Raw genomic sequence first — 282,011 nt, 5'->3', positions numbered from 1 at the left:
GACATCCTGCTTCAATGCAGTTCACAGACACGGTGGCGAGGGGGGGGGGGATCCTTTGAGTTCATGAAAAACTCAAAGTGCTTCCCTGTCAGTAACCTAGAGCACAAATGGCCCATGTGGGATGTGTTTACTTTTTCCTTCAAAAGTGCATACTTCATATATAATGTATATGTAAAATTATATATATTTATAAATATATTTATATATAATAAATCAAGAGTCCACTTTTAATAGACGAAAATATCTCAAACAGGTCATCTTCATGTCTATCTATCTATCTATCTATCTATCTATCTATCTATCTATCTATCATCTATCTATCTATCCATGGGCGTCACCGCCATTAAATCTGAGGGAGACGTGTCCCCCTCACATTTCATAATTATTCGTTTGGACCCCCCCACATTTAAGATAAAAGGCAGAGAGAAACCCAGGGGCAAACATTGGAATGATTGCAGTTGTAGTGGGGAGGGTTAGGTGGAGGGCAGCAGCACAAACACAGAACAGCACGTACAGTGACCAACTGAAGTTTAAAACAAAGGCAAGCAACTAAACACATACATAATGAGGATTAACAAGAGACAGTTGTGAGCAGTAACAAGCAATATGAACATTAGCACAGCTGGCAAGTAACATCAAACAACAAGGGAGACTAGAGTACAAGGGCAACTAAACATTACTACAAACAGGGAGTAACTAGGAACTGTAACAGAAATACACAATTAATAAATAGTATACAAAGAAACATAAATGTCTCATTTATTGACACCATTGTCATCATTGGGCACAATTTTCTGTGGCTTTAGTCTTGTTGGTCAAAATGGATCATGTACATTCCCATTATAATACTTATGCACCCATCAAATGCAGTTCACCAAACTTTCAAAATGATTCAAGAATGCAAGTGATTTGTCAAACTGCAGTGACACAGAATTGTTGTGTTTTAGGTTCACGCATTGCCGTTTTACTGGTTTTGTGTTATACAGTGCTGTATGACTTTTGTTTGCTATTGTCTTGCCAGTGAACTTTACATACTGTAATATAGAGCCTTGCAGTGGCGAAACTGCTGGTGTCTTTGACATAAATAACTATCAGTTTGTTAAATAATAATGATCACTCAATGACAGAGAGAAAGTGGGAAAAGATCATCATTCAGAATTGTGGAGCCCAGGAGCATACTGACACTGACATACTGACAAAATATCTAAGCATTTTGATTCTCATGCTTAAACCGATGCTGATTATACTTTTCATTTTGGTGGTGAAACATACTTAGCATTTCCACAACTATAAAGCATTTCTGAAAACAATTCATGCATACAGCATGACAGCAAGGATAAACAAAAGGCCATAACTCACCTAAAACATGCCTCAAAAGCAAATAATTTTATCACTGAATTAGTAAGTGCAATTGTAAAAGGCTAGAAGATTTTGGATACTTGAGATGCTGATTTAAATTAAATAGCAGTTTATTGTTCAAGTGCAGCAACACAAATTAAAGCCCAAACACCACTCAAACACCAACGCAAACTAACTGAAATAATTGATAAGGGTGCAATCATCCTGACACGTGGTTTTGCAGTCCAGCATACAGATGCACTTATGCTACACCATCACATTACAAGGTGTCGGCATGCAGACATAAAGAATCAAAGAAAAAAAAAACTGTAAGAGCTGGCCATTTTAACAGCCAATAAAAATGAAAAGTACCTTTAGTTTTAATCATGAGAGTCAAAATGCTTAGATATATTGTTTATAATGTTAGCGTGAGTATGCTCTGGAGCTCCACAATTCTGAAGGATAGTCATTTACTAGTTTTTCACTGTCACTGATTGTTCTTCTTTAGCGTGGTGATACTTCAAAAATCAGTTTCAAAATTGCACAATCTACATTATAGTATGTAAAGTTCAGAAAAACAGCAAAATGGCAACAAAATTATGTATTGTGGGAACCAAAAATACAACAATGCAGTATCATGTTTGGAATATGCTTTTGAATCATTCAAAGTTTGGTGAACTGCTCTACATATGGTGACTTATACAACGATCACTTACATATAGTTTTGGATGAAAAATTTTTACAGTGGGAAATTACATAACCCATTTTGACCAAAAAAACTAAAGCAACTGAAAATTATGCCAAATGATGATAATGGTATGGGACCCATTTGCATTCAAGTAGCAACAGATTTGGAAATTTGAGTGAAACAATGAGAAATGACATTGTGCTGTGCAGAAGTGACATCTTGTGTTACCCTTGTCTTGAGAAATGCGTGAAAGTAATTGAGAAAAGCTGCAGTGTCATCAGGTAAATTTTGTAGTGGTTCACTATCCAAAAACTATCAATCTATCCAATTACTGGCCCAAATTTTACAAAATTAGCTGAAAGTTTCATTGTGACTTTGCGGAATCATCCGGGTCACGGGCATCCCAGGACATGGAAGTCAAAAAACAGAAGTTAGTCTTTCTTGATATTATTGTCTGACATCTGGTATATTTTGTATCCTGTGACACTGTGACACAAAATTTGGGACAAGCCAAACAACGCTGCTTTTATGCACATCCACAAATCTTCTTAATGCTTTTCCTGATTGGGGTCTCAATTCAAATGAACAAATACAGTCTCAATCTGGCAGCTACTCTGAAATGTGACTAAATATTATAGTTTACTGTTTTTTCTCAAGAATGTGCCATGCAAAAACATAATTGTTTGATGTCAATTAAATGTTATTTTTCATATAAAACAGAGGTTATGTGTTTAACTCACTTAGGTAAACCACATTGATCAGTGTGAGACTTTACACTTTTTGAATGGTGGAAATTGTACTGACTTCAATACTGGATGAAGAATATCTATGAGGTTAGAAAAATGGTGGAATCATCTAATCATACTAATTTCACTGAGCTCATAATGAGTAGGGCCACTGTTTGCCTTCAGTCTTTCTAGAAATGCAGTCATACAAGTTCTGAACTGTGTGCAATGTGACATTTATTCTTTCAGAATAAAATCTCTGTTTTTTTCAGGGATGGTGGGAGTAACAATGGATTTCACACTCTCTGCTCTAGGACCTACCATAACGTTTCAAAGATGGTTATTGGGGAGGATGAAAGGATTTAGACCAGGGGTCTCACACTCCAGTCCTGGGGGGCCGGAGCCCTGTGTAGCTTAGTTCTTTCCCCCTTCCAGCACAAATGATTCCGCTCAAGAGCTGTCTGGTAATTAGCACAAGTAGTTGAATCAGGTGTGTTAAATGAAGGTGAACCAAAAACTGTGTAGGGCTCCGGCCCCCCAGGACAGGAGTTTGAGACCCCTGATTTAGACTCAGTTCTGGTGTCCATAAAGTCTCCATGTTCATGACACAAAGTTTCTGTTGATGCTGGTTCACAGATGTGTTGACTCAGTTCTATGGTACATTTGTGGTGTTGACCCTGTTAAGTGTCCATCCCTGTTGGTGAGCTTTCAGTCGTAGTCACTGTTCCATTCCTCGGCACACAGAGCAGGGACAAGACTCAAAGATGTGAGGTGACAGTGCCACCCAGTGGGCCACCATGTCCTTGTATGGAAGTCCCATCATATTCTTAAAAGGCCGTCTCAATTTTTGACTGCAGTAGCACCTAATTATCAAATGTTCATAACAGCTTTTTCAGACTTAAGTGGAATTCCCCTTTCTTATGTTACAGTTTTTTTCAATTGCTATGGAGCATTTCTCAAATGACAATTAACATTAGCAAAACCACACTATAATGTCACTTCTGCACAGTAGAACATCATTTCATATTGCTTCACACAATTTGCCAAATGTTTTAGTACATACATGCAAATGGTTTTGTACAATTGACATCATTTGGCATTATTTTCAGTTACTTTAGTCTTGTTGGTCAAAGAAGATTATATTGTTTTCCATTGTAATAATTTTACACCCAAAATTATATATCATGTCATCGTGTTGGCCACCATATGCGAAACAGCTAGCCAAGCTTTCAAAATGATTAAAAAATATATTCCATAAACTGCAGTGATAATGCATTGTATGTATTCAGTATGATTTTGTTGTTCTTGTACTGCCATTTTGCTGTTTTTGTGTTATACAGTGCTGTGTGACTTTTTTGTTTGCTATAGTACTGTGTCTTGAGATCTGAATAAGTTACAGGTGCATGCCAGTGCTTTCTCTTGGCAGTGAACTTCACATACTGTAACGTAGAACCCTGCAATGGCGAAACTGCTGGTGTCTTTGACATAAATAAGTACCAGTTTGCTAATGAAAAATGATCAGTCAGTGACGAAGAGAAAGTGGGAAGCGACTATCATTCAGAATCGTGGAGCTCCGGTGCATACTTACTCTGACATACTAACAATATATTTAAGCATTTTGACTCTTATGGTCGAAATGATGCTGATTGTACTTTTCATTTTGGTGGCACTGACTAATTAATTTGTGGAATTACTTGCTTTTGAGACATGAGTTAATTGTTGAGTAAGTTACAGGCTTTTGCAGCTAAACCATTGTGTTGTGCTATATCCATGAATTAAACACTGTTTTGAGAAATGCTCTTATAGTCTTGACAATGTTAAGTATGTTTCATGAAATGTGCCAAAGCAATTGTGAAAAACTTTAAGCACATCAAAGGTAGACAGTCTTCTAACTTAACATGTACTGCAAAACAAATTTAATGTTCAATGATATTAACTTTGTAACATGTATTAAAATTTGCATAATTGCTTGGCATTCTTATATTATCACAATATTGTTTTTCATTCATAATGTTTGCCATACTAAGTGAATGATTTAATTACTTTTGATTTTATATTTTTTAATATCTGTTTGATCTTCAAAACACATCATAGGGGTGGAGCCAAAAATATGGGAAGTAAAACCCAAAACGTCTTCTCACGTATCAATATAAGTCAAGCTAGACTCAACCAGCCAACAGTTGGTAGACATCGACCCCAAGAGCTCTTCTTGAGAGAAGCCAATCAGAGGCAAGAAGGAGAGGGAGAGATCTTCACATTTCGTTTTCAATATAATTTACGTATATTTATTAATGAGACTATTGACTAGACTACACTGTTGTCTTAGCATAAGCTTACTTTATTTTGCCTTGATTTGATGCTGCATATTCCTGTAATAGAAATGATTAGATATTAAGTAAATTGTCATATTTCTTTCTTTCGTATTTAATCTCAAAGAGCGGACATCATACTCAACATACAACTGACCGGAGATAGCTTTTACAAATAAGTCTGTAAATTTCCAGTATTCAGTTAACCTGGATATTCTTGTGTGACTAGGGGACAGTGAGCAGTATGGACAAATCAGTCAGTCATTTTTATGTCACAGAGGTATTATTTCCTTTGGTTCTCTATGTCCAGGTTTTTCCCAGCAGACTGCTGAACAAAGCTGAACTTTTTAGTATCATGGACCGTGTTCAGTCCAGTATGCACACAAGAGGGCGCAGAAACCATCGCAAAGCCTGTTCCAACGCTGAGGTGGACGACGTCTCTTCATTCCAGCCTTCTGGGAATCCCCGTGGCCCTGCTCCTGTAGATGGTAAGGAAGAATTCTTGAGCATCTCAGTATTTGCGGCTAATGATTGTTTGTGTTCTGCTGTTATAGCATGATCAGCTCATCATTAGCACCTTTTATTTCGACGTTTTTTCTTTGCTTTCCTTTCACTAAGTGTCAATCTGCTCCCTTTGGTTCTGATTAGGATATTTACAGGTGACGCAGATTGACATGCTGATGGCAAATAACAGGGCTGCACACAACACCGATCTATATTCCAACCCACTTCTCATCGTGCGCAGGGGCCAGGAGTTCTCTGTACAAATTTCATTTAATCGAGCCTACAATCCTGGATCAGACAGATTCCAGCTGGAATTTCGCATTGGTAAGCGTTATATTGTATGTCCCTGCTAAGTCTAGTCTGTGGTCCTGTGATGTAAGTGAATTAAAATAGGTTGCTGTGTTTTTATATATTAATTTGTCAAATATTAAAATTTTTCTTAAATATAAGACTTTGACCTATGCAATAGGTCAAAAAATTAGATTATTTTAGATTCGAAAACCTTTTTCACGGATTCTTCTTGAAAAGAACTGATTCAAAAGAACCATTTGTTAAAAATTGGACATTACTATTGTTCACTTGGATAGCTGTTTTTGTGTGCAAGTAGTGTTTCTCACTAAGACCATATCGAATTGTAGATTGCACAATCCATTTTCTCTCCGACAAAATCAAATGTTGTATTCCATGTTGTATAGGACTAATAGTACCACTATAGTACTATTAGTACATGACATATAAGTAAATGTATAGTACTAATATATCAATCGCTTTAGAACAGATTTGCAGTGTGATATCACACATTGTAGCAAGACTGTACATGTTCACATGTTAAGTACTGTAGTTTTATATTGGTTTTAGGACGGGTCTTGGCAAATCTTCAATAAATCATATTGACTGTTATAAAACCTCATGTAGGCCAGAGGGCCTGCAGTTAAAAATACTGAAGCTGATTGTCTGGAGGGTTTGGTCCTGTACATTGTTGCAGGGTGTAGATTTCAGATCATACCATTACATCATAAAGACAATGATGAAGATGGGTTATAGGATGGTGGCTGGGATCAGCTTCAACAAAGATGTAAAGTTTCAGATATATTCCCTTGAGTAGTGGTTTTGCACAGCTCTCTTCAGGGACAGTTTGAATCTTTCTGCATTACTGGGGAATTGTAACATGCTTCTACATATTTACAAGCATATGTTTATTTTTAAGCAGAAGGTGAAAATATTTTTTGAAATGATCCATTATGTAATTTTTGTATTTATATTTTTACTGTAAGATAATCTTATTCATACCAATTTCTGTATGAAAGGCTATTCATTTGTAGAACATTGTATATCTTTTTTCTGTTTTCCCACTGCCATATTAGGCATTTTTAAACATATATCAGAATATGAATTTTTGTTTAATTCTCTTTCTTGACTTTAGAATAATGGAGGAGTCATATTTTAAATCTGAACTGAATTTCTTGCACTAAAATTTCAGAAGTATGATTGAAATACAGTTGTAATCTATTTTTTTTAAAGGTGGTAGTCCTCAAATTGACCAAAATACAGCAATCATTGTGTCCCCCAACCCGAATGAGAATACATCGTGGCAGGGTAGGCTGTTGCAAAATCCCAGCAGGTCTATCTTGATGGGCATCACCCCAGCAGAAACATGCATTGTGGGAAAATACCGCATGTATGTGGTGGTCATCACTCCTGCAGGCCTTGTGAGGGACAAGGCCACATCCCAAGAGCTTTACGTTTTGTTCAATCCCTGGGCTGCCGGTGAGAATGACTTATTTGAAAAACGATGTTTCAAATGATGAGGAATGTCCTATGCACCTAATAGCCACCATATTAATATTTACAGTACTGTGCAAAAGTCTTAGGCAGACAAAGAAAATGATGTTCAAATGATTGTCATGTTGATGTAATACAATGATATTACATCTATCAAACTGTTATCTTAGCAATTTCAAAATCTCTCCTAAAGTCACCCCAGGATTTGTAACAACCATTCAGTAGCCCAAGACTTTGTTTTTGACTCAGCCACTAGCATATTATGTTTGGATAATCAATACCTCACTGATTTAATTAACTAATTAATAGAGCTGGTGTTGAAATTGAATGAATACACAGAACGGCTGAGGTTCCCCTGAGGAGAGGTGTGGTACCTGAAACGGTGTTCTTCTAGCCATTCATAAAGTATCTTTTTGGACAACAGAAGAAGCTGTTGTTAGTAATTATTGTGCTATTGTTAATTTACATTTGTTAAATTATGTTTTTGTCTCAGCAAATATAGGCCTACTACCCAGATAAATAGCTAGAAACATTTTCTTTGGCTGCCTTTTGCACAGTACTGTATATTGTTGGTCAATGTCATGGGCTTTGACCGGCACTGTTAGGAATGTTTCATTTAATTTGTTCTTTCCTGTGTTGTTGGATACAGCTGTAATATATTGCATGCAATGTGAATTACATAATTACACACACATGCACACACATGTTTCTATTCATATCTTTGTGGTGTCAGTCCATTCATTTATGTGGGCATAACCCTAATTCCAACTATGAAAACCTTAACCCCAACTTAACCCTAACCTTAACCATAAGTATCCAAAATAAATACAAGACTTTTGGATGTTTTAGTTTTTTGATTGTACTCACAGATTTTTTTTTTTATATAAAATTGAGTTTATCCCAGTGTCGACCAAAAAAATTCTACCCACAAGGTAAAAATTTACAGGTTTTTATCACATTTTGGCCAAATTTGGTCCCCACAATTCAAAAATGTGAAATTAATTCTTGCTCTCCCCCAAAAATTTTTATTATGCCATACTTGGATAATTGTCAGAAACTGACATGACCTCTTATAACATGTTATAATATGGTTGTGACAATGATGTAATAGCATTATGACAAAGTTGAACTTAATACTATCAAACTATCCACATTTTCCTCATATAGACATAGGTAGTAAATTGACACAATTGAATGAATTTAATTGGAAATCAAAGCAACATGATTATTCTTCATACTGTACTGAAACATTTCCCCATAGTTGAACTTAATTTACATTTATTTATACGGTAATTAATAATTAATTTTATAAATATGTCATGCACACATGATAATGTTGCTCCCAGTTTGAAATGAATAAAAAGGTGGTGCATTGTTAGGCACAGTAAGTAACCATTTCCTGGAAATTAAGTTCTCCATTACAAGGACACTCAGGCTTGTATTCAATGCTGCCCCAGATCCTTACTGACCTGTTCCCTTCCAGCCGACTCTGTGTTCATGCCCAATCAGAATGAGCTAGGCGAGTACATTCTGAATCAAACAGGGATCATATACAATGGAGATAGTAACACCCCAATCCCCAGACCATGGAATTTTGGCCAGGTAAAAAACTACTATTAAAGACTATTAAAAAACCATAACCACTTTTAAGTATCTTATCTGCCCTAATTTCTAAGTCTAGTAATCAGAGACTTACTCATTCATTACTATTTCTCATAAATCATTTTTAATTCTTGTATTTGACAAAAGCAGCTTTTCATTTTCATGTATACTCCATCCATCTATCTTATATTTTGAATTGTATACAGATTTCAGATTTCTCTTCAGATTTTAATGCATTTTTCGTGAATAGTATTTTCTGATGTGCAAAGCTGTTGTTTTCCTGCTCTCTGTGCTATAGTTTGAGAGTGGCATTCTGGATGCTTGTCTCCTGGTCATGGATGATGCCACACTTCCCCTGAGTAACAGAGGCGATCCAGTCATCGTTTCCCGACAGGCATCTGCCAGGGTAATTTCCTTCTTCGATCTTTCAATCTTCGGTCTTGATAAATACTCTTCCCCAGTATAATCAAAACAGCCAAGCTCCACCTGAAATGTGACACTATGTCATTCACTGCTACCCGCCCATGTTTATGATTTAAAAGCCAATAGTTAAATATGCTCTGTTCCTTTAGACCAGACCTGCTAGCCTGCCAAAGCTATCTTGCCCCTGCGATCATTAAAATAAATTTTAAATATGGTTCAGTTTCATGTTCAAGTTTCTGAATATGAGCAGATTTTTGTTCATTATTCTTTGAGTTAATAATGAATAAAATGCACTCTCAATTTCTGCATGTATTATCAAAAAACAGAAAAGTCAAATTTAATGCATCTATTACTGTAGATTTCACAGGACTTAAAAATTAACTGGCAGAAATGATCCCTGTAGATTTAGCGAAACTTGGATTTGGCCCTCCATGTACAATTATCATCCTGTTCTAGACAATGAACTGAAATGCTATTTGTTTTATTTGTAAATTTAGATAGGACTGGGCCAAGTCATTTTCAGGGCCAAAATGCAAAATTCGATTAACCTAGGTATCATTTGTCATGTTCCTTACAATTCTGACAGGCTGGTCATGGTAGGGGGCCCCCTGGTGGCTGCCGGTCCCTAAGGAGCAGCTTAGCTGGCTTTTGCCTTGGGTTGGTTCTCTGTTTAGAGAAGCATTGAAAATGATTTATTGTATTTCTATGCGCCTAGTTGAATTCCCCTGACAGAGTGCATGGGGTCCTGGTGGGAAACTGGAGCAACGATTTCTCTGATGGTCGCGCCCCCACCTCATGGACGGGCAGCGTCGAAATCCTGAGAAGCTTCGCCGAAAAGAGGCAACCTGTGCGTTACGGGCAGTGCTGGGTGTTTGCCGGAATCTTCAACACCTGTAAATACAACTTTTGACACTTCGTAAAAGCTCTGTTATTAAAAAATGGACAAAAAGGTTCCCAACACTGTCAATAATATCCACGTAGAATAAAATTCTACGTGACAATTCTCTCATTTTAAGATTTTTTATTCATTCCAAATCTTTTTTTTTCTAATTATTTTTTTTTAATTTGTGGAGATATTTCTAAGGTAAAACAAAAAAATCAATGCTACTGTCATTCATGGGGTAGGTGTCTGGCTCTGGTTAGTATAAACAGCATAAAATATTTATTTTTAATTACTCATTTTATACAAGTAAAAATATTGGAAATAATTCTTTTTCTGTCTCCTTACAATTGGTCACAGTTCTCCGGTGTGTAGGAATTCCATCACGGGTCATCACTAACTTCAATTCTGCCCACGACCACGGTGGAAGCATAACTTCGCATATATATGTTCACAAGAACGGGGACACTGATGAAATCCGTACTATAGACACCATTTGGTAAGTCTGGTAAAAACATGTCAAAGGCTTGTCAGTATAAAAGCTTTTTCATGCTAAATATTTAGCTGATAATGTAAAAATCAGAATTTCTTACATTTTCATTTATCCTTCTCCAGTTTCATCCTCTGGACTGGCTAACTGGTATATAATTACTAACTACATTTATAATAGCTTAACATTTGAAACACATAGCTCACATTGCTCAGCCTAAAATGTGAAGAAATTATCTTTTAAACAGAAGATGAGCTGCAGTTTCACATCAGTTACAGTATTTATGAAAAAGTCTCTTTCTATTTATTTGGGCAGTGCAAAAAAAGTAAAATCATATTATACTACAAGCACATGACCATAACAAAAAACACTGCTTCATGCGTTAAATTTCACCGGCATCTCTTTTAACTAATTACCTCAATTAGTTAAATAATTCAATGAGGCACTGAGTAGTCAAACATGTTATGCTAGTGGTCAGGTCAACAAATACATGATTATGTTGGGTAGATGCTACAAATACTGGGGTGACGTTAGGAAAAGTTTCAAAATGGCTAAGCTAACACACATAGACATATCTTAGTTTTACACCAAACTGAAAGACTTTTGCGCAGTACCGTATCTTAAATTTGTTAATGTTGGAGGTTGTGGATCATGTCTGCAGGAACTACCACTGCTGGAATGAAGCCTACATGGCCAGACCGGACCTCCCTGTGGGTTTAGGCGGCTGGCAGGCGGTTGACTCCACCCCCCAAGAGACCAGTGATGGTGAGAGATTAGATAACCCTCACTCTCTGATACCAATACATACTCACCATTACCTCACTGAAGATTCTGTCACTCAAATGTAGCTCTTCATTATAACAGTTAGGGAGTCTTTTTATTACCTATAACATACACAATTTACAATGCTTCAAAGGTACGTCATCGGCCGTCCTTTATTGAGATAAACGAGTAGCTTTTCGACTTTCTGCGTTTAGTTTAACATGTCATTATGGTTCGGGGCCCAGATAGACCAAGATAAAACACTCCAAAGTCAAAAAAACCCTGATGACATGAGTATTACAATAAATAAACGATAATAACAAATTCCTGTTTCATGCTGGTTTCATTGTTTTAGTTCTGTAACACATTAAAATATGTATCTATTTTCTGTCACACATAAAAAACAACTCAACTATATAAATTAAGATTGTAACCCATATGTATTGCAGAGTTTTGTAACATTATTGATATAGAAAGAAGTTTTACAAGATCACTTGATTTTGGTTTTCCATTGAGGACACTGCACTAGGAATAATTTGATCAATCTTGACTTGCAAGCTGAACAACATTTCAAATCCGGTTTCTTCCACCTTTCAGGCATGTACAGATGTGGTCCTGCCTCTATCTATGCCATCAAGCAAGGCATGATCTATTATTCATATGATACACCATTTGTGTATTCTGAGGTAAAGAGCTGAATTTAACCTGTGTCCAAATCATTTTATCATTTTATGGTGTTGTCAGTGTTAGTTTTCAGTTGCTAGTATCCAGGCATTTGTGTATCTTCATACATGTATTCTTTCAGTTTTGTCACAAGTTACAGTAAATGTGTCACTTTTTAGTAATCAATGCAGGCATAAATGCTTTGCTTGAGCATTATGTTTATATAAAACATTAAGAAGAAATGTGTCAAACATTTTGCAGTTTCAGAAAATGCAGCATGGAAATGATGGAATCATGCAGTAGGAGAGGTTGTTATTTTTACTAACTCCTTATCTTCTACTGGAGTGTATTAGAGCCAATTAAAAGGAAAAAACATGAAAAGTCTTGAGATTGAAATGTATTATTGTATAATTCAACTTTAACCTCAAAACTTTCTATATAATATGAAAATGTTTTACTTTTTTTCCTCAAAAGTTTATTTCGTATTTCATCAAAAAGTTTTTGACTTTAATCTATACATTTTCTTTTATCTTGAAATTTTATTTCGACTTTAATCTTAAAACCTTTGATTTCAATCTCAAAACTTTCAACTTTAATTTAAATGTTTAATTTGGTATTTTCCCCTTTTAGACGGCCTTCATGCACTTCCATTTGATTCGCAGGGAAATCCATTGTGTTTGCTTGACCATTTTCACATTGCATTTAGGTGGACAGTGAAGTCATAGTTACTGAGGAGGAGCCCAATGGAGATGACGAAGTAGTGAACGTGGATCAAACCTATGTTGGAATACTCATTCTGACCAAAGGGATTGGCCAGGATACCTGGATGGATATTACCGACACGTACAAATATCCTTCAGGTGAAGCTGAAGGTTTAGGGGTGGTGGGTTTCAGTTTGAGCCAGGGGCATAGTAACCAAGGGGGTGGGGGGACATGTACCCCCAATGACCAAAAGAAGATAGCTGTAGTCCACTTATTTGTGCTTCAAGTGAAAGTTCAGGCTTTTTTGGTTGTTTCTCTTGTGATGCACAGTATTCTTCAGTAACTTCAGTAGTCAACAACTTCAAACATTCCTTTGTGGTTGATGATTGTTCCAAGACGGCCAAAGTTGTCTATTAATTTATGAGTCTAAACAGTCAGCAGAGGTGGAAAGTTTAGGTCCAGAAAGTACAAATCCAAGGTTTTGTGTCTACCGACTAATTGAGTATAAAGAGTCACACTCACAGAGTACTCAACTGGCAGGTTGAAACAAAACTGTGGTCTGGATTTGTATTTTCCAGACGTAAATGTGATGTAAAATTTTCCAGACAACTGACAATAAGTGCTAAATTAATTCCTTCAAAAGAAGACTATATTTGTTCTTAATAAAATTTCCTGGATTACTAGAAGTGTAGACTTCTCTACTGCTTTCCTGAGCAAGTACAGCAATAGCTTTTCACCAATTACATGTACATACATATAAGGTGTTGATAGAGACTGTCCAAAAGTTGTACTGTCTAGTCGTTATTAGACATAAGTCTATTCCTTCTGCAACACAGGAAGCACAGAAGAGCAGACGGCTGTCGCTACTGCAGAGAATTACGGCTCTGCCAGGGACCGATCAGCTTTACCCAAGGAGGATGTGGAGATAAAGGTCCTCGCAGAGAATGCAGTGATCGGCAAGGATTTCAAACTGAACATTCAGCTCAGGAACTTGGGTCGATCCCTGTACAACATTGATTCTGTCGTCTCTGGCAACGTCATTTACTACACTGGCGTCCTGGGGCCCAAAATAAATGCCAGTGCTTTCAGTGTGAAGTTGGAGCCTTTAAAAAGTAAGTTGTGTTTCCTATATAATTATCTCATCAATTCGATCATTTTTACTTTCATAAGTCTCACTTTTAGCACAAAAAGGAATTTATTCAATTTTAAAATAAAATTATTTTACTGTTGGAGAGGCATTCCAGGTGGCTACATCCGAAAGCTAGTTGAAAGAATGCCACGAGTTTGCAACGATGTCATTGAAGGAAAAGGGGGCTATTTTGAAGAGTCTAAAGTCTGAGATGTTGAACACTTTGCTTGTTCGATATAAAATTTGATATATATTACTTCATGGCCTGGAGGCCTTTTACTATAAGGCAAATAACAGCTAAAATATTAACAAATGCATTAAAAGCAGGTGTGTCCAGACATTGGAATAGTACCGTATTTACTACCCCAACATCACAAATAGACACAAAACAATATTCCCTAAACTTTCATCTGCACCCTCTGTCTTTCAGCTGTAGTACAATATGTGGAAGTCAAGGCCAAAGAGTACATGAGCAAGCTTCTGGATCAGGGCAACCTGAGTTTCTTAGTCATGGCGAAAATCAAAGAAACGCGACAGGCCATCAGCGCCCAAAGTGTGGTGACCCTGCAAGGCCCCAAACTCACGATTGAGGTCAGACAAAACACGCATGTTTCTTTTCTACTGTGTCAATGCATGGATATTAAACAATATTTTAAAAATGGAATTAGAAATCACAGAGCTAAGTATAAGTTTTATATTTTATTCTACTAAATCAGCACTGCCCCCAAGGGTCCAATATGCGAGTCCTTCCAGTGGCTTGGATTAGAAACCTGTGTCTCTTACTGCCATATGCTGCTTCTATGCTAGAAAATAATTTACAGGGAGACTTTGCTTGTAACGTTGGTAATATTTCAAGAATCTATTAACACATTCATAATACATTATAATAAAGCATTAAAAGCGTGGCTATTAATATTTATAAATGAGCATAGCTCATTATAGCCATGTTTATTATGCATTATGACGCTCTCATCTACAATGCACTATAGATACGTTCAAAATACAGTACAAAGCATCCTCAGTTCTTATTCCAAGATATCCATAGTGCATTATAGATGAGAGCTTCATATATTATAATAAACACTCTAATGCCTTGTTACTGTCAATAGATGATTCTGTAATGTTTTATTAATTCTTATACCAACCATTAAAATGTCTTTTGAAGGCATCTATAGTGCATTATAGATGACAGCTGTAAGTTACGTTACCATTACTTCTAATTAAAAAAAACATGCAAATGAATAAAAAACAATTGGTCACACTTTACATTAAGTGCACCTTCATAATGCATTCATTATACATTTATAGATCATTTCGTGAACCTTCATAATGCATTCATAGAACATTCATATGCAGCATGCAGGTACACCTTAACATCCTAACATCCCTTAACAGCTTTAATATACATGACTATAATGTTTGTTATTATTATGTAATGTTTGTTATTAATGTATATTACAGCTGTTATGGGATGTTAGGATGTAAAGGTATACATACATGATGTTTATGAATGTTTTATGAATACTTAATGAATACATTATGAAGATGCACTGAACGTTTTATGAATGCAATATAAAAGCATTACGAAGGTGCAGTTAATGTAAAGCGTTACCAAACAATTAAGTAAAATATATGGCACTGTTAAGGTCTGTACATATCCATTATGAATTTGTAGATACTCCTTACTCCACAGTACAATTGGCACATTACAGCTTTTTGCAAATTTGTATTTATTCCTTGTATACAATAAGGCTACATTTCTATTTTTTGTTTTCTAATTTGTTTAAGTATACCACTGACTACTTTATACTTTCCTCTGGGAATTGATGATGTGTCTGTTTGTCATGAAATCACAATACATTACAAATTCCGTAATGCAATTAACTTCCTGTACCTCTGTAAACTACAAATGAGAGAATTTTTTCCTTCTTTAGTTTCAGTTGTTAGTTAGTTTAGTTAGTGTTGCCTGTTGCCCTAAATGACCATGGTCATTCATGATAACAAAAATTATGAAACACAGGGATTATAAATTTCCAGTGATTAATTTATGATGATAAAAATACCCTCTATTCCTTTTTCAGGTAAGTGGCAACCTGAAAGTCAAACAGAAGATGTATTTTACAGTGAAGTTCACCAACACTCTGAATTATCACCTGACAAACATCACTGTGACAATGGAAGGCGCAGTTATCTTTGCATCCAAAACAAAAACATACAGGTAAAAAAACACATCAGAACCTAATTCCTTCTTTTGCTATCTGTCGGAACTGAATATATTTTCTGCAATCAGTTAATTGGGGAATTCATACTGTGAAGTTTTTTCATTAGGAACAATCATGTTTAATCCTTGAAAAATTTCATCCTGTTATACAAGTAGAACTATTCATTTACCTAACTCAAAGAATATATATCTTTGGGACAAAATCCACACTCAACAAAATTAGCCCAATTACCCTTAGATTAGGCTACACCAACCTCACCTCTAATTTTGTTTTATTTGTTCACTTTATACTATGTAAACATCTTTGAAATCTGGTAACAGCACTACATAAATAAAATGTATTATTATTATTATTATTATTAGTAGTAGTAGTAGTAGTATTATATACGGTTGCTATAAAAACTCTGCAGGAAAACCGTGATGTACATTTTTGACGGTTATGTCTTTTTCCTGTGGGTAGAATACACCCATTCTCCTGTTTATTTACACTAACAAATGCATACAGCTGCTTACAAGAACACATACACAGGGGGTATACACACGGCCCGCAAGCATGCTGGGATATGCAAATCTCACTGGTGCTACAATATAATAGGCTCTATAGCAAGTAGTTTTTATGTCACATGTTCTTAACCCCAGGGATTGACCGTACTGAAAATTCGGTGTCAAACCCCAAGTAATACAGCTAAACCGACGTAGCCATAAACCCCTTAAGAGTCAGTCACATTTTAACTTAACTTAAATATTTTTCAAACAACAGACTGCACTAAAATATGACCTCTTGCTACGTCACATATGGGTTAAATACAGAGGACACATTTTGACAACTAATCACTTTCCCTTCACTTCATTGGACAGCGACAATTGTTCATGATTAATTCTTTAATGTTCACTGGCCTGAATCATCAGGGTGACCATTGTCACATGTGTTTGGTTGCAGCCACCTTGCCTCAATGTCCTCCTTCACCTGGACTGAGTCCTTCACCCCAACTAAGGAGGGTCAGAACAAATTGATTGCCTGTCTGGATTGTGCCTTGCTGAGGCAGGTGCATGGCTGGGTGGATTTTACCATCAAACCTTAAGAAAGGAGTCTCCTTCCACGGAACAACGACCAAAATTGTGTGCTGTCAGCTGTGTTTATTCCTTTAGCTTACTGCTTATTCTTGTAACTATTAAATTTCTGTTTATGACTGGCTTCTCCCCTTCTATCCCCTGTTGCCTAGAGTAGGACGGAAAAGAGAATGGAGAAACCTCACTAAAGGAAAAAGGTAGAACAAAATTGTAATTTTCTTGAAGGATATTCAGTGGAAAACATAATGGAAATGTAACGAGTTTTTGGAAACAAGCGGCACATATCAATTTATGACAAGGCTGACTAATGATGTATCACTTCAATTTCCATTAAATGACCAGGTTCCTATTGTTGAAACATACCTTTATAAGAATGTTGAATTCTGGCTAAAAGGCCTTGTTATGTTTCAGGGAACCGCATGACTGATTAGTTGAAAATAACCGATAATATTAACAGGAGGATTTTCTAATAATGACTTTCTTGGGATTCATTTTGTCTTTCAAATATACTGGAAACTTGATTTGCAATAACATGCATAATGGCTTGACTGCAATTGATTAATTTTAACTAACAATAAAATTTACATCTGAAGCAGTAACACTACGTTTTGTAATGTACTTTCTATGAAACAGGAATATCACAAGGTATTATTACTGACTGTTTCTTTGATAACATTTTAAATGCACAGTTATACCACACATGCATCTTGTATAACCTTTTACCCAATACCAGGGCTGAACTTGGGTTAAAAATCAGAACTTTAGGGTCTCATACTGAAAGTTTGGGTGGGGGATGGGGGCTTGGTGGTGAGGGGCATAAAAATATATTTTGCTAGCCCCCATATCCATCAGCCCAGGAGGAAATTCCCAGTATGCCAGACGGCCAGTCCAGCAGTCTTCCAGGAAGCATTTCTCAAGTCCAGGGTAACGATGATAATCTTACCATAAGTAACCAAACCAAATACAAGACTTGGCATTTTTAGTTTTTTAGTTGCATTTACATAATTTTATAAAGTTGAGCTTTCCCTTGCGGGGACCAAAAAATTCTCCCCACAAGGTCAAAATAGTTGTTTTTTATGACATGGTGGGAACATTAGATCCCCACAATGTAATATATACATGGCCACACACACACACACACACACACACACACACACACACACACACTGTGGGTAGGTCAACTAATCCAAACTGTGAGCCCAGTGGTGTGAGGTCACAGGGTTACCTTCTGAGCCACTGCGCCACCACATGTCCTCCCTAATGTGTAAATATCTAAGCAGAATGCAACCCTTCTGATAGGTCCTTCTCAACCAAGGGGGAGGGGGGGGGGCTCCAAATGAGGCTGTTGATGATGTAATAATCCATCACTCCCTCCATAAATCCATCCATCATTCATAGGCACTTACCCAATGCAGGATCACAGGGTACAATGACAACTGTTATTGTTTTGTTTGCACATCAGTGATTTGGGGTACAGTATAACTTTTATAGGCACAAAAGAGCCATCACTGGCAGGGCACTGCGCACTGGGCACTGGGCACTGGGCACTGGGGAGAAGTGAACAAAATCTTCTATATTTTCGGAGATACAGCAGAAATTATTCAAAATAGTTTATAGAGGCACAAACCTTTTAAAGAAAAGTTTCAAATGTCTTTGTTTATGTGTATAAAATATAGGGTGCACTAAACCACATTTCACTCAGATGGAAAAATTCAAAGCACGTCTTTTCCAGCTAATCAAAAACCCGTTACACCTGTGTTTTCAAAGTAAACCAATGACTGTGACATCAAACAAAAAATAAAATTATGTGTCCATATTCCAGATACATGCTCTGCTGCGGATGAAAAACACATATGTTTTGGCGCGTTTGGTAATGTGTGTCATGTAAAAATGTCTAGCTGATACACATTTACAAAGCAATGACGTATCTCATAATACACACTGATATTATTCATGAAACAATTCAGGCCTCGGGTAAGTATTAGGCAGGTAAAGCAATCCCTCCTGGCAGCAGTACTGGCGCTGGCATGCTTGGTGCCCTGGGCAAATTGTGAGTCAGCTGCCTTGCCGCCAGCAATTCAGTGCCTCCTCAAAAGATGCTTCCATGGGCAATTGCCCATCTTGTCCTTGCCAGGATCCGCCACTGCCTACCAGTTCAAGAACTGAAAAACCCCACAAATAAAAATAGGGAAATCCACACTAGATGGCAGTGTTACACTGCACACATCTCTTAATGAATAATATTATATACAGTTGAAACCACATATTTACATACAATTCAGGAAAAAAATAAACAAAATTTTTTTTTTTTTCTTTACTGTCAAACATTAGATCAGAGTAAACTTTTTCTGTTTTAGATCAATAAATATTAACATATTTTTTGCATTTGTTAAATGTCAGAATAAAGAGAGAATTTTATGGATTTTTTTTTTTTTTTTTACTTTCATCAGTCAGACATTTATTACATACACTTCCTTAGTATTTGGTAGAATTGCCCTGAAACTGTTTCACTTGGCCCAAACATTTTGGGTATCCTTCCACAAGCTTTCTACAATAGTTTGCTGGAATTTTGGCCCACTCCTCTTGACAGAACTGGTGTAACTGGGTCAGGTTTGTAGGCCTTCTTGCTCACACTCGCCTTCTCAGTGCCGCCCACAAATTTTCTATGGGATTGAGATGAGGACTTTGTGATGGCCACTCCAGTACCTTGACTTTGTTGTCCTTAAGCCACTTTGTCACTAATTTGGAGGTGTGCTTGGGGTCATTGTCCATTTGTTAGACCCATTTGCACCTAAGCTTCAACTTCCTGGCTGATGTCTTCAGATGTTGCTTCAATATATCCACATAATTTTCTTTTCTCATGATGCCATCTATTTCGTGAAGTGCACCAGTCCCCTCTGCAGCAAAGCAGCCCCACAACATTATACTACCACCCCCATACCTCACAGGTGGGATGGTGTTCGAAGCTTCCCCCTTTTTCCAAATATACCATTTATCATTATAGCCGAACAGTTGAATTTTTGTTTCATCAGACCACAGGACATGTCTCCAGAATTTAAGAGTTTTGTCCCCATGTATAGTTGCAAACTGTAGTCTGGCTTTTTTTATGGTGGTTTTGAAGTAATGGCTTTCTCCTCCCAGAGTAACCATTCAGCTCATGTCGGTACTGTGGACAATGACACTGTCTTACCAGCTTCAGCCAGCATCTTCACAAGGTCTTTTGCTGTTGTCCTGGGGTTGATTCGCACATTTCGCACCAAAAAAACATTCCTCTCTGGGACTGAGCAGTATGACGGTTGTACATTCCCATGTTTTTTATACTTGCGTGTTATTGTCTTAATGGATGAACGTGGGACCTTCAGGCATCTGGAAATTGCACCTAAGGATGAGGTCCACAATTCTTTTCCTGGTTTCTTGGTTGATTTCTTGGTTGATTTTTCGTTGAAGAGTTTATGCCTCTGCGGCCTGCAAGACAACTACCTCCACCTCCGGCAACTACCCTCCAACCTGCCTGCCCTTGGCTCAACACGATGCCTCGCCATCCATCCTGCTGCTGTGTGTCTATTAATCCTGCCATCGTGCATCAAGCACCACGTGCCTGCACCGGTCGGCCGCTGCATTGAGACATATATTTCAACCCCTGTATTAGCTTAGTCATTTCATCTTGTCTGTATTAGCTTAGTCATATCATCTTGTTTGTTTGACTCATCTGCCGGCCCCTGGAGGATGGGCTCCCCCTTTGGGTCTGGTTCCTCCCAAGGTTTCTTCCTCTTAGGGAGTTTTTCCTTGCCACCGTTGCCTTTGGCTTACTCAATGGGGGGTCCTTACGAGGCAGAAATGTAAAGCGCATTGAGACAATGTAATGTTGTGATAATGCGCTATATAAATAAAATTGAATTGAAAATTGAATTGATTTCTCTTGATTTTCCCATGATGTCAAAGAAAGAGGCTCTGTTTTTGAGGTGTGCCTTTATATGCATCCACAGGTGTGCCACCAATTAGCTCAAATGGAATCAATTAACCTATCAGAAGCTTTTTAAGCTCCAAATGGAATCATCTGGAGTTTTCGTTTTGTTTAAAGATACAATAAACTTAGTATATGTATACTTCTGACTTTGATGAAAGTGATAAAAAAAAATACATAAAAATTCTCTCTCTATTCTGACATTTAATAAATGCAAAAAATGTTATTTATTGATCTAAAACAGAAAAAGTTTACTCTGATTTAATATTTGACAGTAAAGAAAAAAAAGTTTTTGTGTTTTTTTCTGAAGTGTACGGAAATATCTGGTTTCAACTGTATATAAAAATTTAAATTAATGGTTGCCTGATAAAAAACCATGCTTAAAGTTATAGATGTCAGGTTTCCAACCCTACTCTAGATTAATGGTTTAAGTCTCTACTCATTTAAACACAATCAAAAAAACAAAGAACAAAATGCTAATAGACGCGTTACTCTTGTCATAATCTGTCAAATTTCATTAAAAAATCAATGAGTCCAGTGCTTAAGTCTCAATTTATTTAAACAAAATGAGATTTAAAAACATAGCATACACAAGCAAACATAGCAAATCTCCAGGTCTAAGTCTGAGTATAATACATTTAAAGTCTAATAGACGACGCTGGTCAATTAATGGTCAATAAAACTATCAAAAAGGAAACCAACTGGTCCAGCACCAACGTCTGCTGACTGTCCCCGGAGTGCTGAACCAATAGGATACATCTGTTACAGTACATCAGCTGTGGGTCTCTTATATTAGTCCGTCTCAGGAGATCAGCCTTTTTCAAAACTTTCTCTTGCAAATACATTCTGGAAACAAAATCACCCAAATGTTGCAAGCCTTGTAAAACTGGCCAGGTGAATGTCAAGAGTTTTTTGGTTGTATAGCCCAGGGTCCCGGAGCCTATCCTGGAAACAATAGGTGCAAGGCAGGGAATAACCCAAGATGGGGCATCAACTCATCACAGGGTGCATGCATGCATGCACAAGGAATTTGGCAACATTCTATTCACCTTAGTATGTCTTTGGACTGTGGGGGGAAACAGGAAAACCCAGAGGAAACCCCATGATATCACAGGGAGAACACATGGAGCCATAGTAGACCCAGTGGCGTGAAGCCACTGTGTTAACCACAGTACCACTGTGCTACCTGCTATGCATAGATATGCACTATAGGCACAAACGTACTGGGACACCTGGCCATCATGCCTTCAGGAACTTTGATGACTTCCCATTCTAAATCCATAGGCATCAATATGGAGCTGGTCCCCCCTTTGCAGCTGTAACAGCTGCCACTCTACTGGGAAGGCTCTCTACAAGATTTTGAAGTGTGTCTGTGCCCAGTCAGACAGGTAGCGTTCTCCTGGCATCCACCAAACCCAGACTCACCCATCAGACTGCCAGACAGAGAAGCCTGATTCATCACTCCACAGAAGACATTTCCAATGCTCCAGAGTCCAGTGTCAGTGTGCTTTGTACCACTCCATCCGACACTTGGCATTGTGTTTGGTGATGTGAGGCTTGCATGCAGCTGCTCAGCCATGGAAGCCCATTCCATGAAGCTCCCAGCGCACAGTTTTTGTGTTGGGGTTAATGCCAGAGGAAGTTTGGAACTCTGCAGTTATTGAGTCAACAGAGCATTGGCCACATTTATGCATGCAGTATGTACCTTAGCACTTGGCGACCCCATTCTTACTTTAAGTGGTCTGCCACTTCGTGACTGAATTTCTGTTGTTCCTAAATGCTTCCACTTTGCAATAATACCACTTACAGTTGACTGTGGAATATCTAGCAGGGAAGAATGGCCCATCCTTTCACAAATGTTTGTAAACCTGACTGCATGGCTAGGTGCTTGATTTTATACACTTGGGGCAATGGATCTAAATAAAACATCTGAATTCAGTGATTAAGAGGTGCATCCCAATACTTTTGTCCGTACAGTGTATACTGTATATACATATGAACATGTTTGTGTCTCTATATGAGTGTAGAAACCATTCAACAAATAACATCAATCTGATATAAAAATGACTGGCCATATTCATCACAATAAAAATTAGAATTTATTAAATAAAAAGACTAGCTTAAAGGGTGTCAATGTATTATACACGCAATCCAGTTTGTTACTTTGTTACAAAAGAACGCTTAAAATATCTCAAATGAGGAAGAACATCTTTGTCATGACATGTCACAGTCACCTAAAATTATGCCTTTATGCAATTTCACCCTTAAGTTTCAGATATAAAAATAGAGTAGTGATTTTTGAAGGCCAAAAGTACAAACCACTCAAAATAGGACCTTGTTAAAGTTTTTAATTAAAACCATATTAAAAAGAAACCCCACATACAAAATGCAATTACCACTTATTTAAAATAATAATTTCCAGACTTCTATACAGTAAAACCATGTGAATAGCATAGAAGTACATTTAATGGAGCTTTTGAATAAATGCAGCAATGTCCAGAGACACAAACTTAGCCCAGTTAAATAGCTTGTATATCAGGGCTGGTGAGGGTTGGCAGATCAGTTTATGAACTTTGATAAAGACAGATTCAATCTATCCTTCACTTTTTTTAAAAAAAAGCAGGAAGAACTTTTCAGGGTTAGAAGTGGGATTCAAACCAACACCTCCATTTGGAGAACAGCATACTCACTGGACAAGGGCACTCTTGACCTGACCTGGTGAACAACAAGTAAAATGACTGTGAAGTAGAAATATCTAGGAACAAGTTCAGCTGCAAAGTGGTAGGCCAGAACAAACCCTCAGAGGACCCGATCACCCAACTAGAGTGGCAGCAAATCCCACAAGCATTGTTCCAACACATAATGGAAAGTAAAAATAGAAAATGCTGCAGCAATAAAGTCCAATCAACTTCATATCGAACCGGTGGTTTTGGCGCAAGATGATGGACAAGCTGGTGTCGACATACTTTTGGCCACATAATGTACATGCAGATTAGTGGTTAGTAGTCTTTGCTAGTAATATGAAAATATGCAACCATCCTCAGTTACTGAAAAAGAAATGAAAAGCACATCGGTACAATCGATGTAAAAGACAAAACAAAAGGAAAGTTGCAACAGTTATCAGTCAAATCCACTCTGACATACTATACTTCTCCGGAAGCTTGACGGAGATGTGAAAGAACAAGTGACATTTTCCTAGCAAACTGACCTGACAACGAAGTCCAGCACACTAATAAAAAAACAAGATTAATAAATTAAAATATATAAAAAATGATGTGTTATGCAGACCTCCCAAAACACATATATTTCATTTAGAAAAGACACAACAACTGAAAAAAAATAAATAAAAGAAATGAAAGATTCATACGTCTGTCTCCTAACTGACCCCCCCCCCCCCCCCCCTAAACTATTAAGAAAAAAGGATTTCATAACCAATTTTGATGTTAAATATTTGACATTCTTTTTTTAGATTTTTGGACATACATACAGTATACTGCAACAGCTCTGGTGGGATTAGGGGTCAGGAAGGTCGCGTCTTGTTTTTTTTTTCCAGAAAATGACCCAGTGGAGAATTCAGAGTGACCCACCGGATTTAGCTATATCTGGATCACAAACAGAACAAAACTACAAAAAAGCAGAACTGACCTCCCTGGTCTTGCCTTTGTTTTATCTGTCATAACCAATGTCAGGGAAAGTATCTGAATGTGGCATCAGCAACAAATCAGCCTCGCCTTTAAATTGTGGACAACAACGTCCGCTAGACAAATAAAAATAGATGAATCGATACATTTCAGTTTCCTTTGGGACCAACAAAGTTTTTATCTATCTGATTACAGTTTTGCTTGATTGCTTTGACACATTTCATGAAAGATGCTTAGCATTCTCAAAATTATAAGAGCATTTCTCAAAATGCATATAACACTATGGTTTAGCTACAAAAGCCTGTAACTTGCCCGAAACAATTAATTTGTGGCTCAAAAGCAAATAATTCCACCAATGAATTAGTCAGTACCACCCAAATGAAAAATACAATTAGCATCATTTTAACCATAAGGTCAATAAAGTCAAAATGCTTAGATATATTGTTAATATGTCAGTGTAAGTAATGCTCCTGAGCTCCACAATTTTGAATGATAGTCAGTTTCCACTTTCTCATTGTCACTGACTAATAATTTTTCATTAGCAAACCGATACTTATTCATATCATACATACCAGTGTCACAATTGTTAAGCTCCATATGTACTGAATATGTTCACTGCTGAAAGTACTCAAATGTCACTATACAATAGCAAATAAAAAAAGTCACACAGCTCTGTATAACACAAAAACAGCAAAATGGTAAAACAAAGATACAAAATTCATACTGTGAGGTAAAACAGTGGGAAGCAAAAGCACAATATCGTATCGCTGAAATTTATGGAATATATTTTAAAATCATTTTGAAAGCTTGGCTAACTTTCGCATGTGGTGGCCAACAATGATCACATACGTACACAGTTTTCAGAACAGAATTAAACCTGAAACAAGTAGGGAAAACCAACACAGGGAAGCAAAATGATCAGTCAGTGACAATGCGAAAGCAGGAACCGACTATCTCTCAGAATTGTGGAGCTCAGGAGCACCATAGTGTTCTACTATATGCATAAATTGTTTTGAGAAATGGCACATGTTTGGAGCAGAACATGTTTGGATTTAAATTTGGCTTACAGTTTTTCTAAGCATTTCTCAAATGACAACATTTAAAAAACAAGAAGTGTAATTACCACACTATAATGTCACATTTCTCATTGCTTCACACAAATTTCCAGATGTTTTAGTATATATTTGCAACTGGATCCAGTGGCCTGGTGATATTGCCATAGCTTTTTAGTTTGCTGCAACATGAAAGTAGGTATAGAAAAATTGGTTTTCTGAATCATTATGTATTTGTATCATGTTTGACATCTATCTATTTGGTATCACTTTACTTTAGGGGGCACACATAATTTAGTAACTCATTTACTACTCAAGAACAAATCATAAACTAATATAGTTCCTGCATGACATACATGAACTGTCATGATTCATTAATGTTGAACCAACTTGGGATCAGTACATAACTAACAATTACTTAATGGTTACTACATTAAGTAAGACTGTACTACAACTACATAATTTGTGCTCCCTCAAGTAAAGTCTTGTGCAATATTTATTGATAATGTGTATTTTTTTTACTTATTAGTTTGTAAAGTTGGTTGACTTTACTGATGTGTGAGAGAAATACTAAATAAGTACAGGTTTAGGTAAAATATCGTATTGTGACTATGAACATTCATATCATGATCAGTTTGAATATTATATGTGCAACATCGCTCATATATTGGGAACGATACTCCTTCCTGAATCCGTCCAATGCCAATGGGCTGAAACCGCTGTTGTGAAATTGCTGCTCTACAGTCAGACACTTCCCCACAGGGTGGAAAAAGCCGGCTCTCTCACCCCCTAGTGGAGAGTCTTTTAAAACACTCCGAGCATAATAACGTAAAACACCATACGAAAATATCAGTAGCATATATCAACAGGAAATGCGGAGTAAAACACACCTGAAAGCAGTATGTACATACTTGAAAAGATAAACAACATAATACATACATCTCTGAAAACAAAAAGCGTGCAATTAAAGGCATACCCAAGTAATGAACTGGGAGAAGTTTATGTCTGTGCTTAACCATATTGTAGTGCTATTAGGGGTCTAAATCACAGCTTTCCTCGCGGTACGATACAGTATCGATTCCTTAAGCCAACGGTTCGATTTTTTTTGATACCTCAGAAATTCCCACACTACGATGCGATGCGATGCGATACGATTCAATTCAGTTCGATACTGGGGATAGTAGTCGAAATGATGAAATTTCACACAATCTTTTACATTTCAATGGATTAAAAAAGGCAAATATAATTAGCATTTTAAGGTAAAATCAATAAGGTACAAATAAAAACTTTGGATGGATGTAGATTAACATGGTGAATAATTTTTATTTTGAATCAAGTCTTCTCCAGACAAATACAAATGTGTAACAAAAAGTATGTCTATAACTGTCATGACCTGCTCGTATGACCCTCTCGTGTGCTAGAGGCTTCTTACTTGCTCCAGTTCCCCCATTCATTTTTATACCCTTTCTTAAGTTTAGTAGAAATAAATTGGAGGCTAACTAGGCCACTCGGTAGCTTGCAGCAGCTGGCGCGGTTGAACACGTCATCCATCCTCTATTTTTTATGTCATACGATCTACCCACACTACCTTTGCGATCGACCAGTAGATCGCGATCGACGTATTGGGCACCCCTGGTGTAGACCATGTATACGTCGGAGTGGATCATGAAAACAATACTGGAACAGGCCAGAAAATAAAAACGCATGTATCGATATTTATTCGGTCACATCGATGCATCGGATCGTTGGCCGTTGAATCGATATATCGATACAAATCGATGTATTGTTACACCCCTGAGTGCTATACACATGAATTGTTTTGAGAAATGTTCTTATAGATGTAAGAAATTAAGTGTGTTTCATGAAGTGTACCAGAGCAATTGGGAGAACCTGTAAAGAGGCTATTATATCCATAATCATAAGAAATATTACCATACTTGTTAATGCAGACTTTTGTGGACAAAGTACAGTTTTAATTATAAAGTTTAATTTATATTTTATCAGAGAGTACAAGTATTTCTCTGTTTTTCTTTATTATTTTGTATCAGGATGTGTGTTTGTTTCACCATATGCCTCATGTTACATTTTTTTCTTAATTGCTTTGCTGCATTTCTCAAATGGCAATTAACATTTGCAAAACAAGTGTAATACCCACACCACAATGTTACTTGTGCACAGCAGAACATCATTTCTCATTGTTTCACCAGAATTTCCAAGTGTTTTAGTATAAGTATGCAAATAGTCTTTTACAGTTGTAATTATTTGGCATAACTTTCAGTTGCCTTTAGTCTTTTTGGTCAAAACAGATAATGTAGATTCCCACTGTAATAATTTTACACCCGGAACTATATACACAAGTGATCTTGGTTCCCATAGTATATGATTTTGTTATTATTTTGCTGTTTTTGTGTTATATTGTACTGTGTGACTTTCTTTACTTGCTATTATATTGTGTCTTGAGATCTGAATAAGTTACAGGTGCATGCCAGTGCTTTCTCTTGGCAGTGAACTTTACATACTGTAACGTAGAACCTTGCAATGTTGAAACTGGTGTCTTTGACATGAATAAGTATCAGCTTGCTAAAGACAAATTATCAGCCAGTGAGAATTACAAAGTGTGAACCGACTATCATTCAGAATTTTGGAGCTGAAGAGCATGTTTACGCTGATATTATTTTACCAATATATCTAAGCATTTTGACTGTTATGGTTAATTGTTTAGTTGTTCGGGGTGAGTTAAAGCCTTTTTCCATGTAACCATACTGCTGTGCTATGTCCATGAATTGTTTTGAGCAACGCTCTTGTAGTTGTCAAAATATTAAATGTTTCATGAAATATGCCAAAGTAATTGAGAAAAGCTGTAACACTTCCAATCATGTCACGCAGATGGAGCTACAAATATGGGAAGTGAAACCAGAGATCATCTCAATATAAGTCAAGCTGGACTCAAGCAGGCAAGAGTTGGTAAGACAACAACACCCAAGTGCTATTCTCCAGCAAGGTCAGTGGATTTCCTCAGAGGTAAGAGGGAAGGATCCTCACATTTCATCTTAATACAATTTAATGTACAGTTGCTACTGTTTTTCACGGTGACCTCACATCCTTTCATAGATGTGTTTTCTCTTTGCCACAAATGGATCTGATTATTTCTAATTTTACCGACACAAAAATGATGTGCAGTTTGAGTCATTGAGGACCCTTCTGCTATATATTTTGAGTAAGTACTCAAAGGTACTTACAATACTTCTACTCACAGCAGTTCCTAAAGCTGTGAGGGGCAATTGTCAATTTCTTTGTTGTAGAATAAAAAATTAAACTCAAAATAAATATATATTACTTTTATGCTCTTTTCAATTTACTTTCAATTTTACCTGAATTGTAGCTAAAGAGTCAGTCTTGGATTACAGAAAACTATCAAACTACATCTTGCTGAATATATCTAGAATGTTCATGTTTAAGATAAATTATTGATTTGGTGATACGTAATTTGGATCTCATCACAACCGTGTACTTTACTGCATAAGAATGGAGGAATGGATAAATGGATATTTAGGAAGCAATAATATTTTATGTTCTTAATATTTAAATGTGAAAGGTTGTTTTAGTATGGTCAGCATAATTACAACAAGCCTGACAAGGCTTGTTCCATAAACATGGAAGCTAATCATTTGTGATTTGTTAATAATCTCATTGATAGTTCTCTTTGTCTCCCTGATATTTCCAATAATACTGTTATATATGTGCATATATGTACGGTACTGTGCAAAAGTTTTAGTCAAGAGAAAAGTTTAAATAATACTGATTTTAGTGCAAAACATTATATCTGTCAAAGTATATTAGCTTAATCGCTTCAAAACCACTCCTATAGTCACTCCAGTATTTGCGGCAAACATACAATACACCCATGTATTTTTTGACTACTAGCATACCATGTTTGGCTAATCAGTACCTCACTGAGTTATTTACCTAATTACATCAATTAATGAATTGAGCTGTTGGCGAAATTTACCGAGGAGACGTTTGGGACCTGAATGGGACCTGATCGGGACCTGATCGATGTTCATCTAGCCATCAAACAATATATCAGTAACTTTTTGTAGAACAGAAGAAAATCTAATTAGTTTTTATTGTGTTACTGTTAATTTACATATGATCTAATCAGTGTTGCTACGTCCAGCAAAACTGTCCAGCCCAAGGTCTACTTAAAATCCACCAAACGGAAGCTGAAACTAGACCAATATTAGAATTTTAGACAATTACTTATCACTGACACTGTACTCTAAACGGTCTGCCAGTTGTACCTCAGCTGCAGGAAAATGTACCTTTCAAGGTACAGAAATGGACCGTGAGGGGTACATTGGGGTACATAAATGTTGTTTGTACATTGGGGAACAATGCTGTACCAGGGAGGTACCCATTTTTATAATGGTGTACTTGCAGCACTCACTCAATGCCTTCACTGTGTTTTATGATTTGTTATTATAGCTTCAAGCTTTAACCATATTTAGCCACAGTTAACCATATTTCACCAGTTAACCACCGTATTTAGAAGTTAGCAAGTTAATTCACAAAATCTCGAGCACGGCACCGCTGTTTGCTAATCGCTGTATTCTTCTGTTCTATATTGACATTCAGTTGGCAATATATTCTTATTTTACTGCATACATTAAGACGATTTGTACCGATCTCCAATTAAGGAGCTTCTTTCCTTGGAATAGCCTACTGCCAAGGATGGCGATAGGCTATATTTAAAATTATGTAAGCCTGGTGATGAACTTATTTAAAATGGTATTATTATTTTAAATATTTAAAATACATGAATACAATGTCTCAAAGTATTTTATAACAAATTACACCTGATTTTTTTTCCGTCCAGCAAACACAAATTACAAAATGCTCAAAAGGAAATAAATACGTATTTTAAATACATTTAATTGAAATACTGCCCATCCCTGCCCGTAAGGAAATGCTCAGAACACACAACCGTCGTTCTTTGGATTTATGGCTGTTAGCCAAGCTTTCTGTCGCAATTCCGGTGATTCTTCCATTTCTTGCCTTGATTTTTTCTAACCGAAGGTATACAAAAGAAAGTTAGCTTTGAGTTTTTCTTACCGTTTGTTCCCCGGTAAAATGGCCGTCGCCTCGTTTTCATTTATACGTACTTTGGACAATGACGTCAGCTTAATGCAACATTTGTATATTTATTGCATGCATGTAAGGTAATAAAACGGACAACATCGCTGTTTGCTGAATTATATTGACTTTTTTTTTTTTTTAAATACAGTACAGCTGTTTCAAACGCTTTTCAAATTACAGTATTGTAAATTACTGATCGAACTGTGTACATCTGTACAGAATTGATTCTGTCCCAGGCTTTTTGATCCATATAAGCGGTTGCTCACTATAATTAATATAAGCGGTTTCCACTCTACATGTAAAGCCAAAGTAAACCATGGGTGAACCACCACGAAAACGTGGTAATTAGCTATTTAAACTGATTATTAAACATATATTAGATATCTTGAAAAGAAATAATCATTAAAATTGCAAAGCTAGCTAAGGTTTTTTTTCCTATGACAAAGTAAAAACGTTTTAGCGAAGCTTTAACCCGTCCGTACAATATGAAGGTATGAAAAAGCCTGATCTTAATCTAGCTGACTAAAGGTCTAAGAATTGTATGTGCATAACATGCGATGATGGTGTTAATAAGATTACGCTATACCTATTATTTTTTGGAAGAGTACGATACACTTCAGCTTTGTAACCTATGGCTTTCTCGTGTTATCTGGTGAATTTAAACATAACGTAATATAAGTAACTGACATTTGTTTTGTTATTTAAACCTGTTGCACCTGCTCTTGTTTGGTAAAGTAAAATATCTGAGATTAAATTGGGTGTACAGCAACTCGCTTTCAGTTAATTGTAATTTGTACCTTTTTCCAGTCACAGAGCACTTTATTTTGAGACTTGTTTAAGTAAAAGATAGTATAACTTAGTGTACTTTGGGGAAAATTTTAAAGTTTAACAATTTATTATTAAAAAATTGCATTGAGGAAAAGTGATTTTTGTTTGTATATGCAGTCAATTATAGTTCTTAGAAAGAAAACCGGAATCAGCAAAAATCGGTATTGGCAGATCCCACTTGCATAAAAATCGTAAATCTGAATTGGCCAAGAAAATTGCAATTGGTGCATTTCTAATATCAATGTCTGTTTAAGTGAAAAAATATAGTTTTTGTAAACATAGTGATTTTTTGCTCCTTTATTTTGAATTTGTGCACTTTGCTTAAATGGTATGCTAATTGTGGGTCTTACACTGTTAACACTTATTAGTTATCACACTGAATACAATTAAAAAGAATAAAAAGCTCTTGGGATAAATATTAAGTTTGTATCAGAGACTGGAAACTTGGCTTGGACTCTGATTCAAAGACTTTACTCAGACTAGTCCCCCAGAGACTTCAGTCTTGACTCAGACTTGCATTTTGTGACTCATGAACAACTCTGCTAAAGGCATCCATCTACAGGTAGGGAAAAGGGTGATACATGAGTCATCAGACCATGTTACTTTTTCCATTGTGCTGGGATCCAGGTTTTGTGCTTGTTACACCAGATTGTGTGTCTTTGTGCTTTGGTGTCGGCAGTAAGTGGTTTCCAAGTGACAGACCTGCCACAAAAGCGAGTTTTGTGAAGCTCATACCACACAGGTTTTGTTGATGCTGCAAATTTTTGAGGCTGCTATTCTGTAATGTTTAGCAACAATCCTGTTAAGTGTCCATCTTTGGCTACTCCTCTTTACTAACACAATTTGTTCATACTTGATATTTTTATTGATTTTCTGCTAATCTCTTCCTGTATTCAGACATTCTCTGGTCACTCGGTGAAGGAACGTTTCAGCACCATGCCTGACACCCAGAACACTGAGCCTAATCTGTACGACGAAGGGCGCAGAAACGTCCCCCGAGCTTATTCCAACGCCAAGGAAAACGACCTCCATGAGTTCATACCTTTTGAAATGGTGCCACGGGGTCCTGCTCCTCCTCGACAAGGTAAGAACTTATTGAGTAATCGTTTCAATGCCATTGCGGCCAAATTGCCAAATTGTCCACAGGTGTGAATGGTGTACAGTATGTGTGTGTGTGTGAGATGTATGTTACATTATGGGGAAGACTGCAAGTTTATTTGTAAGAAAAGGCTTCCATTTTGTGACCCTACTGCATAGTCCATACATGCAGAGAATACAGAAGATTGTTGTCACATGTATTTCACTTCCAGCACTTTCCAGAAATTCCTGCAGCTCCTTCAGTGTTGCTGCAGGCCTCTTTGCAGCCTCCCTGACCAGTTTTTGTCTTGTCTTTTCAGTTTTGCAGGGACGTGCAGTTCTCAGTAATGTCACTGTTGCCCCATATTTTCTCCACTTCTTGATAACTGTCTCCACTGTGTTCCATGGCATATATAATGCCGTGGAATTTTTTTGTACCCTCCTCCTGACTGATACCTTTCAACAATGAGATCCCTTTGATGCTTTGTAAGCTCTCTGCCAACCATGTCTTTAGCTGTAGGATGCAACTGAGTAAATGTCAGGAAAATCCGCCCAGGACAGCTGAACTTTATTTGGGGAACTTTATTTAATCGGACTCACTTTAATTGATGGCAGGAGTGTACCCAAAAAGACTAAAGGCTGTAATTAAATCAAAAGGTGCTTCAACAAAGTATTAGTTTAAGGGTGTGCACACTTATGCAACCAGCTTATTGTAAGTTTTTTATTTTTTTTATTTTTTCCCCTAACAAATTTGTTTCTTTTTCAATTGAATTGTACAGGTTATAGGTCACATTAAAGGTGGGAAAAGTTTTTAAATGATTTATCAAGGTCTTATTTTTTTACATCACAAAAACCTGGCATTTTAACAGGGGTGTGTACATTTTATATATCCACTGTATGCCACATATGTGAGGGCAAACCTGTGGCTTTGTGGATAAAATTGTAGGCTCCTATCTCCAGGGTTATGGGTTTGAGAGCCACCCCTGGGTCTGTTTCTGCATGTTTAAAAACCTGCGTTAGGATAATATGAGTGTCTCTATGGCTGACAGCATGTGTCTGTAATCGAGTGGCATCCCATCCAGTGTGCATCCTGCCCTGTGCTTTCTGAAATAGACTCCAGGCAGTCGGTGACCAGGAAGATGAATGGATGTAGCTATTCGTTAGCTTTATGATTGATAAGGGCAAAGGCTTATTGTTACTAGTTTATTGTTGTGCTTTACATACACTTTTCAGCTTAATTCTCATGTCTCTCCTGCCTAGAATTCTTACAGGTGACCCAGGTTGACATGCTCTGGGAAAAGAACATGGCTGATCACCACACCCAAGTGTTTTCTGGGCCGCATCTCATCATACGTAGGGGCCAGGAATTCCAGGTGAAAATTACATTTAATCGAGCCTACGATCCTGACAAGGACAAGTTCGAACTGGAATTTCGCATTGGTAAGATTGGTAGCTAATCAATTTATTTACTGCATTAGCTAGTCATGATTTTTTTTTTTATTGGGAATTTGTCATACCAGTGCTTGGCTGGCTTTCCTCCCACAGTCCAAAAACAGGTAATTGGTGAACTGGTATCTCCACAAAGTGTCCATAGTGCATGACTGTGTACCTTGCAAATCCCCTGCCCTGTTATTCCTGGGACAGACTCCAGACTGACCCCAATCCAATACTACATACAGGGTTTGAATGATGGATAGAAGTATTTAACCTTCAAAAGGGCTTCAACAGTCAAAGCAGTATGCATTGTGTGAATCTTTCGTCATTGTTTTCCACTGTTCTAGCCCATTTTTAGCAGTAAATATTCCTAAAATTTTCCCTCAACATCTGATATATATTTCGCACCCTGTGCTGTAAATATGTTGTTATAGGTGTATGACACAATAAATGACACATAACATAGTTACTGAATATAATATAAACTTCTACGAAATATAAATATGTACTTGTAATATAATTCCCCACCTTGCAGTATGTCTGTCTGTCTGTCTGTCTGTCTCTCTCTCTCTCTCTGTCTCTCTCACACACGCACACAAACGCTCTCTCCCGTTTTTCTTGTTTTGAAGGTTCCAGCCCAAATCTGAGTGAAAAAACGATTGCCGTAGTTTCTTCCTTCCCAAGAAAGAGAAAGCTGTGGCAGAGTCATTTGCTGAAAAACACTGGCAGTACTGTCCTGATGGGCATCACTCCATCTGCCTCTTGCATTGTGGGAAAATATTCCATGTATGTGGTGGTCATCACATCTGCAGGCCGCTTCAGGGACAAGGACCATTCTCAAGAAGTTTACATTTTGTTTAACCCTTGGGCTCCACGTGAGTATTGCTTGGAATATTTAGAAAATATCCATATGGCTGATCCTAACTTAATCCTAAAAAGTTATCCTGATATATGCATCAAGGCAGTGTAGCTTTACATTTTGATTTGTTAGATGTTATCCCTGTGTTCAGGGATGAAAGTGTCCCAATATTAACAGCTGAAAACTGGTACCAGCATTTTTCTTTTGAGCAGGGGTGGGCGGGTGCTGTAAGGTGGCATCCGTCTAAATTTCTGGAGTTCTTAAGTGGCCTCCTTTACAATTTGTGGCATGGGGGGTGGGGGGCTTTTAATACCAATTTCACATAACGAGAAAGCTTTACGACACTAAAGTGTCCCAGCGAATGCTGGCAGACACTGAGAGCCCACCTCAGTAACAAAACATTCAGACAGCACTGATTTCAGGCAACGACATGGCCATGCATTTCAGTCATTTATTTATGCTTAAACAAGGAAATACGTTTCTGTCAAACCCCAGCGTTTTTACCTCAAATTTACACTGATGTCATAAATGGCCTGGCAGAGAAGGAAATGGGGGAAATCCAGCAAAAGAGGACACTTTTCATCCTTATGTTTTATATGCATGTATAGCAAAATTTCAATGAGAAAGGAGCAAAAAATCAATAATGATGCCCCTTACCCTACTATACAATCATATCACATCACAGGAATTATAAGCATTAGCACAAATTTTGAAACAAAATTGTTTTTTTTTTACATTTGCTGTATAATGTATTTTTACATACAACAACAATGTACTTCTAGCCCCTAATTGCTTCCTGTCTAGTCTAATCCTACTCATTGATTCTTGCTGGCCTTTTGTCTTCCAGATGACACTGTGTTCATGCCCGATGACCATGAGCGAGAAGAGTATGTCCTGAACCAAGTGGGCATGCTATATTGTGGGGACAGTCAAAATGTGTTGAGCAGACCCTGGAATTATGGGCAGGTGATGTATAGGCCCCGCTTTACACAAATCAAATCAGAACACATAAAAAGTTTTTGTACTTTGCTGGACTGAAAAAAAACATACAGTATGACCAAGCACAACCCTGAGAACATATCTTTGAAATAAATCTCTGGTTTAAGCTTCAAAAACTTCAATGTCATTTGATTTTCTTCTTTACCCCACCAATTAGCAATATAAATATATGAACACATCAGAACACATTCCCATGCATCGTCTCTTCCTTGTTATTAATTACTAAATGTATACTTCTTTGTTATAGTTTGAGATGGGGATTCTGGATGCTTGTGTCTTTATCATGGATGAGGCCATCATTCCGCTGATTTACAGAGGAGATCCAATCAAAATTATGCGACGGATATCTGCCAAGGTGATTTTAATCTGCAGTTAGCGATTAGCATTTCAAATGCTTTCCAAGATTTTCCAATATACTTCTGAAATGTGATACTTTGCCAGCCATTGAAGCCATTCTTGTTGGTGTCAGTAGTCAAAAGGCAATAGTCAAACACCCTTTATTGTTATAGTCTCATTGACACCTTGATGTCTGTTGTGATAGAGAAGTGCTTATAGTTCCCATCTGTGTTTGTGCATCCAGCTGAACTCACAGGATGATGACGGTGTCCTGGTGGGGAACTGGAGTGATGACTACACTTTTGGCACTGCACCCACATCCTGGACAGGCAGCGTGGAGATCCTGCTCTCTTATGCCAGCAGTGGGATTCCTGTGTGTTTTGCACAGTGCTGGGTGTTTGCTGGAGTCTTCAACACCAGTAAATGCAACATTTAACACTATTTACAGTGTATTTGTGTCCATCCATTGTCTCTTCAACAAGATTCCCAGTCCCAGCACATGAAAAGCACCCCCATAGCATGATGCTGCCACCGCCGTCACCGTAGGTGTGCTGTTTCTTGAGGCATGGGCAGTGTTAGTCTCATCTGACCATAAAACATATTCCCTCATCTTAACTGGGTCTTTCCCATGCTTTATAGCAAATGCCATTCATGCTTTTATGTGGATATTCTTCAGGAACGGCTACTTACTACCCTCTCGTAGAGACCTGTTTTATGGAGAGCTCCTGAAATTGTGGACCCATGTACCTTCACTCCAGTTTCAGAGCAGTGATGCTTGGATTTTTAGCAGCCTCTCTCAGCAATGGGTGTCTTGCTCTGATGCTTAGTTTTGAGGGACAGTCTGTTTTAGTAAGGGTCTGGGTGTTCATTTTCTGATGATGAACACTCCAGTGCTTAACAGGACATTCAAGCTATTTTCTGCATTTCAATGACTGTGTTTCTGTCGCAACTAGCGCAGGCATGGAGCGGGGAAGCAGCAGACAGAGCTGGTAAACTCGGGCGAACTAGGGATTTTAATCATAAAACAAGGAACACGACACAACATAAACTGCACGGACGTCAGTGACCGGACTGGGGAGAACATACTTAACGCAGACTTAAATACATAGGACTAATGACAGCAACAAGAAACAGCTGGTAAACATGGGGAATCCATACGGGGTTGGTGAGGGGGCGTGGCACACAGAAGGAGCAGACGATCGGGGCAGGACAGTTTCTCACATCTTTAATTGTCTTAGCTTTTGCAGTGATTGTCCAGCAAAGACAATGGCCCTTCCAAAGAGTGCTTTTTATATTGAGAGAAGCTACATCAGGACTCACATGTACCCAATTCTGTTAAATTATGGTGAAATAACTGTTACATTTGTGTCCTTTTTGATTGTCATTTGTGTAATCCTGGAGCTTCTAAAGCACAGGGGATTGAATACTTATGCAAACGGCACACATCAGGTTTTTTTTTTTAATCTTTTTAATGTTAGTATGTTGTAGACAACTGACTTCTTTTGGCGTTTGAAGGTAAAATGGAGCAAAAGTGTTTTCAACATAAATGTTGTTTGAGAAAATTGTGTATATATTATACTCTAAACAATCGTCATGACTTTCAAGGGGGTTGAATACTTTTGCAAGCCACTGTAGCTGCTCTGTTAAAAATTAATCATCTAACATTGACAAACAGGTTTCTGAAACAGCTTTGAAAATCTGACTTGATATGGAAAGCCTCAAAACTTTGAAAGATTTAAATGGAAAATGAATGTTTTGATATAAAATTTTACATCTTTATATTCATATCCTTTTGCTAAATTTCCAAGGATATATAAGACAGTTTATAAATTGCAAATAGGTCCCTGTAATGTCTGCACATTTCTAGCCAGAAATACATGATTAACTACATAACAAATGGTCCATACACCTTGATAGTGGTAACCCATTGTACATGCGCATACTGTGAAAACCGTGTATTGTTGTCTTCCTTATTTTGACAATAGTTCTCCGGTGCCTGGGAATTCCATCACGGACTGTAACCGGCTACAAGTCTGCTCATGACAATAACGGCAACTTAAAGACAAACATCATTGTTGACCAGAGTGGGAGATTGAATATGGATTGCACTACGGATTCCATCTGGTAATTTATTTTATTGAACTGAGAATTGGAATGGAAAACTGCTTGTCCTGTCATTTTCTTACTGTAACATTAACAAAACATAATAGCAACAAGTGCAGTAGCTGCAAAGGTTGTCATCACATATGGAAAAAAAATAAGAATGTATTCAAGCACAGATAAGCAAGTAATTTGGTAACTAGACAACTAGGCACTGACAAATAAAAGAAATTTGAAAATTTATTGGGTTCATTACATTTTGTAATGTGCCCATTTTGAAAGACTAATACAGTAAATAACACACATGGTGTCACTTTGAAGTAACAGACAATGATTTGCTGGTGGTAGATGGAATATTGTTTATGATTTACAATTTTTTTAATGGAACCAGGAGTGGAGATGAGAATTCCATTTCCAAATTTTAAAAAACAATTCAATCAATTGAAGCTTCTACTGAAAATGCTTCTGTTGCGTCTTTGTGCACAACCAAGTTACTAACCTTAAACCTAACCCTAACCCATTTTAAGTCAGTGGATCCCATTCTGTAGGAGCTACCACTGCTGGAATGAGGTCTACATGGCCAGACCGGACCTCCCTGTGGGTTTTGGCGGCTGGCAGGTGGTTGACTCAACCCCCCAAGACAACACTGATGGTGAGAGATTAGATAACCCACACTCTCTGATACCAATACATACTCACCGTTACCTCAGTAGTCATTGAAGGCTCTCTGTCTACCACCCAAATGTAGGTCTAGCTCTTCATTGCACCCCTTAGGTAGTGCTTTTATTTGACAGCTTACATTGTGTGCAGATATATATATGCAGCTTTATATTTTTATGTTGGTAAAAGATTTGCCATAAGCTGCTCTCAAGTCCCTTTGGGTTTGCTCCAGGCCTTTCCATGAAGGTTGAGGCAGAACAGACATAGATAGAAAAGTTTGTGCTTGTGATCGTAGATTGTTTTCAATATCTCAGGAGATAATGGATCATCAACCCAGTGTAATATGAGTAGAATAGAAAATACATCACAATTTCCATTACTTCAGGCTGCTAAACACATGATTGCATGGTTTCTTTGTTTGGTTTTCTTAGAAACATCTTTTTTTTCTAACAAATATAGAAGATGATTAACTCCTAAGTTTAGCATCTTGTTACTGAGTAACATCAACGTATTATTGACACAGAAGGATAATTTTGGAGTTGAGGACACTGCAGCTAAATAACATTTCAACTTCTGTCTTCTCTGCCAATCAGGCTTCCGCAGATGTGGTCCTGCACCTGTCTATGCCATAAAGCAAGGCATGATCTGCTATCCATTTGATGCGCCATACATGTTTTCAGAGGTAAACAGCTTAATGTCCACATCCATTCTTATTACTTATTTCTTTCAGCATTTTTCTTCTAATAACATTAGCACACATCAATACTCTCACAGTCTGACAAATATGTCTTTCAAAAATGTTCACAGCCCTAAAGGTTTAGTTGTGATTTGAATCTAACTAACCATATGATTGGGGCTTCCTTTTACATTTTATTTTATCTAGTATATGAGAAGCACTGCGGGAAATTTACCAAAAGGTTTTAGAATAAAACTTAGAATAAGTCTTAGAATATACACCTGGAGGCTGCCATACACAAATATAGGTAGAGGTAGATGTAAGGAGCACACACTGATTACAGTGCATTGCTGCACCCACCACACGACAGACCACCTCAGGGATGAGAACCTGAGTGCAGCCATGTGGTGGGTGATACCTCAGCACCACACTAGTCCGAATGGACCAGTGTGAGGTTTTTTCCTGTGGCTGGAGTGTCAATCCTGCCAGCAACCCTCAAGTTTTTCCCTGTAAGTAGGAGGACCTTCTTATAGGGCTGGATGTAGATTAACATCATACCCAGGATGAAATATAGAATCTGCTATATTCTATATAGAAATATAGGAGTATTTCAAAAATTCATTTTGGGAAAATGATGAGAAAACCATCACAAATTTAGGATACAATATTAACAGAAACTTGCTCTTTCCAATTTGGATTTGGTATATGGCATCATACCTGAGGAACATCGCACTGAAGCTGGATGAAACCATTCATCTGACTTGGACTATTTTAGACAATATATTGCATCTTATATATGTGAAGCTATATGTAAAATATAAGTCCCCTACATTTAATATTGTGGTTTCTATATGTATTCAAATCTGCTGCCAGAAGTGGCACAGTGGTTTTTTGTTTTGAGGAAATTGAATTTTTTTTTCCTTCTTCAAAAAAAGGTCATGTACATTTTATTGCTGATGTTTGTACACATTGAGTATACCCATTGTCTTTAGGTGAACAGCGATGTCATAGTTTACCAACGAGAGCAAGACAACAAGCTGACAAAACTGTTTGTTGACCATGATTTTGTGGGAGAGAAGGTTCTGACCAAGCAGATTGGCCAGGACATCTGGTGTGACATCACTAACCAGTACAAATATCCTGCAGGTAAGCTGAAAAGGGTTATACACCCAATATACTCCACAACAGAATAATGCAATAGTGCAAAACCTCATAAATTTGATGGACTATATCCCAGATTCTGATGAAGCCTTTTCTGCTGCCATTCTGTTACAAACTTTATCAGTGCTTCTATTTCTTTATCAGAAAGTGTGGAGTGGAACAGGACATGTTTCTGAAAGAAAAGGAATGGCTCAGATTTCAGGAGCAATCTTAGAAAGCTTGTGAGATACATTTTCATTTGTACAGATGTGTGGTGAAGTACCAGCAAAAAGTAGCTATGATGAGTAGGCAGACTATCCAATAACAATTTCATTAACTATGACTTAAAGCTACATACAGCATCACACTACAATAGCTTCAGTATTCCTCATACTGTGTTACGAACCTATTGCTCAGGTATCTATTTGGGATTAAAATCTGTTCCACTACCAACTGATCACAGTGACAAACTTCATTCCAATGAAAATAGCTTTAGCATTTAATGCAAGTGAGTATAATTGCAGTTCTGATTTTCAGTTTCTATTTTGTTCATCTGTTGCTTTAATCAGCGGGTATGTTGTTTTAATGCAACAATGTGACCATATTTGCTCTCAGTGTAAATCATGTCAAAATGATCTTGGTGAATCGAGTCTCCATGATCCAAAAGCAGCTGACATACAGCAGTTATAAAGTATGCAGTGGTGGGGAAGTAACTTTCATACTTAAGATACCGCCCCAAAAACGACTCGAAATGAGTGAATGTCGAAGTCACCCAGCTAAGTACTACTTAAGTTAAAGTAAAAAATATCTGGTTTTAAAAGCGCTTTAAGTATGAAGGTAAAAAAGTATTATACATTCAAAAGCAACCTAATCTTTTAACTTTTAACAAGGCAGATTTGAATACAGCATTTCAGGTTAGAGCGCATCGCAGTAAGGAAAACTGAGTCGCATGAAGATAGGTGGATATTTTCTTTTTATTCAGAAAAAGCGTTGAAACCTCACAAGCTTGCTGACACAGATTAACAAAATTAATTTTCTTGTTCTGTGGAAAGCGAAATATTGCTACGGAGCCCCTTGTCACGGTGGAGGAAAATATTATCTCATAGTAATTCGTGAGCTCGAGTTAGTAACTTGTGTGCTCCAATTAAGGTTTTGGGGCTCTTGGATAGGCTCCGGGCCCCAGGCGACAAGCGATTACAGAAAATGGATGGATGGATGGATGGATGGATGGAGTTTGTAATTGCTCAGCCCCACTCACCTTAACTTAAGACATTTCAAACGTCCCAGTAACAGCTCAGCAGCATGCTGGACATTTGTAAATACCCCCTTGCAGTATGTTATTGCTAGTAGTTGTAGTGTTTGCCCTTGTCTGTGTCTTGCGTGAATCATGTCTGATCCTGCGTTGTCTATCCGTTGTATAAATTACCTTCTATTGTCTAAACGAATGTCATGCAGAATAGGACTGAGAAGTCATTATTGGGCTCGAAAGTTTTGCCGAGTGAAAGTAAAAGTTCCAGCAGCCTAAAATAATCAAGTAAAGCACAGATGAAAATTTGCATTATGGATTATATAGATTATAGATATATTTGCCCCTGTACCATCACAGAAAGCTCAGATAAGCAGGAGGCCTTGCGGATCGCGGAGAGTTACGGATGTTCTCGGGATCAGGGGGATTTATCGAAGGCGGATGTGAAGATAAAGGCCACGCTACCGGATGTGGAGATCGGCAAGGACTTCAAGCTGAGCGTTGAGTTGAAGAACTTGGGGGAATCCCTGTACAACATCGATGTTTCCGTCTCTGGCAACGTCATATACTACACGGGTGTCTTGGGTCCTCAGTTCAAGTTCAAGAATTTCCCGGTGAAGGTGGATCCTTCTAAAAGTAAGCCGGGTTTTACTATATAATTACTGTTGACATTTACGTATCTCTGGACTTGTCATTTGTAATATGTACACAGTGATCCAGAAATCCCAGAAAGACAGGGTATTTTCCAAACAGAATGCCAGCCCTACGGTTCAAATACACACACACATATATTTGTATTCATATCTTTGTGGGGACCGTCCATTTCCATGGGCATAATGCTAATCCCAGCAATGACGACCTTAACCCCTACCTAGCCCTAATCTTTACCATAAGTAACCCAAACAAATTCAAGACTTTTGGCATATTTAGGTTTTTTGAATTGCATTCACAGACTTTATAACATGGAGTTTTCCCCTGGTGGGGACTGAAAAAAATCATCTCCACAATGTCAAAATAATAGGCTTTTATCACATTGTGGGTACATTTGGTGCCCACAATGTAATACGTACATGACTACACACATGCAACCACAGACTTTTGGAGAATAAAAGCATCTACATTATTATGCAATGTAGATGAATACATCGTAATGAGAACAGCTGCATATCTTTTCATGAAATTTACATAGCATTTACCCATTATACAATATGCTAACTCTTCAAACATTTCCCTCTCTCATTATTCCAGCGGTAACTGAACATGTGGCTGTGAAGGCTGAAGAATACATGAGCAAGCTGCTGGATCAGTGCTCCCTGAGTTTCTTGGTCATGGCAGAAATCAAAGAAACAGGACAGGTTGTCACCACCCTGCAGTACATGACCCTGCAGGCCCCGAAACTTGAGCTTAAGGTCAGACTAATAGCTGTTTTGTTATGTATACTGTCCTTGCATGGATGTTCAACAGCACAGTTAGAAATTACCAGTAGAATACAAGCAACAGTTACGAACAAGGAGAGTATGCATTCTCTATTGAACAAACTGAAAATGTAAAATAATCAGTAAATGTAACAAAAAGACCAATCAATTAAATTTTATTTTAAGCAATATGTTAAAAAAGCACAAATTTTGATAACTGGAACTAAAAAAAATGGCAAAAACTGATTTAGGAGCACAGATATAATAGATTTTAGAAATAAGTCTTTATTCTCTCAGGGGTTGATTCTTCCATGCTCTTAAGTCAAAAAGGCGTGTAGCTGTGTGCTTTTTTCATTTAAACATATTCTGCCATCGACTTAAATCTGCGGTTTACTTGCTCTTAGACTTGATATGCACTTTGGGGTCTATTCTCCCATAGGTCAGGTTATGCACAGTGGGTGTGACCGTGCTGATGGGGAGAAAACCCATAACGCAAAGATCAGTAACTTTTAAGTGCTTTTTTTGACTTATGTGCTTGATGGGAGAAAAAGCCCCTCAGTCATTATTTCTGCTGTCATTTTTTTATGCCATTTCCTGCATGTGTTTATGTATTATTTCACGTTAATAACATGCGCACATTTTCTCACATCTCCTTCTTCTGGATGGTTTTTCATGAAAACATAACAATTTCCCACAGCAATTTAAGTTGTCTTTTTATTTACCCTAATGATAAGTCCAAACCTGAACAATCTTATATGTGGTTATCGATAGGCCTAAATATATCCAGCATTCTCCCTGCAGATGTCTGGCAGCCACAAGCTGAAAGAGGAGATGACAGTCACCATGAAATTTACCAACTCTCTGAAATTTGATCTGGAGAACATCACTGTTAAGATGGAAGGACCGGGGGTTTTTCGGACGAAAACTAAAACGTACAGGTAAGAAAAAAAGACACATCATTCAACTCTACTTGAATAGCAATAGTGTATTTAATATTATTATATAAACACTATGTAGTAAATTCTAGTCTGTTCTACCACCAAACAGGTAAGCGTTTAAAAAGTTACGCTCTTTTGAGCAACGCGGGTTCTTCACCCCAAAAGGAAGGCGAGGATGGGTTGTGCCCTCAATGACTTTGATATCAAGTGAAATGTGGAACACGGTGTGTACTTCACTTACACAGTGAGCCAAACTGAAATCCACAGACAGAAACCGTTTTATTTTGAAAAGAAAAGCATGATGGGAGCCTGGTACGCTTATATTTGCTCATTCTCATGAACAGGAGACTTAATGATCCCTCAGTGAGTTTCCCCAAATAGGCACCTTTGCAGTTTTAAGATCAAATGACACAAAACTAGGGGTGGCATGGTGGTGCAGTGGTTAGCACTGTTGCCTCACGCCTCTGGGATCCGGATTTGAGTCTCCGCCTGGGTCACATGTGTGTGGAGTTTGCATGTTCTCCCCGTGTCATCGTGGGGTTTCCTCCTTGTACTCCAGTTTCCCCCCACAGTCCAAACACATGCTGAGGCTAATTGGAGTTACTAAATTGCCCGTAGATGTACATGTGTGAGTGTGCCCTGTGATGGGCTGGCCCCCCATCCTGGGTTGTTCCCCACCTCATGCCTGTAGCTTCCAGGATAGGCTCTGGACCCCCCGCAACCCAGTAGGATAAGCGGTTTGGAAAATGGATGGATGACACAAAACTAGATAAAAAAAATTTAAATCATTCAACTTTACTGCAAGTGGTCCACAATGGACAATTAGTATAATAAGATGTATGTTAATTTCTTCAACTGTTTTGTATAGTCAGTTGTTTTACTCTTCAGCTGATATGGAGGGCTAACTGTATTCGTAGTGCTACTCATGCTGCTTACGTCAGTCTTCCACAAAACACTAAACCCAATAACTGTATCTGTAATTACCGTTCACCAAAATCGGCTGAATCGTCATGGTGACCACTGTCACATGTGTTTGGTTGCAGACTCATTGCCAGAGGTTCCTCCATCTCCTGGACCGAGTCCTTCACCCCAGATCAGGAGGGTCAGAAAACTCTGATCGCCTGTCTGAACTGTGCCTTGCTCCGACAGGTGTTTGGCCATGTGGATTTTACCATCAAACCTTAAGACCACCATCCAAAACTTGCCGTATCAGCAGTGCTTCTTTGTTTTGCCATTCTTTTAGCCTCAGTTTTGTCTTTCATCATTATATAATCTTCAATACTCCAATTAATTGTGAATCTGAGACTGAATCTGGGGCCCATATGCAACCTGCAAATGGGTGCAATTCTTACAAAACCCAGACTGTTACAGATTTTTATTCCATGGTAAATCAGTATTAAATATTTACATCTACAGTTTTGAATAATCTCTTCATAGCTAGTAAAAACTCTTCGTTGTACTGGTCAAGACACCAGTGTTTCATGAAAGCAAGCCATATCAGAATAAGCAGTCACAAATCTACCACAGCTGCCAAGTGTTTTCCTTGATATGATTCTGACAAGATTGTCCAGTATAATGGTTAAGCCTCCTGATTTACATTTCTGTTAGCCGGTTAAAACCTCTGCCCGCTTTGCTTTTGATTGATAACCAACAATAAAAAATCATATTTGAAGCAAAACTTTGTGAATATTTCAGTCTGATTGTTACTGCTACTAAATGATTTTTAAACAAAAGGCTTATAGGATGCCTTTTAACATTCATTTCCCTGACTGTGCAGGTTTCACAGTTTATTAGCATCTAAAGCATCACGTGCACACATACAGCAACGTGCATAGTTCCAGAGAACACACAGGTACTCTTATATCACATTTCTTTTAAAATAGCATTGATGCTTTTTCAGATCAATAATATGTATATATACAACAATATCAAGGTATTCGTGCAACGCCTGACCACTTTAGCTGCTCTAGATATATACTATTTAGGTATGAAGAGAACTGAGAAAGATATCACAGCAGTCGTTAAAAATGTACCATTGTAATAGTGTTGTTCTTTTAAAAAAAATAAAAAGCTAACATCTTATTAAAAATGTATAGATGAGGTAAGTGCTAAATGAATAATTGAATACCCCGAGATGCAAGGGGAAAAGTCAATTCAGCTTCACCGGGTGATAAAGGAAAGCTGAATGCCACAACAATAAATTAGGCTGCTGAACTTTATGGAGTCAATTTAAGCCTCTGTGCAGTGTGAGAATGTGCAGGGTGGCTTGGGGGGGGACACTTAAATGAGGGTTTGTATACAGACCTGCAGCGAATGTCACAATCTATAGAGGAGCATTTCCAGGAAAGACAGTGCATGTTTATTATGACTGTAATCGAGGTACAGTAACGGAGGAGTGGCTTCATGTGATATCCAATGAGGGTATAATCAATAGCCTTATGTTTTATTATCCAGTAAAGTAAGAGGATTTGATATTAAAGGTACAGTATCTGAGGCATAACATCCTATGATATGTGATGAAGGTATAGTAACTAAGGATGTAACATCCTGTGATATATAAAGAAGGTACAGTAACTAAGGATGTAACATCCTGTGATATTATATAAAGAAGGTACAGTAACTAAGGATGTAACATCCTGTGGTATTATGTACAGAAGGTATAGTAACTAAGGATGTAACATCCTGTGATATTATATAAAGAAGGTACAGTAACTAAGGATGTAACATCTTGTGATATCATATAATAAAGGAAGACAAACAGAGGAGTAGCCTCCTGCAATATTATATAACGAAGGTTGAGTAAATGAGGAGTGGCCTCCTGTGATATAATTGAGGAGTAGCCACCTGCAATATCATATAATGAAGATAGAGTAACGGAGGAGTGGCCTCTTGTGATATCATGCAATGAAGGTAGAGTGAGGAGTGGCTTCCTGTGATATCATAATTGAGGAGTAGCTTCCTGTCATATCATGTACTGAAGGTAGAGTGAGGAGTGGCTTCCTGTGATATCAGTTGAGGAGTAGCCTCCTGCGATATCATGTAATGAAGGTAGAGTGAGGAGTGACTTCCTGTGATATCATAATTGAGGAGTAGCTTCCTGTCATATCATGTACTGAAGGTAGAGTGAGGAGTGGCTTCCTGTGATATCAGTTGAGGAGTAGCCTCCTGCGATATCATGTAATGAAGGTAGAGTGAGGAGTGACTTCCTATGATATCATGTAATGGAAGTAAACAGAGCCATAGCCTTATGTTACATTAATGTATTGAAGTAATGGACTAGTAGTGTGACATCACGAAAGTGGCACATTAAAAATAGTACATATAAGTAAGACATTGCTTTTGTTCAAAGGTTAATGCCACCATAAGAACACTGTGTGCCAACTGTGAAATAAATTTTGACGAAAGAAACATTTAGCTGGCAGTGAACGATTTGGATATCTGCTGGTGCATTAGTCCTATCACATTTCACATTTATTTATTTTTTAATTGCAGGCAAACACACATCAAAGGTTGGTATTTAAGAGAGCCAAAGTCACAAACAAATATTGTTACCATTGCGATTTGAAAAGGCGGCCTTTTAAAATAGATGAAGCTTGGGGTGACCTTCTGGAAATGTCACCAGTGCAGAGGAGCATTGCCTCACTGGCACGGGCAACATGTTTGCCCCAGAAAGCATAAGCAAACCCCAGGCTCTAAATCACTACGTGGACTCAAATTGACCTCCCAGTTCAATCCTCAGCTGGTGTACCATTTGTCCGTTCTACCATGGGATCTTTTTTGATGCTGGAATGTCACGGTACACTGTCAGGTATATTGCAGTGACATTATTCCAGAAGATGTGTTGGCTTTATACTAGAAGACTGGGCTGTACTTTCAAGAAGTGTTTTACTACAATAAGGTGAAATCAAAGCAATCTCACAATCATAATACAGTTAAATTGCTTATATCGATGATATTCAGAAGTTTTCAAAACATCCATCCATTCACCCATAGCCTCGTATCCAGTAAAGGTTGCGAGAAACATGGATCTTATCTCCGAAAAATGCTATTTGAATATGTGAAGTTCAATAAAATTAAAATTGAATAAGATTCAATTATACAGACGCTCCTCTATTTAGGAACGAGATACGTTCCGAACGGCCATTCATAACTTGAAATGTCAGTAAGTCACTATTCAACATGACTTAAGGGTATATGCAAGTACAAAGAACTAGGATGCTGGGAGTCCGCACGCTACGCTGCTGAGCGGTGGGAGTAGTGGCCAGTCGTACTAGGCGGAATTGGCGAGCAGAAAAAAAAAATTCGTAGTGGACAGGAAACGGGAGCCCAATGAACACAATTTGGACTTACGGTCCTCTTCGTTCGTATGTCTGAAAGTTCGTAAGTTGAAAGTTTGTAAATAGAGGAGCATCTGTATTCCAAATTGATATTGAAAATGTGGCTTGTTGCAGTAATATTAACATGTAATAATTTATTGTCAGTGTATTCACTGTTTATCTTTTATTGTTTTTTGACAAATTTATTTATCAGGAACAGGCCAAAATGATTGAAGGTGCTTTTTAATCATTAACGATCACGCTAAATTTACTAATGCCCCCACAACATTCAAGAACCTGCCCCTGTCTCTGCAAGCCACAGTAATCTAGGTGACTGGTTGGGTTCCCTCACTTTGCACCCCATGGGAGAGAAGCCTAGAGTTACCTATGCTGGGAATCACAGAACATGTGGCAAGGGAAACCTTAGACGGGATACCAGTCTGTCGTAGGACACACGTGAATGAAAGGAAGATTGTCTGTTTTTCTGACTCTACACACAGACTTTGAAGATGAGTTTATTCTTTTTCACCAAAGATCTAAAATCCCTTTCCCCCATTGCATTCCGCAGATTTACTTGTAAGCTGGGGGGGAGGGTGTTGCATATCAGGGTCATAACCCCTTCCCCCTCCTTTCTATCTAGCCATTCCCATGGAAACCAACAGTGTCGACAAGTATGGATTTACTCTATACATGACATTCAAACTCATTATCAGACTGATTCCCCCTGTGAGTGTGACTTTTGCTATCTGTGGACTGCAAGTGTCTGATACAGTAAGAACCATTTTTGTGGGGATGGATTCTAATAAATTTGACTTTTGGTGAACAAAAAAAATCTGAGCAGGAAACAGTCATAAGGATATTTCCACTGGGGAATATAAGAACCTTTGCAAAAGACTTACTCAACATTGCAGTGAAAATGAAGTTAAGCAATCCATTGCAACATAGCCCTGATTATCATGCTATTGCATAAGGGGGTATTCCACAAAGCAAGATTTCCCAGTTACCTGGATGACTTAAGCCAAACGTGGAAACTGTCCAATAGGAAGAGAGGTAACTGACATTCCTATATTCGACAGTCCTTACATTTGGCTTAAGGTATCTGGCTAATGAAAAAATCCTGCGTTGTCTTTGTATCCAACATTCAACATTAACCATAATGCAACAGCAGGTTCCTGGAACCTACAACCTTCTGGAGTAGATTTTTATCACATGAATTCATGTGATATTAATGAATTCATCATTGATGAATTTAACCTCTTTTCTCAAGCATAACTATATCTGTTAATTATGTAAACCTTTATGAACTACTGAAGTAACCACTTAAGGAAGTACTGTATCAACAAATAATGAATAACATGTAAAATACCAATCCCATGTTTGTTCATCGTTAATTAATTGTGATGCATCATTTATCTCAGTTATTGTATTTACTATATCTGGTAATTCTATAAATCTTAGTGAACTACTGAAGGAACAAGTAATGAATAACAGGTGAACTACTGAAGGAACAAGTAATGAATAACAGGTGAAATACTGATGGCAAGTTTGTTCATTAGTGAATCATGACACATTTTTCATCTTAGGTCGTGACCATATTTGTTCATGACTGGTTCATGATTTACACTTCAATAGTGACTTAGTTACTACTAAGTATTTGTGTCCCCTCAAGTGAAGTGTTACCAATGCTTTTGTCCAAAGGAAAGTACAAATTAGAAAAGCTATATGACAGAGAACATCCATTGCCCCTGGAGCAGTTGGAATTTGTACTTCTCAAGCACTAACTCAATATTCAACAGTTCCAAAATGGCAACATGGTCTAAAACTGAGGAGAGAGACAAAAGCTGGAGACCGAGATATGACACACTGGGACTTAACACTAAGGAGCAACATGACTATGGCCTAAGTTCTTTGGCCAGAGGAGCCAAACTATATAGCCAAGAGAGCCAAGAAGCTGCACTTCTGGGTCTGATCATGAATCACAGAGAGTCCATGACGACCAGAGCCCACGGAAACCCAACTCTGCGAAAACAAACACACAGTATAATAAAAGACACAAAGAGAATTGTTTTAAGATCTGATATCCTTTAAACTAAAAAGTTTACATATTATAAAACAAACAGACGTTTCTGAACTTAGTGACATCCTTAAAATTGCTTTTAGCAAAAAAGATTTTGACTGTATTACAACCATCCGACACTAGAGGGCAAAAATAATAAGTAATTTATATTTGAGACCGTGTACACGTACAGTAAGTGTAGTGTAGTCTTGCTGTCTATGAAAACTACACGTGTTTATTTATCCAGGCAAGGAAACATGCCTAGATATGTAAAATTTCATTTTAAGCATGTTATCATTATAATGAGCACTAATACGGCTGTTTTGAAAATATATTTATGCAGTCAACATAGTTTTCCAAAGATAGATTTTAAAGTTTCTTGGTAGTCGCATTAGTAGATAAATGACTAAATGATGCAGCCTTTGCCCTATTAATGGAAAGCAGCTAGATTTATGGATGAATGAGTCGTAAAGAATTAGTGGTATAAATCGTATGTATTTATTTGTCTAGGTATCCTATTATCGTTATGCAGATGGAACAAATTCTCAGGCTAAGACAAATCAAAGTTTGCCATCCATTAACGTATTTTAAACTAAACCTTCACCGGAGTGCATCATGGTTACGACAGCGTGCCACCCAGGACGATGCCAAAAAGATGTGACGAATAGGCGTTACGTGTGAAATTTAGTAAAAGCGGGGGGTGGGTTATTATTTAGTGGGGCGGAGGCACAAGCTTTTGTAAATGGGATTTTAAAATGCTCCATCAATGTGCTCCATTCAGGGGTCCCAGTACTACCGTAAAAATCCGGGCTTCAATGGAAATCCGCGCCTCCTGTCTTAATTAAATAGCCGAAGTGCCGTGCAGCCCGTTAAACGTCGTAATGTAATTTGGTCATTTTAACAGGAATCTAAGACGTTTATCTTACATAAATAAAACAAAATAAATAAAACGTCATCTTTCACGACTTGGCGTTCAGAACTAAGTGAGTTAGTTGTGCAAAACGATAGGCCTATAGGTAACGTTGTTTATAAGGGTTAGTTTCCACAGTGTTGCAAAAAATTACTTCTTTGACGGAATAAAAAGCATTTGCATTGCATTGTAATGACGTTAGAGCTGTATAAAATTAGATCTAATTAGTTTGAATACCTGTATCATTAAAAAACGTAATGAAAAGTTTGAATAAATGTCGCAAAAACAGAAATGAATGATATGAACAAAGATTTCCATTGACAAACAGCAGATGGTTACGCCTCATATGACTAGACAAAGACCAACAGATGGATGTTCACTCTCTCCGATTTGCCTTGCTCAGCATCAATAGAAGTGAGGACCTATGTAGTTAGGGCTGGGGTCGTCATTTTAAAAAGGCAGCAAAAGTAAGAATGTAAAATCGTTTTTTCTTTCGAGTGTTAACACCCTGATTTAATACGTTACGCATGCGCATTAGGGCAGAAGGCGCTGATTTCCATCGGCGAGCCAGTTTGATATGACAGCATCGGTTGCAATGCTTGAATATTTTAGGATTGCAAGACGTGGAGCTGCTGTATGGACACAACGTCAAGCTCACTTTATTTAATCGTCTTCATTCTTTAAAATCAATAGTTTCCCTGCAAGACAAATGTGAATTATGTATTTTTTTGCTTGTCACATTAACATTTAATTTTGGAGGCGGATTTTTTTTTTAACAGAAATTATTTTTCTGTAGACATATTTTCCCAAACACCATTTCGCTTACACAAAGTCTAATATATGTCTCAATTTTCATCACCACATAATTTACATATCCTTATTTTCTATAAGAAGTGAGTATTCATAGACGCTCTATCGAATGGCAGATGTCCCGTCACGACAATGCCAAAAAACACCTTTCCTTAGCTGCACAGAATATTCCTTCGAGAATTTACGTCGTGTCTGATTTAAATGCCAGTTAGGCTGTGTCATTCAATTCATATTTTACTATACCGTAGTTTTAAAAGTATCTACAACACAAGAGACCTATTCCTAGGGGTTGATTTTTTTTTTTAACCAATCGTGTACACGCGTTTGTGAATGGAACGGGTGGAAAAGTAGAGCTCTACAAACTAGCTCATGTCATAGGGAAATGTATACATGATTTATATTGTTATTGTAATGCATAATTCGGGCTATAACATTAAATCGCTGAACAATTAATACAACACAGGTTTAACAGTAATCACTGCAGCCCTTATTCCACCGCTGTGACGTTTTGGCCATCGGATGACAAGCGTTTCCATCAATCAAGGTGGGTCACCACAGCAGTTCATACATGATGTGTAAGAAAGACGAGGGCTTCCCTTATGTAGCAAATGAGAAAAAAGGCTGAAAAGGGAGGAGCCGACACCTTTACGTCAACTGCGCCGTGTGGGCGTGAAGGAGCCGCACAAAACCCCGTCAGCGCCCTCCTTTGCCCGGGAGCGTCTGATTACTCCGTCCGCGTTAAAAAAAGGCAAAGGGTGACTGGAAGAATCGGTAACAGCCGCTGGAAGTTGATAACAATGTTAGAAGAACAGACTCGAGTGTCTTTTTTGCTGCACAGTATTTAAGATCTGCTTACTCAAATGTTTTTTCTAAACGTAGGATGGGATTAACTTTGAACGGCAGCTATATCTCACTGTTTCTTGCTGTTCAGTTAGGTGAGTTTTGCACGATCCAGCATTTTTTTAAGTATCGCATGCTGCAGTGTTAGTTTGTCTTGTATTGCTAGGTATTAACTATAAAACTGGGGGGAAATAGTCACTGAACAATGGGACATTAGTATAAGAAACGTTTGGTCAGTTGTTTCAATGTAAATTTACGTCACGCTATCCGATAACAGAGTTCTATAACAGCATATTTTTGCGGTACGTTTTAAGTAAAATTATTTTGCTGTAATAAACAAAACAAGCTAGTATGTGAGTATGTGCATACTGCCACTTTTGTTTGGGAATTTGGATACTTTTCGATTTTAAAAATCTGTTTGATATAAATGCCACAGCATAAGATTTGGGGAACCGTTTTCTAAAGGTTATGTTTTAGATTGTAGCGGCAGGCACTGCAGACATAAATTATTTACACCGTAACAGTGGACCCACTAAGCCTCGTAGATCTAGTGCCCAGTATGCATGCAGTTATACTGATATTGATTGGAAGAAGATTTTCAAACTTCCGAATGTCCAAAAATTTAACTGTGGTGTAAAAAAAAATAGTCACTGAAGTTATTCAAAACGACATTACAGATGGTATAATCAACAATAACATGCAGTTGTTTAAAAGTGATAGGCCCATTTTCTGTAATCCTAGTTTAAGAAATTGTTTGGTGGAACGGTGCAAATGCCCATCACATTTATATTATCAGGCGTATTCAAGACCTAGAAAAATATTGCCTAATGTGTAAAAATATCGGCTACATTTGTGAAGTTATAGATACGATAATCATACGGAAAGTTTGGTATCAGGCTATATTTACGAGGGTAAAACCGGTACTTTTATGCCAGCCTTGTAATCTCAGTTTTGTGTATTTTTCTGTAATTAAAAGCTATGTAAATTGAAATTTGCCGGAATACAAGTCATGTGAAAAAGTTTTTTGAAAAATCTGAATTATTTTATCTGGTTGATTAACTAATTCTAGTTTAACTAGTTTGAACTACGAGTTCATGACTTACTATGACTAAGAACTTCAATTAGTCCTACATATACCCATGGTTAATTTTGTTTTAATCTGTATTAATCTTTGGGTTTTACTAGGAATGAAAGGCGTTGTAGCAAATAAAATGCACGAATTTTATAGCCTAAAAGTTGCTATAGACTCATTAAATGTTTCAAATCTTAAGTCAGTGACAGATCAAAATGCAATATGCCAGAGTGGCAAAATGCTTTCGCAATTTTTGTTTGTATAGTGGGCATATTCACCAATACAGTACGCGACCGGGAATTGTATTCGACTCTGCATTTTTAAAGAAGAAACCCAGTCTTTCAGTTCACAATGAATAGATGCTTTAACCATATTTTCGCTTATTCACCGGGGCTACTGATCACTTCTCTGCTTTTCCAAGTTTAACTCCCAAGGCTTACTGCCCTCAACCACAAGTGCATATGTGATTTTAGTTATAAAACGAAATTGAGTTCTGCACAGTTTATATTATAATACTTGCGTATTACAATGTAGGCTTGTAGCAAATTGGAGGTGACAGTGTGTGTGTGTGTGTGTGTGTGTGTGTGTGTGTGTGTTTGCGTGGGGGGAGGGGGGGGGGGGCTGCAGATAACACGTGATATGGACACGAGCCACCGTGCAGACCCACATTCATAAAAGTGGATGTATAATAAACCAAACTGACCTTAATGTCAATATATCATATTGCAGGCCAGTATTTTTGTCCCCGAGTGGTAATTACATATTAGGCAGACAAAATTTATGTCCAATCAGTAATTATTACAGGTGAATTTAAATTAAGAAATCATAATTTTGGGAAATGCTGATGTGTTGTTCTTTACTAATATCACAACAATTAAACCTTCAGATCGGTGTTTCGTGTTTTCGCGCTTCTTGTCTGTGGAGATGAAATGACGGCGTTGGAATTGTACAGAAATATGTTCTTCAGAGCCTCGAATTTTTAAGTCAACATAGTGATGGTATGGAGAGACGCTAATGTAACGCCTTAGTATTTTGGGGAAAGGAATACATTTAGGCTATACGTAAAGGACATTTGACTTTTTTTTTTACTTAGATAACGGTAATAACATGTCGGATTTTTATACAGTGGTAAATGTTTTCGTTTTCTTCAGAACTGATTCATTATTCGCATTGCATTGCGTGATATTTCTTGTTATTGTAGAAAATACTGTGATTGAGATACACGATTAACGCATTTCTCTGCTTCCCATCGCGTTTACCTGAAATCGTGGCAAGACACATATATAGATTGCTTTGTTCTGGCACCTAAACTTTGAAAGCTCCTTTAATCGTTATAACAGTATCATCTGAGTGAACAATTTGTTCAAGGAAGAGAAATGTGAAAAAACTTCTACCGGATTATGTTATACTGCGAGCGATACGACTCGAAAACAATAACCTATACTTGCGCTGACCATCACGCACTAATATCCTCCTCCACAAATACTTAAGTGGAAACTGGTTCTCCCGTATGTTAAATAGCTCAGCCTCTCTGTCTCCCTCTCGCTCCCCTTTTCTCTCTCACACTCTCGCAAACATATATAGGCTACTTCTGAATAATATCCCAGGCACGTATGCGTTAATCTTCCTTAGTCCCCGTTGCACTTATTAAGTCCCGATATGAACCAGCATAACGTCAAATATATCACCGTGTCCAAAAATGCTGATATGAACAGTTTTTTATAATAATAAATAATAAGTACATGACGGCTAAATTGTTTGAACGTAATTCCCACTTTCGTGGAAATAATAGACTGATCCTGACTGTTTTTCATTCCTTTAAATATGATTATACATGATGCTTTATGTAATCCGCACCCATTCTTTAATTTCAGCCTATCTGCTACAGGCGGTAAGAGGAGCGGGCCAGTGTGATGCAGTGTTTAAGGGTTTCTCAGACTGCTTGCTCAAACTGGGGGAAAAAATGGTCACCTACCCAAAGGACATGGACGAGACGGAAAACCTACAAACCATCTGCTCGTAAGTTCGTATGTATGTTAAACAATGGGAAAAAAATAGTTTAGGTAGCGCAACGTGCTCCCGGGTAACTCAGACGGAAAAGCACGACATGGGGCTACATCTTACTTTTGATTCAGAAGCTCAGCTACGGAAATAAGCTTCGGTAGGAGAACAGCGTCAACCTTATAAATTAATTACGACGAAACAGACCAAATGGCATTAGATGAACACCAGTATGTTTTTTCGGTTAGATGTTTCCGTCTGTTTTTCTGTCTTAAGGGCCGGGGTTTAATGTCGTCACAATTATCAATTCATCTGGGAAAGCCGATGCTCTGTTGCACGTTATTAAAGTTGGTTGCGCGTACCTAACTATTGAATCTATTTATAATCAGCGACTAGTGAGGAATGAAATAGTGTCGCCGTATTTTTGCAAGTACGGAGATATAGACGGCATTAGGCGAGATCTGGTGCATCACGTCTTCATTTTTTGTCACTTTGGGGAAGGCAGGCGGTGTAAAACGCCCCACGTACTCTTATCCAGAACACATTCGTATGCAGAGTTAACAGTGAAATTAATAAATTAAATCTGAAGGCATCTGACTTTATGACGTGTCTATGGAAGAAATTTTAAAGAACGCATCAAACGACATGTTACTCTCGTCGTGTTTTCTAAATTCCATAGAAAATATTATCGAATAATTCTAAAGCAATATATTATCCTCTAATTATAATAAATAAAATAGATCTGTCGCCAAGGTTATCATTTGTACTTACTTAGTGTAAACTAAGGGGTGCTTTTTCTCACAAAAGAATATTACTGGCAAAAATCCAACACATTTATGTCTGGAATCCCAGCATTGCTTATTGACTGTGACTCTTTAATCGAAGTTTTGGAAACCAGTTAAATAATTCATAGCAGCTGGATTAAGCAAGGACTGGTGTAGGAACGATCACATTCCTGTGTCACCACAGATTTATATAGCCTAGCTAGGCTATTAAATATGTTTTATCCGTAGGCTATGTCAAAGAGTACACTCGGATTTCACATGGCTGAATAGGCCTATATATGCTTATAATTATTAATTTAAAATCCTAATTGTTGTAAAAATAATCAATCGAATGCACACCACAGTATCGAAACATTATTAATAGCATACATAAGTGACTGTATAACACAACTAATTAATAGGCTACTCATTCTGCTTTAAAGACCCCAGTCTAAACACGTGATTTTAGCATTAATCTTTTTGTATTTCGTCCGCAGATACTGGGACGAGTTCCATGCCTGCGCCTCAACTGCGCTAGCGGACTGTCAGGAAGGAGCTACGGATCTATGGGAAAAGCTTAAAAAGGACTCCAGAAAACTGGAATTCCGGGGTAGCTTGTTTGAACTGTGCGGCGGAGGCAGCGGAGCACCAACACCGACAGCCCCCCTGGGCATTATAATACTCCTGACTGCAGTCTCTGCACTAGTGACATGGCTTACCTTTTAGGGAGCTGGATTTCTACATCTGAAGTGAACCAATACCGGCGGATGAGACCTAACAGATCTGATAACCGCCACTGCATACCTGTTAAACTTGCAGTCAGTTATAGTTCATATGTACGGTAGACTTGGACTGTGACTGTACGGTGGTTTGCTCGATGAGTTGTTGCATACGCATACTACAGAGTAATAACGACTAAACATTACAAGAGCGATTTTCCTATAATTGTTCGTATGAATACTTGGATTGGCTTACTGAATGGATTCACAGATGCATATCTGCGACTACACTGAACTACAAATCCATGCAACTAAAATATAACTGGACGAAAACAAGTAATAGAGAAATATTACAGAAGACAGATCTTTGAATCGTGTTTGGTCTGCTTCCCTTTAAGTTAATCTTATTGCTCCTTTTTGTTTTACAAATGTGAAATGTCAAGTGAAGATGAGTGGCTGAGAAGGAATCAACTGACGTCTCTACTTTTATACGATACTCGCTGACAAAGCGAGGAAGAAAACGACCCAGCAACAAGCCGACTTGCACCATTTAGGCCCAGCACGAGTTTGCCGTGGATAGACGTTAAAGTGAAATATGCGGATGACAAAGAAATAAAGAAATCTCTACACAGAACAACGAATGGATCCCATGAAAACCGCAGCCACTCCTAAACACCCTGGAGGAAAACAAGATTAATTATTGCTGCTATGTCTCATAGTGTGTTTCTGTCTTTATGTTAGAAAGAGTCTTTATTTAAAATGATGAGCAAAATCATTTCATATTGCATCATGGCAAAAAAAAAATAATATATATATATATATTTAATGTTGTGAAATCTCACGATTCACCGCCTACAAAATATACTGTTTGTTTATTGTAGTTCTGGGGGTGTCGCAATCCAAAAGTATTAAGAAAAATTAAGGCTGAATACCAAAAGAAAAAACAAGTAATTGAAATCCCATACGTATAACAGATTATTTATTGTATAGTCATATTTCATTTCAGATTTTTAAAAAGGATGAATATATATATATAATAAATCATTTACTGATTCACCAGAGTGTATGATAAAGATCTATGTTTTACTGCGGGTATGGAGCTTGTAGTGGGACTTGCGTGTGTATGTGACGAAGGCAAGAAAGACACATGACTATGTAAATGTAACATTGTATTAATAAATCATAGCAACATTGCAGCCAGATGATGAAACGGATAGTAGGCAATAAGCAAGGGAGGAGCAGTTGGAGTCGGTATCTGAGGGGGATTTAAGTCTCAAATACCAAAACTGAAGGTCTGGTTCTGCACAATCTTGTTACAATGTATCAAAAGACAAAACTGGCTAAACAAACTCAGTTAAAAGACTCATGTAAGATGCACATTGATTGATGTAGCATTATTTTAGCTTGCATGCTTACAGCAAAAAGGATAAAAGGACTTGTCTTATGTCACAAGTGTAATACAAAAGATGTTTCGTGGCATTTAATAATTTTATAGCTTGATTTTAAAATGTCATTACTGATAGCTTAAATCGAACTTACCTATATAAATGTATGTTTAACGCTTTTCTGTTCACAAGGGCACTTGTCAGAGTTTAGATATCTTCAAATGATAACGTAATCTTTAACTTCAATTTTAAACATGTAAAGCAAAATCAAACATAAACACAGCTGTCAGAATACCCAATACTCAATTAAAACATTTGAAGGAGTGGCAATTTAGAAACAATTAAAGAACCCTATGGATTTGTATACTTAGTTAAGTGTATTCTTCGTACATGTATGTACTGTACAAGGGCATATATTTGGGTGTGGACGGCTCCTACCAATATTGTGGGTGTACGTGTGTGTTTTGGGGAGATGGAGGGCTTCGAGGCTGGTTTGGTCCCTATACCAATGCTGAAACCCATCCTATGTCCTTGGTACTGTACCGTGTAAAGTCACGACTAGATGAAAAAGATGCACTATTTAGCCAACAAATTCTCTCATGAATGATTAATGCGGTCATTTCCGTCAATGGGGACAGTTAGTCCAGCGAATGCATTATGGGAGCTGGAGATTAAGTAGACCGGGGCGTGTGCTGAAGTTCTGAATCTGATTGCTATAATTGAAAGTCAGCATCGGTAGCATGGGAGGTGTTTGGACACCCGACCGGAGGAGCAGAATTTTCAGATACGCCCCACTTCAGCATATACTCCGTGTATTGCTGTTTTCTCATTTCGGAAGACGCCTTTGCCAGTAGGATGCTAACACACAGCATTACATTACTACTGCTTTTTGCTGAAAATGTTTTACACCACCGAGGAACATATACAACCTCTTGTACCGACAAGGAGAGTTTTTTTGTTCTTCCCAGACATGCGCAGACGCGGTTGTCTTATAATGAAACGTTCCCAGATTAATGCGAACAGTCATCATCATTTTTTTCTCCATTATACCGACATTTGTCACTTTTATGTTATGACTTACGAGTAATTTGTACTCGACGTGTTGGTTCTGTATATAGCTACAGGCAGGGGTGCCTTAAGGGAAGGGGGATAATTCCAATGGTCCTGGAGTGACAGGGGTCTTAAAAAAATATTGGAAAATAACTGGATTGGTCTGGACTGGGGGCCCCAAAATCTTTAGCAAAGCCGCTGGACATAGGTACCTGTACTCGGGACTTATCTATCAAAATTTCTGAAGAATATATTTCACAAGTGGATATTTTCTGTAAGCTGAAATGCTTAGGTGGAAGGAAATGTGTTTTTTTTTCCCCATGGGAATCGAATTAATGTAGTATGTAGCTTTTTAAAATCAACCTTCCTTTATATGATCCTCACATTAAAGTTTAAAGTCAAACTGCAAAGTAAACAACATTCCATGTAATGAATACCACGATAAAGATAACTGAATAGATTACTGATAAACAATCAATCAATAAGACCTGATATTACATACCAACTTTCAGTTTACTGTTTTTATGGGTAAGCTGCTGTTCATAGTTTTATTGTGATAAGGTTTCAGCATGTATTGAAGGTATGTTCAGGGTTCTACAGTATATCTTTCATGAAATTAATTGCTATGTGATGGGTTAACATGCCGACAATATAATTTTCATTTTGAAGCCTAGAGGAGCTTCTTCTGAGCCTCTTAAAATAGGCTAAAAGAGATTTGCAACATATTGTATATGTAACTGCATGTAATATAATTTAAATAGGCTACAATTTCTTGTACGTTACTTCTACAGTACCTCAAAAGAAATGGTAAAGATTGTATTCATGCGGTACCACACCTAGTGTTTCGGGAAACACATTTTTGGAAATGCAGCGCCTGTCAAACTTTAAGGATAACATGAGCAGAGCGCGAAAATAACCGAATGCAACCATATTTCATGCAAGCTTAGGCCTATGGCTTACTGGTACTCTATGTACGTTACATTCAATTTACAGGAATATTGTGGTCCGGGTACCAGACATTGCGTTTGGGAAAATAACGAGCAGGACACGGAGTGTCGGGAAGCACAAAAACGGCGTTTACGGTCACACTCACAACTCACACACACTGCCCACTGTGTTAGCCTCCCTGACTACTAAGATGGCACATGCTAGGCTACATTAGCACAATACATGCTAACTATACACAGCTACTTACACTATTTACAGTTAGCTTCAGTCCGGAATGCTACATTGCAGGCAACTCAACTTATTCTGTTGACTGGACATTTAAGGCAGCTAAACACTACAAAAGTAAATGGTGGCGATAAAAGTTTTTGGTGGGGAGAGCAGTTAGAAATGTATTAAACAAGGTTGTTAGTTGAGGCCCCTTTTGACCAGAGGCCCCTGGGCTTCATACTGAGTAACCCCGTACATTACAAACCTGTCCCTGTAAGCATTGCATTAAATTACTTATTATAAGCAACACATCATGATAGCCAGAAGTGCTTCTATGCGATACTGCAGCTAAAAATATGGTTGCAGTGCAATTGCACATTTCTGTCGCGTCTGCATCCCAAAAGAGATTCTGACAGACCAAGGCACATCTTTTATGTCAACTGAAGGAACTATACCAGTTGTTCATGGCCCTGACACTGTCCTGATTATGTCTATCCCTAAGACACCCCAAGTAAAGCATGAGTTCATAACCAAATCTCCATGCCGAATGTTTCGGTTCACCAGTCCTGCCAGATATAACTTCATGGGGCTCCAAACTAGATATGACCTCATGGGGCCCCAAATGAGATATGACCACATGCAGCCCCAAACCAGATATGACCTCATGGGCCCCCAAACCAGATATGACCTCATGGGGCCCCAAACCAGATGCTCAAAGATGTAAATTTTTCAGCATTTTCCGTTCTTCTGAGGAATACAAATGGGAAGCCAGTTTTATCGAGTAGCCATTAGGTCAGTTAATCTTCCATAGCTGCTTATCCAGTACAGGATAGTGGTGGGCCTGGACCCTATCCCAGGATGCTCAGAGCCACGCTGGACAGGATCCTTTACAAACAAAACACAACACAACGGAAACAAGCCGCAATTAATGGTGTGAATAAAAGCACAATTAAAACTGAGAGAAAGTGTGACCTATTTCTTTAAACCACAGTTTTCATTTTTTGTGTTTGTTACATCTCTTTCCTGAAAATAATATTAATTGGTGTTTTGTGTTTTTCCTTGACGCCCACTGTTCCCGTGTAGATTTCACATACTTGCTCTCCTGACACTTAGTCACATTTTTTGGTTTCTGACTTCCCAGTCTAGATCTCTGCCTTTCATTCGGTTTCTTGTCAGCTGAAACGACTCTTTTCATTTTTTTGTTTGCGTTTGTGTGCCATTGAACCCACCCCGTCCTGTCATGTACCCTAATAAACTGCGATTCTCTCTCCAATCCACATGTCCGCCCACCAGAGGTTGCCTCCAAGCGCCCGAAGATTATAGTAGCTATTTTAATTCTTGCTATTCTTTCTGATACTGACAACTCAGCTCAAAAAACTGTGTTGTGTAGCCCACGCTGATTCCCCAGTTCTTCTCACTTTTAGGTCCACATCTTATCGTGTGTTTGCCCACCAGCTTGGCGCGCATTTGCCTAACATGTGATAGGCTGCAGTTAGCTTAGCATTAGCTTAGACACAGAGGTCCATGGCCAAGCTGTTTGGAGTCACCGTCTTGCCTACTTTCGAAAGGGACACATTTGTCCACTGACCTTGGGTCCAGTCTTTGTCTTGGTCCTCGGGGGTCTTTTTTTTTTGAGGCAGCTGTTTTTGAAAGTCATCTTCAGCTTTATGCTTTGCAATGTGCGTGGCTGAACGGCATATCCCATTCTTCATTAGGTACAGGTGCCGGCCCAGTGGACTAGGATCTGCACTTCAGCCATTACTGGCACTACCATCTCAATACAATCAGAAGAAAGTCCAAGAAAACAGAATGAATATAACAGACAATCTATTCATATAGGATAAGGATGTTCAGCTTCAAGTTTTATAACCATCTGAGGGTCGTGCAGTAATATAATGATACTTTTCTGACTGCATTTATTTATATTTGTCTTCAACTATAACATAACATCAAATTCTTTATATTTTATCCTCATAGTTTAGGCCAGCGGTGGCCAACCTTATCCGCAAAGGGCCGGTGTGTATGCAGGTTTTTGGGATAACCTGTAGGTCAGCTGTTCAAACCCAGGTGTGAGGACTCTTCACCCAATCATTCCTCTAATTAGTAATATAATTAGGGAGCTGCAGTGAAAACCCGCACACACAGCGGCCCTTTGCGGATAAGATTGGCCACCCCTGGTATAGGCACTTAAAAAAATTCTTTGTTGGGAAAGTTTTGCAGAATTTAGCAACTGTGGTTCGTCAAGCTTTTGTTTTCAACCCAGCTATCTATTCCTGCTTTTGTGGATAGATGCCTGGACAGAAGTAGCCATCGTCCCAAGGGATTATCAGCTATATTGTCATGTTTGCAAACAAAGCCACAATATTGGAAGTATATGTAGACTGTGAGCTTGACCAAGAGAAGTGGTTGGAAGATGGACAGATGAATGGGTGGTATCTAGATGAATCAAAATAGTTCACATAATGTAACTATTTTGTTTGCTTTAAAGAAATTTTCCAGATGTACTGATATTATATGTGCTACATGAGAATATTTATGTTATTACTTATGTATTAATTAACCACAAAGTTACATGCTGATACCTATTTGTTAATCATTAATGAAGTTTTATCTCAATAATGAACAGTTTTATCTCAAACAATTAACATATTTGTTACTGTACAGTGGTACCTCAGTTCTCGAACTCATTAGAACTCGAATTTCTTAAAAGTCGAACCAACCAGTTTGAAAAACAATTTACCTAGAACTCGATCTGAATCTCAGAAGTAAAACCGTGAACGCCGACCTAAAATAACTTGTATGCGTCACGCGGCACATCTCTCAGCGGAAACAAAGGGTAACGCTTCAGTCTCAGCCTTGCATTAGCTGTGATAGCATCGTGCATGTTTACACAAGCTGAATACATATATTTAGACAGTAAAAATACATTTAGATAATGATAGACAGTAACAGTAATTATAATTATATAATAAAATACATTTAAAAATAAAGATTTCTTATTAATTATTTTAATATTAATAATAAACCATTAATACATTTAATTATAATAATATTGTCGTGCAGAGCGGGGTGGAACAGAGACAAAGGCGCAGACGTCAGGGTATCGGGAATACGGGGTTTAATTACAGGTAAGGCAGGCAAAACGCAGACGGACAATACAATGACCGGACTGGGGAAACAAACTGAAATGTGGATGAAATACAGAGGACTAATGACAACAACCAGAAACAGCTGATCACATGGGGACTCCACATGGGGTTAACGAGGGGGCGTGGCGCACGGAAGGAGCGGACGATCTAGGCAGGACGCATTGTTTTTTTTTAACTTTACACATTGTTTGGATACATTTATTTTCTTACTTTACAAATTACTGTTTTGATAAATGTCCTTAGATGTGTTTAGTACAGTATATGCTCTTCTTGTTTTATCCGGTTCGTTTTGTGTTTAAATGCTAAAAAAACATATTTAGGTGTAATGTTTTTGGGGCCGGGAACCAATTAATTGGTTTTCCATTATTTCTTATGGGGAAAATTCGATCAGGACCCGAACTTTTTAGGATTTGATCCGGAGTTCTGAACGGATTAAGTTCGAGTTCTGAGGTACCACTGTATCTTAATTTTGTAAAACCTTGTGAACAACTGAAGGATGTACTGAAGGAACTACTGAATAAACAAATAATGAATAACACAACAATAATTAATTCATAGTGACGCATCTATTTCAAGCAGTTACAATATTTAATTCTGTAAATCTTACTGAACTATTAAAGGAACTACTAATGAACTACTGAAGGAACAAGTCATGAATAACAAAAGATTGATCTCATGTTGGTTCATCATTAATGAATTAATGAATAATGCATCTTTTCCTCAAGTAGTTACTGTATTTGTTAATGATTTGTTCTCCAGTAGTAGCTGAGTTACTACTCAGTATCTGTGCCCCCTCAAAGTGTTACCATGTTTAAATGCGAGGAGAAAGGTTTCCTTTTTTGTAGGGGGGGGGGGGGGTATTGCAGCTCTGCAACTCTTCCCCTGCTAGACCTGGCCCTGGTACCCCTGCTAATTATTAGTATCAGACTGTCACTTAAAAAAATGCATACTTGGATTACAATCACAGGAAATAATGAGAAGCATTAAAAATGACAGAATCCAATGTAGATCAAAAAACATCAAAAGGCAATGATAAAATATTACCATGTTTATTTTTCAAAAGAAAAAAGCTTGAGTTTAGTGTTAATGTGTATTTATGAATAAAATGTAAAAGCCTATTTAGAGCGGAGACATAATTTGTCTTCATAAATTTAAGCATGATTAATGCTCTAATGAAAGCTTTATGCTAATTGACTTTCAGGATTAATAAATTAGCCTCCCTGAAAAAATGGTGTTTATGTTTTTGCAATCACTGTCTGTATTGGTGCTACTAAGTATGCAATAGCAGCAAAGGTAGAAAGCAATAATTCAGTAATGATTGATTTACAGATGTTATTTTTAATGACGGGTAATCTATCTATCTATCTATCTATCTATCTTTCTATCTATCTATCTATCTATCTATCTATCTATCTATCTATCTATCTATCTATCTATCTATACACACACACACACACACACACATATGGCTTACTGGTAAACATGTATATTTCACTTGTTCAGATTTGGCTAAGCCAGACAACAATCACAAGCAGATATAAACAATTTATGAAGCTTGGAGTGAAAAAGATCAGAATCCTTAAAATGCAAATAAATGAGTAGTACCTACAGTACAAGTCATAGCAGAGAGTGCAATGACTAAACATTTGAATTTGGCAATGAGCTACTCATAAATGAGCAATTTTCATTCTGAGATGAGTATGGAACAGAACTAGGCCACCATCTGCTGAATGTGGCTTTTCAAAACTTAGCTCATGGGAATCTTCTCATTGGCAATAAACAGTCACTGGATAGCTACCATGTCCCAGGTTAATACAAACATTTTGGAATGATATCACAAATCAGTAGGTCTTTGTTGTTGGGAGAACAAATATTCAGCAGAATTATATTTGTTTTGGTTGTAGTACAAGTCAGATTTTGTGGGTGCTAAACTAAGACCATAGGTCAGCAGATTACGACAAAGTTGAAGAAAGGAAAGACTTTGTGAGAAATGTTTTTATCTACAATCAAAGTGACACTTTTTAACAAACATGCTAAGTACAGCTATTGTAAGGATTAATAACAAAGATTAATGTCCAACAATAAGTCATGGTGCACTGTCTACCATTTTGGGAAAAATGTGTGGAGATGCATAATATATTCAAATAATGTTTTGCGTTGAACTGAATATTCTGCATGTGCTATAACAGACAAATCTGTGAAATGAAATGTGAAAGAAGTCACATCTTACAGGTTTAGAAATAGGAAGTGGAACATTCTTTCTGATGAGAATTTAAAAGAAAAAGCACATCTTTACTTTTCCAAATTTTGTTTTCTACCTTGTAAATAATGAAAATTTCATGACTTTTTGCTCAAGGAAAATTCAGTTTTCAACAAGCAATAAAATCTGCCATGTCTACTTACCCAGTGTTCATACCTCTAACAACTTCTCTAAATGTCGTACAAGACAGGCATTGTCTACCTTTGCGTGCTATGTTTGTACCTATAACACGTGTAATGATTCAAGAGCATGCAGCACTGGAAGGGGTGATATTATTGGGGGCTGCTGATTGGATCAGTTTGAGCTGCAGTTGTTTCTCACTGGAGGGTCATAGAGAGGAAGTAACACCAGAGTCCGTGTTCTTGGAAGCCTAGAGATCCTCACCATTGACATGAAGCTGTACTGTATGGGTGAAATGGAAGCTGCAGAGGAGAACACACTAGGGGAACTTGGAATGTGTTGGCACTTCTAATTATGACACACAACCGTGCAGTTTGCAGGATTCAAACCTACGCAGGGAGACTCCAGTGGATTTCTAGTTCTGTACGACTTGCTTTGTGTGGAGCAAAATTATGGCGACAGCAACAAACATGGCTGTATACAGGACACAAAACAAAGGGAAATAACTAAAACATGAAAACAACAGAAAAGGGGAAACAAGCAGCATCTATCATCAGGATACCAGAAAGTGCTGACTCACTCATAGGACCACTTGTCCACTTTATACCATAAACTTGGTAGCCAATCAGCCATCAGCCATCCAACACTGTGATGCCTCATAAGAATGAATAGGAAGCTTCCCTACCAATGCTGAAATGAAACAATAAAAGGTAAATATACAGTAAAGGGAAAAAAATCTTCTTATACTACCTGAAAAGAATTACCATTTGAATTATCATCCCTTATGGTATATTCTGTAACCTATGGTAAATTATGTAACATATGGTATATTCTGTTAACTCCCTGATTTGTATCCCAGTATCTGTCAGCTAAATGCAACTGAACAAAGGCAGCATAAATTTTTTTTGCAAATGAACCAATTAAAACCCAATTAATAAGATGCACATGTTACTGAAATTTGAACATCCTACAGGTAAAATATTTTTATCTTTTTAGTTTCCAAGGAAAATGCGTCATGTTTTGGATCCATAAATTTGCAATGAAGTTTCAAACAGAAATATACGCAAAGAGTGGGTCTTAAGAGCATGAATATATCTCTCCCCTCTGTGCTATAAGCACTGACAGAGGAGCAGAAGGCTGTCTGGAAACTTTATACCCCAAAGTGCATCAAGCCTATTACTGCACCACAAGAGGTGCTACCAGTTACTCATCCTTCTACTTACTGATACCCAAACTGCCATTTGGCGTTCCATTCAGGATCAAAAGAGGTCAGCAAGGCAGCCAGCAGAGGTATGCAGGGAGAGGAAAGGCTTACAGGATTGCATTCAATTTAACAAGAGACTTTGGTACGTAAAGGCCGCATGGCCAGGAAGCATAGAATTGCAACAAGGAACATCCTATTAAAGGATACAAATTGCCTTCATTCTTTAGTGGTTTTCCAGGACACATCCCTCCCTTAATTTCCTTTTTTAATGTAATGTGGAACTTTGAGCACATCAGTCCAGTTTTGTCATTACTATCCTGGCTTCCTGTTAGTTTCATATTGATTCTAAACTACTCTTACTAACCGATAAAGCTCCAAATGGCTTTGTCCCACATTACTTGTGTGATGTTTCTGTTCCATATGTTCTGTTCAGTCTCAAGGGCCATGGCATCTATTACTTCCCAGGGTGGGAGGGGCTTTTTTGGGCTGAAGAGCATCCCTCGGAGCTCTCCCATCAATTTACCTTACACTGATTTGTGTGAACGCATGCTTCTTGGTGCCGGCCAGAGGAAGGGTGGGTCCCCCTGGAGTCTGGTTTCTCCCAAGGTTTGTTCCTTTTGCTGAGGAAGCTCTTCCTTGCCACTGTTGCCTCAGGGTTGCTCTCCTGGGACCTTGAGCCAAGAACTCTGCAAAGTGCTTTCTATTATATGAATGAATTGAATCTAGATTATACTAGAGATTAAAATCGAGAGTGAAATTACTCAAACCAAAATCACAAATCCATGAAAAGTAATCGAGAAATGCGTAGCCATTATAAGCATGTTCTTTTTTATTTGCATACACACTTGACATGATCTGTGCAGTGAACTTATTTCCACAAAAAAATTAAATATATTTTATTTATGATATTCTAAAACTTTGCTTCAGGTTCTTCAGGTACTGTTATAACTTTTGTGACAGAGATATAGATGGAGAGTTAACATCCTGTGTCTTCCTTGCTGCCTTTTTGACAGCCGACGAGCTGAGTGTTCCTGCTGGAAGCGCTGAGAGGTGATGGATGAGCAGGAAGCAGCTGTCCTGGATGCAGGGCTTCTGCAGCCTGGTTCCATATTTTAAGTTTTTGTACTGGGAACAGCAGGGGATCCGCTGGCCTTTTCCTTACGCCTCGATAATAAATACGGCTAATTTCTTTCAGTCCTTCCCCTTCTTTCATGTGGCTTTTGTCCAATTCAGCTTCACATGCATGATTATAAGATGTGCTTCTGTCTCACAGAAGAGAAGATATGATGAGATATAAGATATGAAGATACGATACAATAAGAAGTCAAGAGGTTTATTTGTCACATGCGCATAGGGGTATACGGTGAAATGCAGCTCTATGAGCAGACAATTTAAAATAAATGAAAAATTACAAAAATATATATATATATACACATGCATATATACATGTTTTACATGTATAAACACACACACACTCCCAGTAGAAAAATATGTGTGGAATATATACAATTCATCATTTATATTTACAATATACAAACATACAAAATCAATCAAACAGTCATGGCGGTGGGACATGGTGCAGGCATAAAGTAGACGACCATTCACTTTGTGGCTCCAAATTAGAGAAACTGAACAAAACCAGGAAGGTATAAAATAACCATGAGTGGTTAAAAAAGCAAAACAGAAAACAACAAATAACTACAGGAAAACACAGGTTAATACAAATGGGGATCAGAGTGACACATTCTAACAAAATGACCCACTGAAGCAAAGGATACAGGCAGGAACTTAAATACACAAAGTGAACTGGGTGACAAAGAAGCAGGAGCAAATCATAAAACAATTAACCAATCCTATTGGGCACAGGACAATGAGCAATCAGGTAGAACATTCGACAATCATGAGGCACAAGGAAACAGGTGGATTTCCTATGGAACTAAGAGACTAAAAGGAAAATTAGGAAACGGAATCTAACACTAGGAATATAACAAAGACAAGTAATATATAACCACAAACTAGGAACAAGAAAACTAATAGAAAAGAAACACTGGGGAACAAAAATCTAATAAATACAAATAAACAGAGGAGGCTGGCCTCAAACACATGACCAAAGGGTTTACAGCCCATAGAGCTATGTGGCAGGCAGGGGGCTGGGGAAACACACTAAGGACTTGAAGGCCAAGAGATAGGGTGGAGAACAGGATAGCCAGCGACACCTGCTGGCCAAATGAGGAGAGGACATGAAGGGCAGGTTCGGACAGTGCAGACCCTGACACAAACAAACAGGTAGAAGAACAATTACCCTGGCCGAGCCCCTCCCAAAAAAGGAAATAACAATGATAACTAGAAAGTGCATAAGTAGAGAGTAGGTGGTTAGATACTGGAAGATGTGTAATTAGTACAGTGACAGGCAGGGGCGCCGTAAGGGGGAGGAAAGCTAGGACGATTCCAAGGGCCCCTGAGTGACAGGTCAGGGGCGCCGTAAGGGGGAGGAAAGCTAGGACGATTCCAAGGGCCCCTGAGTGACAGGTCAGGGAGTTAATATGTGGTCTGGAAACAGTATTATTTATATACTGAGATTCATGGGAATTTATTTGTGACCTAATCAGATACCATTCTCACTTAATTACTTAATATACTTTAAAAAAATGGGGAATGATTAAGTACTGTATTAATATTTTTATTTGCACCCACATTTTCATAACATTTATACAAAGATTTCATTCAGGTGGTAGGAATTATGTTTTGCTTCTTTACTTTTTTTGATATATAAGATTGGTTTATATACTGGTATATAAATATTGTTATATAGAAAACTCCATTTCCAAGCAGCATTTTATCTGCAACAAATACATATACAGTGGTACCTCAGAACTTAATCTGTTCAGAACTCGGGTTCGAATCCTAAAAAGTTCGAGTTCTGATCGAATTTTCCCCGTAAGAAATAATGGAAAACCAATTAATTGGTTCCCGGCCCCAAAAAATTACACCTGAATATGTTTTTTTTAGCATTTAAACACAAAATCAACAGGATAAAACAAGAAGAGCATATTTTTCTTAATGGCTTCCAAAACAATAAAAAATTTACCCCAACACTACTCTTGTCCTGCCCAGATCATCCGCTCCTTCCATGTGCCACGCCCCATCGTTAACCTCGTGTGGAATCCCCGTGTGATCAGCTGTTTCTGGTTGTTGTTATTAGTCCTCTGTATTTAGTCCGTGTTTCAGTGTGTTTCCCCAGTCTGGTCATTGTAACATCATTGTGTTGTTCTGCCTGTTCTCAATTAAACCCTGTGTTTCCCGATTGCTTGAGTCCTGTCCCTGCTTCCCCGGTCCTGGCTCGGCAGATCGTGATAACCCCAAGCCATGCCCCAACACTGCGGCAACACTAGACTATGCCATGCGGTCCAGTGTTTATTTTTATTATTACTCTGTATTCGTTCATTTCTTTGTAAATCGCAAACTTTTAGGTTGTAACATTTGTACAACTATTGTGTAACTTTTTGGTGAGCAATGGCTAACAAAATGATTTAAAGTACAGTGTATTACTTGATATTTTCAATAAACGATGCTATCATAGCGAATGCGAGGCTGAGACTGAAGCGTTACCCTTTTTTTTCTGCTGAGAGACATGCCGCGTGACTCATTTTCCCGCTCGTATAAGTTATCTTAGGTCGGCGTTCACGGTTCGACTTCTGAGATTCAGATCGAGTCCTAGGTCATTTTTTTTCGAACTGGTTGGTTCGACTTTTAAGAAATTCGAGTTCTAATGAGTTCGAGAACTGAGGTACCACTGTATTTGTTTGCATTCTTCAAATATTCTGAGCTATTCCATTTTTTTCCACTCCATTCTCTGCTACTCAATCGGGGTTGGGTCATGGGGGCAGCAGTCTAAGCAGGGATGCCCAGATCTCCCTCTCGCCAGCCACCTTCCCCAGCTCCTCCAGGGGAATACCAAGGCATTCCCAGGCCAGTCGAGAGCTATAATCTCTCCAGCCTGTCCTGGGCCTCCTCTCCAGCTCTACTTTGAGCCCCTTCCAAATGTTCGAGCTCCTCACCCTATATCTAATGTTGTGCCCAGACACCCTATGGAGGAAACTCATTTCTGCCACTTGTATCTGCAATCTCTTTCTTTTGGTCACTACGCAGAGCTCATGACCAAAAGTGAGGGTAGGAACATAAATCGACTGGTAAATCGAAAGCTTCACCTTACATTACTACGCATTATTTCCAACGCTGCACTGATCATCTCCCACTCCCTTCTTCCCTTACTCGTGAACAAGACCCTGAGATACTTAAACTCCTCCACTTGGGGCAGCAGCTCATCCCCCACCAGAAGGCAAGCCACCCATTTCTGTTTGAGAACCATGGCCTCAGACTTGGAGGAACTGATCCGAACAGAATTGATGATAAAGGGCAGCCCAGATGGAGTCCAGCACCCCCCGGGAATGAGCCTGACTTACTGCTGGCAATGCAAACTAAGCTCTCGTTCTATTTGTACAGCGACATAATAGCCCACAACAACAGTCCCCATACAACATACTCTTGAAGCACCCCCCACAGGACCCCCCAACGGACATGATCATATGCCTTTTCCAAGTCTACAAAGAACATGTAGACTGGTTGGGCAAACACCTATGAACCCTCCAGTATCCTTGTGAAGGTATCCGAATTGTTCCTCCTGGATCTGAGGTTCGACCAACAGATGGACCCTCCTCTCCAGTACCCCAGCATAGACCTTACAAGTGAGGCTGAGGAGTGTGATTGCCCTGTAGTTGAGACACATCCTCCAGTCCCCTTTCTAAAAAATTGGGACCACCACCCTGAAGAGGCGTGCCAGCCAAGACAGCCCAACAACATCAAGAGCTTTCAAGAACTAAGGGCAAATCTTATCCACCCCTGGAGCCTTACCACCAAAGAGTTTTTTGACTAATTCAGTGACCTCAGCCCTAGAGATGGGCAAATCCCCCTCTGAGTCTTCCATCTCTACTTCTTCAAAGGAAGGCGCATCAGTGGGATTCAGGAGATCCTTGAAATATTCCTTCCACCACATAACTATATCCCCAGTTGAGGTCAACAGTTCTCCATCCCACCTGTAAACAGCATTGGTAAAGCTCTGCTTCCCCGCCCTGAGTCACCTGAGGGTTTGCCAGAACCTTTTCGAGGCTGTCCAAAAGTCCTTCTCCATAGCTTCACCAAACTGCTCCCACTCCTCCCACATAGCTCCCATTCAGGCTCCATGCCCCCTGACTCCCTTGGGAGCAAAAAGAAGTTCTGACGGAGGTGTGAGTTAAAGATCTCCCGGACAGGGTCCTCCGCCAGACGTTCCCAGCATACACACACTATACGTTTGGGTCTACTAGGTCTAATCGGCATCTTCCCCTGCCATCAGATCCAACTTACCACCAAGTGGTGATCAGCTGACAGCTCAGCTCTTCTCTTCACCCGAATGTCCAAAACATATGGACGCAGATCAATGACAGAATTACAAAATCTTTCATCAAACTGCGGCCTAGGGTACTCTGGTGCCAAGTACAATTATGAACACCCTTATGTTCGAACATGGTGTTCGTTATGGACAAACTGTGGTTAGTACAGAATTCCAATTGGGCAGGCTATTCCTCCCAATTATACCCTTCCAGGTTTTATGGTCATTACTCTTGTTCACTGGGGTAAACTCCAATGCACTGGAACCAAACCGGGGGACTATAAGTAGACCCACACCTGCTCAGCGCCTCTCACCATGGGCAACTCCAGAGTAGAATAGAGTCCAGCCCCTCTCATGGAATTTGGTTCCAGACCCTGATCCATGCGTCAAGGTGAGTCCGACTATATCTAGTCGGTATCTCCCTACCTCTCACACCAGCTCAGGCTCACTTCCCACTAGAGAGGTTACGTTCCATGTGCCGAGAGTGAGTTTTGGTAACTGACGATCGGTCCATCGAGGCCCCCGATCTACACTGCACCGACCCCCACGGCTCCCCCTGTAGAGGGTGGGCCAACAGAAGGATGAACCCATATTACCCATTCAGGCTATGCCCGGTCGTGCCCCATGGGTGGGAGCCCAGCCACCAGGTGCTTGCATATGATCTCCTGCCCCAGGCCTGGGTCCAGGGTGAGGGCCCAGTCTCCCCAATCCGGATGGGGTAACATCCTTTTTCTTCATTTTCTTCATCATAGGGGTCAATATGAACCGCACTTAGTCTGGCCTATCACCTAGGACCAATTTGCCTTGGGAGACCCTACCAGGGGCAATTGCCCACGACAACATAGCTCCTTGGAACACAGGGGCACACTAACCCCTCCACCATGATAAGGGGAGCGATTCATGATTCTTTGAGCCTTTGTAAAGAAATATTGTGTATTGTGGGTTCATTCTGATTTGATACTGCCACTTACTTTAAAGTTTAATTTTATTGATATTTGTGGTTGTACATTTGAAAGTAAAGAACCTTGTCAGTATTTACAACCTTCAGGCTCATGTTCACAGAATGATCTTGTTTTAGCCTTTAGATATCTAATAATGAGAGAAAGAGTGCATTTCATAACATATTTGTCTTTTCTTAAATGTTTTATTTTTATTAAATGCTAGAATTTTGTGTTTAGCTTCCAAGGACAACATTCAGATGTGTGGATTTTTAACCATTTTCAACATGAGTCCTGGGAATTAGAGCATTGTTCAGAATTAATAATTACCTATTATGAGAAGGGGGAGTAAAAAAAACAATATAACAATACAAACAAGAATATCCTGGAAAGGTCAAATGATATTTAGTCTATGGTCATATGGTTATTAAAATCTGGAGGGATTTAAGCCTTGTAAGGATATAATAAATTAAGTGTTTTTTTAATGGGGGCAAGTCGTTTTTTGTCTTTTGAGGAGCAAAACTAGAAATTAAATGTTAGAATAATGGTGTCTGTGTGAATTATACATGTAGTGTAAACCATTTAATGTACTTTTACAGAAAAAGATAAGGTAATTGGTCAATATCTAATTGGAAAGGTCTGAGCAGGAGATGTATTAACTGGCTTAACTGGATTCTCGGGAGAGATTTGGTGAGAATAGATTGCTTTTTGACGTGGCTCTGGTGACTCAGTGGTTAGCACGGTGGCCTCACACCTCCACAGCTGTGAGTTCAGTTTCTGTGCCCGGCGCTGTGTGTGGAGTTTGAATGTTCGCCCCATGTTTGCGTGGGCTTCCTCCCACCATCATAAAACATGCAGTTATAGTTGATGTCTCCCAATTGCTCTGTGTATGAGTGTGTGCCTTGTGCCCAGTGCTTCCCGGGATAAGCTCCAGGCCCACCGTGATCCTATAATGGATGAGCTGGATTTGGGGGATGTATATAATTATTTCGGTAATATCTTAGATATTACTTCACTGATTTCCCTTATATTGTTACAAAGAGCAAACTGAAGCCCTGGATACCAATGCCAGTGAAACATTCTTAATCATACCTGAGTCATATAAATATTAAGAATTGAATTAGCTTTCATATGGAGATCTAAATGACAGATTTTCATATAAAGCAACTAATAATACATGATATTTTAGACTATACTACATTATATTGTAAGATACAGTGGTACCTCGGTTCTCGAACTTAATCCGTTCCGGACTCCAGATAGAATCCTAAAAAGTTCGAGTTCTGATTGAATTTTTCCCATAAGAAATAATGGAAAACCAATTAATTGGTTCCCGGCTCCCCAAAATTACACCTAAATATGTTTTTTTTTTTTTTTTTTTTTTTTTAGCATTTAAACACAAAATAAACAGGATAAAACAAGACGAGCATTTTTTTCTTAATGGCTTCCAAAACGATAAAGATATTATCCCAACATTACCCCTGTCCTGCCCCGATAGTCGGCTCCTTCCGTGTGCCACGCCCCCTCGTTAACCTCTTGTGGGATCTCCATGTGATCAGCTGTTTCTGGTTGTTGTCATTAGTCCTCTGTATTATAGTCCGCATTTCAGTTTGTTTCCCCAGTTCGGTCATTGGGTGCGTTGGACTTGCTTACAGCTCTGGCTTAAAGTAACGCATTCTGATCCTGACGCAATGCATTACGGTTAGATGCATTGCGACTTCTCACCCGGCTGCACAAACTGGAACCGCCTCCGTGACGACACACCTTTGCCCTTATTGGCTGAAGAGTTTAGTTACACGCATGACGTTTGTATCCCAGGCAGTTCCGATGCGTAATCTGCTGTTTCTCCTAAATAAATAAATGACATAAATGTTCTAATAGTACACGTAAGTTAGTGGTTTATTTATTGTTAGTTACTGTAATGTTGCGCTGCTTTATTTCTTTAATCGTCCAGTCTGTGTAGAAGGCATTCAAGTAAGAATTGCATTGTAGTATGACTCATTTCCTGGCACGGACAATTTATATTAGGTCAGCGTTAACGGTTCGACTTCTGATATTCAGATCGAATTCTAGGTCAAACTGGTTTGTTCGACTTTCAAGAAATTCGAGTTCTAGTGAGTTCGAGAACCGAGGTACCACTGTACTATATAGGCACTTGGCCACGTAGTAATAAGAATAGGTTTGAACCTCCCCCCCCTGGAATTTTTTTGTTACTGATCAGGCAAGTAACCAGGTAGAAAAATAACCCTCCCCCCCCCTCCTCCCCATGTCTATGGGAAATGTTACCAGACCCTACACAAAATGTATTTCTTTATTTGTTTGTTTGTTTGTATATCTATCTATCAATCTGTCATTGACTAATAATTTATTATTTTGATTATAAAGAAAACCAGCTTCCACGTCTATAAACATAAATCATTGCACACTTGCACAGCTTCCTGTCCCTCGTTTCCGTCTCCTGCGGCTCCGTCCAGCTGGTTGTAATAGCCTGCCCATTAGTCTTGTGAACACGATCCATCTGAGTGTCATTAGCAGCAGAGATTGTGCTGGCTGATCGACGCTCTGTTCCCGTTCCTCTCCTCGCTATTTAATATTAACATAAGTTTGTACCCCAGCTTTTATTCCTCATTTAATGGATGGTTTTCTAATTACTCTGCGAAATGTCATGAGAATATAGCAAAGCAAATGAAAAAATAAGAAGTAAAACAGGTGAAATATTCTCATGCATAATTAACTGGTTTTTTTTACCCTTCTTGAGAGTCTTGCTAATTAACTGGTGGTAACAGAATAATTGTTTCATATATGCTTTTACAGCAATATAGTAATTACATGGGACAGATGAATTCACACCACATTAATTCCCCATGTATAAACACAGTGTTTTGAGCTGAAAAATAATAGTCATGTGATATACATATATGAAGACTGATTGCCTTTCAGCTGGGACACCAGCCCTCCTGAGCAAACACAGACGTGGCTCCAGCCTTCAGCAATCCCATGCAATTATATATTATAAATGTATCAGAGCATGAAATTAAATCAAATTAAATATACAAAGCCATTCTGCACACATTTATCTAATTGACCTGTAATCTATTTATTGATTATTTTGTGCATGGATGTTGGGGACATGTGCCTACCAATATTGTGGGTGTACCGTGTGTGTTTAGTGGGGAATGATTTGGTCTCTACCAATGTGGAAACTAAACCTATGCTCTTGACCAAAAGGGGGTAAGATCAGCATTTTTTGATGAGTCTGTAAACCTGTGGGCAATGGCACCAGGGGAAACGTCAGGGATTGTGCTCATGCACATGTTCCTCCGACGTAAAGGGAAACAAAAGTGTTTTTGTTTATTTGTGCATTTTTTACATAAATTAGCGGTAAAAAGCACACACCCCCTACTCACGTGATGTCATCTTGAAGTTTTAGCTGTTTTAGCTTTAAGAATCAACAGGACTCAATAGAGTGGCATATACAGCATGAGAAATAGGAGCAAAAATATAATGTCCTCTACAGAGGACTAAAATGACAATAGCAAACACAGTGGTTCAGAATACTTCACCATGGGTGATTTCCCTGGACTTTTCATCTCAACTCAATTAAATAGCAGAGTGTCAGAAACCCAAAAACAACAAACAATGTTACTGCAATCTGTAACTGGGCTTAAAGCATGAAAAGTTACGAGATTTACCTTTCTTTAGGGAATGTTTCCCCGCCCTGCAAAGTCTTCCCCTCTTTTTTAGGCTTTTTAATAAAGGAATTGCAGTGGCCGTAGAAAAGAGGAAACTAAGACAAAAGATGTGGATGCAGAAAACAGCTGACACAAGCCAGTCTCTCTGGTGGCATTTCCACCTTGAAAATCTAAATAATTCAAGTGATTATCAGATTCTTCAGAAATCCACTTTGAAGCCAAAATTCTTTAATAAGATGTATTGTGATTCATGATATACACTGACTACTACTGCAGTTGTAACATACAAATATGCTTTGTCTATGAAGTACAACAAATAAATTGATCTTGACACTTTCTAAACATGCTTGAAAATGTGTACTCTATCTGAATACTTTTTCTTGAAGTACTATTTCTTGAAAAAAGTCTATACTGGACTCATTAAAAACACAGAACGATGCACAAATGCCTCTCTAAGCTCCACAGTGCTCCGTAAGAATAGTTCAGATGTAATATAATATTACCGTTAAATGTCTGGAAACATGAAATATAGATCAAAATATGTTTTATACCAGGGGTACCTCTACAATAGTGTAGAGAAAATGAAAACATGATCTTGCCCCCCCCATGTACCATTTATCTCTGCATCTGTTTAAATCCAAGGGTTTTGCTCTACTAAACCACAATACTGAACATAGTTCTTTCTTTGTCTGCTCCACTGAGCAGTCCTTGGTCTGGGATATGAGTGAGCAGAGTGCAGTTACTTTTAATAGAATGCATTTTCACAGAGTGCTTTACAATGGATTTTTCCGGACAGAATCTAAAAGAAGAAGACAATATACCAAAAAAGGGCCACTTAATTATTCTCTGATGCTTTCAGAGAAGACAATCAAGCAGCATCCATCCATCCATCTTCCAACTGCTTAACCAGTAGAGGCTGTTGTTTGGGGGAAAGAGTCTATCTCAGGCACCACAGGGACTGGGGATGGGGGTGGGGGGGATAGTGTACTAGCCCATCAGTCCAGGACACCTCCACCCTACACACAAAGGTGATTTTACCATTGGGGGCAGGGGGTGGTGTCAGACGAAACTGCTTTTATAACATCATTAAAATTCTATAACATTGTAAAGTTACATTTGAAAATGTGGCTTGTGTTAGTCTTATCGTTATACGTTTAATAATATTTTATTATTATATCATTATTATTATAAATGGTATTAACATATTCAATAAAATTAAATTATATTGTAAAGTTGCATTTGAAAATGTGGCTTGTGTTAGTCATATCTTTAAATAATCTCTTGTAAATGCATTCAATATTTTTCTTTTCTTTTTTTTAGAAAAAAAAAAAGATTTATCTAGATGAATGACTGGCTGGGTCCTCTCACCTTGCACCCCCTGGGCGAAAAGCCCAGAGTCACCTATGCCAAAAACATGCTAAGAGCAACCTTGTGATATGAATTTACTTACCTGCATGTTCTTAGATTACAGCATAAAATCTATGCAACTCAGGGAGTACATGCAAACTCCACCCACTCATACAGCAGGATTCAGACCCGCATCCCTGGGGTTTTATGCGACATAATTGTAGCAATAGATCTACCCACTGCACCACCATGCTGCCAATTTAGTAACACTCCCTGACAAATAATTATATTAATAGATATGACAAAAATCATAAATAGGCAATTAGGAGAGAGTCTTGGTTGGATCTATTAATAAATTTGGGTTTAGGGGTCATGGTCAGGGGATCACACTGCTACAGATAGACTGGGTAGAGATATTGCAAATGACTGCATCTAAACAGCATTAGACCAGTGAGTGGGCACCTCCTCTGAATTTTGTTATAAACTGAATGTCTTGCCAGGGGTCTTTGAGTTTTGGAAGGTCTTGAGGGACAGGAATAGGTGAGAAGAATGGCTCTGCGTTTTACTGCTAAGTAGATATATGAGGAGAGGTAGTCAAGGAATAATATGGAGTTACACCCAGGAACTGAGAAACAAAATGAAAATATGGTATATACAGCCCTAGGGGGGAGCAGAGATGGAACAACTAGCCTAATCATGACAGGGTCCAATAAAGACAGGATCGAAAATAAAGTGTTGGGGTGACAGCATGGAATGTTTGGAACGTGTAAAGCTCACCTTGGTACAAAGCCCATCATAGTACCAGATGGCTGGTACGAGGCAGCATCACACGGACAAAGTAAATGGTGTAAATTAGAGGTACATAATTAGTGTAGTGAAGGTGCAAATCAGTGTCAAGGATTCAAGAATTCAAAAGTTTTCTTATCAAGTGCCCTGCAGTCAGAGCGATTGAAGTCTGGGCTTTACAAGCTTACAAGGCATCACAGACAGAATTAAACGGCATTAAAGAGACAACAAAGCATCAGTAATAAACAGTGAATAAATAGCAGCAGTGGATATCATCAATTGAGCGATTATGAATGGATTTGTTTTTCAGCAGCAGAGTGTACCAGCATAACATGGAAATGTGAAATGCTAAGTGTCATTCAAATGGGAGGAAGCAGAGTGTGGGTCAGTGTAAGTAGATGAAGGATTCCATATAGAGCTGAGGGTGTTTAAAAGTCTGATGGTACAAGCTTCTATGCAGCCTTTGTTCTATCAGCTGTCAGACTTGAGGAGGGTGAATAGTCCACAACTGAGATGACTGGAGTCTTTGATGATTCTATGGGCTTTCCACAAAGACCTCTTCATTTAAATGTCTTCTGGAGCCAGGAGCCCTGCTCCCATTGTTAGTCTAAACTACTTTCACCACCTTCTGTAGGCCCTTGGATTCCCGGGAGGTACAGATGCCATGCCAGTAGATCATGCCACCAGGCAAGATGCTCTGCATAGCACGCCTGTAGAAGCTAGGGAGGATCTCAAAAGCGACACCAATTTCCTTAAACCTCGTGAGGAAGGAAAAGGTGCCGATGTGCCTTCCCTTGTCACAATGTCAGGGTGAGTCGCATCCAGTTCAGGCTACCATGATGTGCACACCAAGGAACCTGAAAATGCCGACCCTCTCCACCCCCGCTCCGTTCATATGGATCTGCCCTCCCCCGTTTCTTCCTGCAGTCCATGATCATCTCCTCATCTTTCCTGACACTGGTGGTCAGATAGTTGTCCTTATGCCATTATGCGAGAGCAGTAGGTGCCCCAGTGTCCGGGCGGGCAGTCTGACCCTACTCAGTGGTGGCAAGCTCCACGATGGATCTGGAAGCTGGCTTAGCTATACATTTGCGGGTGTAGAGGGAGTACAGGGAGGGGCTGAGCACACGTCCCTGCGGGCCGAAATCTAGAGCTTCAAAGGTGAGAAGCATTTTTTTCTAGTCAACTCTAAATTTAACCGAAATTTGACAAAAATTCAATGAAGGGAGATGAGTACTCCACAGATACCTTCACACATTTTTTTTCCAATAAGATTTCTTGTGGTTGCATTTTCTATATTATAGGAGCATTTGAATACCTAGACAGAAACATTGTACAGGTCAGGGAATAGAGATATTTAAGTAGGTCTGACAGACACAAAATTCTACCATCTCTATAGGTGCGGTTCCTAGAATGCATTCTAATTTTATCCAAAAAATGAAGCACTCTAATAAACACAGCACGACACCTCATTCAGGGTGTACACCAGGATTGCGCCTTGTGCTATGGGACAGATTTCAGGCATTCCCGTGACCCTGAACAAGATAATCAGAACAGCTTCCATATCTGACCACTGTCTGAAAAACCATTTAGCATTTTTAAAAAAGCAGTTTCAGTGCAATGATGTCTGAACACACAGCAATATGTATCTTAGACATCACTGCATTGCAGAAATATATATATATATATATAAAACTGCTGAGAAATAAGAGAGGAAAGAGCTATATTAAGAGGAAATAACCAGATGAAAGAGATGAATTTATAATGTCTGTCACGGAATCACCACTGGTGGGCTGAAGCTCCACCATCATCTTTCATGGTTAAAAGATAAAAAGTAAGTTGTAATACAGCCCGCTCACCTAATGTAGCTACTGGGAAAGATGCAACATGATGAAGATACACAGCTTAAAGATCAGAAGCAGATAAGCCACAGATCGGCTGTTGTTAGAGTCTGGTGTCACTTTTTTTCATGGCGTCTCTGATTTTCAGAAGTCTACTGTCAAAAATATTCCTGGTGGGTTTATCGATTAGAAACTGTGTGATTTGTATTTCCAAAACTGCGCGCGCGCACACACACACAAACATAAAAACAGATATGGTTGTTCTCTTCATGTAGAAATGTAGACCTAGCAATGAAAAGTGCATTCTTACATAATAATTTGCCTTCCAGAAAGACGGAGAACCTCCAATTTGACAAACTACCATTTGCATTCCACTCTTTCACATTTGCATTCACACACATTACTTTGTCTGTATACCACAGAGATGCCAAATATTACACCCAAAGGCATGGAGCATGCACTGATTACAGTGTGTTGTTGCACCCAACACATGAACAGACCACCTCAGGGATGAGAACTTGAGTGCAGCCATGCGGTGGGTGATACCTCAGCACCACACTAGTCCAAATGGACCAGTGTGAGTTTCTTTTCTGGTGGCTGGAGTGCCAATCCTACCAACAACCCTCAAATTTCCCTATAAGTTGGAGGGTCTCCTTATAGGGCTGGATGTGGATTAATGTCATACCCAGGATGAAGCAATTGCAGGTTAAGGGCCTTGCTCAAGGGCCCAATGGAGTAGAATCACTCCAGGCATTCATGAGATTTGAACCTGTAACCTTCCGGTAGCTGGCACAGATACCTAACCTCAGAGCCACCACTCTGCCTCTCTGCCCAGCATAGAAGAATAAAGCTAGACAGGGTTTGTGGAATGCAGTTTTCCACAGCGAGTCGGTAGTTGCAGGGATGTTTTGCAGGAATCAAGATGAGAACTGAAGATGTATTAATCGCTCCTTCAGCAGGAGATGCATGCAAAGAATATGTACTAGGTGGGCAGGGAAGATCTGATGAGCAATATGATGGCTTCAAAAATATGGTGATGGACTGGAAAAAGAGAGTCGTGTGGAAAGGTAGCAAGTCGGATAGAGAAGTCAACTGAAAAGATCATGGCTTAGCAAAAGGTGCGAATATCGAGAGCTCAAAGTACAAAAAGCCAGGAAATTATCTACCCTAGAAGAATACCAGAAGCTGGGATTTGGTAAGACTGACGACAGCTGAGTTTGTGAGAAGTAAAAACTCTAGAATTTCCGACAAAAATTTAGATGAAGTAACAATCTTTGGGTAGGTGATTAAATGAATGACCACTATTGCCTGCATTCTCTCTATGGTTCTGGAGTGTGTCTTTTACATTCCTGTACACTGTAAGGCTCTGACTTGCATTTGGTGGAACCCTAATCAATTTAAGGCTTTAGCAAATCAAAAGAATTGTAATGGAGTTTGACACTGGAACATAATGATGTTATTTTTGCATTTTGAAAGTAGATTCAGCAGCCCTGTGACATTATTCCTAACTAAGAATTTTCCCATTTATAATGGTACTTTAAAAATGTAAGTGATGATTGTGTTATTATTATTATTATTGCTTTTCATGTTATGTTGAAATATTATTTTTGCATTAGAGCATTAATGAAAAGCAAGTTCATAACTCCTTCCTGTGAAGGAGTGAATGTTTTGTTTTCACATATATACATGCACCACTGACTGAAAGCAACACCAAGACATATTTTTCATATAATACAATATATAATATATAATATGCCTTTTGTTAAGATGGACTGTATGCTATGGCTTTACATTATAAGACAGTGTCGTACTCTTCTGATTGCTTCTTCAATCAAATTCCATGCTGGACTTATATTTGATATAGCATATGAAGAATAAATCTGCCCTCAGAAAAATTTCCCATTCGGTGTTTATGATGATGGTAACAAGGATATGGTTTGCTTCTGCTTACAACCCTGGGACAGGGGCAACAAAAGACTGGAAAAGTTCTGTATTGATAAAACAAAAGACATGGCAGAATGATTGGGTTTTAAAAGAGCCTCCCGGATGGGCAGAGTCTCTGTGCAGTGAAGATGGGGAGAGTCTCTGTGCAGTGAAGATGGGGAGAGTCTCTGTGCAGTGAAGATGGGGAGAGTCTCTGTGCAGTGAAGATGGGGAGAGTCTCTGTGCAGTGAAGATGGGGAGAGGTTCACCACTCTGTGCAGTGAAGATGGGGAGAGGTTCACCACTCTGTGCAGTGAAGATGGGGAGAGGTTCACCACTCTGTGCAGTGAAGATGGGGAGAGTCTCTGTGCAGTGAAGATGGGGAGAGGTTCACCACTCTGTGCAGTGAAGATGGGGAGAGGTTCACCGCTCTGTGCAGTGAAGATGGGGAGAGGTTCACTGCTCTGTGCAGTGAAGATGGGGAGAGGTTCACTGCTCTGTGCAGTGAAGATGGGGAGAGGTTCACCACTCTGTGCAGTGAAGATGGGGAGAGGTTCACTGCTCTGTGCAGTGAAGATGGGGAGAGGTTCACTGCTCTGTGCAGTGAAGATGGGGAGAGTCTCTGTGCAGTGAAGATGGGGAGAGTCTCTGTGCAGTGAAGATGGGGAGAGGTTCACCACTCTGTGCAGTGAAGATGGGGAGAGTCTCTGTGCAGTGAAGATGGGGAGAGTCTCTGTGCAGTGAAGATGGGGAGAGGTTCACCGCTCTGTGCAGTGAAGATGGGGAGAGGTTCACCGCTCTGTGCAGTGAAGATGGGGAGAGGTTCACCGCTCTGTGCAGTGAAGATGGGGAGAGGTTCACCGCTCTGTGCAGTGAAGATGGGGAGAGGTTCACCGCTCTGTGACAGGCTGTGTGGGCAAATAGTGCAACAATTTAAGAATAATGTTCCTAAATGCAATATTGCAAAGAATGTGAGAATTTCATCATCTGTGGTACATAATATCATTAAAAGAGAATCCGGAAAAATCTCTGTATTCAAGGGACAAGGTTGAAAACCAGTATTGGTATAGCTATGATCTTCGGTTTCGGGTTCGACATATACAGAATGCCAAACCACATTCTGTGCATATTACTGTAACATGGCTCCGTAGTAGAAGAGTCCAGGTGCTAGAACAGGCTGCCTGAGGTTCAGACCTTTCACCCATTGAAAACATTTGGTGCATCATGAAACAAAAAATATGACCCTGAACTGCTGAGCTGTTGAAATCCTGTATTAGGCAAGTAAGTGTGGGACGACATTTCACTTTCAGAACTCCAGCAAATGGTCTCCTCAGTATCAATCGTGCTGTTACAAGGAGAGGTGATGCAACACAGTGGCAAACATGCCCCCGTCCCAACTTTTTTGAAAAATGTTGCTGCCATCAAATTCAAATTGAGCAGATATTTGTCATAAAACAATACATTTTCTCAGCTTCAACATTTGATATGTTGTCTTTGTTCTATTTTCAGTTAAATATGAGTTTATATGATTTGTAAATTATTGCATTCTGCTTATTTACATTTTGTATGGTGTTTTTTGGAAAATGGGTTGTATTTACATTTTGATAAACATTCAATAAGAATTTTTTGTATAACTAATTCAGAAACAAAATTTCATAATAAAGCTGGAAAAAGGTCTGTGTTTTGTATTTCCGGACTCTTCTGACATTTGTGAGAGGTGCTCCTTCATGCTGATTGTTTTCTATGTCATTCACATCCTATACTACCTGTGTGTGTTCCCTTTGTCTGTAATGCCATAAATATTGTGCCGAATTTAGGCCCGGAGGGCTTAGTACAGAATGCTGATTTCGTAGCCTGTGAAAATTTTTATGAAGGTTTTGCCGGAAGACTTCTGTACAAGAATGCCTTAGCCTCCTGGCAGTTTTGGCATTTCTTGATAGCGTTCATGATTCTGTGCTAAGACCCAAAGAAACATCCAACAAAAACACAAAGACAAATTGTTTCATGGCTTCTTTCTTCTGATGACAAACAAAACAGTGGAGTTCATGTGCCAAAAAGCTTGACCATGTCTCCTCAAACCATAAAACACAGTAATTCCAATCGTGAGACTAAAGTTCTTTTGTAAATTAAATAAACTTTTTTTTTCTTATTCCCCTAAGATGATGCACTTTTACCCCAACAGCTAGACTTTCTCTTCAAACTCTCTGTCTTATTGCCTGTGAGGCTTACAGGAAGCTCTGCTCTTCAATTTACTTGACATAAAAGTGTTCACTTATCTTTTTTAGATGTTTGTACTTTTATCTTTATACACTCACCTAAAGGATTATTAGGAACACCATACTAATACGGTGTTTGACCCCCTTTCGCCTTCAGAACTGCCTTAATTCAACGGCGGCATTGATTCAACAAGGTGCTGAAAGCATTCTTTAGAAATGTTGGCCCATATTGATAGGATAGCATCTTGCAGTTGATGGAGATTTGTGGGATGCACATCCAGGGCACGAAGCTCCCGTTCCACCACATCCCAAAGATGCTCTATTGGGTTGAGATCTGGTGACTGTGGGGGCCATTTTAGTACAGTGAACTCATTGTCATGTTCAAGAAACCAATTTGAAATGATTCGAGCTTTGTGACATGGTGCATTATCCTGCTGGAAGTAGCCATCAGAGGATGGGTACATGGTGGTCATAATGGGATGGACATGGTCAGAAACAATGCTCAGGTAGGCCGTGGCATTTAAAGTGTGCCAAGAAAACATCCCCCAAACCATTACACCACCACCACCAGCCTGCACAGTGGTAACAAGGCATGATGGATCCATGTTCTCATTCTGTTTACGCCAAATTCTGACTCTACCATTTGAATGTCTCAACAGAAATCGAGACTCATCAGACCAGGCAACATTTTTCCAGTCTTCAACTGTCCAATTTTGGTGAGCTCGTGCAAATTGTAGCCTCTTTTTCCTATTTGTAGTGGAGATGAGTGGTACCCGGTGGGGTCTTCTGCTGTTGTAGCCCATCCGCCTCAAGGTTGTGCGTGTTGTGGCTTCACAAATGCTTTGCTGCATACCTCGGTTGTAACGAGTGGTTATTTCAGTCAAAGTTGCTCTTCTATCAGCTTGAATCAGTCGGCCCATTCTCCTCTGACCTCTAGCATCAACAAGGCATTTTCACCCACAGGACTGCCGCATACTGGATGTTTTTCCCTTTGCACACCATTCTTTGTAAACCCTAGAAATGGTTGTGCGTGAAAATCCCAGTAACTGAGCAGATTGTGAAATACTCAGACCGGCCCGTCTGGCACCAACAACCATGCCACGCTCAAAATTGCTTAAATCACCTTTCTTTCCCATTCTGACATTCAGTTTGGAGTTCAGGAGATTGTCTTGACCAGGACCACACCCCTAAATGCATTGAAGCAACTGCCATGTGATTGGTGGATTAGATAATTGCATTAATGGAAAATTGAACAGGTGTTCCTAATAATCCTTTAGGTGAGTGTACAATGTTTTTAGCATCTCCTGACCCTTCTACGGACATTAATATCCTTTGTTTCTGCTACTGTCAGTCAACTGTCTGACTTCTACCTTGCAGAGGACTGGAACTGTAATTAATATATACGCAACCTCTTTAATATGACTGGGAAAAGGATAAGGAGATGGAATAAAACCATGCATACCAATTTTTATAAAATTTTATTTAAAACAATAATTCTACATTTCGAAGGGAAAAAGGCTTCCCCTTCCTAGAAGTGTTAACTATCAACAGCACAATCATATCTGAACCTTGTTGTAAAGAAGACTGCGATGCGATCTGCATTTCCATGGCAACCATCAGTTGCTATTGCAATCCAACATGAGATCTAGCATCACTCCAGCGTTGGACCTCTGGGAAATTCAGATGGAGGATCCCTTTCGCCTTTGCCAAGTACAATGGTCCTTCAGCCAAGAAAATATTGCACAAAGAAAGGCCTGGGATTCAAAACATCATTCATTTTTGTATTATGTGCTATTGCTTGTGCTGCAGGACACAGGTTAATATAGCAATTACACAGATTTGTCTCCCTCCCAATGCATGGGAGTTTCTTAAACACCCCCAGCACTGTCCAGTGAGTCAAGGACACCTGGGGGCCCGTAATACAATTCCATCTTAACGACTTTTAAGAATTGCATCTTAAAACCAGGTGATTTTGCAGATGCTGATCCAGTTGTTTTGAGGCAACCACAGGTTGATACAGCAAACTAAAAAAACACATCGCAATTATCACTGACATCATCATGGCTGTTATGCTAAACCTACTCTAAGGGTACAGTTTTACATTTAAAAAATGTATTGTAATGATGCTTTAGCACACATAATCACATACTGTACCATGGCCAATTTTGAGATGCAAATTCACCTAAACACATGGTTCTGGACTGTGGAAGGAAACCCACACAAACATGGAGAGAATATGCTAACTTCACATGCAGAGTAGAGGTGGGGTTCAGACCCACATCCCTGTTCAGACCCACATCCCTGGAAGGGATCATGTACCTAACACTCAATTAATCCACACTGACAGTGCAAGGAAGGGCTACTACTGTTTATGCATGCTGCCTGCGATTCGTGGCAGTGGTGGCTTAATGGTTAGGGAAGTGCACTCGTAATTGAAAGATTGCAGGTTTGAATCCCTGACCAGCAAGGTACCTCCCCCAAGCAACCTGGGTGCTGAATTAGCTGTCCCCTGCTATGTCACATATGGGTTAAATGCAGAGGATGCATTTCATTGTTGTGCACTGAGTGCTATGGTGTGCCAACAATGACCGCTGATCGCCAAACTCTAAATTTGAACCCACAGCCACTGAATTTTCAGTACAGGACCAGCCATGTTCAGCCACTGGAGCTGCCACCCTATTAATATACCGCTCAAACAATGTAGCAGCATATAAAAAATGCCAGTTTGTAACAAATAGGATCCTAAACACCTGGAAAAAATCTGTTGGCCAGTCTGTGCGCCTATCTGTCATGAAGTCTTTGTGCATTACAAAGCTTAATCACTATATATCATATAAATCCAAATATTTATTCTCATCACCACCAGCACAAATCAAGTGTGAATATTAATACTGGGAGTGGGCGCTGGCATAATATGATATGCATCATGAGATGTGTGAAGGAACAGCAAACGACACTTAAAAGAAATGGAAAACAACAAAATGATTTCTCAGAGACAGACACAACTTGCGCTAGCTGCACTACACCCCCCCCAGGTCTTCGTTAGCGGCGTGGAGGCCAGTGTTTCAGAAAGACGCTGTTGTTTTCCCCAGAAAGGCTCAGTGCGATCTGCGTGATGGGCTTTTTATAAGAGAAGCCAGAGTAGCAGAAGAGAAATTAAACATTTCATCCATGCTCTATATGGCTTATGCAGGACAAGATGGTGTGAGGCTAGAGAATATCCCAGAATGCACAGGGGCAGATGGTAGGGGAGACCCTGGATAGGACACCTGCAAACAAAACCATTAATTTATAAACGGAAGGAATTAATAAAGAGAAAGAAAACCTAACATTTGTTATCTATTATTTGTAACTACAGGGGGTCCTCGGGTTATGAAACAGTTCCGTTCCTACGACAGTGACGTAACCCGAATTTTGGTGTAAATCCAAACACACCCTTCTCCTGATCTCTTTACAATGTCTAATTTCACTTCCATTGTGATGGCTTTCCTCTTGACAAACGGAGCACTTGAGCTTTTAACAGTCCAAAATGGCGTTACTGCTTATTCTTCCACCTTGCGTAACCAAACTAGTTCGCCCATATAGTCCGTAAGTAGGACGCTAACGGCGTAAGCCGAAATACTTACTTAGTTTTTATGAGAGTGAGCGTTGTAAACTTGAAACGTCTATTATACGTATATTGATTTGAATTTTTTGGTACATAATTCCAAACCTGATGAACATATTACACATGTTAGTTAACTAAGTAGCTAACTAGCTAGTTACTTAGCTGGGTTAATAATTGATACTTTATTGATTTCTGTGGGGAAATTATTTTATCTCCCCTAATTGCGCTCAGTAAATGAGATCAAGCTGGACACAAAAGATAGCTGCTTCTTGAGGCACCCAGGGGTTAAAACACCAAAGGGCTTGAACCAGCAACCTTCTGATCACAGGCACAGAGCCTTAGCTCACTGAGCCACATACTACCCCCTAATATCTCTAGAAAGGACTGGAAATGCTGGCTTGACTGAGAAACTTGAGTTGATATTGACGATTTTATCACTATTCATTATGTAATAAGGGTTGATTATAAATTTTTTCGAAAAAAAAAAATGTAAATGTTGCTTATTTGACACTTTTTCTTATTACGATGCGCTTTAGAGGAGACAGGTCAGATAGCGGTGTCACGCTCATCGGCGGGTTGGGGCAGTGCCTTGAGTTTGTGTTTCTCCCTCGTGCTTAAAGAACCACGGCAGAAGTTAAAATCTTTATGTGACTGTGGCAGTCTGTCTTCTAGAATGCTTGTTTATGCACTTTTTTCCGCAAACACCAAAGCTATTGAGTTTTGGGACTTCATAAACTGCCTGAAAAAAGGGAGGAGTGGGCGGAAGGAATAGAATGACTTTAGGAAACTTTGCTGCTATCAACAGCATGTATCTTGATTTTTATAAAACTCTTTAAATCAAAGCTCACAGGCTTAATCTCTATAATCACATTTATTTTTCAGAGCCTGATATACAAACCAAGCAAATTAGTTGCTAATTAAATATTTTGATAGCACTTTATTTAAGGCCATCATGAATGCTTTATCTCATCTATAATGCACTATAGATACCTTTATAATGCATTATAATGGTCAGTATAAGCATTAAGGATGCTTTGTACGGCATTGAAAAAGTATCTGTAGTTCATTATAGATGAGAGCTTCATAAGGCAGTCTTTATGCTTTATAAACATGACTATAATGTATTATGCCTTTTTGTAAATATTTATAGCCATGTTTATAATGCTTTATGAATTCATTATGAATGTGTTTATAAATTAATAAAAAATATGGCTTTAAGCAAAGTGTTACCAATATTTTTTATTATATTTGGATTTATTATTTCAATTAAATGAAAAGATTACCTGATAAACAGACGACTTAGTGGGCAGCACCGTAATCTCACAGCATTGCTCTCTTTCCTGGAGTTTTATGTCGACACCCCTGTGACCCTAAGCTGGACAAGTGGGTGGATTAAAATGGGATTGAAATAGCTAAAAATCCTACTGCCATAAATACGGAACATTAACTGAATTCAATACTTGTCTTGAAATTTATACATGCCTGGATGAAACTGGTGAATTCTTCACCGTAATGAGATCTGTTCTTCTGTCTTTCTTCAAATGAAAACTTGGACACTCAAATTCAAGTAAATCCCAGTCTAACAATAACTCCCACAACACAAATGACAAGAACACATACAATTAAGCATCTCCAAAAACAAGACGAGATAGAAAAGCCAGTCTCTGAAACTTTAATTTTTGTGAATAAAATGACGTGGAGACAGAAGTAAATTAATCTCCAGTGAATTCCTACAATTTTATGGAGAAAGTCTTCTACATTTGCCAAGAATTACACAAGATTTCTGTCCATTTCATTCATTAGAAGCGAAATAGCTTCATAGTCAACCAAAAAATGGCTGCCTTAGACAGCCAATAGGCAAATGTATACAAGACCATTAAGCTGGCTATGTATTATTTTCCGAATAAGCCTCTATTGGGGGCAAAATGGCAGCAGGATAGAGAGGCTAAGAGTTCATCAAAAAGATATGAAAAACATTTCCATTCAAGCTCAGAATCTGAATGACTGAGTTATTTTAAATAGCCCCTCTGCGACCAGAGTGGGCTGATGGTTAATTGGACAGGAAAAGTCCAACGCTGTTGGACGGATGACACAGGAGGCCCGAGGCTTCATTGTACAGGTTGTACCAACTCTGTGGGGGTGCGCAGCAGGTCAGAACCTCCCCTGTATGCCCAGCTCTCGCTCCGCTGCCTCCTCGATGGCCCGGTGGACGACCCGCACCTCCTCCTGGGTCAAGGTCCTCTCCATGTGGCGGTAAGTGATTCGGTAGCAGTGGCTGACCTTCTTCGTCCTGCATGGCCAGGTGGGGGAGGGGATAGTCAGGAAAGCCCAGCTGAGTACAGTGGAATCCGACAGGAGACTCAGAGAAATCCAGAAATTGCAGTGAACATCTCCCATTCATGCTGCTGAGCTACGCTAGACCTGCAAATCGAAAAACGGTTACGCCAAGGGGAAAGAGTAAAGTATAAATGCAGATGTGATTACCCACTGACCTAACGTGCATGCCGCTGGCTGGAAACTGAGCCGCTACTACAGAATTCCGTGGAATACTTTCAATGACCATTACTGTTTATAATCATTTATTGTTTCTGTCTGTTAATGGCTAAATGTCTTTTTACTGTCTAAATGTGTGTATTGTGCTACTGTAAACCTGCAATTTCCCTCAGCATTAACACAGTACCTATCTATCAGGTAATATCCATTCAGGTTTCTGCTGCATCCTCAGCCTGATTCTGTTCGCATGTTGTCATTTATGAGTTCCGCTCACAGTACAGGTACACGGTCTGTTGTTTTAATTAAGGTAGACTCTTGAACTATTTACAGCACATCAGTGTATCACATTTTACTTATTTAACAGATGTTTTTTTATCAGAATCACTTTATTTCGGCAAGTATGTTACACATATGAGAAATTTGTTTTGACACGTAACATTTCACAAACTGGACAAGTACAGTCTCTTTAAATATATATATTCAATGAAACTAAAAACTAAGAAAAGGACAAATATTAGAATATGATGAGTAGAGGAAATAAACATGAGAATATTTTATATTAATCATGTATGCAAACGTATACTTGTGAGGAACATATAGATAGAATCTATTATTTACAGCATGTTACTGGGTTACATATGGTTTGTGCAAATGAGCAACCGTGCATTATGGAAAAGACCCGCTGAGCCACACGCTTCCCCAGCCTTTTTTGTATATAATAAGTGTAGGTCTGTGGGAGAGCAAGCGAGAGGACCCAGATTGGAAGCTATCTGTCCTAATTAAGACCCTGTGGTTTCAGAACCGTGCGCGGTCGCTTTCATTACGGTCAGCGATAGCGCTTGGTATGGCTCCACACTCCCATACCTTCACATTTCTCACACCTGAGAAGTTCACAGGCATGAAGACGAGGAGGAAGAAGAACTCTGGGTAATCTAATGTCATCAAAGCCCAATTAGTGAATTGGGGGTGCAGCATGTGCTAGCGCGAGTTACAATTATGTAGCTGTAATTGGAAAATTTTTGGTTCAAATCCCAGGGCCGGCAGATTGATGCTGCTGTAGGACCCTTGAGCAAGACCCTAACCCCCAGCTACAGAAGCGCTGGACGGCGACCGACTCCGGACTGGGGGCCTCAGATTTGCTGCAAGTGTGTCTGTGAATCTCACGGAGAACAACATGGGGTAGGCAAGGGGGGGACGATTCCCCCACCAGGATGATGCTCCTTAACCATTAGTAAATAGTTCTTGATTATTCTATAATATATTAAAATATAGACCAATTCATTCACAAACAAATTTAGAAGTTTATTACAATCATATTTGCCTGCAAATGACTTGCAAATATAAAGCAATGGGTTAGTAAGCATACTGAGAAGAGTTATAATTGAGCATTTACAAGCTCTAATAGCTTGTGAGACAGGAGATATCTTTGTAGTACATTTCTAAATTTGATTGTAAGTGAATCTTTTTGTTTACTAATATATTTATTAGTAAATGTATTCATATTTATTAACTTAGTCAATGTATTAATAAATAAAGAGCAGATCTTAAATTAAAGTGTTATCCAGTTTTTTATCATTTATTTTGATTACACAATTTAAAGAATTAGCTAAATATAGAAACTCCCTACATCTTGCTCCGTGGAATAATGGGCTGCTGCTTTGCAGTGAGGCATTGTGGGTGTGTGGAGGTCTAGGGCCCCAAGGGCCATTTTGTTACCCCTGACATCTGAGCAAACAAATGGAGAAATTCCACTTTTTCATTGGGTGACAGTGTAAATTCCGCTTGTAATGAGGGGCCGACATGACTGGCGCTACTCAGGCCAGATTGCATTGAATCCCGGCTTGAGATGTAATCAGCGGCAGTTCAGGGCCGTCAACCTGCAGTCTTTCTGTCACGGGCATTACTGCTAGCTTCCTCCAGATTTTCCAGGTCTAATTAGGCTTTACAATCTTAGCCAGAAGCCACATGCCCTGCAGCTTGGGAATATGCATTAATTTCCCAGTTTTATAAAATTATTCCCTGGGCCTCTGTGTGGGAATCACAACACATGCAAGTGATGATTAATAATCTCACATATCACATAAATGTATGATCTATATGTACAATGATCCCAGAAGGGGTAGGCTGTCAAAGAAAGCTTTTTATCTGGGCAGTATATACAGTATGCTGGGTGGAATTGTAATACAATTAACAGAATGACAAGGATTTATTCTGTTCTCCTAAAAGTTATCGATATCTGGTTGGAAAGTCAGAAGAACAGGTTGCCAAACCTCTTCCGAGGGCACCTCAGCTATTCTGTGTACTCATTAAATCTAACCAAATCTAAGGTCACTTCATCAGTCAACTAATAAATTAACTAATTTGATCAGCTTTAGATTAACCAAGTATGGTATGAGATCTGTTCGCCTGACTATTGAAATAACAAACAAAATGTAATTTGGATTGAGTGATTGAGTATGTCTGTTGTACTAGATTGTTACTACAAATACTGGGGTGACTTTGGGATGGTTTTTAAAATGAATAGAAGCTACATCAATGTTTCTCAAACCAGTCCTCAGGAACTACCAGACAGACTATGTTTTCTGGTAGCTGGGAGGGCCAAGCTGAGAAACACTGAGCTACAGATAATGTTATAGATATATAAGGGCAGAGCATGAGCAGTTATGAATAATAAATGCAACATCTGACGAAGGTAGGAAGCCTTCTAGGACACATTTCATGCTGACAGCTAAACCACTTAATTGGATCCATTTGAAGATAGCTTTCCCTTTCCTCGCACAAAACAAATACACAATGAATGGGCAAAGTGGAGATATCCTGATTTTTCCGAGTTCGATGTTCGATGTTCAACAAGGGAGGGGCTTGTATTTCACTTCTTTAACCAATCACAGTCTTCATCGCATGACTTTACCACATTGGTTTTTTTTTTCTCATTTTCAAACTCAAGGGTTCCAGTTATCAGGCCAAGGACAGTTTGTGACTCAGCAGGCTAAGCCTCTGTGCATGTGATCACAAGGGTGCTGAATCAAGTCTTATCACCATCATCATCATCATCATCATCATTTAAAATACACCCTTACATTGCTCCGTAGAACCTTTGCAGGTCAGCGTATTCCTATGTTCTGTCTGTTTATCTATGTTCTGTCTGTTTATCTATGTCCCTCAAGAGAAGACATATACAATAAAACACCCACTTTAGAAATCTATGCACCTTGCTGCTTAACAGAAAACACTGGTTTTGGTTATGCAATGATGTCATACGATGAAGACTCTGACTGATTAAAGAAGTAAAATACAAGCCCCTCCCTTGTCAAACTTGGCAAAATCAGGATGTGCTGCACAGTGGGCCCCACCCCAAACGCAGTGCAAGCAGCACTTTTAGCCTTTCAAAATCATTTTGAGCGTCCCATAAATGAAAGCTCTCCTTTCTGCCTGCCGTAGGCAGGAGAAGCTCTCCGGCAAAATTTAATCAAGACATCAAAGACAGCTCAGAAGTGGCATTTGTTCTTACGTCCGCTCTTGTTATTAACGTGCAGGTTACTGCGCTCACCCCAGTGTGAAATAACCAGACACCTATGCAGGTGAAGGCAGCCTTCTGGAAGGTTCTCACAAACATTCACAGAGCTGAAAATTTAATAAAATGACAAAATCCACTTTGTGCATGTTTTTCCACCCCGAATAATGTAGTTCAGTTATTCAACCATGAAGGAATATTTTGATTTTGATGAAATGACATGAAGTATGTGTGCAGACATTTGAACAGTTCTGGTTGCACAGTAGCACTCTGGTCCTGGAGAGCTACTATCCAGTAGGTTTTCTGTCCCACTTGGCTTCTGATGAGCCACACCTGCTCTTGGTATTTACCTGAGAACAGGTGTGGTTCATCAGAAGCCAGGTAGGATTGAAAACCGACTGGGTAGTAGCTCTCCAGGACCGGAGTTGGAGACCCCTGACTTAGAGCATAGTGTACCCAAACATTTATACACAAAAACTTCACAGTACACTGCAGGTGATACAGAGTGCTTCTTGAAATTACCCCAATACAGTATATGTAGTGTTAGGTTCATGGTATAAGAAACAGATGGAGAAGGATGGTCATATTCGCAAATATTTTGAGAGCTGTAACTCCCGGATTAGTCTAACTGCTTTTCTTTGTATATTTTTCTCCAGACTGAAATAACTGGGCGTTTAGTATTCTGCATTGCTCAACTTAAAAAAAAAAAAATAACATTGTCAACCAATATCACACATTCATAAATGGGGGAAAATAAACATACTCCTAAAAAAGAAATAGCAGGAAATTGACCACACTCGACCAAGGACATGGAAATAGTTACGTTAACCAAACTGTGTTTGAGACCACGGCAGGTGCTCATGATGCACAATGATCCCATGTTGAAAAGGACTGAGCAAAGAATTAATGCTTCATCCCAGATGCTTTGCTAGTTCCTCTCTTCTTCTGGGAACATCTACTGAGCTTTATTTGGGTCATTTAATAAACTGCTGGGAGTCCACAGTGACCCCTCCCATGGATTGCATGAAAGAGCCATGTAATAAATCCGGTGATATTATCTGTTATTCAGACCTTTCTGGTCCAAAATGGAAAACCTGCCTTCGAAAAAGATATTCATTATGTTTAATGGATTAATGAAGCCATCTGTGACCAAGTTAGTCAACTCCTTCACAAATTAATGAATTGATTCTGTAGTTTTAAGGGAAGACAAGAACTTCCAGCATCCCACAGGGGCAAAAATTCTGTTATCCAGCGGCATTATAAAAATAACTTCAGCACAATCCCCTTAAAGAAATAAATAAATGAATAAATAACAAAGATGCATATAATATAGGTACAAATGGGGTAAAAACATGCCTTGGAAAAATGTTATTTAGTGCAGGTGGAATAGTATGGTGATTGGTCAAGGAGAGTTGGGTTGACGTCCTTTGACTTGGACGGGGACCTGGAGACTGGAAGCATGGTGTGACTGACGGTGCCCCCCCTAGTGTACCAGCTCTTCGTTGACAGGATGGGCCTCGTTCTTTGCAATGAAGTACAGTTTGAACACCCTTCTTCCCTCTACCACCACCTCCAAGGAGACTCGGGTCTCTGACATTCATAGCTTTCCTCAGAAGTTTGTTCAGTCTACCAGCCTTCTTCTCCTTGATATTACCCTACCAACAGCACAGGGCATGGCGCTGTCTACTCCAGACAAGGAAAACACGTGTAGCAGTTTGCACACACGCACTGAAGGACTTCCTTCTCCTCTAGAAAGGCAGCCTCCTCGCCACTGTCCTGTGGTCTCCCTCTGTGCTGTTATGGCAGTCTAGCCGCTTATTGAAATTCTGTATAAATGGCCTTAGAAACTGCATTTTCTCCAAATGCAAAGCATACTGTTAAATATTAACACAAAATATCACCATCACTTAAACGCATTAAGAATGCATATTAGGGAAAAAGCCCAGGAACACAAAAAAACACACTGGACAAGATAAGAGGATGCATGATATTTTGATTTAGAAATCTGTGCAGTTTCTGTTTACATTTGTGTACTAGTTTAGGTTAATCCCTACTTTTGTCCAGTCCTTGTGCAATATGCAAGTAAGTTGAATAATACTGGTTGTCACTCCTGCATTTTGTTATATCCATCCATCCATCCATCCATCCATCTTGAGACTGCTTGTCCATTTCAGGGTTGCGGGGGGTCCGAAGCCTATCCCAGAGGCTACGGGAGCAAGGCAGGGCACAGCCCAGGATGGGGACAAACCCATCACAGGGCACACGCACACACCAGTCACTCAGCATTTTGTTATATTACTGTTACAATTTCTCTCTTTCAGCTGGACTACCTCAATATATGTTTTCCTTTTCAATGTAGGTTATTCTTTTGTATATTTTTTACATCTTTAGTATAGTACTTCATATTTTTATTGCATTGGTTTTGTAAGTTACCAACATAATCTCATCATGTGTAATTACAATAACAATAACACTTTTGAACCAAATTTGAATCCCAACTCCTTTCTGCCTGAGGATGTCTGGTCACTGAACCATGTCTCTGAGGAACAAGTTGATGGACTTGTATGCTGGGTCAGTGACTGATCTGACGGTCAGTCGTCTCTCTCAAGGGAAGCAAATATAACAAATTTTTAGTGCTAATTAGTTCCAGGCACATTTTTCCTCTCCATTTTCCACATGCTCTTTGACTTCTGAGACCTACTGGACATATTTAGGTTAGAAGAAGTAAAAGTTTCCCCAATATGACACAGATAAATCTGTCTCAGGAAGCATCAGCTTCAGGCCACATGTCACTCAAAGACTCGATTCGACTCGATGGCCTGAAAGCCAGGAATTCGTATCAAGACGACCCTCGGAAGAAGAGACAGCTGCCTCTCCATTAATAATAATCACTTACGGGGCTGAGTTGCTTTCAGAAGAGAATTATGGGACTGCAGACACCCTGATCTGTAAGCATCAGACAGGATATGATGACAAAGCAGTGAAGAGGCAATTCGATTCAGTGCTTGAATTAGCAGTGTCAGGTACTTTGTTCCAGCAGTAATTTATACATTGTGAAAAAGACTCAAGCTAACATATCGAGCGCTTTATGGCAGGTCTACCTCAGTGGTTCAGGAAACACCTCAACTCCCATCACAGTGTTTTAGTATTTTTACGTCGTTAATTTAATTGAATCATTTATGTCATTAATGTAAAAATTTGTATAATTCTGTGCTCGTAGATGTATGAATTGCAAGCTGAACTATGGCAGAAAGTGAACCTTTCACCCATCTTGAGAGGAAATCCACTCTAAATGTTGACTTCAGGAAATGAAACCAAGCTGACAGCAAACTTGACAGCTTTGGTTTTCTAGAAAATGGAAGAATATGTAACATTAATCACTCATTAATTATGAGCCACAAAATTACTGCAGCCAATCCATACACACTAAAATCTCTGATCAATCTCTTGGTGTTTTTTTAACCTGGGTATTACACAGTATATACGTGAGAGTTCTGTTCTCTGACAGAACGTGGCTCTGAAATCCCAGCTCGTTCACTGCAGCCTAATCAAGGGCCTCCCTCAACGTGCTCAGGCAACTGGAAAAGACAGTCAAGTTGAACGAGAAGTCTTACAGCACTGGAGAAACAGTGCTCAGAAATCAGTCTGCATCCCAATGACTTCGGCCCATAAATGTTCCTCAGTCCATTAACTGCAGTTACATTTGCCCTCAATTAAACAGCAATTAATTAACGAAATCCCAGGCTTGCAAAACCTAGTGACGCGATAGTGAAGATCACAATGGTTTGCCCCAAACACAAGACGATCTAAAGTGAAAATGGTCTTTTCCTTTGAAATCAACTTATTATTATTATTACCATGAATGAAGTCTCAGTCCACCAGCAGCAGACTGATTTCTGGCCAGTTTCTTGCAGAGTATCTTAATGCCATCTTGAAGAAAAATTCATACCCTCTTCCTGTGAGAGCATCTGGGCTGGCTAACCGAAGTCATGACATGGGACAGGAACAAAGAATGATATTTATATATGGGGAAAACAGGGATACAGGAGTAACTGGGATTGAGTACAGACAGGCCTGTCACAGACATGAAAACAAACAGGCATTGGCTTTGTAAGTTACCAACATAATCTCATCATGTGTAATTACAATAACAATAAAACTTTTGAACCAAATTTGAATCCCAACTCCTTTCTGCCTGAGGATGTCTGGTCACTGAACCATGTCACTGAGGAACAAGTTGATGGACTTGTATGCTGGGTCAGTGACTGATCTGACGGTCAGTCGTCTCTCTCAAGGGACGCAAATATAACAAATTTTTAGTGCTAATTAGTTCCAGGCACATTTTTCCTCTCCATTTTCCATTTATATATGGGGAAAACAGGGATACAGGAGTAACTGGGATTGAGTACAGACAGGCCTGTCACAGACATGAAAACAAACAGGCAGCTTTGACAGGGATGGAAACACAAGCACACTGATGCTAGACCTCACTGTCAAAACAGGAACGATGCACTGCATTTACTTCGACTATGATTGACCTGTTGCGCAGTGTTGACTGTCCCTTGGGGGTACCTAGGAGCACGACAGTTGTCCTGGACAGCATTAGAATAAAGAAAGAAGTCTACATTCTGAAACATTCAAAAACTATTACCAACCCACATCCATCCATCACCGTAAACCACTTAATTACCAACCCACATGAAAACGAGTTTTCTGTGTTACTCACATTAAAATACCACCTTAACAAATAAAGATTAGAAAAGGTATATAACACATTTTAAATATTTTCCTTCCTGCTGCAGAGCACACACACATGCACACACAGTGTCTGCAAACCTGCTGATTTTGCTGTATAAAGCAGACCAAGCATCTGAATGCTTGCGGCTGGATTCTACAAACATGGCAATTACCATACTGTTGGCAATTACTATACAATTACCATACCATAAGTAATACCCTCCTTAACTACCCATTGCCTTTCCCCATGTAAAGTCATACTCTAAGGTGGCATAAATCATTCATTACGACAAGGATCCAACAATACTGAATGAATAAGATATTACACATTTAAAGATAATGCAAGCATTGCAACTTGAAACAGGGGTGAAAACAGAGAAAGAATGCAAATAGACTCATGTATTTAGATTGCATTTTCAATTCAACAAAATGTATACAACGAAATTCAGTAAGCATTAATAAAATTGATCATATTTCTGTTATTGCATTTGTTCAGCATTTGCCTCCCATTGATCTCAGCGTAAGCAGAACCATTTCATTTTTTTCTACTTTTCACTGTTTCTACAATGTGTTGAAAATGACGTATATGATAAGACCATCAGCTTGTCATAAAACCTTTGAACACCAAGCATCTCGTTTCCCCCGCCAAACCCACCATTCCACACAATGCTGTCCAGCTAGCGTCATCCATGTCGTCTCTGTCAAGGTTTGCCAAGACCCAAGGCGCAATGACAGATGATCGGCCATCCATCGCTGGCCACACTATACATATCTCCTGATCATGTACATCCATTATTTATTACATTAGGAAGAACAGACATTATCTAACAGAATATGCAGCATAAATCCTTGTCCAGGCACTTGTCATCTCCAGACTAGGCTTCTGTAAGTCATTACTGCCAAGGCTGCCATTTGTTTTCTGAAGTCATTGCAGATGATTCAAAGTGCATCAGCTGAGTCCCTCACGCCACACTTCTCCGTGTCGCTTTCTATTGGTTCCCTTTGGGAGTCCGCATCAAGTTCTTGGCGCTTACTTTGGGAGCTGTTAATGGAATGGCACCTACCTATTGGTGCTCACATCGAGTTCTAGTCCTTTCTGCTTGCTTTCAGAGCTGCTAATGGATTGGCATCAGGAGCTACCTTCTATTCCGCCTTTTATGGTCATCAAGTAGACATTTACCCTTACATTTATTTAGCAGATCCTTTCATCCAAAGCGGTGTAGCACGTGGCAGGTAGCACATTAGAAGCATTCAGGTTACTTAACCTTGACAACTTCCTTCTCCGTGGTCATCAGAGCAAATCCACCACCTGCACTCCTGAACCAGGAAGCAATATGGTCAGTATAGAAGACAAGTGAGTAGCATTTGAATAGCCTTTCTGGCATAATTTGGGGCCAATCTAGTTGCATCCTGATGTTTTATATGAAATGCATAGATCAATCGTAGAACCAGATAATAAAATGTTTGTGCCCCCAGAAACAGGCAAAAAAATCCAGGAACAACATATACAGCCATCCCTCTAAATTCAAGGTCTTGCTGCTGAACTGATGCCCAGCCCAGGACTAAAGAGTCTGTGGTAACAAATTACCATCAGCGTAGAAGTGAGCCTAATGCTATTCTGCTGGTCAAATATATCAAACCCTTCATTAAAGCTGACATTCTAGTCTTACTGAATAGTCCTGAAGCTCAGTGGTATTGCCACTGAAGTAAACATGGGTGTGTACACCACAGGGCAATGGCAAAGGAAAATTTCATCTTTCGACAAAACATTTTTTCCAGTGATATTCTCACATTGGCTTGGCGGGAAATAGTTTCCATTCAGAAGTGATTCAAAGCCCCAAAGGCCTGACCCTGACGACATAGACTGGAGGGCAAGCGGAAAGAGCGCGCATCCCCAAAGACCTAAGCCGGATGACACAGACTGAAGGGCAAGCGGAAAGTCTTAGGAAAGCAGGGAGAGACAGTCTCTAGAGCCATTGGAGTTAAGGGCCCGGTTTAGGGACCCAATAGTGACATCACTCTGCTGACCACAAGATATGACCTGGCGACCTTTTGCTTGTGGTCACCCAATGTGCCACACACTGGCCCAACCCGTGAAGGAAAGCATGGCCTAAAAGAGACTTTCGATGCCTCAGTAAAGCTCAATTTCAAAGTAGACATCTATTTCCGTGACCTGCTCTTATTCCACAGCAGATCACAGGTCATCAACTGTGCCATACGTGTGAAAAGGAAGAATTTTCCAGACAAAGTAACAGCTCAGACATCACACAGGAGAGGCGGTTTTCAGAATTTGGAATAAAAAAGGTGAGTCTGCAGTTGATAAACTTCTTTCTCAAGGACAGAGATTTCTAAGCCGAGGGAATGAGCTTTTAATAAGTCTCAAACATAAGTCAGCATGATCTCAGAGAAAGGCCGGTGTAGGCGTCAAAATCTCTGCATCTCTGAAGCACATCCAGGATGCACTTTTGAGAAAGGGGAACAGATAGCTCATCCTGGATATTCAGGTCGTATAAGCACATCTGAGGGGGCTGTGGAGGCAGCTGAAATAAATGTCCCCACCGGGGTTTGGGAGCACAACCGCGTCTCTATAATATCTGTAAGCGTTACGTGTAGCTGAGAAGGGAAGTCATGGCCAGCCAGACTTGCCAACACTGTTCCTGGCTCAAAATTACATACAACTTGTGGCAGAAAAACCCAAGACATGATCCTTACTGAAATCATGGGCACGTGCAACTGGAAACAAAACAAGGCAAAACAAGCCATGGAGCTACATTCAATGCAACAACGGGCCAAAAGTGCAGCTTTTTATAATTAACTAGAATGAAACCATATGTTTCTCTGAATGGTGGAAAAATATCCATATCTCTGATCACTGGGTCAAAATCTACAAGTCACAGCAAAGAAACACATACAGTACCAGCCACTGGCGTTTAATTGCAGTAGGTACTTGACTCTAAAAGGATTATGAGAATGTAACTTCATTAGTACTGCCTCAACCTGTACTGGGTTATTAAGAAATGATTGAGTTATTAATCAGGTCAATAACTTACGATGTTTAAGATAAACTGGATACTGTTCTCTATCAAAGTGTGTAACAATTCTACCATGAACACACATTAACTGCTATCTGACCTCTAGATAAATTAGTAGCAGAAACTTTACGTAATTTTTTTCTCAAGCTGGATATAGCAGATAGGCTGAAACAATATCCTACTTATTTCTTGATCTTTTCAGTTCTCATGTGTAAGAAACTCCACTGTTCACGCAAATTTCTGCTTTTTCCCCCTTTGCTGAAGATTACCCTCACGCAGGACATCTACCAAAGAACAAGTATTGTACTGCATGGCATCTGTTAGAATATCTTGCAGCAGCAGACAAATTTTTCCAGGGAGGGAAAAACAGTATTGATTTTTTTTTCAGCATAGGCCAACAATAAACTTCCATAAATAAAAGTCTTAAATCAGATCATGCTGCCATTACCACATACTTCATAGGAGTTACTTCAGGAAATAGTGTGGATCCTTTGTTTGGATTCATTGAAGTTATTCAGTACGTTCTGATTCACTGCATCTGTGTAATGTACATTATGTATAATTGTCTTTGGATTAAAGAGGCATTTTATTCATCATTAACTCTAGATAAAAGTATGAGATTTCCTGTAGTGTCATGAAATTAATCAAAATATAAAACTGTTGGAACAGGTCGGTAGCTGCCAAATCTCGGGGCAAACATGTTGTTTACCCTGACAACATAGGTTACTCATACCTAATGACCTAACTGGACTTCAGACAACAGCAAAAGCACAAAATATAGCCCTAAATAACGCACAATGGGGTGCAGCTCAGCAGGTTAGAATGCCGTGTCTCTGATTGGAAGGTCGTCGACTCAGATCTCTGAGGAGCAATTTCGCCATTGAGTCCTTGAGCAAAGCCCTTAACCCTCAATTTCTCCAAGGACAGAATGACCCAGCTCACTTCGGATGAACATGCTTGCTAAATAAATCAATTTCCAAGAGGGTGGATGTTTCTGGAACCACCACACCTGGTACCAACAATCACACCATATTCAAACTGGTTAGATGACGCATCTTAGCCAGTATAAAGCTGAACTAATAGCTGTATCTATATGCCTTCCTTGCATGACATATTCAGCAGTGACCCCATTGTCCTTTGCTGGTATCAGCAGGGAGTTTGTGTCAATGAAAAACACTTTTCTGAAGTGGCACTAACTAATCAAGTGTTGGGTAATATTTGGAAAAGTAAAACAGTTCAGAGTTTATCTGCAAAGTCGGAGGTACTGATCTGAGGTTTTAAAATGCATTTCAGAATGCATTTTAATGTTTTTTTTTTATTCAGTCTTGAAACAGTAGGAAATGCAGGGTTGTATGAAGTATCAGGCATTAACGGAGCCCTTGCCAGTTCAATATTTCCATGGCTAAGTATGATCTGTAGATTTCATTTATACCTTTTCACAATGAGACAAAGTGCACAAAGTTTCAGAAAGTTCATTTAAATTTTCTGATGCTTTTACCCAAAGCGATTTGGGTAGGTTGAAGGTGGGAGAGAAAAATCCAAAATCTGTTGTGTACCTTAGTAGTAGCCTAGCAGATCATATACAGTTTATGCATTGTCTCTGGAACCTGAACCCATGATTTCCATAATATTAACATAATGCTCTACCTGTTGAGCTATAGAAGCAGACAAAAGTCCCTTGAATGAACTCTCATCCTCGGTGCCTCTGAGACTCAGGTCCTGCCATAGCAAAATACTGAGGCAACCCTGAGTTACTGTTTATCCAGGAAACCAGGAAAAGGAAACCTTAAATATGCTAATTCTGTCGTCAAACAACACTGAATTAGACTATCAGCACTAAGAACGAACTCTGAACATGACAGGTAAATGTCCTCCTTCTATTATTAACATAAAACTGGAAGCAGGATTACAGTTCTAGCACTAAGGTGAAAACAATAATCAGAAGCACACATATCAGGTTCTTTGAATCTATGACTTTAGTTAATAACAGGTATGGGGATCCATCCACAAAATTAGTGCAATTATTTCAAAGTATATTAAATTGAACTCCAGTACAATCTTATATAATATGCCTTAGTATGACTGTATAATTGGCTTCTCTGTGTTTTGTTACATATATTGACAACACAGTGGATATACAGGGGCTGGACAATGAAACTGAAATACTGGCCACACTAGTGTTTGAGGGCCCAGGCTTGTATCCAACCCGGATTGTATCCAAAAAACATAAAACCTCAGCTGTCCAACTTGCTGCATAATCAAATGTGCACCTCGACTGTCCTGCTTCCACCAGCACTGTTCATTGGGAGATCTACAGCAGGGGTGGCCAATCGTATCCACAAAGGACCGGTGCGTATGCAGGTTGTTGGGATAACCTGTACGTCAGCTGTTCAAACCCAGGTGTGAGGACTCTTCAGCCAATCAATCTAATTAGGGAGTTGTAGCGAAAACCCGCATACACACCGGCCCTTTGCGGATAAGATTTGCCACCCCTGATCTACAGGGTCAATATTCATGGTCTGTCTGCTATAGGCAACCTTGGCAAGTTGTACCAATGCCAAACATCAGTTTCAATGGTCCAGCAGAAATCTTGGGCTGTGGACAATGTGAAACATGTACTGGTATTTGATGAGTCCACCTTCAGTGTTTTTCCCACATCCAGGAGAGTTATGGTGTGGAGAAGCTCCAGAGATGCTCACCACCCAGTCTACTGCGTACCACCGAGTGCAACACTGGGGTGGAACAGTGATGGCTTGGGGTGCAATATCATTGCATTCCCTAGGCCCACTACTTGTTCTAAATGGGTGAGTCATTGCCAAGGACCACCGAACCATTCTAACATGGTACCCTGAAGGTAGTGCTGTGTATCAGGATGATAATGTACCTATTCACACAGCAAGATTGGCGACAGAGCGGTTTGATGAACATCTCCCACGACCTGCATAGTCACCAGAGCTAAATTTTATGGAGCCACTTTGGGGTATTTTGGAGGAGCGTTTTCAGGAAACATTTTCCCCCACCAGCATCATGAAGTGACCTGGCCACTGTTCTGCAATAGGAATGGTTCAAAATCCCTCTGGCCTCTGTGCAGGACTTGTACCTGTCATTCCCAAAATGAGCTGATGTTGTGTCAGCCACAAAAGGAGACCCTACACCATAATAATAAACTGCAGTCTAAAACCAGGTGCTTCAGCTTCATCGTCCAACCTCTGTAGATCTTGCAGTATTATGAATAGGCTATTTTTTTAAAGATGACAAACCTAAGCATATTTCATCAAGAGCCTCATACAAGGTCATTTTATATGTGATTTTAATGTCTGACAAACTGTTTACAAAATAGAACAAATTATCAATAAAAGATGCAAATTTCCATTCTCATGGGATAACATTTATAAACATCTGAATTCTTCTAAATGGTATTAGCCAGCACATGTGCTAAAGGTAGGCACAGATTTAAGGAGGAGCTGAAAGCTATCATGCTACAAACCAAGGCCTGCTGTGTTGGTGAGAAGGCCCCTGGGACCTCTTGAACCCATGACCCTCTAATTAATTGCTCATTAAATTCTGTTTGCCCTTTTTAAACATATTTGATTTCCAGATTCCCAACAGTGTGGAATTCTACTGCAGCTACAGTCTGACATTTCCTCGGTTTTCAAATTAATATTTCAACAAGAGGTTGAGTTTGAATGTAATTAAAGTCACAAAAATCCAGAGCAAACTGGGATATTCCTTCTGCTAAACTCGATGTGAAGTATCTTAACACCAGATTCAAATCAATACTTAGACAAGTCTTGATCAATTCAAGGTCCTGCCCATAAACTCATCAAACGTGACATAAATAGTCCAACCAGATTTTCCTCAATGCATATGAAATTGAATTAAAGGCTCAATGAAGTCATTCAAAGAAAAACTACATTTATTGTATAGCCATTTATTCATTTTCCATAACTGTCTATCCCTTATATCCTCCTGAGATCCAGCAAGTCATTTTTGCTCTCTGTAATGGACATTATGGCCGCTTTTCCACCGCACAAAGTACGGTACTTTCGGTATGGTATTTTCGCTTTTCCATTGACTTCCGGTTGAGTACCACTACCGAAAGTTCCAGTACCAAAAGTGCAAAACCAGCTGGGGTACTTCTTTGGTACTTCGGGGTGGGACTTACAAACGTATTTGCTGTCGATTGGTTATGCAAATAGCCTGCCGTTGAAACACAAAATACACACAGCAAACAGTGAGAAACTAAATAAAAAGCAGTAGAAACAAAAATATAAAAAAAGTAAAACGGAAGGATGGACAAACGAGGAAACACAGGCTTTAATCGCCATATGGTCGGATGAACAGATCCAGAGGGATTTGGATGACACGACATGGAATAAAAAAGTATTTGCCGTAATAGCAAGCCGGTTGAAAGAAATGGAGCACATGCGAAACACCGAACAATGCCGCTTGAAAATCAAAAAACTTAAGCAGGACTACAGGAAAGTGACGGATCATAACAACACGTTTGAATTCAGCGCTTTGTGATTATGTCAGTCAGGGGCGATCACTGATGATGTCATTTGTAATTGGTACCAGTTTTTACGCCAGTGGAAAACCAACACAAAAGAAGTACCATACTTTTGGTACTTAATGGAAGTACCGAAAGTACCGAAAGTACGGTACCTGATGCGACGCAAAAGAGCCCAAAGTGTAGTCAACACATATGTCTCCTACTATACGTGCCACTCGATTAAGTCCTATTGTTTCTTAAAGAGGACAGTTAGGGCTTTAAGATGACATCACATCTGTTGGGGTGTGATCCCCTCTTCCTGTAAAATCAAAATTTTTATAAATATTAAAAACCTTTCTTCCTTGGATCTCAGGGGCATATCCTGCTCATCACAGTAAGCCAGTGGTTCTCAATCCTGTTCCTGGCGCCCCCTGTGCCACAATCTTTACATTGCAACCCTACCTTAATCAGGCTTATGTGATCCTTAATAGGCTAATAATGAATGTGGCAGGTTGAAAGCAGTGTGGGTTGGAATGAAAACATTCTGGCGGGGAGTGGGCACCAGGAACAGGATTGAGAACTATTGCAGTAAGCCAAGGGCACAAAGCGAGGGACACCCTCAATAGGCTGCCACCCCATCACCGGGCGTACAGACACAACAGGAAGGAGACATCAATTTACCGAAACCACAAATCTTTGGACTATAGAAAGAAACCCACACAAATACTAGAAGAAAATGCAAACCCCTCACACGCAGAGCTGGGCCTGGAATCAAACCCACAGCTCTGGAGGTGTGAGGCCACAGAGATACCCACTGAGATACCATACTGCCCAACTATATGTAAGACATACCATAAATATCTATGATTCATACAAATCAATAGCACATGCAACTGTTATTACAACCTGAAATATGATAACTGATATCTTTTTATTTAATATGACAGAACCCTTTTTATATATATAAACATCAATTATCCATTTAGTTGCCATGCTAGACATAGAAATTCTACATGAAAAATAATTAAACGAGTATTTCATGCTATTCCCAAATGTTCCATGTCAGGCAAAGGTTACATTTTCTGCCCATTGTCTCATGGACTGCAGACCGGTCTTTGATTTTTGCATGATAAGTCTGCAAAACCCACAGCAGGGATTTATGGGGACATGCAGTACTTCCAGAAGCTTCAACGCGCAGTGCATTATGCTACAGTGACACGTCGTTCACGCAATACATCATCTTGAAATTGCACTGCAATTGAGAGGGCCTGTGTATTTACAGACACATCCTTTACCCTTCAGTTCATCAGAAAACAGTTATCGTCGTTCCGGAACATTCCGGGCCGTTTTTGATACATAGGCGTTTTTTAGATTCTCCGACAGCTCCATTGCAGGAAGAACTCTTTGTTTCTGCCATATTTACTTTACACCAGTATGCAGCTATTTCTGAAAATGAATCCTACATGCCGACATTTGCAATAAAGACTGAAAACTGAAACACAGAAGAGGACTGTACACATCAAGATAGGAATTAGAGATAATATTCTTTTAAAAGCATGAGGGACACCGTAATCCAAGTGGGGAACCCCAAGCCTTCCGGAAACCCAACCCAGGGCTGATAAGCTGATCCAAGCACTGCAGGAGGCTCCAGACAAAACGATGCCTCCCTGCGCCCAGTCCCCCCCCCTCACCCCACCCCCCCCTCCTCACCCCCCCCTCACCCCACCCCCCCCTCCTCACCCCCCCAGCCCCGAGGAAGGGGATGGGCGCCAGGATTCCATCATCTGGTGCATAGAAATGTCTATTAAGAGATCGATGAGGCTAGGCTGGGGGGTAAGCACCTGCGGATCCGGTGTCACAGGGGTGCCCTATGTACCGACCCCTCCCCCGCCCTGCATGGGAAATCGGCCGTCTATAGTTACATTTCCCAAAGATGCAGAGGCCGTACGTTTCACAGCTAAGACCTGCAGTCGTGGTGAGAAAAAAACTTGCATAAATAACTTGTGGTCAGTGTTAAAGCCGCTGAACCAAGCCTGCAATGGGGAGGGGACCCATCAACCGGATTCTCCGCTTCAGCGCGGCGTCAGAACCTCTGCCGAAGGTTCTATTCCCACCTCACTTATTTCTCACTTGCAAACAGAACATGCAGAAAACTGGTTTGTTCTAACAAATGATGAAACAGGAAGAGTGTTTCCATGGTAAGGGGGGCTTGGAGGACAATAATTAACTTTCTCGGTGACTGGTCTAGATAAAAGCAGAAGCACCCCCCCCCCCCCCCCGCTCCAGCTCCCTTGTGTAGTGAGAGGGAACAGTTAATGAAGAGCATGGAACAGACACTGGGATGTATTCTGTAACAAGTATTAAACATTTTATGTTTATTTAGCAGACTTTTTTTATCCAAAGCAGCATATATGTGAGAGATGAGTGTCAGACGGCTAAGGGCTTTTTCCTCAGGGTCCCGTGGTGACATCAAATTTGTCCTTGGACCTTCTAGTCATAGAGACAGCATCTTAGCACACAGAACAGGGGCGATTCTAGGATGGCTTAAAGGTGAGGGGGGCATAAGGAGAGCCATAATTCATACACTATCATTAGCCAATTATACATTTTGAAACGGCGAGTGATGGAGGGGGTGGGGGCAGGTGTACTCTGAGGGCCAATCAGCTTTCAGTTAGGACCAGTGCCCCTATGGCCCCGCCGCAGTATATGCCCCTGCTGCTGGGCAACACACAGCCCCCACTTGTTATAAGTGAACGAAACGCCAGGTTTTAGTGTTCCACTAAGCTTGGTTGTGACACATTTAATCTGAGGTCCGGCAAGTCATCTGCGAGGCTAAAAGGAACCCAGGCCTCATCTCCACCCACAAACCTCCTAATGGAAAACGAGACTGAGGCTCTTTACCGTAAAACCCAGCACTTCCAGTCCACCGCTAACATACGGCTCAGGGTCGGACCCTCCCCCAGCTGGAAAAATCATTTATACAAGCCCTTAAACACTCGATGGCTGGGGCGAGGCTTCGGAAAAGGCTGTTCAGAATGGAATAATCGATACTCCGTACCGGACAAATTTCATACCTGTTAAGTATCAGAATGTGATAAGTGATTTTAAAATTGATCCGCAGAGAGCATTCCGGGAATTGGTGCTCAAAGAGAGGCTGAAGCTGTCTGACAATTTATTTAGTGATTAAAGATGACAGCTGAAGGAATTAGGCAGTTCGTCGTAAATTAGTCCTGTAATAATACTGAATAATTCTATAACCATAATCAGTCATCAGTGCCCCACAAACACTATCATTGTTTAACTCTTCAAACACTTGAGACATTTCATGACTCAGAGATGTAAATTATAAGCCATTGAGGAAAGAGCCAATCCATACATCTATTTATAAACACTTCATCCAATCAGAGCCATGGCCATTCAGAAGGGGCGTGTACCAGGGAGGGACCTCCAAAGCTGATTGCCCCCTGGAATGCCCCCTCCCGCCACTCACCGATTCAAAACGTATCATTGTCTAATTATAAAGTTGACCCCTCTACATGAATTATGGCCCTTATTATACCCCCCACCTTAAAAAAAAATCTACAATCACTCCTGCAACACGGCAATGTCAGCAAACCACAGGGCACTTAGACAAAGTCATTCAAAAACCGAGAACAAATGTGAGTCATCAGTTTGAGTGAACAGCATGTCACTGGAGTGTGGGAGGAAAGTGCAGGAAACCAACAAAGATTTAGGGGGCAAATGCACACCCTGCACGGACATCGGCAGTGCTGTGGAACGACGTCGTCACCTGCAGAGCCAGCCAATAGCATCGTTTCAGCTGCAATTATTGGTTTTCTCGCCTCGGCCTCATCTGGCTTCTCTGTCACGCACCACACATGAAGCCCCAGAGGACATGACGGTCACAGCAGTGTAATGTCGGTGTCCTCGCTCTTATTTACAGCCCAGTGGGTTGGAATTTAAACCCACGTGCAGTGCCGCCCGCTGCCTGAGCCAGCCTCGTTCTGGAATATACCCAACGTGCTAAGGACGTGTGAGATCACAGGCCTCCAAAACTGAAGCGCATGGATTCAGCTGGTAGTTAGTCTCTTTCCTCTCGAGATGCCACATTAACATTAATAAAGGATAAACCATTTCTATCAACAGGAGGCCAAGGGATCCAAATGGCCAGCGGCTGTTGACACACTTTAGGCCTTAACCGCTCACCTGAAGGCTAAATTTAGAACAGAATTGAAACTGTCACTGTTGTTTAATCTTAATTCCCCAGGAAGCTGACTAAGGATTTATTACGTTAATCCCACCAGTCAAACTGCATCCATCTACCTATCCATCTTCCATTGGCTTATTCTGGGTAGTGCAGAGCACAAGGTAGATGGACACCCTGGATGGGATGCTAGTCTAATGCAGGGCACATGCATGCACATACTTATACACTAGAGACAATTTAGAGATGCTAATTAGCTTAAGTGCATGTCTTTGGACTAAGGAAGCAAATCAGAGTACACAGTGGAAACATGGGGATAGCATTCAAACTGCACACCGCAAAAGGAAAAGCAGAACCTCTTCTTTATGTGCATTATACATACATGTCAGGGTATAATCAGTTTTTATATAATAATAATAATAATAATAATAGTTATCCTTATGCGGTGTTGCTTAAGTTTTGGTGTGATTCATCTCAAAAATTCAAAAATGTCCAGATCTTCAAATTTACAACATGTCTGCAACACTTGAAAAAGATCTACCAAATACATTGAGTTACTGAACTAATGAGATCAAATGTCTAGAAATATTCTTTTTTTTTTTTGCTATCATTATGTGGCACTGCTTCAGTTTTGGGGCAATCTGTCTCTAAATTTGATCACTTCCAGTCTGCCATTCCTACAATGTGCCTCTGCAAAATTTGAAAATGACCCGTCAAAAACTTTTTGAGTTATGGTCATAATGAGATCAAGTGTCAAAAATGTCCTTTTCCTGCTATCATTATGTAGCTTGGTTCAATTTTTGGGTGATGGGTCTCAAAATTTAAGCAGTTAAATAATAAGAATAATAATAATAAGAAGAATCTTATTTATAGATGTTTGTATATTGTTTTATCTCAAGTGTTCCGTTAGGATAATCAGAAGTTTGAAATTAAATAACTATATGTATATAAACTTTACCAGTTCTCCCCATTCCCTTTCCCGCAATGCAGACGGCGTTCTTGTGTGTCTAACTCAATTAGCGAAGCATCAGCGGCAACAATCATTAAACTACTATAACTCCCACGCTCGCTTTCAAATGGAGACTCCATCAAATTCCCAGCCTTATTTGCATTCAAGAAAACTCCAAGGAAAACAGCCACATTCTCTAATCCACAGAAAGCCATTTTTAAAAAGCCTGCCTATTGTTTACTGATTGATTTTCCTGTAAATTGCTTTTTCAGCCCATTTTTTAGTCTCCATATATCATCGTAACGGGGTGATATTATTTTCAATTGAGTTCTAGCAGTTGGGACAGGAAGCCGCAGTGTCGGGGTGTGAGGGAGATGGCTGCCAAAACCACTCTGCACCCAGCTGCTGAGTCATTCCCTGAGACTCGCACTGCCTTCGCCAATTACTCAGGAACCTCTGAAGGACTCGGCCACTCTCAGGTCCGCCGTCTGATGAGGCTCCCTTCTGCTTTCCCTTCGTCTCTCTCCAGGTGAGAAGCTCACCGGCGTCGTTGCCACATTCCCACAATTCCCACCTCACGTTCTCCAGCACTCCCACTCTTCAAATTCTCACTTTCGATCTCCTACCACTTCACCTTCTTCCTCACCCTCTCCCGCAGCTCTCGCCATTGGGCGGAGGCTACACCTCCCCTTCTACACCAACCGTTTTTTCAATTCCTCTTCATCTATGATTCAGTTTTTTTTAAACTGGATCAAACCACCTCCGTGTTCACAATGCGATGGGTTAAGGACTGACGGACAGACTGGTTTCTCTGTCATCATCATACCGCCAAGTCACCTGCTTAAGGCGTGCCAGCTGCACTTACAGCTTCACCACACAATCCTTCCGCTTGTAATATGGCGGGTTTTTAAATCTCCGAAGTCACACCGTAAGACTTGCTTCAGGCAGGATGATGAAAGGAGCTACCCAGCTCTGGGGCGTGAGGAGGGAATAGGGACCGTGTTTGGGTGTGGGAGGAGATGTGGGTTTAACAAAACAGTGGCAAGAAACAGAACTGAGAAAGAGTCGTTTTGGCTTTAGTACAGGGGAATGAATCAGGAGAGCTACATTGCGAGGAGGACTAGGGAATCACAAACCAAATCATATATTTACTGACTTAGCAGGTACTTTTATTCAAAGCGACACACATTTTAGAGAGAGCAGATTCAGCCAGTTCCTGTAGTAACTGGTGGTTAAGGGTTTTGCTCATGGGTGAAATGGTGAAACCACCCTACCGGCTATGGGATTTCAACCAGCGACCTTCTGATCACAAGTATAGCATCCTAACCCACTGAGCCACACGCTGCACCCACAGGAGTCTAGAGCCGGACCGCTGAATTAAGTGAACCCCCTGATTTACACAGAATAAAATGAAATAAGATATTTCTGTCTTGAGGTATATCTACTTATAAACGTAAACAAAACCCTAATGCAGGCAAGTCCTTTGCTGATTCTTGAACCCCCACTGCACACAAAAGACCAGGCTTCATATCTAGGGCTTTAGATTAATCCAAGTTCCAGAGCTTTCCATAGCCAGGGCTGAGGGACATCCGGAAATTAATTTATGGATATCATCTTAATCAAAAGTGACATTTTTCTGAATTTGTAATGTCCGGTTATTACTTTGGTTTATACTTTGTGTATTTACTGAGTGATTGGAACCCACTTCATTTTCTCTTGAAACTACGGATTATACTGTTAAACATTTAAGTTTCTCGAAACAGCATATTTTTCATTTGAACTGATTTCATTTGAAGACATCAAATACACTTCACACCAATGTGCTCATTTCTACTGGTTTAATGCCCTATTTATTAAAATAAAACTAATTGTAAATCAGGATGTGAGACACTATGGGTATGACTAGGATGAATGGACTGTTTCCTTTTATTTTATTCTTTTTATGCCTTTTTGTACCTTTTATTGGAAAACCACTAAGCACCCCTACTTCAAAAACATTTCAAGTTTCATTTGAAAAGCTTCTATCTATTGTTAATGGTTACTTTCACTGTATTCAGCAATAGCTTAATTTATAAAAACAATAACTTTTTGAGCAACGTGAGTCAAACAGTTTCACAGCATAGTTATACTTGTCAAAAACTCTGCTTGTTTTTTGTGTATCGGGTACAGATGGGGCTTGTGTTCAGATGTTCCTCAATCAAGCAGACAGCGCATGTATAAATGGTTCATTTCATGGTTGTCCATTATTAAGGGATGCTGAAGTGTCGGGGGAACAGAATCTGGCTGGCTAATTAATTCCGTCTGTCCCCCCCTCCCTACAATGTGTATAAATCTGTGTGAACGCTTCTCTATCTAGTAAATGGAGAGGAAACCTCAGCTCTTCCTACATCCCTATCAAGGAGAAGCATTCCTGTCTTTAGCCTCTCTTTGTCTTTTTGGGGAGGTGTGTGGCTCTGTGGGTTAGGAGTTCAGAAGGTTGCTGGTTCAGAGTCACATCACCATTGGGCTCTTGAGTGAGGCCCCTCCCTCCCATAGCTCCAGGGACAGACTGACCCTGTTCTCTGATCCTTACTTGTGCGTCAAAAAAAAAACACCAGCTAAGTAAATGTTCCTTTACTTGTGATGTCCATCGATTCCCCAAGACAGGATCAAGTTTCCCCCAAAATAATGACACCAATCCCTCCCCAGCACTAACTGTGAGCTGATTCTGCTTTTCCAGCTATCTTTCAAACAAGCTGGGACACAGGAAACGTCCTAAACCCGGTAAGCGGTTCTGTGATTTTTCACACATCTCCTCCAGTGAAAGGTTCTGTTTTTCAGCATCCCTGTCAGATTTACAGATCTTTCTCAGTTTCAGAAAGAATGCGGGAGATTTGTTATCACAATATTCCATATATAAACCAATTGTGTTACATCTCATTCTCAGATAACTTAAGGCTTTGCATTATTTGATTATTTATGTGTTAAATAAGACTTTCATGTCACCATATAATTTATGTATATGTTAGCAGATGTACTTGCACCTTTTTAATTAAAAACTTCAAAATCAACTAACTAAACAATGTTTTTTTGAATGACGCATTAACAGGCCCATCCTGACAAACCGAAGTGGCAGTCCGGATTCCTGTCGCGAAAATCACACGCATATAAAATCTGTTGCTGAAACTGAGGAATATTTTTGTTTTCATTTGATCCACTAAACAATGATTTCCTTAACATCTTCCGGACCAGATGACCTTTTCGTATTTAAACAGGTGGTCCGGCGTGTAAAACTAGTCATAATTTGAAGACTTTCGAAGACATCAAGCAAGGCTGTCATGCCCCCCCTTCCCCCCTGCCCTCCCCCACTCTGAAAAAGGCCCCGGGCACTGGATGGACAGCTGACACTGTACTCAAACCTCAAGCTTCACTCTCACCTCTATAAGTGTGAGACTGGATATTCGAGAAACACATTCCAATGTGTACCTATCCCTGAACTCCTACAAACCGCAAATAGTGTCATCTTCACTTCATCTCTCATTTGCTGCAGTATTCCAAAGCACTGCATAAGACATAGGATTCCATGCAAAAAAGGAATACATGCACTTTGAAAAATTCTCCTGATGCATCAGCATGCATATAAGACTGATCTACATTACATACATAACCTGCTAATGTTTTATTTATAAGCAACCATGAAACAGAAATTTCCAAGAGACCTTTGACTTTTATAAACTAATTTCAATTCTTGAGTAGGTTAAAAAAAAAATTCAGGAAAAGTTTCCAGGAAAGCCTTTACAGCAGAGCAGTAGCCGGAGCCTTAACCCAAGCCTACTGCCGCTGAAATTGATTGTACCCAGAGGAAGACAATCACCCACCGCCCCCAATGTCTATGACCGTCGGCAAGAATTTTGATGAGGGTGAAGCCAAAGGTAGTCAACCCCTCTGTCCCCACAAAAAAGTCGTCAAGCTGTTTGTGACTCTGGGAGCAGGGACATTAACAATGGCCCACAAGGTCTCGTTAAGGCTGATGTCTGCGGAGGCTACAAGGTCAACGATGACATTTAGAATAACGTTGCGGATTGGGTGTTTGTAAATGCCAGCCTGACTGACAGATGACAGCACTGCATGAGGAATTTTTATTTTTGCCGTTTTCACAGTTGCTTTTTGTTTTGCCTTGTTTTTTAAAATGAACACTGTATGAAAAGCCAGTGAAAATCACCTTTATTTAGTTCTGAATGTCTGCAAAGGAAACATTTATCCTTGACTGAATCTCTGGCAAAACCCTTGCAAATTCATCCCAGACCATGAACTGCACCCACCCAGAACCCTGGGAAGATCGGCTTTGTTTCCAAGCTTTTTTAATTATTAGAATCCCTGGCTCCTGTCGTTCTTACAAACAATTAAACCTTATGTCTGTGCGTGCTCAACGCCACCCCCTACAGGACAGCAGCAGAAGGGGAGTGTCAGCCAAAGGGGAAGGGCAAGAAGAGAGCAAACAAAGAGAATGCATTCAGTCTTCGGGGGGGGGGGCTAACCTCTAGGGGGATAATTCCTGGAGTAGCATTTCCTGGGATAAGCCCCTGAGACAGCGGTAATCCCCCCAATTGTACACACTGCACCTGTGCTCCATGCCATTTCGGGACACTAATTAGTGCATAATGCAATTAACCCAGGGATCTACATCGATTTACCCTCATGTGATGAACAGCGTTCACCCTGGGGAGAGATGCTGTGCCACGCCGGGCACAGATTTCATTCCGGCTCAGGGATCAGGGCGGAGGGACGAGGCCAGGAGGGCATGTGATGTGGAACTAAGCAGGACTCCTGACCAAATTGTCTCTCAAACTGCCGGCTGTGCATGATAACAATAATAACCCGCTTATACTACGGTTAGGTACAAATGTGTAGTAGATGACAACTCATTTATGAGCTGAAAACTCATTTATTAGTAGAACTACTTCCGCCAATGATTTTTACACTTTCCGTTAATTTTAAATCGTGTTCCGGTAATTGATGTTGCATTCTGGAAATTTAAGTAACATTAGTTAGAATTAAAGTTTATTATTGCACATTGATTTACTACTGTGATTTGCCTGACTGGCACTATGCGTGCGGTTACAGATCATTCATCAACACCCTACAGACCAATTAGATTAGAAACTTCAACAGTGTTGTGGTATAAATTCTTTTAAAAGGTGAAAAGAGTTCAGAGGAGACTGGCAGTATGGTGGCTCAATGGGTGGCACCATAGACTCCAAACTCCAGGGGGGTATTCCACAAAGCGGGATTTCCCAGTTAGCTGGGTAACATAAGCCCAACATGAAAACTATCCAATAGCAGGAGTGGTAAGTGACATTACTGCTGGACAATCCTTACATTTGGCTTAAGTTATCTGGCTAATGAGGAAATCCTGCTTTGTGTAAAACTCCACAGGGCTAGAGATTCAAATCCCACTTCAGGCTTACAGTCTGAATGCCACCTCTGTGCATGTGGAGCATGCATGTTCTACCCATGATGCTCTGGGGTCTTCCTGCAGCCAAAAAACACACAGTTGTGTGAATCCGTGTTTCTAAATTGCCCATTGTGTGAAAGTGTCTCCCCTGAGATTGGCTGACATCTTGTTCAGTGTCTCCTGCTTTATGCAAGAGGCTCTCTGCAATCCCGCACTGTGTAAGTGGGTAAAAGATGGATGGATAGCGGAAAAACAAGGGTTTAACTGGTCAGGCTGTTTTTTAAACAAACATATTTGTTCAGCCTCGTTATTTCAAACTGCAATCATCCAAAAATTCATGAATGATACTATATTCATCAAATGAATACATCAATGAACATATTCATGAAAAGTAATAAAGAAAAGGCTAATTGTCAGGTGGCTGAGTGAACCCCGATTACTCTGCTGTCGGTGCAGTGTTGACGCTGAATGATGACGACTTTATTCCCAAATGCTAAATGATCATCACTAGGGGTGGCACGGTTCACAAAACCCACGGTTCGGTTTGTATCACGGTTTTAGTGTCACGGTTTTCGGTTCTTTACGGTTCTTGTTATTTTTTCTTTTAATCTTTAACACTCCAGAAATGTACTTCAGCATATGATATATAGCTTAATTATCCACAATTTAGGATACAGTATTAAAAAAGCTATATCATGTAATCATGCATAAACTGAATTTGACTTGACTTAAAGCACATTATTAAAATTATTAAACATTATTAATCCCAGAACAGTAATAAAATAAAAGTCTTGCCTTAACATAAATGCTAAAAGAATAGATCGCTTTAATTGCTATTACAGTTGGGTATGGGCACGCAGTCTTATTTAGAAAACATACAAAAAGAGACGCATATAATGTTTAATCATTCGTTTTGTATTTGTCCGGTCCACGGGGTTAATTTAATTGGGGATCGTTAAAATGATAGATTACCTATCTTGATTAAGCCTGATTCGGTTCGTTATATATATAAATATATATATATAACGTGGAAAAAATTTGTTATTAATTATATTGAATGTTCTTGAGTAATCGATAAAATCCAGTTTCTGTGTATGTACAAGACATCAATCTGTAATAGTTCAAAATATGTCCAGTTGATATGTCTAGTATGATCATCTGGCAATAGCCTGTAGGTCTGTGTGGTCAGACACTGCAATAAACAGAATTTTTAGGAACATGGCAAATGTTCACATTGCAGCATGGAAGCAGGCTCACTGTTACAACGCTGACCGGGGAAGCAGAGGCGAGGAGACCTAGGATCGGGGGAATGCGGGGTTTAATGAGCAAAAGGAACACAGACGAGCGGTAAAGCAGAATTGCAATATAATGACCGGACTGGAGAAAGAAACGGAAACGCGGACTAAATACAATGGAGTAATGACAAATTTGACAACAAGCAGGAACAGCTGGTAAACACGGGGAATCCACACAGGGTTAACGAGGGGGCGTGGCACACGGAAAGAGCGGACGATCGAGGCATGACACTCACTGGAGTGCTTTGTCACAGATAACTTAATTTTCTTTAACAAAGTGCCTAACCGCACATTAAATAAAGTCACACAACAAAGGTGCACAACAGTGTTCAGATGTTGTGCTATCGGTTGGCTGAAATTTAAACGTTTTCTTCAGAGACGGTGGTAACGTCGAAAACACGAGCTAAACGCAGCAAACGAAAGGCTACCGGAAATTACTTAGCTGGCTGAACTTTTACCGGAACTACGTCACAACGCTCTGTGCATATAGCCTATTCTTTCGCGCGAAAGGGAAACACACTGACGTCACATACGGGGCACGAGGCTACATTGCGCATGTCATGAACCGTCGAACCGTGCGACGCATGCATGCTCCGAACCGAGACAAGCGAACCGAACGGTTCGGTTTTTTTTCATGAACCGTGCCATCCCTAATCATCACAAGGCGCAGATGTATATAATGTAAATCAGTCTTACAAGTATGAAAATGAGAGGATGGGAGAGCTGGGGCTGGCGTCCGCTAGGTTAGCCCTCTTGGGTGCCCTGCTGTCCAAAGAACATTTACAAACATCTCTCTCCGAATTCACAGCACAATCCAAGGCCTTCAACCTCAACAGGACAGCCAGTAGACAAGGCCTTAGCCCATGCTAAACTCTCAGCACAGGAAATATATTTTTGGTTGTTGAATAGGGGTATCTTTAAAAAAACCACAGACTCTAAGAGTGAAGATTTATATAGTCTTCACGCCAAGTGGCCAAATAATGGACTTGATGCTCTCTCCATTAGCGCAGCTGGTCCAAACCTGGCCTTGGGCGATGAAGGAAAAACATATGAGCTCACACTCAAGTTCATTTCCAGCCCTCCATCGTACAAATAAATTAGCCTGGCTGATCTGGTGTTGTGCATGGATTGTTACCATGACAAAACGGCGCTGCCTCCTTATTGGTTAGCGGGCAATAACAGGTAATTAATTACTCTTCGGTTCTGTTAAGATGGCATAAAAGAACAGAAGGCTGCATTATTTTCCTCTCCATTCTTTCTGTAACTCTGTTACCATGCTTTTTTGCTGGGGTTTTATGGGCTTGTCATTCTCAGTGTTTGGTTTTCATTCTCTACAGTAGTAGAGCCTATAGTAGCATTGTCTATATGCATTATGTGACTATATACATATATACTTTATTTTCATACCTTTCATTCATGTCACCAATTTTTTCATATTTGTGTGTAGTGTGATTTCCCCATTGCCTCCACCATCATGACTTTTGGTTGTTCTATTAAACCCAGTCAGATTAAATATGGTCAATTCCCAAGGTCACTTCCTCACAGGACCTTTTACTGCAATCTACTAAACTAGAGGGGGGGGATTAGTTTTACAAGAGTATGCAAATATATGCAAAGCAGGGCTATATTTTTTCAGGACGGATTGAGAGTTTAGTAAATGTAACTGCACTCTAATATGACGGGAGAGCCGACCGTCACCTCAGCTTGGCATCGTCCTGCAGTTGCTGCGGTATCCACCACATTTGGGCGACATTCTGCTCAGAATTTAAGACGATTACTTTGAAAGAAGCACACATATTTCATTTACTCTTAAACATCTGAAACAATCAACTTTACAAATAGCTTAGCCTAAGGTTACGGGAGAGGAACATACAATTATGTGCCAAATATTGACTCCTGTGAAGAAAAACTAAACAACCAAGGACAATTCAATCAAAAATTTATGGAGAGTATGCTATTCTCTAAAAAGGAGAACTCAAGAACTACAGATGAAAACTTGCCTTTTGGGAATTTTGGTATATTTAATGTTATGTTGGCAATATGCTTTGTCCCTGTCAAAATAAACCAATAAACAAAACAAAACAAAAAAACAAATAATAGCTCAAATCAATACATAATCTACAAAGCATAAATATCTATAGCTAATACCGAAGTCGAAAATCATTAAAATTATATACAAAATGAATTTTTTTTATGAATTATTCTTGCCATTTGTACAAGTACGAATATGGGTAAGACTTCTAGTTTTTGCATATCTTTCTCTCCTGTGAGACACACACATGTACAGGGTCCAAGTGTGGGGTCAGCCATTTATCTAGGGTCCCTTGGATATCTTGGGTTCAAGGGCCTTGCTCATGGGCGAAATGGTGACATCACTCCGCTAACCACGGGATTCGAACCAGCCACCTTCCGATCACAGACACAGGGCCACACGCAACATTCCAAGCACATCAGTGCCGAAATATGTAACTGGCCCAGGACTGACTGCTTCATGTGTTGAACATTTCTGAAATGTCTGACCCCCTGATGTCTCCCAGGCAACGACATTGGGTTGTAAGATTCCCTCCCAGCTGTCCGTCCTTAATCAACCTGCCCCTGTGTGTTGTAAAGAGGGCAATTCGGGGCCGGCTCTGTAACTGCCCGTCTCATTCTGAACACGCTCACCAACCCCCCCCATCCTCCGCCATCCATGCCGCAATAAAGGATTAACACTTCCCTCAAGATCGAGTTGCTTTCTCACCATATAATTCTCTGAATGGCCTGAAAACTTTAAAGGTTGCCCCTAACCTGCCATTAAAATATTGGGCCTCGCATCCTTTGTGGATCCATTAGGGTGACTTGTGAGCTGACTGTTCCCCTTTAAGACATCTCTTTTCATCCAGAAAGCCTTGATACCTGAACTGGCCCCCCGTTCCTTCATTGTGAGCTGGGCTTTTACCGGCTTTCTGCTAGTCTCCATTTCCTTGACACACTTTCTCAACGGGTCAGGCAAAGACTAACCAGACTTCCAGCGAAAAAAAAAATAAAAGCAAGAACAAATGGTCGCTGAAAGCTCTTGAATCCAAACATCCTTAAATGATGCTACAATCCCTGAGTTGGCGAACGCGCAGGGGGACGACTCACTGGCTGCAATACCGCCAGCTTCCCAGACCCGTGGCCTTTGCAATTAAAGCAAATGTGTAGCATTATGTTGAAAGTGCCCTAAAGGAAACCTCTTCAATAATACAGGCCCAGCATATCTGTAAAGCACTCTGCGATTAAACTGTATCCTAGGTGGGCATCCACCAGAGACCCCATATAAAATTCAAAAGAAGAGGCAAGGAATTAGTAGCTAAGCTAAGTCAACTCTGCCGACACTTGGCTTTAAGCTGCAACCCTGTTTTTTATCCCAAGAATAACAGCTATGAAATACAGTGCTATTCTTTAAGCAAAGACAACCACACGAGCAAAGAATTACTGAATGATAAATGGAAATGCTGCTCCTTCCTCATGCCGACAGAGCGAGATTAGGGGGTAAAAAAATTCAATTCCCCGATGACATTAAACTTTCTGTCAATCCTGCGTCCGCGCAAACACAGGGCTACAGCCGCTGCTTCATTGGCTTGTAAGGTTTTACAGACAGAGAGTTTAAGCAGGTCAGCTATGCAGAGTTTTCTAGCGTAGAGTGATTCTGTTTTGTTGCAGAGAGTTTGGGGTAGAGGTGGGTCATTCAGTTACGGGTCAGCGACTATGCTATCGAACATCATGAGAGATACATGCACGGAAACGGAAGCGTGAAGGAAGCGTACTCTCTCTCCAACTTTGCCGAACGGCAACTTTTATGTGGAGCGTGGATGTTTACCCTGGATGCTCTGGGGTCCAACAAGACACAGTTATGTGAATCTGTGTTTCTAAATTGCCCATTGTATGCGAGCATCTCCCTAACACCCTGTTCACTGCCCCCTTCCTCATACTTCATGCTAGATGTTCTCTGCAATCCTGCACTGGATAACTGGGTGAAAGATGGATGGACAGTGAAGAACAAGTATTAATCTGGTCAAGTTGCTTTGAGAAAAAAAAAAAACCTTTTAAACAAATATATTTATTCGGCCTCATTATGTTAAGCTGCAATAAAATCCAACAAATATATTCATGAAAAGTAATAAAGAAAGGGCTATTTGCTAATTGTCAGGTGGCTGAGTGAACCCCGATTACTCTGCTGTCGGTGCAGTGTTGACGCTGAATAATGACGCCTTTATTCCCAAATGCTAAATGATCATCACAAGGCACAGATGTGTCTTACAAGTATGGAAATGAGAGGACAGGAGAGCTGGGGCTGGCGTCCGCTAGGTGAGCCCTTGGAGGAGCGAGAGATACTACAGACGTGCACAGGGCAGGGTAGAAACCCGCCTAAAAAGATCTGCTTCCACTTCCAAAGACCTCAGACGAAACACAAGGCACAGAGTCTACTCGTGCCCTTGCACATATAAAAAAATCTCTAAGACATTGTTTCGGAATCTTAGTTTTGGTCGGAGGGGCAGGTAATTGGATCCTCTCTACAAGGAAATAGCTGCTCTAATAAATCGTTCGATTTCATACCAACATACCTGCTATGCTAACATACCTAAAGACCTGAAACCATGAATGTTCGCCGTCCACAAACTATTATATAAGAGGTGCTGTGAGCCCCATAGGTCTGAGCTCCGAAAAATGGGGCCCTGAAAGCTCCTCAGCTCTGCAGTTTATTGCGTAACACCTTCAGGAAAATAAATAAATAAAAATCAATACCGATTCTGTGGGAATATGATGCTTTTGGCGCCTATAAAGCATGATGGCTAGAAAACAGACTTCAGTGTGACAGAAACAAAAAAAAAAAAAAAGTGAAGGAAAAGAAAAAGACGACAGTAGGAGAAACCCGGCCATCATACTCAGCGAATGAAACAGGAAAGTACATTTCATATCTGCCCAAAAAACGACTCTCACACACACACACACACACACACACGCACACACACGCACACACACACAATCACACAAAGAACAGTTTAAAAATAAACTAGCTATAAAAAGTCTTAAAACCGTTTCTGAAATGAGGTGCGGAGACGTGATATTTGTAGAAATTCGACAGGCGAGCCGTTCCGCACTTCATTAATTTCCTTCAGATGTCTTCACACCGCCTCTGTATTGTGTGAAGGAGCCGGTATCCCAGCATGCACTGCACATTTACATGACAGCTCCCTGAATAAATGTGACACTTTGGGGGACAGTAGGCTTCTTCGCCACGCCTATTTATACTCAGAGACGGAAAGAGGGAGGAAGAAGCAGGGATAGTGGGCAAACCCCTCAAACTCAGCAGTATTTTATTTGTAGGGCTGCCTCTTCACTATGAAACGTGAGATTAGCTATTTACTGCACCGAAAAGAGAAACTTACCCAGCATCAGAGAGCTTAAAATGCAACGCTGTAACTGTACCACAAAGTGAAAATTACTGAACTTCACACAGTCAAGTATAATGAGTTCAGTTATGTGTGGACAAATTCTGCACACCTTAAGTGGCAATCAGCGCAGAATCTGAAGTTCTATCTTTAGTTATCTGCAAAATACCTGCACTTCCTCACTCCTGTGAACGTAACCAGAAGCCGAAAATCTAACGCCTACTGCACAGAGTATGGTACAGTGTATGCCAGTTTACAAAATGATCTCTCACACAAATCAGAATATTTCAGCAACCTGGACTGTCGATGAAAGTCATATGGAGACCTTTTACAGATTTTAAATTTAAATGTAAATTAATACAACCTAGTTTACTAGACTGCACTGAGGCCATACAGTTCCAGTGTCATCACCTCTGTTTATGCAGATGTCGCAAATTCCCCCTCTTTATGTGGGTTTCCTGCAGGTATTCTGGTTCTGCCACAGTCCAAAGACATGTGTTTTGCCCTTATTGCATGACTGCAAATGATGCCCGATTAGACCCCATCCAGGGGGGCCCCTGCCTCATGCCTTTTGACCCTGGGATGTCCAGTCACTGGGGGGAGGGGGGGGTTGCCCAACATGACTCCCTTCTGAGGTTTTGTGTGTCCCTTTTTGGGGGAGATTTTATGAAGGAGAACCTCCCCCTCCCAGTCAAAGGGGACCACCCCCCAGCCCAACTGCATGGCCCTGGTTCCAATCTCACTATGAAAAATGAAAATTGGCTGGATGTATATTAATTCAAGCTCAAAAAGTGCTTGCCGTGAATAATAAAAGATGCACTACATCACATACATCAAATTCAGATACATTAAACTGAGGGTATAAAAGGAGACAATTATAAAATGAATTTTAATTTGAATGAATTTAAAGTAACATCTTTATGGACTAGAGTCCTCAATAAGCTTCCACAGTATTATCATTTCCTTTCGTTTTCATTGGCCACTGATTCCTCAAGGCTACAGAGGTGTTCCACAAAGCGAGCCACCAGAATAGTAAAGGTGAGGGGTTCTGAGGAGGTTCACTGGGCCAAATAAGAAAGAAATAAAGAATACATTTATAGTGCCAGAAACACAAGGACCCAATCAGCATAATAACCACGGTCACATGATCACTCCCCCTAGATAACCCCGCCTCCTCCATCATTGTCGAGCCTCTCACAATAAATACAGAACAGAACACTGAGATGTATGTAAGACAGTGGTTACTCTTAACAAATCTCAATCAATGGCTATGAAATAGCAACAATAAAAAATGTAACATTATAGCTAAAAAACATGTGTTTATTGCATACAAATTATAGAATCACACACATACATTATCCTGAAATGATTTGCTTTTCCCTAAAAGCACAGCCATTAAGACAATCATAACAATCTAAGGAGTATCTGTAAGGTAATAATGAAGATCACTTTATTATGGCCGTAACGGCTTTTAACACCACGCAGATGCATCTATTTATATCCCCGAGAAGCACAGCTCTCCCCTCATTTATCTGCCATCCTCTGAGAGAACGCATCCTTTCTGTCTCACGGCTAATTTTATAATATACTCCATTTAGGGAAACTGGAATCTACCGATTTGATTACCATGCAAATATAGCGTGAAGGAACACCAAACCATTTTATTAAAAGAATAACCATTTGGGTTTGGCTCAGCAACACAGTCTTATTGTTTATAAGAGCCATTTACACCAGCTGTGCCCTTGAAACACTATAAATGTAAACTGTTTTGGTGCTACTATCTGGTAAAGCTACTTTTTGGCTTTAACCACAGTGTTATGCAGGGTTTTCCATCGCATTCACTGGCTGATAATAATGCAATATATTCGTAAAGGGTTGGAAACCAGATGGTAGTAGGTTCAAGCCCAAGTCAGAGACCTGGATCAGTGCAGAAAATATTGCAGGAGATGCTTAACTATTCTAGTAAAATACTTTGGTGTATTAAATGGGGTGAATGTCACTGTGAATTGAAAAACTTGCTGAATTTGCTGCAACCTGCATAAATAAAATAATATGAATTATTGTTACCTAGCTGTAAGTGGTGCTCCTAGTATATTCTCAGAATCTTTTGCCTTGGATTAATGTACCACTATATTTTTTTGGGGGTGGGTGTTTAATATTGTGTTTCTGCTCACTTGTGCCACAAAAACATGCCATGATAATTAATGAGGTGTCAATATGAAGGCAAATACGTGGCTACTGATGTTTTGCTATTGTGCCGATATCAGTGTTATCACAAACGCCGTTAATCATGCCTGATTCACGCTGCGATCACAATTTATGAAAATGATTATTTCCCAGGATAAGTAGCTAACGCTCTCAAATGCGATGCTTTGCGATCTTCCATATTCAAAAGCCTGCAGCGCTCACACCCGAGGGTCGAGCTGTCACACCCAAAATCATTAGCACAGACACAGGACGCGATAAGGATGTGGATGCTGTTCAGTGATGGAAAAGACCGATCGTACGGAAAATAGCTTAATGCCTGTGTTTCTTACTCACTGCAGACTTTTTAATGATTGCCCTTAATAAGACCCAAGTGGAGAAGCTTTCCTCTCCTGCAGCCGTCCTCTTATGTCTTTATCGATTACATTTCGAAGAAAAGCACAGATGGAGAACGAAAGGGTTCAGGATCAAAAATAACTTAATCACTACTAGTAATGGCTAAATGGTCCATACTGCGCAAATATCATGGGTATAAGTGATATTGATTTTAAAAATGTTATGCCTAATTAACGGACATAAAGCCATCTTATGTGACAAGTAGGTAAAATCTAATTTCAGGAGGGAAAGAGGGGCAAGCCTTTACCAAACTATTTCACAATGTCTCCACTCCTGACCCTGAGTATGAGGCTGTCTCCTTTGTCGGGTGAAATTAGAAATCTGCTTCTTTCATTTTCTAAATGATCTTTTCGCCCACTAACTGGCAGGGAACATTAGTCTTTGCCGTCAACGGGGGTTCGGGTCTCCGCGTCTTTTGTCTGACCTGACGGCGGTCGCCACTAATGAGTCTGGCTTTACCGACACGATTCTGCCGTGTTTCCTGTCAGGTACAGGTCAGGGATTAATCTGAGGAACAAGAGGTACCTCCTCTTTCGTGTGTCTGCCTGTGGGTGGCTGTGTGTGTGTGTGTGTGTGTGTATATGTCTGTGTGTGGATTATGTTTCCCACAATGTAATAAAAACCGGTTATTTTCACATTGTGGGGACCATTTTTCAGGTCCTCACAAAAATCCGTGAATGCTATCAAAAAATTAAAAATGACAAAAGTCTCGTATTTTGTTTAGGTACTTATGTGTAAGGTTAGGGCTGGGTAGGGGTTAAGGTTGTCATGTTGGGATTAGGGTTTTCCCCATAGAAATGAATGGAGAGTCCCTACAAAGATATAATTACAAACCTGTGCGTGGCTCTGTATGTGTATATCTCTGAAAGCCATTAATTCAAAAGACATCGACATTTAGACAGGATTTTTCAGATTATTACACTTTCCAATTAAATTCTCCACTCTCTGAAATCTGATCCCTGTTCCAGTATTTAATAAGAAAAACATTTTTAAGCATAAAGCGTCTCTACTACAAAGGAACAATTAGGTACACACAAATAAAGTATTTTTAATTCCTATGTAGTGAGGACTGAAATTGTCAAATCTTGTGTACCAACAGTACATGACAAACACAAGGAATGCTGATATATTATGAACTTATTACCTTTTAGGAACACAGAACCTCTTAGCAAGCTAGCGATAAGAAGATACAAAGTATTCTGCTTTTAACTGGAATTTTGCAGATCAAGCATGATTTTTAAGTAAACAGAAGGTGCTGCATCTTACTTGGGGTGAGTGAACTGATCCACCAGGGAGACCTCCTCCACCAGGTCACTGCCAATGGTCCTCACTAGGTCATAGAAGTCATTCGCAGTGAAGCCATCAGCAGGTATCCAGAAGGAAATGTCGTTCATCAAAGGCGGATATTTACTAAGGGGCTGGGGGGAGAGAGAAAATAAGACCTTGTAAGATGCTACATTTATTTCATTTAACAGATACTTTTTAAAGCAACATTCAATTGAGAGAGCAGGGTTAGGTTAGGAAGTCCATGGAGCAATTGGGGTTTAAGGGCCTTGCTGAAGGGCCCAACAGTGACATCACTCCGCTGACACTGGGATTTGACCTGGCAACCTTCTGGTCACCAGAGTCTGAACCTATACACCGTCCAAGAAGGCTCCCAGAGAGCATGGGAGCGCAAAAAGAATCAGTGTGAACAGGGTATAAAATGACTGGAGAACATCTCATGCCCTCAACGTAAGGACATGGTGAACCTCAGGCGTCACATGGAATGAAGGGATTCCAGTCTCTCAATTTCTCAAAGACAAACTTAGTTTTTTTCATTGCAGTCACAGATTTTTATTAAATTGAGAAAAAAACAGGTATTCATCACATTGTGGGGACATTGTGTCCCCATAAGGTAAGGTATACCCGCTCACTCTCTCTCTCTCTGTCTCTCTCACACACACACACAAAAAATGTTTTACAGTATATGCATTATATATGGTTTGTATACCTTCCTCCATTATGCCAGATGACCACAGATAGGATCCATGCCTTAATGAAAACTCAGAAGCGGATCAGCAGCTCTGCCAGAGGTCGATTTGCTGGATGCCCCAACAACAGCCCTTGGAAAACCTGTCGACCCCCCAGGACACGGGGCCTCGCCGCTCTTAGCATACGGCTACATCATTCCAGCGTGTGATCTTCCCGTCGCTGTCCCAGATGCACTCATAAATATTTATGTGTGTATATGTGTTACAGATATAAGCAAACTATTCATAGCCTCTGATGCAGCCTCATAAAACAGAACATATTTCAAATGCCATCACAACACATCATAATTCATACTCATTTCATGGGCACCCTTACAAAATTGAGAGGGTCAAAAGGTCAACGAAAATCCACCAACTGAATCTCTAAATTGTATTGTGTTCCATAAGGAATGGATCTTACAGGCTGTCAGCTAAGCAGGACCGTTGTTTGTAAATTCAGGGTAGCTTTTTCCGATACTCTGACAGGACACAGTCATGTCTCAATCAAAGCTAGGGAACAACCTGAGACATCCAGGACAAGACGAAATCTCCCAAGGTGCATGAAAACAAAACACAGCTTCATTTCCTGCTAGCTAGCACAAACGAGGCGTCATTCCGAGTTCTGTCTTATTAACGTGTCACGGCAGGATTTGCGAGCGCATATGAGTGTCGCACGAGTGCATGTGTGCACGTCGTCAGTTTTGATTAATGAACATTTAAACGGAGCCGGCTCCCAGGAGGGATCCTGGGCGGAGTGGATGTGAGAGCGACCACAGGCATGGTACGTGGCGCGGCAATTAATCAACATGATTTGCAAGCACGACGCAGGGTGTTTAACATGTGGGGGAGGGCAGGTGTTAGCTAACAATTGATGTGGCACTTGTACAATGCATGTGTCATAGTCAAAAGATTCGGGGGGGGGGGGGGGGGGGGGGTTTGTGGAGGATACAGTGGGGGCGATTTTTAATCGGCACCCTTGGTAAACCAAAGGCTATGAAAGCCAAACAAACTGACCCATAGTAAATTTGTTTTTTACCAAACACAAACAATGCGGACAATACTTTATGATTACATAACGTATTACAAGTGAGGGGAGGGGCTTGCCCTGACTTTGTCCCCCCTCAAAACAATACCCCCCCTTCCCTGTTACGCTTTGGTTCAACTAGTCATGATTGTATGTTCTATAAAAATTTGGAATAAAAATTCCAATATGAAAGAGTTTCTTAAGGCAGGACATAGTGTATGTTTATGCTGTGTCAGCAAACAATTTGTAAAAATGTGCAGTACAAGGGAGAAAAAAAAATACCACAGTGCAAAAATAAAGCACGAAAAGGAACATTAATAAGCCTTAACAGAGCCAAGTACCTCAAACGGGGTCAGTTAGCAAAGTTAATAATCGTCGGTGCAGTCTGGAAAGGATGAACAGGACACTCAAGCCAGCCGTGCTGCCATGTTGACGAAAAGCTTGTGCCCACAGACTGTATGAAAGATCGTTGTTGGTAGAAGGATCCACCAACAACACTCATCAGCAGAAAAAGCTGAGAGAGAGTGGAAGCGGATGGCGGTGGATACGTAGAAGCCGACGAGCGCCGCCGAAGCAGGAGACAGCTGCTGCTAAATTAATCCATAGATGGCTGGTGGCTCGGAATTACTTTGAAACACCTGATCAATCATATACATGTCCCATGTTCTCCAGCCCCTAACTGCACAGTCCTGGGATGTTGCCTTATTTTATATTGCTAATAATTTCTGCTCGGACAGATCCTTTATTAGCAGGATAGCGAAAAGTAAACTGGAAGGCAGGATCTTCTGCTGCAGAACATCTTACTTGTGACACAATGCCTGATTTCATGGGATAGCCGCAGGGGCATGTGCCACCCTAAAACAATCTCTTCACAGACTGGACGATTAAACAAATAAAGCAGCGCAACATTACAGTAACTAACAATAAATGAACCACTAACTTACGTGTACTATTAGAGCATTTATGTCATTTATTTAAACTTTATTTTACCAAGTAAATTAACTGAAAACCAGTTCTCACTGCTTTACGTGATATCCGGGAGAAATAGCAGATAATGCATCGGAACTTCCTGGGATACAAACGTCACATTCTTCAGCCATTAAGGGCAAAGTTGTGTCGCCACGGAGGCTGTTCCAGTTTGTGCAGCCGGCTGAGAGGTGCTGTACGATCTGTCTTAAGTCATCTTGCTCTTGCAAGGTTTTTGTACCATGTGACATGGTGACCCGTGACGACGTTTTGCAGAATTGAATTAATCAATACGGTAAAAAAAATCTAACCGTATCATGAAAAACAAGGTTTCAAATTCTCTACATGAAGTGCAGGGAGACTATCAATTAATCGGTATGATTTACCGATCAGTGTTGTTTTGTGCTATAGTATAGGCTGAAACCTGCGGTTATCATTAAAAACAAAATGCGGTAATCGTAAGACAAACTTTAATTTGTGTACGCCAATGAATATCAATAGGAATGTTAAATCTACATTTGCATAATTTCAAACTTATGATGGACTTTTATTTTTAATTGATTGCTCTTTTTCTCCCACAGTGGTGAAAATGCACCATTTGTATTTTGTAATTGCATTTGTTTCAATAATGTTCCTATCTAGAAAAGGGGGGCCCTGCAGAGAAAGTTTGGGAACCACTGGTCTAAGTAATAAATGAATGTAAAACAAAAACATTCAGCTGTATTTATATCAAAGCAGTGAACTGGTGATGTATATGGCTTGTTTTTCATCTTGTTTTTCAGTGTATAAATATTTAATTTTTACTTCCTGTCTGCAGCCTGCCCACCTCTAAAATCTTAATAACACACCCAAAGTATATCTCTGATCTCTCTCTATCTTCACTATAAGCAGTTTAAATCTCGACTGGGTACCTTTCCTCCAAGACCACTACATTCCTGTGCCTTCTGACATCACGCTCCTCGGATTACAGAACCCGGCCATGCCACTTGAATGGGCCTGTCGCCCATCTTGCCCTGCCTTTATGACCACGCTCTTATGCACATCGCTACCACCTACAGGAATCCTTTACTGCCATCACAGGCTCCGTGAAGAAAATGTGCATGAATATCGCTGCACTGGTTTCGTTTCCTAGCTTATGGCTGTTGTTTTTAAGCAGAGATTTTTTTTTATATAAAGGTGGTCCTGTGGTTCTGCGCTCCTGTGGATCTATGTTCCTTAAAGGTAATGAGTTCTTAATCCATCAATTCTGCTCTCTTTAGTCCCAAGTCCATAACTACTATACTACTCATGTGATACTTTTGCTTTATATAGAACATTCTGATTGGTGTAGGTTTTGAACATGCATGTTACTCATAACAGGTTAATATATATTTTTTCTTTAGTTTTCTGCCACTTTCTGTCCAGGAAGTCTGGAAATATGTCCCCCCCCCCCCTTATTTTGGAAATCTTGACACTATAACAAAAAAAAGTGGCTGGTGACAGGTTACGTAATGTGAAGTGTAACTGGCTGACTGCTTGAACTCGACTTCAGGAAGTAACATTTTTGGATCCAAAAACTGTCTCGTTAAATATCACAAATCTTATATAAGACATCTCAGCATTAATAATACGAGAAATGTGTGTGTGTGCCATCCGACACGTCTGCTACACATATTTCTGACAATGACATCACCTAAAACATATCTAAAGTCCATGGATTTCTAGACATCTCTCTGCTCACCCCAATCACTGCCCCCCTGTCCCCATCCAAATAAGGAAAGCACATCCCTGCATCATGCTCTTTCCCTGGGGAGACCATACCGGGGGTGGGGGGAGCATTTACGGATAGCCTACTCCCTGTTTATAGGGTACAAATACAGTCACACGTCCCAGACTGCTGAACCCGGACACAGCTCATTACAAGGCAGGCAAGAGGACAGTAGGGGAGGAGAGTGGTGGGTATGTATGCAGGTCCCCTGTGAAGGCCCTCAGCTCAGGGCACCACCGGGGTCTGTCCCTGAGGGAGCACCGTGGCTGGGGCTGGAACACGCCTTTGTGAAGCGATCACGGTGAATACGGTCATAATGTGATCATGGTGCTGACATGACACGGTCATGATGTGGTCATGGTAGGGTCATGATACGGTCATGATGTGGTCATGGAGAAGTTATGATATGGCCATGGTAGGGTCATGATACGGTCATGATGTGGTCATGGAGAAGGTATCATATGGGGATGATGTCGTCACAGTGCTGTCATGATACGGTCATAATGTAGTGGTGGAGGCGTCATGATACAGTCCTGATTTGATGACAAAGCAGTAAAACTGAGATTACGATGAAAACATGGGACTGTCATGCAGCGGTCATGGTTCGGTCATGGTGTAATCATGATGTACTCATGGAATAGGCATGTAGTGGTCATGGTAGAAAACATGGAATAGTCATGTGACAGTCACACAGTGGTTGTGTTGTGGTCATGGTACAATCATGGCACAGTTGTGGTTTGGTTACTGTGTAGTCATGGTGTAGGATGAAAAAGGTCTATAACTATTACAATAAGAAGCATAAATCATTATTTGACAAGGACCCTGGACTAAACAATCACCAGATTTTGTTTCATTATTTAACTTTATTTATCATTATTTGTCCTTGTTGCCAATAAAAACAGCTGCTGATTTTCCCCCAAATTTAATTCTTATGCCCGGATAACAATACAAACTAAATATCCCCCAGAAGAGTGCAGCCCTAAGGCATGTAACAGAATAATTATCATACCAAAGTGCGGAGAGAATAGCAACAATACATTTGTATCCTTCGGCAAAATCTGCAACAGTAGTGGTTGCCAATAATTTGCATGTGACTGTAATTCACTTCAAGAAATATTTGTGACATCTTACAATTTGTTTTATAATGTATTGAATGAGGGTGATTTCTTGAATTAATCAATACGGTTGCAACCCACGCGCTCTTGCAAATCATATTATTTAGCTATTCATGCTAAATATACAGTGCATATGTGAAGTATGCACACATTTAGTGCAAACGTCCATGTGAATATTTATATATTTTGTGCAATCTGTATATTTTGGTAAATCCTCAGTTATGAACAAAAACCCAAAGGCAAAGCCCTCACAGGCAACAGAGTCGACCCTTCAAGCCAGGGACTTTCAGGTGAGAGCCACAGAGGCACAGTGAAGCCCAAAAGGGCAATGCTTGTAAGGACACATAGTAAATAAACTGAATCTAAAACCATCTTAACGATGAGTTTGGGAGGTAAGACCTGTTAACGACAGGATCTCCTCTGAACACAAGACCAATAAACTCACCCGATTTAAGAAGCCTATACAATGACAGAGGACCCCAAACATAAATTACCATAAAAAGCTGTCCAATTATAAAAGAGGGAGGGAGCACAATAGGCTGACTGACACTTAATGCAGCCAGTCACAAGGATTTTGGAGTAAAAAATGGCGACACGAAAGCTAAAAGAAGGGAACAAAGAAGAAGAAAAAAGATAGAATGCAAATCAGCAGCCAGCATGTGCCAGGGAGTTCTGTGGGGGGGGGGGGGGTTAGGGAGGTGGGGCACTTCTCTGCAGGTTAAACCCCACATCAGTCATCCCTGAGAGGGTGAGGAGATCAGGACAGCGCCGGGGATGGGTGTGGAGATGAGGAGGCAGGGTGAGCTTTTGCTAACAAGGACCAGAGCAGGAAGTGCTGCTCAAGGACCAGACTCGTAAAAAAGATGCTAGTTTGCTAAAAAGCAGAGATCAGCTTGAACACGACACAGTAAGTGTGGTCTTAAAGACATACCGTGCCTGGCCAGGTGGTGTTAATGTGCTAATGAGAAGGAAACCTATACAGAGGCGGGGCCACAGGGGCACTGGGCCTAAGTGAAAGCTGATTGGCCACAGCAGTGTCGCCTCCTCTGTCACTCACAGATATAAAACATTTCATTGGCTAATGATAAGATTGGCCCCTGCATATGAAATCTGGCCACTCCCATGTGCCTTACCGTAAAAATCCTAGAATCACCCTTGAAGGTTGTTCATTCACTGTTGAAGTATTACATAGATCAGATACGGTAAATAAAGATGACTGCTAGGAAGAAAGCTTGTACCTGGAAGCTGACGGGGTCGTTGATGTGGGGTAAGCGGAACTGGCGGAGGAAGCGCTCGTCCTGGCTCCAGAAGAGGCGGATGTCGGGGATCCCGTAGAGGACCATGGCCAGACGCTCCAGGCCCAATCCAAAGGCCCAGCCTATCTTGTTGTCGGCGCCGGCTGCAATGGGAGAAGTACATCCAGTCACCAGGCTTTCAAAGACACGATGGCTTCAAGGAGATAAATGAGGAATAAGCAGCAATGGACAAAATGTACCAGGAGACCCTGCTGGGGATTGGGGGGGGGGCTGGGGGGGGCAGACAGGTGTGACTTCTGGCACACTGATGCCCCGCTCCAGAACAGCCAGACAAGGACGTGACGCAAGGTAACTTTAACCATGTAAACAATGTGAAAAAGCTCGGGAAGGAAAATGCGGTGTTTAAGCAGCAGCCAGCAGAACATAAAGGTCACCAAAAGGCAAGGATCAGCCTCGCTGGGCTTCTGACAGCAGGCGGGTTCAGCGGCTCAGACCGACTCGCACCTCCGGGCCGTTTGAATGGTCCCCCTGCCCCTCATCAGCCCTTTGCCTGTTCTTTGTGAGTTTTCTCCTAGGTGCAATACTTTCCTCTTGTAATCCAAAAACAGGATAGGTAAAGCACATCTATAAATGACCCATGGGATAGACTCCAGGCGCACTGTGACCCCAAGGTATGGAAGATGGATGGAAATGTACGTCTAATTTGACTGTATTTTATTTTTCAGGTTCCCTACGCGACCTGCTGCCCAGTGTTAGTCTGTCAGTTCCTTTGAGCCATTTCCAGATTCACATCAGCATTGCTCCAGACCAGGCTACAATGCCCCCCGCCCCCTTCTGCAAGAAGACATCCCCCCAGAGTCCTTCTGGACAGGATCTGCTGTCAAATTACACTACAGGTCTCCTCATGACGTGAGCTAGCTGACTGGATACCTGGGAAATTTTACAGGCCATTGCTAGGCAGTTCCCTGCCTTGTGCCCTCTGACAGCCTGGCATTCCTTTTAGGGTGTCCCCTGCCTTGTGCCCTCTGACAGCCTGGCATCCCTTTTAGGGTGTCCCCTGCCTTGTGCCCTCTGACAGCCTGGCATCCCTTTTAGGGTGTCCCCTGCCTTGTGCCCTCTGACAGCCTGGCATTCCTTTTAGGGTGTCCCCTGCCTTGTGCCCTCTGACAGACTGGCATCCCTTTTAGGGTGTCCCCTGCCTTGTGCCCTCTGACAGCCTGGCATCCCTTTTAGGGTGTCCCCTGCCTTGTGCCCTCTGACAGCCTGGCATCCCTTTTAGGGTGTCCCCTGCCTTGTGCCCTCTGACAGCCTGGCATCCCTTTTAGGGTGTCCCCTGCCTTGTGCCCTCTGACAGCCTGGCATCCCTTTTAGGGTGTCCCCTGCCTTGTGCCCTCTGACAGCCTGGCATCCCTTTTAGGGTGTCCCCTGCCTTGTGCCCTCTGACAGCCTGGCATCCCTTTTAGGGTGTCCCCTGCCTTGTGCCCTCTGACAGCCTGGCATCCCTTTTAGGGTGTCCCCTGCCTTGTGCCCTCTGACAGCCTGGCATCCCTTTTAGGGTGTCCCCTGCCTTGTGCCCTCTGACAGCCTGGCATCCCTTTTAGGGTGTCCCCTGCCTTGTGCCCTCTGACAGCCTGGCATCCCTTTTAGGGTGTCCCCTGCCTTGTGCCCTCTGACAGCCTGGCATCCCTTTTAGGGTGTCCCCTGCCTTGTGCCCTCTGACAGCCTGGCATCCCTTTTAGGGTGTTCCCTGCCTTGTGCCCTCTGACAGCCTGGCATCCCTTTTAGGGTGTCCCCTGCCTTGTGCCCTCTGACAGCCTGGAGTAGACTCCAGGCTAAGACCACAACCCTATAATGGGTTACAGAAAATTTAATGAAAGACTTTTAAAAATATGCATATAGTCAAAACACTACATATGTTTGTAAAGGAAACGCATGTTCATATAGACGCATTGTGTCTGCATAAATTGGCTCTGTTACACAAAGTGAACCATAAAATAGGCATGTTATGGAGCGAGGGTGACGTCCGCTTGGTAGAGACACAAACCCAGACCCAGTTCTTCCGCGAGTAACAGGACAGAGGAATGGGAAAAATTGAACCAGACGGCAGGTGCCTGGCTGTGCTGTCATCGGCGACTGCGGCGTAATTACGGTCCCTGTTTGCTTTGAGCACCCTGACCCAGCTCTGGGTGGAGGCGGCCCATTTCTCCCAGGTATGCTGAATATGTAGGAAATCTGGTTTATATGATAATAAGCGAGAAGCCCTGGGTCCACACTGCACAGGTCAGACATGCAGCAGACCACAGAAAATGCATGAATGCACCTGAAGTCGCACTATTCCTCACGGATGGAAGGGTGACCCAAGCTTAAAACATTTCTGGCTTTCCGCTACTTTCAATTCTGTAGATGACGCCGACTGTGGAATTTTGGAATTCTACTTCACACAAACAGCCGTCACTAATGTAGACCCACTGTGTTGTTGCTCTTCTCTCTGTCACTCACCTTACACTGCTTTTGTCAATTAGAATTACACATGTTCCTTCTGAGTAATTAAACAAGGGAATAAAGCTCAGATAAAGGTTAGCCGAGTAATTAAACGAGAAGATAAAGCTGGAATTGTTTTGTAGTGAAGAGGTTTTCGAATGACAAAGGCACTTCTGAGCGAGTGCACAATGAACACTTTAATGACATAACCTTGGGATGGAAAGCTGGGCCCGCGGATTTCCTTCATCGACGGGTTAAGCTACCATGTTCTGTATAAGACATACTGACAGATGACGGCTTTCAATGTATAATACAGCAAGAAGGCTACATTTAAATACTTCAACAGGGGAAAACTTTTCATTGTTGGTTATAAATAAAATAAATAATCTAGATATTTATTTTTATAATAAATTCCATGCATCCATTTTCCAGCTGTTTATCCAAGATCCCATCCTAGACAGCATGGAGTATCATGGTGCATGCCTTTATCCCTCCCTTTAAGGACAAGGCGGGGGACACCCTGGACGGGATGCCAGTCTGTCAGAGGGCACAAGGCGGGGGACACCCTGAACGGGATGCCAGTCTGTCAGAGGGCACAAGGCGGGGGACACCCTGAACGGGATGCCAGTCTGTCAGAGGGCACAAGGCGGGGGACACCCTGGACGGGATGCCAGTCTGTCAGAGGGCACAAGGCGGGGGACACCCTGGACGGGATGCCAGTCTGTCAGAGGGCACAAGGCGGGGGACACCCTGGACGGGATGCCAGTCTGTCAGAGGGCACAAGGCGGGGGACACCCAGGACGAGATGCCAGTCTGTCAGAGGGCACAGGGCGGGGGACACCCTGGATGGGATGCCAGTCTGTCAGAGGGTACAAGACGGGGGACATGGATCTGGTATGGATGAATAAACCAAATCGTGTGGCATAAATTCCCTCAGCAGATGTTTGCCTCTTTGGCTCTTTTAGGGGTTCTGTAGCCTACATCTATAGCATCTTAAAGGTTCTGCAGCATACAGCCATAATACCTTAAATATTCTGAAGTTCTGTAGCTTATAGCCATACTACTTAGAATATCCGGGCTAGTACCACCCAGTGGTATTCATAATGTACCCAGGTGGTACGTGACAAGACAATGGTAATTTGTTACTGTGATTTAGGTCACTATGATCCGTCTCACCCATGTGTTATATGGTTGATATGGTTTGATCTGAAGTGGTACTTGGTCCAAAGAGTTTGAGACCCACTGATCTAGGCCTTATTTCACAATAGCCCAATCAAACCCATCTAATAAACAAAAACCAAGAAGCAGGGGAGGACAAAGGCTGCAGAATTGCCAGAGGGTGTATATACTGAGGGTATATATATACAGAGGGTGTATATCTTGAGGGTGTATATACAGAGGGGTATATACTGAGGGTGTATATAGAGGCTGTATATACTGAGGGTGTATATACAGAGGGGTATATACACTGAGGGTGTATGTACGAGGGTGTATATACTGAGGGTGTATATACAGAAAGGTATATACAGAGGGTGTATATACAGAGGGGTATATACTGAGGGTATATATATACAGAGGGTGTATATACTGAGGGTGTATATACAGAGGCTGTATATACTGAGGGTGTATATACAGAGGGGTATATACACTGAGGGTGTATATACTGAGGGTATATGTACGAGGGTGTATATACTGAGGGTGTATATACAGAAAGGTATATACAGAGGGTGTATATACAGAAAGGTATATACAGAGGGTGTATATACAGAGGGGTATATACTGAGGGTATATATATACAGAGGGTGCATATACTGAGGGTGTATATACTGAGGGTGTATATACAGAGGCTGTATATACTGAGGGTGTATATACAGAGGGGTATATACACTGAGGGTGTATATACTGAGGGTATATGTACGAGGGTGTATATACTGAGGGTGTATATACAGAGGGTGTATATACAGAGGGTGTATATACAGAGGGGTATATACTGAGGGTATATATATACAGAGGGTGTATATACTGAGGGTGTATATACAGAAGAGTATATACCGAGGGGTATATACTGAGGGTGTACATATACAGAGGGTGTATATACTGAGAAAAATCCGCAAGCAGTTTGTTTACTGCCTGTAGTTTATTCAAAGGAAAGGCATGAATTGAAATGTGAACATTAAACACTGCAAGGTGTTGCTTTTACCACGGTTTACTAGGTCAGATCCTTTGATAATATTTGCTCAATATTTTAACTGACAGGAAACACATATAAAATGTAACTGGGGCAAATTTATTATTAGTCCACAAACTGGAAATATCATTTTACTTGTCCTACAAGCAAACAGCACGCCATACAGCTGAAGGTAAACCAAAGGGTTATAATTCTGCTTTGAACATATTTGTTTAAAGATTCTTTCTGATTAGTTAACAGACTATAGACTTTTAAACAATTAAATTAATTGATTAATGCTATGTAGAATAATTATGACTTTTTAACAGGTTTTATTTTTTTGTAGTACACAAATGAACTATGTCAAGGTAACAAATATCTATTAAGTTTTGGGATGCTGACACATAAATTATGTGATTTTGTGGCTGTAAGTAAATGTATATGTTTATTCTCTATCAATTAAATCTGACCTCATTAGGTGATTGGTTAAAGCAAAACCCAGCATAGAATGAAAACTCATCATCATCATAAACGTATTCCAACACCACCCGCTATAGCATATTACTTGTAGCAATTATCATCAGTAAATAATAATATTTCAATTTAATTAAACTATTAGTTGATTTGAATGATTTCTCAACATATGTAATAATATATTATTAGCATGTGGACCAGGGCAGTTTCTAGATATTGAAAAGAGTCAAGTTTACCGTCTAATGAAAAGCCTTTGCAGAAGATAACAAGCTATTTTAGCAACAAAGGGAGGACCGGCTTCATATAAATACACTTGGTTTTGGAGTGAAATTTTGGACAAGTATGTCCAAATACTTTTGGCCACATGTTGCATATATAATACTAAAAGAAGAAAAGAGTCTTTGACCTAGGAGTGTAGATTTGGGTACAGATGTTTGGGACAAACCAAACCTATACTGTTGCTTTGATTGGACTCCATTTTAAAGAAAATTAAGATGCAAATCTCAGGTACAAGAAACTTCTGCGACACATGTAAATTATGCAAGATATTAAATACTGCTTCCCCTGAGTGTTGAACGTAGTTTAGCCTGATGCTAAGTTTTCCAGAGGAATACCTATTTCAATTACTCAGAAACACTAAATCTACCTGGGAGAAAATCCAAATGGTGTAGTTAATTTCTGATTTGAACACAATACAAACATTAAAAGGCCATTTTCATGAATGAGAGAAGCTAATGTCCCGACCACACCACAGCAATTTAAGCAGAGTTTTGTTAAAGTATGTCTTATAACTCTTCTCAATAAAAAATAATAAACAAATGGACAAGACTAGTTTGGCTTCTGAAGGTTACATTCATCCTTCCGCCCATCTTCCAGGTCCATGTCCTTAGCACAGGGTTACGAGGAGAATCGTAATGTCAATCTGTGAAAACCCATCATGTTTGTGCAGCAGGTGACTGAATCTCTTTGAATTTCTATTTCTTTGCTATTATGATCTCACTATGAATGTATCAGGGTCATTCATTCATTACGCTCTTTCTGAATTGTAGTGATGCAGGAAAAACTACACATATTAGCATATTACTAACAAATATAAAATCTATCTTCTGGTGTTTAGTTTTAACATCAATCATTCACATACTACATTTCCATATAAATAAACTTTTTAACTTAGAGGGAAAATATACAATGTCCAAATTCTGAAGATTATGACTATTATCAAGCTATCACAAACAATTGCTGGCTTATTTAACTGGCTCTCTGCATAATTTATTCAAAGAAACCTTTAAGAAATAGATCTGAATCAGGTTGATTTGCCCTTCTCAATCTACTAAAATGAGCTACAACAAAACACAGAAGTTTGCACAAACACAGTAGAGCATAAGCACCTTAATTTTTTTTCCTAGTTCCCCCAATCAGAATGCCAACCCCTGACTGCAGTACAGAAATGAAACCCAGGAAATCCAATCGACCTTGATAAAACATTCAAACTTTGTGAAGGAATTTCGTCCTGACAGCCAGACTGCCGGGTGCTTCCCTGCTCCTCTTAAATATTTAACTGCCTCCCTCATCTCATATCAAGTCTTCATCGCAGGATAAATCCATCAAATCCGGTGTGTTTATTTCACATGTAATCTCCCCATGGGAGGTAAATTATTACCAGCTTGATAATAAAATTTCTATAATAAATCAACTGAATAAAAATGCAGACGTGTTTTTTATACATGTAAGCAGACAATGTGTCTGCATTAATAACTCAGACAAAATCTGAATCAAATTATTGTTATTAATTATTATTATTATTATTATACAGAAAGTATTGGTGCATCCTATTTTACTTCAACCTGCAAACTTCAATCAATTGCTTTTTAGGTTTCATTTCTGTTGCTTTATTGTTCATGTTTCATGTCTTTTCTATCCACCCTAGATTTGTTTGATTTTGTGCAGCACTTTGGTCAGCCTGTTGTTGTGCTCTAAAAATGAATTATGGTTTGATTTGATTTAACTTTAAATGCCAGTCATGAGACTATATCGTTTCCCCAGAACAGCCTGGACACCGCAGTCCTGCTGTCTTTCTTCGTCTTGCCTGAACCAAGTACCTGTGTGACTCAGACCTGTCCCCACCTAACCCTGAAAAGGAGAACTGCAAATGCACCTTTCTCTGGCTGCCCAGTCTTCATTCAGTCTATGTCTTAAACCAGAGACCCTCTCAGGCAAAGGCTTTGGTCATATCATCAAAACAGAGGCTTGCATAAATCCACAGCATACCTGTACCTTAATGCGTGAGTAACTGAGATGTTGACAGGGCAAAATGAGCTCGTAGGTCATCCAAATTTTATTCCAAATACTGGATACTCAATATCAGCTCCCTGCCTGGTACACAAATCGAGCTTTATACAGTGATTAACTGCTGTCATGGCTCTTCTTGTAGAAACTGACACCACCAGTCCTGATTCTTTAGTATGTTTCCAAATATATAAGTACAATGTAGAGCGAAACTTTGTAACTACTACTACAACTTCAAAGCGGTTCTCAAAAAAATGTTAAAACTAAACAAAAAAATGGTACAAACCATGTCTTTTCAGCTCTCGCATTTGAACCCAGCAACCTAAAGACCTTGTAAGTCCTCCATAATTCCACTTTGATTTTCCTCAGCACTAATACCTCACTGGACCAGTTGTGCACCAAGAACCAGCAGTGAATTCTGTGGCAGTGCTGGAGTGCGTTAACCGTTTTTACACCCCCACAGTGACATGCTATACAACAGCCATCCTCCTTTAGCTTTGATGTTTAAATAACAGTCCTCGGGGACCTACACACAGCCCATATTTTTGCTCCCTCCCAGCTGGGAGCAAAAATGTGGACCGGCTGGCCCTGAGAAACACTCGGTCAAAGCGATTGTATCCCTGATGCTCTCTTATGACTCCCTGGTTTAATTTTTTAGATAGTTTATGGTCTTGAGAGACAATACAATCTCTACCCACAAATCGGCTGTGTTCAGCAGACTGTATGAGTAACATGAGAATAATAAAGTCATTGTTCAGGCCTCAGTGGCATAGCATCCATGTAGGTGCCTCCCCAGAGAGCACAATAACAACACTTTGCTCTCTGTAATATGGGGGCCAGCTCAAGAAATTCAGCTACAGACCTATCAGCCCCCAGGCCATCCGGTATGTGTCACATAGCATGTGTAGTAATGAAATTCTCAGCTCCAAACTTTATTACGCTCAAAGGCTGTTTCTGTGGTTTTCTGCACAAAGCATGATGAAAAGACATTTTTTTGTTTTATTAACAAAATGACTACACTAAGAATAAACATGATTAATGGTCTCATATTTTATATTTAATCAGAGGTAATTCCATTTTCAGATTGTTATTTGTAAGACAGATTAAAATATGGTGTATGATGTCTGTGAAGAACTGTACCAGGACACAAATGAGGCTTTTCAATCACCTGTAACAGTCTAGGAGAGTGTTTCCCAATCCTGTCCTGGGGGAACCAAAGCAGTCCACATTTTTGCTCCCTCCCAGCTCCCGTGGACTGTCTGCAGGTCCCCGAGGACCAGACTGGGATCGCGTCTGTCTCCTCTTTTGATGCCTCCTGTAAAACCTCTCCAGAGACACCTTGCTACGGTATTGCTGGATGGCAAAACTACTCGATGTAAAACCTTCACCACAATCGTCAGTCCAAAAACTAGATAAACAACCGAATATCTTTAAAAACTGGAGTTTTACCGAGGATTCTAAAGTAGAGAATCCTTGTCATAAACACAAAGAAATGGTCTCTTTAATTCAAGTGCTGCAAGTAAATCAAATCCCTCTCTCTTAATTAGGCAATTATTTTTTCTTTTACTTTTTGAAAATAAGAGCATAGAATCTGACAAATCTGTTGGGGTGGGGTGGGGGTGACATCTTGGCAGCCGTAGGTGATTTTGAAGCAAAGATGAAACTGAAACTGGGGAGCCCTGAAAGGCCGATATTAATGAAGGAAGTGATCAGGACTTTCATCTCCTTCACAGCGATTCAAATCAGTGGAGATTCGCCAGGAGATGAAATGGGGTGATGTGAGCCACTCAGGTCCTGCTGAAAATAGCTCGTACATCAGCGGGACGATGGGCATGGCCGCGGCCTCCTGGGCTGTGGGTTCCATTCCGCCCACCCGCCGTGTGCCTGCGTGGGCCTTCTATGATCTTTGCATATTCTTCCTGTTTTCGCATGGATTTTCTTCCACTGCGCAAAAACGTATCTTTTTGTTGACTGATGTCTCAAAACTTCCCATATTTTAATTGTATGGCCTTTCATCTATTTATTTCTCCTGTGTGTTTGTTCAAAGCAAGACACATTTTTGGAACAATTAGGGATTAAACCCCTTACTCCAGGGCCAAATGGTGAAATCACTCTCAAGTCCCTGGGATTCGAATCATCAACCTTCCGATCAGAGGCACAGCGCCCCAACTTGCTGAGCTACCTCCACACCATTCAATCTAACATCCCACCCATGGTGTACTGCAGAGCTAAGCATTCTATTTATTTAGCACCTTTCAAGAAGAAATGTCACAAAAAGCTTCACGGATAATAATCCAAAGGCAATTAAACATCAATATAAGGCCTGTCTATACAAAAATACTTTGGCATGCTGATTAAGGGAGTCCACACTGTTGGCTGATCTACTGTCTCTGGGCAGACTGTTCCACAGCCTTGGGGCAGCAACCACAAAAGCCCTGTCACCTGGTCTTAAATTCGGACCTAGGGATAACAGGAAGCCCCTTATCAAAAGACCTGAGGCTCCTGTTCGCAGTATATGGGGTCACAAAACCATAAATTTAAGAGGATTTATGATTGCTAAGAGCCTTATACGTAAATAAAAGGCTATGGGTGTTGGAAAATGTATGGTTGTATGATTTCCTGAATACTCCCAAGAATATATTCCTGATTCATATTTCAGCTACAAAACACCTTAAGTCCAAGAGTGTGACAATCCATTATGTTAATATCAGCTTCCTTGCTTTAACAGAACTGTACAATGGACCATTCGCCACAATATGGTTTCCTTGTACCTAGAACACCGGTTCATGCCGAGCCTGGTCTTCAGCTGCATGAAATTCATGACTTGCAGGACCTACAGGAATAGAGCCCACAGAGCTACCCGCTAACGTGCTAACATGCTAATGTGCAGCTGAGCATTCACAGCCCCTTAACCCGACACGATCAAAAGCTTTGCAGAAAGACTCCCTGCTCCTCGCGATAAATCCAATACCCCGGCTAGTCTGTCCCTTCCGGGGGGGGTGGGTGGGCATAGTGGTGATTTACTGATCTGCTCAGTCTTAGCAAGCAGTCAGTGATCTCTCAGCTCAATCCTAATCATCCCACATTGATCAAACAAACAAAGAAAAAACCTTGATATCTTAGACAGACTGTGGTCCAAAATTTACTATCAAATGATCAGTCACAAGTGTCTAGGCTCATTTAAATGTTATGACAAATGTAACATCTCTATCGATTACAGCTACACGAGGCAGGAATCACACAGCGACAAATCATTAGCCATCACCTGCAGCCACATTTTATGGCTAAATCCTTCCATTTAACATGCATATATTTACAAATCCCTTCAAACCCTGGTTAATATCTGAAAATGCTGAACTAAAATTTTTTATTAATTTTTAATTGGACCATATATTCGGTTTAGTACTGTTTTGCACTGATGTTTACAAGCTCTCTTTTTTGCATATAATGTGTATTAGATGAAAACCTGAAAATAGCTGCTTATGGGACATTACAGGCTGATATATTTATAATAAAGCATGCAGCCTATGTGTGAATGTTCAACAAATGTGTGTGTGTGTGTGTGTATGGTGGGGGGGGGGGGGGCAGGGGGGGGTAGAATTGTGCCACTGGTGATTGCCTCCACTGTGACCATCATGACCACAAACAATGGGTCCAGCGGGGGAAGGTTTGTGCAGTAAGTGTAAATTTGGGGAGGGGTGTGTGTGGATTGGGGGGGTGGGTTCTTTTTAGAAGGACATGTGGGGGAACAAGTTTGATTAGTCACAGACACATGCACACATGACACGCCCTGCTATAATTGGGGGACCACATTAATTACGGAATTTGAGGCCTGTCAATTTTTTATTTTTATTTTTTTAAATGAAAACCAAAACCATGATGACTGAGATGGGAAACTGCAGAATAGACGGAAACACACGTCAGACAGCTTCACACGTATGAAGCCCAAATTATGGAATAATGCATTAGGACGAAGGAAGGATTCGACAGGAACATGATTAACTCAGAACCGGGAACAGAAGTGCCACCTGAACCGGTCACAGATGGTGTCCCTCCCCCTACACTCACCCCATACCCCGAGGCTCCCAGTTCAAGGGCTGTGTAATTGTCCCCAAACATGGCTTTAATTACGTTGCCCCCCCCCCCCCACGGATGCATCCCGTCCATCCAGCTGTGACACCCTATTCCAGAGGCTCGTGCTGTCATTAACGTGGGGTCCCATATGTTTCTGAGCATCCCCCCCCCATCCCAGAAGAATTGATCAGGGCTGGCATAATACATTGGGTCCTAATGAATAACACAGCAAACCAGCACTGCTAATGGGAAGCCCCCACCGTCTGCCGAATTAATCCGCACCAGCCCAGCCTTCAGCACACTTCAGATGGGGCAGTCACGCTTGGGGACATACAAATCAGCTCCTCCCCCCCATCCCCCCCCCCCCACCCGGGCACCCCCATCTGACACCCCGCAGCCACAGAGCCACATCTCACTTCAAATTTGGCCTTCTTGCCAAAACAAAAAAAAATAAAATAGGGTATGTGTATGTTTGCATGTGTTTTTTGTTTGGGGGGAGTGGAGTGGAGCTGGGAGTGGGGTGTAAAAAGGGTTGCCCTGGCAACAGCGGCCCAGTGATCAACTGCAAACCTCTGCAGACAGAGTGACACAAAAACACAAAGGATGAAAGAAAAAAGGAACAGAGGAGAAGACAGAGACAGGCCGATCCTTCAGAACCGTGAGATAAAACATGAAAGTCCAGCACCACTGTCATTGGCCAGAAGGACACAGACAAGCGGACATTAAAAGCAGGAGACCAACGTCAGAACATATCTGACATCACAGTAGTATCGAAACTTACCTTCTGTTTCGAGAATGTTCTGTCCACAACATCAATTAAATCAACAGAAGGTGATGGGCAATTGAAGGCAGACTTCAAGTGATTAAGTGAAATATTTTCATCCATGAATCCATCCAGCACTTATTTAATGTTTTATTCTTTTAATATGCATTTCGAACTCATTTTATATTTCTGTTGCAGTTACATTCAACGCCTCCAACGACAAACATATATACATATCATTCCTACATCTCTGAGGTCGAGAAAGCAAGATGAACTATACTTCAGACAACATGTGAAATCTGAGCTCACCTATGCAGCCTGTCAAGGGAGGATCACATCCAAAGTATAGAGGATGCAGTACTACTAAACATCCGAAGGATCAGGAGGTGACACTCAACCACACTGAATTATTTAGGATTTCTGAGGTGTCAAAGGCGCGAGTCGTTCTAATGCAGGCGTTTGCAGGGGCCTGACGCGTGACTGGATGTGAGAGCATCTGGCTTACAGCTGAAAGCCTCCAGCCGTACTGGAGGACGTGTTTCAATCAGCAACGGCACGGACGCCGGGGAGACAGAATGGCTTTCTGACGATGGACGGGGGGAGTAAACAGCTCAGGTGGTTTAGCCTACTGGCATTATAAAGCACAGGAAACATGGGGGGGGAAGGGGGAGGGGGTGGACAGGAAAAATAATCCAAGTGTCTGTATGTTTGAATGTGTGTGGCTCAGTGGGTTAGGGCATCCTGCCTGTGGGCGAATGGGGCCTGGGTCCCACAGCTGGCAGAGTGATGTCACTGCTGGACCGCTGAGCAGGGCCCTAACCCACTACCCCTCCCCCCTGCCTCCCCCTGCTTTCTCAATTCTGCATTGCTTTGGATAAAGGTGTCTGTTAAATAAAGAAACGCAAATGCATTCGGTAACAGCTGCTACAGTCAGGGTTAAAAAACCAAATTGGGGAGGCTACAGGTTTTACAAATAAGGGGAGAGGAATGACAAGGGAACAACAGTGTCGCTTCGTGACATAAGGCTTGTTCTGCCGGTTGTCCCTCAGACCTCAGTCGCACCCCGGCCCCATGATCATTTTGTGTCCCTCTGAACATCCCCTGTGCTGCACAGAATAAATCTTATATCTCTGGCAATTAGGCAAGAGTAACACACAGTGTCAAGAGAGAGCACTGCTACCTCACCCCTCCAGGGCTGGGGGACGCGACCCCTACCCCCGCTTGGATTTTGTGATCTCGCCATGTGTACACAGGTTTCCCCCTGCAGTCCAAAACCATGAAGCTAGCTGGACTGGTTTCTTCAAACTGGCCATAGTAAGACTGTGCACTTGTGACCTGTGATTGGTTGGCTCCCATCCTGCCTTCTGCCCTATGCTGCCTGGGATAGGCTCCAGCGCCAAGCCCCCACCCCGATGCAGATGGAAGATGGATGGATGGTAATTAGGCAGGTATGGCTGAATTGGCTTATCACCAGACTGTCCCCCCCCCCACATCCTACACGTTATGTCAACAAATATAAAGAGCTTTAAACCTAAACAAATAAAATGTTTAGTAAACACAACACTAGGCCAGGTTGCTCCTTCCCAGTGGTTCCTTTGCACCCAGGTGCTGATTTGTCCCAAAACACAGAGGTTCTCACAGCAGAGCTTTTGGCTGAACCAGGATTGGGGGGTGAAATTCTTATCAAAGGCTAGATAATCTAACCGGCCACCGAACTGAATCCTATCCTCCTCATAAGCACTTCAGCTAAAAGCGATACATTCTTAATTGTGTCTAGGAACAGAAGTTGAAATGGAATATTGTCTGCACAGGTCTGCTGGCTGAATAGACATGTTTACTGAATGCTCTTGCTGCTGGCGAGAATTCCGACTTCTCCTCGTCACGGTAACCCTTCATGCAGCTGTTTTGACCTCATACCAACCTTAAATGACACTGACTGTATTAAGAAGTCTCAAAAGGTCTGTCTGGACAGGAGTTATACTTATATAAGTTTTTGTCTGGATACAAGTATAAGTTTTTCATCACCCAAAATCAAACCTTGCTCTAGGTTAACAGACGTCTAAAAGCAATATCAAAAAGACACTGCAAGACAGCAACACAAAGTCAAACCTACTAGTGAAGAACTACATGACATTAAAAACAATGTTAACTTCACTAGCCTTCTGAAACTTGTTTTTTATATATATTTTTCAGTTGTTCCTACAAAAAGGTTGCAACGGGGTCTTGTGTGCAGGGATGCAAGACAATGCTGCCCCAGTTAAGGAACCTGAAATGGATCCGAGTAGACTGGGAACAAGACAGGCATACAGTCAGGTTCCGCTAACTTCATAATCCCCCAACTGTCTTCCTTTGATCTTTGGTTTTGATTCTGTCTTTCTTTGGTCAACTTTGCTTTCCTGTTACTACTTCACAATATACCATCAGTTTATCTCTGCTATATAGAATGTCGGCTAATTGTTGTTTAAAATCATGCACAGCGGCTGAGACCTCGATACACAACGAAGCAGTTTTGGTATCTTTGAGGCCTCAGATTCTCTGGGATGTCAGTGTCAGGTCCGACCTGTCCTTCTGTGGTGAGACAGCCTCTCGACAGTGGCACAGCTCCTCTCTTGGGACTGCGCAACAGTGCCATCTACTGTCAGAGGTAGGAAGTGTGATTCTTAAGCCCAAAGGCAACCTGGGTCTTGGTGAATGAAATGTTTGCCTGATCGTGAGCGAGCAGGCCTGGCTCCCATTCTAAGATGTAGGATGGGTAAAAGTTCGAAGATAATTCCATTGATTCTTTCGAAATTCCAATGATCAAACAAATTTCTGTGATTGGATGGCTCTGCCCAGCCGTAGGGGGTGGTGATTTCATCACTGGACCAATTAAAACGGGCTAGAGACCAGTTTCATTTGGCCAACTGGTGTTGGTTTGCCAACAGGGGAGCCCATCCTGTGGTCTGTGTGGATCCCAATCCCCCAGTGCAGTGCACTGTGCTGAAAGAATGGTGCCGTTCTTCGCATGAGAAGTAAAACCAAGGTCCTGACTCTCTGAGGTCATAAAAGATCCTTGGGCATCCATGGAAAGAGTAGGGGTGGTACCCCCATGTCTTTGGATGAAATTGCCCACTGTGGCCCTTTCGAATCTGGCCTACTAATCATCCCCTATATATAATTAGTGAATCCTCTCTTGCCCCTTCACCACTGTGTGGTGAGTGTACTGGTGAAGAATGGCTGCCATCACATCATCCAGATGGGTGCTACACAGATTTGGTGGTTGAAGTGGCTCCCCAATGCTTCAGTGAAGTGCATTGGTTGTCTTGAAAAGTGCTGTATAAACATTCATTCATTCAATCTCCCACAAATGGAAAGATAGTTTCTTCAAAAGCACGTCTGGTTGTACCTGATTGGACCAGCCGTTGTTCCATCACCCCGCAGCCCAGAACCTCTAGCCATCGGCCCTGGAAGTTCACCTCCATCTCAAATGAGGGGTGAGTGAAGGGGAAGGAGCAATCGACCCAGCGGACCTCCAAGTCTGCCGGGGAAGAGCACAGCAGCGTTAGGACAGCCCGCACCGTGCAAATAACCCCGTGACGCTAACTGGCAACGCAAAAAGTCACGTCAAGTCAAGTGGGGCCTTATTGTCACAGCAGTCATTTTTACTGGCACTAAATAACGTTCCCCAGACCACGGTGCTCCATCTGTGCACAAAGTGCAGAGACAGACAGGACATGTGTACGTTGAACACGTTGGAATGTTTAGAACAGGGGTGGCCAATCTTATCCGCAAAGGGCCGGTGTGTATGCGGGTTTTCGCTGCAACTCCCTAATTAGATTACTAATTAGAGGACTGATTGGATGAAGAGTCCTCACACCTGGGTTTTAACAGCTGACCTACAGGTTATCCCAAAAACCTGCATACACACCGGCCCTTTGCGGATAAGATTGGCCACCCCTGGTTTAGAATATACTCAATGATGGCAGCAGCAGAGTTACACATAAATAGCATAAATGAATGAGAAATAAATATCACGGCGACAAATAATGAGGAATAATGGGAATTTGGTACCAATAACATTAGCAAGGAAAATATTTCCAGGAACGAGTGTGCTGGTGTTATATCCTAAACTGGTGAGAAGCTGGTGAGATGCCTTCATGGGAAAAGGAGGGTCTGAGACAGATAGTGGGACTGGGAAGTAGATGTTCAAATTGTTCTTGTATGTGGAAAAACCCAGGAGGTCTGACCCTTAATGCATGTTGGACTATTCCATTGTCTTTACTTGTATATCTAAAAATCCTGAGATCTAATGGCAATGCACATTTTTTAGTGATGCTTCGTTAACTGGGTCATCAGGAGCTAACTGTGGAGAAGGAGAAGGGTAACTTCTACTCCTCTTACTTGTCGTCATGATTTGAATGTGACCACATCCTGAAAGCAAAACTATTTATCAGTCAAACGGTATTCCCAGGAACCATGGTTAAACCCAATCGGCGTTTTTATTCTCTGATTTTGCAGCTACTCCACCAACCAGCCATGCGATGGTAATGATGTCACAGGGCAGGATCCCAGCCCTGCCCTACCTAATGCCCCACCCCCAAACTGCCAGGCCACGCCCCCAACCCCCTCAAGCTCCGCCCAAAGCTCCCACCTTCCCCAAAAAGGTGCCTGATGAGGCGGGTAAGTGCCTGCTTCAGGTTGAACTCCACCAGCTTGACGGCCTCCAGCGTGTGCATCTCCTGCTTCTCCGCAGTGCGCCGGCCGCCAAGCTCAAACAAACGCAGGTCCTCCCCATGCTTCACGGACGCAAATAGCTGGGACAGAAGGTAGAGAGCTGAGATTAATTAACATGACACATGAAACAGGGAATGCATAAAAGAATACAAAGCCATTAGACAAACACTGGGAGGACAATGTACGACCAATAAAGTAATTCACACAATGCATGGGGGGTGGGGGGGGTCACGGTGTAAAATGAATTTCAGGACTCATACATGGAGAGAACCCAACAAGAGTGAAAGACCAGAGAAGGGGCAAACATTGTTTGCGCATATTGCAAATATACTGCACATTTACAATACAGCAGACAGAAGGGTTAAGGGTTAATGCACTAAGTGAAGTAAATAAGAGTTAATGCACAGTTTCAGAAACAATGAACTGCCTGACACAAAAGCAGGTGCCAATGAACTCCAGGCTCTATATGCATTATATGTTTTTAACGCAAAGCTGTGGAGGCAAAAAACTGTGAGTGTGTGATTATTTATCTATTTATTTATTAAACACACAAACTAAAGTAATGATGTAATTCGACTGTAAAGTATGACTGGACAGCAAGTGCATTACATCAGTAAATCATTTTGATATTTAGTCACTGATTGATAGCGATTTTATAGTTTGCCTTAACTAACGTTAGTAAGAATTACACATTATAATCGCACATTTATTTACTACTTTGATTCGCTTGACCAGCACTATGTGTTAATCAGCCTTCAGATTTTATAATTTAACAGTGCCATGGTACAATCATCAGTCAACTAATCATCAATGAACTAATTATCAATTAACTAATCATATTAAGCTTTTGAAAAATCAGAGGCATCCTCACTTCGTGTTCGGAGAAAAGGCGGACGCCCTCCATCTGGTGGAAGACAGGGTAGTGAGTGGCATCGATCTCATCCCTTCGGTACACATCCCCGGCCACCAGGAAGGCATCAAGGCCGCAGCGCACCAGGTCACGCTGGTGGGCGGAGGTGTGCGCCCGCAGCATCACGCCACGGTTCAGGTAGTAGTTGTCCCCTTTGTTGCGGCTGGCGTGGTCCAGGGGAGTCAGGAGGCTGTCGAAGTTCTGCTCCACCGTCACCACTGGGCTCAGGTTGTCGTAGACGGAGAAAAGGCGCTTGCCCCAACGACCTGTGTAGGACTCATAGAAGTACGCCTTGATGCGCTCTTTGATGAGCCACAGCGGGTGGTACGCCTGGTTGTGCAGGTTGCGGCCAACCTTAGAGAGGATCTTGGCCGTCACGTTGGTGTAGTCATCACGGGGGTAGCTCTGCCCGAGCACCTCCACCAAGCCCTGCCCACCTGGCTGAGAGGCGGGGCTCTCAGTGGTCACATGTCTGTGGGGGAGTCTGTGAGAGGGTAAGGGCACGGTGCCCCGCCTACTGAAGGGCCACCATTGGATGCCTGGGAGGTCCAGCAGAGGGCGCAGGGACAAAGGGTGGTTGCTATGGCATAGCCTCATGGTCCATCACCTTGGGAGACAAACATCATGGTAAGCAGAGTATGGGACAGTGCTTGGAAGACTCCAGAGATCATCACAAAGAGGTGATTGGGTTATACATAACCAGAGGTGGACATTTCAGGTCCAGAAAGTAAAAATCCAAACCAGGATTTTATTTCAACCAACCAGTTAAGTATAAAGAGTAGTAGTCATATAGTACTCAACTGGTTGGTTGAAATAAAATCCTGGTTTGGATTTTTACTTTCTGGACCTGAAATGTCCACCTCTGTACATAACCCAAAATAAGTCAGTGTCTCTCAGCCCTGTCCTCAGGGATCCTGAGACAGTCCACATTATGGCTCCTTGTAAGCTCCCACCGCAGCTGTAGCAGTTATTTGGTGTTCACAATTGCTTCGTTTGTTCACGATTGCTTCGTTTGTTCTCAATTGCTTCATTTGTTTTTGATTGGTTTGTTCTTTGTTGATTGTTCAGTTTGTTTTGATTGCTTGGTTCATTCTTGATTGTTTAGTTCAGGTGTGCATGGAGCTGGGACAGAGCTAAAATATGGACTGTCTAGGGATGCCTGAGGACTGGGTTGAGAAAAACCGTGTTAAGAAAGCCCACAAATCATTAGTATCCTTGCATACATTTGGAAAAAGTTACAAAGATTTGTATAACCTCTTAAACTAACTGAACTGAGAGCCTGTCTCTAAGAAATAAAAAATGAGACACTTAGACCCAAGCAGTAATAGGTATGTGTGCAGCAAAGTAAAACCAACACAGGAAATTCCATCCAATATGTGCTCCCTATCGCAACAGTCAAATTCAAATTCATAATTAGGGACAGTGAACAAAATGCTTCCGTCCCAGACCAGCTTCAATCAAACAGATTTTCCTCGCCAGGGCCAACTGCACAACATTTGCATTAACGTCCCTGTCAGTCGCTCGGGATAACGGGGGCCATCAATTAGAGGAATGTAAATGCGGATGACATTTATCCCCCCCCGTGCCCCCCACCCCACCTGGATTCACGCCACTTGTTCTCCGCTGACACAGCCTCCGTATTTATTCTGTCACATTTTTTTTTACTTGGATGAGGCGAGCGCTCAGCGACAAGGGTGGAAGGGATGGAAATATTATCCTGGGCTGATGGTAGATTTCTTCAAATTGCTAACTGTCTGTCTTTTTCCCCCAAAATGGCAGATTAAAACATTACATTGGCTTCCGCACAGAATGGAGAAATCATCCGAGGTGGAAATGACAAAGGACTCGCGAGAAAACACATGTGGGAAATTTCTTAGCAGATTGGAAACATGATGAAAATAAAATGCAATGAACAGGGAATTTTCTGAGAGATTATAGCACTCTGAGAAACATTCAAAAGAAAATTAGTGTTCAAGTTGTATAATTGATTCTATATACTTATTTCTCACAATTTATTACACTAATTTTACATTTTCTTTACTTAGTAGATTCTTTTATCCAAAACTAAATACATTTGATAAAGTAGGGTCAGACATTTCTTGAAGCAATTGGGGGTTAAGGGTCTGGCTCAAGAGCCCAATGGTGAAATCACTCTGCTGGCCCTGGGATTTGAACCAGCGATCTTCTGACGATTGACACAGCATCCTAACCTGCTGAGCCACACACTGCCCCATTGGTCATTCACGTAATTTCACAGTTCTTAAATGTCCTTTGTCAGACATTTTTACCATAAAGACCCCAAATAATTTGCCGTCAACAGGCGTACAGAGGTATTTTTTTTAGCAAAAAATGTGTGACTTGACATTTCTGCAATTATTCCTTTAAAATTTACAATTTCCGTGTGGCATTCAAATCTCTGCCGATCTCTTTTGATTTTTCTGGATGCAGTTTGACGTCTCCAGTGCATTCTTTTATACAAGCCACCCCAGAAAGCTATTTGGGCTTGTGACAAAGCAGGGCTAATGATATACATTCAACAACCCAGCCAGACAACACCGCAACACCGCAATACTGCAATACTGCTGCAGCAATAGCTGCATCTTTTCCCTCATAAGCAGCTGAACAATAAGCTCCCCTAGGAAATCTCTCGCTTCCTTACGTACTGTGTCAATACGGCCGGGCGGGTTATTATCTGGAATTTTGTGTTGCGACCCAGTTCCAAGATAATGCAGTCTGAGAGCAGGGACTGGACCCTACGGGGAGTCACTGTTGTGATGCATAAATATTATATTATATTATATTTTATATATTACACACACACACACACACACACACACATATATGTCTGTGTGTTAAATATATGTACACTGAGACACACAGGGGGAGATAAAGTAATACAATGGGCAAATAATTTGATAATATCAAGGACCTAATAAGCAGATGGACCTCCCACAGACTTCAGAACAACTTCATCCTTTCATGATGTTCCTTTTATGGGTCCTGTCTGTAGTGGCATATTCCGCAGTCCAGAACCTCCTATACAGGTTCAATGAGCTGGGGATGAGAGATACCTTGGGAGGCATGCGACTCCTTCATGGTCACGAAGCAGCAGCCCGTGAAGTCGCTTCGCAGTGTGTGTGGAGGCAGCATCATGCAGGAATACAGGAGCATCATGTGGGAACACTGTCTGCAGCACAAGGTGCACCAGCTCCTGCAGAATGGCCTCCCATTCCTTGGCAGTTACATAAGCATACAGAGAGACCACTGGGTCCCAATGACTCCCACCATTACAGATCCCCCACATTGTGTATCCATCGACGTTCTCCAATGCCTTACCCTCTGACATGTTAATTTTATTGCATTTATTATACTTAGTTATTTTGCAGACACTTTTGTCCAAAGGATCAGAGAGTAGGGTGTCCGTACAGCAATTGCCGGTTAAAGCACTTGCTCAAGAACCCAATGAAACCCAAGTCAAATCCACTTTAAAGAAAACAACTCTGCATCAAAAACATGGAACTATGTGCCAAAAACATGGAACTTCTACACATGAAAGGATTCCTATGACGTTTCTAACAAGCTTCAGACAGGCTAAATAAAACAAAACAAATCTTCACAATATTATCATTTCACTTTAAAAGATTCTAAAATCTAGTTCATGATCTTGTAAAGCCAAAACGTTGCATTATTATCACAACTTACTTAACTTACAATCCAAATCTTTTCTCTTTACTTCTACACAATGAATTGAGTGAATTGAAAATAGCCCTCCTGTTCTGGCTTCATTGGAGGACCTTTGCTGCTTCAGGTTGATTAAAATCATTCTCACTCTGGTCTGCGTCTTTACATACTTGCTGCCCCTGTGGATGTGTGACCATCTGCCTTCGATCTACGCTGTTACGCTGTTACTAAAAATTCATCCTCATTCGAGTTAGCGTTTCCCCTGCAGGTTCCCTCTCCCAGGGCCTCCCCACCATGCGGTGACCTCTCGTGCTAATATCCCACGACAATGGACAACTCATTTACAGAATGAACAACTAACTTTGGACTTGGCATTAAATATACATTAATTGGTCATTAAATTTACATTACATTAACTTTACATTTTGACTTTTTTGAGAAAAAAAAATACAAAGCCATAGGAAGAAATCACTAAGAATGTAGCAGTGCACAGGGAACCTTTTAACGCAGGGTTAAATGTAACACTGACCTCTTACATAGTAACACAAGGTCGAGCAGGGTGTGCTTCCAGTCAGTTTACCATATTGCCAGCAGACGGTCTTCTGCTAATTTTCAGAGAGACAGAGTGTGTTTCCGTGGAGATATAAAGCACAGTATCTTATATTACCTTAGTAACCGTCTTGTTGCCAAAAACATAGCATCCTTTTTAAATGCATAAACAACTCAGAACTAGTGTTAGCCAGGCTTGAGAAACTTCAGACAGCGTTAGCTACAACTTAGCCACCCTTAGTATAATATAATGAAATAAAAACAACCATTTTCAGTTCAATTAAAAGCGATTTATTGCCATGAAGATGTCAGGAACAATATTCCCAAGGTGTCAAAGTTCAGTTTTTCAGGCTAGACTGTTACTACAATGTAAGATTTTGGCTCCCCAACAATGCTTTGTGGCACGTGAATGCGTTTAGATAGATCCAGAATCAATACCCACCTATAACATACAAATAGAACTGTGTTTATCTCATTCTGACTTTTCTAGCCAGCGTTACAATTAAACCCGTCCATGGGATAAGATGTAACATTTCACTTCTGCCACTTTCAGTGCAATCGTACAAGAACGGTAGGTTCTACAACCAAACTTTAAGTGTTCACTTGTAGCACAGATCTGGATGTTGCTTGTATAAAAATATGATTAACTCAATTATTTTAAAAATCATTTAGCCAAAACCAAAATACGTTAGGTTGTGCGCACGTTCCCCTACTATAGACATTAAAATAAATTAATCAAATCAATCATGTCAAATCAAATACATGAAAAAATAAAATCTGTAAAATTAATTAAAGTCTTGCACACACAGGTTAATAAACAGCCAAAGCAAAAGGATTAAAAATCTTACAAAAAAAAGTTACCGGTACTTGATTCTTAATGTACCAGCCTTTGGGTTGGAAGTAAATATCCATACATCCACTTATCTTGGACTGGGAAGCACAGGGCCTGAAGCCGCGCCCAACCAGCACGGGGTTGCCATGCCAATCAGTGGCAATTATTATTCCCATAATTCTTTCTAAAACCAAACATGACGCTAATGTCAGGCCAGCACACTTCTGATTATGACACACACCACATTTTCTTCCAACTTCCAAGCCACATGCAACAATGTAATCACAACAGTTACTGTGATTCATAAGGACACTGCTCCATATTACGCATCAGCGCTATTTTGAGAATCCAATCTGGCATGGACAGAACCCCCAGCACACTTTGCCGAGAACCGAATGACTGCAGAGCCGATCTTGGCCACCTCTATACCCTGGTCACCCAGTGGAAGAACACTAAGCACTAGCAGTCCTTCTTTTGATTGCTAGTCCATTCAGATTGTCTAGGAAGGGGTCCTTACAGAAGCAGCTGCTGTAAGACACAGATCACATGCTCACACATGCACAGAAGCATCCATATCTAAGCAGTATGCACACGCTACTCCCAGCTCTCTCCAACTCTCCCTCATACACCTGGACCAACACCTCTCCTCTTGTTAAGCAGCCACTCCCAATGAACAGTGCTCTTGTTCCATTGCATTGGTTCTTCTGCCTAAACCTGGTTTTGGCAAAAAAAATCTCATCTTTTTCCTTTCACTGCGGCCACTGAGTTTGAATGACCAGCATCTTTAACCCTTGACCGCATGCTGTCTTGCACCTCAGGCTAACACACAACAGAACTACACTCAAGATCCACGCCGATAGAATATTAGAAGCTGACCAATTTCTTCGCTACAAGAAATGAAACACCTGATAGGGACGCAGCAAACGTTACAGATACAGAGAGCGGGGGGGGGGGGGGGGGGGCAAAACGACTCAGGGGACCCAGAATCAGTAAGTACACTCCTGCCTAGTGCGCAATATCAATGGTCACATTTCAGGGCTACCTTTCATTGATCCACTGCTGTATCAAGCAGCACTGAGCAATCAAATTTGTATAATTTCTCTACTTCAACACAAATGCAAAAATAAATAAATAAAAGTAAAACATCAGTGAGAAGAGCTGCAGATGTAAAGGAACAAATTATGAAAAAGGTAGACAACTGAAGCTGTGTTCTCAAGAGAATGAGTCAGTGGAAGGCGTTTTGTGAATCTTATGGCATGCATGTATCCTCAAGGGCGAATGAAATCTGACAGTCTGAGGCAGCTACGTGGAAGAGCGCTGTCGACGGTATGTGAAGCTCGCAGAGAATCACAGCTGGCAGAAAGCATTTCCACACAGCGGGTCTTGGTTCATGGAGATCAGACGTCTAGGTTCTGTAATTCCTCTGAAGGTCTTCAAGGTGTCACTTCGTTTTATGGTGACTTTTGTGTTTTCATGTTTCTTGCACACGAAACCTATTTAATCTCCTTTATTTGACAAAAATAACAGAAGTTACAAAAGGAATTGAGTTTCGCTGCCACTCTTGGTGGTGGTTTGTGATGTCAAAACGAACCTGATCCATATCAAGAACTGATGAGTCAGCAGGGGGCGTACGCTCTTCCTGTTTACTGCTGTGCCGAATGAGACCACAACAGGGCAGTGTGTGGCTCTATACCTAAGTGGGTTTGTGATCAGATGGTTGTTGGTTCGAGCCCCGGCCTCAGCAGAATAGTCACATTTCCATTGGGCCCTTGACCCCCAAAATACTCCAAGGATGCTGGATAAATGGCTCACTCTCAACCACGTGCGTGTGTGTGTACGTGTGTGTGTGTGGGTATGTGTATGTGTGTGTATATGTCTCAAAGGAGAGCAAGATCATTTCAACGTGTGGCACGCCCTTCCAGGTTCCTGAGTGGCGAGATGGGGGATCCCGACAAACATCTCCCCTGTGACGAACCACATGGCTCTGCGGCAACGTCAACAATCCCCAACTCACGTTCCTCATGTGGGCTCTGTACCGCCATTCTGTTCCTCCCCAACTCCACAAGACTGTTCCTTTATTACAGCCATTTACGATGCCTCGATTGGTCACATAAGTCTCCTTCTGAGAGAGAAGTTAAAAAGAAAGGGGCGGGGGGGCTGGAAACTTGAGAGGCTGGATAGGCGGAATGGAAAAGGCCCCATTTCCGTGAGTAACAGCCCTAATATCCCTTCTTGGCTATTTTGTCAAAGCCCCTTATTGCTGAAACTGAAGAAGTGAGAAGGAAAGCAGCTCCATTCCTCCCCAGACGTGTGCTCAGGGTCAGCGTGCCGATGGCTGGCTATCGCTTTGAGGAAGGCTTCCGGCGTCTTTTGGCGCCATTTCGACGAATGCGATTCCCGGCAGACTCATGCGGAGCTATATTTCTGCAAACAGCCGACAATACGTCTCAACACTTTCACTAAGTTTCCAGCGAAGTCATTCCAATTAATACTGTTAAATATATACTTTCCGACTTGCTAAATAATGTTCAAGATGTTCCACTTAAGGGTTTACTGTGGATAACCCCAACTCCCTTTAATAATCAACATATTTTTATGTGAAGTTTCACATAGCCAGCTTTCCATCCATCCCATGCATCCAACCATATGACTTACCCTGCCCTGTGTTACAAAGACTGCTCAGATATATGGCGCATTTTATCATTCTGACTGCTCAGCGACGTGTAGCCCATGCTGGGACTCGCCGTTCATACAGACACTCCACATAACACCTAAACCCTCAACACAGATATAAAGAATTCCCAGACAGGCCCATAACAATTCCTCCTCCCATGCACTGAGTCAATATGCATGTCGGAATCGTGTCTACCACTGAGCATCCCTTACGCCTACTCAGCAACAAAACCAATCTCTTACACTGACCCAGAGGTTAAAAAAAGAGGAAAAACTTACATTCATCTTCCATAGCAGCAGTAATCCCAATCTGTCTGACTACTGCATGACTTGCAATAATAAACAGTATAAAAAAAAAGTTGCACGAGAAAACCTATAAAGAACTGATTTTTGTGGTTCTGAGCCAGATGTTCAGTCAATTTAGCTATTATTCAAGATTTATTATGATTTTTAAAATATTTGACAAGATACAATCGCCAGAGGAAGTCGAAAAGGAAAATGCAAAGACAATATCTGAGTGGATAAAAATTCTTAAATCCTGAACAAGTGTTCCAGGAAACACAGAAGAGAGACAGAGCAGCAGAGCAGTAGAGGTGACAGTGTGGACTCTGACATGCTTGTGCACGAACGGTTCTTTAGAATCGACCAGTAGAGACACTTTCGTTTGTTTAATTGGCAAAAAGTTTTGTCCAAAGTGACCCATAAAGTGAGAAAAGCCTGGAGTCAGGATAGAATCAGCCAGCCTCCCTGGGTTAAGGCCTTGGCCTGCCACCTATGGGATGCAATCCCACGACCTTCTGGACATGGGCACAGATCCCTACCCCGCTGTGATACACACTGCCAATAGCATCATTTTCCATATGTTCATCAAATCGCCATTTCTGTCAACCTCGCAGTCTGGCTGGAAAAGAACTGGAATTCTCTTTCCAATTTGCCTTGTAGCTTGTTGCACTCCGTCTCTCCATGAGAAGGAGCTTAACTCTACTGTGCCACCTGTGTAATCTATGGGAAGGGGGCGGCCCTCACTTCCCCGGCATCACATTACCAATCACAGACACCCTGACCCCACACTGACCTATAGCCCCCCACAGGAAACAATGCCCAATGTGTTGCCCCTTGTGCTTCACCTTCCATCAAACCTCCCCCCCATTTCTCTCTCACTGCGACTCCCAATCCCATGTGGGTCTCTCGTTTCTGGAGCCCCACTCGAAATGTCACCTAACTCCCAAAAACAAAGTAAATAGCTAGCAAGTCAACTCAGAAGATCATCACTATCTAGTTGGTTAGCAGAACGTGCTGCTTCAGCATCTCCTCTATAAGGAACGTGTTTATTTTATGTTTAGCATAGTGACTGTTTGTGGCCAACAGGGGGCCCCAAACCTCAGAGGTGCCACGCTGCTACCCAGAAGGCATCTTTCAGTCTGTAACACTATAGTGACACTATTCCCTTTAAACTAACACATCGACAGAATTCCTTTCTGTGGTTCCACCTCAGTGTTTCTTTCTTCTTTTTAGGACAGCAATTCACCAGTTTCCTGGTGATCCGGGGGCACAGTAAGGGCATGGAAACCTGGGCATATTACATGGGCTCTTTAAAATTATAAACCGGTATGAATATCAAATGACTGACTGTATCATAATGATGTACCAATGTTCAACAAATCTAACCTACAACTCCCCCTCTAACAAATGAATTGATCCAAATGCACCAGATCAGCCAAGTAAAAAACTGAAAATGGCAGGTTGTCCCAGGAATAGGGGGGATCAGAACATCTAGCTACACCCCTGCTGACGACTCACCGATGTACGATTCCAGTCAGAGCTGCCATTTACTTGCAGATTGGAAGGTCTGTCCTCGACACAGAGGACCCACACTGACTGAGTGGTGAAGACCGCCGCTGGAAGCCGTCTTTCTTCTCACTCCACGTAACAGCAGGGGGAGAGAACTGTCCCTTCCACATGCAGATGTGCAGGCACCCTGCCAACAGTAGGTGTCATTGTGGAGCAACCTGATAGAGGAGGACCCGGGTACCTGACCTGACTTCTGAACAACGTGACAAAGCATATGTGGATCTAGGATCCCCAGTGCAGAACCTTAATATCTCACACTGGGTAGGGCTTCAGAAAGCAGGCAGCCAAAAAAAGCAATTTTGGTAAATACACATCTTTCCTCAGTAGGACTAACTAAAATGGCTACCATTACAATCCCTTTCATTGTTTCTATTTCACTAAAGTAAAAGTCTTTTCCAGATTCTAACAGACAGAACCAGAATCCCAAAGGTGTTCTCATAAGGCAGTGGTTCTCAGTCCTGTTCCTGGCAGGATGAAAGCAGTGTGGGGGGGGGGGGCACAAGGAACAGGACTGAGAACCACTGACCTAAAGCAAAGAGATAAACTGATAAAAAAAAAAACACTTGTCATGTGGTTTCATCAATAACTTTCCATGGACTCTATGAAAAAAGCACAAGGAATCTTGAGTAAAGAGCAAATTTCCAAAACTGTGACATATGACGAGGACGCCTGACTTTAGGTCATTGGTGGACTCATCTCAAACACGAGGGTCCTGCCCTTTTTTTGCTTTTTGATAACCTAGAGAGAGAGATGTGGGGCTCTGATCATTTCCACAGATTTCTGACATGCATCCCCCCCCCCCCCGCACCCCCCACCTTTCCATGATGTCCTTCTACTGGCCGACTTCATGACCCCCCTGTCCCACTTCCTGCTCCTGGCAGGTTTCCCTCCTGTCAGCAGAGAAAGTGAGGGATGACAGAGGAGAGAAAGGGAAGGCCAGGGCCCATGAGAGGCCACTTCACAGAAGCCGAAGGGCGACGGGGCAGCTGCGCAGCAGGGCTGCGACGGGGCAGCTGCGCAGCAGGGCTGCATGCGCGTTAGCTGATAAACAGGCTTCAGGTTCGTTTGGCAGCCTCACTGCTCCTCTCCATGATCCTCAGCCAATTAGTAGCCCTGTGGACAACAGTGACAATCCAAATGCTAAAAGACTACAATCACATTCAGGACAAAATTTAGGGGGGTTGAGGCCCTGTCTACAGCAAAAAATCCTGCTGTAACAACCAAAAAAGAAATTATTCAAAAATCCTGATGTGGGGCCCTGGGATGGAGCCCGGGTTAGGCAGTGTATAACAGGCTAGCCGCAGCAGAACAACTAATTAATAAATCACAACACAACAAACTAGCGATAAATTGGCAAATGAAGTCTCTGTGGTCTTTCTGCTCAAGACTTTTGCAACTAGCGGCAATGAAATTCAGTGAATTTAGATAAAGGTGAATTTCCGGCCAATCAGGATGCAGAGCACCTATCAAGTGTGTGGCCCGATGACAGTTAGGGACGCTGTATCCGGGGGAACGACACAAATTGGATGCAGGTGGCGTCCAGATGACGCGCTGGTCGGACCTCTGCTCCACAGGCTAGCACCGGAGTGGGCGTTCTACGTTATTTATCAATGAACTGTAATCACCAGCGTGGGGGGGGGGGGGGGGATGGGGGGGGCGCTGGGTCTCGCCAAACACATGTTTCTGAGCAGATGGCAGCATCCAGCCACATCAGCCCTTCCATCCTGAGGGGCTTCCATCACAGGGGCTGCGTAACTCTGCCTGCAACACCATCCACTCATAGCACAGCAGCGAACATGGAGGCCGCCCAGTTCTCACTGTGGCATAGTCACAGGAATGTTGATGCATGTATGGGTGGATGGATGGATGGATGGATGGGTGGATGGATGATAGAAATGATAAATCATGCTATTACGATGAGACTAGAATTGGATAGACAGATATACAGACAGACGAATGGAAGGATGGGTTGATTGATAACATAAACACCATGATTTTTTATTTCTATGAGGCTTAACAGAATGTGTAGTATGGAAGTTTTTATTAGACTTTATTATTCGTAGCCCACAGACAACAATCCACAAATATGTACCATGATCCACATATATTTCACTATCTACAGGGGACCAATGTGCAAAACCCATTTCAGGTATACAAATCGCTCAATATTTTTGTGGATATGATTTCATATAACACAACTAAAAATACAAAAATCCACAAATAAATAGGAGCAAAGTAACAAATGCAGCGGGACCCACAAATAGAGAGGACGTGATCCACAAATTTGCAAAATACATCTCACGCATAGAAGTAGCTCCATATTTTTGTGGATATAATTTTACACAACACAAATTTAAAAAATACATTTCTGTAGATAGTGAAATATTTGTGGATTGTCATCTGTGGGGTACAAAAAAGAAAGTCCAATATATACCTCCGTAGTGTAGAAGCCATTGTGAATACAAAATGTCGAAAATATAAATAAAAGTGCAATCTTTGTTCAAGCAAAACACAACCTACAATTTATAAAGTTTACAGGTTTTAAAATGTTTCATTAAAAGGCAATAGGGCGGTTACAAACGATTCAGCCGTTCTGCCAGCTGATCTTCCCTTGCCTGTGCGGTTGCCGGTGTTCACTCCTTTCTTGGCGTCGGCATATGCTGTTCAGCATCACGCCTTCTAAATTCCTCTAATGTGTGCTAATTTATGTCCAACATACGTCCATCATGCATGGCAATGTTGCACAACATGTCACAAAGAATGCCACAACCTTTCGAAGGCTGTATTGTAATGTTCCCCCGGACTTATCTAAATATCTGAAACGCATTTTCAGTAATCCAAATGTCCTTTCAATTACAATACATGCTTAATTCTGATAATGAACTTGAAAGATTTTTTTATGATATGGTTAGCTCTTTACTTAATTTTGTTTTTCTTTTGGTGTTTCATTGAGCAGTATGATTACATCAAGTACTCTATAGTAAAACATATATAAATGAGATCAAAAAACAATTCCAACAGTGCACTTCAAGCACATATCTTTGTCAATTATGAGCCTCGCGCACCTACACGTTTCTAAAACGCGCCGCTTAAATATCGCTAAGTAATGCGCCATTGACTTTTGACATGGTTTTTGTTGGTCAAACACTCAACCATTTTGCGTTGTCTTAAAATAGCAACACGGCGACAATGCGCCCGGCCACGCCTCATTGGAAAAACGCCACTCATACAAGCAGAGAGCAGGCGAAATCACGCGGCGCATGCCGTGAAAATGAGCAACGTGCCGGAATGAAACTAGCAAACCCACTTTGCGTCGCGCTTTGTGCAAGTGAGAAACAGAGCCCACTGAGTGACTTTTGATCTCAGTTACTGTCATGGCGAGATCCACCCTGTTATGCCCCATCTTTCCCAAGCGGGCCGAGGCCAGTATCTGGCAGCATCACCAAGACGTCCTGGGTGTTGCTCAAACCCAGATTTCAAAGGGATAAGGGAGATATCCATGGCTACACCTACAGGAAGCAGGTTTGTGCTAAATAGTTACAGATTAAAAACAAGAGTTAGCTTCAGCCAAGTACTAACCACAGATGAAGGCACCTTCAGTAATCTATTCTCGTTAGCAAGGGGCTAGTAAGCTGTGACAGTCAATAGTAACCTAAATGTAGCACTACACACATTCCGTAATATGAGAAATGTTATCTGTTTTGGTGATAGTCAACAGTACTAAACATAGCACTGAGCTCCAAAACTCACATCAAAGTCTTCTTAAAGTTATGGTACCCTTGAATACACAGCTCTGGAAAAAACTAAGAGACCACAGCAAAATTTTCACTTTCACTCATTTCACACTTTATGGGTATGCCTGGGTAAAATATACATTTTTTTTTGCAAACTACACCCTGGTTCTTCCCTGCTTCTCATTGATGAAGGGCTTCTTCCTTGCTTTATGGGTCTTCAGTCCTGCTTTTAGGAGTCCGTTACGAACCGTCCTAGCAGTGCACTTCACACCACTTAATGTTTCCCTTCTTTCTGAAGGTCACTTGAGGTCATCCCCCGATTTATGAGGCACTGCCCGATTAGGTGACGGTCATCTCTGCTTCTGCCCTCTACCTGACTAGTTTTGATTATTGGCAGTATTCTCCTGCTTCACTTTGTTCTTGCTGATGTCTTAGAAAAATTTGAACATGAAATCATCCTGCTGCTCAGTGTAGCCTTTTGCCTAGCAGAACCAGGATTGAACCAGGATTGAACCAGGATTAAACCAGGATTAAACCAGGATTAAACCAGGATTGAATCAGGATTTAAAGATGAAGATTTGTGTAAAAATATAGAGTGACCTTGTAATTATTTCCAGAGCTGTATTTGTTCTCCATATGATATTCAGAATGTTTGCATATTTGTATTTGGTCTAATCCTACTGTAGGATTCGCAGGGTATTTGTACACTGTAGATGCTTTTTTCATTTGTAACCAAACAGGCAGGAAAATTGAAGGTAAGGGATCTTGCTCCCTCCTGAGTGTGCGTGGACTCTGCATGTCCTCCCCTGCTTTTCTCCAGCCACTCCGGTTTCCTCCCTCAGCCCAAATTGCCCGCAGTGTGCCCGTACATGCCCGGAGATGTAGCGCAGGACTGAAATATCACTTTGCCGATACAATAGGCCAGTATTAAGGTTCCCCAAATGTACCGCATCGGTGGAAAATCCACCGATAAAACAGCAATAATGTCTCTTTAAAAATTTATGATGGGAAAAGGAGCTCTCTCACTGGAGATGACGCTGAGCAGCTCTGCTTCCTGCATTACAACCTACCACTCAGTCTGGGATCATTAGCAGGTCTGGGCAAAGAGTTGTTACTGATCCGCTGGGAATAGAAATGTTGCATTTTACCACACCAAACTTTTGACTGTTCATCTGTAATGTGCTTTTGTTATGTAGGACAACCAATGTACTTTAAATGTGCTGTTGTCCGAGAGTTCAACATTGAGAGAGTCCATGTTATTTATTTGTTTTAAGAATAAGTTATACATAGAAAATCAGCCATTTGTAACCCACTTAAAATGAGCAGAACCGAAAGTGTCATGATTCTCCGGTCCCATAGATGGCGCTGTCTTTACTTCGGTTGAGTTATTTTATTGCGATTGGTTGGATTAAGTCAATGTCCCTTTGATCGCGGTTATAAAAGTTAGAGAAGCTGCTGCAGGTGATGAGTTGGGAGGTTTATGCACCAGAAAAGAAAAAAAAGGGAAAAGCTATTATATGTTTAAAAGTCAATTTTAGCTATAACCTAGCTTTATCCTAGATGCAAGTTACTGGCCCAGATATTAAAAGCCCATGTTACGGCAACGCTAATGTGGGGGTGTGATAGTAACCTAGGTTACACATTTATAAACAAAGTTATATTATATTAAGACTTTATAGGTTGCTGTTTGAGCTTGAGAAACTGTCATAATCATATCAGTCAGTAAAGCAGTGTTTAACTAAAACTACTGTCAGTTTAATTATGATGCATTATATCGAGCAATGAATGATAATATCGGAATTTTGAGCTCCTTAAAATCCAGTATTAGATACATAATTTCATTATGGATCTTACTGCAATGTACTGGCATCCCATGCACCATGAACTCCAGTCTTGTGCCCAATACTGCGTAACCCTAACTCTGCACTGGGTGGAATAGGCTCCAGAACACCCCAGAACTATGACCAAGATAAGCAGTAGGAAGAGGGATGATTGAATGGTGTGCAGGTGAATGATATTTGTACCAGAGCATTTTAAAAGAGAATGTAAGATCATCTATTGATGAATGGAAGATGAAATACTGCTATTTTCAATGGGTATCTCCTGACAAGAAGTATTGTCATTATACTGTTTTTAGTCAATCCTCAGTAAGATTATAAATAGCTAAATGTATAGTGATGCTGTATTAAGCCTCGTGGGGAAATTCTCTTATTGCCTACCCCATCTTACTCTCCATGAGACAGTATCCTGTTGGGATCGGCCCCGAGTCCATCAGAACATTCCTGGACCCAAAAAACTGATTCATCCTAGGGTCCAGACTTCCAGCATGCAAGGATGTAGAATCTGAACCTGGAACTACTGTGAGCTGAATCTGATATGGCTGAAGATAAAACTTCACATTCAGCCCAGATCTGCTTCACCTTCACTTTTTAAAAAGAAACAGCATTTAAAATGAATAACTTCGGATATCACATACGCACTGTATATACTCAGTGGCTACTTTATTAGTACCTAGGACTGGGTGGGGTGCCCTTTCGTCAAGGGAACAACATGAAGTCTTTGGGGCATTGAACTAACAATGTGCTAGAATCTTTCCTTATGGTGTTTGGTCTCATTTTGCACATGTGACCTTCCTGATAGCTTTAATGAGTCTGGCCATTCCCCTCTGACCTCCTTCAATAACGAGGTGTTAATTTCACCCTCAGAAGTGTCACTGATGAGATCGTTTCTGCTTATCACATAACGATCTGCTTTAGACAGCGCAGTGCGTGAAAATCCCCGGTCGCTGTTTCGGAGATGTTGGATCCGACACATATGTCACCAATAGTCAGACCACATTCAAAATCATTTCGATTAGTGTTTCCCACCCAGTCCTCGGCGACCCCCAGATCACAGACACACAGAGGCTTAGCCCACGCTACCCCATGTTTATATATGGACTGTCTGGCAGTCCTCAAGGACCGGGTCAGGAAACACTGATTTCGATCACACATATTGCCCATTATAGGGGGTTATGGGGCACTAAGTGAACCTCTTGATCCCATGCATGCTGTATGTATTCAGTTGCAGCCAAATGATACTCTGTGCGCTGGAAGCAGGCTGATGGCGTTAGCAAGCAGGTGTTCTGCTGAGTGCATACTGTTATACTACAGCATTGAGCTTCAAACTTAAAAAGTAACAGGAATGACATTCCTCCCATGTGAAATGTCAGTGCCGCCCCCAATGCGGAGCTAAACCATCCAGAAAAAGCATGCTGTTTAATGCGCTGCCCCCATAATAAACCCAGGCATCTGTGGGAATCCATGCCGCATTTCCTATTAAATGTTTAAAATGCGCTCTGGTGAACTTCATGACACTTGCCCCGAATCAGAGGGACGGAATGAAGACCTGGTCACATGCGAACTCCAGTTTCCTAATAACTGGCAGCAACCTATTGAAAATACTGAATTAAGAAAACCATTAAACTGAAACTACAAATAACCTTTCTGTAACACATTTTTTGATGATGAGATCCTTATCTAGGCATATCCAAGGTGCTTCGCAGTACCAGAAAAGCTTGTTTCCCAAGTCCTATCCCTTTCACGTTTAACCCTAGAGATTCAGCCCAAAGTTATACTGTGATACCATAGCTATCTCTGACCGTTCATGTCAAAATCAGTCATTTATTTTGCTTGCACGCAAGCATTTGCTCAAGCCGTCATGCTTAATTGGATAATTAACCTGCAATTTAGGCAGGAGAATGATTTGTTTTCTACAAATTCAGCACTCAAAATTTTTTGAAAGAGTCTTTTTAGTGCTTCAAAAAAACATGTTAGCCACTAAGGTGTAGCTGTACATTGGGCTGAACAGCAACACATCCCACACCGTGTCATAAAGCAAGATTGATGAATTCCTCCTCCTGGAAAAGGGGAGCACCTCCACCCACGCGGGCAAGGAAATGAATACTTTCTCAGTTCAACAGCAGAGCCACGAGGCGCATTACAAGATGATATTACAATAGACTCTTCCCTCTTCCAGGCTCACTGAATCCACCCCACCGATGTCTCTGTTCAGAGTGCTTGTCGAGGACGCATTTGTCCATGCGAAACTCTTCCCAAGAAGCTACAAAAACTGCATTCTGCACAAAACTCTTTTCTTCTCATTCCTCGCTTGGTTTATGCTGAAGAAACCACTCCCTAATGATTTTCTGTTTTTGTGGGAAACACTGTTATTTATCTAACTGCCATTTATTGGATTCCACTTTTCTGTACGGAAGCAGTGGTCCTCCCAAGTTCACGTCCTTCCATGCATTTTCCACAACCTGCTCACCCACTATGGGGTCACAGTGAGCCTGGAGCCTATCCCAGGCAGCACAGGGAATATGGGGGGGAGGGGGGGGTATGGGATGCCAGTCCATCACAGAACACACACTCACACAATTTAAGGATACCAGTTCACCTAAACTGCATGTCTCTGCTATCCAAAAAAATCCACACACCCACAGCAAGGGGCAGGAATGGAACCTAAAACCCTGGAGGGGTTAGACTACCGTACAGTGCTACCTACTGTCCCACGCACAAACCTGATACCCTAATGATCACCAAATGATATCCAAAATAGAGTCCCTGTACATCCATTGTATTAATAACAAAATTAGACTTAAATCCCATTAATCAGAGCAGAAATTCCTTTCTTGTACCATATAATGAACCTGCAAATATAAATTTTCGTGACCATTATAATAAATACATTCAATTATTCTAAGTTTGTGCTGAAAAGTGCTGGCTGACCTCCTCCACATGCATATTAACGACGCCTCCCAGGGTCCCTCAGGGGCCCGGCCTGATGCTATGCCCTTGCGAAAGCGCTTGGGAAGCCCCTCGTCACACACGCAGTAAGGGCAGAGCTCAGGCCAAGGACGTGTAATTCGGCACTAAGGCCCTGTTTTTCTTCCTATATGATGACAATGTGGGTTTCTCCCCACCAAAGACATGGATAAACTTCCCAACACTACCCAGCACTCCCCAGGACATGAAGATGTTTGGAGGAAACTCAGGTAGTACAGACAGTCGAATGGATGGGTAACAACACAAAGAGCCCAAAACCAACCGGTGCATAGCTATACTGCAATACTCACTGTAAAAACATAAGGTATTATGATGCCGATAAGGTAAATGCTGGCAGCACAGTGGTCAAAATAAAGATTAAGGACTTAAGGACTATTGGTTCAAGTCTGAGGAGGGGCCTGTTCTTTGACCTTTAAGCAAAGTATTTAACCTGATTTTCCTCTTCACGTAAAAAAAACCATGCATTTATGCAAACGTGTAAAATTTTGTTTTAGAAGATGTGAGATAAGCAACAGATAATTATTCACTAGAGAAGTGTGGCCACAAAGTACAGTCTGAGGGTCTATTCTTATAGCTTATTTAATCGCTTATTTATTTTTAATTTCTGTTTTTCAAATTATGCTAATTTAAATCCACTACACAGTTAATTAAAAAAGGGATTTGCACCAGGTTTCAGCTCAAGTACAAGTTATGTTATGTTCACTCAGAAGAATTAGCACACTAAATTTGACTAAACAGTCATGAATATTCATGATGCATCTTGACAGGGATTCCTGTGAGTTCTGTCAAGGCTACGCTGACTGAAAGAGAACTGTCACTGAAAATAACATGTTTACATGTTTAATTGCTGGTAATATGATGAACGGAGGCAGTTTTGATTTTATAGATGAAATAAAGACCCCAAATGGAGGTGTGTTAGAGGTCAGACCCCATCCCATTGAGTTTGTACCCACGTGTTGGAAGTGCTGGGCATGTACTTCAGCATGACACTTTCATTTGCTATCATCTAGTATTTTCTGTAAATTTTCAGTAATTTTTCTGTCTTCCCTGTATGATAAAACTATTAACACTTTTAAAATACATTTTTTGAATTAATATTGGATTTTTTTCACCCCCATTTAATCTGTCTCCCCCCCTCTCCTGGACGGCTAATGACCACTTTTAGTCCCACCCTCTTTCAGTCTCAAATCAGCTGATGTGACACAGAAGGCCTAAGTGCTGATTGGACGAGGGGCGTGTCCGTCAACAGGCACTCAAGGCCACTTGACAGCCATAAAGAAGCTGCATGATGTGGTCAGCTGAAAAATGAAATCCTGACTCAAAAGAATCGCTAAAACGCAGCCAATTGCATCCACTCTCAATCACAATCAGCTATTGCAGATGCAAACTGTAACACTATCCGCACATAAGAGAGCCTTGAGAGCCCAAAATGTCTCTGTAAGCCGGGAATCTTAACTCGTCTGCCCAGAGGCGATTTTCCAAGGGCCTAGCACATCATCATCCACCAGCACATGTAATTACAGTAAATGATCCCTAATACAGCTCAGTGGTCACTGGATTCTAGTCATCATTATGAGCAATGAAAAGTTCATTCTTATATGCCATAGCCTAAATCACCATTTTCAGCTGGTAACTGCATTTGCGTTTTCTGTTCCATGGTTAAAACCATATGGAAGGGGTCTCCCAAGGGCCTCTGTAATGGTGCGATCCCTAAATGTGCACTTGAGCTCATTTGGCAATCGAGGGTGCCAGGGGAGGGCACTAATTGGCCAAGGTATTTTCTCAGCCTGCTGAAATACATCTTCATCGATCCACAGGGGAAGCGGTGTGCAGTTGCCGGGCAGCAGCGAGGAACACGTGGACCCCGCGGACAGCAGGCCTGCCCGGAACCGTGCCTGACATGGGCCGCGCAATGAAGAGACAGGCACGCAGTGGATGACCGCACGTCAGCTGGGCCCCAGCTAACCGCTAATCACAGGATCGCAGCTAAGCTCAACTGGACTCCAGACAACTAATATCCGGTGAAAAGGAAAAGATGGCAAAAATCCACACGAAGCTGCTTCACAGCCATTTACGCTTCTCACAAATCACATGAAAACCTAATTCCACAATTTGTAAACAAGAAAAAACACTATTAAAACAAAAACTTAATTATATCCCAGACAGTGCATTTCAAAGCAGGTATCAAATGCCTTTTATTCATATTGTCCTTTGTCAATAATGCCTCGTCATGCACTAAATCTTCACTCTCAAACTCAATTGCAGAATTAATCAGCACTCCCGCTGCCAAATTGCTCTTCATAACAGTCATCGCCGAAGAATAAATTACTCCCGCCACCCACACAGCTCTTTTCCTTCTGTTTCTTCAGACTTTTAAAATCACAAGGACAGGACTGAGGGTTTGAGACCTTAATAGACCACATTTGCTTTCGGATTACTGTTTTGCTGAGGGATCGTGGGTAATCACGTCAAATCAGTGGCTTGGTACACGGAGTGTGACTAGGATGCCGTTGGAGCGATCGGCACCACCTGGGCCCTGCTCTCTGCACTGCCCACGGAGCCCAGATGGGAAGCCGTCTTCCCGCCGAGGTCTGGACGGACGACCGCAGTTGTACCACGAGTCCATCAGCCGGCATCTAGTGGCATGAGTGGCCCAAGGGAGGCGTGACCACGCACCATGCGGCAATTGTCATGCAAGCACCAGACAGTCGCTGCCTGACTGGTTTTTTTAGTACGTTCACATTCATTTTTACAGACACGTGAACCCAACTCTTCCGCAACACCCCGGGGCCCAAAAAATGAGCATGTAAAGAGCTAAAACGAGCTGAAAGTGACTCAACAAATGTTCTCACCTCTTGGCAAAACATGCTGTGATACACAACTACCAGGCACCCCGAGCGTTACTCATAAACACCGGATATTATCCCTTTATTTTATAGACACGTATATCAGAAAGTGCAAACATGAGCAGCACAGGAACCGAGTCGATGATAATGTGGAAGGACTGGACCTGCTTACTGTCACAGCATCAGGCAGTGACCGGGGACTGGATGCCTGCATCAGGCAGTGACCGGGGACTGGATGCCTGCCAAGTCAGGTTTAATATCCTGCAAATGTAGCACCGCAAGGTATGAAGGCGCCTAGTAAGAATATAGAATGAGCGTCCCTCCATCTTTCAAGAGCTTACCAAACTCTACTCTGTGTGTGTGTGTGTGTGTGTGTGTGTGTGTGTGTGAATGATTCTAATGATTCTGAGCCTACTAAATCATTTCGTGGTGCATCGGCACAATGACAAAGTTGACTTGACCAGTCTTGAGCTTATCCAGGACAGAGTCGTGCCTTCGAGCCAATCTCAGGCAGCATCTGGAAACATGCGGGCGTACACTCAGGACAGAAGGCCAAATATACTAACATTTCACATCAGCACTAGACACCAACAGTAAATGTAGTGCAAAGGACTTTTACATGGCATGCCACTGAGCTCAGGTTTGAGGCCTAAAATGGAAGGAGAAACTCCGTGTGTGTGTGTGTGGTTCCTCGATGTTGCATAATTTGTGTAGAAACGACGAAATCGGGAGAGGGAACATGAACAGGAAGCGGTCGGGGCAGCAGGTAGACTGCGGTCACGTCTAGTGAAGCAGAGCAGCCCTTCCAGGTGAACGCAGAGGTGATCCAAGAAGAAAGAAGCTGATGTACAGCTTCATGTTCCTAACTGCCAGCTGAATGTGCAAACAAAGTAAAGCAGTGTTAGCCTGGCACCTCGTTCAGGGTGAACAGCAGCCCTGTGGCCTGTGCTGACTGGGAGAGGCTCCTGGCCCCTCATGACCCTGACCAGAATAAACTGTTAGAAGATGGATGGATGGATGGAACTACTGGTATTGTACCTTTATTCAGTTGCATGTTCTTTCCCAGCCAGTGCTGGCAAGACGGTAAAGTTTGTTTGAAAATGAAGCCAATGTTTAGGTGAAATACTCTACATCAAAGTGAAATTTATCAAAAATATACTACAGATCAATTAAAATCACACAAAGGCTGTTAAGATTTGATCATATTTGTTCACTCATGAGTTTGTTATGCCATAAACATTACAGGAATTTTGTGTGAAACTGCCATACGTGTTTGAAGGGCACTGATATACGGTATATTGTGTACACAAAGTAAGTATTAAACAAGAGAAGAACTTTCGGAAGGCACAAGTTTTTTGACCAAGATGACAGTTACAGGTGCTCCATGTGGAGGCTCTGGGTGTGAACACAGGTGTGTGGTCCGTCAGAGTGCTGGAGATATAGCACCTGTCCTAGGTGCAATGTTGCTGACAGCCCCCAAAAGCCTGCAGGCACAGAGCCTGCAGGGCAATAAACAGCTTTCTTTTTGTGCACACGCTATACTAAATTATGCACACAATTTAGCTTAATGTGCCCACAAAATACTAAATCAAGTTCACAAAATCCCTAAAACATGCATATGATTTACTTGTTTTCGTGCTCTCAATTTGCTATTTCGAGCTCTGAAATTAATTAAGTTGTGCAGACGTTTTGGTCTCCCGCTGTGGTACAGGCAGAGCCGGCAGGTCTTGGGCTCACACTTTCAGCGCTGAAAGTGTGATACAGTGCAATGAAACGACTGTTCACTTGGTCTTAGCAATGCCACGTCTCATTTAAAAATTGACGACAAAATATGTAGTTGCGTCTGTGGTGTGATTTTTGTCGCCAAGTGAATCATTATGGGACCGGCCCACCTGATATTCTGCCGGCCCGTCCATGCTATGATTTCTGGCTCCACTATTGGTTTTGTGTCGCAAAGCCAGAGACATGCAGGAGTCTTGAAACTACGATCAAGCCATCCACACAGTCTGAGAGTGCACAAATACTAGGTTATTACGGTAGCAAATGTATTCACTCAAATCCTTGTAATAAGGCATAACATGGCTCCCATTTCAATTTGAGAATGTTCTTCAATATCTGACAAATAGTCAGACAAAGATTCATTGTTCTATGGTGTAAATAAGCAATTACACAGTCATTAAAATCTTTATTCTGTAATAACAAAAACATATAAATACCACTGACCCCACATTGTCCTAATAATATATAATATGTCCTCCATTACAACTTGGTCTTATTCTGTTACAGTTGTCACATGTCCACACGAAGTATAAAACAAATCTATGGTGTAAATTTGGGGTCATTGCATTCTTAATACTGCCAATGGTAATAACCAATAATATGAGCCTATATGATAATGCATAATTTTTAATGGACAATTACCAATTACATATCAAGCTGCTTTTTTATGAACTATCATTTATTTTAATTCAGTGACAATTTATTTAGTATTTGCGCAGTTAACTATTATGTGCAGAAGGCTTGACCTCAATCCCGGGATTCCAGCTCAAGATAGATGCAAACAAGCACTAAGGTTTCAGTTCCATTTTCCCATTAATAGCAAAATAATTCCAAAATAATAGCAAATTCTGAAGTATATAAAAGCTGTGCACCTGGACAGGGCTTCTGGTGTTTCTACAGTCAAACCGTTAAAGGGCTTTTAGCACTGTAACCTGATATAGCACAATGACACATTTCTTTGTTTAATAGTTATCCATCCTTCTTCCTCACGCTTACCCTCAACAGGGCCACGAGGTCCCTGGAACCTGTCCCAGGTGGTATAGGTCCCAAGGGAATGGTACACACTGAACGCAATACCACACAATCATACACTATTGGAAATGCAGAGACACCAATTAGCCAAAGCGCAAATCTTTAAATTTGGGGGGGGAACACGAGCGACATGCAAACTCCACACACAGAGTATAGGTAGGATTCAAAGACAGAAATGACTGAAAATAGTGCAGCAGTACCATGTTGTTGCGAACCCACATTTATCGGCTTGAAAATGAGAATCATTGACAGCCCTGACAAAGGGAAGCTAAAAAACAAACAAAAAAAAAATCAAAAACTACTCACAAATGGTGGGCTTATATTTAAATCTTCAAAAATATTAAGACAGCATTATTCAAAATGCAAACAAAAAAACACAAAAATAATTTCTCAAAAGCAGTAATATACAAATGTGTTCGCTACCACAAACAAGCAGGCTAGGATATTCATGAATGACTCCCACCATCCCCCAGTTACGGAAGTAGCACACCAGAGCAAATTGCGTGTAGCTTAGATTGTGGGAAAAGACCTTAAGAATCACTTGCATCCAGGGGTGTAGGCAGGGGTGTCATTAGGGACTTTGGGCCCAATGAGAGCATACCATACCCATGTGGCCCAATGTTTAATTTGGGTTCATTCATACCCCCCATAAACAGACTGTTGCATTTAAAATAAATATAGTGTCCCCTCAATCTCAAACTCTCTCCTACGTTACTGCTTGCATCCTATGATGAAGCGATTCCCTCCGTCACTTGTTGAGGTTCCCAAACATAAAACGTTAGTAACACTGTACAGGTGCCTAAGGTAGTGGGGTCTACCTCCATGATATTACGGACAAAGGTTACATTACATTACACAGCGGGCCGTTACTGTAAAACTTTGATAAGTTAATGTACAGTTATAAAGGTGCAATAAACATAAACGGGCAAGGGTATTAAGGAAATATATCTACAGTACGTACGGCTTGTGGTTTGTCACGTTGCATTTAACAACGTACGAAGATAAAACACCTAGTTAAAGTCGGGTGTCTTTTGGTTCAGTGCCATACTTATTTGCATGCAACCACGTTTAAACTGCAAGGTGTCCCAAAAATGTAGGCAGGTTTTTAAAATGCAAAGCTGTATGACCTTGCTAAAAACGTAGCCACTACACTTGATACATATAAATGTACAGCGATATTGCGTGAGCCATAATCGTGCAGGTACATTTCAACCGAGCAAATTATGGAGTTTGAAGGAAAACATTAATTCTCACTGTAATATTCGAGAAAACCCAGTAAGAATATGTAGCTGGTACCAACTGGGTAAGTTTAAGCAAGTTACTTACCTTCTCCTCAGTTGCCGGAGGTACACATTATTGAAGACTATACATATGCCTAGAAATGTAAACTAGGTGTCCGATATTTCAAGTACACTATACAAATTGCACCATCTGTTATTCATTCATCTACCATAATCGTTTATTAAATATATGCTTCCAAAAATTTATAAGTAAAAGAAGAGGGGAAACTGTATATATTTATACTGGCATTTTGTAAAGTCGTCTTTTTTGAGGTCCTTGCTGTCGAAGCGGGGTCCTTCTGTGAAAGATGGCGATCTCCAGCAAGAGTCAGGTGCTTTCTCTGTACAAAATATTATTGAAAGAAAGCAAACAATTTCCTTCATATAATTACAGGTATGTGTGGGGCAAATAAAGCAACAGAAAAAAATACGCGGGGAAGTATGATATCGCGTTCTCTTTCGGGTGTCTGTTAGTTTTCAGACTGCCTTATGTAACTCCTCAGTATCTGACTTGCTAAAATACGTTAATCTAATGTGTTGTATTAAATGTCTTAGACAGGCTACATTGATACCATCATATATCATTATATGCCTTTGAGCGTGATAACTGTCGGGTTAATATATATTATGGGAAGCTATATAATTAGCATATTTCTTCTTCACGTGGTGTATTATGGGTTGTGTTTTTTCTTGCATGTGCCTCAGTGCAGTTGGTGGAAGGAGACTTGATAACTCAGCAGTAAAAAAATAATAATACAAAAATAGATACAATGTTTCATGCACCGTATGGGCATTTGTTGAATTTTAGAGACATTGTTTATATATATATATATATATATATATATATATATATATATATATATATATATATATATATATATATATATATATATATACATACACACACACACGAATATATATATATATATATATATATATTCAACATTAAAGACATTAGTAGTTGAAAGAGAAGGTTAAAGAAAATTTTGCTTGAATCTTTACCAATTTCCTTCCTTATTGCTTGTGCAAAAGTAGATACTATTATTTTGGAACCAACAGTATGAGTGAGAATGGAATCTTTAACTAGCAGATGCTTTGTGTACGAGTGAGGTAGATAATGCATCACAAGCGTGCAGGTGCCCAGGAGCCAAATTACTTACAAGGTCTAACTGCACTTCCAGTGAGGGATCAGTCACAAGTGCAGTTTGGAACCTAACATCAGAAAAGTTCTACATATAAATAACCCCAAGAGACAAACCCAGCACAGCATCCAGTAGTGCAAAGTCCAACCATTTCAATGGCACAGTCGACAACTTGGAGCCAGGGAGCGTCAGTGGTAGGATGAGTTCAGCTGAGGTATTGCGAAATTGCAATGGGTCTTAGAATGTTTCTTGATTTATATGGATTCTGATTTATATGGATTCTGAAAAGTTGCATTTGGGGAGCTTGTTCCACCATCAAGGAACAATACACTAAAAACATTATCCTGTGTAGTTCACATTTTCCAAAACAACAAAACATGTATCCATGGTCTTCCAGCATGTGACAGTAGTATATTAAGATTAAGATGGACTTTATTGATCCTGGGGGAAATTGTGGTGCATACACAAGTGTAGATGTAGTGCACAGATGAAGCTACCTATGGTGCAAAACAGACAAAGTGCAAAGACGGTACAAATAGTGCAGACAAATTTAACAAGTACACAAACAGTATACTGTAGCGTTACAGAAATAAATATCTAAAGATAAGAATAATGATGAATTAGCGGGTGGTATATGTGCCCTGATAAAATTGACAAAAAACGTTCTTTCTTAATATGTTGATTCGACATTTTATTCATTTATCTGAATGAACCACAATTTATGTGTGCTTCCTGGGATGTGAACCCACAACCATTGTTGTTAGTGTTGGAGCTACAGGAGCTGTGCGGTAATTGTGATACATACTGTTGTCGGTGAAAATCATTTTGCAGACCTGGCTATCCAGTGCATTGTCTGGAGCCAATCCTGGAAGCGAAAAGCATGAGGTAGCGGAATACCGAGGCAGGATGATACTTCGTCTCTTTTTCTTCCCAACCAAACATAATGCTATAATTACTTTCAAATATTTGCACATATTTATTAAATCAAGTCATTTTGGCACTGGCATCCAGTCCCGGGTGTACCCCTGCCTTGTCCCGTATGCTGCCTGGGATAGGTTCCAGGCTCTCCCATCACTTTGCTCAGTATAGGCAGTTGAAGAATGGATGGATGTCATTTTGGCTGAACTGCTTTTTCCATTTGAAAATCTGCGCTCCCTGCCTCCATCATAAATCTCCAGGGTCTTGGCGCTGGTCCTCAGAGAATGTGACTTGTTTGAGTTTCCAGTGCTCTAGACTTCTGCTGCATATGATTTGAAGGTGTCGCATTTTTTGTCAACGCGTAATGAAACGTGTACTACCAGAAAAGTGGTGTTCTGGGTTTTAGAAATGCCTCTTGACATTTTTTATACATCGGTCCATTGTTTGTTCACAAAGGTCCCAAAGATTGTTTTGAACAAAAATCTAATTAATACATAGTTGTGAATTTAACCATGGGCCTGAGGTCATAATTCAGTTTTATGAATGAACTGATATGATGGATTTGTTTAGCAATATCCAAATTGGATGGATGGATGGATAGATAGATGCATACATACGTACATACACTGTTTTTCTTATCAAAGCCAACTTGTTGGATATGGAATCCACAAGGTTCCATTTTACTTTTAATTGCCTTGATGCTTTCATTACAACAGCAATAAGCCAAATCTATGTATTAAAAAGGAATTTGATAATTTTGTATCTGATACCTGGCATTTTATGTCTTCTTTATTAGTGGCAGTGTTCAGGGACTTTGATCTGTAAAATGAAGTATCGTATCACTTATGCTGCAGAGACTTTTCAACTTGGGAAACTGCAGATAATGCAGAAATATTCAATTCCAAATGTTCCCAGTGTGCGAGTGCCAGCTGTGGTCTCTGCAAAGAGCATAATGCTGTGATATTTATTCATATATTTACATATAATATGCCTGGTGTGATAATGTGGCAATTTGTTGCTGATCCATAAGAAAGATTTCAGGAAACGTGTAAGAATTAAATTACAAAGTAAATCACAGTTCAAATAGTATCCTTGAAGTTTTCCTCCATCATTGTTTCTCCATTTAGCTTCTTTGTGATTTTTATGTCACGGGCATTAAATGTTTAGTTCTGTTTTAAAATAGACTGACAGTGCAGGTCTGGAAAAAATGTGATTCCGTCTTTTTGCTGCCGGATTTTGAATTATTGATCAGATGTGTCATTGCAGCCTTGTCAGGAGCTTCCTCTGTACCCCTCAGATGATTGGCTGCTGGCTTGCAGCATTTTCTTTTTTCGATCAAGGTCAACCAAGGTCGCGATCAGAGCTCTTTGTGCATGTGACGTTAGTGTGTTCCGGAATGTTCCGCCAGCGCTCCTAGCCTCCTTTTAATTATTGATGCACTAAAAACTAAAATCATTTTCCTCCATCACGACCCAAAATTGCTGAAAATGATAGGAAAATGGCACCCACCCGTTACTCAATGTCCAGGAGCAGCCGGTGGGTGAAGCGAAGATATTAGGGTTTATTAGAGGGGGGAACAGTGAAGAGGCAGTGGGTGAACTCGGCTTGTAGGGAAGGACTTGCAGTGATATTGGTTGGGGGGAGGTGGATTAATTTGTGATACACTACTGACACAAACGCACCATCTTTATGGGAACAGACTGGCAGGCAAAAGTAGGGCAGCGTTTTAGCAGAATTAACAAGGACGGGTTTCCATGGAGGCGGGCGCTCTGTTAAAACGCATCCCATCCTGTGTAGCTTCCAATTATAGAATGGATCTGCTGTGCTCTGAGTCTTAAACAACCCAACAGGCCGTCAACAAACAATTACTATATAATATATATATATATATATATATATATATATATACACACACACAAACACATGGTCTGGTTAATACATCCGTCCAGTCATCTATCTTCTCTAACTGCTTATAGCCGCATTGAGACCCTGCAGTATAGCTGGAACGTTCTTGGTCGCTGATGTCACTGTAGGGCTGGGTGATATCATATCGATATTATATCGCGCATGCACAATAATCACCAGGGCTTCAGATGACAGACAAAGCATTTGGCCGGACACCAGCTTTTCGGTGAAATACAGACATTAATTTACGTCCGTAATTTGGTAAGAGGATTAGTAGAATGGCTTAAATATTAATGATATGCGTTTTGTGATACCCAAAAGTTAGTGATCTGTATAAACTTTATGTTTCTTAAATTCGATTAGCGGAGCACCCCACATAATACTGTTTTGCTATACTACGGTTTGGTACACTACGGTTTGTATACTACGGTTTGTATACCTCAGTGCAATATGCACTGAAGTCACAGTGAAGAAGAGCAGCCACGACATCTTTTAAAAGAGGAGATCTTGTGGATAAACAAGGTAAAAAGACGTCGGCGCTGTGGTGGTACTTTTTGCAGTTCAAAGTCTGACACATTTATTAAACATAAGGATTTGCCGTATTTATACTAATAATGACTTTTGGACGTCATACAAAGCCTCATTAATATTTTAGCCATACTACTAAACTGCTTAAATTGTGGGCGTAAATAAATGTCCGTATAGCACCGAAAAGCTGGCGCATGGCCAAATGTTGCGCCTGTCATCTGAAGCCCAGGTGATTATTGCACATGCGCGATGGAATATCGATATGACATCGCCCAGCCCTATGTCACTGATGACATAATTAATAGGTGGTCCTAGAAGGGCCACAATCCTTAGCCTATGTAAATTGGCCGAGATGAATGGCTGAGCCTGCACCCTGGCCCTCTCACCTCTGTACGTGTGGCTCATCGGAGAGCAAGATGGCAAAAGCAAAGAATTCCTAAGTACCTGTAATCCTGCAAATATCAAATAATCATCATGATTATTTAAAGCTGTGTAGATACACAATTAGATTCTTTGGACAGAATGATAGGACTGGGCTGTATGTCAAAAGTTAATAGCAATTTGAAATATTGTACTGTGGTGACCGTCCCCATGCATGTGCCCTGTGGTTGGTTGGCATCCCATCCATCATGGACCTTTGCCTTGTGCTCTGTGCAGCTTGGGATAGGTTCCAGGTTCCCCCTTGACCCAAACCAGGATAAGTGCTTAGTAAATGGGTTAAAACGTAAGTGCAGAAGAATGTACAAGAGTTATCCTGCCTCCAAATAGTCGGGGATTAATTAACCATCGCGCCGCATTATAATGTGCCACTTAGCAAGTGCCGGCAGCTTGAGGGGTGGTGAGTGATTAATACTCGTTAGTCATCTTCACCTCCTGGAGATGGCTCCCCCCCCCACCTCCTTCACATGGCGTGTGTCACATAGTGCTGGGTAGGGCCCACATTTGCCACCAGAAATGCTTCAAGGGCAGATGAATAGTGCATTGAGAGAAGCCTGCTGTGCTGAGCCTAAACTGAAAAGTTCAGTCATTCTCTGAACTCCCTCACTAAGGTGTTTTCAGCCACAGAGCTGCCCTTGACTGGATGCTTCTCTTCATCATACCATTCTCTGTAAACTTTAAACACTGCCACTTTCTGAGATGCTGGACCCGCTGTGTCTGACACGAAGAATCGCACCACAATCAAAACCACTTACATCAGCCATCTTAGCCATTCTTACGCTTAGCTGGTCAGTAAGTGAGCTTCATTCTCTCTGCATGTGTTCATTTGTGGGCATACGACATACTGCTTGTATATTATACATCTAATCTGTGACATGTCAACAGCAGAAAATTCCCTGCTTGAGATTATTGTGGTTACGGTGTTTGATGCAGTAAATTAAGTCTGACTTTTGACTGAACTGAACACTGATTTCTGCACTTTTGACCCAGTTCAGTATAAATACAGTCTCCTTCTGTAATGTCCCCCATGGCTCTAGATTCTTTCAAAATTGATGTAGTTGGAAGAGGACAGGTGTCTTTCGTGACCTTGTATGTCTCCGGTCTAACGGGGTCCGTATAATTGCATCATTTTTGTTTGATGACTAACATTCTGGCTTAATATTCTATAAATTAATTTGTACATACAAGTCAATATGACCACACTTTTCTAAACTAACCAACTAAAAATAAGTCTAAAGTCTAAACTAACTGACTAGTGAATAAGCATCACGTGGGGTCTGATGTAGCCTCTGGGAAGTCCAGTATCTCTTTTGTACAGAAACATGGGACTTCCTGTATCAAAACGGTTAAAACATGTTCGCTTTTTTCACGTTAACAAGCTCAGAATTGACACATGCATGTTTTGTATGTGTTAACACGTTATCACACGTTAATGCGAACAAAATGTTTGCGTCAACATGTCAATTTTGAGCTTGTTAACGTGAAAAAAAAAAACACATCGTATTCACACTTTTGGCATTCCGTAAAATGGCATCTTATGGAATGGTGTATTGGGGATTGAAAGTGGTCTGGGTGCTGACAGGGAACAAGTGCTCTCTGGTCCCTCCTTCAGCCAGATGGTTCTCTAATCGGCAGCGAAGTTTGTTCTGCAGTTATTACAGAGATGGGCAATCTCATCCCAGTCACTGGGCCAGTGTATAAACATGTTTTTGAATAACCTTTAGGTCAGGTGCTCACACCCAGGTGTGACTCTTCAGCCAATCAGTCCTCAGATGAGTAATCTAATTAGGAGTTGCAGCAAAAACCCAGATACACAATGGCCCTTCCTGGATAAAATTGCCCACCCCTGGATTATAAAATCACTGGACTATAAATATATCTTCAGTTATGTCATGTTTATTATAACCAATTTGTTAACATTGTTCCTTAGTTTTAAATGCGTATAATTTAACTTGGATGATGAAAAAATCGCCAAAGTGCTCAGTTCCTTTTCTCCAAAATGGCAGGGGAACACAGTTTTGTTTTGTGCCCTCAGAACATACGCCTTGCGGAGGGTGAGGGACGCCTTCAGGGAGAACAAGAACGTGGACGACCCTAAGACCCTGGAGATCCTGCTAAACCGGGCCTGGGATAGCCTGGCTGTAATCCAGCGTCAGGTAGGCTCCATAGCCGAATCTCATACACGGACAGAACGCTCCGTAGCCGAATCTCATACACGGACAGAACGCTCCGTAGCCGAATCTCATACACGGACAGAACGCACGTCACAAACAAGACCCTGGCCCTCGGGCGTGTCGTCATTCTCCAGGACAGAAATCATGCAAGATCCCTTTGGTCCTGTAAATTGTCAAGCCACAATTCTCAGTTGTCACGTAATGGTAGACTAACAATAATAATAATAAAAAAAACTTCTGTAGTTTTAAAGTTTCTATGCCTTGGAGATGGAAATAAATTTTTCACGACTTGTCTCAGTGAACTTCTCTCAGTCACCAACATGTCATGTATGTCTGATGAATATTTTCCACACATGATCCCATTGTTTTTCTAACTTCTCTTGCTTTTCTTACACTCATAATCCGCATATCTGTCATAAACACTGAGGAAACATTGCTGTAAACATACTTAGTCATACATTGAAACATTAGCCACTTTGTTTCTGTAAGCTGACTCACTAGATCCCTCAGGAAAAATATAGTTTAAGTGATAATATGAAGTGTAAAGCATCAAATGGTGAAATTATCAACAGCACGATGATCTTGAGTCTTATTTGATTTACTTTGAAACTCAAAGATTACTTAATGAAACAGAATACTTAGGATAAAAATAGATTACCAAACAAATGAATGTGATCAATTGTCAACATTTTAGTTTCCCGTTTACTGCTATTAAGAGTATTTAGATACAAAAAATCAGAACTCCCCAGGTAACCATGAAATATCTACATGTGTGATGAGTAGTTACGCTTTTCCAGGAATTAAAATAAATGTTAGGTTTATTTGTTTATTTTTTTGAAAGGGTGGGTGAGACAGGGAGAATACTGCATACTTATTAGACTCATTAACACAAAAACAAACGAGATTGTGTGATAATGATGTGACTAATGATAAAATGCATCACTAATACCATAGAAGCATGAAGAGCGGCTCCAAGCCACCCATTCACTTAACAGCTGTACTCTCCCGGCCTGTGGCATGTGGCATGCGGGCTAGTAACTCGGGAACCATTTGATGGCTGTTTTTCAAAACTTCCACATGCATTGTATGGGTAAGGAATTTTGAGATTGCCCAAAAATTGAAACAGCACTGCATAGTGATAGCAAAAAAGAGCAGTTTTGACACTTGATGCTCTTACGATGACAACCCGAAGTTTTGATGGATCTTTTTAAACTATGCAGTAGCATTGTATGATGCCAAACTGGAACTGATTAGCTTTTGAGACAGATTGACCGAAAAGTGAAGTGATGCCATTTAGAGGTAACAAAGGGAAGGGTGAAAGCAGACAATATTTGACCTTGAAAATGTGATAAGTCAAAAACTATTTTATTGATCTTATTACTGCTTCAGGTCTACACCTGATTTTATTTTCAGAAAATTTGTCACAAAAATGAAACGTCAGCTACTGTATAGAATACATGGTCTTGTGAACACAGTAACTAAAAGAATTGGGTTGTGTTTTTCAAGCATTGCAGGCACATTGTAGGGGTGACAAACTGGAAGTGATCAAATTCTGAGATGGATCATCCCAAAACTGAAGCAGTGCTGTAGTGATTTTTAGAGTGAGAGAGAAAGTATAATTTAAAGTATCAAAATTATAAGTGTAAAATTATCCGAGTTTACCAATATCCACTCTACCATTAGTGTATCTGTTACAGTTCTTACTTTGTCACAAAAAATGGTCGTAGTGCAAATGAGAAATAAAATATAAATGTTTAAACATATATAAAGTGTAAATAATATAAATTACATCTTCAAATCTGGACGTTAAAACATTTAGAAAGGAATACAAGTAACCACCTAATTAGTGTGGAAAGATTCTGTAAATTGTCATATACTCTATATGAATAAAAATATTGGGACATACCTCTTAATCACTTAATTCACGTGTTTCATTCAGACCCACTGCCACAGGTGCATAAAATCAAGCATGTTGCTATGCAGTCATGTTTATAAACATTTGTGAAAGAATGGGTCGTTCTGAAGAGCTCAGTGAATTCAAGTATGGTACTGTCATAGGAAGCCACCTTTGCAATGAGTCAGCTTGTGAAATTCCGTTCCTGTTAGATATTCCACAGTCGGCTGTAATTATTGCAAAATGGAAGCGTTTAGGAACAACAGAAACTCAGCCCCAAAGTGTCAGAGCACGTGAAGTAACAGAGTGGGGTGGCCGTGTGATGAGGTGCATAGTGCATAAAAGTCGCCAACGCTCTGTTTACTGAGTGACTGCAGAGTTCCAGACTTCCTCTGGCATTAACCCCAACACAAAAACTGTGTACTGAGAGCTTCATGGAATGGGCTTCCATGGCCGAGCAGCTGCATGCAAGGCTCAGATCACCAAGTGCAATGCCAAGTGTCAGATGGAGTGGTACAAAGCACACTGACACTGGACTCTGGAGCAGTGGAAATGTCTTCTGTGGAGTGATGAATCAGGCTTCTCTGTCTGGCAGTCTGATGGATGAGTATGGGTTTGGCAGTTGCCAGGAGAATGTCACCTGTCTGACTGCATTGTGCAGACAGTGAAGTTTGGTGGAGGAGGGATAATGGTGTGGGGCTGTTCTTCAGGGGTTGGGCTTGGCCCCTTAGTTCCAGTGAAGGGAACTCTTAATGCTTCAGCATATCAAGACATTTTGGCCAAATCTGTGCTTCCAACTTTGTGGGAACAGTTTGGGGAAGAACCTTTTCTGTTCCAGCATGACTATGCCCCAGTGCACAAAGTTAGGTCCAAAAAGACATGGTTGGGTGAGTTTGATGTGGAAGAACTTGACTGGCCTGCACAGAGCCCTGACCTCAACCCCATCAAACACCTTTGGGATGAACTAGAACAGAGATTGCAAGCCAGGTCTTCATGTCCAACATCAGTGCCTGACCTCACAAATGTTCTTCTGGTTGAATGGGCACAGACACACTGCATAAACTTGTAGAAATTCTTCCCAGAAGAGTGGCATCTGTTATAGCTGCAAAGATGAGACCAACTCCATATTGATGCCTATGGATTTAGAATGGGATGTCATAAAAGTTCCTGTAGGTGTAATGGCCAGGTGTCCCAATACTTTTGTCCATATAGTCTCAGTGCAATGTACAATAAATGAATAAGTATATTTTCAGACCAACATATCATGACAAGGACACACAGCATTCACATTTATTAACTTATACATTTCCAGGTAATCCATCCTGTACTTCTAGAAATTGTACAAGTTGGTGAGTGTAGGACAAGTACGACTTACATAGCCGGACCAAATGACCAGGCTGTCTGGGGTGTTGTTTCTGACAGCATGAAATCTAGTTTGCACACATTCGCTGTTGCCAAGCAACCTTCCCTCTTGTGCATTTTTTTTGTTCTGTGCTGCATGTTTTTTTACGAGTGTTGATGAACTTGACAGCATGTTTTTAGTTTTAATATTGAAATTTATTTTAATTTCAGGTTTTTCCCACGATGGTGAAAATGACTTATGAAGTTTAGCAATTTCCTTAAAAGATGAATATGCACTCACCTAAAGGATTATTAGGAACACCTGTTCAATTTCTCATTAATGCAATTATCTAATCAACCAATCACATGGCAGTTGATTCAATGCATTTAGGGGTGTGGTCCTGGTCAAGACAATCTCCTGAACTCCAAACTGAATGTCAGAATGGGAAAGAAAGGTGATTTAAGCAATTTTGAGCGTGGCATGGTTGTTGGTGCCAGACGGGCCGGTCTGAGTATTTCACAGTCTGCTGAGTTACTGGGATTTTCACACACAACCATTTCTAGGGTTTACAAAGAATGGTGTGCAAAGGGAAAAACATCCAGTATGCGGCAGTCCTGTGGGCGAAAATACCTTGTTGATGCTAGAGGTCAGAGGAGAATGGGCCGACTGATTCAAGCTGATAGAAGAGCAACTTTGACTGAAATAACCACTCGTTACAACCGAGGTATGCAGGAAAGCATTTGTGAAGCCACAACACGCACAACCTTGAGGCGGATGGGCTACAACAGCAGAAGACCCCACCGGGTACCACTCATCTCCTCTACAAATAGGAAAAAGAGGCTACAATTTGCACGAGCTCACCAAAATTGGACAGTTGAAGACTGGAAAAATGTTGCCTGGTCTGATGAGTCTCGATTTCTGTTGAGACATTCAAATGGTAGAGTCAGAATTTGGCGTAAACAGAATGAGAACATGGATCCATCATGCCTTGTTACCACTGTGCAGGCTGGTGGTGGTGGTGTAATGGTGTGGGGGATGTTTTCTTGGCACACTTTAGGCCCCTTAGTGCCAATTGGGCATCGTTTAAATGCCACGGCCTACCTGAGCATTGTTTCTGACCATGTCCATCCCTTTATGACCACCATGTACCCATCCTCTGATGGCTACTTCCAGCAGGATAATGCACCATGTCACAAAGCTCGAATCATTTCAAATTGGTTTCTTGAACATGACAGTGAGTTCACTGTACTACAATGGCCCCCACAGTCACCAGATCTCAACCCAATAGAGCATCTTTGGGATGTGGTGGAACGGGAGCTTCATGCCCTGGATGTGCATCCCACAAATCTCCATCAACTGCAAGATGCTATCCTATCAATATGGGCCAACATTTCTAAAGAATGCTTTCAGCACCTTGTTGAATCAATGCCACATAGAATTAAGGCAGTTCTGAAGGCGAAAGGGGGTCAAACACCGTATTAGTATGGTGTTCCTAATAATCCTTTAGGTGAGTGTATATGTTATGCAAGCTTCTTGTTTTTTTTTTTGTTTTTTTTTCTTTTGGTTAAAGTAGCTAATTCTGTAGCTAGATATTTTTATATTATGTATATGTATGTATATATATATACACTGTATATATATGTGTGTGTGTGTGTGGTTGTCGTGTGTATATGTATGTGTGTGTGTATATATAAATATATATATTTATGTGTGTGTGTATATATATATATATATATATGTGTGTGTGTGTGTGTGTGTGTGTGTTATATGTATGTAATATATATGTAATATGTAATATATATATATTTTGGCAACTAGCACATAGCAAAATGGAAATTTCTGGGTGTGGAACTGTGAAGGTGTAAAGTTTTATCTTGTATTTCATAAATCAGTTTATGATTTCTGATCATTTCTGATCTTTCGTCATAAACTGTATGAAAGCTGAGGGCAGGGAGCCTGCTGCAGGCGAGACATGCAGAATGGAGCTGATTCTAGCTTGATTTTCCAGTTTGATATTAAATCTGAATATAGGGTGGCATCGTATATTTCTTCAGATTGAAAGTGGTCAAATCCTGCTATCACCCCTGATGTGCTCCATTATTTGTACAAAGTGCCTGCTTCTCCTCAGAGGAACGAGGTAAATAGCGGCTTTTGTCCGTAACATTTTTCCCATGTTTTGTTAATTCCTGCTTGAGCTCATATTGATCTCCGTTTGCGAGCGTGACAAACAGAACCAAATGGTCTTGCGTGTCACCGCTAAACCCACAGTCTGGGTGACAAACGACGTCTTGTTTACTCATACTGTCAGAGACTGGAAGGCCACGTGATTCAGCCCCAAACTGTGCACTGGCGTGGAAACGGGGGCTGCGTTAGCATTTCACATGCGGAGGGCGGGGATTAGGACAGACTGGCAGCGGCTGTTTGACGTTGGGCAGCATGATTCAGCCCCGGGCAGTATAGTGCCCAGCTCCGGTGTATTAGCATTTTGTACATGGAGGGCAGGGATTAGGACAGACTGGCAGCAGCTGTTTGACGTCAGGCTCTGCGTCTATCACGGTTGTGCGTCACAGCAGAGCCTTGTGCAAAGCGGAAACCAGGCTGTTTGTCTGCGTCCGAGCTCCGTCATATACTGCTGCTGTCATCTCTCCTCCTGACCATGGTGAACCCCAGCCATGTGTCTTTTGCTGCCTGGGATTGGATAAGAGTGAGAGGATGACCTATGCATTCTGGTAGTGAAATGAAACTTTATTTACCATTGGTACAAGTACATGTAAATTATTTCGTTTTCACACATCGCTTCCTGCTGTCCTATAAGACGCAGATATACTGGTCAGATCACAGAGATGGGCATTTATCCAGCACTCCTGTGACATTTTTTCACAGGGTTAGGGCCCTTACTCAAGGCCCCAAAGGAGAAGTGTAGCACAGAGGCCTAACCCAGTGAGCCAGGCCCCACCTCCTGCTTCTCTCATCATTTTGTCCTGGATAAAATATCTATTGACGAGCCAGCTGCATGGACTGGAGTTTCTCCATAATACAGCAGAGCTTCGGCTTGTGATAAAAACGGTGCCCACAGTAACTGGACCTGAAAAGCCCTGCTTTCCCCTTAGTTTAATACCTGTATATTTTCTCCTGCAACATCCCCAGGTACATTTTAAATGAAGAAGAGTGTGCATGCCCCCCTCCCAGCACCAACAATAGCTTCAAACTAAGGAAACCAGGCAAATAATGCACTCCTGCCCAGATTTTGTTATCCGTGAGTTCCGAAGATTGCTGATTCTCTGTTGTTGGAATCAGTGCTGCTTTTAGATGTCCCTTGTGTCATCAACTGGAGACTTGTGAAGAGCTGAGTGGGAAAGGTCTCGTATGAGCAGTAATGTATTCATCCATCTCTTAATCCATCCATCTTCCAGGACCTCTGGGGTTTCTATCCCCGGAGTGCAGGGACCACCCAGGACCCCATGCCGATCCATCACAATGCACACTGTTGTACCCTGTGGGAAATGCAGGGTCAACAATCCCCCAGGCTGTAGGAGGAAACCAGAGTACATGGATGAAACCCAGAGAGTATAAATCTCCATGCATATTGACCGGGATGGGGATCCAACCCTCAACCCCGGTGCTGTGAGCCTACAGCACTACCCAGTACCCACCAAGCCACCAAGGCACCCACAATGCCATCAGATCTTTCATACATGCTGCGTATCATAATTTATGATTGTATGCCTGGTTGATGGTCAGAACCAGTCATTGATTGTGCCTTATTGGAGCTCCGTTGAACTAGCATATAGCACCAGTGTCATGCTAAGTCATTCCTGAAATTGAATCGTGTCACACACTAACTATTCTTTTTACCACTAAGAATGAATAGAAGTTTTCATTGCATTAATAGCATAGCCTTCGTTGCCTTTTATAGTGGTATTGTCAGCAAAGCGGTAATTTGTCATGGGTCCCATGGCTATTTTAACGACCCCATTTTCTCCGGTTAAAAAATGACGTCATCAGCCCATATGTTTAAGGGATTTGACCCTTCATCTCAGCGGCAGAGTAATTGGACTTTAGAGGCTGTTCTGGGGCCACAAATTTTACTGTTCTTACTTTTTCCTTTTCTGCAACATAATGTTTCCAGTTGAATATTATGAGTGAGCTTTGCAGAGAGATGTAAGAACATAAGAACTATACAAACGAGAGGAGGCCATTCGGCCCGTCGAGCTCGCTTGGGGAGAACTTAACTAATAGCTCAGAGTTGTTAAAATCTTATCTAGCTCTGATTTAAAGGAACCCAAGGATTCAGCTTGCACTACGTTATCAGGAAGACTATTCCATACTCTGACTACACGCTGTGTAAAGAAGTGCTTCCTTAAATCCAGTTTGAAATGTTCTCCCGCTAATTTCCACCTATGGCCACGAGTTCTTGTATTTGAACTAATGCTGAAGTAACTATTTGGTTGAACAGCATCCAAACCTGTTAGAATCTTATAGACCTGGATCATGTCCCCCCTCAGTCTCCTTTGCTTGAGGCTGAACAGATTTAGCTCAACTAACCTTTCCTCGTATGACATTACTCTAAGTGTAGGAATCATTCTTGTGGCCCTACGCTGCACCTTGTCTAAGGCCGCAATGTCCTTTTTAAGATATGGTGACCAAACCTGCACATAATATTCTAGGTGAGGTCTCACCAAGGAATTGTATAATCTTAGCATTACCCCGGTAGCATTAGTGCTAATAAGACTATGGCTAAGGGCTAAACTAAGGGCTGAAAGACTATGGTCTCTTCCTCACAATGTGACCGGATAGACTCGTTTTTTTTTTTTGACCACATACCAGCACAGAAGGGAGTGTCATTGAGTAAACAAATGTGTGTAGAAGCCAGGAAAGTGAAAACAAAATCAATCAAGCATTTGTGTCTGGCGGAAAAACCTTCAGCTGGATGGACATAATGAGCTCCGGAGATCGATGACAGCGGCATTACCAGCCATTAGGAAGCTGTTGCAGACTCTTCATTTCCATTCTGACCCGTTATCTCTCACACCTTTCCCAAAACCATCATCAGGTGCTGCTAGTAATTAGGTGTACTGTATTAAAATGCATTTTCTCTTTACGATATTTCCGGTTTATCGGAACGTAACCGCATCGTGACCTGGGGAACATCTGTATAGTCACTCGTCATGCCAGGCAGCAGGTTCTGCTTAAATTAATGCCAGTGTGTCACAGGACACACACACACACACTTTGTGGGCAAATTAGAAACACAATAAGGAAGGACTGCACAAGGAAACTGGAATACCTGAAAGGAACCCTTACCAACACGGGGAGCGAATGAAAACTCCACCCACGCATAGGGCCAAGGCTGGGAGTCAAACACACAGTTATGGAAGTGTGAGGTTACAATGTTACCCACTGAATATATATTCTGAAAATTGTGCTATGACTAAAATCAGGTCTCTGAGACTTTGGTTTATGACAAAATATCTTAGTTCGCCAATGTTTGGTTTTGAAGAAAACGCTATAATTCACCTACCTTCTTCAGCTGCATTCTCATTTTCAGTATGAGCGTAGTTACTGCGTTTTGCCCTTTTTAGGGCAGTTCATGTAAATACATGTAAACTAACAGTGTGGCTTTGATTTGTGACACTGTCAGATAACTCTTGAATAACCTGAGTAAATCAGAAAAATAGAAAAGCTGAAGTGCCATTGATCTTTATAGTGTTTTATTTTCAATTGATCACAAAGGTCACTGTACAGTTTTCCAGAATGTTTTATTGATAGCTAGTTACCTGGATGACACTTTAATGCCAGTAAATATCAAGTGATGTGCACCTTTGTTAGGTGACTATGCCTTCACTCTTAGTAGCTGAAGGGCTTTCTTCACAACACCTTGTCATCAGTTAATTAGCTCTTATTATTCAGCCCCTGGCCTTTATAATGTAGCATTTGTGGTGATGATGGAGCTCATTACTTTCGCACCATTGGAGGAAATATAACAGAATGAAACCCTGACTTGGTATATTACTGTCCGAAGGTCCAGGGGTTATTGGTGATGTCACAGTGCTGTCTCCCTGCTGAATGCTAACTAATCTGACCAAGTTAAACATTGCAACAAAGAAGGAGAAGAGCTAAAACTATTGACTCATTATAACTGCAAGGGCAGGATATGTGTGTTAGCTTGTTAACTTTGTGTGGTTAAGATCATATGGCCTTGCCTCCTCAACCTTCATCCACAAACAACAAGTTCAAACCCAAACTTTCCTAACCCTATCTTGTGCTACCTGGGACAGAAGATGGAATATTTATATGAAAATGAGTTAGGTGCGATTAATCGCAATTGATCACAGAAAACTGTGCGATTAGTTATTTTTTTCTTGATTCACAGCCCGTGTGTGTGTGTGTGTGTGCGTGCGTGCGTGCGTGCGTGCGTGCGTGCGTGCGTGCGTTCGTTCGTTCGTTCGTTCGTTCGTTCGTTCGTTCGTTCGTTCGTTCGTTCGTTCGTTCGTTCGTTCGTTCCTATCCTTATGGGGACACAATGTCCCCATAACGTGACCGGTCCCCACAAGGGAAAACTCTATTTTATAAAAATCGGTGACTACTATGAAAAAACCAAAAATGCAAAAACTCTTGTATTTTGTTTGGTTACTTATGGTTATGGTTAGGGCAGGGTAGGGGTTAAGGTTGTCATAGTTAGCGTTAGCATTTTTCCCATTGAAATGAATGAGCGGTCCCCATAAGGATATGTTTACCCTACGTGTGTGTGTGTGTGTGTGTGTGTAAACTTGTATGGAACATTTTACCTTCAGATATGATATGGTGTACTGCTGAAACTGTTTTTAAACTCCAATTAAAACAAATATTTCTTGCCGTGAAAGTCAAATAACCTTGCAGGGTATTTTTGTTATGGCACATTTTTATTTTGGCATATCTGGTTTATTCAAATGCTGAACTGTTTGTCTATGCTGGGCAATTCTGTTAACAAAAAGATATGTTTTTATCACACTTTGACTGTGTTGAATGCAACTTTAGCCTTTGTTTCGCAAAATGCAGTAGTCATAAGGGCTGCTAATTGGAAAAATCTCAAAATAGTATATTAATTACATTTCTATGAACCACCTTGTTTATTCTGAAATGTTACATTTGTGTTTATCATCTCTCAAGCAGTATCTGGATATTAATACCAGTGATTTAAAAATAATTAATTATATTGTTTTAATTATTTATAGTGTATTTCTCTTTATATATTATTCCTATGGTGTGCATCATATAAAGGCTTAAACATCTTCATTTGACAAGAGGGTGGAAATAACTGAATAGAGCCGGTATTGCTTTAGCAGAGAGGCTGTGTACCTGAAGGACACCAAGTCACGCCAGGATTATGCTTATATTGATAGGAGTGAATGGCTCGTGGGTGGGTGTCTGGAAAATGCAGACCTTACTGACATTTTATTCACTGTTATTCATGGTTTTGATGTATCTAGTGCTGAATACAATCAAAACATGCTCTCAGGCACCCATCAGTCGGAAGTTTTCATTTTTTTTTTTTTAAGTGCAATTTCCTACCTGAAAATTGAAAATACATTTTAAAAGGAGTCCTGTCCTTTCTGCCTTTTCATGCGGCTCCCTTTCCAGGGCCGAAGCTGAGCAGCTATAGGAAGGCCCTGAATTCGCAGGCTCCACGCCGGAGCATATTCACTGCTGCTTCACTGGCTATAATGCACCTTTGCTGTTTGGTAATGTGCGGGGCACAGTTTTGGGGGGATACTGCTGGATTCGCTGAAAAATATACACTTTTGAGTATATATTCTTTAAATATGTATTTCATGTTTAGCCAGATTTTGTTTTTACCTTATCAGAATTCATTTATCAAATTCTTTTATTAAAGGTGACATACGTTTGAGAATGCAGGGCCGGACAGTCTCTGGAGCAATTGGTGGTTAAAGGCCTCCCTCAAGGCCACTACGGTGACATCACCATTAACCACAGAATTTTAACCAGCAACCTTCCGCTCACAGGCACGGTGCCCGAACCCTAACCCGAACCTGCTGAGCCACACGTCACCCTCCAGAATATAAATCATTATATGAATAAATTGTGTCAGTTTAAATCAAAAATTTAAATAATTTTTTAAATATAATAATTTTTAAAATAAATAAAGTGTTTTTGTGTACCATGTAGGCTTCATACTCTTCAGTCGACATCCCCCCCCCCAAAATATCTGGATCTGTAAATATTACTCTATGATTGCTAAGACCATCCCTTGCTTTTACCAATTTAAATAATCCATTCTCATCATTTCAGTTGCTGGGAGTTAATATGTACAGAATCTATACCTCCTTGGCATGGCGGTAATAAGGCACTGAGCTTGTCTTCAGGTCTGTGAAAATCTAATTGTAGGTTATATGTGGAGGTGTAAATTGCTTTCTTTTCAGAGCTGTTCCACCCCCCACCCCCAAGCCCGGGCTTCTGAGTGCTAGGGCCCGATGTATCCCATTACCATTGTTAACATACCACCCCCCTAAATTGTTCACTGATGCAAAGGCAAATCTGCAGGCTACATTCCTGCCAACACTCCAAGTTCCCTTGGGTTTCCCCAGCTGTGCTCCTGTCTTACCGTTTCCCCCAATAAACTCCCATTTGCCCACATCCACACCAACCCCCCTCCCCAGCAAAATCTCACTATTTTACACCACTCATGTTGACAGGTATGCAACTATATCAGGGTTGGTTAAATGGTGAACTCCGCAATACTGAAACACAATTCGCACAAATAATCTGGACAGCATGATCGATCTCCCCCCTCCCCCACATCGTGGCCCCACCGTCCCCCTTGATGCACACCATTCCACTTGAAATATTCTTACAATTCCACCACTGCATGCACGGTAGTGAGCCTGATGGCTGCCTACTTCTTAAAGGCTACATAATAAAGGACAGGTTACCGAGGCAATGAAGCGATGCATCCGAAGGTGGGAGGGTAGCAGATACTCCTGGAGTGGATCGATATTAAAGTTGTGTTATCTTCTGCTCTTTGGGATGTTGTTCTCATTTGACAGAGGAATAAAGATGCAGAAATACATGCTCTAACCGTCCATGCTGTGACTGTGCACGTGTTTTTTTTTTCTTGTCCATAAATTTATAATCTGGGAAGTGCAACTAACTTGTCTGAGCAAACATTCATGCTTTGATTTGCCATTTTGTTGCTTGATTTCCATCTGAAACGTGCTAAGAGGATTCCAGTAGAATTTACGTCTTTCGAGGGCAGTTGTGAGCATGATTTGCTTTCGCTGTGGATGCGACCTCGTGCCTTGCTAGAAGATGCCCCTCTGTCGAGCAGCATCGCAGAGGCCGGTCAGGGGGAGGCACTCTTGCACTCACGTTGGACACGACGGTCCAACAGCTATGCCTTTGAAGTGGCCTTTATTTGTTATAGACAGTAGGTGCCTGTAACGGCACAGCCGAGCATATGCTAGGTGAGAGATTCCCCCTCTCCCGTCCCGCTTTGGACTGGAGGCAGGCGCTGCTTTATTTTTAGCTCACTTCCTACAGCCGACTGGGCCGTGGGAATAGAAGGGAAATTCACACTCAGCGTGGTGCGTTGATCTTGTGGAGACTGCAGTGGGTGCTGGCTGCATAGCAACCAATTAGAGTGTTTTATTTTGCTTATTTTATTTACGTCCATCCCCATGATTAATAATAAAATTTACTCTGTCTGTATGCTCAGCACCATGGTAGTGGTAGCATTCTGCATGGAAAGAGTTTCCATTGAATCACAATGACACTGGACCGTTCTAGAACCTTCCGTTGGTTCGGCCGGGTCGTTGTCGCTGGACATGGCTCTTTAAGAACAGGTTTTTCTTCTTTTCTGCAGGAAACGGTCTGAGTAACGCCCCACTTGTGTCTGTCGTACTTATATTTTGAAGTGTTTTAAATTTTCCGGCACTATTTGAGACTCGCAGTTATTTCCAGTCAGAACCCCTGGGGGGCGACGTGAGGGATTCTGCCTTATTCCTCTTGCCGATTGGAAGTTGCCTGGAACTGTGATATAATTAGGGCAGCAGAGCAGCTTGCTGGGCAGCCGTGTCTCAGGGCTCCGGGTGCAAGCAATCCAGTCTCCCGCTGCCCTCTGAAGGCGAGTCAGAGGATGTGTAAATTTTCATTAGCATGAAGTGACATTTTATTTGCCATTTTTACAAGTATGAGAACAGGTACATTGCAGTGTTTTTCCCCCAAATCCCATCTTACTCTCCTATATTTAAGACATACAGTACTGTGTGAAAGTCATAAGCAAGGAAAGTGTTTAATGCTATTTATCTGGATATTAAGTGCATATTTGCTCTGGAAAAAAACACAGTTTAACATTAAAACATACACAGCTGTGAATGTATAAGAGTAACGCAATAAAAAATAAACAAGAATTTCATATTTTCTCCAAAAAGTTACTGATATCTTGTTGGATGGCTAGATGAACACCACTTCAGTTCCCAAACCTCTCCTCAGGGGCACCTCAGCCATTCCATGTGTTTGTTTAATTTCTCCACCAGGTCAGTTAATTAAGTTAATTGGGTAAATAAGTCAGCGAGGTATTGATTAGCCAAAGATGGTGCTTAGTGGTACAAAAAGTGTCTGGGGGCTTCAGGAGATCTTTTGAAGCTGCTAAGCTGACACACACATGCAGAGGTAAAGGTGAAGCTTTGGGTCTGAACACAGGGTCAGCCGTCCATCCAGCAGCCCCGTAGTATTTCGGGGGGGGGGGGGGGTTACGGACCTTGCTTAAGGGCCCAGTGGAGAGATCTGGTCAGGACTAGCTCAACCTTTTCTGGGGTCCCAGGCAAAGCTTTGTTTGGAAGTTCCCCCTACCTAGAAAACTGTTGATCATTTCACTTTATTTGCTAGTAATTCAGGGCCTTAGGCAACTGACTATTCTGCCTGCGGCTAGAGCCAACCCTGGATGTGGCTACTGAGTATGGGATTTAAACCGATGACGTTCTGACGGCATGTGCAGAAGCCTAACCCGCCAGGTAATGACCCGTCTGCACCCTTCCCCCATCCTGTTACGGCCTTGCTAGTGCAGGATCCGGATCACCACGCGTTCACTCAGTCAGGCTATTCAGTGCTGCAGACACTGCACCAAAACTAGGAGCATTTCATCTTTTAAATTATTATTGAGCTTGTAGCTGAGTCCATTGTTCAACGCAAAACTGGCTGCGCGATCCTTTCGTAGGGGTATAAATTATTCACCAGCGTAGAATGAAGCTCGCTTTTTAATATTCAATATATCGGTGCTGGAACGTTGGGGAAAAATGAGGCTGGGGTTTGTCATATGGAAAACCCTTGATTTCTGCCTTTCTTTTTGTCAGTATCGTAGCCGCTGTTCCTGGAACATTAGGAATCATATCCATGGCATAAGGGTAAGAAGATTTATCAGGTGAGACAGTGAGATATTGACTAACAGAACCATGCATAATGTGGTATAAAAAGTAGGTTGTGTTCTGAACTCATACTGCCAGAAAGATGGAGGGAACGGGCAAACTTTTACTGCGGACTCCTCAGAATCCCACTCGTCTCTTAACAAAGGCGGAAAGGGCCGTAAAGTCGCAGGCCATTGTTAATGCCCCCCCCCCCCCCTCCAGCCGCTCTGCTGCATACACCAGCTCCTGGTGCACGTCTGGGCTCAGCACTGGCTGTGCTAAAGCTTCCTGTGCTGCTGCGTGGCTCACAGCTCCTAGCTGGTGGCCTTTCACCATTCCTGGTGCACGTCTGGGCTCAGCACTGGCTGTGCTAAAGCTTCCTGTGCTGCTGCGTGGCTCACAGCTCCTAGCTGGTGGCCTTTCACCATTCCTGGTGCACGTCTGGGCTCAGCACTGGCTGTGCTAAAGCTTCCTGTGCTGCTGCGTGGCTCACAGCTCATAGCTGGTGGCCTTTCACCATTCCTGGTGCACGTCTGGGCTCAGCACTGGCTGTGCTAAAGCTTCCTGTGCTGCTGCGTGGCTCACAGCTCCTAGCTGGTGGCCTTTCACCATTCCTGGTGCACGTCTGGGCTCAGCACAGGCTGTGCTAAAGCTTCCTGTGCTGCCGCGTGGCCCACAGCTCATAGCTGGTGGCCTTTCACCATTCCTGGTGCACGTCTGGGCTCAGCACTGGCTGTGCTAAAGCTTCCTGTGCTGCCGCGTGGCCCACAGCTCATAGCTGGTGGCCTTTCACCAGCTCCTGGTGCACGTCTGGGCTCAGCACAGGCTGTGCTAAAGCTTCCTGTGCTGCTGCGTGGCTCACAGCTCCTAGCTGGTGGCCTTTCACCATTCCTGGTGCACGTCTGGGCGCAGCACTGGCTGTGTTAAAGCTTCCTGTGCTGCTGCGTGGCTCACAGCTCATAGCTGGTGGCCTTTCACCATTCCTGGTGCACGTCTGGGCTCAGCACTGGCTGTGCTAAAGCTTCCTGTGCTGCCGCGTGGCCCACAGCTCATAGCTGGTGGCCTTTCACCATTCCTGGTGCACGTCTGGGCTCAGCACTGGCTGTGCTAAAGCTTCCTGTGCTGCCGCGTGGCCCACAGCTCCTAGCTGGTGGCCTTTCACCATTCCTGGTGCACGTCTGGGCTCAGCACTGGCTGTGCTAAAGCTTCCTGTGCTGCCGCGTGGCCCACAGCTCATAGCTGGTGGCCTTTCACCATTCCTGGTGCACGTCTGGGCTCAGCACTGGCTGTGCTAAAGCTTCCTGTGCTGCCGCGTGGCCCACAGCTCATAGCTGGTGGCCTTTCACCATTTCTGGTGCACGTCTGGGCTCAGCACTGGCTGTGCTAAAGCTTCCTGTGCTGCCGCGTGGCCCACAGCTCATAGCTGGTGGCCTTTCACCATTCCTGGTGCACGTCTGGGCTCAGCACTGGCTGTGCTAAAGCTTCCTGTGCTGCCGCGTGGCCCACAGCTCATAGCTGGTGGCCTTTCACCATTCCTGGTGCACGTCTGGGCTCAGCACTGGCTGTGCTAAAGCTTCCTTTGCTGCCGCGTGGCCCACAGCTCATAGCTGGTGGCCTTTCACCATTCCTGGTGCACGTCTGGGCTCAGCACTGGCTGTGCTAAAGCTTCCTGTGCTGCCGCGTGGCCCACAGCTCATAGCTGGTGGCCTTTCACCATTCCTGGTGCACGTCTGGGCTCAGCACTGGCTGTGCTAAAGCTTCCTGTGCTGCCGCGTGGCCCACAGCTCATAGCTGGTGGCCTTTCACCATTCCTGGTGCACGTCTGGGCTCAGCACTGGCTGTGCTAAAGCTTCCTGTGCTGCCGCGTGGCCCACAGCTCATAGCTGGTGGCCTTTCACCATTCCTGGTGCACGTCTGGGCTCAGCACTGGCTGTGCTAAAGCTTCCTGTGCTGCCGCGTGGCCCACAGCTCATAGCTGGTGGCCTTTCTACCATTCCTGGTGCACGTCTGGGCTCAGCACTGGCTGTGCTAAAGCTTCCTGTGCTGCCGCGTGGCCCACAGCTCATAGCTGGTGGCCTTTCACCATTCCTGGTGCACGTCTGGGCTCAGCACTGGCTGTGCTAAAGCTTCCTGTGCTGCCGCGTGGCCCACAGCTCATAGCTGGTGGCCTTTCACCATTCCTGGTGCACGTCTGGGCTCAGCACTGGCTGTGCTAAAGCTTCCTGTGCTGCCGCGTGGCCCACAGCTCATAGCTGGTGGCCTTTCACCATTCCTGGTGCACGTCTGGGCTCAGCACTGGCTGTGCTAAAGCTTCCTGTGCTGCCGCGTGGCCCACAGCTCATAGCTGGTGGCCTTTCACCATTCCTGGTGCACGTCTGGGCTCAGCACTGGCTGTGCTAAAGCTTCCTGTGCTGCCGCGTGGCCCACAGCTCATAGCTGGTGGCCTTTCACCATTCCTGGTGCACGTCTGGGCTCAGCACTGGCTGTGCTAAAGCTTCCTGTGCTGCCGCGTGTCCCACAGCTCATAGCTGGTGGCCTTTCACCATTCCTGGTGCACGTCTGGGCTCAGCACTGGCTGTGCTAAAGCTTCCTGTGCTGCCGCGTGGCCCACAGCTCATAGCTGGTGGCCTTTCACCATTCCTGGTGCACGTCTGGGCTCAGCACTGGCTGTGCTAAAGCTTCCTGTGCTGCCGCGTGGCCCACAGCTCATAGCTGGTGGCCTTTCACCATTCCTGGTGCACGTCTGGGCTCAGCACTGGCTGTGCTAAAGCTTCCTGTGCTGCCGCGTGGCCCACAGCTCATAGCTGGTGGCCTTTCACCATTCCTGGTGCACGTCTGGGCTCAGCACTGGCTGTGCTAAAGCTTCCTGTGCTGCCGCGTGGCCCACAGCTCATAGCTGGTGGCCTTTCACCATTCCTGGTGCACGTCTGGGCTCAGCACTGGCTGTGCTAAAGCTTCCTGTGCTGCCGCGTGGCCCACAGCTCATAGCTGGTGGCCTTTCTACCATTCCTGGTGCACGTCTGGGCTCAGCACTGGCTGTGCTAAAGCTTCCTGTGCTGCCGCGTGGCCCACAGCTCATAGCTGGTGGCCTTTCACCATTCCTGGTGCACGTCTGGGCTCAGCACTGGCTGTGCTAAAGCTTCCTGTGCTGCCGCGTGGCCCACAGCTCATAGCTGGTGGCCTTTCACCATTCCTGGTGCACGTCTGGGCTCAGCACTGGCTGTGCTAAAGCTTCCTGTGCTGCCGCGTGGCCCACAGCTCATAGCTGGTGGCCTTTCACCATTCCTGGTGCACGTCTGGGCTCAGCACTGGCTGTGCTAAAGCTTCCTGTGCTGCCGCGTGGCCCACAGCTCATAGCTGGTGGCCTTTCACCATTCCTGGTGCACGTCTGGGCTCAGCACTGGCTGTGCTAAAGCTTCCTGTGCTGCCGCGTGGCCCACAGCTCATAGCTGGTGGCCTTTCACCATTCCTGGTGCACGTCTGGGCTCAGCACTGGCTGTGCTAAAGCTTCCTGTGCTGCCGCGTGGCCCACAGCTCATAGCTGGTGGCCTTTCACCATTCCTGGTGCACGTCTGGGCTCAGCACTGGCTGTGCTAAAGCTTCCTGTGCTGCCGCGTGGCCCACAGCTCATAGCTGGTGGCCTTTCACCATTCCTGGTGCACGTCTGGGCTCAGCACTGGCTGTGCTAAAGCTTCCTGTGCTGCCGCGTGGCCCACAGCTCATAGCTGGTGGCCTTTCACCATTCCTGGTGCACGTCTGGGCTCAGCACTGGCTGTGCTAAAGCTTCCTGTGCTGCCGCGTGGCCCACAGCTCATAGCTGTTGGCCTTTCACCATTCCTGGTGCACGTCTGGGCTCAGCACTGGCTGTGCTAAAGCTTCCTGTGCTGCCGCGGGGCCCACAGCTCATAGCTGGTGGCCTTTCACCATTCCTGGTGCACGTCTGGGCTCAGCACTGGCTGTGCTAAAGCTTCCTGTGCTGCCGCGTGGCCCACAGCTCATAGCTGGTGGCCTTTCACCATTCCTGGTGCACGTCTGGGCTCAGCACTGGCTGTGCTAAAGCTTCCTGTGCTGCCGCGTGGCCCACAGCTCATAGCTGGTGGCCTTTCACCATTCCTGGTGCACGTCTGGGCTCAGCACTGGCTGTGCTAAAGCTTCCTGTGCTGCCGCGTGGCCCACAGCTCATAGCTGGTGGCCTTTCACCATTCCTGGTGCACGTCTGGGCTCAGCACTGGCTGTGCTAAAGCTTCCTGTGCTGCCGCGTGGCCCACAGCTCATAGCTGGTGGCCTTTCACCATTCCTGGTGCACGTCTGGGCTCAGCACTGGCTGTGCTAAAGCTTCCTGTGCTGCCGCGTGGCCCACAGCTCATAGCTGGTGGCCTTTCACCATTCCTGGTGCACGTCTGGGCTCAGCACTGGCTGTGCTAAAGCTTCCTGTGCTGCCGCGTGGCCCACAGCTCATAGCTGGTGGCCTTTCACCATTCCTGGTGCACGTCTGGGCTCAGCACTGGCTGTGCTAAAGCTTCCTGTGCTGCCGCGTGGCCCACAGCTCATAGCTGGTGGCCTTTCACCATTCCTGGTGCACGTCTGGGCTCAGCACTGGCTGTGCTAAAGCTTCCTGTGCTGCCGCGTGGCCCACAGCTCATAGCTGGTGGCCTTTCACCATTCCTGGTGCACGTCTGGGCTCAGCACTGGCTGTGCTAAAGCTTCCTGTGCTGCCGCGTGGCCCACAGCTCATAGCTGGTGGCCTTTCACCATTCCTGGTGCACGTCTGGGCTCAGCACTGGCTGTGCTAAAGCTTCCTGTGCTGCCGCGTGGCCCACAGCTCATAGCTGGTGGCCTTTCACCATTCCTGGTGCACGTCTGGGCTCAGCACTGGCTGTGCTAAAGCTTCCTGTGCTGCCGCGTGGCCCACAGCTCATAGCTGGTGGCCTTTCACCATTCCTGGTGCACGTCTGGGCTCAGCACTGGCTGTGCTAAAGCTTCCTGTGCTGCCGCGTGGCCCACAGCTCATAGCTGGTGGCCTTTCACCATTCCTGGTGCACGTCTGGGCTCAGCACTGGCTGTGCTAAAGCTTCCTGTGCTGCCGCGTGGCCCACAGCTCATAGCTGGTGGCCTTTCACCATTCGTGGTGCACGTCTGGGCTCAGCACTGGCTGTGCTAAAGCTTCCTGTGCTGCCGCGGGGCCCACAGCTCATAGCTGTTGGCCTTTCACCATTCCTGGTGCACGTCTGGGCTCAGCACTGGCTGTGCTAAAGCTTCCTGTGCTGCCGCGGGGCCCACAGCTCATAGCTGGTGGCCTTTCACCATTCCTGGTGCACGTCTGGGCTCAGCACTGGCTGTGCTAAAGCTTCCTGTGCTGCCGCGTGGCCCACAGCTCATAGCTGGTGGCCTTTCACCATTCCTGGTGCACGTCTGGGCTCAGCACTGGCTGTGCTAAAGCTTCCTGTGCTGCCGCGTGGCCCACAGCTCATAGCTGGTGGCCTTTCACCATTCCTGGTGCACGTCTGGGCTCAGCACTGGCTGTGCTAAAGCTTCCTGTGCTGCTGCGTGGCTCACAGCTCATAGCTGGTGGCCTTTCACCATTCCTGGTGCACGTCTGGGCTCAGCACTGGCTGTGCTAAAGCTTCCTGTGCTGCTGCGTGGCTCACAGCTCCTAGCTGGTGGCCTTTCACCATTCCTGGTGCACGTCTTCGCATCTGCCTGTGTCAACAGCTTTATCAGGCCGGTGAGAAGGTACCAGACAATTATCAGTCAGGTTTGCACATCAGCCATTCCGCACTGTATTTAGCATAGTGTTATTTACAGTTTTTCCCAAACATTTAAAAAACATTTCCAGAAACTGAGGTTCAGTTTCTCAAAACTCTAAACACGCTGGAGAGACTTAACTTTGTCAGAACTCCACAAATCTCTTGCAAAATGAAACACGGCACTCAAAACCATGTTCTCTCTTCTCAAAACTGATTCCTTCCACCAAACCAATACACCCAGCTATTATGTTTGTTTTTCAGAGCGTCAAATAAATACTGAAGTGATGAACTCAAAACGCTACCATCAAGAGTGTTCATGTATGTTTTGTCTTCAAGAGGCCGTGTCACATATTCAAATGCATACAAGTGCATGAAAAAGTTTCCTTTTTCTCATTTTAGGTGAAGTGTAGGATTTTTTTTTGTCCCAAAATAGCATTTACAGTACTAAATGTATATGAAACACAAATGTTACATATTGTATGTAATATGTAGCAAATCCCAGCAATTTCACCTAAGTACCATGAAAAACCGACAAGGAAAATCAGTGCACAGATACAAAAGTAACAAAATAATATTTGTTACTGCAAAACAAAGTGTTCACCTGAACTGGCAAAAAATGCAGTGAAACAGGTCACTCTGCATGGCACCTCTGATCCTGGTCAGACCAGACGAGCTCATCCACGTCGGCTGCCATGTTCTCCCTGGCCAAGCAACGGGGAAAAATGCCTGGCATGGCGGATGCACCCCTGGCATTCATCTGCGTGGATGTCGTCACATGCCTGCTCAGTTGCCTGTAGTATTGCCACATGCTGATGGGGGCTGTCAGGGGTGCTGCCAGACATAAAGGTCTACTGGGACACAGGCCCCCACCCCCCCATATCATTTTTGATAGCTGAACGTGAGATTTTACTGGGGCACAGCACGTAAATACAGGGCATGTGCCCCAGTAAAAGGGGTCTAGAGATACCCATGGGGTCTGGGTTCGTACACGTTCCATCACCATGCAGAAAGGAATTCCTCTATTGGTTATTGAAATGGGGAATACGGCAGCAGGTACGGCACTACGAAATGTGGGTTGTAGACGAATCAGTCGTGGTCCAGAACGACCCGGTGGAAATGTACATTATCCCAAATGTCAACGAAGGTGGGCCGCTCTGGTTCCTTTTCCTGTGGGGGTCGGTGAGGACATTTTTGAGCTTGTCAAGGAATGTTAGTGAACAGGGAGTGTTTTAGGGACCAAGTTGTGCATGGTGATGTTTGGCCTCACGCATTTCCTCCATGCTGCCCAGGGACATTGACAATGGCACAGTTGCCACAGATGTTCCTCTCCCACCTCCCGCCTGGTCTTCTGCAGGTTGAATCCTGCCTCATCAGTAAAGATATATTCATAGGGAACAGCACTGGCATCCAGTTGAAGCCCTCTTACAAAAAAGGGAGAATGAGCATATCTGACAAATGGCCTGCATACAGGAACACTGAGGTGCATAGTGCCTTGTCTGTGCGGAGCACTGAGAGGATCCTGCACTGTCATACGCATATTGGTATCATTACTCCTTCACTCAGTCAGAATTGCACTCAAATGGAACACGATATACCCTTTCATTCCCAGCCGGTGTCGATTGTGGACAGGCCGACCTGGTCAATGTTTGCGAAATTGACATTCTCTTCCAGGACGCTCTCTGATTTCCCTCTGGGTGGTGGCATTATTTTCCAAAGCCATGTTGATTATGGTGGCCTCTCGCTCGTCTGAGGATTTCCAGCCCCTGTCACCTCTTGCTGGCCGTCTGTCTGTTCTGTGAGAAGTATATACACACAGATTATAGGGTACACATTTTACTATATAGCTACGTAAATGTAAAACATTGCAAAACATTTCTGTGAGCACTGTAGATACCCATAGATACCATGAAGTTATGTATACTGTACTTACTGTAGTGAGTACTGTAAAAACTACTCACATGGTTACTTACCTACTCTCTTCTCTAAAGGCCCAGATAACTGAGGATACTTGGCTGGACTCACTGCCTAGCTTCAGTCATGGTTAGGTCATGATTGATTACATGGTCCACCAAAATTGCATGTATTTCATCGGAAATATTGGCTTGCCTTAGCCTTCCTCTTCCTGGACGGCCTCTACTGCCCACTAGGCCTCCTCTTACACTCACTCCTCCTTCTCCTCTGTGCTCTTGCTGCTCCATCTTCTTGCCTAACACCTGTATAAGTCACTTGAGGCCTCATTTATACTTTGACACATGATTGAATTGCTCTTCCAATTGAGTTTGCACAGGTGCAACATGAGCGAGGTTAATTGATAGTCAGGATGTTGCATTTTGAAGGCCAGTGTTTCTAGATAAACAAAGTGTGCTAAATGATGCAATTTCTGTTCAGATATTTGCAAAACAGTGACTTAGAATGATATTTGAGTGAGACCAATGGAATTTGCTTGGAGTTAATCAGTTTGGCACCATGTTGTTGATAGATGAGCTTCACATTTTCAGAATAGCGTGCATAAAATGGGGAAAATTGTACTTAATTGTAGTTTACTTTAATGCGTTGTATTACTGATTTTCCTTTACATGTTTATTGTTTTTTTACTGATGTCGTCCTTTGTTGTGTTTCTTTCGGTGCTTCTGGACAAAGAAATACCCCCCCCCACGGAGATGAATAAAAACTAATTCTGTGTCTTGTATGTACAAATAAGATATTTTCAGCAGTTTTAAATTGGAAAAATACTATTTACTGACATCTTAAATGCTACTTGGCACAGACTTCTAAAGGCTGATTTACACTTCTGCGTAAAATCTATGGCATAGGTAGCTGCGTACCCTACACCGTACCCTACGCCGTACGCTATGCCATACCCCGCGCCAGGGGTGCCCAACTCCAGTCCGAGGTCCAGAGCCCGGCACATCTTTGGGCTTTCCCTCATTTAACACACCTGATTCAACTCAGTTCTTGAGCTGAATCATTTATGGTGGAACAGGGAAAGAACTAAGCTACACAGGGCTCCGGCCCTCCAGGACTGGAGTTGGGCACCCCTGCCCTACGCCATACGCTATGCCGTACCCTACGCCGTACGCTATGCCATACGCTATGCTGTACCCTACGCCGTACGCTATGCCATACGCTATGCTGTACCCTACGCCATACGCTATGCCGTACGCTATGCTGTACCCTACGCCATACGCTATGCCGTACCCTACGCCGTACGCTATGCCATACGCTATGCTGTACCCTACGCCATACGCTATGCCGTACGCTATGCTGTACCCTACGCCATACGCTATGCCGTACCCTGCACCATACCCCATACCCTATGCCATAGCCCAAGGCCTGTAGTTCCGTTTCTGGGGAGGTGTGCATCAGGCTGCGGCTATGGCTGTGGCATAGGCTACATGGCTACCTATAGCATAGATTCTAAATAAAAATATCAATCTGCTTTAACAAAAATTCACCAGGGCCCCCACCTGAACAGCACTAGGATCCCAGAAAGAGCCAGTTCTGCAGATACAAGTAGAATTTTTAATGGGGGAGATGTTTTGGAGGACAGAAAGTAAGCACTGCATATAATCAATTTTTCTTTGAGTGCATGCAAAATAGTAATGAACAAAATTCCCTTAAATATTGTTTTTCTGTGGAACGCTGCTTTAAGCATTGGATACCGTCCCTCAGGTTAGATTGTTTGCATTCGTGTTTATCACTGCAGCTCATTAGTCCTTCAGCGTGTCACTTTATTCTGGATAATTACTGTCTGGCATGCTAAGATCAGTCTATGGAGTAGCTCAATGTCCTCCTGTGCATACTTTATCAGTGATCATCTGGAATGTTTCTGACCCCCCCCCCCCCCCCCCCCCCCCCCCCCCGCCAGTTCATTGTAATAGGACTATCCAAAAAAAGATTTTATTGCATTCCTAGTGGGTAAGTGTACCCAGTGGGCCATAAATTGTAGGTGTACTATTCTCCTTCTATATGTCATTGAGGATGACAAATGTGCTTACAGTTTGCCGATTAGGTGTCCAGCGCCAAAGTTTAATGTTAAGCTTATATCCAGTACAGCTGGTCGGTACTGAGAGTCGGTATTTCAGAATATTACTGTTCTTCTTTGCGGTACTGAAGTAGGTTTTGATGTGTTGAAGCCAGTTTTTAGTTTAATTGAATCGCACCGGCCGGGTATACATTTGTGTAGGTTGTGTGCGTGTCATTTTATTTGAACTTTCGTAGCATCCAAAATGTCCATACTATGCCGGTTAAGTTTATTTTGTTGTTTAGCAATGCTTTTATCAAAAGCAACATACATTTTGGAAGAAGCAGGGCAGAGGGGAAAAGTAAAAATCCAGACCAAGATTTGGTTTCAACTCACTAGTTGAAGCTGAAGAGTACTCAACCGGTTGGTTGGAACAAAATCTTGGTCTGGAGTTTTACTTTCTGGACCTGAGTTTTGGGAACCTCTGAAGCAGGGTCAGATAGTCCCTGGAGCAATTGGTGGTTAAAGACCTTGCTCAAGATCCCAGTGGTGACATCACTTTACCGACCTTGAGATTTGAACCTTACATTCACAAGCACGCCGAGGGCATAGGAACTGGGGGGACATGTGCCGGCCAATATTTAATTTGGATTCATACATTCACACCGATAAATAGACCTTTGTATTTAAATTATTAAGATGTGTCCCTCCTAAAATCAAACTCTCTCTTATGCTGCTAAGCAGTGCATCCTAACCAACTCACACACACAGTGCTCACACACACAAGTGCTCACACACACAAGTGCTCACACACACAAGTGCTCACACACACAAGTGCTCACACACACAAGTGCTCACACACAGAGCTAAAACAAGCCAGCGTTTTGTGAATTCTGACTGTTGGACTGTGAACTTGTTTTGTTTTATTCTATTCTTATTCATTTTTCCCTCGATAGGAAGGTACGTTACATCCAATATTTCTTTGAGGCTGGCGACTTGCCCCAGCTACGGATTCTTGGATCATGGGGTTTCGCCACAGCGTCAGAAAGCTGAGCAAGCATGAAATTTTGATGATTCCGTAATGGAAATCATTCAGGGGCTGGGATGCAGCTCCTTCCCGGCGGGGAACATTAAATCCGCGCCACTGTGTCCCCAGCTGCTAACCTGCACCGCGCTGAGCCGCAAGCAGCGTGTCATCGGCCTGTAATTGGACCGTTCTGCTTGAAGCCACGCTGACATATATGCTGTGTTAGCCAGGCCATGGGAGAGCATGTTTGGACGCAGAGTGTCTGTATGTTCGGCAGGGCCAGCCATTAGTGACCTGGTTTTGCATGCTTTCCTGATGATTTTTTCATAGTACTCCGCTTTCCTGGAGACCGCACACATGTGGAGTACATAACTATACAAATTACAGTATAAATTGTAGTGGTGTGAAACAGAACTGAAGAGCAAATTTCTGAAACTATTTTTGATTGTTTTTGAGATGACCTAAAAGTTGACCTAAAAGCTACATTTGCGTTTCACCCAGACCCTTATTACGAGAAGGTGTATAAACGGCCTTTGATGTGGTTCAAGAATGGTAAAGCCTGTTTGCAGCACTGGTTGCTATTTCTAGTCTATGTAGAGTTCCTGCAGGGTAGATGTTATGTTTTCATTGGCTGTTTTACAATAGAAGTGATTGAGTCAAATATGGATCTATACCAGGTCACTTCCGGAGTGGCATCACATTGCTGTCAGTCAGGATAGAAAGTGAAACAGACAGACTCTAGAAATGGTAGCAAGTTACCATGCACTGTACATAAAGATATTTTGGCATTATATAAACACATATTTTGTGCACCACCATTTGATTTTTATCTCATTTATCTGCAGTTTGCGCCAGAGTGGCCTTTCTGTCGGTTTGTAACCTTCACTCACATCTCGCACTGATGAGTCTTGGCCCCCCAACACCCCGTTGTGTTGTTCCCTCATCAGACCTCTCTGACCACGGCTGACCATGAACCCCCCCCCCCAAGCCTTGCCAGTCCGGAATGCTCTGACCCAGTCTCCTGGCCATAACGATCTGGCCATTGTCAAAGTCACTCAGATCTTCCCGTTTCATCTGCATTGAACATGTCGACTATAAGTACCGAATGCTAGCTTGCTGTCTAAAATATCCCAAAACTTGACGTCTGCCATTTTAGCCAAGATAGTCAACATTATTTGCTTCAAATGGGAGTAGTAGTGATGTACATAGAGAGACAGAGCAAGTTGTCAGTTTGTGCGGTTATTCCTGATGTAATTCTTGCAAAACAGAGCATTGATGTGCTTTTATGAGAGACTTTCCAAAATATCTTCAGGCTTGAAATGAGCATTAATATGAATATCCTATATGATCAAAGTGTGACACTAATCAGGACATTTGTGGCAGTTGCATTTTTAAAATAATGAAGGTGACTGACATCATCTAGACTTTGCTTTTACAGATCAGTGTGTTATTGCCAAAAAAAAGAAAAATGATTTTGTATTCTCTGAATATATATGCATTAGCTATATTAACTGACATGTGATCAATGAACAATGGTTATAATTGGTAGAAACAGACCCTTTAAACTAGCAATAAAAACAGTTGCATTTGAACTCTGTAGTCTCAGTGTTAGTGATCTCTGTGGTGGAGCATTCAGGCTTTGTACCTGAATTTTAAGAGATTTGTTCATAGTCTATAGCAGGGGTAAGGAATTGTATTTCTAATTAGTTTTCAATTGCTAACTGATATTTTCTAATCGTACCAAATCTTGTGCCTATTTCAGTAACCTTTTCCTGAAAATGTAATGGAAATAAGACTTTATTTAATAATGTTCTGCAGGATTACAGAGAAGATTCACTGTTCAGTAATTCTAGAGGCACATATTTAATAAAATATTCTTGTTCTATGTTCCTGCTATCTTTAGTACTGAAGGGTGTGGTGATGTCTTATACTGAATAGCCTCAGAGAAACACTGATGAAAGCAGAAAATTACCAACTCCAAAGCAAACACGTAATTATTTTCCCTACCAGTGTTTTATCATCATCTCAGATCTTTCATTTTCATGTTCATTCATTTTTTTGTGGCAGCTCTGTAGGGGGCACTGTAGCCTCGCACCCGCACGGTTGCAGGTATGATTCTTCCTGCCTTGGGTTGTATCTAGGTATCTAGGCCTTGGGTTGTATCTGGGTTGCATCTAGGCGAGGCAGTGTCTCTGAATTGCCTGTGGTCTGTGGCGTGTTTGTGCCCTACGATGGATGGATATCCCATTCAGGGCCTCCCCTGCTTCCTGCCCACGTTTCTGTGGCTCAGAATGTTTATGACATGTCCTAGGACGGATATCTGTTTTAATCACCATCAGAAGGAAATCACCATCCCTGATAATTGGCATTGCTGTAGCTAACAGGGTGGGTTTTCTGTGACCCATTAAATCCGGGCCCAGGTTCTGTTGCCAGCCAGTACCGCAGGTCTTTTAGCTGTTGATGTTGGCAAGTGCAGCTTATGCGTTTCGGTTTTGGCCGGGGCTTGAACCGGATAGGGGTTCTCCCCTTTTTGCCACTTGCGGTGCCCACTGCTGTCACCAGTAGCTAGTCATGCTACGTCATGGTCCACGATCTGCTGGATCCAAAGGCAGGAGATGCTGGTTGCATTTTCTGAAGCGTGTCACTTAAATTGCTGCACTCTGGCAGCGTGTGATCTATCACATAAAATGCAGCCAGACCTGGATTAAATTTGTCACTATGTGGCTGTATTTTGGTCTGTGAATATCGTCAGATAATACAGGATGGCTACAAGTGGCATCCCAAGTTAAGGATTATGACTCTTTATTTAATTATAGATGCCTTTCGTTCATGTTCCATATCTGCTTACCCAGTACAAGTTCGTGGTGAGCTTAAAGCATATCACAGTAACACAGGGCACTAGGCAGGGGACACCCTGGACGGGATACCAGACCATCACAAAGCATATACTAATTGCTTTGGACCGTGGAAGAAAACCATAGGACTTTGAGGAAATCTATGCAAGCAGAGAGGGCAAATGCAAACTCTACATACACAAAGCAGGATTCCAAACCTGAGGCCATATGTACCGCTGTCCCACCTCTGCAGTAACCTTACAGGATATTCACAGTAGCAGTGGTGTAAATGGATTTGTTTATGATACAGATTACCTGAACACTAAACATTATAGTCATCCATTGACTACAGGCAACAACAGACAAATCCATCCATCCATCCATCCATCCATCCATCCATCCTCTACCCACTAGTACTGCTCAGGATTGCCGGGGTGTATTCCAGGCAGGACACAAGGCACCCCATCAGATTTTTTTTCCATTTTTGTGGAATTATATTTCATACCAAAGCACTTGTTTAAGGTCCTGTAATGTATGCAGATATTTGAACTCATACTGCAGGATGAGAGGTCTTATATTAGACATTAGTTGCAGAGAACTATATTTCGGGACAGCCTCAGTCCGCATGCCGCAATTCCACTGAAAGGCGATGCATGGGATGAATTACTTTCCCACAACTGCCGACAGTGAGACGGAAATGAGTGTCTTTCCTGCTGTATTTTAGGTGTGGCTACTATGCGGTTTTCATGCTTTACATCTCTTGCATAGATGGGTTGCTGTATTTTTAGGCTTCATAGTTACTCCAGCGATACTCAGATGTAGAACTCGGAGACCGTATCGGGCGGAATTCCCCATGGTGTGGTGACAGACTGTTTTGTGTTTGATCCAAGGAACCAAAACCCAAACGCTTCTGAGAATTGACCAGGGGGTTGACTTCCTATTTTATCCTGTGCTTTTTAGTAACATAAGAGTCATTTTTGAGAGATCCTGGTGTTGTATATTTGCTGCAGTTTTTCCAGTATTTCCTCCTGTGGTTGCAAATCCAAGTCTGATCACCTGATTTATGGCTGTCTTGTAATAATGTACTGCATAAATAGCTTACCACATACTCTAGCTGAGGTTGTGGCACTAATGTTATTGATTGGAAATCCATATGAAAATATCAGATTAATAACAGCCTACTAATAGCTTGTTTACCTGATGAATGGCTAGGAATTATTTATTTAGTTATTCATGGAAATTACTCTAATAATTGCACTGGTTAACAGAACACATAGAGGTTTTAAAATGTACAACCTTCCTTAGGTTAATATATAAAAAAAAATAATAATAATAATTAAAAAAACAACTGGAATTAATCAGTCGTTTTACGAGATATTTCACTTGTAGTATTCTTAGCTTCGTCATTGAGATCTTGGCGGTTTTAGCAGATTTTTTTCTAATTGTTACCCACGCAGCCTAACCTACTGTGAGCCCTGCATAGTTTCCATGTCAATACAAGGCTGTACTTTGTCAAAACTGTACCTAAGAATCGGCGGGCTGAAACCAAAGTGAGGAAGACCAAGAGGCTGAGGAAGAGGAGAGTGATTGGGCACCGTAGGTTAATGTTAATCCCAGTGAATCCTGTGCGATTACATCTTGGAGTTACAAGAGTCTGGTGGCAAAGATCGTGCAATAAGGACGTACACAGTAATAACATCCAGAAGCGGGAAGCACCATTCATTTTACTGTTTGTTTGGTAGTACTGTTGCGCATGCGGGGGTGGCAGGGGCCAGGAATATAGCGCCGCGCCCAGTTTTCTGCTCCTGCCGCAGCGATTAAAAGGAGATACACGCTTGAGTCCCGCGCTCCGCTTCTCCAGTGACATCATATATAAAATAAATGCATAAAATGTTAGCGATGCAGTATCATGGACTTAAGGTGCGTAGATACGAGTGACAGCGATTGAACCGGCATGTGTTCCGTTTGTGGCGTTACACTGCCCCCTGCTGAGACTGCGGGAAAACACATGAGTTACCGCGGCTGCTGTTTGTTTTTCCTCGATGCGTATTAGTTATAAGGCAGTTTTTTTTTGTTTCACGATAATCTGTTAACATTACTTTTTCTAAACAGAATTTGTTAGACTCTTAATTTTCCACTTGAGTGTTTTCAAATCAGTCATTACTGGTTGTTACCTAATAGTATAAAACAATTCAATTGATGAGATGTTCAAACACAGACAAGAAGTTATTACCACATCTTTGTTTGTAATTAATTTCTGTAATCGTTGAAGTACAAAAAGACCTTAGATATTTACAGCACTGTCTTTAAACTGTTCAACTTTGCTAAAATAAGTCTCTTAAAAAGAATGATCTGAAGCAGTAAGGTCAATTATAGTGTGCATTTTCTATACAGAGACATTAAGACGACAAAAAAAAGAAAAAGAAAAAATCATCAATCTTCTAACTGCTTATCCTGGTCATGGTTGCAGAAAGCACCTGGAGCCAATCCCAGAATGCATTGGGCTCAACATAGGGCTACACCCTAGAGCCCTAGAGCAGATGTCAGTCCATCACAAGAAAAAAAAAAATCCTACAAAGTTAAGAATGTATTACCGAAAAAAAAATCTTCACCAAGTGAACCCTGCTGGGATTCGTAGTGTATTGCAGTGTAAGTATGAGCAGGGTAGGGAAAAAAACGAAAATAGGCAGACCAGCTCTACTAATTCAATGCCACCTGACACCACGCCATGAGCCAGAGCATTTAGGTTGCAGCAGTGCACCATGGGAATCGGCCACTCTGGAATGGACTCCCTTCCTGAGGTGATGTCCTTCTCTCGTCTGGGCAGCTGTTTCCCAGTCTGAGGCGCCGAAGCATCTGTCTCCTCCACCAGTTGGGAGGGTGAATAGAGACCTTTCTGGGGGACACAGATGTGTGCCTGTCACTACTGCTTTTGTGACGACTGTCATCTGGGGAACGTAGTGGAGGATGAAGGGTCACATGCTTAGTCTATTTCAAGGGCCCCTGGAGTCTTGAATGTATTTCCTTAGTGTTTTTTTTTTTAATAAAGTAATCCTTTATTTGCATAGTCCGTTGCATTGCTTCTATTCACATATCCCATCATGCTCTGCTTTGAGACACACGCACATATGCAGGCCTGAGCACAGGGTCAGGCTGTGTAGCCAGCACCCATTTCAGGGGCAGAGGCTGGCTGGCTAAGGAGCCAGGAGACACGTGCCAAGGACAGGATTTGAACCAGCAGCCTTCCAATCAAAAGCACAGTGACTTAAACCACTGACCCACAGACCACCTCTAGCATCCCAGGGTGTCCTCAGCCCGTCCATAATCAGACTGATGCATGCTGTCTGTGTATTGCAATGAAGAGCAGCTCTCCGAGATGTGGCCAGCTTTGATTCGCTCGTCTTACCGGATCTCCAGGAAAATGGCATGAGGCCCATAGCCAGAAAAAAAATTCATGGGTTGTCCCGCAACGCTACCAATAGGCCCCCCACAGTAGATGTTACCGATATGGGGGGGGGGGGGGGTTTAAACCTGTACTTGTACTATCTGTCCTTGTGCCTGAAAGGCATTCTTTGTTTTGGGCCTTAATAGTGCCAAACTCTCAATACACGTCGGAAGCTGAAGTTCGAATGACCTCCCTGTTTGAAAGCAATGCCGCCAGTCCCTGTTCCAGGCCCTACTGCGGACACTTCCGAGTTTGGGCTCGCAGTTTCCTGGGTTTGGTCCAGCCATGCTATAAAGGGGTCCTGCTACCTGGATTTTGACCCAGTGGAGCATCCAGGAAGCTGCAGGAAATTGATGAGAGGTTGCAGTCAGCATGAGAGCATGAAAGAGCCCTTGTGTGAGTGAGTTGAACAGCGTACCACGAGTACCCAGCCCACTCCAGAACCACCAGCACATATACAGGCTTGCTGCTAAGTACAGAGGTGTCCGGAGGGCCGGATGTGGGAAAACTCAGCCCACTGGCCACAGAATATCCCACCATGGGAGAAAATGACTCATGTGCGGCTGCTGTGATTGTTTTCCAAAATTAGCGAGTGGCAGCGGCAGGTATCCAGGCAGGCGAAGAAGGTTCTAGTGACCGTGGACAGTGATAGGAAGATCTCAAAGGCAACCAAGGGGATAGAGGAACTTATTCTGAGAATAAAATGTGAATCAGACTCTGTGGCCCCATTTCTGAACATCCTGCCTGGGCTGGGAGATTCTGGCTGTCCATCTGCTTGATTTTGGGAGATCTGCTCCGTTTGTGATTCAGAGGTTTTTTTTTTGTGTGTGTGTAATTTTAGGTAAATGATATAAGCTTGTGCTGCAGAGGCCTCGTATAAATATGGAAATAAGATATGAGTTTGCATAGTTCTTGGTTGTACCTACACTGTGATTCTGTGAAGAAACTGAAAAATCTCAATTTCGTCTCATGTGTGTGAAATGACAATAAAGTGAGTTGACTTAATGTTTGTCTGTAATTTAGTTAGTATGTCACTGTTTGGGCTCTATCACATTTGAAGTGTACCCCATCTTTGTGCATGCATTAGGATATGATCGGATGGATGGATGGATGGATGGGCTTTTCAGGCTGTAAAAACCATACCAACCCGTAAGCGAGTTGCTTTTTGCTTCCTCTTGGACATATTGACTACACCTTCCCCGCCACCCTGTTGTTACTGCCGTCGTTTCTCACACAGCTGGGAAATGCTCTTTAACCTGGGATAATCATCCTCCCCCAAACAATAAAACACACCGTACACAATACACTCTGCTAGCAGTCTAGTCTACTAGCAATCATTCGTTGCCAGCATGGCTGCAGGACACTATTTCCCTCTAACTGCACCAATTCCAGTCACACATATATGTTAGTGGAAAATCCATCTATCCATCCAACTGCTTATTTTGGGTAGGGTCATATGGGGGCTGGGAACCTATCCCACGCAGCACAGGGTACAAGGCTGGGGTACAAGTGATATAAAGTCTGTGTAAATGAACAGTGTTCTTCTGCTTTTTGTGATCAGCACACATTATGAGACAACAAACAAGCCTGGACTTGGTCAGTACGCCCCCTGGTGTCGTCTACCCACTAAGCGAGATGAGCACCGAACTCCCCCAAACAGCAGGGGGCTCTCTTCTGTGAATTCACCCACAGAGTGTCTTTAAAAACCAATTGGCTCTTAATCCTGTTTATCAAAGGAAAACGTACGTTACTATGGTGATATAGCTGAAGGTACAGAAATACAGGTGTAAGAAAAGATTTAATAAGAATGTGACAAAGAGAAGCGTGAAATGTCAAACTAAGAAGCAAATGTTAACAAAACCAGTGAGGTGAGCACTTTTCACAATGCTGGAATTAGATTAGATTCTTCCCATTTTGTCATTCATTATTTTTTATCATTGGAGAGGTTATTTAATCATGTATTGCCCTGGGCCCACAGTCTCGACCTACCTCCATGGAGGAGCATGTGAACTCTGGTTTTCAGATTCAGATTCTCATGATGATTTGACCACGTCTGGACAGTATATTTTAGTCACACATTTCATTCAAGCTGACAGTAACTAGTAGCTAATTTCTGCCTTAAATATTATAGGCTAAATAATATTTTAGATTGCAATAGTAATGCAAGAAACAGACATGACACCGCGCTTTGGCATACAGTACTGTGTGCTTAAGCATCTGTTGCAATTATTTTGCAATTTTTTTGCAGTTTGCCATATGTGACATCAGAGAATGTGCATTGGGCGTATTTTTGCTGTGGGAACCTTTTATACATATATTTTGATAGGAGTTCTTGTGCTCGGTTTGAGAAATATATGTAAGACACGATAAAAATTGTCAGTGATTTACTGCTGTAAATCAATATCTTTGCCTAATTTAATGGTTTTGCTCAAAGTTATGTTGGATTCATTTTTTACTTTTCAAAATATTAAAGCAAACCATCCCTTTATATTTTTAAGGTTTATTTTTTGACTTGTGAGCACCAGTGGGGTAGTGTGAAGGTTAAGAGTCGGTATCTGAGTCCCTGTGGTCATTATTTCAAATCCCCAGAGTAATCATGTTACTGCTGGGAACTGGAGCAAGGCACTTAACCTCATAAACTGTTCCGGGGGTTGGGGGGGGGGGGGATGCCGGATAAATGGCCTTCTGACCCCAACTTTGCTCTCACCTATGCTTCTGTGTCCTAGGAGAACAAGATGGGAAAACCAAAGAATTCCTATATAGCTGTACTCACTAGTACAAATGGCAAATAAATCTTCTTCAGTGTTAATCCACAGTGAAAGGGCAGAGAGTAAACTTTATCAGTCTCCAGTTGGTAGACTTATTGATTACATCAGACATATTCATCCAGGGCTTGACCTCATCTGATGCAACAGCAAGCTCTGCCAGATATAGGTTACAAGCCGCCATTGGACTCGATTACAGTTTCCCTGCATGTCAGCAACAGAAACCTAACGAATGCTAATCTGATGTGAAATTTTAAGGTCTGAAATAATTACATATAATTCTGTACCTTTTGCACTTTTCAGTTGATTGTTGCTGAACACATTTATTCAACCGAAGCTGCCAACAAAAATGTCCAGAACAAAGCCTGATTGCAGTTCTATTGTAGATATATGCTTGAATTTTTCCAGGATTATGTAGTCTTCATGTTAGCTCAAGTAAGAGGATATTGAAGTTTCTGCATTAAGGATCCCTTGTCTTCTCTGGCAGGTAGCCATTGGCAAGCTGTACAGTGCTCAGAAGACCGTGGTGGAAACCGAAGGGATGAAGAAAGCCTCCTGAATGAAGGGAGAGAATGTAGACAGAATGACAGAAGAGGATGTTGACTGGTCACTTCCAGGAAGTGTCATTGACTTGTAGTGGTCCTCGCTAGGATACTGGCAGAGGGAATGGGTTGGTGCCCTCCAGTGGCAATTAAAGTTATTACCAGTAATTTTCCACCCAGGCCACAGCCGTGTAGTGGGGTAAGCACCTACTGTATATGGTATGTGCAGATTTCATCCCACTGTCATAACATTTTTTTTCTTTACTTTTGAAAAGTATCTTTTTGTCATTGTATGTATTTTGCCATTTGAAATGGTTGAAAATAAAGATTGTGTTTCCATTACTGTGTGAATGCACTTCATACGATTACTTCAGACACTTTTTTCAAATTCGTTTGATGTTGGTCACACACACTATATTTGCAAAAGAATTGGGACACCTGCCCATTACACCTACAGGAAATTTTATCACATCCCATTCTAAATCCATAGGCAACAATATGGAGTTGATCCCCTCTTTGTAGTTATAACAGCTGCCACTCTTCTGGGAAGGCTTTCCACAAGTTTATGGAGTGTGTCTGGAGGAATTTTTGCCTATTCATCCAGAAAAGCATTTGTGAGGTCAGACATTGATGTTGGATGTGAAAGCCTGGCTCGCAATCTCCGTTCTAGCTGATTTCAAAGGTGTTCGATGGGGTTGAGGTCAGGGCTCTGCATAGGGCAGTCAAGTTCTTCCACACCAAACTCACCCATAAATGTCTTTATGTACAGTGGCACCTCAGTTCTCGAACTCATTAGAACTCGAATTTCTTAAAAGTCGAACCAACCAGTTCGAAAAAAAATAATCTAGAGCTCGATCTGAATCTCAGTAGTCAAACCGTGAACGCCGACCTAAGATATCTTGTATGCGCAGGGAAATGAGTCACGCGGCACGTCTCTCAGCGGAAACAAAGGGTAACGCTTCAGTCTCAGCCTCGCATTAGCTGTGATAGCACCGTGCATGTTTACACTAACTGAATACATATATTTAGACAGTAAAAATACATTTAGACAATGATAGACAATAACAGTAATTATTATTATATAATAAAATACATTTTAAAATAAAGATTTCTTATTCATTATTTTAATATTAATAATAAATAGTTAATACATTTAATTATAATAATATTGTTGTGCCGAGCGGGGACGGATCAGAGACAAAGGCGCAGATGTCAGGGTATTGGGGAATACGGGGTTTAATTACAGGTAAGGCAGGCAAAACGCAGACGGACAATACAATGACTGAACTGGGGAAACAAACTGAAACGCGGACGAAATACAGAGGACTAATGACAACAACCAGAAACAGCTGATCACACGGGGATTCCACACGGGGTTAACGAGGGGGCGTGGCACACGGAAAGAGCGGACCAGGACACATCGTTTGAATACATTTATTTTCTTACTTTACAAATTACTGTTTTGATAAATGCGCTTAGATTTGTTTAGTACAGTATATGCTCTTCTTGTTTTATCCGGTTCATTTTGTGTTTAAATGCTAAAAAAAAACATATTTAGGTGTAATTTTTTTGTGGCCGGGAACCAATTAATTAATTGGTTTTCCATTATTTCTTATGGGGAAAATTAGATCACAACTCGAACTTTTTAGGATTCTATCCGGAGTTCTGAACGGATTAAATTCGAGTTCTGAGGTATCACTGTACCTTGCTTTGTGCTATGGGACATGCCAGACATGCCGGAACACAAAAGGTCATTCCTCAAACTGTTCCCACAAAGTTGAAAGCATAGAATTGTCTAAAATGTTTTGGTATGCTGAAGCATTAAGAGTTGCCTTCACTGGAACTAAGGGGCCTAAACCAACCCCTGAAAAACAGCCTCACACCATTATCCTTCCTCCACCAAACTTTACACTTGGCTCAATGCAGTCAAGCAGGTAACGTTCTGTCTGCTGCCAAACCCAGACTTGTCCATCAGACTGCCAGGCATAGAAGCGTGATTTGTCCCTCCACAGAACACATTTCCACTGCTCAAGAGTCCAGTGGCGGTGTGCTCTACACTCCATCCACTCCGCGCTTGCTGATGTAAAGCTTGCATGCAGCTGCTCAGCCATGGAAGCCCGTTCCATGGTGTCCAGTTTTTGTTGCCAGAAGAAACTTGGAATTCTGCAGTTATCAAGTCAACAGAGCTTTGGCAACTTTTACACACACGTCAGCACTCGGTGACCCCACTGTTATTAACATGCCACTTTATGGATGCATTTCTGTTGTTCCTAAATGCTTCCCCTTTGCAATAATACCACTTACATTTGGCTGTGGAATATCTAGCAGGGAAGAAATTTCATGAACTGAGTTATTGCAAAGGTGACATCCTATGACACTGCCACACTTCACTGAGGTCTTCAGAACAAGCCATTCTTTTGAAAAATGTTTGCTAGCCTGACTGCATGGCTTGAAGCTTGATTTTATACACCTGTGGCAATGGGTCTGAATGATACAATTCAGTTATTAAGAGGTGTGTCCCAGTACTTATGTCCATATAGTGTAAACTTAAATCACAAAAAAAGAAATCATGGGTCATTTGATTAAGAAGAATGCATATGTATTCTGTTTAATAATATATTTCTCAAGGTTTAAATTATGCATTTATTGTAATGCAGTTCAGTATCACCTCTATCTTTTTTACAGTTGTGGGTTTGCTACCACTCTCTGTCTGTGGAGTGTCTGTTGGAGGTATTTCACAATGCAAAGCATCTAAAAATACTTATTGAACCGTGACAGACCAATGAGCATGTAAGGGTCATGTTTCTCAACACTTGCCGAGAGCTTGTCTGAAAGGGTCACCGCGGACAAAACGTATCAGCATCTGTGATTAAGCAGGTTTAGGCATGCTGAACACACAAGTTGTCTGGTGTTATGCTAAATAGATTAATATTAGGCATGAAGAATTCAACCAGAAGTTGAATGGGGTGCATCAGTTACATTAGATCTGAGCTCTTCAAATCTGGCCCTCGATTCCAAATCCAGGCCTTGTGTTCAGTTTTCATAGGTAGCTAGTTTAATAATTACTGATTTTGATTGGTCAGAGGCTTCACACCTGACTCACAGGTAAAGGAAGGCTGGAAAATCAGCAGGGCTCAGACCTTGAGGACCGTGACTCGAATACACCTGCACTAGATCTACAGCAGAAATCCTAGGCAGCTCTGTTTTACAGTTAAATCCATAATGATGAAAGTAAATGTCCATCTCCAAAAAACTTGATTGAAGTTGCCTGTTGCCTGTAAAAATCAGAGAAGACCAGAAACATGTAGCGGGGGGGGGGACTTGAGAACAAAAATGGCTCCTTTTGATCATCGACTTCTAAGAGATTCTCGCTTAGTTACAGTCTTGAGGCTGCACATTTACTGTGTAAGCGATAGTAGATTTACTCGTTTGAAAGTGTCAGGTACAAACCCATCCATCCTTCCATTCATTTTCCAGCCTCCACCCTGCTCAGGATTGGGGGACTGGACTTTACCACCAGCTGCACAGGGCACGTGTATATTACATTATATTTAATTTTTCCCAAGAGTGTGCTATCTATCTCCTTGAAATCCAACTGTACATAAGCTTAGCATTGAGTAAAAGAGAAAACGGGATGTTATCAGTGTTATATGCAACACATGAAGCCGTGTGTGCATTTTCTGTTTCTGCAATTTTGGAATACCTGAAAAACTGTTCAAGTCGATTAAACCTTAATACCAAGCAGATGTATCTGGGTGACATCACACAGAATGTGAACTGCTTGTATTCATTGGTACTAAAATACATCAAAAGACCTCCTGACAGGCATGTTTGCCCAGCAGCGATTTCTGCTTTTTTAATGTTTTGTTATTTGGGGGATGGGGTATATAAGAGACCCAGTTACACATACAACCCAGTGGACAATCTGACTGCCAAATGCACTGAATGAAATCCCTGCACCGGAGGTCAAACTTTTATTTACAGTATACATGGCAAACAGAATCTATCTCTTGGACTTCGGCACCGAGGTAGAAAAAGTTTACATGCAAGGGGAAAACGTGGATACCACCTACCAGTATGAACTAGCATATGCTGTGAATAATAGTAAAGATGCAGCGTGGATTGTTGACAGAAAAACGATTCAGTTGATTGAGACGCATATCGAAGACCCAATATTACATACGTAGTAAAGCAAGATCAAGATCCATTGTTTTTTTATTGAAAGAAAAAATTGTTTTTGTAATCTTTATCTTCCTTTAAGTTTAAATTAAACTAGTACCAGTAAACTGGTAGTGAGAATACATCTGGCCAGTTCTAGGGTAACAAGCTGCGCTTTAAACCCCGTAACAGAATAACGTCTCGTTTACCTACTGTAGGCGTGATTAAAATAGCCCAAACTCACTTGCGGGATTATAGTTAAAGCATTTATTTATCTTGATGAATAGGCTTCGATATGCAAGCATTAGTGTCGCAAAACACACTTTGCGGCAGATAATTGTTTGCCTTTTTGATAGGAGTAACTCAGGACCAACACAAGCGCACATGCCACTTGCTTTTATTTCATCAAAGGATATACATTTCTTGAACGTCTTTCCCTTAGGTAGCATTGAATGCTGCCGTTTCATTGCTGGTGGTGCAGTGGTACTTCAAGGTGTAGTTGTGCCCTTCGTTGTTGTCCCAGAACTCACCCTGATCAGTCTTTGAATAAACCGCAAAGTGCACCAAGGAGCCGGCCTCCAAAAAGGGGGGCGTGTACATGGTGAAGGTGAAGCGCTCGTAGGTGCCAGCCGAGTCCTCCACCGGCACTGCTATGGCCTGTGCATCCACAAAGGACAGCCAGTCGTTGAAGGTGTACCTCACCCCGACTTCCTTCTTGTATCCAGCACCAGCAGGCACCTTGATTAGCCCCTTCACGTCAAACATCGTGACTGTCACCTTTTCCAGCGATACCTGTCGCTGCTTCACACGGGTCTCAAAATCCTTACACTCCACCGGCATCTTGAAAGTGGGCACCAAGCGATCCATGGTCAAGGTGGAGCCCAGTTTCTCGCACACCTCCCGCAGGTCTTTGTCAGGTTGATGGACGAAATTTTGCAGCCTGGAGAAGACCTTGGAGGGGATCTGTGGGTCTTCAGCGGCGCTGAAGTGCTTCACGCTGGCCAGGCTGAGTCCCAGCGCGTCGGCAAACTTAACTTTCTTTCGGCAGCTTTGCGAAATTTCATTAAAGAGGGTGGCTTGTTCTGGATAAGCAGGCAGAGACTTCGCTCTCCGTCTGTCTTTGAAGAACATCTCGTCTTCCAAGTCCATGAAAGTGTCCTCCATCTGATTTTCGTTTTCTGCTGTTCCATCCACTCCATCTACTTGACTGCAGCCCGCTGTAGGCTGGGCTGGTTGCTCAGAGCCCCTTTGGGTTATCGAGTTGGGCAAGGTGCTGTGATCATCCATGCCGGTTTGATTTTAAAGTAAGCAGAAGGTGATCCAACGGACTGAGGTTAACAAAAACTGCCGTATGAACTTGGGATCAGAGGTATTTCTGTAGTGCGTCACAGCAACGTAATATACGAATAGTAAGATACATATGTACTCAAAAACTCATCGTGACGACTTTTGCAAAATGGGAGACTCTCCCTTAGTCAATCATTCAGTATTTACATATCAGCAACCCGTTATGCCAGATGTTTCTCTTTCCCATAGAAACAATATGTGCGTATAATATTCATATAAGAAAAAAATCAGATAATCAGCTTCCATTCCTAAAAATAATCTGAAGTAACTTGGTGAAGAAACTTCTCGGATTTCAGGAAATTTGATGTTTGACTTGCAGTACGATGCTCTTGCAACCACCAAAAGCAGCAAATTCTGAACACGGTTTACGTGCTTATGATTTGCCACTGAAGTGCTTCACTTGCGATTTACCTGAATATCATGAAAACGGAATAGGAACACTTCGTTGATTATTAACTTTATTGCAAATAAAAAAAGAGTCCCTGTTGTGACGGAGTTAGGCAAGGGTTTGTACTAATAACGAGCAGATAGAACGGGTGGTCTTCGTTCCCCTAGTGACGCAACGCCTCAGATCTGTAAACGATCAGTTATGTAATCTGTGTAATCTGTCAAATCAAGTTTGGTCACATTTAATACACTTTTATAATTCCAATATTTAATAGGCCTGCTTATAGTCGTAAAAAGCGCCACATCCCTCTCGACTTGTTGAAAACCCAGTGCTGACAGAACATTCGTACAATTAATCCTAAAGTAAGTGTCTCTACGTGAAAGGCTCGATTAATTATGACAGTTCAATATCTCACAGTGATTATCAGCCGTATACCTATATTTGTAATTGCATTTGTTTAGATTAGTCAATGTATATTACTAATAAAGAAATAAAATGCATTATTACATTTTGCCAAATTCTCCGGTCCCCCGTGTTCAGCACTGGCGCCAGGGGGCTCCGAAGCTCTCCCCCCCTTGGCTATATTTAACAAGAAGCACAGTCTGCTCTCAGTGGCCCCGCAGTTTTCAGTTTTTGGACCTGAAACATCCCTCCATTTGGCATCATCACTGCTCGCCGTTTCTCTTAACTCATCGGTCACATTCACCTCCGGCCATTTTCCTTGCCCTTTTAGATGTGCAGACCTCACGCCAGATGCCCATCTAGGTGTCATGGCATTTAGGTGTGTAAAGCTCAAATCCTCCAAGACTGAACTCACCCAATTCCCGGTTAGACGATCACCACACCTTTATGTAATACTGATTATCATCTTCCTCACATTCATGCATCTGTGAGCACATCTGATAGTTAACCACCCACCACATACCTACCATCCCCAGACCACCCTCGTCTAAGTTTTACCCAACTATCAAGTTCAAAGGTTTTGAACAATATCATCTGTCCCTTTGGCTAAGCCAGACACTTTCTAGTGAGCCATTCTGTACGTCATCTACCGTGCATAGTGACCTATATATAGGCTACTTTGAACAGTACAGAAAAAAAATAATGCAACAAACGACAGCAAAAGAAGCGCAGATAAATTCAACAACTAAACATGCAATTTTCACAATACTTGTGCAATATGAACACAAATAGAAAAATTAAATGACAGTATAAGTGCACTTCAAGTAGAATCGTTGGTTTGGACGCTGGGCGGGCTACATTAGATTTCTGAATTTTCCACACTACGATTATTTGTGTGTTTAAAATTTGCTATTTGACTCTCACGTGTACTCACATTGAAAGAAATATGTGTGTACATGCAGAAACATTGACATTTCTATCGTTACGGGACAACATCACAAATTGCGAACTGGGTAGTGTTTGCTGAACTCGTCTAATTAAATCAGAGGTTCGTAGCGGTAATTTTGATGTGTATTTCAGCACGTAATTACGCTTTCACCACTCCCCCACATACCAAGCCAAAGCATTATACGCGGAATGGTAATTATGACATTAAAATGTAAGCACTAACCCTTGGGTTTGCATTCTTGGCATTCTGGCTGCCGGGGTGTTACTAATGAATCACTGAAAACGATGCTTTCACACACAACCTATTTCCCCCCCGCATTTTAAAGGGGTCAGACGTCTACCAAGAAAATACTTTAAAATGCTTGTATATTTCAAGTTTTAAAGTTTTTTTTTTTTTTACTTTACACTTTTTAATACACCTCAGAACTCTTTTAAGGAATCACATTCAAAACTTGACACAAACTACCTACACGGTTCTTCTATTAAATGGCACAGGTTTTATCTCTGTATTACATAGACACAATGAATAGCCTCACACACATGGTGTAAAACGTTACAATTTACCCAATAGCCAGTGATCAGTGATAGTTGTAACACAGCCCTGGGTTAAATGTAACATTAAAAATCATGTCAAAACATTTCAAGTTTTAATAGCTTTTTATCCATCCATCCATCCATCTTCTACCGCTTTTCTGGGTCTGGTCACGGGGGTAGCAGTCTAAGCAGGGAACCCAAGACTTCTTTCTCAATTTTTTTTTTCTGCTTACAAATCTGAGTGTGTTTGTTACAGGAGGATCCTTCTTCACGTATGAAACAGGCTAAACTGAGCATGTGCAGAGTGAGTTGTGTCATTTGTACCTCATACCTCATTTGAGAAATATATTTTGTTACAACTATCCTGTGCTACACTCATCCCTGGTCTCCCCTACATAAGACAAATTCTTACATGCATCCTTCAGACTATTGCTAAATACAAGATAATTAACAGCAATATGTGATAAACAAAGAGGATCAGTAAATATCTCTACATAGAAATGACAATTACCGAATTTTTCACATTTTCATGTTTATTAAAATGTAGAAAAATGACAAAGGAAAAAGAAAACAAATTTGTACTAGTTTGCTAAACATCAGTGCTGCCTGGGGGACTCTAATCTATTCAGGAAGATTATAGTGTCCCTTTGAATAACTGACCCCATTCAACAACTCTCTTTGGTCTCCCTTACAAACACACAGGACAGAATTCATTCAATTAAGAATTATTTTGATTGCTATGGATTGTTCTCAAAAACATCAACTATTTCACAAAAAAACAAAGACTTAATACAGTGTTAATGAATATTTGTTGATCTCATGATGTCAGCCGTGGAGTTTGACCAATGACGGTAGCACATGACCTTGAGAGAACCATCATCTGTTTGGGTCAGACTCGGTACCATGTGACCAGCGGCTGGCGGGCCACGAGCCTCCGGGTGTTCGTGCGAGAAAGCTCGATGATGTACATTTCAATGAGTAAACATCTAACATGCCAAATGTCTTTACAATGCACCCCCAGGCTGTTTGAAATTGACTGGTACAAAATAACAAAACAAAAAAAAAAAGGACGACCAGACAGACAGGGACAAAAGTGACAGATTCAGATGGCCTGGGGAAGGAAGCTGCTCACTGATTACCAGATTCAGGAACAGGTTCTCTTTCTAAGCTATTCGAATTTCCAACATACACATTTCCAGTACCAGTCATATCTATGACACATGCACTTCAGAAATGTGTTACTGTACTTTATCAGCCACTGACCATATATAGCCAATTTTGTAGCTTTGTATCTTATTTAGTCCATCGTATCCAAGTCTGGCTGAATGACTCAGCATTCCAATGCACCTGTTGCACATGGCCTATAAAAAGAAAACTTAATCCTGAAGACAGTAAACACTACTGCCAACAGGGGCCATCATGCAACACAACAAAGGACTTTAGTTTTATGTACGAGATCCACGCATCCTGCACCTAACATTAGCAGTTACAGGCTACCGTTATGACCTACACTCAAGAAAGACCAAACAATTACGCAGAACTAGCCTGATGACAGGGGGCCACCAGCTCTATGGCTCCTGCCCGTCTTGGTTCGAACATTGCAGCCTGCATTGGCCTGACCATAGTCACCATCCAATTCACCAGTCACATCCCTGTTTGTCCTCCTTTTCTTAGACCATCGGGAAACGACCATGCCATTTCACTGTTCTATCACCAGGGGGAACAGTACTCAGATGTAAAAATAACATATTATTGTAAAAATAATTTAAGAATACCTTTCCAATACTGACAGTACCATCTTCACTAGCTGAAAACAAGTTTAACTGGTGCCTTTGTTAAAAACTCACTACCATGTAAAAACTGTTGACAGTTGACACTGACTGGAATTCTTGGGCAAAGTGTTATTGTTATGAATATCCCCAACTAGTAGCAGCATGGCCACCTTATTTGTAAGAAATTCAACTTCACCGGCCTCATCTTGATGCACCATATCTATCCGATTAGCTGGTGGATTCCAGTGTCAAACACAAGCTGCTTCCCAACTGCATCTCATTGCTGCTTACAGGAAATCTGCAGTGTAGTAGCAGGATTTTATCTGAAAATGGAAGAATTCGCCACACAGCTGCCGAATTTGCATACGGAAGCAGTTTACATTCTTGAGTCTATCCTTGTCGTGCTTCCAAAATGTAGAAAAACATACAAGTTGTTACCCTTTATAACTGCTACAAACACAGAACCACCCGCATTTTACTCTGCAATAGTGCTCGAGTCCACAGGCTTCTGCGGAGGGACAATGCAGGAATATTTTGGTACTGATCACGACCACGCTAACAGTGGGTGACATTTAAACATAATAGCTTGTTTGTTTTATATAATTCGTGTGGCCAGTTACCAAAGAATACCAAAACTAGGTGGAACGCAATGGGAAAATGAAACAGACATGTTTTCACGCTCAAATACAAGACACTAAGAAGTTTGTGTTACGAAATCAGACAATTTATTTTGACCACTTTTCACAGCTGAATATTTTAATCTATAAAAAACTTTACATATTATACAATATACATATATTATTTATATATAGTTTATAAACTACAACAAAATAGGTCCCAGAGATGAAAAGTACTGTACCAAGCATTCAAAAAAAAACCAACACACTCTATGGTTCTTTTGGGGGAGAAGAAAAGCAGGGTATTCAGTCAAATCTGTATTCAATGTACAAAAATAAGGTACATTTCATCACCACCCCCCCCTCAAAAAAAAATAACCTCTTCGTTTAGCAATGGGTTTAAAGGTTATTTCTGTTCACCTACAATCAGTTCCGCTTCCAGTACATGAAAAGTCTCTAACTGCAAAGGCTGCTTCATTTCTGCAAACAAGACACCAGAAAGTTATGAAGGCGAATGAGGAAACTCAGAATCCCTGCATCGACGATGATTGAGGTTTCTCACCTTTCTACTACATGGCCCAAGGCACTGGTTTTGAACAACAGATATAGGTCACCAACAGAGAATGGCAGACTTAACGTAACAAAAGGCTTTCCCCAAGTTTCCTTTCCGCTGAAAGAGCACTGCAGTGTTTCAAGTAAAGATGGAAATCATTGAGTGTGGTTCAGATGCAGCTATTCTTACTCACAAAGATGATACAGTTTTCTCTTTGTAGTACGGGATGGAAGGTCCTCACTGTCCGTTTAAGCAATGAAAAGCTACGAAAGCACAGGATTATTTGCATTGCAGCACAGTAGAAAAATGACCCCCAATATAAATCTTCATCACCCCCCCCCCCCCATTTCACATCATCCTCTTCTTTTCATACTTGTGTATTTAAGGGCACATACTGATGAAAGAAAAACAGCGTTCAGAAAGACAAGTTCAGGAAGAACTGGGTGGAAGTCAGTACAAATGGTTTTTACTGCTTGTGTGGTGTGTTCAGATGATATTTTTTTTTGCATAGAATCTAAACCAAGAAGAGATGGACTCTGGCCTGTCATTGGCTTCTGATCTACAGCTCTATAAAATATCGTGTGTCATGACAAAGAACTGTTATCTGCTGCCATCAGATTCAATCAAGTTTGACTGCAAAGGCTTCAGTCAAACTATTGAATAAATGTCTTAAACCAAGAGACTTCCATTTTAATCATTATGTGCGAAAAATAATTTACAGTGTATTTTTCCTCACTTTGCTGAGGTATTACACCACATCAAATGAAATCAACTGCAGCCAAAATTCATTGTAATATTAGTTTGCGTTCATGTGTCTGCATTTTGGCATCTGGCTGGATATATCAAAAGTTCAAAAGCTCAGACAACAACATTGTCATTTATAATAGTTTGGTTCTAGCCACAAGTGATGCCAAACAAATTCAGCCACCACGTTTGCTTCCTACCTTTCTGACCTTTAGTACTCTTAATTCTGAAAGCCCAGAAAAAGGACCCTACTATCTGACGAGGTGCTTAACTAGTGAGGAATATCTATATTAAAAAAAAAAAAAAAGGTACACTAAGATGGCATTTTGGGCTTATGACTCAATTCTTAATGGCCTAATCTAGCAGATAGGCCTGAAAAATCACAGAAAGTTTTGCTGAACATTGATTTGGATTTCCTAAAACAACAAGAAGTAGGATAATACCCCTGATTACAATCAATGTTTTACTCTGAAAATTGCCGTTTGACAAAATATAGCTGCAGTTAACAGTTAACAGATGGAAAACCATACTAAATCTTTCAGAAAGCGAGTTCCCCTTGAATTTTCCCTTAATGCATCTATTCGAAATTGACCAAACAGAAGCAACAATAGAAAACATTTGGTGTAACAATTACCTGAAGTAGGCAATGAAGGAGACCTGAAGCATACACGTTTTCTGTAAATTCACTTTCACCCAGCAATGGTGATACAGACATAAGACATAAATATATAGGTATATATTCTTAATGCTATATACATAGCCATATATTTTAAAGTCAACCTAAGCTACCCTTAGGTACAATCTATGATCCTGCTAGTCTTGTCATTGCTGAAGTAATGTATCTGCAAGACTTTAAAAAAATAACAACAACAATAATAATAATAATAATAATAAATTTAAAAGGTAATTTCAAATGGCGGTTTTCCATGACAAGTTCTGTCATCTAACTTTAGGATGAATATTTATGCATGTTAGAGTTGTCAAATAAAGGCTGCTGCATCATGAAAGACTTAAAAAGTTTAGTTCCCTTCCTAGTCACAACCAAGCAGGCAATGGGGAACAAACAGCTCCAACGTAGCACATCTTCACAAAGAACGCCGAGAGGAACAGAGGTGAGCATCACATGCTGTCCAGGTATCTGGCAAGACTCCCTAAGGCAAACATTTCTCCCCTAGTCAACTCCGGTCAGACAGGCTTTCAGATGCATGGGTCACCACCTGGGAGCGACGTCGCTCCCCTCGTCAGAAGTGGGGAAGGGAAGCAAAGGTCAGCTCTCAGAATCCATCGATCTTCTTCTGCAGGTAGTTCAGGATGGAGTCCATGCCCTGGGGCGAGCCCCACACCCGCTTCAGTGCCTCGCACTCCCGCTCGTTGGCCTGCTCTAGCGCCGCCCTGCTGGTGCCACGCAGCAAGGCTTTGGACTCCCGCAACACCTAAGAGCCGCCGGCGCCCGCGTCCCAGGTGAACGCGCGGTGGAAGGGGGAAAAAAAAAAAAAAGCTGGTTTATGACAATGAATGAGTGTGTAGAAACAAAGAAAACTGAAGCATATGAGTATGCGTTCAGGAAATGTGTCAATCAAGCCGGGGACGGCAAACACACAACATTTCCACTACTGTGGCCATTCATGAGAATCAGTGTAAGGGACAAACACTCAGAATGCAGCCCCAAGCCTCATTCCCAGCACACATTCATTTTCCAGGTGTTCAGAAAATGTCTTTGGTAAATAAATGTAAACAAATGTAAATAAATGTTTTTTGGTTCATTAGGAGATTATTTCCTTTCCTCCTGCACATAAGTAAACATCCCACACATACAAAGACCCTGGTGTGTGCTGGGAGCAGATGACTGATCGGTGTGAAAAAGAGCGACAGAATGAAGTGAAGGCGACACCCACAGGAAGGGGGAGGTGTCTGAGGGTATGGTGAGGAGAAAGAAGGGGAGATACCCCCCCCCCAAACCAAGCAAAATCAAAGGATGACTTACGACCGAATGACAAGAGACTAGCTCCCTAACGCGCACCATCACCTCCTGAGCGAAGGTACCAGGCCAGAAGACCTGGGAGACCAGGCCCTTGGCGCAGGCCTCCTGGGCTGTCAGCTTGCGGCCACTCAGCAGCATCTCGTTTGCCTGTGGGGGGGGAGGGGTAACACTCAGAAGATTGTTCTCCTGCTCACACTACACTGCTATTTCTTGGTCTACTGCAATACCATTCTTTTTTTTTTTTTTTTTTTTTTTTAAAATCGGACAGGAAATTTCAGCCGGGGGAGGGACACCTGGGCACAGCAGGTCCACTGAGTGAGCCTGCAGTGTCCCATCCTAATAAACCTGAGGTATGAGTCTTAAAGAATGACTCTTACATTTTATTTAGCAAGACGCTTTTATCCAAAGCAATGTGCAGTTGAGAAAGCAGGGCCAGCAAGTCCCTGGCACTAAGGTTAAGGCCTTCCGTCGTGGGCCCGACGCTGAGATCTCTCTGCAGACTGTGTGGTTTGACCCAGGGGCTTTCCAATCACAGGCACAGCGTCCTAACCCACTAAGCCATACATCACCCCCAGTTAGGAGATGAAGAGGTTCAAGGGGAGGCTTAAAAACAGCAGGAGGCTGTAGCTGAGTGCTGCCTGGCTCTGAACAGCCCATCAGAGCTGACGGCAGTCGGCCTAAATCTGAGACAAGCAGGACAAAGGGCGGTGTGCCCTTGTTAATTATTATCCCTAGCCTAACCTATAACCACACCTATATGCAGCTGGCGGCCATCTAATAGCCATCACCACGCAGACGTGGATGGGAGTCCTGGGTTCACAGCATGAGGCCCAACACGCTCTGAATATCTGCTCAGTCTGAGATGACCAGTGAGCAGCCAGACCAAGGCTCTCGTCTATGGTGAGTGGAGCACTGCTGCCACCTACAGTCAGAAGACACAACGTGTCTCAGTGTCTTTTTTCAGTTTAGCGGCAGCCCACTAGTCCTCTTTAAATATGGGGTTTAACAATTCCTACCATTATTTCCCATTACTTCTAAGTTACATCACCCCTGAGTTCATGCCATTAATAAAATCAAAGCTGTTCTGACAGGGACGGTATTTCAGTCTGTCCAATCTGATATTTGCTGTGTTACATATTTAAATAGCCGACATCTGTACAATCATGACCACAGGTTGGAGTTACCAGTTTCAGAAAGGCAAACATTAAAATGTATTCCTTTAGTGAACTGCATCCTGTTTGAATTCTTTTAAATGTCATTTCTGAAAATGGTATTTGCACCTAATAATTAACAGCAAATCCATCTCATATTTAAATGTAAATATTGCATACAAACATTAAAATATACCTACATATTCCTGGGCCTGAATGCTGAATCATTACTGCTGATATCACTGAAGCATCGCCCCCACACAGATATTTATCCCAGTAATTAGAAATTTTCATGTACAATTAGCATGCTTTATGGTACTGAGGATTTTTAACCTACAGCTTTGTTAGATGCTTCGTTGACAGTTTAACGATAAAAATGGCGCATCATCAGATGCACTGGCTTCAAATTTGACAAGCTGTATTTACGCATTTTCTTTTCTTTTTTAAAAAAAACTCCAGATACGTTTCCAAGACGACTCACAGATGCCACCCCCATGACGCGGGGGAAGGTGAAGGAGGAACAGGCGTCGGGTGTCTGGCCGAAGGCTGCGTACGGTGTCTGGAACCAGGCCTTCTCGGTGGCCCAGATGACGTCGCACAGCGGCAGAATGGCGGCGCCCAGGCCCACGGCGGGGCCGTTCACCGCCACCACAATGGGCTTCTTGAACTGGATGAAGGTGTTCACGAAGGTCCTGGATGAAGCGGAGGGGGATGGTCATCCTCAATGACAATCACAAAAGAGGTGGGGGTCTGGGGGATCTAAAAATGCCAACACCCTACAACACTGCAGCCATGCAGTTTTGAATTCCAAATAACCGGCTAAGCTGACAAGATTTAACTGCTTATAATATTCTCTTAACCCCTTAACCCAGTTTGGCTCAAGCCAGTCCTCGGGGATCACCGGGCAGTCCCCACTTTTGCTCCTTCCTAGCACACCTGAACCAACCAATCAAAAATACCAAATACCTGGTACAGGCATGCTGGGAGCTGGGAAGGAGCAAAAATGTGGACTGTCTGGGGTCTGGGGTTTTAGAAAAACAGACTTCAATGGCTACAGTTATGCATCTTGCACATAGCATTACAGCCTCAAATTTAACCAGTGGTACTATATGATTCTCCCTGAACCTATCTGCCCGCCCACAGCGCTGAGAAAGAACCTTTGACAAATTGAGTTAAGTCGTGGTTTTGAAGTTGGCAGTATTACAGGCCCTAATAAAACCTCTCCCGTTATTTTTCGTTAACAGTGTGACTTTCAGAAACTTGGTACACTCTCTCTTTACCTCCAACCCACAGGCAGAGCAACAATAAAAAAGGAAACAGCTGAACAAATAAGTTGGAATAACAGTGCCAGGAAAGCAAGGACAAGAGGCAATAAGTCTACAGAGAAAGGATCTCCACAGGTCGAGTTACTCACAGTGAAGCTGGAAAACAAATTCAGTGCTCATAGTGGCCAGGAAAGAGAGGGCTGAGTCATACAGACCCGGGTCTGAGTCCCACAGCACCATAATCTGACTGCTGTGGGGGGGCGGGGTTAAGGGATTATGTTCTCTCTGATGCGTAAGCACCAACTGGAAATCCAGCAGGCATCTACATGGAGCAGATTTACAGTGATGACAGATCCTCCGTTATATACAGAAATGGGTATGAGGTACAAGTTCTGTAATTTACTCTGTCCATGTACGTTTTCAGTCGTCAAATTCTGGTTAAGATGATACAGTGAAGCGATCCAGGCACCCTACAGCTCTTTGATTATGAAGCTTGATTATCAGTCGCCCGATTCACTGTCGGCTGAGTTGAACGTCTCTTTGATACAACAGACCAAACAGGAAGCGTCGCTTTCCTCTCATTCTGCATTCCCTAAGTATTCTCGCTCAGTGGGCCAGAAAAGTTCATGCAGTTGCTCTCATTGTTAACATATCATACATGCAGCCAGCGTTGGGATGGAGCTCCAAGAAGCCACATCTTGCTGATTGCAGTTTGGCGTGACCCTGTGCCACACTCAACCAACATGCAACCAACACGGAACGGCATCCTCTGTCGATTTTCACAAAGATTACATTTTTCAGCCGTATACCTAAAAGGTACATGTAGGATTCACGCCTGCTCTCTGTAATAAAATGGATTCTTGGCAGAACATTTGATCAATAAACATTTGATTGCTAACTTTTTGATGGCATTTTTGGCTTTCTATCAGGTTAGTTCAATTACACATATAAAATTATTCAAAGAACAAACAAGAAAACCGACATTCTTAGCTTTTGTATGATTTTGTTTTCGCATATGACCCTCGTGATACGAGAAGCATCTCGGCGTTCCTTCACCTGATGGAGTCAGCCATTTTGACGCTCTCCTTCTTCCTATCATCTGTCAGCCGGCGGATGAACGAGATGAAGTCCAGACCACAGCAGAAGACACTACCCACTGCGCCCAGCAGGACCAACTTGCTGTCGTCTGCTGCCGCCGTCGTCATGGCATTCTGCACTTCCTTCATCACCTGAGCAAACATCGGTCATATCCATTTGAAAGTTTCAATAGAATTTCAGTCAACCCACACACCCACCCATCTCCAAATCTGAGGGGGGATCTGGGTCTGGAGCCCATGCAGCATAGAGTCTTGGGTTATAGAACACCCTAGACAGGACACTGTTCCATAGCAAGACACACATCTCAAGTTAAACACAAATTCATCTAACCACACTTGGCTCGTAGGATTTCACAATTTACGGGCAAATAATTAGGGATGGGCCGATCCACATTTTTTCAGTTCCGATCCGATTCCGATACACAACTGCCGATACCAATACAGATTCCGATACAAGAGCTCTTTTTATCTGTTATACTTTATATATAATTTTTTTAAGCTAGTAAATACAGATGGAAAAATATTTAATTAGGATACTACAAACATACATAATGTACTGTTTCACCTCGTTTGTACATCTTGTTTTAAGCGTTTTTGAGGCATTTGCAGTTCAATATGAATATCTTCAAAACAAGTATACACAAGTGGTGAATGTTTAAAATTTTAATTTTTCTCCCATTTCTCTACACTTTGTTGCAATGGCAGCCCCTCTTGTATCACAAGCTGCAGCGAGTTTGTAAGACAGTCCAGGTTAGCAACTTCCAAATCATACATTGCTTTTTTTTGTCTCGCACAGTTGCATGCGCATTGTTAAGTGGGAGTGTCCATTAAACGGTATTCCCACCTCTCAAAACTTTATTTTTCAAAGACTGCAAGTCACTGTGCTACTGATCTCTGTTAAAAGCGTAAAATACTCCCAGATCGTCACGTCTTATCTTATGCTCCTCGTACTACGAATGGTATGCACATGACGTTACATCAGGTGGAAGTCACTGTACTCACGCCCACTGAGTAGCAAAAAAGACTGAGGGGCAGCGTTAGCGTTCGATTTGAATGCCGCAAAAAACACATGTAAAATGGGAAAAAGCTGTCGTGCGACTGATTGTACAAATAGATTTAACACGAAATAGGAGCTGTCTTTTTAGAGATTGCCAAAAACTAAATAAGTAAGTATAGGACGTGGAACGGTCACGCATGGCTGATACCCGATTCGTCAAATAGGTCTGGATCGGCGCTAATACCGATCCGATATTGCATCTCTACAAATAATAATGCATTCATAGTAAATTACTTTTAATTCTTTTAATGTTAATTGTTTTTGTAGGCATTAAAATGACTAGGGCGGGAGAAGACGACACCACAATACCTTATTAGCAACAGAACAAGTTATTCTAGTCACTGTGGTGTAAACTGGGTTGGTGGGTCAGATATGAATAGGGAAAGACTAATCTGGTCACTTGTGCTGCTTGAAACTGATTTAGTAGTAAGAGTCAGTAATGTGACTGCTTACTTTGGATAATTTAACATATGCATTAGCGTACATCCTGCAAAACACACTTGGTAAATTACACAGGCTACTTAGCTGTCAGGGGGCTTATATGGGCAGGGAGTTGACACAGAGTTGCATACCAAGGTAATTCTGCTCAACTGTTTCGATCTTTAACATTTTTTATAGCAGCTATTTAAAAGCTATGCTACACCCCCCACCATTCCAGCCAAAGGTGATGCCTGAATATCACATACATCTCACGCTTAGAGTGTCGCTCCCAAAGTAAACTTAAATGTCACAAGACCCAATACGCTTTATTTTGGATACTAATATTTTCCCCACTCCATTCATGACGTTTGCCAACCACGCACAAAAGGGGGTCGGATATACCATCATCAAACTATGATGGCCCTTTCCATACTGTCGTTTTGCATTACCTTGCAACAACTTATATAAAATCATTAAAGAACACCCACTGAAATCCCATTCAAAGCCAGACCCAGCTTAAATTGCAATGAATAGTCGACTAGTCATCACACAATTAGGCATTGTGTGTCCTCCGCATCTGTCCCAGAAATATCTAAGCTGCTGTTTTATTGCCTGCATCACTCCTCATTACTGAAGATGAAACACAGTTGAAATGGCCTCCAAATAAAACACAGTACAAAGGAAGAATAACAGCAGCATCGACCCACACACGGCTGAGTCCGATTGGCTGGGCCTCCCGCCTCCTCGTTCTGAAGCGAGAACCTCGAGGACACTCACGTCTGGGTTGAGCGAGTTGTTTTCCGAAGACTTGGTAGAGAGCAGGATGTGTGTGAAGCCGTCTTGCTTGCGCACCACAATGTCGCGGTACCGATAGGCACTCTTGGTCTGCCGCACGCTGATGCGCAGCCGCTTGTCAAATGCAGCGCATTCCTCAAAGCGCCGCTTCACCGCTGGTGGGCCCGAGGCACTGGCAGCAGGGCTCTGTGGGCTCGTCGTCCCATTGGCGACCACCGCTTCCATGACAGGGGACGTACCTTGAGAGGTGGCATACAAATCAGTCAATCTAAATGACCAGGAAAAATTGCAGGTGGCATTAAGGCAGCTGGAGTAAGCCAGGAATCAGCAGAGGTACAACAAGCAAAAGGTGCTACTGAACCAGCACACTCAGAGGCATCGGGGCATGGGCAAACCGCAGAGCACCTGACCGTGAAAGCAACCAGCTCAGGACAGCTGCTGCAGAACCTCCTTCCTGATGATGGGCCACATCCACAAACACCAATCAGGACTCATATTTACATAAAAACCCACCAATCGTGTGAGAGATCCAGCTGCCTTGCAGCTAATGAATATACATTAACCAAGAAGCGTAACAAGCACCGAGACTTTCTGTCCCTGTGGTGCAGCCTTCCCTAGTTATAAAAACAGTTTAACAGAAATATTTATTAGTTCCCAAATCCTCTCATCTGTTTTCAACGGCTTGTGGCGATCCTGGAGACTATCCTACGAGGTGCATGGCCGGGTACAACACAGATGGGAATAAATAGCATTAATTACTCTTCTTAGCAGCAAGGTCCCTGCACTGGCAAACCTTTGGATGATGGTTCTGAGCAGAAGGTGAAACATGGCAGCTGGCTGAATGCTTCCTATAAATGTGTCTTTTGTTTTTTAGCACTTCACCACTATTTATTCACCCCAGAAGCATCAGTGTTCATCTCTCAGCCTCACCCACCCATCCCCTGCGACATTGCCTGCGCTTGAAAGCAGGGTAGTGAAGGATCTTTCCTGGAGGTAGACGTCCATCGCATGGCTGCCAGGAGCTCGACATAACCCTGTCGACAGCTTGAACTGCTCTATTGTTTCGACGCTCGGAGGACCGTGTCATCATCACAGCTTTTAAATAGAGGTGAGAATGGCTGAAACGTGTCACTGACATTCCCCACAGCTGACTGAATAAAATAGGACTCTCCACGATTACGGGTTGCTTAAAATCATGCCAACGGACGCATCACTGTTCGTGGCTGGCTATTGCCTGAATCTGAATCACGGCTGGACTGACCTAGTCACACCAGAAGTGTTTGATTTTAAGTGAGTCATGTGGAGGGTGGGGCTTCTAATGAACTGCTGACAAACGAATCCGTTTTGATAGGATTTTTTGGGATGGGTGTTTTGATACAACGTTGTCCACAGTCGGTTTTGCAATGTGTGCACTGAATAGCAGGGTACTGTCCTCTAAACTGGTTTACTACAATTCTAACCCTTGCCCCACAACTACCAGCATATAACAGTAGGCATATTTAACCATCAATTCTCCTCTTATTCATAGTAGTAGTCCAAAACAGTCACACATATACACACTCATTTGAAAGATACTCAAACAAATGCCCTTATAAAATTTAAGTGAAGACAACACCATCTTACAGAAACCCGGTGCTTATATCACCATAAATGTTTTATGGACTCCTTAATGATCATGACATTTAGAATAACTAATGGCACAGGCAGGCTAAGCGGCAAGTAGTTAGCTTTGTGCCCCTGTGCATCAGCTGTGCATTTCAATAATCTGCTGCTGTGGGGTCATTAATAAAAATGGTCTGAGTAACTGCATTCATTTCTGATTCGGTGGCTATAAATCTCTGGGGATGTGTCTCTCTCCATACAGGACTTATAATAACCAGACAAATGCAGCAACTGCTGGGACACCAGCTATGTTATGAGGCTCTGCTCTCGCTCCTTCCATTTTAGTATGCAGTAGTGTATGTCCCATGGTCAAAATATCATGGATAAACTGTTTGACCCAAACCAATGAATGCACACCCCACCGTGGCAGACTTGTTCTGAGTGTTTGAGATACCTCGGCAAGGTTAGTGCACAACACTACTCGCATCTCCAAATGATCCGTAGTTAAGGAAACATGCTCAGGCACAAAAGAAACATCCCTGGCAGCGCGTGTCTAAAGGTGAAACAAATAACGCCATTCGGCCTGAATTACACAAAGCAGTCGGAACGTCCGAGGTCCAAAAACAAGGCCGAGCCCTGAATGTGACTGAACAGGCTCTAAATTATGTAATGGGGTATCGCGTTGCAAGAGGGCAGTGAAAAATAAACACGTGTGTACAGGGGAAAAAAAACAATATATAGCATCATTAGCTGGTGGGCTAAAATCTGAAGAGCAGTAAGTAAAGGCAGATGTAGCCTGTCAGACCATGACATCACAGCAACAGAAATACCTCAGTTAAAATAGAGGCTGGCCCACTGCGACATTTGCCCCCCCCCCCCCCCCAAGAATCAAACCCAAACCACAGTAGACAGCCAAATTCAAAGAAAGAAACAGTTTGCATGTGCGGGAACTCTGGTGAACATGCGGGAATCTGTGGCAGAATTTAGCTGCTGCTTGTGCCATGTGCGGAAGGGGCTCTCCAGTCCACCACACAGGCAGTGGTGCCAGAGTATATTCAGGGGAGGAGCAATAAAAAGAAAAATTCTGACTTCTGAGTGCACCAACTTAAACACATGAACAGCCTTATAGCCACAGGTTTTGTGTGATTTTTTTTATGTGTGAAACATCACAGATATGATGAAAAGCAAGCAATTTACTTGGAACATTACCATTAATTCAGGTCACCAGACAACTGATGAGCAGAGATAATAGAGCAAAAAGAAACCGGTTTGCATGACTCAGGTTTGCCCTCAACAGTTCCTGCTAATGACTTTCTCCTGAGCCACCAAGCCTACGAACAAGAAAACTTTAGGAACTACTATAATACTTGCCTTTCGAATTTAACCAATGAAAATAGGGGGCTGGAATTACATGGAGGACCCAATCAGATTTAGGGGGCTGGTACTACCCCAATCCTCTATTGGCTCTGCCCTGCCAACACACACTGCAGTGTCAGCCTATTCTAGAAAGGACACTGCACGTGGCAGCAGACATCCTGGCATCTCGGTCTCATACCCCGATATACACTAAGGGCATTTTGGAGAAACAAAAACTCACAGGCGCCACTTGCTGGGCTGATACATTTCTGCAGGTAAAACGGAACATCAACATCGAGCTTCAAGTCACCTGGAGGAAGGCCTCATCCTCACAAGGCGAACAAGCAGAGCACCCCAGCTGTGCTATAATGTGACAGCACAGATCTTACCACCTGCACTCGCCTCGCTCAGAGTTACAGTTGACAGGCTGCATGTCATACATTCCTCACAACCAGACAGTGCCATTCTTCACATGCCAGACTAGTGAGGAAGCTCAGTAAGGGGAAAATCATTTGTTAAACTTATGACACAGGTTGTCCAGGCACTCTGACTATGCAAAAATATCAGACGCACGGAGTCAGTCAAGGAAACTCTGACCCAATACTGCACTTCCAGAACCACAAACGGTGATAAATCTACTGTTCCTATAAGCCGTAACATAATATTTACCGGTTGCAAGGTCTGGTATTACATTCGATCCGTCACTTGGAGACATTAAACACACACAAAGTTCCTGAACGTTGAAAACAAATGGATAGTCAAGCACAGTGCTGGGGTAATTACGTTAAGACAAGCAACATTTCAGTTCAAATACTGTGTGATGACAGTAGCCATTCCCACAGAATGATCCAAAGCCTTTATTATCCTTTGTTTGTTCCAGAATCGATACTCTGGTATGAGACTAGGCATCATTTAGCGCATGGATCACAACCCAGTTGAATGGTGCCTCCACAGAGAGACATGCTGGTCCTACCTTTTCCACTGAGCGCCAGGACGGCAGCGGGCGTGATGGGGACCTGCGGGAGGGGCAGGATGGCATGTGTCCGTGTGCGTGTGCCCATCCGCGCCCTCTCCTCCCCCGGTGCTAACGGGGCCCCCAAGGGCTTCTCTAGGATGGTCACCTCCTGGGGAACGAAGCCGGGCTCCTGGCCCGCTTGCCCCAGGCTGTGGGCTGCCTCACTGGGAGACTCCTCCAGCTCAACTCGGCTCTCCATGGGGCTCTTTGGCACCAGGATCTTGATCCCAGACTTGGTCAGGTCCACGCTCCTGCGGGCCGGGCCTATGGTGTGAGCAGCAGCTGGCCCAGCAGCACCACCTGTTGGGGGGCTAGAGCGTTTATACTTCTGGCCAGCGGGCAAAGGCTGGCCGTTCGTTTCCGAGTCCACACCCTCAGCGCTGGCAGAGGCAGGGTCGGCAGGCTTCTCTGTGGCCAGGCCCCCAGTGTGACTCTGTGGCCTGTGGATCTGCTTGCGGGCGCTGCTGCCGGGGTCATGCGCGGGGCTGGTGGTGCTGCGAGTGGACCGGGGGGGACCCCCCTCACGCTGGCACTCGCCTCGCCGCCCGTTGAACTCGTGGATGAACTCTACACAGTTGGCCAGGTGCGTCTCCGGCTCCCAGGTGTCGTCCTCGAAGTCATAACCTCTCCAGCGCACCAAGTACTCCGTCTTGCCCTTTTTGTTCCTCCTCTTCCCGATGATCCTCTCCACCTGGAAACACCAGGCAGGAAGTGAGAGGCAGGAAACATGGCAGAACCAAGTTCTTAAAATATCCTAAACCCAAAGCATTTGGCCAAACTTTTGTGCGATTCTGCATTGTTATACATCAGTGGACTAAACAAAGCAAAACCGTTTGTCATCCACATCCCCACCGGACTCCTGCATGCCTGAATGTTTACTCAGTCGAGCAAAATGGCTCAAAGTTTGTCCTCCCCAAAGCCATATGGTGGTGTACAACAGCTCAGTGCGCAACCAATGTTTAAAGAATACAGAATACAGTCAGCAGGAATTATGCTGAAAGCTCCATAAGCTTCATAGCAATCATGCTGCTGTTATGTGAGAATTCACAAAAAGAGACAGAACAGAAACATTTCAAAAGATAAAGCAATGAATTTGGAGCTTGATTAAATGCCTACACAAGGCTATGAAAACAGGAGGCTGACAGACGCAGTGTGAGGGGAGCAAAAGGCTCACATCTCCGTGTTAAATTCAGAAAAATATAAGCTTGTTCACTGGAAGCCATCTGTCATGGTGGAGTGTTTGAGGACATTTTTATTAAGGCAGTTAAAATGGGTGCTGCTTGATATTAAACATTTGCCTCTACAGAGATAAAAAAAAAAGCTCTTAGTACAGAGTGCACATGAATGCATGCCTGCCTGCTTTAATATATATAACTGGTTCATAAAACATTTGTCATTCAAATGAGGTGTGACAGGATGGTGGGCAGGCACCAGTTGTGATGCTATTCAGAATAAATGTGTAAGACCATGTGATTTCACAAGCACTGGGTACGACCACATTACAATGGTGTGCATTTCCAATTTCACAGCCTGCTGAAAACCCTCCCATCTTACCGCTACACCCAGACCCACTTCTCTCCTGACAGCCATCTGGCAGACAGAAGTAACTGTGGGGCACACAGAGGGAAAGCTACCCCTACAGGGATGTCTGACACCCACAAGTACACCTCTCCTCTCTTCACAGTACCAAAGGAAAGTTTTACTATTGATTTGGACCCACAGCTAAACAAACCTCCTCTAGACATGTTGTCTGGGTACATTATTGTACTACCCAACTGCTCCCATGCAGGCATCAACCACAGAAAAAAAGCAAAGGGAGTAAGTAAAACTGATCACTTTATACATGAGAGAGCACTGCGTGCCTATGACTGAGGACATATCTGACCTGCGCGCCTATGACTGAGGACATATCTGACCTTTGAGCAATCCCTTTCAGTTCATAATGGAGAAACCGCTTGAGCCAGTTCCACCCACATTGTTGTAAGTGGGCAGAAAACATATGGTTTACGAGGATCTTGTACGGTCATGTGACTACCAGTGACTTTCTTCTCAATGGGCACCTCATTTTCACACCCAAATAAGGCGCTAAAGTATAACCAGTTTTCTGAACACTGCTTCCATCTTCTCAGCTGTAAGAGCAGCCGATAGTGAGCCTTCGAAACTGCCCTTAGGTGCCAAAAGTCAGACTTTGATTCTTCGTCACTCTCCAAATGATTGAACTCATGAACTGCTTCAGATAAGATTTGATGCAGTTACCCAATAGTTAAGAAAATGCAACAGATGTATAAACAATGAACACTCCCAGTCCTTTGCTAGCTGTTAGACAGTAGAACTTGCTGAAAACAGGACAATGCTTACAAAAAAATAATAAAAACACATAAATGTGGGGGGAGGAGGGGAACACAGAGTGACAAGACAATATTATATTGGTAATACCCCCACATCACTGCTAATACAGGTGGTTCTTAGTTTCCTCGACTTTGTCGTCAAGTTGCTTAATTCAGACTCACTTTAAATTAAAACTGCAGTACATTGCGAAAATATGCAAGCACACATCGCTAAACCAAAATGCAGGCAGAAATCACAAAATCCTCCTCGCTACACAACAGTAAAAAGTAATGTTAGTCCTTTCATACAATAAACTGAACTCCAGTCCCCATCAACAGAATGACTCTAACCCTTTGGGATCAGAGTCAGACAATTTAATCGTCACGACTCAAAAACTTGACAACATTCTCAGAATCCATAGACTCTCCTGGATAAAATTCACCAATGCAACATACAAACCATCACAGAACATGTTTTAAAGAGCATTTGATTGTAATCTGAAACCCATCAGGTAGAGGGCGCCGCAGAATGACAACTCCAGGGACCTGTTTGAGGTAGAGTGGCACAAAACCCGTCAGGGCCCACTGCATTCAGCACTCTGTGCCAAGACCCCATTGCCACAACGTAGAGGAACCCCAAAGCTTGAAAAGGCATCAAACAAATCAACCTTTGCGTAATCACTACGTGAGAACAAAGGCTGATCTCTGCTGATTAATGCCAATTTTCACCTGAGGTGGCAGATTATTTGAACAGAGACATCTGCAGGTTAACACAGGAAACTGAGTGTGCAATGACCTTTAAAAATACTCACTGTATCAGACACACCAGGATGCACTGCAATTAATTGAGGGTGACCAGTTTCAGCACCTTGGAGAGCAACAACGCCTAAATTACAACACAGCAGGCCGTCACACTGATTACTAATCAAACCTACTTGCATTGTGAGTAAATCTCAGTTAAGAGTTCTGGAAGAACGGTGTTGAGAATAGAGCTATATAAAAACAATTAGACAGGCCCTGGCCAGTGTCTTCCATACATCAGATGTTCCTACTCCTGTCTATGGAAAGCACAGTGGCAGGAAGGCTTAATGCAGTGTCCGCGGCTGTGTGTTACTCGCCCCATGATGGAACAGCATCTCAAACAGGGTGCCTGATGAAGACTCAGGCTCACTGACTGCATATTGGTCAGGGGAAAAAAAGGGGATATAAAAAAAAAAAAACCAAATGACCCAAAAAAAAAAAAAAAGGTTTGTAGAAACTTTGGGGGGTGGGGTGTAGCTCAGTACATTGGGGGGTGGGGTGTAGCTCAGTACATTGGGGGGTGGGGTGTAGCTCAGTACATTGGGGGGTGGGGTGTAGCTCAGTACATTAGGGACCTATGCCTAATTTGAACATCCCTTATATGTCAAAGTGATTAATTTGTTCAAAAGAGGACTTAGTATCCCCTCTGTCCACACATTATGCCTCTGGATATTTTCTCCTGACAGACCACACATGCACAGAAGGACCTTCTAAGGCCACAGGGACGGACCTCAGCATGCTACCCTTTTACAGCTCCAAACACACACCGAGCATTTAAAACCTAGAATGATGGAAAACTAAGTCACTGGGGACAAAATGAGCTGACTAAGCAAAGCCACAGTATACAGAAAACAGACACCCAATATAAGTGACAAGATCGTAGCAGAACATGCAGCATTTAGACAGCTGCAGGGCAGTAATTTATGCCACTGGGAAAGCACTGAACTGGGAACGTAGCCCACCATAATCATGTATCTGGTCAAACGCGGGAATGGTGCACGACCATGGCAAGGTAGAACCAAAAGGACAGGTAAATTTGGGAAGAGATTCATATGGGATACTGAAGAGCACACAGAACTACTGCACCTTTTAATTCAGAGCAGGTGGTTTGCTGCATATACTAATAATAATGCAATGTCCTCTTTTGGCCCTAAATAAGGAACACCAGTTCTAAGAGTTTAATCAGTCTCCCCAGTTCTCATGAAAGTAGACTGTTAAAGAAAGAAATTATTCTTTTTAATATGTAAAATGAATGTCCTTTCTTGATTGATGAGCAGCTATGCCATAAGACGGCCGGAAGAAAAGAAGCATGGTAGTGTTTCCAAGACCCAGGTTAGGTGGCTTTGCCCTAAATGGAATTTGGGTAAGGCTGCTCTACTCCATATAGGGGAAAAAAATCCAAATTAATCATGTTGAGCAAGCAAGGGCCAGAAAGGTGTGGAGAGGAGGCCCTCATGAGAGCCATGGAAACATGTGCGACCCAGTATCTCCACATCAGTCTGCACAGATGCACAACTGCTAGAGATGCACAATTTAATTGGCTAGCATATTGGTATCAGCTGATGTTAAAGTCAAGGCATTGGCCTGATGTGTCAATTTTGATTGATTTTGCTGGCTGATATTTAGACTTTAGTTAATATTCAAAATTAGCAGCATGACAGCCAGACATAAATATATTATAATAATGGAGATAATAGCATTGGATGACTGGCCATTTTCTGTAGTGGAGGGATTTTCTCAGCTCATTTGTCACTTAGAACCTCACTGCAGTCTCCCAAGTGGGCGCTACTTCGCTGCTGTCTCGCTGCCTGCATTATCATGAGGACGCTACACTCATTCAGAAGTAGTATGGTCACTGATATCAGTTTCACTACAGATTGCGTTGCTCTGAAGTTCGCATATTCCCAGCATCGGTTAAAATTTCCACATCGGTGCACCACTAACATCTGGTGAAGAAAAATCCCAGGGAGAGGGCATGAAATGCCAGTGTGAGTCACACTAAGTCCCTTATTTCTACACACCAATATCAGTATTATACAAGGAGCCGTGAGAGAACTTCAGTGGATCGGCAGCTCAGTTAAGGGAGGACAGGAAGAAAGGGGCTTGTATATTTCACAAAGCCAGCAAAGAGTTGCAGTCTACAGCTTCAGGCCCCATTACTCACACTAGCTGCAGGGTCCTCCAAGAGCAGCTACATTAGGATCATCATTAAGATGACATCTAGGACAGGTTCCAGTACTGCTCACCTGACACAACATGACCTGCAAAGAACAAACCATCCAGGGCCCCCTGTTCTGAGGGATGGCAAGACCACACCCTCTGAGTTTTTTCAAAAGGACTTTTAATGCAGCCAAAACCTTTGTCTATTGAGCATTTTGTTTGCTTGAAAAAGGACTAAATCCTAGGTAAATAATTATTTACGGATGGAGTGGCTCAGTCTACATGTGGAAACATTTAGCACAGTGTTTTGCACTCTGCAGGAAAAAAGAAAAAAATCCTTGTTTGACTTGTGTTCTTGAGTTGAAATAGCACTTTTTATCCTGCATAAAATGTGTTATGGGGGACACAGCATCATTTAATTGCACATCAAATCAACATGCAGATTGAGGTCATATTTGAATTTTCTCTTTGCATAATCAATTGCAAGTCTATCATTTGTAATAGGCCTGTATGTTTAATTACACCATTTCCACAGGTCACAGCCTTTCCCCACTTTCATACTGGGGAAAGTGACCTAGGATAAGAAAAAATTAAAGCATGACAATCAATGGTTATTCTTGCATCAGTATGTGTGTAATTATTGGTACATCCACAGACTAATGAATAATTACATGACAACTCTCCCTGGACACTGAATGTGTATTATACAGGACAGCTGTGCGCCAATTATACCCTTCAGTTAAACAGACTTACTTGAAAACAGAATCCATTTAAAATAAACAGCTTATGTAGTGTGTGTAATAATCATAAAAGTTCAGACAAAATGATGATTTTAAAATGGAAGGACTCCACATGAGGCACCCTTTGGTGATACACATTTCAGATGAAATCCAACAGGTTCCATTTAAAGGAACAGGAAAGCAAGTCTGCTACTTTACTAGTGCTAAAGACAAATAACAGGGTTGTGGCACCATTCAGAACTGAATAAAGAATAAACCTGAAGTTCCAATTTGATTCATGAATTTGAATTGAATTTAAGGTTGAACATGGGATACAGATTTGATGAAGGCAGAATTAAAATGGGACTGAATTCAAATAAGTTGATATAGTGTGGATGCAGCTTTTAACAATACAGCTTAATATTTCAATGTAACTTACACAAAATATGCCATATCACTCAAAACGTCCCAAATTTTTCCTATATTGAAAGTAGTTGCCAAACCTTCACGTGATGTAACCATATATCAGTGTCAAACTTGATGCCAATCATTTGGCCTACTGAAAAGGAAATCAAACCAGCTTTCCTGAGCAAATGCAACTTGTCTGCAAATACCTTATTATAGTAGCTTTCTCTGCACCGGTTCAGAGAATCTTCAGTGTAGCAAGAAAAATTATTCAGGCCAGAACACTGCAGTCTAAATGACAAAACTAATGAAGATCGAATGCTGATTAAATGATGAACAATGAGCCATGTACAGTATATTGGCATAAAGCATTTGTCATGTTTTGCTAAGTCTTAAGGTGGAACTCAAAGACAAAATCTATTGTTCTACACAAGAAAATAGGAGCAGCTTTGAAATTAAGGGCCTGTCCACACCAATATGTTTTTGATTAGTAATGCAAGAGTTTTCTTCCCATTTAGGCTTCTGTCCACACTGCCATGTATCATTTTTTACCACCACTCTCCAACAAATAATCTTTCTGTAAACACATTAAGTGTGGACACTCAAATGCAACAAATCACCTACATCAGTGAGCTCCAATAGGTTTCTACTTCGCTCGTAATCCTTTGCGATGCTACAGTACTGTGATATTTCGCTTTTGCTACATGAAATACATGCTTTTACTTTAAACACATGGTTGTGTATGAGAACTAACAGTCAAGTGTTTATAAAAATTGAATTTTATTACTAATCAAAAGTAAAAAAAAAATTATTCAAAATATATACTTGCAACTTCTACAATTATAAAACAGTTTGGTTGGACTGATATGGCTACATCATTTGCCTTTTACACGGTGTAGTGTGAACACAGAAGTTTTTTTCAATGCTAGTGATAAAGCTCTGCGTCCGCACCACTAATTCTTTCTGAAACTCTGGTAAAAAAAATTTAACGTATTAGTGTGGATGTAGCCTACATTTTAAAAAGCAATTCTTTTCGCCATGTATATACTTCATTCGCTCTTAGGTGTTAAACTGTCAATCAGCACATAATAACAAAAGATAGTTAATCTGACACTTGACTGAAACACTACAACTGTGTGGGGTTACAGTCATAAAAGTAACCTCATCAGCACCCTATCCATCTGACAACCCACAGACATGCACAAGATAAGCCGCTACAGACTCCTCAAACATGTAAACAACTAAAGTAAAACAACTACAACTAAAACATCCAAATGTGTACCCATGGAGAAGGACTTGGAGAGCCAATATAAATGGACTTTCAAAGAATACGCTAAAAGGTACACACAAATTTTCTTAATCATACAAATTAAAGAACACCTTATCCATTCTGACTTCTACAACTTCAGTTCATATACAACCTAGAACAGCGTTTCTCAAGTAGGGTGGGTTGATTTTCAGTGGGTCGTGGAGGGTGCATGTAAAAAATAAAAAGAAATCCCTCAGGTTGTAACTTATGACAAAAAAATAATGTTGGTCCTGAGGGTACATCAGTTGATAACCACTGATCTAGAACATAAATTATATGTCTTGCAAGATTAAATGATACTCCTGTATTGTGTGATTATATACACACACAATCACTGGACAGAAGAATTTAATTTGATATTACATATGATGCTTTTCCACTGCTACGAAGAACCAAGCTGTACCATGAACTGGTGGTTTTTCCCATTGTAAAGAATGCTTATTAGCAGGGCCGAAAGCATGACCAATATAAGCTGGTTGCATCACCACCAGTATCTCAAAATGCAGGGAGATACTGGTGTTCTCTGTGCATGGATTATAAGAAGGAAAGGGGGTAGATATTATTCATTATTAATAGGATAGGACATCACAATGTATCGATGCTTTCCTTTAACTAAGAACTTAATTTCCAAACTGCTAAAAAAGTAGTATAGAACAGCTGAATGGAACGGACTTGTAATGAGAATTTATGCTAATGAATTCCACTAGCGTTTGATGCTTATGCGACACGGCGATTCTCAGACATGCTTGCAGAAATTAGCACACAACAAAAAAAAATAGATTTGATCGACTAATTAGATATAAATAAAAAATAAACTTGCATATAATACATTATGATGTACACCATGTGAATAATAAGTGTCTATGGTTTTTGACACTATCACTCTTCAAACCCTGTAATGCCTTTACCCAGCTTGTCCTTCTGCAGTGGAAATCGAAGCAAGCTGGAACCGTGCTGTAACGAGTCTCTCTGCATGGTACAGGGCTTCGGTATGGGTCAGTTCCTGTATGCCAGTGGTAAAAGTGCTAATATTAAAATGCAAAAATAAAAAAGCAATAGTATCATTGTAGATTATTTATAGGAGAAGTATTGCAATTAAAAAGTGAAGTAAATAAATTCCTTCAAGAGAGTATATTTGTCACACTCCAGGGATTAAAATTCAAATCAACAAACAAATAGATCCTACAAATAATGAATGCCGTCACACTGATTAGTAATGACTGCACTATGCATTTCCAAGGCAGAAGGTCTGAAGTTTCCAAGCCCAGAAGCTGCACCTACTTCGTCATGAATGCCAAAGGACCCCCCACTCAGACAACAATTACATTCAATACCCGAACAGTGTCCCCCTTGCTTGGAAGCTGAGCTGCCAAAAACTGCAATAGCCTGACCACAGACACAGGATAGTGGCATTGCTAAAAAGATACACACCCCCCCCCCCCCGAAGACTCTAGACTTAAGCCAAGTTTAACACCTCATTTTCCAGAAGGATCCAGTGACTTCTCAGTGGAGGTGAATGGATGCAGTCCAAGTGTTAATAAATACGTACAAAAACACACACATGAACGTTACATGGTATGCACTGTCCCCATAGTGTAATGCAAATTTAACTGGGAATTTGTTCAACCTTGATTTTTGAAATAAATAACAGCCCTAGAGGTTAATGCTTGTTACAATCAGTCATTACCGGCAGTTTGATAACATTTGTAGCGTCTCTTAAGGTGGGTGTACCATGAGTGATTTTTGACTGCCCCAGATGAAAGATTACCAATAGGGCTCCAAACTAACTTTTTGTATTGGTTGCACTGGTGCGCCTAATTTTTTCACTTAGGTGCACCAACACAAAACTTAAGTGCACCTAAATTACTCACACGGCCTTTAGTGCCACAAAAATAAGCGTTACCTTTTTGTCATTTCCCCATACGCATTGATAGTTACGTAAATTATAGTGAACAGGAATAAAGCTGCAGGTAAATGTTTCTTTTAAGAATCACAGCAGAAGCAAAAGAAATCGCAAAAACATCATTTCAAAACAAAACTTAAAAAATGTTTAAAAGTACATAAACTGAAAATTTCAAAAACTCAAATGACTCAAAAGTGCGTGTTGCTCCCAAATACCTATAGAAAAAGCTTCAGTTTGCCACTGCCTGATGCTGGAATACCACTGATGGTCATGACAAGATGTTTCTCATACCAGTGTTTCTGAAATGGTACATTTACGAATGTTTAAAAGGTGTTTTTGGTTGTTTTAAAAAGAATCACATTTAGCTCGATAGTATAACTGACATGTTTTATTAGATTATTAATGTATATTCAGCTCAATACCAGCAGCAAGCATTAATAGGCCTACATCAACATTGTGTTTGTTGTGGCATGGTTAAAAGGTGTGTTATTTAAAAATCGCTTACATTTAGCTTCATAATGTAACATTTTATTAAGCTGTCGCCACCTATATTTAGCTTGATTGGGGCAGCTAGCATTTACATCAATAAAATAGACAATGATTATGAAAGTTTTTCCAAAAGGTGTGTCTGAATTACATGTAATTAGGCCAAGGTCTGCAAGTAAATGCATAATGGTAAAGCAAAATCCCTAATATCAATTTATCAAGGTAATAATTAGCCTGCAGGTTAAGCAGACATAGTGCTACCAAACTAAATATACGGTTCTGATAAATACAGCATATCGTTAGTGTTAAATGCACATCTAATAAAACACGGTGACCAAGCTATCAAGCTAAATGTAAATGATTTTGTAATAAAAACATACCTTTTTAAAACATTTGTAACTGTATAGTTTCAGAAACACTGGTCTAAAGCAGCAAAGACCCACACCTTCTCCGCCTTTGATTGGTTCTGACCTGCACAACAGATTTTTGGTTGCACTCTGAAGCCCTGACTAACATGAAAGAATTGCAGCGATATCTTCGGCTATGGCTCCAAAACAGTTGTCTTCTATCAATGCCAAAACTAGACAGCAATAAAACACAACAAAATATAAAACTGTAAATATACCACAGAAAGAACTGTGTGCGCATCTATCAACCTGATAGTTTCCCAGAGCACCAAGTACAGTCAAGACATAAATATTTGGACAGAGACAAAGCTTTTCAAATTTTTAATTTCTGTACCTTACCACGATAAATTTTAAAAGAAACAAGTCAGATGCAGTTGAAATGCAGACTTTAAGCTTTAATTCAGTGAGTAGAACAAAAACATGGCATAAAAATGTGAGGAACTAAAAGTAATTTTTCTACACAATCCCCTCCTTTCAGGGGCTCATAAGTAATTGGACAAATTAATATAACTGCAAATAAAATGTTCAATTCTAATACAGTAGTACCTCAGTTCTGAAACTCAGTAAAACTCAAATTTCTTAAAAGTCGAATCAACCAGTTCGAAAAAAAATTACCTAGAGCTCGATCTGAATCTTAGAAGTCAAACCGTGATTGCCGACCTAAGATAACTTGTACGCGCAGGGAAATGAGTCACGCGGCACGTCTCTCAGCAGAAACAAAGGGTTAAGCATTATTCAACCTCGCGTTTGCTGTGATAGCATCGTGCATGTTTACACTAACTGAATACATATATTTAGACAGTAAAAATACATTTAGACAATGATAGACAGTAACAGTAATTATTATATAAAATACATTTAAAAATAAAGATTTTATTCATTATTTTAATATTAATAATAAACCATTAATACATTTAATTAAAATAATATTGTTGTGCAGAGCGGGGACGAACGGAGAAAGGCGCAGACGTCAGGGTATCGGGGGAATACGAGGTTCAATTACAGGTAAGGCAGGCAAAACGCAGACGGACAATACAATGACCGGACTGGGGAAACAAACTGAAACGCAGACTAAATACAGAGGGCTAATGAAAACAACTAGAAACAGCTGATCACATGGGGATTCCACACGGGGTTAACGAGGGGGCGTGGCATGCGGAAGGAGCGGACAATCGAGGCAGGACACATTGTTTGGATACGTTTATTTTCTTACTTTACAAATTACGGTTTTGATAAATGTGCTTAGATGTGTTTAGTACAGTATATGCTCTTTTTATTCAATTCATTTTGTATTTAAATGCTTAAAAAAAAAAAATTTTTTTTAATAATTAGGTGTAATTTTTTGGGGCCGGGAACCAGATAATTGGTTTTCCATTATTTCTTATGGGGAAAATTCGATCACAACTTGAACTTTTTAGGATTCAATGCGGAGTTCTGAACGGATTAAATTCGAGTTATGAGGTACCACTGTACTTGGTTGAAAACCCTTTGCAGGCAATGACTGCCTGAAGTCATGAACTCATGGACATGACCAGATGCTGGGTTTCCTCCTTTTTAATGCTCTGCCAGGCCTTTACTGCAGCAGCTTTCAGTTGCTACTTGAGGGTCTTTCTGTCTGTAGTTTAGTCATTAGCAAGTGAAATGCAGGTGACTGACTTGCCCATTCGAGAATATTCCACTTTGCTTTAATAAGGTCCTGGGTTGCTTTTGCTGTGTGTTTTGGGTCATTGTCCATCTGTATTATGAAACACCGGGCAATCAATTTGACTGCATTTGAGCAGACATGATGTCTCTGAACACCTCAGCATTCATTCGGCTGCTTCCATCCTGTGTCACATCAAGAAACATTAAAGACCCAGTGCCACTGGCAGTCATGCACGCCCAAGCCATCACTCTGCCTCCACCATGTTTTACAGATGATGCGGTGTTCTTTGGATCGTAAGCTTTTCCAGCCCTTCTCCATACTTTTTTCTTTCCATCATTCTGATACAGGTTGATCTTGGTTTCATCTATCCAAAGAATGCTGTTTCAGAACTGTACAGGCCTTTTTAGATGTTTTTTTTGCAAAGTCCAATCTAGCCTTTCTATTCTTAATGCTTATGAGTGGCTTGCATCTTGCAGTGAACCCTCTGTATTTGCTTTCATGCAGTCTTCTCTTTATGGTAGACTTGGATATTGATACGCCTACCTCCTGGACAGTGTTGTTCACTTGGCTGGCTGTTACGAAGGGGTTTCACTTCACCATGGAAATTATTCTGCGATCATCTACCACTGTTGTCGTCCATGGATGTCCAGGTCTTTTGGCGTTGCTGAGTTCAACAAATCCTTTCTCAGGATGTACCAAACTGTGGATTTTGCCACTCCTATTGTGGCAATTTCTCAAATTGTTTTTTTTCTGTTTTCGCAGCCTACGGATAGCCTGTTCCACCTGCATACCGAGTTACTTTGACCACATGTTGTATTGCTCACACCTCAATCTTCCAAATCAGCTCCAGGCCTTTGATCTGCTTAATTGATAATGAAATAACGAAGGAATTGCCCACACCTGTCCATGAAATAGCTTTTAAGTGAATTGTCCAATTACTTTTGGCCCCTTTAAAAAGAGGGTGGCACGTTAAAGAGCTGAAACTCCTAAACCATTCATCCATACCCTGAAATGAAATCTGAGTCTGCACTATGTCCATGCCCATTGTATAACTTCAATTAAAATATATTTCATTAATGAGGTAAAATAGTAAAACTTGTGCCAGTGTCCAAATATACACTCACCTAAAGGATTATTAGGAACACCATACTAATACGGTGTTTGACCCCCTTTCGCCTTCAGAACTGCCTTAATTCTACGTGGCATTGATTCAACAAGGTGCTGAAAGCATTCTTTAGAAATGTTGGCCCATATTGATAGGATAGCATCTTGCAGTTGATAGAGATTTGTGGGATGCACATCCAGGGCACGAAGCTCCCGTTCCACCACATCCCAAAGATGCTCTATTGGGTTGAGATCTGGTGACTGTGGGGGCCATTGTAGTACAGTGAACTCATTGTCATGTTCAAGAAACCAATTTGAAATGATTCGAGCTTTGTGACATGGTGCATTATCCTGCTGGAAGTAGCCATCAGAGGATGTGTACGTGGTGGTCATAAAGGGATGGACATGGTCAGAAACAATGCTCAGGTAGGCCGTGGCATTTAAACGATGCCCAATTGGCACTAAGGGGCCTAAAGTGTGCCAAGAAAACATCCCCCACACCATTACACCACCACCACCAGCCTGCACAGTGGTAACAAGGCATGATGGATCCATGTTCTCATTCTGTTTACGCCAAATTCTGACTCTACCATTTGAAAGTCTCAACAGAAATCGAGACTCACCAGACCAGGCAACATTTTTCCAGTCTTCAACTGTCCAATTTTGGAGAGCTCGTGCAAATTGTAGCCTCTTTTTCCTATTTGTAGTGGAGATGAGTGGTACCCGGTGGGGTCTTCTGCTGTTGTAGCCCATCCGCCTCAAGGTTGTGCGTGTTGTGGCTTCACAAATGCTTTGCTGCATACCTTGGTTGTAACGAGTGGTTATTTCAGTCAAAGTTGCTCTTCTATCAGCTTGAATCAGTCGGCCCATTCTCCTCTGACCTCTAGCATCAAAAAGGCATTTTCGCCCACAGGACTGCCGCATACTGGATGTTTTTCTCTTTGCACACCATTCTTTGTAAACCCTAGAAATGGTTGTGCGTGAAAATCCCAGTAACTGAGCAGATTGTGAAATACTCAGACCGGCCTGTCTGGCACCAACGACTATGCCACGCTCAAAATTGCTTAAATCACCTTTCTTTCCCATTCTGACATTCAGTTTGGAGTTCAGGAGATTGTCTTGAGCAGGACCACACCCCTAAATGCATTGAAGCAACTGCCATGTGATTGGTTGATTAGATAATTGCATTAATGAGAAATTGAACAGGTGTTCCTAATAATCCTTTAGGTGAGTGTATATGGATCTAACTGCAGATTACCTTCGGCTGCTCTCAAGTGAAATTTTTGTGCTTGGGTTTTGGCAGTTTGGGGGCTGGCTCATAGCCGGCAAAATGGCACCATCCGCCAGTGCATGGAGGGTTCGTAGTCAAGCAGCATTAGTCTCAGATGGGATCCAGCTCCCATCATTCACGTAAAGGAACAAACTCGTTCGCAACCAACACATCACTAGAGGACAAAGGGAAGCGGTGACATGTAGCTAGATTACTAGCAAACATGGTTTATCTGTCATATAATTTCATATTCAAGCTTTAACTATATGATCATGCATGCATTGATTGTTGCCCACTTGTAACATTATTATAAAATAATTATTTATAATAAAATAAATAAACCATAACTTGTTTTTAACCTAGCTACCTGTCGACGTTCCTCTTTGGCAATCTTTGTGTTCTAGAGGAGCAAACAGCCAATAGCATTCGCTGACAAATGGCCATGTGTCGACCTCCATGTTAAAATCACCCCCATGCCAAAACTCCAGCACAAAAGTTTCACTCAAGCGCAGAGAGCAGTCATATGTAATCTACTTGGTGCATGAGAAAACTATCAAGGGGGGGGGTGGAGGGGGGTGGAAAACAATAGGACACACAAGCACTTCTTTGCTTATGAGCTTTACATTTGTGCTTGCAAGTGGGATATTTATACAGGTTTATATTTTTCAGCTTGTGTTTTAGCGCTCTCTAGTTTTGGCATTGGTGTGATGCCATAGTCCTTCACAACTGTGAAGCAACTACATCTTAAAAAAGATGCTCAGGTTTGATGGACTTACTCAATAATGGGAGGTTAGCCGTAGATGTGCCATTTAGCCTCTCAAAGTAGCCTAGCAGCCTAGTATGTCTTTCTCATCTTATGGCGCTTTTTCAAGGGCATATAGGAACCAGACCAAAGCTGACCCATACCATGAAGAGACAATAGTTACAGTGTGGTTCTAGCTCACTTCGATTTTCTACTGTAGAAGAGTTGGCTGCATAAAGGAGTTACCAGGTTTGGAGATCGACAGTGATGTAAAACCGAAGAGGTGTTCATTTATCATTTACACAGTGTACACCATGATTTTCTGTGTGCAAATTTCCACTAGCACGTCTGTGAGAATCGCAGTGTTATGTTTGCAAATGTTAGTGAAATTACCATTCACTTGTGTAAATTTGCATTACAAATCCATTCTGTTCAGCCAATCTATAGTACTATTTGAAGTATGATGTTGGAAATGTAAGTTTCAGGCTATCGAGAATGCATCAATATATCGCGGTGTACGATACTAGTAATAATCAGTTATGTATAGTTCACCGGCTCCTTCTTGTGCATTTTGACCAATCAGATTGTGGTGACAGCCAGTTCAGTGTAGTCATGCTTTTCACCCTCCTGGTGAGCAGGGCCATGTCAGCATTAGTACAGGTTAGATCCAGCAATTTATGATGGAAAACTGCCTCTTTTTGGTTTGACTCTGGCACAGCTTGGTACTTGGTGGCAATAAAAAGTGCTGTTAGTGTTAGACGTCTTCATCCCAGCTGGGACATAAGGCTGATACATTTTGTTTCCATTTGATCTGGTCTTTGGCAACATGTTGTGCCTGGCCCTTAATGAGGTTCTTCTTTAGTTATTGTAAGGCACAGATGTTCCAATTCAATTCGGATTCACAAGCTAACGATTATATTAAATTTGATTTGATTCCGATTCGCTATGAATTCGATAGAAATGAGATACAAAACACTATATACCAGCTGTCCATATTTGGAGAGATGTTTAAATACCTCTAATGGTTTTCAGTTTGTTTCCAGTTACTCTGCATTTTGTAAATTTTTAGTTCCATTTAAAGAAAATGCCGAAAGCCTTGTATACGAAAATCTTTTGAGGAACACATGGGTATAATTCCTTAAAAACAAAATTGGTCTCTGAAAAAGAGACAAAAAAAAATGATTGAAAATAGCAGCTGAAAATAAAAATGGGACACGATGCAACTTTACCTTAAAGGAGAGGTTAGCGGAACCTACATCTGTTTAGTCTTGAGCAAAGGAGACTAAGGGGGGATATGATTCAGGTCTATAAGATTCTAATGGGTCTGGATGCTGTTCAGCCAAATGACTATTTCAATATTAGTCTAAATACTAGAACTCGTGCCCATAAGTGGAAATTAGCGTGAGAACATTTTAAAACAAATTTGAGGAAGCACTTCTTTACACAGCGTGTAGAGTATGGAATAGTCTTCCTGCTAGTGTAGTGGAAGCTAAAACCATGGGTTCCTTTAAATCAGAGCTAGATAAGATTTTAACAACTCTGAGCTATTAAGTTCTCCCCAAACGAGCTTGATGGGCCGAATGGCCTCCTCTCGTTTGTAAATTTTTTATGTTCTTAAATGTATGCCAAAATACAGATTAGGATTGGTACATTTTCTGCAGGAAGAGAAGTCACATAGGTTTGTTGTACTACTGCTGTATCTTAGCTTTGAAAATCTTACATATTGCTTTGCTTTTATCTGCAATGCCAGTGTCAATCTTAAGAAATTATATATGAGAAAATATGAGAAGCTGATTAGTCATGGTGAACAGCGTTAGCATCTTGGCAAAAAAAAATAAAATGACATGACAGGACTTCTGACACAGGTAGTTAAACAAGAGTGACACAAATTTATTGGGCATTTTGAACTAGGGAGTCATGTTATTTTAATGCAACTCTGTATGAGTAAACAGCAGTAGTTCAATCATTACTTTTGAGTAAGCAGAAAGACGATATTTAGTAAAAGCAAGCACATTTCACCAGACCTATTAGATGGATCGAATATCGACCATATGTGACCAACCTACGTCCGATACTTATTTTGTTTTTGGCAGTCTGTAAAAAGATACCTCATTTCTTGTTAAATCAATTTGTACAATTAATCGCAGTCTATTTGCCACTCAGTGGATGTGAGCGCAGTGACATTTGTATAGAAGAAATTCAGATAGAAGGGCGACAATCTAGAAGTATTTTATGCTTGTAACAACTAGTAGCACAGCTATTTTTGAGAGGTGGAAGTAGCATTAAGTGAAAAATCCCACCAAACAAAGCACACACACACACACACACACAATCCTGAGAGACAACGAGAGTAAAATGAAAAAAGCAACGGATGCTTTCAGAGTTGCTAGCTTGGGCTGTTTTGCATACTCACTAGAGATAGGTGATCCACATTTTTTCAGTTCCGATCCGATTCCGATACACAACTGCCAATACCGATACAGATTCCGATACAAGAGCTCTTTTTACTTTGTTATACTTTATACAGTGGTACCTTAGTTCTCGTACTTAATTCGTTCCGGACTCCGCATCGAATCCTAAAAAGTTCGAGTTCTGATCGAATTCTTCCCATAAGAAATAATGGAAAACCAATTAATTGGTTCCCGGCCCCCCAAAATTACACCTAAATACGTTTATTTTATTTTTTTAGCATTTAAACACAAAATGAATAGGATAAAACAAGAGCAGCATTTTTTTCTTAATGGCTTCCAAAACGATAAAGATCTTATCCCAACATTACCCCTGTCCTGCCCCGATCGTCCACTCCTTCCGTGTGCCATGCCTCCTCGTTAACCTCGTGTGGGATCCCCATGTGATCAGCTGTTTCTGGTTGTTGTCATTAGTCCTCTGTATTAAGTCCGCGTTTCAGTTTGTTTCCCCAGTCTGGTCATTGGGTGCGTTCGACTTGCTTACAGCACTGGCTTAAAGCAACGCATTCTGATCCTGACGCAATGCATTATGGTTAGATGCATTGCGACCTCTCACCCGGTTGCACAAACTGGAACCGCCTCCGTGACTATACACCTTTGCCCTTATTGGCTGAAGAGTTTAGTTACACGCATGACATTTGTATCCGAGGTAGTTCCGTTGCGTAATCTGCTATTTCTCCCGAATATCACATAAAGCAGAGAGAACTGGTTTTCAGTTAATTTACCAGGTAAAATAAAGTTTAAATAAATGACATAAATGCTCTAATAGTACACGTAAGTTAGTGGTTTATTTATAAGTAAGTTATTTGGTTTATGTTAGTTACTGTAATGTTGCGTTGCTTTATTTAGTTAATCGTCCAGCCTGTGAAGAAGGCATTCAAGTAAGAATTGCATTGCAGTATGACTCATTTCCTGGCGCATACAATTTATATTAGGTCAGCGTTCACGGTTCAACTTCTGATATTCAGATCGAGTTCTACGTCAAACTGGTTTGTTAGACTTTCAAGAAATTTAAGTTCTAGTGAGTTCGAGAACCGAGGTACCACTGTATATTATTTTTTTTTAAGCTAGTAAATACAGATGGAAAAAATGTATGACAAAAAATGTTTAATTCGGCTACTACAAACATACATAACGTACTGTTCCACCTCATTTGTTTTAAGCGTTTTTGAGGCATTTGCAGTTCAATATGAATATCTTCAAAGCAAGTATACACAAGTGGTGAATGCTTAAAATTTTAACAGTTTCTCCCATTGGCGTCAGCTGTTACACTTAGTTGCGATGCCACTTTGTTAAATGGGATTGTCCATTAAACGCTATTCCCACCTCAAAACTTTATTTTACATAGATTGCAAATCGCTGTACTACTGGATTCTGTTAAAATCGTAAAATACGCCCAGATCGTCACATCTTATCTTACGCTACTCATACTGCGAAGGGTATGCGCATGACGTCAGAGCAAGCAGAAGTCACTGTACTCACACCCATTGTGTAGCAAAAAAGACTGAGGGGTAGCGATAGCGTTCGATTTGAATGCCACAAAAAACACATGTAAAATGGGAGAGAGCTGTCGTGTGATTGATTGCCAAAGACTAAATAAGTAAGTATAAGACGTGGATTGGTCACGCATGGCCGATACCCGATCCGTCAAATAGGTCTGGATCGGCGCCGATACCGATCCGAATATCGTATCGGTGCATCTCTAATACTCACTGCAGCTTGTGATACACAAGGGGCTGCTATTGTGACGAAGTGAGTGACGCTGTTGCTTTTCGTCACTGACAGTCTTCAACCCATATAACGTAGCTGGCCTCACTGCCATCTTATAAACCTTCCCGTTCACTCTTGCTGATACCAATCTGTCACAACTCACTCCTGCCACTCACTTCACCTCTCCTCCACACTCCGTTACTCCGTTGATCACAAACATTTAAACTCCTCTACATTCTCCAACTTTACTCCCTGCATCCTCACCCTTCTGCTGTCCTCCCTCTCATTCAAGCACATGTATTTTTTCTTAGTCCTATTGACCTTCATTCCCCTCCTCTCTAAAGCATATCTCCTTCTCTCCAGAGTCTTTTCAATCTGCTCCCTACTCTCACTATAGATCACAATGTCATCTGCAAACATCATAGTCCATGGGGACTCCTGTCTGATCTCGTCTGTCAACCTGTCCATCACCATAGCAAACAAAGGGCTCAGAGCTGACCCATGATGTAATCCCACCTCTACACTGAATGCATCCATCAGTCCTACCACAGACCTCATCACTGTCCTCAAACATTTCCTGTACCACTCTTGCATACCTCTCTGCTACTCCCGACTTCCTCATACAACACAACTCTTCTCTGGGCATCATGTCAGACGCTTTCCCCAAGTCCACAGATACAGTGCAACTTAACACTCAGAACAACCACTGCATCTGTAGTGCCCTTTCCTGGCATGAAACCATACTGCTGCTCACTAATCATCACTTCTCCTTAACCTATAGCTTCCACTACTCTTTCCTGTAACTTCATGTTGTGGCTGATCAACTTTATCCCTCTGAAGTTACTACAGCTCTGCACATCACCCTTATTCTTGAAAATAGAATGCATGAGGGTACTGGCACCTATCACTTTCCAAGATTATGTTAATGTGGTTAAAAACTCCACTGCCATCTCACCTAAACACCACCATGCTTACATGTGCTTGCTTAATATTGTCGCTATGGAACCCAAAATATCTCCATACAGTGCAAAACCTTGGTCCGTTTCAGTTCTTGTTCACTTTTCTCCTGCTCAGAAACACACCACAGTTTGTTCCCCCCAAAAAGGCAACATAAACCTTAAATATTAAGGGTTTACAACAGGAAGAAAACAACCAGTGCTCAATGTTAACAGTTGTCTGGTCATGATGACCAAATTCTCTCTCAGGCAGCAATAGGCACTGACAGTAGCCTGCTGGGCAATCATAAAAGACATCACCAGGTCCCTTTACTGATTTTTACTGATGCCCCATCAAACCATGCATCCATGATCAGATCAATAACCGGCCCGTCAGTCCAGGCAATGCTATGTAATCTGTTCTGTCGGCCCCACAAGCTTTGTTTGTCTGCTGTGTTATCAGCCTCAACGCCTACCTAGCCGATGTCGAGCCGCAATCGGTGTCAAAACGCTCGGAATTAACAGATCAAAACTTGTAAAATACCTGTCACATGTTTTATGTGCAACTGTAATGTAGTATTTGTGTAGGTATCAATTTTTAGTGAGCCAGATCATTTGGCACAGCTCAGCAGTAAAAGCCGGCTCTTTCAGCCGCCAAATGTTTCTTCATTTAGTACAATTTCCACTATTTATACAGTTATTCTGTTACATATACCATTACAATTATACTGTACAGATGATCCTCTACTTACGAACGAGATGCGGACATTTCAAGTCCCGAGCGGCCGTTCGGAACGCAAGTCGTTATTCAGTCGTTATTAAGAGTACTCAAATCTACATGCATAAGTATGTATGATAAAGTCAATGCATGATTAACACAGTTTGGACTTAGTCCTCTTCGTTCGTATGTCTGAAACTTCATAAGTTGAAAGTTCGTAAGTAGAGGATTGTCTGTATTTAATTTTATTTTTGATACTTCTGTGGACGTTTGTTAATGCATTCGCTATGGGTCCAAGATAAACACAATTTCAATCATCTGTATGTCCTGTACATACGGCAAAATTGACAAAGACTATGACTTCACGTTGATTAATGTATAGATGGCGGTCCTGCAAACTTTGCGGTGTTTGTGGCAGTCCGGACTTGTAATGAATCTGCTCCCATCGCCAAACAATGGATTAAAAAAAATAAATAAAAAAAATTCCCTGACATTGCTATAAATTGCCAAATGATGCCAGTGGGCTGGTCCATATTTTACTCAACATCACTCTCCTTTTCTCACTCCGAAAGTCAGTTTCACTGTACTGAACTTAAGTCAGTTAGAGCAATAAGGAATCATGAACAATATAGTTTTATTGACTCATACATATAAACTGCTCTGGGACAATGTTACAGAAATCAGAGAATTGATTGAAAAACCACAATCACCAAATGAAGGATCAAGACTGCCAAGCTTTTTATTGGTTTGGCATCACCACACAAATTGCTCCACTTAGCCTGTTAGCACCCACCAAAGCCACAAGACTGAATGAAATGATGATCCTTTTTATTTGCCATTTGCACAAGTGAGTAGACAAACTGGAACATTTCTTTTCACATATCCCTTTTCGCACTACACACACTAATGGTGTAACAGCACATGGTAGATCATCAAACCATTCGGTATGCCTCGATGGTTAAATACACACACATGAACCGCAATATTGTTATGCCTGCCATTTCGTTATACATATTGGCGTGAATATGAGTGTTTTGTCCCAAAAAAATACATTTAAAAAACTGGGGTCATCTTATTTGCTGGCTGAAAGTGACCACAACTTTGAATGAGCAGTCGTTCCACCCATTGTCGACAACTGGCTGGCAATGTGAAACTGTGGGGTTGGTCAGCAGGCATGCTTCGTACTGCACTGCTCTTCTGTAAATTGTGTAAAGTAACATTTTTATTTGTGCATTTATGTTAATTGTAAATGTTATAAGTGTGTAATGTTTGCTGTGGAACGCGTGCGTTCCCTTAGCATGCAACAGTGACTGTAATGTAAACTGTTGCTTTCCTTGTCTGTGCCACTGCTAGCATTTAACCAATAGTGGCTGTTAGAGTACTTAATTTTTAAAAGAGCGCTCAGCTTTATTAAAATAGCTTGACCACTCAATACGACAATTTTTTTGCTCCCTTTGTGTGGGACTGCAGCATTAAAACCATTGTGTGTTCTCCTGGGTTGTGGAGTGGACATTGATTATCTATCTATAAATACTTACTGTGTTGTGATTGCTTGATGTTGCTTTTTAACAGTGAAATGCTTAACCTTGTAAACATATACTTGTCAAAATTATTTTTTTCCTTTATAGAGAAACATTTGGAACGCTTTTTTCCAAAAATTAATATTGCTTTTATAGGTACTGCACATACTATGTACACTATTTAAAATACAGACAAAGCACCTACAGGTTACCAAAGTGAAGAAGCACTGCTAAATTCTAATGTCTTTCCCTCCTGGATTTCATACAGTAGATATAACCTATGCCTAGTAAGTGGGTGCTTCACATTTGGTACTTTGAGAAAAGCACCAGAAGTACAGTACATTAAGATGTTTGCATTCCACTCACGTAAAAACTGGTACTGGTGCTGAATGACTTCACAATGTGAGGCAGGGTATTTTGTACTGTATTCAAAAAACTTCTGTAGTATGTCATAGGGTTGGACGATGTGCAATATTAAATACCAACAGCGCATGTTATACACATGCAATCCTTACATCACTAGTCAGCAATATTAAAATCAGGCTTTTTCTTACTAAGTTACTATTCTGTATGAACATCATGGGGGGGTTAAAGTTTTTTTTACACTTACGCTGTCAAGCTTTGCAATTTTAATTATTCATTTTACAGATTATCTAATATCTTTAAAAATCAGTTTAAAGTTTACCTCTGCTGCTTTTGCAAGAGCAATGCATGTGCGAGAATTATCCTAGTCACTAGACGAGTTTGTTAGAAATGAATGAATTCCTTTTTCCATTTTACAAATACCCCAATATTTATTGCAATAAAATGACTGCTATATTTACAACAAAATAAATATCTTGTCATGTCATCCTGGTTTTTTTTTTTTTGTTGTATCTGTTCTTCTGACCAAATTGCAATATACGTACTATAAAATGACCGTTTTTATCATTTTCTGAGTGTGGAGGGGGGAAATCAATTGAACTGATTTCCCAGTTGAAGCCTGACATGCACAAGTTTGGCACAGCACAATAATGAATTAGCAAGTGTGTGCAGAGACTTTTACTGCACCATCTTAATTTAAAGCCACAACTAATCACAAGTATCTGAAACGTAAACTCATTTATTCTCTTTATACCTCTTCACTGAACACCAAGAACAGTTTCTAAACAAGCTGAACCATTTACACACTTCCACTGGCAGCAGCTCGTCACCACACATTGTCAGTCTCAACAATTTTCACACTACAGGATTCGGAGTTCCAGACAGTTCCAGATATTTAGCGTGCTGAATATCTGACGAGTGTCTGTGACGCATTGGTGACTGACTGGTCAAGTCTTTGAACTAATAGCAATCAAGCGCCAATTTGCCAGCACCAAGCAAACACCGATGTGCCTCAGATCTAGGGTATTTGTTGGTGATCGCCACAAACTTCCAGGGTAACAGAAAATCAGGGCTAAATTTGTGTACTATGAACTTAGCATTTTTTAGCCCAATCTGAGATTCCTGGCAAAAATACATACTTGAAATGCTCTTCAGCAAAAATTCATAAAATCATAATACATACTGAATCGGCAAAGTTATATTCCATATAATACTGATTCGGGTGGTCACCGCCGATTCCAGTTGCTATTAGCAAAGCTGCTATTTTTCTGAATGGAGAGTTGGTAGATAAACAATGAACTCCTTTGTTTTTCTAATTAAAGGGTTGTGTGTTATTTTCTTCTTAAATATAAAAATATGGAAAGGGTACCATTACCGTGGCCCAAAAATCGTGACACATACTGAACCATGGGAAAACTGGGCCATTACACCCAAAATATACACATGCATATATCCAACTGACTGAAGCTTGGGGTCCAAGGTTAAAGGCAGGCTGCTTTTCCTGTACCCCTGGAGAAGGGGGAGGGGTGTAAAGGGCCATGCTCAAGGGCCCAGCAGAGATGTGACCATTCTGCCAAAGCCCGGTCCTGCTTGAACTGACAGCCTTCTGATCACAGACAGGGGCTTAACCTGCTTAGTCACACAATGCTCTCATAATATAGGCCTGCATAGTCCATTGGTGCCATATGTAATGAGGAGAAAACAAAGGTGTAAATTGCATTTCGAAATAGGTCTATTTAGGTGGGTGGCCCAAAATTCCAGGCAAAGAACAGATAGATCCTCCGGAATTAGAATTGCTAATATTCCTGTAGCATAATAAAATATATGCACCGAAGTGTTAGACCTCTCCAAAACCATCCCACAAAAAACCAAATACTTCCTTCTTGAAGCATTAATATAATAGGTCTTGTTACTGCAAGCCAGCATGGAAACTCAAACTTATCTTCCTGTGCACTGCTGGTATCTGTACTCAGCAACTATGCCAAACACAGAGCCTCACTGTTCAGTTAATGCACAGCACCACGTGAAAAATCTGACAATCACAAGTACTTAAACCCCGAAAAGACGACTTGCTTAAAATATATTACTATTTTCCAATAGTCTGCCAGCACAATGTGTAAACATGTTGGATGAACAATAGCTGAAAGTACAGAATATATCACATAACATTTTCTAAGTTCCCTTGCCATAGAATTTTGACTAACAGAAACACCAATGGTCAATGACACATAGGCAATTTTCATCCAACCGAAACATGCTGAACAGGAACAGAAGAGACTCCCTGCAAAGGTCATCACACTGAAATCCATGAAAACAGAGCCAGTCCTCAAATTACAAAGGCTGATTCTAACTCTTTGTTCTTACAGTATGCTTTCATTGGTGAAATCACTTATTCTCCGGAATTATGGCATTCAGAGAAATAAGTGAAATTCTCTGGCTGGTACTCATGAGAATAGCATGATAAACTTTATAAATTACTCAAATGGAAGCAGTAAGGGTTTTAGTAGTCAGAGACTAAATGGACTGTAACACCTTAAGCATACGGCAGAGAAACTCTCAGATTAGGCAAGAAAGAGTAAACAGAAATAAGCTAAAAATATGCAACTTATGGATAAATGGCTACATACACTGCACAACCATGTATAACTCCAGAAGGAACATTAAACGACATAATGTACTAATCCAGACAAGTGAGAAGTTTGAAAATAAAAACCCAAACCAAGTTGCTGCTTTGCTTTCCTTTGTGAATGCAGATGTTTTTTGGAACCTTGTTTCTTCCCAGACTGTGCTGCAGTATCATGGGTAGGTTTGGTTCACAGAAATGGAGCTTGCTGAAGAGACCAAATAAAACTGAAGACATCTGACCTGCACGGCATGCTGCCACCACAACCATCACCAGGAAAGGCATCCTGTAAATGGGTGGAGGACTGCATTGATTTGTCTTAGAATTCTTATCTTATAAAATATCCCAACCACTTTTAATTTAATCATAATATGTATCCAGAAGTTACTGTGAAGATTATGGAACAGTACATAAAGTATCTCAAATTTTCAGAAACAAGAATAGAACACACACATAAACAAAAGTGTGTTTGTAAGGCCCATCTCATTAAGCTGATTTCAAACATAATGTATTATAAAATTAGAGTAATGGCTGCTATTTGACAGAAATTTAATGTTCTGTAATAGGCTATACATGCCGACCAAGTGTATACTAGAGTCATATTAAAACAAACACTTAAAACTTTCAGGATTAAATACATAAACAAAGGTAAAACAGCTTTTTTTTTTCATTTTTTCCATCAGAAAACAACTTACCTTCACTGAATCAACATCCTCTGCCAATAACAAAACATTTCACTTCAACAAGACAAGTTCCTCCTCAGGACAAAAAAATGCCATGCTTGGAGGAAAAAAAAAAACACACTAATTTAAAGCAGCCATTTACTGAATGAAATGTCATTTTTTAAGCCCCTTGGCATTAAATACCACAGCCCCCTGAAAACTTCAAATCAATAAATTCTTTTAAAAGACCATCAGTTTAAACGAATGGGTACAATGAGTTTTCAGTTCTCTTTTCTCTGTTAACCAAATGTTCTGCACAAGATACAAAAAGAGGGAGGGACAAACACTCCACTCTACTCTACTCTACTCTACTACTGCTGCTCCATGGCATCAAAGCAAATTCTGAACCAACCACCTCCCACTTAATGTTATACATTCCATATTCAAGCAACAAAACCAAAATCCCATTCCAACCATGACACGGACTGGTGGGTATACTTATGCACCCACAACTCAAAATAAAATTTTAAAGCCAGTGTTAAGCAATGCTGTCCACAGAGGCTGAATGTAGATTCCATGGCCTTTGCTAGTGTTAAAGCACATCTCTTGCACTGGACTGGTGCCCAAGTACTGTCGCCAAATCATAAACCCTGGAGTATGTGAACATAATGCGACGAGAGCTGAGGAGCACTTAAAATGACACTTGGAACAAGTCATAGGGAATTTGTTCTCCAGTCAACTTCATTTCAGAGATGGGTCCTGAACAGATGTCAGAGAAGGGATTAAGTGTTAACCTAACACTGATTGTGCATTAACCGGCCTGCAAGAAAGCCATGAGCAGCCTCATCGACCATGTTCAAGTCAAATATGGGTATTTTTGGCACAAGTAAAGCAAGCCAACAAATCGACCTGTAAGTTTGCGTATTTAATCAACCTCAGCAATATAGGTGGAAACCGTAACACCTAAACCAGAAAGAACCACCTAGATGACACTGAGCAACGTCAAACAGCAAGATGGACTCCCATCTTCATTTTAAAACGCCGTGAGCCTCTACACAAGTTTCGTCTATATTTAAAAGTTTCCACAAAAATAAATAAATAAAACAAACAAACCATTAAAACCAATCGTGTTGAGAAAGTACTATGTCCTGTCGACGACTTCTGGGGCGTTAGACAAAAACAATGCACACCATGGCAAAGTTTAAAAGTACCTTCGTTCCGTTCGAACAAAAGGAACACAAAAAACAGAAAGAAATAAAACAGAAAAGCACAAAAACACCACAGATAGCTAGCAACAGTGCTGAACAGCAGTATTCTCTGGGGGAACACGCTAATTTCCAACTCCGGGAAACAAGAAACAGACCATTTGAGACAAAAATAGACTAAAATTAAGCTTAAACTGGGGGCAAACTGTCGAGTTAAGTGTGGACTTGGCGTGGCACCGATGGAGGAGTGTGTTTCTAGCGCACTTTTCGCTAAAGACACACTCCTCCATCGGTGCCACGCCAAGTCTACACTTAATTCGACAGTTTGCCCCCTCCCAGGGCGTCCGCTTTCGGCGAGGGGAGGGGGCTCCGGCGGCTGACGGCGGTACCTCGTAGAGACCCTCGGCGGCCATGCTGCCTGGACGCCGCTCGGTTAGCCAGCCAGCCAGCGAGCCGGTCCGCTACTGGGTAGGCACTTTTTCCGTTTGCAGTCGCGACTAGCTTCTCGCTCCGTTCTTTCCTTCCTCTTCTGCCCCAGGCTTTCGGTCGCTGGGGTCGGGCTCAGTCTCTCGCCGTCGCCAGCCGCTCCTTCGCCCCGTCTCGGCTCGGGTCTCTCACCGTCGGCACCCCTACTTGTCGAAGCCTCTCTATTCGATGTGCTGAGCAAACTGGGTCTAGGGCTCGAGGCGCCGCGAGCACTGCTTTAACGAGCCGTACGGGCGGCTGCGCGTTGCGCTCCTCAGTGCGCGCGCAGGGAGTCCTAATCGAGCGCAGATCGACCCACGTAGCGCGGGTCCGGCTCCCGACCTTGGCGACTGGCTTGATCGGATGAACCCGTTTACTACACGTCGAACCCGATCCAAGCTCCAGAAGTCGGCCTGCTTAGTTGTGTCGCACGCCCTTAGCTCAAATGTTAGCTATATTCGTCAAGAGCAGACTTCCAAAGTTTAAAAGAGGGACTCTATAATAGTCATATATAATTATAGTTACTGGTGTCAAGATATGCTCCCACGTGTGTCATAAATAAAGAGTTCTGCAATATGTTTCTCTGATTCTTAAGGATGTACTTTTTTTTTAATTTAAATTATTCATTCATTTGTAATTTGAAGCTATATAACCATTAACTGTTTATCATACGTGCTACTATCATGGTTACAGTACCATGGTAAAGTCTTTTAGTTTGATTTTTTTTTTTTATTACACCCCGTATGCGGTCTTACCAGTCTGTTTTTTTGCAATAAATATGCGATTATAACTGCCATTCGTTTTTGTTAAAACCTGGGTGCTTTGACTAGGGCTTGACAGATTTTTTAAATAACCTTTTATTTGCCGTTTGCACAAGGACATTGGAATCAGTGGCGGAACAATTGTACACGGCCCTGGGGCAAAAATTGACCATTTCCCCCACCTCCAAATAATGTCCCCATCATGCACCACAAACGTTGAATTTTTCATTAAATACACACATCGATAACATAGTTTGAGTACAAAACATTACAAATTATTACATTTCAAAATTGTTTTAAGTATTGTACCAAACATTTTTTTGTGTTATGACTCCTATCATAATGAGATTATATAGATAAAGATGAGAGATATGAAAGTAGCATGTGATGAATCGATATAAAATGCACAATATTGTATCTTAATTGTGATTAATATCACGAATGTATGTGAGATCTGTAATCGCAGGGGACACCAAACTGGTTTGAAGTTCCGGCTGCTGCTATCAGTCTGCTCCTGATAGGAATGCTTCTCTTTTTCTTTCTCTCCATGAGGCAGACAGGTGACAGTAATCTTGTGAGCCACAGGGCAGTGTCAGCCAGCATGCAGCACCCTAGAGGCTGGGGGTTAAGGTCATTGCTCAAGGGCCCACAGACCTGTGACTGTTTTGCTGAGGCCAGGGCTCAAACAACCAATCTTTTGGTCATAGGCACATAGGCAGTATCAAAGTTTTGCAATCTCCGTCTCAGCATCCAGCCTTGAATCATATTGAAAACCTGTAGTCAGGCGAAAACTGAAGACTATCAAGGATCTTGAAATCTCTTGTATGGAGGTGTGGTCCAAGATCTATCTAAAAGTGTGCTGCAACCTTGATATACTTGACGGAAAGGGGGCAGTGCTGTGATCTTCTCCAGGTGATGCTTCACCAAATATTAACTGAAGGGATGCCAATTATTCTGAAATATGTTTTGCAAATATTGTGCTTCTCAATAAAATGTTTCACATACAAAAACTATATTAAAATAAACACATATGGCCAAATGTTTTAGCAGAACATTTGAATTATAATGCATATTGTTTAAATTATACAATAGTTTTTGCTCAGTTTTTATGAAGCGTGTAAATAATTTGACAATATTCATTGTTAAATTTGACAGGGAACCGGCGCTTTATGGAAATTAAAGCCAGCAAAGGTATTTACAGATGTGTTCAGAATAATAGCAGTGCGTCTAAAAAAGTGAATAAAACTGAAAATCCTTCTAATAGTTTTTATTTGCACACATGCAAATGCATCGGGAGCACTACAAATTCTATTCCAAATCAAAACAAGAAGAGAAATTCATCACATTTGTGTTACTCCTTTACAGAAAGTGAAGGAAAGGGAATATTAGGCTGTTCAAAAAAATAGCAGTGTCCACATTCTTCTTTACAAACTCAAAGATTCACTGTATGAACTGAAAAATGTTTTAAGATTTTGCTTTCCTTTGAATCATTAAACTAATATTTAATTGTATAACCACTGTTTCTGAGAAATGCTGCACATCTGTCTTGTATGGAGTCGACCAACTTCTGGCACCTGTGAACAGGTATTCCAGCCCAGGATGATTGGACTACATTTCTTGGTTTTGCCTCAGAAACAGCATTTTTGATGTCACCCCACAAGTTTTCTATTGGATTAAGGTCCGGGGATTGGGCTGGCCACTCCATAACATCAATCTTGTTGGTCTGGAACCAAGATGTTGCTCATGTGTTCAGGGTCGTTTTCTTGTTGAAATATCCATTTCCTCTTCAGCATAATGCAACATGACCTCTTCAAGTATTTTGAGGTATTCAAACTGATCCATGATCCCTGGTATGCGATAAATAGGCCATCCACCGTAGTATGAGAAACATCCCCATATCATGATGCTTGCACCACCATGCTTCACTGTCTTCACAGTGTACTGTGGCTTGAATTCAGTGTTTGGGGGTCATTTGACAAACTGTCTGGGGCCCCTAGACCCAAAAAGAACAATCTTGCTTCCATCAGTCCACAAAATGTTGCAGCGTTTCTCTTTAGGCCAGTCAATGTGTTCTTTGGCAAATTGAAACCTCTTCAGCACGTGTCTTTTTTTCAGCAGTGGGACTTTGCGGGGGCTTTTTGCAGATAGTTTGGCTTCATATAGGCATCATCTGATTGTAACAGAACTCACAGGTAACTTTAGACCTTCTTTGATTTTCCTGGAGCTGATCATTGGCTGAGTCTTTGCCATTTTGGCTATTCTTCGATCCATTCGAATGATAGTTTTTTGTTTTCTTCCACGTCTTTTAGATTTTGGTTGCCGTTTTAAAGCATTTGCAATCATTTTAGCTGAGCAGCCTATCATTTTCTGCACTTCTTTATATGTTTTCCCCTCTCCAATCAACTTTTTAATCAAGGTACGCTGTTCTTCTGAACAATGTATGGAATGACCTATTTTAGAGAAATGCACTATAACCAGCATGTACAACATTTGCTGCCTTCCTTCCTTAAATAAGGCCCATAATTGGCAGCTACTTTTTCACAGAATGAATGACCTCACAAATTGAACTTCACACTGCTATTATTTTGAACACGCCCCTTTCAGGTAATGATTCTGTTACACATAATCAGCAGCATGCATGTCATGACTGTTGGGTCTGTTGGTTTTCCATTACTCTACTATACCTACTAGTAAATTATTTGCCACATAGAAATATAATTTCTACCAAAAACGGTGATTGATCAGGTTAGCTATTATTTTGAACACAACTCTACATGTTTTTGAGGATGAATAAAACCACGATTCTTATGGAACCATCGTCACAGTAACCTTGATAGAGTGACTGATCGAGTGACTTTGGGCTTCGTTAGGACTACCTTCTCAAGAGTATCATTGTGTCTTGGAGTTGAAGTTCTGCTTATTCCATGTATTCTGGCATTTATACAGCAGTCAGTTTTACATGGTTGAACTATTTTATGAGGTGTGACAGACACATACAGTAGTAGTTCACATCCATATATAGCTGGAGGAACAACAGCTCCAACTAAGCACTGTAGCAGCAAGTTATCTGGAAGACTCATCATTTGTGATGACACTCTAGGAAATCCATCTGGAAAATAAGGAGAGATAAACCAGAAAGCACCTCCTGCTGAGGCCAACAAGATGTTACAGCATGTTCGAATATACTGTTTTGAAATTCACAGATAAAAACAGAAGTAAAAGAATAGCGACAATGTTCCATCAATTTCGACAACGTTAATACAACCAAATCTATAATTTTAAGTTTTCCCTTTGAATAATCTTGTGAAGTATCTTGATCTAGCCACACAGAGAATACGTGAAAGACAAAATACTTCTAACCTGGCATTTGCTTTTTCATTAGGGCCATTTTAATATCTTTACTAGTGTTGTCATTATAGCAAAGTGAATACTTTCCACATTTCACATTTAGTACTTGTATTGTGTGATACCAATTCCATTTGTTAACGTACAATGTTTAGTCATGTTTGACCAGATAATATTTAAAGAAAGGCACCCTGTTGACACAGTACAGTCATCTCCCATCCTTGTTAATTGTGAACATGAAGTGAGGTTAGTTTGAATCTTCTTGACACTGACATATTTACCTCACTGACAACAATCTACATACATTAATATGTACAAAAGTAGTGGGACATCTGACCATTACACGTACAGGAACTTTGATGACATCCCATTCTAAATCCATAAGCATCAATATGGAGTTGATCCCCTCTTTGCAGCTATAACAGCTGCCACTCTTCTGGGAAGACTCTCTACAAGTTTATGGAGTGTGTCTGTGGGAATTTTTGCCCATTCATCCAGAATTGAATTTGTGAGGTCGGGCACTGATGTTGGATGTGAAAGCCTGGCTCGCAATCTCCATTCTAGTCCATCCCAAAGGTGTTTGATGGGGTTGAGGTCAGGGCTCTGCAGGGGCAGTCAAGTTCTTCCATACCAAACTCACCCATCCATGTCTTTATGGACCTTACTTTGTGCACTGGGGCACAGACATGCTGGAACAGAAAAGGGCCTTCCCCAAACTGTTCCCACAAAGTCTGAAGCATAGTATTGTCCAAAATGCCTTGGTGTGCTGAATCATTAAGAATTCCATTCACTGGAACTAAGGGGCCAAGCCCAACCCCTGAAAAACAGCCCCACACCATTATCCCTCCTCCACCAAACTTTACAGCTGACACAGTACAGTCAGGCAGGTAACGTTCTCCTGGCATCTCCCAAACCCAGACTCGTCCATCAGACTGTCAGACAGAGAAGCGTGATTTGTCACTCTATAGAACATGTTTCCACTGCTCCAGAGTGCAGTCGAGGTGTGAGTTACACCACTGCAATGCAGCTGCTCGGCCATTGAAGCCCATTCCATGAAGCTCCCAGTGCACAGTTTTTGTGTTGGGGTTAATGCCAGAGGAAGTCTGGAACTCTGTAGTTATTGAGTCAACAGAGCTTTGGCGATCCTGCTCTGTTACTTTACGTGGTCTGTCACTTCATGGCTGAGTTTATGTTTTTCCTAAATACTTCTAATTTGTAATAATACCATTTACAGTTGACTGTGGAATATCTAGCAGGGAAGAAATATCACAAACTGACTTATAGCTAAGGTGGCATCCTATGACAGTACCACACTTGACTTCACTGAGCTCTTCAGAACGACCCATTCTTTCACAAATGTTTGTAAACCTGACTGCATGGCTAGGTGCTTGATTTTATACACCTGGGGCAATAAGCTTGAATGAAACATGTGAATTCAACAATTAAGAGGTGTGTCCCAATATTTTTATCCATTTAAAACATTAAACCATTCACTGACAGTGTAAAGATAGGCTGGTATTTGAGGTGCTAAGGGTATCGCATTACCTTGTTTTAGGTGTATTTTATAAAATAGTTTCTGAGAAAATGCATTTGTTCACACTCCTGAAATAATGGATTTTTAGAGATACACGTTTTTTTTTATTGCACAGCAGCAACATGACCGTCTTAATCATCTCTTGATGCCACTCAGTCAGATCGTCAGACAGGATTCTGAGTTTCACTCAGACGGTTTCACTCAGCTGACACAAGCTGATGTGTGGTTTTCCTCTCTGGACCCTGTTGCAGGGCTTAACATCTGAGTGCTGCCGGGGACCCTTGAGGCAAAAATGAATGCTGAAAAATAAGGATATTTTCTTGATAAGTACTTTGGTTATATCCAAACAGAGATAGCCAAGTGCTGTACAGAAAAGACCCAGGGCAACTAAGCCCTATCAGCATAATAAAAGGTAGAGAATATTTGGGAGATTATATTGAGAGCATTCGGAGCATGTCTTGAATGGAAGGCGAAGGAGCAGCCGGGAGCCTCTGGGGAATGACTCAGTAAAGAGCAGCTAGCGAAGCCGCTAATTGGTGCTAGCGATGAATATTCAAGAGGCCGCCTTTCAACACCTTCCCCATGCTTTTCAGAGCAGACCTCTGAAGGAGCTTTATATACAGGTACTTAGTGATGTACGACACATCACACACCTCTGTAAGAAACCCACTGTGGAGTGGCGTGTAGCTCAGGACGTTTCTGTCTGGTGCTCAGCTCCTGAAGGATATGGATTTGAATCTTGTTGCTGGTAGAGTAATTGTACTGCCCCCCCCCCCCAAAGAAAAATGTTCTTTACCTCCCCCCCCCAAAAAATAAATGTTTCCTAATTATTTTAAATCATGTGTTTTCATTCATTTTTATTAAAATCACAGCCCAAAGGCTTAGCCCAGGTTTCCATAAATCACTACCGATGCTGCTGTGTGTCGCCATTCACCAAGGCTCTTACCGTTAACTGCTCTAGGGCTGCTGGCTGCTGGCTAACCCTGCTCTTTGATCACAAGCTCTCCTCACTTCCACATCACTTTGGACAAAAGTGTCTGCTGAATAAATACATGTAAATGAATTCACAGAGTCACACCTCTGGCTCATTTTCACTTCTCTTTCAGATCAGGATCTCTGCCTTGGCAGCTGTGTGCAATTCCCCCCGGTGGACCCCAAGTAAGTCTACAAGGACCAAGGGCAATTTTACTATTTTTTTAAGGTGGTAGAGATAAAAAAGGGGCATAATTTATTGAGAGGGACCAACCTTTTGATTAGCCAATGGTATGTTTTGAATCAGTGAGTGACAGGGGAGGAGGCACTCTGGAAGCCAATCAGCTTTCAGCTGGAGCTATTGCCCCTGTGGCCCCGCCTCTGTGTATGCCCTTGGCAAGGACCGCTCCTGTCTGAAGACTCCTAACTTGTGAATTTGTAAATTCGGGATTGTGAAGGTGCCCTGAAATGCTCTGCTCTTCAGGCTGTCCCCTGCCTTATGCTTCCTGGGATAGGGTCCAAGCCAACCCAGCATATTGTAAGTAGCTATGGAAGATGAATGGATCAATTGTGAACAAATGAACATCTTCACAATGTTTCTCTGATTTGAATCTGCTTTTAATCTCTTTACTTGTGCATTTTGTCCATCCATCTTGCAACCACTTATTCAGTACAGGGTAGTGGGGATGATCTGGAGTCCATCCCCAGTAGCACATGCAGGAGAACATCCTGGGAAGGATGCCAGTCCATCACAAGGCAAATGTGAGATGACAGTCCACCTAATGGCATGTTTTGGACTGTGAGAGGATACCAGAGTATCCAGAGGAGACTCACATGAATATGGAGGGGGTGCCTACAAAAAGTGTGAGTTTTGTTTGAACCCTCAACCCTGGAGGTGTGAGGCAACGGTGTCAATGTTCTGACTGGCTGTGTCCCTGTTTGGATTGGGGATTGCAAAGTCTCAGACTGCATGCAGCAGAAAAGAAAATCATGGGGATTTCGCTCCCCTACATGAAAGACATCTTTCCTCAAACTCTGCACCTGCAAAGCCTGCAGCATTGTGGAGGACACCTCCCAACTTTCTCAGGAATCTCTTTGTCCTACTCCTGTCTGGCCGAAAGTACAGGAGCATCCGAACCAGTCCTGCCAGGTAACTGCTTCTTCCCCGAGGCTGTCAGGAGCCTAAAAATACCCAATCTCCCTTCACTGACACCGGTCACTTTACTACTCATTCATTACTATCAAACTATTGCCACTGTATTTATCCTGCTGTTCTATGCCACTGCATTATTATATGTCAGGGCCCCACTTCAGGAAAAGTGGAACAGTCACTTCAATCTACAATACTTGGTGCTTCACCATAGTGCTCCATGTTGATGTCAACCTATAGGGTCCCCAGGAAAGTTAATATGCCCCTGCTACCTACTGAGCCAATGCTGACACCCATGTTATATTTTAACACCTGACACTCATGTTTATTAAAACAGTGTGCTGAAATTTACATACTATTCCAGTTTACATATTTACAAATTCAGTTTCCATTGCATATTTACATACTACTCCAAGATACAGTTCTGCAGGTATATGATACACTGCATGTATCTTCAATACATTTACATCATCATTTGGCAGACGCCCTTAGCCAGAGCGACTTACATAAATACATATTTAGTATAACAATACATTCTACATGTATTTTCCAGAGTTTATTCAATACAGGTATTAAGGAAGTCTAGATGCTATTCCAGAAAGCACAAAGCAGAGGGCGCCATGGAATGGGCAGCAGTCTTTAATGGGTAGAAATTACATATGAAAGGCATATCTGCACACACCTTACTCAGGCAAGAGTTGAACCTGAAGACGTGAGTCCAAAGTGTGACCCATTGGGCCACCGTGTGTCTATGGAGGTTGCATGTTCTCCCCGTGTTTGCAAAGGTTTGCTCCACGTGTTCCGGTTTCCTCTCACAGTCTAGTAACATGTGGTCCAGTAACTGGTATCTCCAATTGGCCGATGGTGGGTGAGCGTGTGTGAGACCTGTGATTGACTGGAATCCCAGTAAGAATGAATAAGCTGCAAATGATTATTAATTACTTTGTTCAATTTACTAATTAAATTGAGGAAACCCATTTCCTGAGAAAAGATTTTGTGGTAAAAACTTGGATAGATTAACATAAAACAGGAAGTAAATATATATCAACAGATTAACGTTTGACAAATAAATGTACCATAAAATTCAAATCATATGCAAGGGAGGAAAATGGAAACCTCTTTCTGGAAATGCCATGACATCATGGCCAAAGTTATTTTGGTTCTTGTCATGGTAAGTCTGAGAAGGAATATGATAGGTTGGTCTAATCAAAGCTAGTTTCGAGATGACTTTCTCATTTGGTGTTTTATTCCTCATAGCTGAACTAAACCTTCCTACTGTTGCAGTGTTTGAAATGAAAATACAGTCAAACGCTGTTTAATGACAGGGATACGTACCAAGAAATGTGTCGTTAGGTGGTTTTGTCATTGGGTGAACATTAGTATGGCATGCTTCAAACATTGGCTACAGTAAACTTTTTTTA

The 282,011-nt window shown here is 41.5% G+C and overlaps 7 protein-coding genes and 2 long non-coding RNA genes across 18 annotated transcripts; 5 read left to right on the top strand and 4 right to left on the bottom strand.

Annotated features, from left to right (window-relative positions):
- Positions 1 to 4,929: 4,929 nt before the first annotated feature.
- Positions 4,930 to 17,852, top strand: LOC111837825 (coagulation factor XIII A chain-like). Its single transcript, XM_023800182.1, has 15 exons — positions 4,930 to 4,980; positions 5,371 to 5,548; positions 5,709 to 5,888; positions 7,086 to 7,331; positions 8,830 to 8,948; positions 9,247 to 9,354; positions 10,087 to 10,264; positions 10,612 to 10,750; positions 11,403 to 11,506; positions 12,101 to 12,189; positions 12,873 to 13,026; positions 13,705 to 13,980; positions 14,428 to 14,588; positions 16,079 to 16,215; positions 17,159 to 17,852. The coding sequence occupies exons 2-15, from the start codon at positions 5,416 to 5,418 to the stop codon at positions 17,298 to 17,300; spliced, it is 2,166 nt and encodes a 721-aa protein (XP_023655950.1). The 5' UTR covers positions 4,930 to 4,980; positions 5,371 to 5,415; the 3' UTR covers positions 17,301 to 17,852.
- Positions 9,312 to 31,097, bottom strand: LOC111837826 (uncharacterized). 2 transcript variants are annotated; one of them, XR_011991686.1, is made up of 3 exons: positions 31,059 to 31,097; positions 9,947 to 10,037; positions 9,312 to 9,434 (listed from the first exon to the last, which is right to left on the bottom strand). It is a non-coding gene; the product is annotated as an uncharacterized lncRNA (long non-coding RNA). The 2 variants fall into 2 exon arrangements; XR_002836747.2 differs by lacking the exon at positions 31,059 to 31,097 and adding an exon at positions 10,164 to 10,253.
- On the top strand, positions 28,833 to 46,456 carry LOC111837824 (coagulation factor XIII A chain-like). 3 transcript variants are annotated; one of them, XM_023800180.1, is made up of 15 exons: positions 28,833 to 28,967; positions 32,808 to 32,994; positions 34,248 to 34,427; positions 35,051 to 35,296; positions 36,128 to 36,246; positions 36,527 to 36,634; positions 36,860 to 37,034; positions 38,601 to 38,739; positions 39,264 to 39,367; positions 39,969 to 40,057; positions 41,044 to 41,197; positions 42,798 to 43,073; positions 43,686 to 43,846; positions 44,654 to 44,790; positions 45,834 to 46,456. In XM_023800180.1, the coding sequence occupies exons 2-15, from the start codon at positions 32,847 to 32,849 to the stop codon at positions 45,973 to 45,975; spliced, it is 2,178 nt and encodes a 725-aa protein (XP_023655948.1). In that variant the 5' UTR covers positions 28,833 to 28,967; positions 32,808 to 32,846; the 3' UTR covers positions 45,976 to 46,456. The 3 variants fall into 3 exon arrangements, with proteins under 3 accessions (XP_023655948.1, XP_023655949.1, XP_023655947.1); XM_023800181.1 differs by having other exon boundaries at positions 28,836 to 28,947; XM_023800179.2 differs by lacking the exon at positions 28,833 to 28,967 and adding an exon at positions 31,885 to 32,472.
- Positions 46,457 to 53,567: 7,111 nt separating this feature from the next.
- On the top strand, positions 53,568 to 59,474 carry nrn1a (neuritin 1a). Of its 2 annotated transcripts, XM_023800193.2 has the most exons (4): positions 53,592 to 53,653; positions 53,762 to 53,817; positions 56,669 to 56,813; positions 58,057 to 59,474. In XM_023800193.2, exons 2-4 carry the CDS (start codon positions 53,763 to 53,765, stop codon positions 58,283 to 58,285), a joined length of 429 nt encoding a protein of 142 aa, XP_023655961.1. In that variant the 5' UTR covers positions 53,592 to 53,653; position 53,762; the 3' UTR covers positions 58,286 to 59,474. The 2 variants fall into 2 exon arrangements, with proteins under 2 accessions (XP_023655960.1, XP_023655961.1); XM_023800192.2 differs by having other exon boundaries at positions 53,568 to 53,817.
- Positions 59,475 to 88,233: 28,759 nt separating this feature from the next.
- On the bottom strand, positions 88,234 to 179,814 carry fars2 (phenylalanyl-tRNA synthetase 2, mitochondrial). 4 transcript variants are annotated; one of them, XM_023800263.2, is made up of 9 exons: positions 179,662 to 179,814; positions 154,494 to 155,139; positions 153,540 to 153,702; positions 152,295 to 152,426; positions 136,647 to 136,807; positions 129,811 to 129,962; positions 91,862 to 92,669; positions 91,663 to 91,754; positions 88,234 to 90,041 (listed from the first exon to the last, which is right to left on the bottom strand). In XM_023800263.2, the coding sequence occupies exons 2-7, from the start codon at positions 155,127 to 155,129 to the stop codon at positions 92,531 to 92,533; spliced, it is 1,383 nt and encodes a 460-aa protein (XP_023656031.1). In that variant the 5' UTR covers positions 155,130 to 155,139; positions 179,662 to 179,814; the 3' UTR covers positions 88,234 to 90,041; positions 91,663 to 91,754; positions 91,862 to 92,530. The 4 variants fall into 4 exon arrangements, with proteins under 4 accessions (XP_023656031.1, XP_072568079.1, XP_023656032.1 ...); XM_072711978.1 differs by having other exon boundaries at positions 91,663 to 91,749; XM_023800264.2 differs by lacking the exon at positions 179,662 to 179,814 and adding an exon at positions 164,068 to 164,240.
- Positions 179,815 to 179,878: 64 nt separating this feature from the next.
- LOC111837854 (LYR motif containing 4) lies at positions 179,879 to 222,021 on the top strand. Its single transcript, XM_023800266.2, has 3 exons — positions 179,879 to 180,009; positions 186,582 to 186,702; positions 221,625 to 222,021. The coding sequence occupies exons 1-3, from the start codon at positions 179,924 to 179,926 to the stop codon at positions 221,694 to 221,696; spliced, it is 279 nt and encodes a 92-aa protein (XP_023656034.1). The 5' UTR covers positions 179,879 to 179,923; the 3' UTR covers positions 221,697 to 222,021.
- A 3,993-nt stretch (positions 222,022 to 226,014) lies between these two features.
- Positions 226,015 to 227,165, bottom strand: ppp1r3g (protein phosphatase 1 regulatory subunit 3G). Its single transcript, XM_023800160.2, has one exon. The coding sequence runs from the start codon at positions 227,122 to 227,124 to the stop codon at positions 226,276 to 226,278; it is 849 nt and encodes a 282-aa protein (XP_023655928.1). The 5' UTR covers positions 227,125 to 227,165; the 3' UTR covers positions 226,015 to 226,275.
- A 4,765-nt stretch (positions 227,166 to 231,930) lies between these two features.
- On the bottom strand, positions 231,931 to 273,269 carry LOC111837846 (chromodomain Y-like protein). 3 transcript variants are annotated; one of them, XM_023800256.2, is made up of 7 exons: positions 272,753 to 273,267; positions 244,840 to 245,572; positions 240,891 to 241,147; positions 238,596 to 238,768; positions 236,756 to 236,966; positions 235,169 to 235,270; positions 231,931 to 234,575 (listed from the first exon to the last, which is right to left on the bottom strand). In XM_023800256.2, exons 1-7 carry the CDS (start codon positions 272,774 to 272,776, stop codon positions 234,417 to 234,419), a joined length of 1,659 nt encoding a protein of 552 aa, XP_023656024.2. In that variant the 5' UTR covers positions 272,777 to 273,267; the 3' UTR covers positions 231,931 to 234,416. The 3 variants fall into 3 exon arrangements, with proteins under 3 accessions (XP_023656024.2, XP_023656023.2, XP_023656022.2); XM_023800255.2 differs by having other exon boundaries at positions 235,127 to 235,270; positions 272,753 to 273,265; XM_023800254.2 differs by having other exon boundaries at positions 234,434 to 235,270; positions 272,753 to 273,269.
- LOC111837847 (uncharacterized) lies at positions 235,882 to 238,429 on the top strand. Its single transcript, XR_002836752.2, has 3 exons — positions 235,882 to 236,023; positions 236,734 to 237,016; positions 237,568 to 238,429. It is a non-coding gene; the product is annotated as an uncharacterized lncRNA (long non-coding RNA).
- Positions 273,270 to 282,011: the final 8,742 nt, after the last annotated feature.

This window comes from Paramormyrops kingsleyae, chromosome 1, assembly GCF_048594095.1.
Source record: "Paramormyrops kingsleyae isolate MSU_618 chromosome 1, PKINGS_0.4, whole genome shotgun sequence".
In the NCBI taxonomy this organism is placed as follows: Eukaryota; Metazoa; Chordata; class Actinopteri; order Osteoglossiformes; family Mormyridae; genus Paramormyrops; species Paramormyrops kingsleyae.
This window is presented reverse-complemented; position numbering and strand designations above follow the sequence as displayed.

Excerpts from the sequence above, each read along its gene's own strand:
- LOC111837825 (XM_023800182.1), top strand. The coding sequence starts at position 5,416 with ATGGACCGTGTTCAGTCCAGTATGCACACAAGAGGGCGCAGAAACCAT. Across the intron at positions 5,889-7,085 it reads CCAGCTGGAATTTCGCATTG|GTGGTAGTCCTCAAATTGAC; the intron begins GTAAGCGTTATA and ends TTTTTTTTAAAG. Across the intron at positions 8,949-9,246 it reads GACCATGGAATTTTGGCCAG|TTTGAGAGTGGCATTCTGGA; the intron begins GTAAAAAACTAC and ends TCTGTGCTATAG.
- LOC111837824 (XM_023800179.2), top strand. The coding sequence starts at position 32,440 with ATGAACAACTCTGCTAAAGGCATCCATCTACAG. Across the intron at positions 39,368-39,968 it reads CCCCCAAGACAACACTGATG|GCTTCCGCAGATGTGGTCCT; the intron begins GTGAGAGATTAG and ends TCTGCCAATCAG. Across the intron at positions 40,058-41,043 it reads CGCCATACATGTTTTCAGAG|GTGAACAGCGATGTCATAGT; the intron begins GTAAACAGCTTA and ends CATTGTCTTTAG.
- nrn1a (XM_023800192.2), top strand. The coding sequence starts at position 53,763 with ATGGGATTAACTTTGAACGGCAGCTATATCTCACTGTTTCTTGCTGTT. Across the intron at positions 53,818-56,668 it reads GTTTCTTGCTGTTCAGTTAG|CCTATCTGCTACAGGCGGTA; the intron begins GTGAGTTTTGCA and ends CTTTAATTTCAG. Across the intron at positions 56,814-58,056 it reads AACCTACAAACCATCTGCTC|ATACTGGGACGAGTTCCATG; the intron begins GTAAGTTCGTAT and ends TTTCGTCCGCAG.
- fars2 (XM_023800263.2), bottom strand. The coding sequence starts at position 155,129 with ATGAGGCTATGCCATAGCAACCACCCTTTGTCCCTGCGCCCTCTGCTG. Across the intron at positions 153,703-154,493 it reads GCCTTTTCTCCGAACACGAA|CTATTTGCGTCCGTGAAGCA; the intron begins GTGAGGATGCCT and ends CTTCTGTCCCAG. Across the intron at positions 152,427-153,539 it reads CAGGCACCTTTTTGGGGAAG|ACTTGGAGGTCCGCTGGGTC; the intron begins GTGGGAGCTTTG and ends CTTCCCCGGCAG.
- LOC111837854 (XM_023800266.2), top strand. The coding sequence starts at position 179,924 with ATGGCGATCTCCAGCAAGAGTCAGGTGCTTTCTCTGTACAAAATATTA. Across the intron at positions 180,010-186,581 it reads TTTCCTTCATATAATTACAG|AACATACGCCTTGCGGAGGG; the intron begins GTATGTGTGGGG and ends TTGTGCCCTCAG. Across the intron at positions 186,703-221,624 it reads TGGCTGTAATCCAGCGTCAG|GTAGCCATTGGCAAGCTGTA; the intron begins GTAGGCTCCATA and ends CTTCTCTGGCAG.
- ppp1r3g (XM_023800160.2), bottom strand. The coding sequence starts at position 227,124 with ATGGATGATCACAGCACCTTGCCCAACTCGATAACCCAAAGGGGCTCT.
- LOC111837846 (XM_023800254.2), bottom strand. The coding sequence starts at position 272,776 with ATGGCCGCCGAGGGTCTCTACGAG. Across the intron at positions 245,573-272,752 it reads CCGCCGAGGGTCTCTACGAG|GTGGAGAGGATCATCGGGAA; the intron begins GTACCGCCGTCA and ends TGGTGTTTCCAG. Across the intron at positions 236,967-238,595 it reads AAAATGGCTGACTCCATCAG|GACCTTCGTGAACACCTTCA; the intron begins GTGAAGGAACGC and ends CGCTTCATCCAG.